Source organism: Lissotriton helveticus, chromosome 4_1 (assembly GCF_964261635.1).
Source record: "Lissotriton helveticus chromosome 4_1, aLisHel1.1, whole genome shotgun sequence".
Lineage (NCBI taxonomy): Eukaryota > Metazoa > Chordata > Amphibia > Caudata > Salamandridae > Lissotriton > Lissotriton helveticus.
This window is the reverse complement of record NC_136063.1, coordinates 628669289-628957646: the sequence shown is the minus strand read 5'-3', so window position 1 is coordinate 628957646 and position 288358 is coordinate 628669289.

Sequence of the window (288358 nt, the reverse complement as noted above, 5' to 3'; positions counted from 1 at the left end):
CTCATAGTTATGGAGTGTGATGACGCTCAACAAGAAGTGGCGTATACTCCTGCTGCTGAAGACTCTCACGATGACGACGCAGTCATCACTAACGTCACTGAAGCACCAGCGGGCATGCAGCAAACAGACATTTTGACCCTAGCCCGACAAGCTGCTGAGTGTGATGATGAAGTCGACGAGGAGGCAATGGGAACACCACAATCATTGAAGTTAACTAGTACACCACCACCTACCGCTTCCATATTTCTTTCTCGCCAGAAGGGACCTCCATCCACCTTGACCTCAATTAGTGGTGGGCAAAGTGCAAAACGTAGTAAAGTTCATCAATACGCATCCTCCACTTCATCTGGCATTAGCAGCATGACCACCACCAGTATCGCTACCTCTGGCCCCCCCAGACATTTCAAGTCCGCAGTTTGGGACTTCTTTAGTATTTGCCCAAAAAAGGAAAACCGAGCCATTTGTAGCATTTGTAAGCTTGCAGTTAGTCGTGGTAAGCTTGGTACCAACTATGGGACTGGAGGCGAGAGAGGTCATCTTGAGAGACAGCACACTGTCCAATGGTTTGCGCACCTAGAGGAGATCAAGGAAGCCTGAATTGCAAGTCGCCAAACGTTGATGTTCCATCTGATGATGACGAGGAGGAAGAAGCGTCACACACTTCATTTACACCCAGTACCCCTGTCAGCACACCCCCTGTGAGCCACACTAAGAGTGTGGGACAGAGTGAGACACCAAGGCGAAAAAGTTCATCAGCGAGCGTAACTGGGTCGAAGAAGTCATCATCATCATCCCGTAAAATGGTTCAGGGCAACATTAAAACCATGTTGTTTTCAGACGCGCCATATGAACGCAACCACCCAACGGCGCGTCTGTATAACACTAAGCTGGCTAAAATGCTAGCGCTGGATCTTCTCCCTTTTTCTTTTGTAGAAGGTGTTGGTTTTCTAGAATTAGTGGCAGCGCTCTGTCCTAAATGGAAGGTTCCTAGCCGGTACTATTTTGCCAGAGTTGCGGTTCCAGCACTACATCAAGATGTGCTGGAGGTGATTAGGGCAACTTTAGAGAAGAGTGCTGTTCACACTATACATCTGACAACAGACATGTGGACCAGTGGCGCAGGCACTGATTACATGTGCATCACTGCACACTGGGTCTCTTTTTCAGGGGTTAAAGCAAAGCTAAACGCAGGTGTTGACCTGGACCAAGTTTTTAAAGCTGCTCGGAAACATGCAACACTAGCCATGTTTGGCTTGGAGAAACGTCATACAGCAGAAAACATTTTGAATGAGTTTAACACAAAGGTCTTTCTCTGGCTGTCCCCAAAAAAACACGAGATTGGTTATGTTTCCACGGATAATGGCGCCAATGTAGTTAAGGCCATGGATCTGGGTGTTTGGCGCACTGTATAAACCTGGTGGTAAAAAAATTCTTGGATAAAGACAGTCCAGCATGCGAGTTAGTGGTCACCTGCCGAAAAATGTGCAACCATTTCAGCCATTCTTTTAAGGCCCGGAAGCATCTGAGGCGCCTACTATATGAACGTCGAATGCCAGTGAAAGCACTCATCCAGGAGGTGCCAACACGTTGGAACTCAACCTTCTACATGCTTGAGCGTCTGTATGAGCAGTTTACGGTACTCGATCAGTATTTCCTTACACTGGGTACAGCTGTGAAGGACCTGAGGTTACATGCGGAGCAATGGGAGCTAGTTAAAAGCCTGACAGACATGCTTCGTCCTTTTGAGGTCTTCACGCGTGCAGTCAGCAGGGAGGACTGTAATTTGGGAAAAGCTATCCCATTGTTGCGCATGCTGGAGCACAAACTGAAGGTGGTGTCTTCTAAGTTTTAAAAAGATGAAGAAAAGCAAGAAGCTTTTGTTTTGGAGGAGAAATTATTAGAGCGCCTACTTGGCGATGAACGTCTTCAAAAGATCCACTCAGAACAGCATTACATTTGTGCTACTATTCTGCATCCACGCTACAAAAAGGCGCTGGAAGGCAGTGCATTATTTCCTTTTGGTGATGAAGATGTTACAAAGTACAAACATTGGCTAGCCTTGTCAGCCATGAGGTTTGAAAGAGAACGGCAGAAAATTGAAGGAAAAGGCAGTACATCAGCATCAGCAGGCCATCCCCAGTCAAAAGACTCCACTTCTGCACCTGTGGCTGTGGCAGAAGTGACCTCTCAGCCGTTAAAGACACCGGCAACCGGATCATCTGCACCAGACACAACAGAAATATCGGGTGATGATAGTGATAGGATTGGCTAGCTGAGCTTGGGTTTGGTTCTCCAAAGGTCCGAGCAAAAAGTAAGCAAAGTGGAGGAACCGTGGAGAACCTTGAGTCGATGGTGCAGGACTATCTGAATGACTCAACAGAGGTCTATGTTAATGCTGACCCATTGGCGTATTGGCATGGGAAAAAAGAATTGTGGCCAGAGATCACCAACCTGGCTATAAATTACTTGTCTTGCCCACTTGCAAGCGTGTCTTCTGAACGTGTTTTCAGTGCTGCTGGTGGCATTGTAACTTGCAAACGGACCCGCCTCTCGCCCAAAAATGTGGAGAGGTTAACAATGATCAAGATGAATGAGCACCTCATACCACCAGATTACAAAGTACCAGATTACACGACGGAAGAAGACGAGCAGGACAGCAACTTAGATGAGGGAATTTCTTTTTTGTTAGGTGACACTGACCTACTCCTGCCTGAATTCGCAGAGTATGGGGACGAACTCTTCTTCCCTGACACCGAGCCCTGAAAATGAGCCAATAAATCAAGAACTTTCTTTTTCGTACTTATTCACTTTTATTCCTGTGTTTCTGTCTTTCTTTGTTTTGCACAGTTAATATAATTAAAACTTTAATCACCTGTATTTTTGCTTTTTGGCTGTTTGGGGGTCTTCTACTTGTTTTCGCCTGGCTTGACGGCTCTGGGGCCATTGCTGGGAAGGTCTAATACCGGATAAAACTGGCTTGGACAACATCCATGAGGAAAAAGTTTTTTCATTTTCTGGCATTTCGCTCAATGTAGCGTTTTCGGGGGCCTGTTTGGGGGGCTTCCTGGTGTTTGTGGGTGGGTTTCGGGTTCTGGGAGCAACGCTGGGTATGGATAGTTTTTATAGCAAGACGTTTGAAGGGAATCCATGGAGGCAGAGGAGAGTTAGGGCCTAGCTGCAGAGCGCGCACTGAGTGATTTTGCAAATTTTCAGGAAAGTGACAAAGTCCACATTTTAGTACTTTTGCTTTTTGGCTGTTTGGGGGTCTTCTACTTGTTTTCTCCTGGGTTGACAGCTCTGGGGCCATTGCTGGGAAGGTCTAATACCGGATAAAACTGGTTTGGACAACATCCATGAGGAAAAAGTTTTTTCATTTTCTGACATTTCGCTCAATGTAGCGTTTTCGGGGGCCTGTTTGGGGGGCTTCCTGGTGTCTGTGGGTTGGTTTCGGGACCTGGTAGCAACGCTGGGTAAGGATAGTTTTGATAGCAAGAGGTTTGAAGTTAATCCATGGAGGCAGAGGAGAGTTAGGGCCTAGCTGCAGAGCGCGCACTGAGTGATTTTGCAAATTTTCAGGAAAGTGACAAAGTCCACATTTTAGTACTTTTGCTTTTTGGCTGTTTGGGGGTCTTCTACTTGTTTTTGCCTGGGTTGACGGCTCTGGGGCCATTGCTGGGAAGGTCTAATACCGGATAAAACTGGTTTGGACAACATCCATGAGGAAAAAGTTTTTTCATTTTCTGACATTTCGCTCAATGTAGCGTTTTCGGGGGCCTGTTTGGGGGGCTTCCTGGTGTTTGTGGGTGGGTTTCGGGGTCTGGGAGCAACGCTGGGTATGGATAGTTTTGATAGCAAGAGGTTTGAAGGGAATGCATGGAGGCAGAGGAGAGTTAGGGCCTAGCTGCAGAGCGCGCACTGAGTGATTTTGCAAATTTTCAGGAAAGTGACAAAGTCCACATTTTAGTACTTTTGCTTTTTGTCTGTTTGGGGGTCTTCTACTTGTTTTCGCCTGGGTTGACAGCTCTGGGGCCATTGCTGGGAAGGTCTAATACCGGATAAAACTGGTTTGGACAACATCCATGAGGAAAAAGTTTTTTCATTTTCTGACATTTCGCTCAATGTAGCGTTTTCGGGGGCCTGTTTGGGGGGCTTCCGGTGTTTGTGGGTGGGTTTCGGGGTCTGGGAGCAACGCTGGGTATGGATAGTTTTGATAGCAAGAGGTTTGAAGGGAATGCATGGAGGCAGAGGAGAGTTAGGGCCTAGCTGCAGAGCGCGCACTGAGTGATTTTGCAAATTTTCAGGAAAGTGACAAAGTCCACATTTTAGTACTTTTGCTTTTTGTCTGTTTGGGGGTCTTCTACTTGTTTTCGCCTGGGTTGACGGCTCTGGGGCCATTGCTGGGAAGGTCTAATACCGGATAAAACTGGTTTGGACAACATACATGAGGAAAAAGTTTTTGCATTTTCTGACATTTCGCTCCATGTAGTGTTTTCGGGGGCCTGTTTGGGGGGCTTCCTGGTAATTGTGGGTGGGTTTCGGGGTCTGGGAGCAACGCTGGGTATGGATAGTTTTGATAGCAAGAGGTTTGAAGGGAATCCATGGAGGCAGAGGAGAGTTAGGGCCTAGCTGCAGAGCGCGCACTGAGTGATTTTGCAAATTTTCAGGAAAGTGACAAAGTCCACATTTTAGTACTTTTGCTTTTTGGCTGTTTGGGGGCCTTCTACTTGTTTTCGCCTGGGTTGACGGCTCTGGGGCCATTGCTGGGAAGGTCTAATACCGGATAAAACTGGTTTGGACAACATCCATGAGGAAAAGCCTTTTGGCACATTTTGTAACTTAGGGTTCATTAGGGTTAGCCCTAGCAGCAGGATTGCATGTGTTTCGGGGTGTTCTTGATTTTTGCAACTGAGTTCTGGGGTCTTAGAGCACTCGTGGGAATGTGTAATTTTGGTTGCAAGTGATTTGAAGAAAATCCATGGTGGGAAAGGGGGGATCACTTACTCTGTGAGAGGCACTTAGTGTTGAAAACATTTAGCCATTGACATTTAAAGGAAGAAAATGACACAGACTTAAGTTTCAGGAAAACAAACTTACTGTTAAACCCCCACCCACCAGACCCAAAAGCAGTAAAAAACAGGTATGCTCAGATAAAGTTTCAAAAAGTATATTTCTGTAGCCCTAACAAAATAATCTCCCGCAAGACCCTCCCTAACCCCAACGATTGTCCTTCAAAAGTCCCAAAAAGAACCCAACTCCCAATTCCCACCCCCCAAAAGTTTCTAAAAAAAGGGCAAGGGACACTACGGCAGGATGCTGTTCACTGTAGCGGCCAGGGCATCATACTCCTTGCGGAGGGTGGCATGGTCGGAGCGGAGGCCCTCCACCAAGTTCTTATAAGTTAAGACCTCCTGCTCCAGGTAGGACACTCTGAGGCATAAGCGGCGCTGGCGTGCCTTGTAACTCCTGTGGGGGGCAGCTGATGTCTTTGCTGCTCGGCGGTGGCGGTTGGTTTTGGTAGCCCGGCTCCGTTCCGCTGGAGCACTGCGCTGGCTGGCTGCCCGTGTGGGCCCGGAGGAGGATGCAGCTGTCGCAGTAGATGTACTAGTAGACTGCGTGTCCTCCTCCTCCAGGGCCAGCAGCCGCCGATATTCTGCGACAGTGGCATCCAGCCTCCGTTGCCGGGCCATTCGAGCCTGCTCCTTCCTTGATGGTTTGTTGGATTTGGAAAGAGCAACTATATAAAGAAAGAAAGACATAGTCTGTAACCAATGCTCTTAAGATTAACACAAAATGATTGAGCAGAAAGTTGTGTCACAGTACAACTAGCAACTTGAAAGCACAGTACATAACTATTGAGGCCAGTATGTATCTAACCTCCCACTTCTTCATCCTTGCTCTAACATTAGTGGGAGTTTAAGGTACAAATTCTACGAGCACTATGGACTTCCATTACAGTCAACTATGACAGTACACCAGTCTTATTCTTCTTCTTCTCTCTTGTTTAGGAAAATTGGTACGTTATCTTCTGCAAGCCGGCATAATGCCAGCGCAGTGAACTTGCACCCGAGAAAAACAGACGCACACCATGATGAGTGAGACAGACTTGCGTTACTGTACCGGTACAGTACATGCAGGTGGTGAAGCTCATATTTTTCTATTACAGGTGGCACTGAGAATACTCTGTTAAAAGGGCTACTGCTTAATTAATTTAACTTTCACCCTACAATGCAAATGAGTACTAGAGAAGGAAAAAGAAGAAACTAAATAATCTGATTATCTATCACTTCACATGGGATGTATTTGATTACATATGGGATGACTTTAGATGCTTTGCTTTTTATTGAGTGAACAGTGATACACCCACACATGAATGACGTACTACTATTAAACTAAAATTATTAAGAGAGGTATGGAGTGTCCACCGTAATAACCGGATATATGCTGTGCTTGCAGTAGCAATATAAACTATTGCTACTATTCATGGTAGTATTTGGACAAAATTACAACTTCTTTTCCTTGCCTTTCCTACACTGGAACGGACGTGCGGGTCCGGTGTTACATGCTCTTCAAAGTAACACTTAGTTCATCCAGTGACCATCTACTCTCTCTAGATACACATATGCTATCTAAGAGTCAGATAGTACCATGATCCAGGCATCCATCCATTCAAAGTATATGCACACATACAGTTTCTGTTTCACCCACCAAGGCTGTTCTCCTTCCACCCATCCTTGCTTCATCATTCACCCAGCCATGCACCATACCATATTCTTTCGTTCACAGCCACCTCGGGGATCAAGCAAACACATATCATTCTTCTTTGCCAGTCATCATTAAATTTCTCGTCCTTCCACACTTACTTACACCCTTCTTTCGCTTTTTGTTCATCTCAGATCTGATTGAGATTCTTCTCGCCAAAAACTTCACAGCTAAGTCGAAGTACATTTAGAGGAGGCTACTACCTGGTTGATTTATAATACACCCATGCAGAAAGCACACTCTGCAGTCTTCAATCTCAATAAGTAAGGAATATATAGCTTACCTCTGCCCGCCACCACCGTGTGAACCCTCACAGGCACATTGGTGTCGTCCGGCACTTGCACCGCCTCCTCCCCAGAAGTGTCCTCATCCAGTACCACCACCTCCGCGCTGGCCCCGCCACCAGATGTTCCACCTACAAAGTACATTTAAGATTGTTAGAATACACCACTCACTACTATATAATATTTGGTCTAGGAATAAAGAAATGTGAAAAAAAACAGAAAACAATGTAATAATTTGTGACTGTCTAATCTAAAGTAAACATTTTCCTTTTTCCAGGGAAGGCTCAGTGCATAGAGCTATTGCTGACTAGAATGGGAGTCCAATGGAATTGCCAAATGTGCAATCTTAGTTAGCTACATAGACAGACTAATAAGAATAATCTAGTAATACCACAGGGAGTCATAGTCGAGGCAGGATAAGAATTTAGATACAGTCTACAAGAAGATCAAAGACGATTTAGAAAAAATCGAATGAGGAAAGCTAGGAAAAAATAGGTACTCTATATTAAAATGAAAACTTACTGGGGCCAGCAAAGGAGCCCTCGCCTGGCCGATCCTGGCCTTCTACAGCAGCAGCAGCAACCACCTCCTCCTCTGTCCTCTTGCCCCTGGGGGGAGCTGATGTACAACATGAAAGAAAGAAAGACACGAAAACATGGATGATTGTTGTCAACCAAATCAAACATTTCAAAAGAACAATACCAAAATATTTTGGCGAAATAGCAAATAGACAACTATTCCACGGGATATATTGACCGATCCCATGTGGTCTACTACGTTATTAGTATTGCTTGATTTGCGGACCGTCGACTTGGAAAGTTCTTATGTAACTCACTAAACAAACTACTAAAAAGGTTTGCCTAGGACTGGCAGGCAGCAGTCCGCAGCACGCAAAGTGACAGACAAAGTCCATCGTGATTGCAGATCAGCAACAACACTAAAAAGTTTCCTACTACATTAACCAGTCATTAAAATACTCAAACTATCAATCCTCCACCACTATTTCTTCTTATCACCATGTGTACAAAGGAAGGACTGGACTTGAGTCTGTAGGGGCTGATTTACAAGCCCCTTGCGGCTCTTTTGCTCCATTGTTGCGTGACTTTTGTGACGCAGCGGCAGGACAAAAGAGGCGCCATGGTGCGGCGTATATTAACAACGTGACGCTTATGGGAGATGCATCATGTTGTAAAGCCCTGCGCCATCAGGGGGCGTTCCGGCGCAAGGAAGGGCGTTCCTGCGCAGGAACGCATCCTAAAAGTGGCTGAGTGACATCTACAAGATTTTAATCGGTCACTTTGAGGACAATGATGCGTGACTCAAACCCTGCGCCTGCTTGAAGCAGACGTACGGCTTGACACAGCATTGGGGAGATAGAGCACCCCAGAGCATTGCTGGAGCTGCACCATCGTTGCGACGCAACTCCAGCAATGCGCCGCCTTTACGGCACAGAAGCGTAACGCTTCGGTGACGTTTTGGGCACATGGTGCGCCGCATTGTAAATACGGTGCACCATGGGTGGTGGTGGCGTGGCGCACAATTACTGGCGCATCCCTGCTACTTTGCAGGGATGCGCCGGTAATTAAATATCTGACCCTTAGTGTCTAGCATTACACAGTTCTTTAAACTACACTCATGCATAATTTCACAGGCCAATGAAATGAACACAAAATCGAAAACAAATAAGCATAGTAGCAGCGCTACTGAGAAGGAGAGCAGTGCACCTGAAATGCACAGAAGATTTTGAAATATAATTTACCTACAATGTAATCAGCAGCATTATTGCTCTTGGTAAAAAACAAAAATTTGCAAGATAATAACACACAGAGCAGGAGAAAACAGAGTAGTAAAGAAATAGCTACTACTACTCACCAAGCCCGGGGATCTCAAGGCCGAGCAGGTCCAGCAAATCGCGTTCCCGGTCCAGGATATCCGTCCAACGGTGGGTGACTTGGTTGTAGGTGCGCCGGACCCGAGATTGTTGGTACATGGACCGGCACACCTTCTCCCACCGCTTCCGGCGCTCCCGGATCCCGTAACCGCTAGCGATCTTGCCGCCTGCCATGATGGTCCTGGGGAGGCGGCGCTGAACATAAAAAACTAGTGCGGCCACCTCCTCCGCGCTGAAGATCTCCCGGGGCGCAACATTCTCCCCCCTCAAACGCCCGCACGGGAGCCGGGCACGGGGTGAGGGACCCTTCCCCTTTGCGGGCTGCTTCCCGACTCCCTTTACCATGGTCTGGGCAGAAAGGAAGCTAAATAATAAAGAAGAAATAGAATAGGGAAGAAGAAAAGAAAAGAGTTTAAAAAAGTAGTTTAAAATTAACAAAAAGTAGCAGAAAACACAAAAATATAGAGCTAGAAAAATAGAGGGATAGATAATAAGTAAAATAGATTAAAAAAAACTTCAAACAAGCAAAGGATGGCAGAGATTCAGAGAGGATACAGAAAGCGTGCCCAGAACCATAGCAATGAATGAGAAACAAGATGGCCGCGCCCGTTCACGACCGCGTGGGTAAGTTCACGCGAGATTTTCCTCACGATCACACGCAAAATTGTACTAGCAAGCCGCACACTTTGCGAGATTACACATAGCGCCCGGAAACGGAATTACATCACGCAAACAAGATGGCCGCGCCCATGTACGACCGCTAGGGTAACTTCGCAAACCTGTGATGATGAACCAGACGTAGAAACAACATAGTCGCGGCCGTTGCGAGCCGACAAGTAAGTTCGCAATTGCGAACTGGTACAAAACCTCGCGAACTGGCAGAAACCCTTGCCAACACAAAAAAAAACCAAATCCGCAAATTCGCGGGAGTTGGCGGATTTTGCGGATTGCGAATACGTAAATACGCAAGTTCGCGGATTGCCAATCCGCAAAATCCGCCCATACTTAGTAGTTTCCAGCCCACCCGCTGCTGTTTCCCGGCCCATACCAACGCTATTACAATGGATCGGAGGAACCTGAAGAAAGCTTAAGTTAGGGGAATGGGGATATTTGAGAACAAATTTAGGAACTTGGGAAGAATGATCATTTTCGTTAGGGCTACTCTCCCGGCTAAAGTTAGGGGCAAGGACAACCTTAATTTGGACTTGCACTCCAGCCAGTCCCTGAGCCTCCCAAAATTCATGCACCAGATTTCCTGCGTTTCTCTGCTGAGCCACACACCTAGGTATTTTACCACGCCATCAGCCCATGTAAGTGGGAATTCTAGTTTAGCACTTAGTGGGGAATCCGTTAAGGGCAGGAGTGATGATTTAGACCAGTTTACCCTTAGGCCAGACATTCCTCCAAATTTTAGGACTTCCTGTAGCACTGGGTTTAAATTCCCATCTGGTTTATGGATGTACAATGTAATGTCATCTGCATACATGGAGCTGATGAGACATCTGTCTGTGAACCCCAGCCCCCGAGAAGTGTGGTGCTGACGTACTCTGGCTGCTATGGGCTCCATTGCAACTGCAAATAGCAGTGGTGAGAGGGAGCATCCTTGCCTGTTTCCACATGTTACAGGGAAAGGCTCTGAAAGCAAGCCGTTAGCTCTTAAACGAGCTGTGGGCTTAGTATAGAGCAGACTGATAAGCTTGATGAAATTGAGGCTGAACCTAGTCTGGGCAGGATAGTAAATAGGAAAGGTCATTCAAGGGACTTGAACGCCTTGGTGGCGTAGAGGAATTCAGCAACAGCTGGCAGCTGAGGGTCAAGCTGATGGATAACAGCTTGACGGTTATAGTACGGAGATGGCATTATTGGAGGTCACAGAGACCGTAAGAGAAAGTGTGGACAGGGGAGAGGTAGCCATGTTAGTGCTCCTCGACCTGTCCGCAGCTTTCGACACGGTCTCCCACTCCATACTGTTGAATAGGCTCCATGATATTGGGATCTGTGATACCCCTCTGGCCTGGATTGCATCTTTCCTGACGGACCGAACTCAACAGGTGTGGTGTCGAGCCTTTTGGTCCAAAGATAAAAAGCCCCTTAGTTGTGGTGTCCCGCAAGGGTCAGCTCTTAGTCCTCTCTTTTTTAACATTTATCTTGCACCCCTGGCTAAGGTGATAGAGGCAATTGGGATCAGAGTGGTCTCTTACGCTGATGATGCTCAGCTTATTTTCTCCTTCATAGACCACTCGGACCATGGACTGGAGAATTTTAAATCATGTCTCTCCAACATTGTCGTATGGATGATTAAGAATACACTAAAACTTAACACCGACAAAACTGAGGTGATAATTTTTTAACCAAGTGACCCCCCCCTACTGCCTGCCAACGGTGGCCATCAGAGCTGAACCCTCCTCCTTCCCCGGTTAAAGTTGCACGCAATCTTTGGCGTCCAAATCGACAACAAATTATCTTATAAAACTCAAATTTACAAAGTTACCTAGGTCTGCTTTGCCAAACTACATATGATAAAAAAGATTTCCCCCTACCTCCCCTTGGAGGTAATGAAGACAGTAATTCATGTTCTTGTCACTTCCCACCTGGACTATTCAAACAGCCTTTACGTGGGAGTGCCAGCCTACTTCCTACACCGGCTACAGATCATGCAGAACGCTGCGGCCAGGCTGATCTGTAAGGTCCCTTACCGTCATTCGATCTCGCCTCATCTGAAGAACCTTCACTGGTTTCCTATTGCAGCACGTATCCAGTTTAAAGCCTTGGTACTTTGGAAATGATGAAGCTCACTGTGAAGCTGTGAAAATAAAGGATAAATGACAAAACAATGAAATAAACAATTCGCTCTCAGCACACAAGTTTGCAAGGTTTATTGGGAACCCAATCAGAATGCAATCAGAATGCAAATATACGTGCGGCACGGAGACCACAGCAAAGCTTACTGAGTGCCCAATTGGCATGACAGTGCAAAGACATTTTATAGACACAAGCCCTACAGGATGGGCATCATAGCATACATAACCTAGATCAGACAAGGTCCTGCTGGACCAATCAATGAAGGGCAATTGTGGTGTGATACCCTTTTAAGGCTCGAAATATGTCTATACCCTGGTGTTGCTGCCCACGTGCCATCTACAAGAGCAGATTTGGGCTTTCCCCTAAAGGTGAAATCTGTGCCTCTGGTATACGTGGACTTGGCACGTACGTGACCGGCCAGGTCATGCCGACATGATTACTGAAATGTGAGGTTTTTCAATAGCTAGCTGGAAGCTGGCATGCTTGTTCTCGGAAAGCCTTGCGTTGCTTGCACGTTGCAGCTGACTGACACACAAAATGGAACGTGCAACCATTTTGTGAATTCCTGCTGGTGTCAATTCTTTAGTAGTTCAAAGAAGACTATAGGCCTGGAAACAAATGTATTTGGTATCATAGAAATATCTGCTTCATCATTCCCAAATCTGATACCGAATCATATGTTAATCATAAACCATCTATCCTCACCATCTCCTGTCCCTCATCCTTATGGGTGTGGTGTGGTGTGTCACCTTTCCTGGATAGGCAGCGGGCACAGGAGCTGGAAATTACTGTACAACAAGCTGGGCATATTTTGATCAGGAGGCATAGTGTCAAAAAGGCTGCTACCACTATTATAATTGACTTTAGTATCCTGGAACCCCAGTCTGTGAACCAGTGCATCATGTCCTCCCATAAACCTCCCGTGTGTATACTGTGGGCCTCATCTCCAATGTCTTTTATCTTTTTTATTGCTTTATTTATATTCCCACTGTTGTCCGGTATGAATACACAGCACTGGCCCTGGGCCAGGGAAGATGCCGGGGAAGATGCTTCATGAAGGACGGAACAGACTCCTCCTTCCTTGGCCAGAATGATATCGAGAGCAATCCTGTTCTGGATCACAACTGCTCTCATGTAGGTTAGTTTCTCTGTTATATTTCCTAAGGCATCAGTTGTAGAGTCCGCTAGATCCTCGATCATCCTGAATAACTGGTGTATCCTTTCTGAGGTATAGATATTGCCTACTACTGGGATCATTGCCCCAAAACCTGTTAACATGTGGTCTACCCACGCGGCTGTTCTCTTGGCCCTAACAAGTGTCAACTCTTTCTTTTCTGCTGGCAGTGAAGTGGGTCATCTGTGGGATGATGGATGCTAGGTAGCAACTTCCATACCATCCTGAGGGCAGGTAGAAATATGCCCATGGACCACAGACAAAGAAAAGGCCCCTGTAACCTACCAGATCTGGTGACGGCTCATCACGACTCCTAACTCGAGTTAGTCTGGTTGTGTGGTTACAGCTGCTCGTCCCCATGTATATCTGGGGAACTGTCTTTGTTGGTAGTATGCCTTTTATCCTGTTTATCCTGTCTTCACAGTCAAACCATCCCTGCTCTCCTTTAGCAACTTCTTCGAAGGTGCATCCAAATGAAATGCATTCTTTCCAGTTGTCTTTGGACAGCAGTTCCGAAAAACTGCATGTTCTGGCAGCTCCTTTTGGCAAAACCGGTATTCTTTGTTTGTGTTATTCTTTCACCCGTGAGGATGCAGGAGGGGGCTGAAACTTCCCCTTCCCTGAACCTTGGTACTTTCATGTGGCCTGTCTCTATGTCATCCCAGCCCGCTCGGCCTCTCCATTCCTCATTCCTAGAAGCCCTGTCAAATCTTTTTAGCATCTCTAGGTCTCCCTTAGTTGGCTGTATATTCATGCAAGGAATCCTCTTAGGTCTGAGAGGAGGGCCTGTTGTTTTTCTGCTATAGCTATAGCCATTGCTACCGCTGGTATCAGCAACCAGTACTTCAGATGAGGTCACACCCATCGATACTGACACAGACATGCTTTGTTCACTTAGTAACATGTCCCGCAGCAGAACACAGCCTACATATTTGGATACTGGCAGCACGTGGTACTTCAAACTATGTGTGGCATCTGTGGGCAGGTGTGTGCAAACATAGCACTCTGATATATTCAAAATTGTCACATATAGTTTCAGCATTTCAATATATTGGTTTCCTTCATATGTATCCCACAACCTTTCTTGGTCCCCTTTATTCACATCCACCCCCATTTCAGTAATGTTCGTTGTTATATTCTGTCCATAGTCTTTTGGGTATTTTGTTGGCTCAGCTCCATCACTACCATCCCCCACTCTTCCTTTAAGATGTGGTATTTCAAGCTCAGCAGAATACACTATTATCATCGTTGTTACTAGTATTGCTGGTGCTGGTAACAATATTGCAAGGATCACTGCTCTCCAGTTACATGTGTGTCTTTCAGTGGACGGCATGACTCAAAACAAACCTAACCCTTTCCTATGCTATGCAATCTTCTTGTGAATAGACCCTAATTTTATTCTTGGTCCACTCGGGCTTGTGAATAGACTCTAATTTTATTCTTCTTCTCTTGGCGCTACGCTAACTGTCCCTAGAGCCAAGTATTTAACCACTGTTTTTCTCTTGTATTTAACCCCTTCGATGCTGGTGACGGAACCGTTCCGTCATCAGTCACGGCTGAGCTGTGCTGATGATGGAACGGTTCCGTCACGACCGCGCCCTGTTCTGGAATGTCCAGCACAGGGGCGGAATCGGCGCCGCGGTCAAGGTGTTAATGTCTCAAATAAGTCTAGGACCAGTGACCTCTGTTGCAAAAACGGCACGATGGAGAATGTTCAAGGTTTTGAATAATGCTAGAACCAGTGCTTTCTATCGCAAAAATGGCACCATTGAGAATGTCAAAACGTAGATCTGTTAATTCCTGCTCAGGGGCTTGCTCTGGGCCCGTTGGAAAGGAAATCTCATTAAAAATTAGTCTTATTAGCTCACTAAGCAATAGTGGCCTTGGGATAAGTAATGTTAATGTTGCACTTATATCTCTCCCCGGACACAAAATAGTTAATTGTATCCTGGACCGTTGTCCGCAGGCTTGTATTGACACAGATCGAAGTCTATCAGTCCTGAGCCTTTGCATTTAGGCAGCAGTTCATTAATAATTAATCTGGCTCTGCAGCTTTCTGTTTATTGGAGTGAAGGTTATATTCCTGGCGAGGCCCTGCTGTCGGTACCAGCGTTGGTTGGATCTGTCCTTCGTTCTTAGGCATTGCTTTTTTCGGTGTGTGTCGCGTGAATCCATGAAGTTAGACCATCACATTTCACTGCTGTAGCCGTAGTGAGAATAACCTGCATGGGTCCCCTCCATCTGGGCTGCAAGCAATTTCTCCGTGTGTTGGCTTTGACCCAGATCCAATCCCCTGGTTGCAGATCGTGGGCTGGTGGAGTCGCGGCTTCTGGCAGGGACTTCAGCACCTGACAATGGAGGTAACGTAAAATGTCTGTTAATTTCCTACAGTAATATAAATGATAAATCGTCTGTCACTGACAGTGGGGCTGTTGACATGTGTCCTGGAATGTTCATTGGCCTTCCAAATACAATGTTGTGTGGGCTCAGCTTTGTTACTCTGTCTGGTGTTCATATCATTGCTAATAGTGCTAAGGGCAGCGCATCTACCCAGGAGAGGTCTGTTGACGCACACATTTTAGCTATTTTGTTTTTCAACACCCCATTCTTCCTCTCAACAGCGCCCGCTGCTGGTGGATGGTAAGCACAATGCAATTTCTGTGTTATGGCAAGCCCCTTACATAGTACCTTTATGACATGAGAGATAAATGCAGGCCCATTGTCAGACGCAAGGAGGGAGGGTATCCCAAACCTTGGCAGTAGTTCCTTCAGTAGGCACTTGGCCACGCTCTGTGCATCACAATGTTTGGTGGGGTAGGCCTCTGTCCATTTGCTAAACATACAGACAACGACCAAAACATACCTATATGTCTGGGTGGGGTGCATGTCTATAAAATCAAGCTGAAGGCTTTCAAATGGCCCATGAGGAGGGGGGAAGTGGCCAGGTGCAGTTGGGGTACCTTTTCCGGTGGTGTATTGGGCACAGACAGAGCATTGCTTGCAAAGCCTTTCTGCTGTCTGGTGAAATTTTGAGTTATACCAACATTGAGAAAACAATCTGATCATAACATCACGTCCCACATGTGAAGGCCCATGGAACAGTCTGCTCATTGAAGGGAGCATGGTGGAAGGCAAACATATCCTGCCATTAGGCCCTATCCAGAGCCCCTCCTTTGATTGTGTGCAACCCTGTTGCGCCCACTCCTCCTTTTCCTGGTTGGCTGCACTCATCTGAATATGTATTGGGTCAAAATGTAGTGAACCCCTATCCTCTCTTGTGTCTGTCCTGTTGTCCACTAATTGTACCATGGTTAGCTGGCAGCCTGTAAGCGCTATTCTCTTCGCTTCTTGGTCAATGAAAGCATTGCCTCTGGAAATGGGGTCTTTTGATGAGGTGTGGGCAGCACATTTTATGATAGCCACTTTGAAAGGTAGTAGTAGCGCTTGGAGGAGGTCACAAATCAATTGTGCATGTTGTATCTGCTGGCCTGCTGATGTAAGGAACCCCCTCATTGACCACAGCTGGCCAAAGGCATACTGGCTGTCCGTGTATATATTCACTTTCTTTCCTTCAGCCCATGTGCATGCCCTTGTAAGTGCCACGAGTTCGGCTGCCTGTGCACTCTTTGCTGCTGTCAGTCTCCCTCCTTCCAATAATTTAGTAGCTGTGCCCGCCGCATAGGATGCCTGTAGTACTCCGGTGTCATCCCTTAAGCACGACCCATCTACAAACAAATCTCCTTGAGCATCTGGGAGTGGTGCATCTTTAAGGTCTGGGCGTATCGTAGTGTGCTTATCTATGACCAAGGCGCAATCATGAAAGGAATCATCTGAATCAAAATCCTCCAGCTCATGTTCAGTTGGTAGCAAGCACGCAGGGTTCAGGGTGGTACAACTCTTGATGATAATGTGTGGTGTCAAGAGTACCAACTCATACCTGGTGAGGCGTGCATTGGGTAGATGCTTTGTCTTAGTGGATGTGAGAAGTGTGTCCACTGCATGTGAAACGTGTAGGACTAGTGTGTGTCCTAACACTAAGTTGTCTGACTGTTTCACTGCAAGTGCTGCAGCTGCCCCTGCTTTCAGACTCGGTGGGAGCCCTGAGGCCACTGGGTCTAGCGTTGCAAAGTAATATGCCACTGGGCGGTAGAAGGCTCCATGTTTCTGAGCCAAGACCCCCATTGAACAACCTCCCTTCTCGTGGCAGAACATGTGAAAATCCTTGCTATAGTCCGGAATGCCTAGTGCTGGGGCTTCCCGCAATCCTTTTTTCAGCTCATTGAAGGCTTTCTCACATTCTTGTGACCAGGGTACTGTGTCAGGTATGTCTTTGTGTGTCAGTGCCTGTAAGGGTTTCGTAATGAGAGAAAAATTTGGTATCCAGTGACGGCAGTACCCTGCAACCCCTAAGAACGCCCTAACTTCCTTCTGAGTGCGGGGTCTGGGAAAATGGGTTATTGTCGAGATTCTGTCTGGCAACAGTTTTCTTGTTCCTTCTGTTAACTCATGGCCTAGGTACTTCACAGAGGTGAGGCAAAACTGTAACTTCTTTGGGGAGACTTTGTATCCCTTTAGTGCTAAGTGGCACAGGACAGCGATGGTGTCCTTTACACAAGCCTCCTTTGAAGGCTAGGCCAATAGCAAATCGTCAACATACTGCATAAGTGTGGATCCCTCCTTAAGTACCAGGGAGTCTAAATCTGTTTTTAAGGCATGTGTGAAGATGGAGGGTGATTCTGTGTAGCCCTGCACGACCCTTGTCCAACAAAATCTCTTCTGTATAAAACTGAAGGAGAAGAAATGTTGGCTGTCAAGGTGCAAGGGGATGGTAAAGAAGGCGGAGCTAAGATCCATCACTGTGAAAGTGGTTGCTGTCACTGGGATGTTGGATAATATTGTTGCTGGGTTTGGGACCACTGGGAAAGAGGGCAACACTATTTTGTTTAATTCTCTCAAATCTTGTGTGAATCTATAGACAGGGGCCCGTTTGGGCCCTTAGTTGCCTTCTTCACCGGGAGAACTGGGGTGTTACATTGACTGTATTGAATCTCCCTTAAAATTCCTTGCTTCAATAGGTCCTGTATGACTGCTGCGATGCCTTCCTCCCCCTCTTTAGAGATCTTGTATTGTGGCACTCTTGGGAGAATTGCCTCTGGCTTTAGTTTTATCTGTACTGGTGAGTAGTTCAATACCCGCCCTACGTCATTGGCGCTTGTAGCCCAGACTTCAGGCGGCACACAGTGGCGTAGTTATGGTGGTATTGTGGGGTCTGTGCATGTCATAAAGGCGTGTAACATTAGGCCATTGGCCTTGCTCTCTAGAAAGAACCCTGTGGGTGAGCAGTGTATGGTGCATTGCAATTTGCATAACAAATCTCCTCCCAACAAATTCACGCTAAGAATAAACTGGTGGTGCACTGTTATTGTGCCTACTACAAACTGTAGTGGCTCAGTGAGGTATTCTGTAATCGGTTGGCCAGTCATGCCTACTGCGGTTACCGTAGTCCTAGAAAGTGGAGCCTCAGGCGTTGTTAGTGCCTTCAGCATTGATCTTTCAGCCCCTGTGTCAATTAGAAATGGAACAACCATACCCAATATTTCTCCCTCTACATATTGTCCGGATTGATCTACTGCTATTGCTGGTGCTATCACGCAGTTTCCCACTTTCAGGCATCGCTAGAATGATGTTGGGGGGTGGTGGTGGAGGCCAGTCAGTGGTTACTGGTGTCCATCCTTCCCCTCCTGTCCATTGCTGCTGAGGCTCATTTTCCCGTTGCGCATTATCTCGGTACCCTGTGTGCCGAGTGTAATTGGTGTGCTGATGTCGGCCTTCCTGCCCGCTGTTCTGTCTGTACCTAATGTCCTCATTTCTTTGCTTTAATATTGGGCAATCTGCTTTCCAATGGTCGGGGTCCTTACAATAGAAACATGCTGTTCCTTGTGGTGGCAGGGAGGCTGATCTGCGGGATATGGAAGGTGCCCTACTTGTCTGTTGTTTTCCTGCGCCTCGTGCCCCTCCTCTGATCCTCTCCCTTCCCCTGTTATTGTTGTAAAACCGTTCTTGTGCTACCATTAGCCTCACTTTTTCTTTCTTTAATTTTTCTGCTCCATCGCCTGCGCACTAGACTGGAAATCTGGGCAGTATTTAGCTGCTAACAGTACTTTTTCTATAGGTTCCTGCTGCCAGCAGACAAAAGAAGTTTGCAAGTGTGTTCTGATAGCTGGTGCCAGGCCTTGTACAAATGTAGTTACCAGGGCCGGCATCGCATCCCACATAGGGTTTTTCAATACACTGTTCTGCCTATATACTTGCAGGAGGCGGTCAAAGTTTGTATTCACACTTTCATCTTTCTCCTGTTTAGTACTCGTAATTTTGCTCCAATCAACCCTATCTTCAGGTACCTTCTCCTTCAAGTGTTCCACCACCTTCTTATATAACTCATCTATTTCTGGACCTGGCATCCCTCCCTTGCCCCTCTTTGGCTCCACATCTGGCCACCCGACCTTCCCTTTACATTCTTCCCAAAGGTCCTTTGGGATAATGATATTAAACAACATATCAAGATCTCTCCATAGTAACCCCCCTAATGCAGACATTCTATTAAGCTCTTCATACCATTTTCGCGGTTCATCTCTTAGTCTGGGGAACTCTCTAGAAAAGCAATTAATGTCCTGCCTGGACCATGGGACATAAACATATGCTAAATTATTTGGCTCACTGCCAGGTGGTGACGGTATCTCCCGTATGGGCATGATAAGTGATGGGACTTCTGTTGTGGTGGAGGAGTCTGTTATGTTGGCTGTGGTGATGGAGTGGGCAAGAGAGTGGGCTACGTCAATTACTGCACATGTGTGTATTAGCTGCTTCCATTGTTGTAATTTTTCTATAGCATAATTAAGCGTGTCCTGCAAGTTAGACTCTTCCCATGTTATTAAATCTGAGTCTGTGAATCCGAACTTCCCTACTTCCCAATCATATTGTGCTGGTAGTTGGGCACGGCTACCTGTGGTTGTCTGGGTGTTGGCTTGCTTAGCATACGCTAAATGGGCCTGGGGTCCTTTGTTCATTAACTCTGCTCGTGCTAGGGATAGTGTTTTCTCTAAATACATTCTACTCTGTGTTTGTATAAAGGAATCCACTGTTAGTGAGCCCTCTATGAGCCGCTGTAGTAGTGCTTGACAATTTAAAGAATCGCTCTTTAGCATCAATTTTAGTGAGTTTGGGTTGGACGCAGAAGCTCCTCCCAATCCTCCCCCCAAACTGCCTCTTCCTTTGCTCTCTGGAGTTGGCTCTGTGTCTGCCAAACACTGCTCTAAGGTCGAAATGTCGTGTTCTGTGTGGTGGACATATTTAAATACATCCCATATTAGTGAGTGCCACTGTGCCTGACTGAATGAATCATCCTGTGATTCATCCTCAAATAATTGCTGCCACTGTCTGTCTATTAATTTAGGTACTTTAACCTGTTTTTTAACACATTCTTTGAGAATGCTATATTTCTTATTGTTGTAGTCTGAAGCAGCTTGGACTGCTGTTTCTCTCATTAGTTTCAGAGAACCCAGGTCTTGGACAGCGTCCAACTCTGGTCTCGCAACCTTATCTTTCAGCGCTCTGCGTACAAAGGTTATGGCTGCCTCTCTTTCCCCGGGAGTTAGCTCAGTGTGTTCTGGCTCAGATGCAGGCAGCGGTGAATCGCATCCCAGGCATCCCAAGAGAATATCTTCTAGGAGTTGATCCTCCACCCCTGCCCCACCTTCTACCTTCTTTTCTTCTTTAACTTGGACGCATGGGAATGCGCCTACTACGTCTAGCTGATGTTTTCTCCATCTGCCCTCCAGTTTTGCCTGTAATACTTTCTTTTAATTTCCACAATTTCACTGTGGACCTTTGATTTTACTGCGCTGGTTTAAAGCATCTCACTTAACACACAGTCCCAACTATAGTAAGCCTCCCATTACAGGCTTCTGAACTTCTTTCCCTTTAAATTCAACATCTGGCGCAAATATGATAATTTTGCCATGTCATATGTGCCATTACATGGGAACTGTAGATCCGGGTTTTTAGATGTGAGATTGTGCCACTTGTGTGTGTACATAATTGAGCTTAAGCCTCTTTTTATACCCACTATATATGCAGGTGAGTTCTTGGGTGGGGCTGGCTGAGCCGTATCTAAAATCTGTTTGCTATTGCTGTTTCCCATGGTTGAGTTGTGTGTAGTAGCTAGTCCTAAACGCCTTACAAATAACTGTTCAAGTATACCAGACAGATGGGTTGCAGGGTGGACTTCAACACGGTAACATGTGATACAATAGGTTGACAGAAATACTTCATATATATTTCAGCCACACAGTATTTGCAAGAGGGCAGCAAGAAAGCCATATATCAGTCACCCCAACAGGTCATGTTGTGCAAATTTACCAAAGCTGTTTCACAAGGAAGAAAGAAGCCAGATCCTGGTTGTTTGTTGAGCCTTGACGGCCTGTGAAATAAGTAAGATAGGAAAACAGACCCTGTCTGTGGCTCTGCCACAGGGTGCTGACATTCAACAATAGAGCAAGAGTGGTGAATTGCTTCGTGCAGTTCAGACAATCACATAAAACATCTAGGACAAATTATGGGGATCCTACGCGGCAGCGCTGTAGAAAAAAAAAAACCTCTGTGCTTAGAATGCGTGTGGGTCTGCTGTACTTAGTCCCAAAGGGGTAAGGGGAATACCAGAAATTCTTTTTAGTTTTGGAATTTTAGAGAAGTGCACATTAATCGGTCTTTCAGCCAGTCCCTTTTAGAGGCCAGAGAGTTTTATGGACGGAAGTACCTATTTGGCAACGTTGGTAAATGGGTGTGTGAGGTAAAGGTCTTTTATCAGATCTCCGTCAAATAACCTTCTGATACCCAGATTAAATGAATAAGCTGGCAAAGGAAATCTAGAACCTGGCACCAAGTGAAAACACCCCACGTACCTGACAGTATTTGGCCACTAAATAAGCCAAGCACATCACAAGGACACAATAAAAGAATGCAATGAACCCTAAAATGATTGAAAATAAAAACACTGGTGTACCAAGCGTCACACCCTCCTCTTCGTGCCGAGAGATGTCCAGAGGCACGAACCTAGAACCACTCTGGCGCCTAGGGGGATGTCTCCAGGGGGAGGGCGGAGGCGGAACCCAGGCAGGGCGAAAGGGTGCTAGCCAAGGAGCCAGGAGCGCCCAGAGTGTTCCTCATAAATGCCCAAATATTAGGCCAGCGGCGCGTGGGCGATAGCGCTGGACCCAGGTCAGATCTCATGAGAACAAAATAAAAGTACGATCGACAAATACACAGTTAGACAACAAAACCTAGTAGCCAACCTGGCCACTCGTATCGCGATACCTAACAGCCACAAACACTATGTGCCAATCTGCGGAGCAAAACTTCCACGCCCTAAAACGGCCTGCTACCTGCTACCAACCACAGGGGAGCCAAAACTGCCACAAGTCAACAACGAGGGGCTAACTGCTATAACCCAATAACGGAGAATGAAACCCCCCCCAAGTGTACTCACCGGGCTTCGTCCAGTCTGTCAGAGCATACCGACATCCGCTGCAACCAAAGGAAACGGTCTGGCGAGGGTGTCCTCCACTCCCAGCGGCCGGTGACTCTCTGCTTGGCGGGGGGAAAGGGTGCAGAACTTCGCCCTCAAGGCAGGCCAAGGGCCCTCCGACACTGAAATCACCAAAGAGTTACTGCCGGCCAGGAATCCAGCAGAAACTTGCCGTCACCAGCCAGGGAACGCAGGAGACCAAAGCCAGACCCTATAGGACAAAAATTGATTGTGAGAAAAGGCAGCGGACTCCAGGTAGCAATGACAGAGGGGAACACACGCCAGTGGCACAGAACCGAAGAAAAGTCAATAGCGCAGGGAGCGAGGGAAACGGCTAAACAGGAGTCACCTCCTCGGCAGCGTGGTGACAAAAACAAAAATAAATAATCAGAGCCAATAACAGGAGAAGAAAGAAAGAGATCAGAAAAGGTATCATAAAAGACATGGAGTCTTGGCAGGCGGTGAAAATATCCCCAGGACACAGGCACACCGGCCCAGACATAGGAAGCCAAGAACAAGAGCTAGAAGACGCAGAAACAACACAAGCGTGCTGAGAGTGAAAAGAGCAGGATCACCCCAAAGACAACAGAGAGGCAACAAACAGACCATCCACTGAGTCCGACTCTTCCAGCCACCCGAGAGATCAGGGAGAGATAAACAAACGGAACGTTATCACCTCAAATCCCCTTCCTCAGAAAGGAGCCGAAGAGTCCAACCACCAGTGTCCGGCCGTGGAGCCAGTCTGTTGTAACGGGTCCGCAATTCTTCCACCAAATGTTGAAGCTCACTGTGAAGCTGTGAAAATAAAGGATAAATGACAACACGGAAATAAACAATTCGCTCTCAGCACACAAGTTTGCAAGGTTTATTGGGAACCCAATCAGAATGCAATCAGAATGCAAATATACGTGCGGCACGGAGACCACAGCAAAGCTTACTGAGTGCCCAATTGGCATGACAGTGCAAAGACATTTTATAGACACAAGCCCTACAGGATGGGCATCATAGCATACGTAACCTAGATCAGACGAGGTCCTACTGGACCAATGAATGAAGGGCAATTGTGGTGTGATACCCTTTTAAGGCACAAAATATGTCTATACCCTGGTGTTGCTGCCCACGTGCCATCTATAAGAGCAGATTTGGGCTTTCCCCTAAAGGTGAAATCTGTGCCTCTGGTATACGTGGACTTGGCACGTACGCGACCGGCCAGGTCATGTCGACATGATTACTGAAATGTGAGGTTTTGGAATAGCTAGCTGGAAGCTGGCATGCTTGTTCTCCGAAAGCCTTGCGTTGCTTGCACGTTGCAGCTGACTGACACACAAAATGGAACGTGCAACCATTTTGTGAATTCTTGCTGGTGTCAATTCTTTAGTAGTTCAAAGAAGACTATAGGCCTGGAAACAAATGTATTTGGTATCGTAGAAATATCTGCTTCATCAGAAAGGGTCCTGGATATCTCAGATGAAGATTAAAGATAGTTCATTCGTTACGTGCCCTCAGATCTAACCACCTCCGTCTCCTGCTCCCCCCAGATTCCATCTAGCCAGAAAGGGTGGCAGAGCTTTCGCGGTGGTGGCCTCCAGACTCTTGAATGCCCTACTGGTTAATCTCTGCCTGACTGATGTAGAATCACAATTCAGAAGCAAACTGAAGACATTCCTATTCTCCAGCTGGATAAACCTTGGTTTCTTTCATTCCCGGTCCTCAGCGCCGGGACACCCCGTTGGGGGTAGCTGTGCGCTCAATAAATATCAGTAATAATAATAATAATAACAGCAAAGAAAGTACGCAGGTTATGGGCTATGGATTTTCCTTGAATTAAACAGACTGGTCAGGCCTGGCTATAAGCAGTAGGAGCGGCTGTAATCTATTAGCAATACGTTTGGCTAGGATCTTTATGTCTACGTTGATTAAAGATAGCGTTCTGTATGAGTCGCAGAGATTGGCTGCTTTATTGGGTTTTAGGAGGGAGATAATCACTGCTTTTCTCATAGAGGGTGGCAAAGAACCAAAGTCTAGGGATTCCTGATATACATTCAAGACTCCACTGCATAGCATACCTCCACAGGTTTTGGCCTTTGAGAGGGCAGTACAACAAGAAGACACTACCCTCTGTGAAAATAAGAAGAGTCATTATCAGAATCTGCCAAAGAATGACCAAAACGCTTTAAAAGAATTCATGGAAGATCAGACCACTACAATCAAGCACGCAGCTAAAGGCGGTGCCACAGGCATCTTAGACACTGAAGTTTATCGTGCAGAATGCATACGCCAATTAAACGATAGGAAAAGCTATCGTCGCCTGAAAGAGGACCCTAACACCAGACTCAGTAAGGTTATTATGGAAGCAGTAGAAGAAGCCCACAGGGAAGGATGGATAACGTTTCAAGAATCCATCTATTTACAGACAACTCACCCGGTGATGCCCTATTTCTACATTTTACTGAAGGTGCATAAAGCACAAAGGCCACCGCCGGGTAGACCCATTATATCGGGCATAGGCTCCTGTTTAGAGCCGCTATCTACCTTTGTAGATTTTTTTCTGAGACCAATTGTGCAAAAAATGGCAACTTATTTACAGGATACCAAGGATGTATTGAGACTACTACCAACAGTTGACTTTTATTCCGAGTGCGACCTATTGGTCTCACTGGATGTGGAATCTCTATATACATCCATACCTCAAGATGAAACTTTGGAACCCATCCCAGATATCCTGAACAACACAGAGTTAAATTCCATCACTCCAGTGAATTTCATCATGACCCTAGCATACTTGGCCATGAAGGAAAACTTCTATTAGTTAGAGGATACGTATTACCTTCAAGTGTCTGGAACTAGTATGGGGAGTGTATATGCGCCTAGTCTGGCGAACCTGTACGTACATAACTTCGAGAAGAAATACGTACTGTCAAACCTGAACCCCTTCCATAAGTCTATTAGACTATGGAAACGCTACATTGATGATATTCTGGTGGTGTGGCGTGGGGATGAGGAGTCGGTCAAACTTTTTTACACATGGCTGAACACCTGTAATGACTACCTTAGATTTTCTTTGGAACTAAACACGTCTAGGATCTCTTTTTTAGATCTATCCATCTATGTGACACCGAATGGACTGGCAAGTGAATTATTCCGTAAGCCCATGGCATGTAACTCTCTCTTGCGATACGATAGTCAACATCCTAAGTCGCTGAGAGACAATTTGCCATTTGGCCAATTTTTGCGGTTGAGACGTAACTGTTCCACTATGGACAAATACAAATAACATGCGAGTAATCTGTCCAACCAACTACTCGACAAAATGACCCCCGGAAATTGGTGAAGCAAGCTTGCAAACGTGCCTCTAACAAGCATAGAGAGTCTTTACTGGATCCCAGAATTGAGAAACCACCCCTGGGTAGGTTGACCTTTGTCAACACATTCAGCGCTCTTAGCAACAGCATACAGAAGTGCATTCGAAAAAATTGGCGTTTTCTGAATACAAAGAAAGAGAAATTACCCATGCCGTTATTCGCCTTCAAGCGAGGGCGAAACATAAGGGATAATTTGATACACACACGTCTACGGCAAGTAGATCAAAGTAGGACTAACACACTATGGGATCTGCCACCTGTCCTGTAAAAGGCCACTTCCCTTGCAGGGGCTGTTCGATCTGCCCCCAGACTAAACATACTAAAACAGTTGACATTGGGACAGCAAGACCATGGAAACAATCGAGTTTCTCGAACTGTAATAGTGAGAATTTAGGTGCAATATGTTAACACTTTGGCAATAGTATAAACAAAGAATTGCTTGATCACTCTGTGCCGTTTAATCCATGGAACTATAGGTCGCTCTCTGACGATGTCATTTTAAAGTTCCTTGCCTCTGTAATTATGTGACTGTGTCATGAAATACATAGGCAGAGGTATAAATAAAGAATTATTTGTTCATCCGGTGCCAATTTATTCAGGAACTACAAGTCGCCCCTCGATGATGTCACTTTGTAGTTCCGGTCGCTGTTATTATGTGTTGTGTTTATAACGATAATACAACTTACTTGTGCACAAGAAATACAAATGATTTTGACTCCACGTCATTTTGTAGTAGACGTGTAGGACGCTGGTACACCACTTGTTTCCTGCACATGATTTTACGCCACCAATGGCTGTGCCCTGTTCCGAACGGTCACCGTGTAAATACATTCCTTTCCTGTGCCTTGGTACCTCCCACCAACTAGGGACAGGACCGAGGCACTGACGGAGAGGAGTATAAGGTGCCATTTGTTTCCAGCAGTAAGTAGTTATTAAGCACCACCGGTTCGACTAGCGGTGGGTAGCTCTATAGTTTGCAGTGAAACCCCTTTTTAATGATGACCAGTGCACTTGCGCTTTGACTTTGGTTTTAGGTTTTAGCGACAATTTTAAATAAGACCTAGATAAAATGTTTTATTTTACCCTGGAGATCTACTAGATTATTGCGGGTAATTATAGGTCACATCAGCAAAAAGCTGCACAGTATGTTCCACTTCTCAAGTTCGTTACGCATAAGAGCCAAAATAATAAAAGAAAACCAGTCTTAGCTGACAGACCGGCGGTCATCAACAAGTCTAGCATCCACTATTATGGCAGAGACAAGCGTGGTTCCACCTTATAACTGACAGTGATGATTTGTTGGTATTTAGTTACTCAGGGCCAGATGTAGGTAATTTAGATTTACCGACTCTTAAATACCGACCCATACCGAATCGGTATTTAAGAGTCGGTAAATTTGAAGGAGGCAGATGTAGGTAAAAAATAAGTCGGTATTTACCGATTCTGTAAATACCGAATCTGTATTTCACATTGATTCCTATGGGCCTTGAAGCCCATAGGAATCAATGGGAAATACAGATTCGGTATTTACAGAATCGGTAAATACCAAATCCTGCAAGGGTGCAGGGGGTGTCACTTTGACACCCTCTAGCACCCCAACTACAGGCTTGTGTGCCATGTGACACACAGACATGCCCTAAGGGCATGTCTGTGTGTCACATTGCACAGGTGTGCATGCACAGATGTGCATGCACACCTGAATTCGGTATTTTGCAAGCCAATAGGATTGAGTGGTAAAATACCGACTCTTAAGGGCCTGTGGCACTCTCAGGAGTGTCATTACATATGGATTTACAGAATCGGTATGTTTACCGATTCGGTAAAATACCGATTCTGTAAATTCCGACCCACCTACATCTCAAAAGCCAAATACCGGTCGGTAACGGCCGAAATCGTCCGTTACCGACCGTTATTTGGCTACCTACATCTGGCCCTCAGACTTTTACCACACAGGTTACAGGGTCCTTCTAAACCTGAACTTATGGCACAACACTAGTACAGGAAACAGCAACAACGCCTAGTGCACATCAGAGTGAGGTTATTGTAATCATAGGGTGGCCTAGTAGTTTTCAGAGGTTGTTTTGCCATTCGAATTTTTTTTAATGTAAACCTACACAGACTGGGGTAAGGACACAAACCATCCCAGTACTAATAACGGTGCCTCCGACTGAGGGAAATTAATGTTCTTACAGGGCGGGGTCTCCTGTATACCTGAGTGGTTACCAGGTGAGGTGAGGCCACTTCCTCATAGAGGACAGGTGAGTGGATCTGTCCTTATAATGTATAGATGTAGTAGATAAATGTATTTTCTGTTTTTATTGTTCACTCCATTCTTTTTATGTCATCTATCCCTACAGGTGTGAAGATCACCCTGCCTGTATGTAGGTATTTGTTTAATCATTTTATGTTCACTCATAATTTGCAGTAGCTTGAATATGATAAGGTCCTGAAGAAACGCCAGGGCGAGTGGCCCTTGTGGCTGAAACTAGTAGACCAATTAGAACAACAGCATATTTGAGAGAAGCCGATCCTGCAATACGTGAATAAAAGTGTTTGTTTGCTTCCATATCTATTTTAATCTTCACAAATGTTTGCACTGCACTCCTTTCTTTCCATTGACTATTTTAAACATATGTTAGTAGGCGTTTTCCTGTCTAGTTTGGTGAACAACTTGCTTACTGCTGTCTGACTAGTATGTCATCCAATCCACAGTGGCACCCCTCTTGGTTGTGAGGTGTAGTGGTAGGCATGCAGGAATTCCAGATGATGACACTGACCACGACGGGCAGTTGATACAGAGTTTGCATTTTTTCTTCTCTCACTATAGTTGTTTGACCACCAGATTCTATTTGTGTTTGTACTATTCCTGATATCCTGCCAGCAATCGGGGTTCGAGCTCTGCCGCATAAGTTTTATAAAAAGAGGCCGTCAGCCCCTCCTGCCCAGTCACCTTCTCATCTGGCAGCTGCCAATGACCTGTACTATGTCTTCTGCTGAGAGAGGTACATCCAGGTAGGCCCGGTGGGCCTCACAAAGCCAGAGCAGTTCAATGTAGTCTAAACATGCCAGCAGCTCTGGGTGAGGGATACGCTGCGTGGCTGTGGATAATACTGAGTAGAAGCTGGTGAGATGTGTGTGATTTTCTTGTTGTCCTCTAATGGGATTTGAGTGGTCATCTAGAAGTTTGACTATAAACGTTGAGGATGTGTGCCGCTTAAGTGTGTTCGCCAGAGCCTTACCAGGCCTATCCCCCTCTCAATAGCTATGTGCTTTAGTGTACTTCCCCAAGAAGTGAGTTTCTCTTTCTGCCTCTTCCTCAATATCAAATATTTTCTCCCGGAGGGTTGCAAGATGTACAGGTGCCCACGTTTGATGGAACAACTGGTCTGTAGTTCGGATGTCATGTTCTAGTATCGAAAGTGTTGATCTTATGGTATTCAGGACTCCTGATTGCTTTGCAATACATGCACCCCTGATAACTGCCTTAAAGGCCTCCTAGAGGGTTGAGGGAGTGTCTACTGACCACTTGTTTATTGAGAAAAAGTAGGTGAGCTCAATTCTAATTCCCTCCCTGAATGCTGTGTCCAGTAAGGCGAGTGCTGGGAATCTCCAACTAAATGGGCGGGCAGATATTTTGGAATGGTCCAGCGCAACAACACCAGGGCGTGGTCAGAAAGTGTGCGCAGTAGGTGCGCAACATCTACAGTCCAGGAAGCTATGTCTCCAGTTACAATCCAATAGTCCAGTTTAGACCAGGGGCGGTAATGTGAGGATATGTAAGTGTCCTCCCTGGTAGTTGGATTCCTGCTGCGCCAGACATCTATGAGATTGTGGTCTAGTATAATAGAGTTAAACTGCTGAAATGCCCACAGCTGCGGGCAGCTCCAACCCTGTCTACCCGATTTTGTACGGTAGTGTTAAAATCCCTGCCCCATATTACTGTGTCGCCTCCCATTGAGAACACTTTAGCCCATACATTGAGGAAGAAACTTGGATCGTTCCACATTTGGACCCTATATGGCAACCAGGGTCACCTGGGTGGACATTAGTGTACTGTGTAAAATTACGTATCTCCCTTCTGGGTCTATTTTTGTGTGAGAAGTTGTCCAATCAAAACACGTCTTATCAGCACTGACACTCCTCTTGCATAGTTAGAATACGAAGCTGAGTGCGTTTCATCCCAATATTTGTTATGTAATTTAGGGTCATCGCCGCACTTCAAGTCGGTCTCCTGCAAAATACAGATATCAATGTGGTGTCTGAATATAAATGTCTACACCAACCTCGCTTTTCAAAAAAGGTTAAGCCCTCTAATATTCCATATGAGGATATTGGTCGCAGTCATAAGGTAGCAATGGTGTTATATGGTATGTGACACGTTTGGTGAAAATGCACATTGGGAAGAAAAGTGAGATATTGGATACTGCTACTGTTACCTTGCAAATACATATATGATCCTGAAGTGACATCTGAGAAAGGCAAAATTCGATCTACCATTCGATTATACTGCTCAGTGGATAACATTTTGTCTGAAACTGCTTTAATCACCCTTACCCACCCACCTCACATACCAACCCCCAAACAGGTTGAGTTAAATTGCCCATCCCCCCACCCTTTAACCCCATGTAAATCTGACAACTGAAACACATGGGGAACTCCCGGAGGGGCATGGGATGCCCGCGTAATCCCTGCCTGGTGGCAGGGTGGCCTGGTGAAGATAGAGCGCTAGGAATCCGCCTATTGTGTATTAGGGGCCAGTGTTGCAGAAAAAGGATAATTAACTTTGGACCCACCTGGCACAGCAACCACAGCTCCAGTGCAATACAAAATAATACAAAGAACTTAGTAAGCTGAACAGTTGAAAACGGAAAAGATAACTCATCAGTCATTGTCACTCAGGTTGTGTTCTGAACCAGTTTGCTGCAAGGAATGAGGAGATGGCTTTTTGATATATTTGGTGAACTTTAATGCTGCTTTGGCGTCGGTAAAACGTGTGATTGACCTTTGTGTGTGATTTTCAGTTTGGATGGGTAGAGCATTTCGTATGGAATAGGAGCTTTTAGTAGGATACGCTTTGTCTGTGTAAATTCTCTGCGTGCTTCCTGCACCATAGGTGTGTAGTCTGGGAAGAATGATAAGGAATTGCCCTGATGGTTTATTGGACTCTGGTCACTAGCAGCCTTGAGGATCGCATCTGTCTCTATAATGTAGGAGACGTGCAATTATAGGACATAACGCAGCACAAACAAGTGTTTGTGGACCCAGTGTGCAGTGGGCCCTATCAACAATCATGGCTGATATCAGCACAGAACCAAACAGTTCATGTAAAAGATTTTCTATGTAAATTTCAATTTTTTGGATAGCAGTGGATTCGGGCAGGCCAATAATTCTAAGGTTGTTGCGCCTCGAGCGTGCTTCTAAGCCCTAGTTTTTTACTTTAATCACCACCAATACTTTCTCCATTTGGAGTAGTTGTTCCCTGGATTCAGCTTGAAAGTCCTGGTTGTCAGAGATACTGTTTTCAAGAGTGTCTATGTGGGTTTTGTGAGTGTCAACACATTTTTTAACCTTGTCTAAGCTCAAGGTAAGTGAGTCAATTTTATTGTCAATGGTTTTTATGCTGGAATGCACATCCAGCAATATGGTGCGTAGGTCATCCTATTGGTGTTCCTCAGCACCTTTAATGCCTGGATCCTTATCTGGCTCAGAGCTGGTATCCACTGTATGAGTCTGATGTTTACTGTTGAAGGAGAGCTTGGATTGTCTAGGGTCAGACTTCTCCATTTGGCAGGTGGTGCACAGGCAGTGTGTAGTATCTGGAGCTCCGAGGCAAAATTCACCCCCAATGTCAAGAAGTGGACTGGTGCGCAGCAGATCAGCACAACTGTGTAGTGGGCGCCCCTTTGTGCAGTGCGAGATCTTTCAAATGTGCCCGTATGGTGACTTTATGACATGTGTACACCCAGCCAAATTATGCCTGGGGCCCAAGGCCCAAAACGATCACTGGCCCAGCGCTTAAATGAAGAGGTGTGCCTCCGCACAGATCGATCCCCAACGCAGGTAAAGCGAGAACAGATCCAGGCCTCCGCTCCACAACCTCACACACTGGGAGTAGAGCAGGGGGCGGAGGAACCGGCCCAACGCTACACCACCCGCACGGGGCCACCACGTAATCCTCAGCCCCAGTTCCAAATGCTGCGCGGTGCCCCATAGGCCGCATATGCAGGCACACCACCCCCACGTCTGGGCACAATCCCCTCAGTCACCAAATCTCAGGGCAGGATGTGGGCCCCGACTGCAGGGAGTGCGCAAGGCAGGGCGCCCACCCGGCTCACGCCGTCACTTACTGCACAGTGTTGGGCTGCAGCAATGGAGGCATGCAGCACATCCCGCCTGTCCATCTCCCCTTGATGTCTGCTGCTGGTGTCGTCTCAACCCCCAGTGCCTGCAGGAGGGGGAAGGGAGCTGCCTCTGGGGCTCCAACATCTCACCCGGTCTCAGCAGCCATTTCAGGGCTCCAGGAGTTGCATGGGAGCAGGAGCGTCACAGGTCTCTGCTTCAGTGATATGCATGGTTAGCGGGAAGGCAGACGGCGGAGGCCAGGACCTCACGCTCCACTTAGAGGATCCCGGTTTGTGATGGTGCACCAGTGCAGGATTTACAGGTCAGTATCACCCCAACAGCCAGCCGATCTCACACCGTGGCCATAACAGCCGCGCTCGCTTGGCTCCAGCACATTGGGCTTGCAGAGTTAAACAGATGCCACCTCCACAATATACAAAATTGCACCGACTGGGAGACGGTGTGCAAGGGCTTTAGATGCAATGTTTCAGCAGTGGATTCCTCCCGCGTAATGTTGATATTGCCAGATTAATGATCCCGGCCTGAAGAGGCCCTCTAGAAGGTGGCCATTCTGCAGCACGGCGAAACCAAACAACCCCAGAGCCTCACAAAGAGTGATGTACTGGCTGAGGAAAATACCTGATGGATCAACAATAAACATTGTGAAGTAGTGCACACCAATAAAAAGAAGTTGCTCTAGGTAGAGCATATGGAGCGGGGTACTCACATGGGGCCCAGCTGGGCATTATTGAGGAGAAAAAGAGATAAGATAGATATATTTAGACAAAAAAATAGGCAAAATGCTCTGCAATGGAGCAGAGTATTTTTTGTGTTTGTGTGCCCCAAATGCATTTTTGCGTGCACAGGAGCGACTTATTGGGTGCCTGCGATCACCAACGAGATTTCCCATCTGTTCGTGAGTGCCACGAGATTTGGTAGTCAGCCGCACCGTCCCGCAAGAGTGTGAGATCACAAACACGTCATTCGGGCTCACCATCGGACTTCCGGTTGAAGTTTTGTGAAGAATGTGATCCCGAACACGCTGAATCTGCAACCTGGTGAAGGTTCTCCCCTGAGCAGCATCAAAACCTTCTAGAAATGATGTTTTGGATTTTTTTAAAAACTCCTTAGATTGACATTTGGCTGCACTTTTTTGTGCAAGGAGACCTTTTTTCATTTTTTACTTCTTTTTAAGAAGAAGAAGGTGCCCAGAGTCTCCAACTTCCTGTTCCTGTCAAGCAGGCTCCTCCCATTGCATTGTTCATCTCCTGTTAACTTTTCATTTGTATTTGGAGCTGGAAGGATCACTCTTTGTGTCTGTTGCATCATATATTATTGGACTTAAGCACTTTTGAATTTGAGATTTCTCAAGTAAGTTGGAAAATCGGTGTTGTTTGTTTGATTGGGGCATTGAACATATATTTTTTTGTACTTTTCATCATTTTTAAAAACAATATTGTGGTGAGTGGCCTGTAGTTTCAGTAGGGTCCTATTTGTTTCTTTGTAAGTGATTTTTCTTCTTTTAAAAAATGGAACATGTTGCACAATTCACTACATTTTCTCCAACAACTTTATAAATACATTTGCAATATTTATTTTAAATCACTAGCCCAGTAGTCTGCCAATAGGCCTTTCAGACACTAGGCCCAGAGCTACTCATGGGTGCATGAAGCAACTGTTTATGTAGTGTCTGTTGAATTTAAACATAATTTAGGACATGGATGGCATTGGATTGAATGGCAAAATGTTTTTTTTGCTAGTTCACTTTTTTTCATGTGTGGTTATTGTGTAACTTGCAAACCTTTTTTAACCCTGTGTTATTTAGCTTGCCTCCTTTTTATGCCCAGTGTGTGAGTGTGTTTGTAATAGTGGACGAGCATTTTATTTTGCTGAGCCTCCCTGTGTAGCCAGGGGGCATATTGTAAAGTCTGTGTCCATGTAGGCCTGCTTATTGTGACTGTGAGTGACCATGTGGCTGATGGCCATTTTGTGGTGGTAGTTAGTGTGCTTTTGCCATAGGCCTGCATGTCTTTCCTTTGTTCCTTTTGGCTTACTGCTTCTTGTTGTGTAGACTTGCCATGTGGCTGTTGGTAATTTTGTGAAGGCAGCCTGTGTTCTTTTGCCCTAGGTCTGCATTGTCTGTCTTGCCTTTCTTGTTGTTGTGGCCTGGCTATATGGTTGTGGCCATTTTGTAAAGGCAGCCAGTGTGCTTTTGCCATAGGCCTACATTGTCTGTCTTCCCTTTCTCGTTGTTGTGGTGTGACCTGGCCTTGTGACTGGCGGCCATTTTGTGAAGGCAGCCAGTGTACTTCTTCATTAGGCCTGTAAGCCTTCTTTGTGATGGCCATGCCTTGTTGTAGTTTTACATGCATTTCTTTTTCTTTTATCCAGCACAAAATGCAGCACAGTTCACAATTTTTTTTAATGAATTTACTATATTATTGATTTGAATTGATCCACTATGTGGCCTAGTCTGCCAATGGGTTTTCCAACCAATAGGCCCTGTGCTACTCATTGGCACATAAAGCAAAAGTTTGTCTGGTGTCTGTTGAATTTAAACATCGTTCGTTCGTTCGTTCAAATAACTTTATTTCGGTTTCTCAGAAGAAATCATAAAAGTATACAGTTATTTAAAAATATACCAACAATAATCACAATACATTTCCAAATAATCCAGGAAAAGGCAACATCATAATACATTATTGCACATTTCTATAAAAACCTAAATAAAAATAAAATCAATAACGATTTCTCTGAAGAAGAAAAGAAGAAAAAGAAAAAATGGAACATCATAAAACATTATTACATAATTCCGATTTCCACAAGATAGATCAATAACGGTTTCTGATTGCAAGAGCCGATCTAATGAAACTTAATACAGCATTACAGATCTTGTCCGTTGACAATGATAACAAATATTCATAACCTTCTTTGTAGAATGGCGTTCCAAGGGATAATAATAGTGGTTTAATGAAGGAATTTCTTGGTTCTTTGTACAAAGTACAGAATAAAATGAGATGTAAGGTGTTTTGTGACACTTTATTATTACAGGGACAACAAGGTAATGTCACCTTCCAACCCCCCTGGTTCGGGAAAGCAAAAAGGAAGTGTAAGGTTTCAAGACGAAACCTAGTGAGATAGAAGCGTCCTTGCATTTTCAAAATATATGTTAGATAAAATGGGCGCACTAATTTTCCCTGTACACGTAGTACCTGTTCATTACCACTCAAGGATCCCAATTTTTGGCTATATTCTTTTTTAATGACAGTCTTAGAGTCCTTTTTCAAAGTATCAGGGTTTTTAAACATAATATCTAGCCCGATCTTACAAAAGGTGTCTCTGACATATCGAAGCCAAGGGATTTCCCTGAGGTGCTCAAGTTTGAGACAATCTGTGAGAATTTCTTTCGTCAATTTCAGATCATCAGATTGCCAAACTTTAGACCATAGTACTAGGGGTGCAATATGAATAGTATCACAAACAAACTCAATTCCAGCCTCACTATGACAAAAAGAGTTTGACGTACCCGAGGGAACGCATAATAGGCGTTTTAAAAACTTGTTCTCCGCAATCTGTATTTTGTCACAGTTCTGTGACCCCCAAACACCAGCACCATATGTTATAACGGACACACATTTAGCTTGGTATAAAGATATCATTTCAGCAATGCGTTGTTGTCCTAGTTTACTGGCAAAACGAAAGAGAGCCTCATTTAGCTGTGAAACCTTTTGTACTCGGTTTAACAACAACGGTTCCCATTTCAATTTTTTGTTAAAAAGGTTGCCCAGATAATTGAAGTTATCAACTTTCTCTATGCTAAACTCCCTCACCTTGAAGTTGCGGATTTTAACATTTTTCTTTTGACCACACATCATGGCAAAGGATTTGCTAAAGTTGACCCCAAGATCTAATTTACCCATAAATTAATCAAAGGCATTCAGACAAGTCTGCATGCTATTGGGGGTAAGGGTCATTAGCACAGTATCATCAGCATATGACAACATTGGGATCTTTTTACCATTAATCTTAGGAAAGTCGGCACCAGCTTCAATCAAAAAGCTTTCTAAACCGTTCGTATATACCAGGAATAAAAAGGGAGCTAGTATACATCCCTGACGGACTCCTTCAGTGGAAAAAATATGCCTGGTTTTTTCACCTCCAGGACCATATCTAACCCTGACTGTTGTAGCAGCATGCATCCTACGGAGCAGAGTTACCAAAGGCTCCTCAAAGCCCATAGCCTCCATCATAACCCACAGTTTCTCCCTGCATACAGGTTCGAAATTTAAACATCATTTAGGGCATGGATGGCATTGGATTGAATTGCAAAATGTGTTGTTTTGGTATCTCACTTGTTTTCCTGTGTGGTTGTTGTATTACTTGCAAACCTCCTGCTCAGGGACCTGCTCTTTCCCCCGCAGCCCTGCTGGTAAGTGCTACTGCCCTCAGTGTGCCACGCTCGGTTCTGACAGGGGTTCGAGGCCCTGTATTGTGCCCGTATTTCTGCTTGGTTGTCTTGTCTGTTAATTGCTGTACTGTTACTGTATTGTCTTTGTAGCTGACTGTGCCATTTTAACTTTGTTTTCTACTCAGTTGTCTTGTCTTTTAATTGCTGTACTGTTACTGTGTTGTCATGTAGCTGACTGTGCCTGTTTTAATTTTCCTTCCCCCCTTATTTCTTGTTCTTTTTTTCTTTTCATTCTCACCTCCTGCCCATTCCCTTCCCGCTGCTGCTGCCCCGCAGCCCCTCCCCCTGCCCATTCCCTGCTCCCGCCTCCCAGCTGTGAGTCCCTCCCCCCTCGCCTACTTAATGGCAGCTGCGCTCAGCGGGCGCACCACTGGTGCGCCGAAGGCAAGCCAATCTGCACCCATCCATGACCCAAACATGACCGGCACCATGGACCCTGCCTCTCTGACCTACCACCGCTACAACCCGGCTGCCCTCCTTGCACTGAACCCTGGAAGGAACAGCAACTGCCAGTTGTCGTCACCGAATACCACCCAAGGCCAATTCAGCTGCTGACACTGCTGGCAGACCATCACCATCGACAGCACCCCTCAACCACCACACCCACGCCACACACCCTCACAAATGAAGCAGCGAAATGTATCCTCCTCAATGTGCACTCCCTGCACAGACACACCATAGAAATCTGGGACCTCCTCGATACCCTCTCGCCAGACGTAACCTTCTGCACAGAACCATGGACAAACTCCGCCTCAGCCCCTGAAATCGCAACTGCAATCCCAGATGACTACAAGATCCAGAGGAAAGACTTCCCCCACAGCCCAGGAGGAGGACTCGCCATCATGCACAAGAGCGCCCTTCGACTCTCTACCTCTAGCACAAGCCACATCCTCTCCAACACCGTACACCTCCACTTCCAGATCCAGACCAACCTCAGAACCACACTCTGAGACACCCTTGCCTACAGACCCCCCAGACCCCACGCTCTTTTCACCACCACCATTGCTGACCTCATCGCACCCCATGCCATCACCTCCACTGACTACATACTCATCGGAGACCTCAACTTCCACCTAGACAACCGCAGCGACCCAAACTCCACCACCCCCCTGGACAACTTGGACAACCTCAGACTGAAGGAGCTCGTCACCACCCCCACCCACAATTCCAGACACATCCTCAAACCCCCATCTTCGCAGGATGGACAAACATCTACTTCAGACACACCTCGTAGCCCCTCTGGACAGACCACACTGCGTACACTTCTCCTTCTGCACCGCCACCGCTTGCAAGCCTACCCAGCACCTGACACAAAAGAACTGGAACAAGATCACAGAAGAGGAGCTCAACTCTACCCTCATCCATGACCCCCACTCCGCCACAACCAATGCCATCTCTGAAGACACAGAACTACACCGCAGGATCTCCAGCTGCGCAGACAAGCTCGCTCCCCTCTGCCGCCCCAACAGACTACGCCATCTGAAGGCCACCTGGTTCCCCACCGACTTCCAAGAAGCTGGACGCTCATGCAGACGGCTTGAGAAATAATGGAGAAACATCAAAACCATAGAGGACCAGTCCACCTACAAGCATGTCATGACAGATTACCAGCAATGCATAAGAACGATCAAGAGGACCTTTATTAGGAACAAAATCCTCACCAACTCAAAGGAACTCTTCAACATCATCCAGCAGTTCACCAAACCTCCCAGGGAAGCCATTGACATCACACGATCACAGGACCTTTGCAACAAACTCAGCTCCTACTATCACCTAAAGATCAAGGCCCTCGATGAAAATTTCAACAAACAGACTCCAGAAACCACCCTCCCCTCCAGCAATAACAGCCAGCCCACCAAAACCACCTGGACACCGGTCACCACCGAAGACACCACCAAGACCATGCAAAACACCCACTCAGGAGCCCCCATGGGCCCCTGCCTGCCGCACTTCTTCCACAGAGCCTCCATCGTTGCCCGAAATCTGCTTCACCAGCAATGCCACCTTTGAAGCTCGCATATTTCCCGATGACTGGAAGAATACTGAGGTCAAGACCCTCCTCAAGAAACCCTCCGCCGACCCGACAGACCCAAAAAACTAACGTCCCATCTCTCTCCTTCCTTTCGCAGCCAAAGTCTCTGAAAGATCCGTCAACACACAACTAACCACCTTCATCGTAGAGAACGCCATACTCGACCTTTCCCAATCCGGATTCCACAGCAACCACAGCACCGAGACCACACTCCTCGCCACCACCAATGACATCCGCATGCTACTTGACCAGAGACACACCGCAGCCCTCATCCTGCTGGACCTCTCCACTGCCTTCAACTCCGTCTTCCACCGCACTCTGGCAACCTAACTCCACAAAGCTGGCACACAAGGACTCACCCTCGACTGGATCTGCTCTTTCCTCACCGGCAGAACCCAACAGATTAGACTCCAACCGTTCTTCTCCGAGCCCATAGAGATCAGCTGCGGAGTACCCCAGGGATACTCACTTAGCCCCATGCTCTTCAATATCTACATGACCCCCTTCACCGCCATCATGAGACAGCATGGGCTCAGCATAGTATCCTATGCCGACGACCCCCAGCTCATCCTCTCCCTCACAAAGAACCCCAAAGACACCAGACTCAGTTTCCAATAAAGAATAAGCGACTGTTGCCTAAAACTTAACTCATAGAAAACAGAGGTCCTTGTCATTGGACTCTCCCCTTCCATGTGGGACAGCTCCTAGTGGCCCTCTGCCCTCGGAAACCCACCCACCCCGATGAACCACACCCAGAACCTCTACATTATCCTAGACTCCACCCTCACCATGACCTGCCAGGTGAACGCCATCGCCTCTACCTGTCTCCACTCCCTCTGCATGCTCAGCAAGACCTTCAAGTGGAGCCCACCCAAAGCCAGAAAGACCATCACCCACACCCTAATCACCAGCAGACTGGACCATGGAAACACCCTTTATGCAGGAATCAACAAATCCCTACTACAGATACTGCAGACCATCCAAAACACTGCTGCCAGACTCGTCCTCGGCACCCCACGAAACAAGAACATGACCTAACACCTGTGAGACCGCCACTGGCTCCCCATCGAAAAGAGAATAACCTTCAAGCTACTCACCCACGCACCCGAAAGAAACCTCTGCTCCACCGACCTCACCTTAGTAACGACCCCACACATCCGCAGAACCAGAGCTGCGATAGCCTGGAACAAACTTCCAGTCAACATCAAATGTTCCAGCACCCTGCACTCCTTCAGGAACAGCCTCAAGACCTGGCTTTTCAGCCAACCCTGAGCTGCACCCATCCTCCCCCAACACCTTGAGACCCTAATGGGTGAGTAGCGAGCTTCACAATCCACTGATTCATTGATTGAGCTGGTATTGCTCCCCCACGTAGGGAGCAGCAAAAAATAGCACTCCCTGCATGTGGGAGCATTTCTTTCATTTGTTTTCTTGCCCACTTGACAGCGGGCAGATTAACAGAATCCCTGAACCATTAAGATACTCTCACAGCCACTCACAGACCCAATCTGACATGCATACCCACTCACAGACCCACCCAGACACTCATTCAGCAACTTACCCTCTCATACATACTCTCGGACCTACTAAGAGACTCACACACTGACTCACAGAACCACTCAGAGACTCCCAGACCCACTAAGAGTCCCACTGAAAAACTCATGCACTCACTCACATACTGACTCACACATTCATAATTGGACATGCAAACCACTCAGACACTCTCACACCCACTCTCAGACCCACTCAGACACTCACATACAGAGTGAGATGCCTATGTAGCCACTCTAAGATCCACACAGACACTCCCTTACCCACTCACACCCACACACACAGATACTCATGCACTCACACACTCACTCTCTGAGGTTAGAGGTTAAAGTTAGGAAATAAAAGAAAAGGTGATAGGGATGTTCTAGTTAGGCTCAGAATTCTCTTGTATAAAACCATAGAAATACAGCAGTTATAGTTACCTGAGCAAACTATAACTTATGCCTTGCAATGCACAGCTTATGAACTCACATATTACATCACTCATGACATGGTCATTAACATCACTGATGACATTACCGATTATGTCATCCATGAAACCACTCACACACCCACTCATATACCCATTGATGCACCCACACAACCACTCACATACCCATTTCTAGACCCTTTAAAGTACTCACATAACCATTCACTCATACAGAGCACTATTCACACACCTACTCACTCACTCATACAGCTACTTATACAACCAGTCACTCACTCATACAGCCACTCACACAGCCACACAGCTACGTGCACACCCACTTATTCACCAATGCAGCCAATCACTCACCTATTGAGCCGTTCAACACAGATACTCACTTATCTATACAAAATGTCACACAGTCACTCACATACTCACAGTCAGTTACATATCCATTCACACATCCATACAAGCACTCACACATCTGCTTGCTCACCCTTACAGCCATTCACACCGACACTCACTTCCAAATACATCCACTCACACACCAACTCACTTAACCAAACACCTAGTGAAACAGCCACTCATTCACCCAAACCACAACTTACACACCCAATCACTCGCTCATACAGCCGTTTGGACAGCCACTCACTCACACATACTGTCACTCATATACACCCTCAGTCACCCATATAGCCACTCACTCACCAGTACAGCCATTCACACAGCCACCTGCTCACCCACATAGCTACTCCCACTCCCACTTATGCATCCATAAAGCCATTCACATACTGACTCAACCATGCATACAGCCACTCAGACATCCATGCATACAGTCACACAGCCACTCACTTAATATATGATAGAAGTAGTATCACTCAGTAATATAGCACCTAGTATACTAATGTAACTTTTGTGGTACCTTAGTATATATGTTTAACACACAAAAACAATTAGAAAACGCACACATTCACTGGATGATTTCATCAGTGATGTCATTTGAGATGTCATCAGTGATGTCACCATGTCATGAGTGATATATTATGTGAAGTCCTAAGCAGTGCATTGCTGGGGTGCGTTGCTTAATATCACTGGTTTTGTATGAGTGAAACCTGAGACAAATGATGATTAAATGTGAGAGGGCCTGGTGGCCCTCGCTACCCCAGGGACCACCACCTCCATGGTGCTAAATAAAATATTAATGCTGGTGAGCCCTAGGAACCAGCACCTCTACGGGGATAATGGTTAAAATTAAATTAGGGGGCCATCCTGCCCCCATAGCCCTGTGGACCACCAGCTCCCCAGGGCTGTGTTCTTTAAAGGAGGGGCTACGTGGCCTTCCTCCTGGAGCCATTCAAGATGCAGGATCGGCTCCTGCTACCTGCTGAGGTACTCACCCTCAGGAGGTAGCTGTTTGCTATAGCTTGGTGGGAACGAAACCACTCCGGCCAAGTCATAGCAAGCTCTGCTCCACTTCTAGTAGGACAGAGCAGAAAAAAATGTATCTTACATACTAGAAACGAAACAGAATTGCTTTTGGACAGAAGGAGCTGCATGTTCAGCAGCTTCCTCTGTCTAAACGGACCGCCACCCCCTAGGGCCAGCTCCTGCTACCTCCAGAAGTGCCCACCCTGGAAGGATTAACATTGCTCCGGCCAAGCCATAGCAAACTCTGTTGTGCTTCTTGTAAGTAAGAACAGTAAATGTTCTCATGTTTTCTAGAATCAAAGCAAAAAACTTTTTGGGACAGAGGGAGTGCATGTTCAGCAGTTCCCTCTGTGCAAAAGCAATGCCATCTCCTGCAGGATTGGGGAAGCAGGCAGGGACCATGGGGACTTTCAGGCTTCCCCCGCGGTCCCCAGTGAAAATGACTGGGTAACCTGGATGGGACCAGTTGTGTTTAATGAAACAAGGACCACCCTACTCACATATAACCAGGGTATCTAATCTATAACAAGGACCAGTGGTTCCTGGGGACAATGTGTATCATATATAATACTTGTTTTGCTCAATGGTAATATGCATGGGAAAAGATAGGTCAACAGGAGAGTCATAATTACACACTATAAGACATTTTGAAATTATTGACTGTTTATGTAAGAATTTAAATGCAGTGAAAAATAGGTTGAAAAATATACAAACAAACAACCATGAGGCAAATATTCAATAGCTATTAACAGCCTTCTGCTGTAATAGTAAAGAGGCTGGAAAATGGTTTGTTTTGTGAATGTGTCGATGGCATTTCAACCCCACAATCATTAGGGATCTCATCAGGACACCTGTAATGAAAAAATAATAAACTGAGTAGGCTAAAAAGAGAAGGAGAGAGCCTCACGAGGTTTTTTTTTTGTTTTTTTATTGGGTTTTTTCAGACATACCCATGTATTTTTTTTGGCAGCGTTACACTGTGCAGATACCTCACAAGTTTACAACTTTATATAAAACAGTAGACAGCTAATACAGATATTGCTAAGTTTCAACCTAAAGAGTGACTTTTTGGTAGTGTTACACTGTGCAGATACATCTCAAGTTTACAACTTTATAAAAAACAGTAGACAGCTAATACAGATATTGCTAAGTTTCAACCCAAAGAGTGACTTCACCTCCAGCATCCATGCAATAAATACGACTGAAACAGGTACATGATTACAATATCTCGGGGTAATCACTGGCACCTAATGAGCCTTGTCGGGCATTACCTTAATACATATAAACATTCAGCGATATTGTTTTGGCACAGGGGTAAACAAACACGTATGCATAGCTTCTGCAAGAGCTGTGCGCATTTGGAAGTGTGTTTCAGGTCGGTGGATGGTATTAAGTTGGGGTTTGTGAGACTGTGGCTGATGTGGAAACTACAGGCAATATCTCATCTCTCTCTCTGGCTCCCAGATATCTTTCGGGTGGGATGCTGTGAGCATGCAGTCCCAGAACTCAACTAGTTGTTCCTGGCAGTAAGCAATATCCTGCAACCAATTGGTTATTTTCGGAACCAAAGGGGCACCCCAGCACATGGCAAGTCTACGTTTAGCAAGTAGCAGAATCATAACCACGAATCGGCGTTTGTCAGGAGGGACTTCTTCTATGCATCCCATCAGAGTTACTAGTGGTGTGCATTTCAATGAGACCCCTGCGACCGCGTGTATAGTTGCATATACCTCCTACCAGAATTTGGCTAGGTATGGGCACATACATGCAACATGTAAGAAGCAGACATCTTGTTGCATGCATTTCCAGCAATTCGCATCAGGACGTAGACCAATTTTGCGTAGTTTTAGGGGAGTGTGGTACAGTCTGTGTATCAATTTGAAATGGATAAGCCACAGTCTGTAATTTGGGGATAGAAATCTAAGTTGGTAGCAGCAGAATGAACATTGGTCATCTGTAGGTAATTCACCCAGATCCATCCTCCACTGCGCCAGGACCCTCGGGCGGAAAAGGGGGTATGTGATTGCATTTGGTTGTATAGTCTGGTTATCAATTTACAGGGAGATGGCGTGACAAGTATATGCTCTTGTGGCATCATTATGGTGGGAGCTGTTGGGAAGGAGGGGTGTAATGTTCTACAGGTGGCTCTAAGTTGATAATACAGGAGCAATTCTAAAATAGGTGCTTGAGTACCTTCTTGACTTTGTGGTGTTTCCAGAAATGTATCCTGCGGTTAGAGATCTCCTAATGTGGGTAGGCCCATGGAACGGGCCCGTGTAAGAGTGCCTTTGTCTTGAAGGATAGGGAAGAGCGGGTGGTGTGCAAGTGGGGTGGAGGGCGTATATAGCAATGGTATCTCAACACGTTTCCTAGGGCCCTCCCAAGACCAGCGCAATGTCTCAACTGTGTCAACATCTCCGGTTGTCCTATGGCATGGCTTGTATGATGCAGCATGTAGGGGGACGGGGTTTGCAACGTCTTTCTCGATTGCCACGTGTGGTTTAAATTGGGTGGGATGCACCCAGTAATGGAGATATTGGGCTTGTGTGCATAGGGCATAGAGTTCGAAATCCGGAGCTCCCAGTCCTCCCCTTGAGAGTGGATGTGTTAGTAGTTCCCAGCTCCCCCGCTGCTGTTTCCCGGCCCATACCAAGGCTATTACAATGAATCGAGGGGACCTGAAGAAAGCTTGAGTTAGGGGAATGGGGATATTTGAGAACAAATTTAGGAACTTGGGAAGAATGATCATTTTCGTTAGGGCTATTCTCCCAGCTAAAGTTAGGGGCAAGGACAACCATATTTTGGATTTGTGCTCCAGACAGTCCATGAGCCTCCCAAAATTCATGCACCAGATTCCCTGCGTTTCTCTGCTGAGCCACACACCTAGGGTATTTTACCAGGCCATCAGATGCAATAATCTATATACTATGGATATTAATTCGCACACCCACACCCATTTCGAGTTCACAGGGGCAAAAATAGTTGCAGACTTTATAGACTAGGAGGAGAGTCTGAGAATAGTAGGACAAGTGAGGGTACCACATCTATCTGTTGGTGTATTACACTATTGGAAGATTTCAAAACCTGGCTGTGGCTCTGTGGCAAAGAAAACAGTGTGAAGTAAAAGATTAACCCCCCAAAAAAGATTTACATCATATATAAAACTATACATTTATTCCCCTAACAAATATAAACTAGAAGTAAACCTAAAACACCTACTCACCCTCTCCCTAAACCTAACCATTGCCCAAAGTAAAGCAAGTTCAAAATTAAAATTGTCCATATAAATCAAATATTCATAAATAAATATACACCCCAATTTTTCCCAACCACCGCATTTCCACCCACTCCCCAACAAGCCCCACTCACCAAACAAAAGTTAAAGAAGGAGCAAGAGGGGTCTAGCGGTGGGCTAGGACTTGGATCTTCCTCTCCAGCTGGTCAAAATATCGCTCCATCCTGGCCTCCAGAGGTGCCATCCTCAGGAGCATGCAGTGCTTAAGGGTTCTAAGTGTACAGGGGGGAGCAGTGGTGGTTGAATGGTGGCGGGCGGCTGCTGAACCCCTGCGCCGTACCACTAGAGGCACTGGGGGGGCTGGCAGGGGCCAGAAGCATTGGAGGCAGGATCTGCTGTCAACGCCTCCTTCACCTCCTACAAGGCCACCATCTGCTGATATTCTGCCCTGACGGCCTCCTACTTCTGTTGCTGGGTCTTGGCTGCTATCTTATGCTGGGTGGGTTGGGAAGGAGTAGCTATATCAAGAAAGAAAAAAGACAATTGCAACCAATACTCTTAGCAAACCAGTAACACAAAAATTACATAGTGGCACAGTAGCACTAGCAGTACATAACATTTGTAGCATCCTTGAATCCTCGGCCCCTAAGATTTGGCTGTGATTAGAGTTTCAGGCATTAGGCACTATGAAGTAGACAATTCTTCTTCTTTCTTTTGTTTAGCTAAATACATTTTGTTGCCATTACCGCTAAACTGGCGCCCTAGACAGACATACTCGTGTTGCAGACTTATGTTACTTTACTACTACGGTCTGCAGATGGGGCAGCTGTACTACTCAGTTATCTCTTTTTCTATTATGGCCATGCTCTGTTAAATGCTCAATTTAATGTTCACCCTGACCACAGCAAGGTAGATGATATGAATAGTAAATAATATGAATGATGATACATGGCACAACGTCACATGAGGTACTACTATTGTACTATGCAGTTGATAGGCCACCCATGGCTGACACTGTTGAAATGCCGTGGGTAGGGAGTTGGCCTCAGAGGGAGGTGATTGATGATGGGTGGGAACATAATATATATATTATGCTTTAAAACTAATGTGAGTCAAGTGAGTAGTCTGAAATATAACCTCAAACTTTTGAATCGAAAACCTTGATAATAAATAACATTCCTTGTTTATTCTTCTTTCCAGGGAGTTTTCCATTTATGATTTGATTGTTCTTCCAGCAATATTTTTATTCTTCACCCTTGGCTGCGCTAATCAGGAATGGTTTAAGTTTCTTTTACATTCTCTTTATCCACTCTTCACATATGATTGCATACCATCCATTCATCTAAACATGGCTTTCATTCTCAATGAACCTTTAACCAACATAGATTTGTCATTTAACCAGCCATGCGTCCATGCATGCCTTTGACCCAGCAAACCCCTGGAGGATTCCTTTCACCCATACACTTTCACCCACCCAGACAGGCATAATTTCTTGTACCTTTCACCCATCCTTCAACCACCCTGCATCCTATCAGCCACCTATATATGCCATATACCCATGCATCCTTCTCTGCCAGTCATTACATTTCACGGTTCTTTCCTACTTCCATCCTTCTTCCCCTTTTCTGTCAACCCTTCAAGGTCTGACTTTTCTTCACAAAACTTTCTCTGCTGAGTTGAAGACTGAAAACCCGATTAGTTACTCAACACCCACTCTATATGCTAATGCTAAGTAAAGGGAGTCTTCAACTGATCACAACTTAGTCTCAACAGCACTGTGTACAGTGTACACACTTGAAGAGAGTGTATAAATTGTCAATAAGCAAGCAATATGACTTACCATGGCCTGCCACTGCTGCTGGCTAACCCCCTGCAGCTGCCGCATTTGCTCCCTGCTGGCTGGAAATGCCGTCCCAGCTGGCGCTGGCACTGGTGGTCAGTACGACTAGAAAAAATAATATACACGGTTTAGATGCCATATACACCTCTCCATATTACTTTTTTTCATAGCAAGATTGAAAATACATACACCACACACATCAATACAATTTGGGTACAGACAGTATGTTGTATCAAAACTAATGCAATCATAAGGAAATGACACTTTTCAGACACTCATCCCCAGTCACAGACCTGTGTTATAGCTTGGGGGTACACAAACAATTGCCAAGTCAACGCTCTGGTCTTTGACGTTAATACTCGGCCCCATAAAATTGCCAATGGTGCGACTGCGTAATGGACTTGAAGCTGGAGTGCCAAATGTGCGCCTAAGGCAAGCCTGTCTGCACCCATCCGCACCCAAGCAGGGCCCGGGACGGGAACCCCTGCCAGTTTTGTGAGGGAGAGGCTCTCCTCTCCTCTCTCGAGCTAAACTCCCCAGGCGAAGGCCGGGAGCACCTTTGTTTTAAAACTTTTAAAAAATTGCATTTACTTGTGTTATTCTGATATCTGTGTAGTGAACTACTACTTACCATCCTAAACAGCCCGGGCAGCGTTCCTAGCGCCGGCTGCAACGTCACCATTCTCGCCAGTCCGCCGAGGACGCAGGCCACGCCCCCTTTTAAGCCACGCCCCCTTGACGCTCTTTAAAAGCGCAGGCTTGCAGTGCGCCGCCCCAGATCGAGCTAAACTCCCCAGGCGAAGGCCGGGAGCACCTTTGTTTTAAAACTTTTAAAAAATTGCATTTACTTGTGTTATTCTGATATCTGTGTAGTGAACTACTACTTACCATCCTAAACAGCCCGGGCAGCGTTCCTAGCGCCGGCTGCAACGTCACCATTCTCGCCAGTCCGCCGAGGACGCAGGCCACGCCCCCTTTTAAGCCACGCCCCCTTGACGCTCTTTAAAAGCGCAGGCTTGCAGTGCGCCGCCCCAGATCGAGCTAAACTCCCCAGGCGAAGGCCGGGAGCACCTTTGTTTTAAAACTTTTAAAAAATTGCATTTACTTGTGTTATTCTGATATCTGTGTAGTGAACTACTACTTACCATCCTAAACAGCCCGGGCAGCGTTCCTAGCGCCGGCTGCAACGTCACCATTCTCGCCAGTCCGCCGAGGACGCAGGCCACGCCCCCCTTTTAAGCCACGCCCCCTTGACGCTCTTTAAAAGCGCAGGCTTGCAGTGCGCCGCCCCAGAGCGAGCTAAACTCCCCAGGCGAAGGGCGGGAGCACCTTTGTTTTAAAACTTTTAAAAAATTGCATTTACTTGTGTTATTCTGATATCTGTGTAGTGAACTACTACTTACCATCCTAAACAGCCCGGGCAGCGTTCCTAGCGCCGGCTGCAACGTCACCATTCTCGCCAGTCCGCCGAGGACGCAGGCCACGCCCCCCTTTTAAGCCACGCCACGATTCCGGCTTCAACATGTGCTGCTACCGGAAGCGCAGCGGACGAGCGCAGCGGGAGCGCCGTTTGCGCGCCAAAGGCGCGCCTAAGGCAAGCCCGTCTGCGCCCGTCCGCGGCAGTTCGGGGCTCGGGGCCAGACTCCTTGGTCAAAATTACATTTACTCCTCTGCTTCGCTGCTGTCATTAAGACCTTCTGACAGCACTACTTTCCCCCCGCCCGCTCACACTCTAAAGCGCGCCGCCACGTATGGCATTCTAAAACCTGATTTTATGCTTACTAAAGCTTGTAAGCCCTCACCACGTTCTACCCCTTCATCCCCACATGTGCCTCAGACTACTTTAAAATGTCTATACCTAAACACCAGGTCCATGGTAAAACATCACTTGGACATCTTTCTTCTGCTTCAGGCCGATCAACCAGATCTTCTTTGCCTATCTGAGACTTGGCTTAATGATGCATCCCTACCTGATATCTTGGCGGCAGTCCCCGCTGAGTACTATATACTGCATGTCGATAGGCCAGCTGGTAAGAGGGGCGGAGGGGTCGCTGCGATTATTCGCAAAAACCTTAAAATCTCTCTCTTGCCATCTCTTGATCTGACAGGATCAGATAATGTAATTTTTAAAATGGATGCGGACACTGGCTCGCTTCTCGTGGTCCTCATTTATCGCCCCCCTCAAAATATGCCTACCTTCGCTGCATCCCTATCGGAACAACTTGCCCCCCTTATTATTTCCCATGATAAAATTCTACTATTGGGCGATTTCAATTTCTGGCTGGATTCGGTGGAGTCTGACTTTCAGGCAGCCACACTGAAGGACACTCTCTCTGATTTTAATCTTATCCAACACATTCTCCTTCCAACACACGAGAAAGGTCATAGCCTTGACCAAATTTGGTCTCAAAACATCTCCTTGGCGGTTAACTCCATCCTGCCTTGTATTTGGTCGGACCATTTCCTGATCAATTTTACCATAATCATTGCAAAAAACAGCAAACCTTTGCCTCAACAAGGGGGGAAGGCAAGAATGTGGAAAAAGGTCGACATTCCGGCTTTTCTCCAATTGTTAACCTCGACTTGTCCCTCACTCGATCTGGACATAGAGAAGTCAGAAGTAGTCTTCTCCGACTGGCTACTTCAGGCAGCTGAAGCTCACGCCCCCTGCGTTAACTTTCTCCGCTCTCGCCCCAACGATGCTCACAGGTGGTTTACACCTCACCTAAAAGCCCTTAAACTTAAAGCTCGTCAAATGGAGCGCAAATGGCGCGCAGCCTACTTAGAGCATGACAGAGCCAACTTCCGTAAGGCCCGCAGGGAATACCAAAATCTCATCCTTAAATGCAAAACTGACTATTTCTCGGATAAAATTTTCAAGGCCCAAAATAAGTCAAAAGAGTTGTTCAACATCGTGGAAAATCTCAGTTCTAGCGACAGAACTTCCCTTCCTATGGTTCCTACCCAAGAGTTCTGCAACACACTCAACTCTTTTTTCTATGATAAAATTTGCATGATCAAGCAAAGCATTTTTATTACTCAGTCCCCTTTATTGTCTGCTGACACTTGTTACAACCCTGCCACTCTAGACTCTTTCCCCTTCATAGACGATATCAAGCTACTCAAATTATTAACCAAAGTTAAAACTGGCTCTCCTGATGACATTTGCCCCCCTCACATCTTGAAAGAGGTGGGCACCAATCTCCCTGAGTGCTTACTTTCTTTACTGAATGGGTCACTTGCACAGGGCAAAGTTCCACGCAAATTGAAAAAAGCTCTTCTCGTTCCCCTCATAAAAAAGGCAGGAGCTAACCCGCTAGATCCCATCAACTACAGACCTATATCGCTGTTGCCATACTGTGCCAAGCTGCTGGAGTCACATGTGTGCGAAACTCTCTCCAGCTTCTTGGAAAAGTCTGAATACCTGGCACCGAATCAAGCAGGGTTCCGCCCTTGCCACTCCACCGAGGCGGTCATCCTCTCGGTGTTAAACACTCTGAGGCGGAATGCAGATGCAGGAATCCATCAGGCGCTTGTGCTACTGGACCTCTCTGCTGCGTTCGACACGGTCGACCACACCATCTTGGTCGACCGTGTCGAGCAGGCAGGTCTCAGGGGCCCTGCATTGAGCTGGATCCGCTCTTTCATCTCGGACCGCACACAATCGGTCAGACTCGGCTCCTTCTCCGCTCCCATTATACCTACCACCTGCGGGGTACCACAAGGTTCCTCGTTATCTCCCCTTCTTTTTAATGTCTACTTACGCCCTCTTTTGCACTCCTTGCGTCATGCTAATGTAACCATCTTCAATTATGCGGATGATTTGCAGCTCATCTTCCCTCTTAACAACATTGACTCAGTGGACGAATTCCAAAGAACTATGTCCCACATATTGAGTTGGATGAGCTGCAATCATCTGAAGCTGAACCCGGGCAAGACCGAGCTGGTCCTGCCCGGACAGAGCCCACTTAGCTGGAACCCCAACTTCTGGCCTACTAACATGGGAGCGCCTCCCACTAAATCTTCCGTGGTTAAAAGCCTAGGCATTTTTATCAGCGAGGATCTCTCGCTAAAAAGACAGGTTGGAGCGGTGGTATCTTCCAGCATTTTTCAACTGAAGAAAATAAGAAAAATTGCTCGCTTTTTCTCTTCAGCAGCCCTTACACAGATTGTCCTCTCCTTGGTTCTGTCCAGGCTGGATTTCTCTAACAGTCTTTACCTCGGCCTCCAAATTGGTGAGCTTAAACGTCTCCAGCTTGTTCAGAACCAAGCTGCCAGGCTACTTCTGAATATATCCAGGAGGCAATCCATCAGACCTGGCCTTGAGCAACTACACTGGTTGCCAGTCGAGCAACGTGTGGCCTTTAAGGCTGGGTGTATTCTGTTCCGGTCTCTGAACGACTCTGGCCCTTCTTTTATCAGAGATCTTTTTAAAAAATACTGCCCCTCCCGTCACCTTCGATCCACCTACAAATCACTTCTGATTGTTCCTCCATTCAAAAGGAAACGCCTCGGAGGCACCTGCTTCGACCATCAAGCTGCTGTACTCTGGAACTCTCTTCCTCTCCATATAAAGCAGAATGATAACATCCTTAGCCTTGCGACAATCTCTGAAGACCTGGTTGTTTTCTCAAGCTTACTACTGATAGCACTGCTTTTCCTTTGACTGCCTTGTTTGGCTCCTTCTACAGCGCCATGAAGCCTCCGGGCGTACGAGCGCTTAACAAATCCCAACTAACATTAACATTAACATTAATATTAACTATAACGCGGAACAACTTTACTAGCTTAGAAGAGATGTGGGCAGTAAGTGTGGTCACACCATGTTGCCTCATAGCACCAGCACGCAATGCACACACTGTAAATTTAAACTTTCTCCCACTCTTCAACCCTTGGCAGACACACCCAACAAAGAAACAGATCTTGATGCTTTTACTTAATTGCCGCTCACTTCCTAAACACTCCATTGAAATGTACCTACTCCTAGAAGAGATGAATCCAGATGTTTTATTTTTAACTGAGACATGGTTAAAAAATTAGACAGACTATGCCATCATCCAAGCCCTCCCTCCGAATTATGTAATTCAGAGGCTTGACCGAAATCTAGGCCGTGGAGGCGGTTTAGCTATAATTCATGAAGACAACTTTAGATGTCAGATTACGATACATCCCATTCCAGACTGTGAAAGTATGACCTTTGTAATCAGCCTATCACCTACATATACATTTTCAGGGATTTTAGTCTACCCGCCTCCAGGTCCTGATTCATAAATAAAAATACACCTGAATTGTTCCCAACTGTCACATTTCCACCCACTCCCCAACAAGATCCACTCACCAAACAAAAGTTAAAGAAGGAGCAAGAAGGGTATAGTGGCGAGCTAGGACTTGGATCTTCCTCTCCAGCTGGTCAAAATATCCCTCCATCCTGGCCTCCCGGGGTGCCATCCTCAGGAGCATGCAGTGCTGAAGGGTTCTAAGTGTACAGGGGGAGCAGTGGTGGTTGAATGGTGGCGGGCGGCTGCTGAACCCCTGCGCCGTGTCACTGGAGGCACTGGGGGGCTGGCTGGGTCTCGAAGCATTGGAGGCAGCAGCTGCTGTCAATGCCTCCTTCACCTTCTACAAGGCCACCATCTGCTGATATACTACCCTGATGGCCTCCTACTTCCGTTGCAGGGTCTTGGATGCTATCTTATGCTGGGTGGGTTGGGAAGGAGTAGCTATATCAAGAAAGAAAAAGGACAATTGCAACCAATACTCTTAGCAAAACAGTTACACAAAAATGATATAGTGGCACAGTAGCACTAGCAGTACATATCATTTGTAGTATCCTTGAATCCTCGGCCCCTAAGATTTGGATGTGATTAGAGTTTGAGGCATTAGGCAATAGGAAGTAGACAATTCTTATTCTCTCTCTTGTTTAGCTAAATACATTTTGTTGGCATTACCGCTAAACTGGCGCCCTAGACAGACATACTCGTGTTGCAGACTTATGTTACTTTACTACTACAGTTTGCAGATGGGTCAGCTGTACTACACAATTATCTCTTTTTCTATTATGGCCATGCTCTGTTAAATGCTCAATTTAGCTTTCACCCTGACCGCAGCAAGGTAGATGATATGAATAGTAACTAATATGAATGATGATATATGGCACAACGTCACATGAGGTACTACTATTGTACTATGCAGTTCATAGGCCACCCATGGCTGACACTGTTGAAATGCCATGGGTAGGGAGTTGGCCTCAGAGGGAGGCGATTGATGTTGGGTGGGAACATAATATATATTTTATGCTTTAAAACTAATTTGAGTCAAGGGAGTAGTCTGAAATATAACCTCAAACCTTTGAATCAAAAACCTTGATAAAAAATATAATTCCTTGTTTATTCTTCTATCCAGGGAGTTTTCCATTTATGATTGCATTGTTCTTCTAGCATTATTTTTATTCTTCACCCTTGGCTGTGCTAATCAGGAATGGTTTAAGTTTCTTTATCATTCTCTTTATCCACACTTCACATATGATTGCATACCATCCATTCATCCAAACATGGCTATCATTCTCAACAAACCTTTAACCAACATAAATTTGTCTTTGAACCAGCCATGCGTCCATACTTGCCTTTGACCCATCAAACCCCTGGAGGATTCCTTTCACCCATACACTTTCCCCCACCTAGACAGGCATCATTTCTTGCACCTTTCACCCATCCTTCAACCACCCTGCATCCTATCAGCCACCTATATATGCCATATACCCATGCATCCTTCTCTGCCAGTCATTACATTTCACGGTTCTTTCCTACTTCCATCCTTCTTCCCCTTTTCTGTCAACCCATCAAGGTCTGAATTTTCTTCACAAAACTTTCTCTGCTGAGTTGAAGACAGAAAACCCCATTAGTTACTCAACGCCCACTCTATATGCTAATGCTAAGTAAATGGAGTCTTCAACTGATCACAACTTAGTCTCAACAGCACTGTGTACAGTGTACACCCTTGAAGAGAGTGTATAAATTGTCAATAAGCAAGCAATATGAATTACCACCACCTGCCACTGCTACTGGCTAACTCCCTGCAGCTGCCGCATTTGCTCCCTGCTGGCTGGAGACGCCGTCCCAGCCGGCCCTGGCACTGGTGGTCGGTATGACTAGAAAAAATATTATACACGGTTTAGATGCAATATACACCTCTCCATATTAATTTTTTTCATAGCAAGATTGAAAATACATACACCACACACATCAATACAATTTGGGTACAGACAGTATGTTGTATCAAAACTAATGCAATCATAAGGAAATGACACTTTTCAGACACTCATCCCTAGTTACAGACCCGTGTTATAGCTCGGGGGTACATAAACAATTGGCAAGTCAGCGCTCTGGTCTTTGACGTTAATACTCGGCCCCATAAAATTGCCAATGGCGTGACCGCGTAGCGGACGTGACGCTGGAGTGCAAAATGTGCGTCTAAGGCAAGTCTGTCTGCGCCCATCCGCGCCCAAGCAGGGCCCGTGGCGGGAACCCCTGCCAGTTTTGTGCGGGAGAGGCTCTCCTATAACTCGGAACAACTTTACTACCTTAGAAGAGATGTGGGCAGTAAGTGTGGTCACACCATTATGCCTGATAGCACCAGCACACAATGCACACACTGTAAATTTAAACTTTCTCCCACTCCTCAACCCTTGGCAGACACACCCAACAAAAACTAGATCTTGACGCTTTTACTTAATTGCCGCTCACTTCCTCAACACTCCATTGAAATTTACCTACTCCTAGAAGAGATGAACCCAGATGTCTTATTTTTAACAGAGACATGGTTAAAAAATTTGACAGACTATGCCATCATCCAAGCCCTCCCTCCGAATTATGTAATTCAGAGGCTTGTCCGAAATCTAGGCCGTGGAGGCGGTTTAGCTATAATTCATGAAGACAACTTTAGATGTCAGAATACGATAAATCCCATTCCCGAATGCGAAAGTATGACCTTTGTAATCAGCCTATCACCTACATATACATTTTCAGGGATTTTAGTCTACCCGCCCCCAGGTCCTTTCGGGCTTTTTAACAAAGACCTTCCCAGTCTTGTAGCAAACGTTGCTAGTTCCTCTCCCAACTTTACAATTCTGGGAGATTTAATATGCACTTCAATGATGCTCAATCTTCTTCTACATTGGAACTTATCGAAGAACTGCCAGCGTTCCAACTTACCCAAAAAGTGTCGGGTCCTACTTACAATAAAGGTCACTTGCTTGACCCTATCTTTTCAAATATACATACTATTTGGGTAGGTAGCTCTGTCCCTTTACCCTGGTCAGACCACTTTGTATTTCTTTTCACTTGGGCATTACCAGACTCCACTTCACCAGCTGCTATAACCATTAAATTGTCTCATAAGTGGTCTAAACTCCCCTTGGATTCCTGGATAAGTAGACACTACTCCACTATCCCACTCAAACCCTGATGTCGCAAATAATAATTTCAACAATTGGCTTGAATCGTCACTTAATCGAGTGCTCCTAAGGACAGAGATGCCAGTAAAGGTGGGAGGTAAAAAAAAAACCTGGTATTTCCAGAAACTATGAGAACTGAAACAGCTATGTAACAAATACGAAAAAGCTGGAGGAAGAATTTTTCCGCCTCCAGGAAAGCTAATTATAGAGAAACCATTAAAACGTATAATTCCCAAATAAAAAATGCTCAAGCTCTCTACTACCAAGAAAAAATTACATTAGCTTCAAATTCCCCCCGTAAAATATTTTAAATCGCTAAATCCCTCCTCACACCCCCATCCCCTCCACCACCACTGACAATGGCCAACTTGGGTGCGATCAAATTGCAGATTTTTCTTCTGAAAAAATACTTGCCATCTATAAGTGATTTCCTCAAATCATAGATCAACAAACCCGTTTATTAACAGACAATACCATCCCATAAGCCCAGGCCTTGCTGGAAGAATTCCTGCCACTTGATCTTCCCACCCTGCAAGGTTTCCTGAGACAGTTAAAATCAGGCTCCCCCTCAGACCCCGCCCCACTCCCATTCTTCATCAGATTACGGAGGTCGTGTCACCAGATGTGATAAATACATCACTCAAGGCAGGGATCGTGCCACCCTAATGGAAACACGCCAGAGTCAAAGCACTCCTAAGAAACCTAACCTTGATCCAGAAGAGTTGGCAAACTATCGACATACCTCTCTGCTGTCTGAATTAAGCAAATTAGTGGAGAAAAAGACTAATTCGATTTTATCGGCCTTTCTAGAAAATAATAATCATCTCCATCCAACTCAGACAGGCCTCAGATCACAACAGGTCACAGAGACTGCTCTTCTTGTCGTAGTAGAGAAACTAGGAAGATTCTTGACAATGGAGGCTGCACAGCCCTGATTATACTGGACCTCAGCGCAGCCTTCGATACAGTCAACCACCATCTGATGATCCAAAGACTCAGGGAGGCTGGAGTGACAGAATTAGCATTAAAATGGCTACAGTCCTTCCTTCAAAACAGGGTCTTCACAGTCTTTGAAGAAGAATCCTCCTCAAAACAAATTCCCCTGGCATTTGGGGTCCCACAGGGATCTTCCCTAAGCCCCACCGTGTTCAATATGTACTTGAGCTCACTGGCAGAAATTGTAGACACATTTGGTTCAGATCATCATATATGCTGACGATACCCAGTTAGTTGTCTCTCTGAAACAACACAGCAAACATGGCCCTGATTTAGCCTCCTGCCTCGAGAAGGTATTCAATTTGATGAACAACTCATTCCTTAAACTTAATGGATCAAAGACCAAACTCATGCTCCTGGGGAAGTTTGCCCCCTTACATATAGACCTCTTCTGGCCTGGCTGCCTAGGTCCACCCCATCCCAAAAAAACAGATTAAAAGCCTTGGGTTCCTGGCTTGACTGCAACCTTGATCTCAAGGAACAAGCACGCAAAGTAGCAGCCAGTTGCTATGGCCTTCTAAGAATGATCACAAGGATACATCCCCTGCTACCGTTTGCTGCCAGACAGTTGCTAGTCCAGGCCCTCATTCTGTCACGACTAGACTACGCTAACACTGTCTACCTGGGAGCCCCTTAGGACACCACCAAAAAACTTAAAACGGTACAGAATTGCACGGCCCGCTTGCTGCTGAATATGGCCAGCCACCTTTCAGCGAAATCCGGATTCGCTACCTTGCATTGGCTCCCCGAACAGGAAAGAATTCCATTCAAGGATTTGTGCATTACACATAAAGCATTCTCTGGATAAGACTTGCTCTTGATTCGTCCCTGGATTCAACCATATCGACCCAACAGAGCCCTTAAATCTGATAATAAGGGCTTAATCTCAGTCCCCAAGATTAAACGAGCATGAAGTGGAGGCCGATTGTTTATATATAATGCAGCCAGGCTCTGGAACAACCTTCCCCACCATGTACGTTCCAAGCCTAACCTTCTCAATTTTTGAAAATTAGTGAAAACCTTCCTCTTTCCCCGTTCTCCGCAGAACACAAAATTAGCCAAATTCTGCAATTTCCACAAGCGGGACGGAATTTACTGCCCAGGCCTACCCTTTGCCTCATGGGAACAGTCCAGACCGAACTACCAAGCCGTGTCTTCCTTGGACTGGAAAAAAGCATCCTGATACCAATTTTGGGGTAACATGCCCCATCAGCCAGACTAGCTTGAATCCAGTAGCAAAAAGAGCAAGGGACCCACGTCTGGGCATACCCTGCTAACGTAGGGCGCACAAGGAAAACACATGGAAATGATGTACTGAGTGCAAGACCTTTCAGACACTCACCCCCTGTCACAGATCTGGGTTAAATCCTTTGTCACCCTTTAGTTCACTTCGCCACCCCAGTTCAGACACAGCTGCAAGCAAATCAGTCTTGACACTGTGCCTCATGGGAACTGTCCAGACAGAACTGTCAAGCCATGTTTTCCCTGGGCCAGAAACAAGTATCCTGGGACCGGTTCCGGGGTAACACCCCTCATCAGCCAGCCTAGCTTGAATCCAGTGGCAAAATGAGCAAGGGACCCATGTATGGGCACACCCTGCCAACTTAGAGCGAACAATGCAAACACAAGGAAATGATGGACAGAGCGCTGAAGCTTTTCAGATACTCACACTCATTCCCAGTCACAGATCTTGGTTGAATCCGTCATCACTCTTTAGCTCACTTCGCCACCCCAGTTCAGATACAGCTATATGCAAATCAGTCTTGACCTTGTCCCCGTTAGGAACAGTCCAGACCGAACTGCTAAGCAATGTTTACCTGGACCGAAAACAAGCTTCCTAGGACCAGTTTTGGGGTAACACCTCTCATCAGCCTGGCTAGCTTGAAACCAGTGGCAAAGTGAGCAAGAGACCCACTTCTTGGTACACCCTGCCAACTGAGGGCAAACAAAGCAAACTCAATGAAATGATGGACGGAGCACTGAAACTTTTCAGACACTCACCCCCAGTCACAGAACTGGGTTGAATCCATCATTATTCTTTAGCTCACTTCAACACCCCAGTTCAGGCACAGCTATAGGCAAATCAGTGTTGACCCTGTTCCTCATGGTAGAAGTTCAGCCTGAACTGCTTAACCATGTCTACCCTGGATCAGAAACAAGCATCCTGGGACCCGTTTCAGGGTAAAACCCCTCATCAGCCAGGCTAGCTTGAATTCAGCGGCAACATGAGCAAGGGACCCACGTCTGGGCATACCCTGCCAACTTAGAGCAAACAATGCAAACACAAGTAAATGATGGACAGAGCGCTGAAACTTTTCAGATACTCACACTCACTCCAAGTCACAGATCAGGGTTGAATCCATTATCATTCTTTAGCTCACTTCGCCACCCCAGTTCAGTTACAGCTATATGCAAATCAGTCTTGACCCTGTGCCTCTTAGGAACAGTCCAGACTGAACTGCTAAGCAATGTTTACCTGGACCTGAAACAAGCATCTTGGGACCGGTTTTGATGTAACACCCCTCACCAGCCAGGCTAACTTGACTCCAGTGGCAACATGAGCAAGGGACCCACGTCTGGGCATACCCTGCCAACTTAGAGCGAACAAAGCAAACACAAGGAAATGATGGACAGAGCGCTGAAACTTTTCAGATACTCAGACTCACTCCAAGTCAGAGATCTGGGTTGAATCCGTCATCATTCTTTAGCTCACTTCGCCACCCCAGTTCAGATACAGCTATATGCAAATCAGTCTTGACCCTGTGCCTCATGGGAGCCGTCCAGCCTGAACTGCTTAGCCATGTCTACCCTGGATCGGAATCAAGCATCCTGGGACCGTTTTTGGGGTAACACCCCTCACCAGCCAGGCTAGCTTGAATGCAGTGGCAAAATGAGCAAGGGACCCATGTCTGGGCACACCCTGTCAACTGAGGGTGAACAAAGCAAACACAAGGACATGATGGACAGAGCGCTGAAACTTTTCAGACACTCATCCCGAGTCACAGATCTGGGTTGAATCCATCATCATTCTTTAGCTCACTTCACTATCCCAGTTCAGACACAGCTTTGTGCAAATCAATCTTGACCTTGTGCCTCATTGGAACTGTCCAGACCGAACTGCCAAGCCATGTCTTCCCTGGACCAGAAGCAAGCATTCTGAGACTGGTTTGGGGGTAACACCCCTCATCATCCAAGCTAGCTTGAATCAAGGTGCAAAGTGAGTAAGGGACCCGCGTCTGGGCACACCGTGCCAACTTAGGGTGAACAAAGCAAACACAAGGAAATGATGGACGGAGCGCTGAAACTTGTCAGACACTCACTCCAGTCACAGATCTTGATTTACTCCATCATCATTCTGTAGCTCACTTCACCATCCCTGTTCAGACACAGCTTTGTGCAAATCAATCTTTGACCTTTCGCCTCATTGGAACAGTCCAGACCGAACTGCCAAGCCATGTCTGACCTGGACCAGAAACAAGTATCCTGGGACCGGTTCCAGGGTAACACCCCTCATCAGCCAGCCTAGCTTGAATCCAGTGGCAAAATGAGCAAGGGACCCATGTATGGGCACACCCTGCCAACGTAGAGCGAACATTGCAAACACAAGGAAATGATGGACAGAGCGCTGAAACTTTTCAGATACTCACACTCACTCCCAGTCACAGATCTGGGTTGAATCCATCATCATTCTTTAGCTCACTTTGCCACCCCAGTTCAGATACAGCTATATGCAAATCAGTCTTGACCCTGTGCCCGTTAGGAACAGTCCAGACTGAACTGCTAAGCAATGTTTACCTGGACCGGAAACAAGCATCCTGGGACCATTTTTGGGGTAACACCTCTCATCAGCCTGGCTAGCTTGAAACCAGTGGCAAAGTGAGCAATGGATCCACTTCTTGGCACAGCCTGCCAACTGAGGGCAAACAAAGCAAACACAATGAAATGATAGACGGAGCACTGAAACTTTTCAGTCACTCACCCCCAGTCACAGAACTGGGTTGAATCCATCATCATTCTTTAGCTCACTTCAACAACCCAGGTCAGGCACAGCTATAGGCAAATCAGTCTTGACCCTGTTCCTCATGGGAGAAGTTCAGCCTGAACTGCTTAGCCATGTCTAGCCTGAATCAGAATCAAGCATCCTGGGACCGGTCTTGGGGTAACACCCCTCACCAGCCAGGCTAGCTTAAATGCAGTGGCAAAATGAGCAAGTGACTCATGTCTGGGCACACCCTGTCAACTGAGGGCAAACAAAGCAAACACAAGGACATGATGGACAGAGCGCTGAAACTTTTCAGACACTCCTCCCGAGTCACAGATCTGGGTTGAATCCATCATCATTCTTTAGCTCACTTCACCATCCCAGTTCAGACACATCTTTGTGCAAATCAATCTTGACCTTGTGCCTCATTGGAACAGTCCAGACTGAACTGCCAAGCCATGTCTTCCCTGGACCAGAAGCAAGCATTCTGGGACTGGTTTGGGGATAACACCCCTCATCATCCAAGCTAGCTTGAATCAAGGTGTAAAGTGAGCAAGGTACCCACGTCTTGGCACACCGTGCCAACTTGGGGTGAACAAAGCAAACACAAGGAAATGATGGACGGAGTACTGAAACTTGTCAGACACTCACTCCAGTCACAGATCTTGATTTAATTCATCATCATTCTTTATCTCATTTGGCCACCCCAGTTCAGACACAGCTATATGCAAATCACTCTTGACCCTGTGCCTCATGAGAACTTTCCAGCCTGAACTGTTAATCCATGTCTTCCCTGGGCCAGAAACAAGTATCCTGGTACCGGTTCCGGGGTAACACCCCTCATCAGCCAGGCTAGCTTGAATCCAGTGGCAAAATGAGCAAGGGACTCACATCTGGGTATACCATGCTATCTTAGGGTGAACAATGCAAACACAAGGAAATGATGGACGGAGCGCTGAAACTTCTTAGACACGCACCCCAAGTCACAGATCTGGGTTGGAACCATCCCAATGGGAACAGTCCAGACCGAACTGCCAAATCATGTCTTCCCTGGGCCAGCAACAAGCATCCTGGGACCGATTTGTCCAGTGGCTTGGGAGTTCAGTCTGGGCTGTTCCCATGAAGCACAGGTTCAAGACTAATTTGCATATAGCTGTTTCTGAACTGGGCTACCGAAGTGAGCTAAAGAATGATGATGGATTCAACCCAGATCTGTGACTGGGGGTGAGTGTCTGTAAAGTTTCAGCGCTGCGTCCATCATCTCCTTGTGTTTGCTCTATAAAAAACAATAACATATCCGGTTGCACATTTTATTGGTGGCTATATTTGAAAAGCCTCTCAAGAAGACAACCTGTAACGGACTAGACTCAGAGGCTAGAGCTATGAGTGAATATGAGTTTTTAAAAGAAATAACAGTGGCCAACTGGGCGGACAATTGGACATAAGGTCTTCCTGGTTGGAAAATGTAGGGGTGCCCTCCTCCTCATACTTCCATCCAGCCATGGTGCACAGTAATCAATTCACCACAAACTGCTGCTCATAATAATACAAGGCCTAGATGAGAAGAAGACACAACTTTGGGTTGTCCAATGTAACCTACATTTACTGATTGAGCATGAGAAAGTAGAAGAAAGCCTTCTCATCTCAACAAACATGCGTAGAATACCTTACTTGGCCATGCATTCTTAATGGCAGAGTACTAGTACAAGCACTGGTGGTAGTAAGGACCAATGGGTGCACTGAGTCTTCACACCCCTAGGCATCCACAAAATATATAAGGGAAGAGGGAAAGCTGCCTGAAAAACCAGAAGAAAGCAAGCTACAAACAGGCTAGAACAGACAGAGGCAGTGTGATGTAAAAAAAAAATACAGACACTAGAAATATAAAATAAACATGTTAGTAAATAGGATAATGCAGGGATAACAATAATTTAGAAACAGATAGATGGACGACAATTTGGGAAAAAATACAATAAGGAAATGGAAAAAATATTTCAAAATAAGGAAGGAGCGGTAAAGGTTAGGGAAATATATATTAATATTAGCAACAAGAGGACTTACTGGGGCCAGCAGAGCCATCAGCTGAGGAGCGTTCTTGGGAGGCGCCTCCAGCTCCCACACCTGCCTTGGATGATCTTGTCTTGCCCCTGGATGCTGATGACCATGCAAGACATAATTAAAGAAACAAAAAATTATTGGTGTTAAATAAATATTACATAATCGCTTCAAATGATTTTTTGACAGGAAACGGCAATTGCAATAACTTTGACCTTTCCTAAATCAGATCAACCTAGTAGTAGATTTGTATCACAGTCGGGGACCATCCTGTCTTCATTATTCCACAGTTCCAATGCGATTACTGAATCCTAAACCTACCTAGTCCATGTATTCCCATAGATTTAGGAATGTATTGCAAAAAAATATATTTGCTTTTAAGTTCCAATCTTATTTGCAATCATCTTAACCCCCTTTGATGGTCCAATTCCTTAATTCTGCATTTAGTCTTTAAATGCATTGATGGACGCATGCATATGACATACAACAAATTATTTGGTTGCTAGTCACTCACTATTTGAACTACAAAAAAGTTCTACTAAGGACTAAAGGTGGGCGGTTAACTCCGCTCCGCCAGTGAAGTTTGCGGAGATTTAGTTTAACGGTGCTGAGGAGTCTAGGACTTACCTCCCAAATAATGTCCAGCATACTCCTGCTGCTGGCTGCACTCCACTGTTCTGGCTCATAGAATTCAATTAACAGTAAGAACTGAAGTGCGCATGGCATACTGTGTGACCGCATGCCTTACCCTGTCATGGGATTTCATTGGGTTAGACATGCCTCCAACAATATGCCATGCGCACTACAGTTCTTGTGGTTGATCGAATTCTCAGAGCCGGAGCAGCAGACATGGAGTGCAGCCAGGAGCAGGAACCAGAAGGAAGGCAGTGGCTCTGGCGGCTAGGAGACTGGCAGCCGAGCTGCACTGCTGTGGACAGCCGGCACCGCCATACCCACCCACCAATGTGGAGGCTCATGGCAAGTAAGGTCAGGCCTTACCATGCAGAGGGGCAGGGACGGTGTGGGGGCATGGGGGGCAATGAATGGTGCAAGTAACTCTGCCTGGCCACAGAACTCCACGTAATTTCACTGAGTTTTCCAGTAACTCCATGAAATTCCACGGAGTATAACTCTTCAAGCTCCGCCCAGGGTTACTAAGGACTGAAGTGTGAGAAGGCAGGCCGCTAAATTACTAATACTATATAACTAACTAACTACCACTATTTTACTGGACAAAGGAAAGGAGTCTCTCTAGTCTGCATTACCTAACTTAAGTTCTCTTACATAATCAGCCCAAGTGAGCGCAAAATTGCAAACAAGTACGATTAGGTAGTTCTGAGCACCTGTTTAGAATAATGATTACATATTATAAGATTTGTAAATGTAACTTACATGCATATAAGCAGAATGCTTGCTATTTGGGAAAATAATATTAGCAATAACATAGAGCACACAATAATAATAATTAGCTAATCACCAAGCCCCACGACCGCAACCCCTACCAGGTCCAGCTGGTCCTGCTCTCAGTCCAGGATGTTGGACCACCATTGAGTCAGCGGATTGTGGGTGTGCCAGACCCCTGAGCAGCAATACACTGATCGACGGACCCTGCCCACCATTGCTCATGTTCCCAGTGCCCAGACCCAGGCCTGCTGCCAGGGTGGAGGGGAGGTGGCACTGTACAAACAAACACTAGAATACAAACAATGGTTCAAGTAAACCATTTAGATTGAAAAAGAATTTGTAAACTAAACGAAGAAAAGGACACTAGAGCAAGGAAAAAAGTTAGAAAGTAAGAAAGAAATGCCAGCCAACTATTTAGGCACACAGTACCCATGTACAGGTAATTTCTTGTAGTTAAAATATTTATTATCCAAATAACATATCAAAAATATACACACAACAATAATAGATCTCATGGGGTTACACAGACAGTGCTACAAATACACACAATACCATGTGTAATCAAACAGAAAGTTGCTGAGGGAAAATACAAAAGCAAGGTTCTGGACGAAACAGAGACACACAGCACAAAAAAATGACATCCTCTTCAATTAGAGCCACATCTTAGCGTTGATAGCGTTTCGACCCATTAGTATTTGAGGGGTCATCATCAGGACAAAACATCAAACATACGAGCGTCCACTGGGTTTTAATATATTATCTGTATCACTAGGAAGAATACATCTTCATTAAATGAGAATAAATGACAAGGAATCCAAAACTTCAGTGAAAAGAGGACTCTGATTGTATACAGTAAACAATAGCTGACAGAGATGATTTGCACAAATATGCAATGAAGTCTGTAATTTAGAAGAAATCAAGCCAGGTAGAGTATTCACAATAAAAGTACTGCTAGTAATAAATCCAGTGAGTTATTACATTACAACGGTCCTGCTGCCGGTTCTCAGTTTGGAATGCGATTCAAGCCGGAATGCTCGCGGGACAAGGCGACTAAAATGGGAATCTGAATGAGCACACCAACCGGGATGCCTTGTACCAGAATGACCGTTGTAATGTAATAACTCCCTGATTTATTACTAGCAGTGCTTTTATTGTGAATACTTCACCTTGGAAAACAAGGCCTGGGGCAGCACCCCTTCCAGACGCAGTCTTCCATTAGGAAGGCAGCTCTTCTTTGCACGGGTCACACTCTCTGCCATGATCCTGGGAGGCAGTTGGGGCAATAAAGAAAATTTAGAAAGTAAAAAATTAAGGGAGAAGAAGAAAGGAAGTAAAAAGAAATTGAAAGCAAGTAATATACAAAAACAGTACAAAACTCACTAAAACACAGACAAAGTAGAAAGAACACAAAATATACACTTAAGAAGACCAAGGGAAAGATAATAAATAAAAAAGATCAGTTAAAACGTTTTGTGAAAGAAGGATTGAAGAGATTAAGGCAGGATTAAAAAGTAGGCCATGGCACTATAACATAGAAGAATGCAAGATGGCTGCACCCACGGGCTACCGCTTGATGCAGTTTGTGCAATGTTTCCCCCTAAACATGCAATCCGCATTGCCGTAAGACAGGAAACATCATGCAAATGGGTAGGACAACCAACTCCCCCCTCTCCTGGAACTTGGCGTAGCTTTGCGGAGTTCCATGTAGTGCAGCTATGTGAACTCCACCCAGGCTTACACATATCACAAATCTTGTGTCACAAATTGATATTGGAACGAATACCTATTGGCTTCATCTTTTCCAAATCTCTTTGTTTTGTCTATTGCCCATTTACACATGCCACAATGGCCTCATTGAAAGAAAACCAAGGTATGAACTTGTTTGGGCGCAGATTCCCTATTCCCAGGATATGTGCATATGTACTTGTGAGCGAAAGGGGTAAATTGTGCAACAAAGTTAGATTTGGGGTGAAACCATTGGCTGAAATAATTTTTTCAGAATTTCACCATATACTTTTTTATTACAGGGAGGATTTTCCATATTTTCTGGCCTAGACCGATTTAAAGTGGACCAAATGTATTTATATTATTGCGGCTAGTTGAACCAACGTACAATATCGGTGAGTGTCCATGGATTCAGTGTTCGTGGTAGTTTAATTATTAATGAGGTTTAACACTATGTACCATGAATACTGTGGCAGACAGGATACTTGTAATATGCATGGCCGGTCCACATCTGTCCCTCCAAGCATATTGTGGCCTCACAACCGTCTCATCAGATATCCCTGGTGGTTGCAGCAGTGCAATAGCGGTCTGACCACCCTAGTTGTAATAGGGCGGTTGGAAGGCCACCACTGCTGTGCCCCCATGAATCTGGCTACCTGTGGATCGTGTGAGTCGTAATCAGGCCCTTAGAGACTTGAAAACAAGCACTGGTAAAACCAACATCTGGCTTTGGCAAGCTGCTGTGATGGTTATGTTTTATTTGTTTTATATTGCAAGCATGTGCTACAAAAGAAATGAAGAAAAAAATGTTTTGCCTCTTAAACATGTAGGTCATATGCTTGACATAACACTTGAAATTAAAAAATGTAACCATTACATTCTCTATGGGCTTTCCTGGACCACAAACCAATAAAATATTCAAATAACGGTTTTGTAGTTTGTGCCATTTTTAAAAATCTTTCTCAGTGTTTACGAACACTGCGAGACATTAAAAACAAGCACTGTCAAAGCAAATAGGTCTGCCTTTGACAAGCTGTTATGTTCTATTTATTTTTTGTAGCAAACCTTTGCCACAAAAAAAGAAAACACGTTGCTGCTGAAACATAAGGTCATATGCTTAAAATGAAACTTTTAAATAAAAAAATATAACTATTACATGTGATTTTATTAAAATAGTAAAGGTGCTTCCTTGCAGATAGGCTTACTTAGAACAGGTATTGAAACATTTTTCTTTTAGTGTTATTGCACATTAAAGAAATATGATTCTTTTTGGTGAGAAGAAAATGTACTATTGGCTTTGAATTACTGTAGCTGAAGGACAATATTTCATATTCAGGATGACTAAGAAATAAAAATAAAATGATAAAGAAAGGAGAGGAAAAACATTTGGAAAGTAAACATTAACTTACCCGTGCTGGCAAGGAATGTCACTTCTTTTTAGACAGGATGCAAAATGACATCACTTAAAGTTAAGAGCCAATGGCTGAATTTGGCTGACTTATTGCTGTGTTGTGTATGTTGTTCACTGGTATAACAAAACTTGAGGGGGCCCCCCTGCAAGGTATTTGGAGGGGCCCTCTCCACACTCAATCCGAAGTTCGCCAGCCAGAGTAGTGTGCTGAGTGGCCCCCCTGGAGCTTGGGGGCACCACCGCACAACGGGGGATGTAGGGGCCTGTGTTACACCCCTGATGTTGTTGTGAGGGGAAGCACAATGGTGAAGGAAGGGGGTGGGGCCTGAGATGACATGTCTGCAAACACTCCCCGTGGTGCATTATAAGTTGGAGAATGAATTCCTCTTCAATCCTGAGGGTCCGTGAGGGCCAAGTAGCCCACCAGGTACCTCCGGAATGCATCAGAGATCTGCGTTGCAGAGAGGTGTTCAGAGGCCACTCCCCTTTTTACAACACTCTGAAACGCAGCTCTGTGGCGCTTACTGGAGGTACCTGGTGGGCTACATGGCCCCCAGGGACCCTCGGGATTGAAGAGGAATTATTTCCCCAACTTAAAACCCTCCACAGGGCGTGTTTGCACACATGTCACCTCAAGCTCCGCCCCCTCCCTTCACCACTATGCAAACGTGCCCCGTGGCACATTTTAAGTTGGGGGATTAACTCTTCTTGAATCCTGAGGGCCCCAGGGGTGCAACGAGCCCACCAGGTACCTCCATGAAGCGCCACTGAGCTGCGTTGCAGAGAGGTGTAAAAAAGGGCGTTGCCTCAGAACACCCCTATGCAACGCAGCTCCCCGACGCATACTGGAGGTTACTGGTGGGCTAGTCGGCCCCTAGGGACCCCAGTATTGAAGGGGAATTAATTCCCCAATTTAAAACGTGCCACAGGGCGCGTTTGCAGAGTGGTGAAGGGAGGGGGCGGGCCTGATGCACGATTGCGTCTTTTTTAGTTTTTTGCTTTTTTAGAAGGGGGGCTGTGTGGCCCCCCCTTCTATTTCCTTTTTTGGGCCCTGGGGACCCCACCCTCTAAGGCCTGTCCCCTTTTTTTATAAATGAAATAAAAAAAAGAACGGGAAGGGGGCCCCAATACCCCGGGGCATGGCCACATTTAAAAAACATTTTAATGGAGGGGGATTGCATGGCCCCCCTCCCGAGGCCTCTATTGGGCCCGGGGACCCCATCCCCCTGGGGCTGGACTTTATTTATTTATTTTAATCATTTTTGGGGAGGGGGTCATGTGGCCCCCCTCCCAGGCCACTCCTGGCCCTGGGGACCCCAACCCCCGGGGCCTGGCCACTCATTGGGGAATATGGGGGGAGCCCCAATGTCTCCATGGTCCCTGCCGGCTCCCCACCTCCTGCAGGAGTCGGCATTGTTTTTCCACATGGGGAGCTGCTAAGATGCAGCTCCCCATTTGGAAAAGCTATCTGCTTTACATTTTGAAAAAGAGAGCAGGTTTCCTGCTCTTTCCTGCTCTTTCTTCCAAAATCCAAAGCAAGTTTGCTATGGCAGGGCGGGAGTCCCGAGGCTCCAATCCTGCAATAGGAAACGGCAGTGTCCCGAGCGTGGGCACCCCGGGACACTGCAGGAGCCGGCCCTGGGGGGGGGTGGTCCCCAGGGTCATTAAGGGCTCCAGGAGTGGGGCTGGGCAGCCCCCTCCCTTTAATTACTAAGCCCCGGGGAGGTGGTGATCCCAGGGTTTGTGGAGGGGCTCAAGCCCCCCACACACAGGTTATTATTATTTATTTTTTTAAAGCCCTGGGGGGTGGCAGTCCCCTGGGCTGCTGGGGGGCCGTGTGCACCAGCAAAATTTAAAGAAAAGCCCCAAGGGTTGGTGGTCCCAGAGGCTATGGGGGGCCTTGGAGGCTAACCCCCACTAATTAAAAAGAAAGACCCAGGGGTTGGTGGTCCCCGGGGCTGCCTCCCGCACATGTTTAATTGAAAGCCCCAGGGGTGGCGGTCCCTGGGGCTTGGGGGGGGCCCTTGGAGGCTCCCCCCACTCATTAAAAAGAAAGCACCGGGGGTGGCAGTACCCAGGGCTGCGGGAGAGCTGTGTGCCCTCGTCCACATTCATAATTGAAAGCCCCGGGGGGTGGCAGTCCCCTGCAAATATTTTTACCAATGCCCCCGGGATTTGGTCCACCGCGGCCGGATTCGTCGTTCATTTCGCTGATTTAAAAAAAAATCCTTTTTTAGGGCCCTGGGGGTCCTTCTGGGACCCCCTAAGCAGGCCTAGGGGGTCAGGTTGTTTCTACCTTGCTCCCTTTTCGTGTTTTGCGCCTTAGTTTTACTGATGTCTTTTGCCTCAGTTCTACCGTGGCACAAGATGGCTTCCAACACTTCCTGGTTTGAAGTGTTGACAGACAATTAGCATAAAGGGCATGATCGGGAGGATGTGTGGATCCTGCACGGCCTTAGAGATCAAAACGATTTTCTCAGCAACTACTGAACGGACTTACACCATTTAACAAAAACTGATCTTTCTGAACCAAGGGCTACCTTTTTGCCAAATTTGGTGTAATTCCGTTCAGCAGTTCGGGCTGTAGCCGTGTCTAAAGTTTCCTGTGGTAAATTGCATGGCGAAAACAAGTTTTGGGACCTCCCTTTTTTCTCGGCCCCCGCTTGACGAATCACCCCAAAACTTCTCAGATAGGAGCGGACCGGAGCGGACCACGAATTTTGAATATTTCGTGAATATTCATCAATCGGCGCCAAAGTTATTGGGAATAGAGTGTTGCGATTTTCCTATGTATAATAGGTCCTAAATATAACTATCTACAGGCGACCGCCAGTAGATAATTACCTACTGGCCGTCGCCAGTAGGTAGTTATAGTTTAGACCTATTTTGCTTTTCCACACAGGGAGCTGCAGGTAAGCAGCTCCCCATGTGGAAAAGTAATGCCAGCTCCTGAAGGACGCAGGGGGCCGACTGGACCGTGGGGGCATTTGGGCTCCCCCCACAGTCCCCAACATTGTATATAGGCCCTGGGGAATGGGGTCCCCGGGGAGAATATAAATTAGTGGTAGGAGCTAAAAAAGAATTTACGGAAAAATTTGGAGTCACGGCCGCCTGGTGTGAACGTGCTGGGTGCGTGACTCCCACCGCAGCCCTCTGGCGTGAATGCGTTGTTTGCGTGACTCCCAGCCGGCCCCCTGGTGTGAATTTGTTGGGTGTGCGACTCCCAGCATGGCCCCCTGGTGTGAACGCGTTGGGTGTTTGACTCCAAAACGCGCTGGATGCGCAGCCACAAACAAAAAAATGTAATATTTTTTACATCAAGCTTATATGTTTAGATCTTGGGTGGCTCTAAAAAGAGCCCTTGTGCTTATTGGGAGATTTTGGTACATACAAGTAAGTATCTATGCAGAGTTTAAAGTTGTTGAGAAAGACTCTGTTACCCTCATCTTGAAATGTACACCATCTCTCCTATAGATGCCATCCATATTAAAACGCAGATTGTTGTCGTAAATGGACCCCATTCTATATTCTGTGAGATAAGCAGAAACAGCGTTATTGACATGTTTCCTTGCTTTCTCAATCTGTGGACAGAATTGATTGGACCAGTTCCATTTCTGTCTTTGGTTTGGTATAGACAAAGGCAGTTTGGGAGAAAAGTAACATCAATTCTGCAAAGGTAATTTTTAAGCTTTTCCAGGCCTACCCCAGTCAAAGTGTCTAGGTCATTGCCACCACTGTGCACAATTATGAGGTCAGGGTGTTGGAGATGCAAAAATGATTTAACCAATGGCATCAATTGGTGCCACTTTAATCTTCTCTGTCCAATCCATTTAACGTCTACATTTGGCAAAGCTAAATCTTTGTCAATACCTCTGCTTTCAGCATACCTTTTGCTCCAGAAAATATAGCTGTGTCCTACAATGCACACTCTAAGCATCTTGAAGGGAGGTCTGGATGCACTCAAATAACAGTTCTGTCTTTTGTTTTCAAAGAAATACCTCACAATAATTATCTGAAAAGAATTAGTGAAAATGGATGAAATTCGGTGAAAAACATCAATAAAAAGTAATACCCATTGATGGAAGTGAACTACAATATTGGGAAAGGAGGAATACATGCTCGCAACCCCTTCTTCACATATGTTCCTCAGAGGCTGGAGAGGTCCAGAGCTTTGAGTAAATTTTCCTCCCAAAAAAATTTGGAATTCATGTCCAGCCCTAGGATTCCTGGACCGTATTTTTTCCTTCTACAAAAATATTCACACTATCAGTGCTGTAGAGAAATGTGTAGAATGTATGCAGTCACCTAACCCCTTCCAGGCTAGTGAGTCTCTTCTGCTAATGTCCAGGTAATAGTCTTGCTTGTCTAGAATCACAATGTGAGTCTGTGTCCACTTGTGTAACCATTATGACAGAAGCATATGGATACGTCATCTCTTTCCTGACACATAACTGCTTAAAAACCTATTCTGTTGTCAAGTTTTAGTAGTATTAGAACCCAGTCACTGCTTATGCATTCGCAGAATGATTCAGGCATTCACACTAGCAGTGCTGTAGTGAAATGTGTAGAATGTATGCAGTCACCTAACCATCAGAATCATACTGTGAGTCTGTGTCCACTTGTGCAACAATTCTGACATAAGCATGTGGATACTTAATGTCTTTGCTGACACATAACGGCTTAAAAACCTATCCCGTTGTCTATTATTAGTAGTGTCAGATCCCAGTCACTGCTTATGCATTATGCAGAATGATTCAGGCATTCACACAAGGGGTGCTGTAGTCAAATTAGTAGAATGTATGTGTTCACCTAACCCCTTCCAGACTAGTGAGTCTCTTCTGCAAAACTGCAGGGAATAGTCTTGCTTGTCTAGAATGACACTGTGAGTCTGTGTCCACTTGTGCAATAATTCTAGCAGAAGCACGTGTTTACTTCATCTCTTTACTGATACATAACTGCTTAAAAACCTATGCTGGTGTCAAGATTTAGTAGCATTAGAACTCGGTCACTGCCTATGCATTCGCAGAATGATTCAGGCATTCACACTAGCAGTGCTTTAGTGAGATGTCTAGAATGTATGCAATCACCTAACTGCTTCCAGACTAGTGAGTCTCTTCTGCTAAAGTCCAGGGAATAGTCTTGCATGTCTAGAATCACACTGTGACTATGCGTCCACTTGTGCAACAATTCTGACAGAAGCATGTGGTTACTTTATCTCTTTGCTGACACATAACTGCTTAAAAACCTTTCCTGTTGTCAAATGTTAGTAGTAATAGAACCCAGTCACTGCCTATGCATTTGCAGAATGATTCAGACATTCACACTATCAGTGCTGTAGTGAAACGTGTAGAATGTATGCAGTCACCTAACCCCTTTCCAGACTAGTGAGTCTCTTTTGCTAAAGTCCAAGGAATGGCCTTGCTTGTCTAGAATCACACTGTGAGTCTGTGTCCACTAGTGCATCCATTGTGCAAAAGCATGTGGTTACTTAATCTCCTTGCTGACACATAATTGCTTACAAATCTATCATGTTGTCTAATATTAGTAGTATCAGATCCCAGTCACTGCTTATGTATTATGCAGAATGATTCAGGCATTCACACAAGGAGTGCTGTAGTCAAATGTGTAGAATGTATGCGTTCACCTAACCCTTTCCAGACTAGTGAGTCTCTTCTGCTAAAGTCCGGGGAATAGTCTTGCCTGTCTAGAATCACACTGTGAGTCTGTGTCCACTTGAGCAACCACTCTGACAGAGGTATGTGGTTACTTAATCTCTTTCCTGACACATAACTGCTTACAAACCTATCCTGTTGTCTGTTATTAATAGTATCAGATCCCAGTCACTGCTCATGCATTATGCAGAATGATTCAGGCATTCACACAAGGAGTGCTGTAGTCAAATGTGTAGAATGTATGCGTTCACCTAACCCCTTCCACATTAGTGTGTCTCTTCTGCTAAAGTCCAGGGAATAGTCTTGCTTTTCTAGAATCACACTGTGAGTCTGTGTCCACTTGAGCAACTATTCTGACAGAAGCATGTGGTTACCTAATCTCTTTGCTGACAGATAACTGCTTAAAAACCTATCCTGCTGTCTATTAAAAGTAGTATCAGATCCCAGTAACTGCTTATGCATTATGCAAAATGATTCAGGCATCCACACAAGGAGTGCTGTAGTCAAATGTGTAGAATGTATGCGTTCACCTAATCCCTTCCAGACTAGTGAGTCTCTTCTGCTAAACTGCAGGGAATAGTCTTGCTTGTCTAGAATGACACTGTGAGTCTGTGTCCACTTGTGCAATAATTCTAGCAGAAGCATGTGGTTACTTCATCCCTTTCTTGACACATACCTACTTAAAAACGATCCTGTTGTCAAGTTTTAGTAGAAATTAGAACTCAGTCACTGCCTATGCTTTCGCAGAATGATTCAGGCATTCACACTAGCAGTGCTTTAGTGAAATGTGTAGAATGTATGCAATCACCTAACTCCTTCCAGACTAGTGAGTCTCTTCTGCTAAAGTCCAGGGAATAGTCTTGCTTGTCTAGAATCACACTGTGACTATGCGTCCACTTGTGCAACAATTCTGACAGAAGCATGTGATTACTTTATCTCTTTGCTGGCACATAACTGCTTAAAAACCTATCCTGTTGTCAAGTTTTAGTAGTATTAGAACTCAGTCACTGCTTATGCATTCACAGAAAGATTCAGGCATTCACACTAGCAGTGCTGTAGTGAAATGTGTAGAATGTATGCAGTCACCTAACCCCTTCCTGGATAGTGAGTGTCTTCTGCTAAAGTCCAGGGAATGGTCTTGCTTGTCTATACTCACACTGTGAGTCTGTGCACTTGTGCAACCATTATGACAGAAGCATGTTGTTACTTCATCTCTTTCTTGACACATAACTGCTTAAAAACCTTTCCTGTTGTCAAATGTTAGTAGTATTAGAACCCAGTCACCGCCTATGCATTCGCAGAATGATTCAGGCATTCACACTATCAGTGTGCAGTGAAATGTGTAGAATATATGCAGTCACCTAACCGCTTTTCAGACTAGTGAGTCTCTTTTGCTAAAGTCCAAGGAATGGCCTTGCTTATCTAGAATCACACTGTGAGTCTGTGTCCACTTGTGCATCCATTGTGACAAAAGCATGTGGTTACCTAATCTCCTTGCTGACACATCATTGCTTAAAAATCTATCATGTTGTCTATTATTAGTAGTATCAGATCCCAGTCACTGCTTATGTATTATGCAGAATGATTCAGGCATTCACACAAGGGGTGCTGTAGTCAAATGTGTAGAATGTATGCGTTCAACTAACCCTTTCCAGACTAGTGAGTCTCTTCTGCTAAAGTACGGGGAATAGTCTTGCTTGTCTAGAATCACACTGTGAGTCTGTGTCCACTTGAGCAACCACTCTGACAGAGGTATGTGGTTACTTAATCTCTTTGCTGACACATAACTGCTTACAAACCTATCCTGTTGTCTATTATTAGTAGTATCAGATCCCAGTCACTGCTTATGCATTATGCAGAATGATTCAGGCATTCACACAAGGAGTGCTGTAATCAAATGTGTAGAATGCATGCGTTCACCTAACCCCTTCCACATTAGTGAGTCTTTTCTGCTAAAGTCCAGGGAATAGTCTTGCTTGTCTAGAATCACACTGTGAGTCTGTGCCCACTTGAGCAACCATTCTGACAGAAGCATGTGGTTACCTAATCTCTTTGCTGTCACATTACTGCTTAAAAACCTATCCTGTTGTCTGTTATTAATAGTATCAGATCCCAGTCACTGCTCATGCATTATGCAGAATGATTCAGGCATTCACACAAGGAGTGCTGTAGTCAAATGTGTAGAATGTATGCGTTCACCTAACCCCTTTCAGACTAGTGAGTCTCTTCTGCTTAAGTCAATGGAATAGTCTTGCCTGTCTGCAATCACACTGTGAGTCTGTGTCTAGTCTTAGAATCATCTTGACAGAAGTATTTCCTTCTCTCAGCAGACATATAAGTGCTTATAAACTTATTTTGATGATAATTATTAGCACTATGAGAATTCAGTCACTGTGTATGCACTTGGAGAATGAGTCAGGCATTCAGAAAAGCTATGGTACAGTGAAATGAGCACAATGCATGTGGTCCCCCAACCCTTTCCAGACTACTGAGTCTCTTCTACCAAAGTCCAGGGAATAGTCTTGCCTGTCTGCAATCATACTGTGAGTCTATGTCTAGTCTTAGAATCATCCTGACAGAAGCATGTGCCTATTTAATCTCTCTGCAGACATATAAGTGCTTGTAAACTTATTGTGATGATAACTATTAGCACTATGAGAATTCAGTCACTGTGTATGCACTTGATGAATGAGTCAGGTATACAGAAAAGCTATGGTACAGTGAAATGAGCACAATGTATGCAGCCCCCTAACCCTTTCCAGACTACTGAGTCTCTTCTACTAAAGTCCAGGGAATAGTCTTGCCTGTCAGAAATCACACTGTGAGTCTGTGCCTAGTCTTAGAATCACCCTGACAAAAGCATGTGCTCATTTAATCTCTCTGCAGACATATAAATGCGTATATACTTATTGTGATGATAACTATTAGCACTATCAGAATTCAGTCACTGTGTATGCACTTGGAGAATGAGTCAGGCATTCAGAAAAGCTATGGTACAGTGAAAGGAGCACAATGTATGCGGTCCCCTAACCCCTTAGACTACTGAGGTTGTCCTACTAAAGTCCAGGGAATAGTCTTGCCTGTCTGCAATCACACTGTGAGTCTGTGTCTGGTCTTAGAATCATCCTGACAGAAGCATATCCTTATTTAATTTCTCTGCTGATATAAATGCGCTTATCAACTTATCTTGCTATCAACTACTAGCAGTCTGAGAACCCAGTCACTGTGTATGTATTAGAAGAATGAGTTAGGCTTCCAGACAAGCAGTGTTACAGTCAAATGTACATAATGTATATGGTCACCTAATCTCTTGTAGACTATTGAGTCAGTCTTGGAAAAGTCCAGGAAATGGTCATGGTTTTTTTTAAAGACACTGTGAATCTGTGTGTACTCCTACTATATAATTTCTCTACTGAAACTTAAGCACTTATAAACTTATTAGGCTCTCAACTAGTAGCAGCCTGTGAACACAGTCACTGTCTATGTGCTTGGAGAATGAGTCAGCATTCACACAAGCAATGGTATACTTTGCTATGAACAAGTACTACTCTCGGTATTCATTTACTGTGAATGCATTTGTAAAAAACGTATTATTTCTAATAATTATTCAATTAGTACCTTTGTGCTTCAGTAAATTAATTATGATTACAAAAGGAAATTTTTAAATGGTTTTAATATACAATGTGTTTTTTTAGTAATAGAAAAGTATATTTTATAGATTTATTGAAATAAGAGAAACAAACAGAAAAAGACTATTATTTGAAGAGAAATTCAACAACAAGTTTTGGATGACAAACAACACGTGGGGAAAAAGAATAAGTCTTCCGGTAAGAGAATAAAATAATTTATTAAAACACTTATAAAGCCTACAAACAGTGTGCACATTGAGGAAAGTAGAAAGAATGCCTCAACAACAAAAAACAATAATAAGAAAAGAAACGTACATAAAAGAAAATTACATTAAAAAAACACAATGTGTGGTAAAAGGTGGCAGAGTCAGTATGAGGAAATAAGAAAAAAGATTTTTACAATAGAGTTGTCTTTAATTTATTAAAAGATGTGAAGAAATACCAAAAAGAGCACTATTTTATAAAAAGTAGAAGGAAATAAAAATGATTGTGGAGAAGACTTTTGAATTAAAAAGGAAATTATTCATTTAGTTTTAAACAGAATTCAATCACTAGATAAACCCATTAAGTTTATGAAGGACAAGAGTAGGAAGAAAAGAGTAATTAACAGAACTAATTTTTGTGATATTTTTTTGGGTAAATGAAAACACAGTTCAAGTTCAGAGCCTTTCTTTAATGAAGAGAGTTATTTTCAGACCAATAATGTATTACATGCAGTTGACACCAGTGGTCGAGCTCATGAGGTTAGAGATGGTTGTCCAATTGAGAAAGAGAAGATGGTTCCTAGAAATGTAGAAATAGTGATAGCTGATGAAGTTCTAGGGAGACTTCCTAAAGCCCCAGTGTAAACTTGGGATTGCAGTAATATTTGTAGTATATGTCAGGAATCCTTTTGATATTTTGCGCAATTTCTTACGAGAATATAGTAAAAGAAGTGTTAAACAAAAGATTAATTGTTGCAAGTGTAGAGTAGTTCCTATATTCCCAATAGGCTCTGCGCATTTGAATAACACAAACAATAGTTTAGACGTAGGACTGAGGTCATCTAGGTCTCTACTGAATATGTTAGACTTAATTAGGTATGCCAGCTAGCTCAGAGGTCACAAGAAACTTTCTCGAATGAACAGGAAGGAGTTAACTTTCCTGATTAGACAAGAAGGGATTAGTTTCTGACAACCGCATAAACATGACAACTTTGCTCCCTCCAGAACAAGGAGTATATCTCCAGAGATGTGTGAAAACAATAGACAGTTATTTCACTCAGTCAATAGTGCATGCTTAGTTTCACCAGAGTGCAGAGAAATAGAGAGACGGGCGTATTCAATAAAATGTGTTATTTATTGAGCAGTCCTCTTTCTCTTGCAAGAGAAGTGAATTGCCACAATTGCAATACTTAACATGAAGTAAAGTGCGTACATTAAAAGTAGTATTATGAAATAATACTGTAAAAGCATTGATATGGTTTCTGAGCCATGTGATACATAAAATGGATAAAATATATACATACCAAAAATCATTGACTAAACATACTCAACTGGTGCTTCTAAGATACGCCTACCCCGGTGTACCTGACCTAAGCCTAATACGTGGGAAGGAGTAAGTAAGTTGCAGTTTAAGTTAAGTTAGGTTTTTGCCAAGAATCTGCATCAAGACTTCTCCAAGGATCTAATGAGCTCCGTACCTTGGTTTTAGAATGAAGGAAGTCTTGTATCTCTTTCTCAGGACTCGATCTCCCAGCAACCCACAAGGGTGATTGGAAACACCGGAGCTGGTTTTCTTGACAGGAGAAAAGACAGCGTCTCTCTCAGTGCGTCAATGGGCACTCGCATCAGCTAGGCATCGGGCAAGTAGATAGCCGCTCTGCTCCAAACCACCGTGTGTTTGCTTAAGGCAACGTTGGTATATTTATACCTGGAAGGTGCCGGGTTTGACGTAAGGTTGGACATAAGACGTCACTAAGAACTTACAGTTCTTTCTGGACTCCAGGAGTTCTTATGCAAATCAAAACAAAAGCAGGGGGAATTATCGGGCTGCTGTAGGCTTGGTTTGTTTAAAGAACGCGTTGTACTTTCTAGGAGTCTATGGGAGTAGCCTTGCTGTATTTGGACTGCATTGGCTATGACTAAATATGGACATGATTCTTATGCCTTTATAAGGATATGTTTTGTTATAACCACATAAGGGCATGAATCGGGAATATTTAATTAGGGTCCTAGATACATTCACAACACCCACTCCACGTATAATGTCCATCATTACTAAATACTAAGCAATACTAAACATATAACGATGCATGTGTTTTCCAACCCACCCCAAAAATACATCAATTGCATTTGAAATGGTATATGGTATATACACGAAAATGAGTATTTATACTGTACGTTTTTCAAGCTGTGGTATCATTCAGAAAATGCATATATGAATATCAGCTGAATGAATTTGCGAAAATTACATTTATGAAATGGCTCTTAATACAGAAAAGAAGGTTGAGACCATTTCATCACATATTTATACAAGACTGTACATGTGCTAGATGCTGAATCAAAATATTGTCGCTAGAGTTTTAAAACAGAAGTTCTGTTCTCTAAGAATAGTTCTACTTTAAGCAGAGTACCATGTGCCAGAAAAAAGGTAAATATTTTGGAAATGGAAACATTATTTCGCTTTCAGGGGAAAAAATAGTACCAATTGTTTTCAGTAGTGTTATTTATCAAAAACTGAAGGCCGAATTCAGAGTTCAGGGAAAGCTGTGTGCACGTTGTTTTAAAAGTTATTCTCGTTGTTAGGAGAGAACATCATATCAGACAGGGTTGCGAAAAATTGGTCTACAACAGTAGGTGAAAGTTCAACCAAGTTCGAAAAAGCTGCAATAGTGCATATGTGCGAATCATTGCCATTATCGATGTCGGGATCAGCAATGCTCACAGAAGGTTGTACCTGTGTGGTGCTGCTTTCATCTCGTACTTCCCCGCCACCTAATCGTAATGGTGAAGTCTCAACGAATACCGTCTTCAGAATAGGTAGCCGCTGGGGACAACACGTTGCATGAGCTGTTACCGAACCAAGCAAAGTATCGATATCCGTTGGTACTGCTGATGGTAGTGTAAGACAGACGTCCAACACGCATTCTTCTCCGCATGGCAGACATCGAAGCACAGGTAAGATGCAATCTTGCCAGATTGGTCTGAATGAAAGAAACCAAGTTGTATTCAGATCTCTTAGCCGGGCTAATCCGAGGACTCTAGTGATTCGGTCTCAGTAACGTATTGCTAGGATCGTTTCTTCCATCGTAGCTGGAGTTTTGTCTGTGGCTTGGCTTGCCATATCGGAGCAGAAGGATTAAAAATAAAATTCCTGCTACGAGACCCAAAAGAAGAAGCAGGCCGCCGAATAAAGAATGCACAAAATTCGAGAAAATGCCCAGAACTGTTTCAAAGGGTGCTAACAGTCCCGAAAAAATTGTCTTAAATACATGTGCGATGCCACTGGTATCAGACATGTTTAAGATTTGACCTAACATTTCTGGACGAGGTTAAAGGCACATTTGTCTGTAAAAGAATAGACTTCATTCTGCTCAAAGTATCAATTCGAATAGAAGAGATATTCAAAGAAGGCCATATTGCCGCCTCCATGTCTGGATTGCTGTTTGGATACAATACTTGCATACAGTAAATGACCCTGGAAGTAACGGTTACGAGATAGGCTTTTCCTGGCACCATGCCACAACAGCTGTGGTCACTTATTAGAATGTAGCTGACATTGGAAAGCTGTCTGAAAAAAGGCTCTATCTGTGTTGCAGGAGTGCCATGCAGGTGACATGAAAGGTTATTTGATGCACCTTCGCAGGCTCCATGCAAGTTAATACCTTGACACAGAAGTGTACCACTTTTTACAATTGTTACCACTAAGAAATACTTCTTTTTTTCCCTTCACTATAACATTTATGTGTGTAAGGTAAATTCCAGGTTGATTTGATGTATCCTTTACCCAACCTTTCATACAGGCCTGCTGGTATATACTTTTGGCAATACTGAAACTGAAAAGTTGTTATCGGAATTGTAATTGTTCCATGTATTATCCATTCAATGACAGGTCTCTCTGACATTGTCAATGGTAATCTCTCAAGTTTTTCAATGCTCAGAATCATATAATCTGCTACTTTTTGTGCCAAACTGATTTGTTTATCAGTAAGGTCAAAGTTAGAAAATAATGACGTTGTGTTGATTAGACGCCATGGCACGTAGCCCGAACGCAGGTTTTGCAACGTCCGGCCAAGTTGTACAATAGAACGCAATTGGGACTGGCCATGTTGTAACATTAGCAAGTCCTGCTCTATTATATCAATAGCAGATGATACAATGCTGTCCAGTGAATAAATTCTGGAGGACAGAGTCGTTAACCCATTGTCCACTACAGACAGTGATTTTTCCAAATTTATACAATCAATTTCTCGTATTTTTTCAGCAGTTTCAAATTGCATTACTTTCCAAGCCTCGTTGTAAGCAGCGTATATACCGGCGTATATGAAACATTTTTGACGCTGTTTGCGAGGTCCCAGTATGAAATCTCGCAAGTCAGCACCGTCTTTAAGTAAAGTCAATCGTTGCTTAATTTCAGCCAGTGTGGATTTTTGTAGCCACTCAAGGCATAGTTTCCCTACACTGTATGTTATAACTATCCATGGATGTTGTCTCTGGGAATATTTGGGTCTGGCCTGGTATGTTTGAACCCCTGTGTTTTGTTCAGGAATCTATTTTGACAGTTATTTGTGTCTGTGGGCCAGATCAACCATTTTTTCCAATCAGGATTTGTTCTGTTTTGGTGTAAAATATGGGATACGTCTATCTCCACATCTGTAGTGCTATTACAATCAGGTATGGGCTTTGGAATAGATGGTTTGTTCAAATCTTTTATTTTGGCTAAACCAAGACAGGTTGTTTGTTGAATGGTGTCATTCAGGAATATTATCTGTTCTGGGATCATGCAGGCTCTAAATAATGATTCTAAACCTTGTACCTGCCAGTCTTTTGTACCCCAGATGGTTTTTGTTTCAATGTTGTTTTTCCAAAATTCAAAACCAAATTTAGACATTTTATCATAAAATGTTTCAGAATAAATCAATTTAGTATTTGTCAACATTGTTTTCATTCCTGTCATATTTAACATTTTCAAATAAATCGTTTCTGGATCACTGTTGTTAAACCCTGAGAAGTATGGGAATACCTCATAAAATGTTTTCAAGCTGCCTTTTGGCGGTGTTGGACAATGTTCCCATTGGTTATAAGTAAAAACATTTCTAGGTTGAGCAGTTTTATGCAAATAATGATGACCATAATGATTATAACAGTACATTTCTTCATAGTTTGATGAACCCTGCAAATAATCATGTTCTGTGAATTTTGCTGACATTACTAAATCTGACATCATATTATTAATATTTTCAAAGTCCCAATCATCAGAGACAGTAGTTGGTGTCATAAAGTCACTTACGGAAACCTTGAATTGATGTGGATATTTCAAGAGCTCAATCGGACCATAGACGTCATAATCCGTTTTGTCCCATGCTACCCCACCGGGTATAGGAATGGCTGTGATGTTCACTGATGACAGTTCTCTTTTCTCGATGTGAGATGATCTGTGTGGCTTTAGGACCAAGTTGATGTTCTGACTTGCTGTGTCCTTTGTACTATATTTTCCATCAATAAATCTACCCAAACATAAAGTCATGATGAGCCAAAGCAGGAGGAAAAGTACACCTAACACAATCTATAATTCAATCCATGGTGAAATCAGATATGTTTCTTTGAGTTGATGAAAGAGATCAGTTACTTTTTCTTTGAAAGTTTTTGTTGCTGGCATTTCTTCATGTTCACTTGGATCATCAGAAAAGTCAACAAAATTGATGAAGTAGCCAGATGCAGTTCTGTCAATTGTTGGAATTGCTTCCGGATTTTCTTTAGTCTTTGGATCTTTCTTTGGTACATTAGTATAGTCCGATGCTACATCATTGTAGACAGGTGTTTCTTGACGAACTGTTGTAATTTGGGTTTCAAGAGGCAAAAGTTCCATGGCTTTGTTGCATAGTCCTTTTTTATTTACTGTAGGTTTATCAAAAGTGATTAGTCTCTCAGTTTGAACCTCTTGGAGTGTAGCAAGGTTTGGTCTTCTGCTACTTCTTGGGACTCCACTGGGCCTACTACTTATTATTGGCCACATGATTGTGGTTTTACCAGGTCGATGGATACAACTCTGTTCTCCTTTTTACCAGCAAGGGGCAGTAGTACTACTGATCTTGTTCCGCTGACAGCTAAGACAGGTACTGCTTTTCTGTAAGAAGGCCCAAATTCCTTCTTCACCGCGATCTTCTCTCAGACTAGATCCCCAATCTTTGGAATCCAGACAGGTCTTGCTGGGACAGGTGGTTTCTCTTCAGTGGTTGTTGCCTTTAACTTTATGTTACTTAGACTTCTTCTTGTTTCATTTAAGTCCTGTAAAACAGCCAAACGATCTTTGATATCAAAGGACTTTTCTTTCACCACTGAAGTCTGACAATCTAAGTCCTGGATTATCATTCTAGTACCGAACAATAGTTCGTATGGAGTGATACCTCTTAGAGAATTTCTTGGCAGATTGTTAAGACTACGTTGGACTCGGACACTTGTTAGATGTTTGACCCACCTATCACCCGAACCTAATACCCTCACCGTTATAGATTGCTTTAGGTCACGTTTTTTTCTTTCTACTACCGCATTACCCTCAGGATGGAAGTGGGAAAAGTACCGCAATGCAATGCCCATGCTGGCCATGGCCTCCTTGTAAGCTCGAGAGCTAAACGCAGGACCCTGGTCAGAATGTAGCATGCCAATTGCGTATGTGCCGATAAAGACTCACAAATCTTTTATAACAGTTCTGGCGTCAGCCGAGCGCTGGGGCCACACCCAAATGAATCTTGTGCAGGAATCCACTGCGACCATTATATATTTATAGTTGCCATCCCTTTGTAAGGGACCACAGTGGTCCAGGTAAACACATGCTAATGGTTTATCTGAGATAAGAAGGGGCGTTTGTGCTGGTCGTTTCACTGTTGATACTTTCATTCTTTGGCATATTTCACATTCTAGAACATAGTTTCTAGTCTGTTTCCTCATGCGTGGCCATCAATATCTCTGTTTTAATAATGATACTGTGGCGGAAACACCAGCATGTGCAGAAGCGAGCCCTTCATGTGCCGCTAAAATTAGTGCTAACCTGTGTTCCATGTTTGGAATTACTCTATCCCCCACTCCAGGGATTACAGCAAAAGGAACATTATTCGCATCAGTTTTGTATGAGTACTTTACTGGAAAGCCTTTCGGGAGTGTATTCCCACTGTCTTTTACTGAAGCACTGACAGCCTGCATTATATCACTGTCTATTTTTGTTTTTGACCGGGTGATGGCAGCTACGGAAGCCGTTTGCACAGCTGCTTTCGCTGCCTCATCAGCCAATGAATTCCCAGCAACGTGAACGTCATCACGTTGATGACTCAGTGTATGTATCACGTAAGTCTTTTGTAGTTCCTTCTTTAAAAAAACTACTTGTTCCCAGAGCATTTTATGCTTGATTGTGCCACCTTTTGCATCTTTGAAGCCGTTTTGAACCCAGTTCTGCAAGTATTCATTGTAAGACTGAACGCAGTAATATGAATCGCACACTATTAGTGTGGGGAATTCGCGATCGATATTTTCAAGCGCCATCTTAAAAGCCAGTAGTTCAGCTCGCTGAGCTGTACAATCTTCTAGAGATTGAGTTTTAGTGACTAGTGGTCTAAATTTTCCTTCGTGCCAATGACCTTTAACAATCGCGCACGCAGCACTATAGGCTTGTTTACCCCCAACTGCGGGTTGTGCTGAACCGTCTGTATATATTATACAGCCGTAATGTTCCAAAGGCAGGATTTCGGTCGGCAGAGGACATTCATATTCGTATTGGAGGAATTCCTGTGTTTTTAAGTTAGGATCGAATTCGTATACTACGTCTGATGCAGTAAGAGAATTAACCCATTGTATCCAACTCGGATGTAAAGCTTTAGCATTCGGAATGCTTGCTCTTGTTACCGCTTCTAGGGCAGGTACCGGTGTAACGATTATTATATGTTTACCTTGTGCTAGGGCTCTTTCTTTTGCTACAGCAGTTTGAACCGCAGTTAGAATTTTTTCAGTAGAACTGAATTTCATTTCAGCTTGTGTGTACAAGCGTGATTTATAAGCTATTGGTACCGTTTCTCCCTCATTAGAGGTCAGGTACGTGAATCCGCATCTTCCTGGGATGACTCGGATTACAAGGTTGCGTTCGTTTGCGCGTGTTTGCAGTTTTGTTTTAGTTAACATATCTGTTTGTAATGTTCGTAAAATTTCTGTGTGTTTCTGAGTCCAATTAATTGGTTTGAAATCAGGTTTTATTAATTCATATAAAGGTTTAACCCTCTCTGCATAATTTAGAATGTATGTTCTTCCGAAATACAGGAAACCTAGTATTGATTGTAAGTTCTTCAGCGTTTTTGGTGCTTGGAATACTGCACACTTCTCTAAGAAGTTGTCTTCTAGGCTTTTTCCTTCACTTGATAATTCATATCCTAAAAACAGGAAAGTTAGGTGAGCAATTCGTGACTTTTTAAAGTTGAATTTGTACCCTTCAGCTGCGAACCCAAGTATTATGGTGTTCACTCTTTTCAAGTGTGTCTCCAGATCGTCGTCTGTAAGATAGATGTCATCGACATAAGATAATGCCTTATCATCATACATTTGTAGTAACTCTGTTACCCTTGCTGTGAATAATCCTGGGCTATTCTTGAATCACTGTGGGAGTCGACAGAATTGTTTTTGCGCTCCCATTGTTGAGAAAGTGGTCAAATACCTGCTTTCAGGTGCAATGTTTTGACAAAAGAAACCTTTTGAAATATCTAATGTTGTTTTATATTTTTTGCGCACTATGTTATTCATTAGTGCTGCACTGTGTGAGTTTTGTACTGCAAATGTTTTGCAGCAAGAGTCTGTAGTCCAAAACTAGACGATATGAATCGTCTGGCTTGGAGACAGGAAACAAAGGATTGTTCATTTGTGAGGTGCTTGTTTCAATCACCCCCTGATATTCAAGTTGATCTAAGATCTCCCTGACTTGCTTTTTAGCTTCTTGCTTAACAGGATACTGCCTTTGTGCAGTTGGTTCATTTTTTAACCGAATTTTGTGGTGAGGAGAATCCTCATCCCATCCTCCATGATTTTTATCTAATGCAGGGGCTTGGGCCACTGCCCATTTTCTTGCAAATGGGTATTTTTTATGAATTGGAATTTGATTTGAGAAGTCAGGCATAATCATTTCTTCGCCATGTGGACACTCCCTGACAAACTCTGGTGGCCAGTCTTTCTCAGCTAGAAGGATGTCATAGCCTTTTGAAAGGTTATCCCAAGAGACCCTTTATTTTCCTAGTTTTGTCCCCCTCTATACGCAATGTTATTTCATATAATTTATGGGGTTTGCTAACTCTGGTGTCTGCAGTTTCCACTTGAATGTATTCATTCGTGTCCACTGTCTCCAGAAGATTCATCAGGATCTTGCGAGCTATGGTCACTTCTGGTGCGCTGTCTAGCATTGTCTGGGCCCACTCTCCGTTTTTCAGTTGTGTCCTCAGTATCCTCGGCATGTTTAATTATTTTAATACTGGCTACCTTCATTCTTGGAAATTGTAATTTTTTACTTTGATGAGCACGTTCCTTGTCTTTGGTCTTGACATGCTCTTCCTTGTATTCTGACCGCCCTCTTCTTTCCGATTTCTGTGAAGAAGTCTGAAAAGATCGAGAGGGACGAGTATCATTATCTTGATATCTGTCAGGTTTTCTCAATTTATCCCTATCTCTAAGGTTGTATCTTTTCTCAGAGGGCTCCCTCTGGGGAGACTTGCCTACTCTTTCTGGAGATCTATCTCTCCTCTGAGGAGACCTTCCTCTGGACTGAAACCGTTTTTCTCTGGGAGTGGATTGTTTATTACCCTCCCAACTCTTTTTTGGAGTGTTGAGATTATTTTTGATAAAGGTTTTTTCTGGATTTTCAATTAGTTGTGGTTTTAGTGGTTTCACACCCAAACTATCTCTACCTAGTTCTTCATAGGATTTTTCTATGATTCTGGCAAGTTCAAAAGGTTGTTCTGCTATGTCTGTTTCTTTCAATTTCTGGCGGATCGCCACAGATGCTGCTTCTCCTTTTATGTTGGCTAGTAATATAGCCGAGACTTGCTTAAAGTCTTTTAGTAATTTCATACCTAGAGTTAAAGCAGGTTCTGGACCGTATTAATTTTGAATCTGTCTTAGTACGTGTGGTATAACCGCCATGGACGGAACACCATGTGTTTTTGTGTATATTGAAGCAAAGACTGTGCCCCAGGTGTCACAGTCCCCCACATGTGGTGCGATCCCCATTGGAAGACAGATAGTCAGAATTCTGTGTTTCTCATGAGGTGCAGTATCAGGAAATACTGCCTCTATTTGAGTGATTTTTTGAGCTAACCAGAATGGAATTTGTTCCCGTTTTGCGGGTATTTTGCCAATGGCTGATTGTATATTCTGTGGTGTGATTTTATTTGTGTTCCCCTGGTGAGGGGTGTGCTGTGGAATTTTTATTGCTGGTTGGACTGTTGAAGTCCGCATGACATATTGGACCAATTGTCTAGGTATTTTAATTAGTTGTTTTAGCTGAGCTAAAAGTTCCCGGTCTGACATTTTTTCAATGTCTGGATGTGGTTTGTAGCTGGCTAGAACCGGCCATGTGGCTCCTGGTCTACCTAGTGGACCGAGCCTGGTGATGTGATTTTGATGTTTTAGGGCGCCATTAAACCAGAGCAGGTGCTCTTGGCATATTAGTGGAATTTCAACGTCCTCGAAAGGAGCGTATTCCTCTGGAGATTCCTCTATTTTGTAATGGTAGACATCTTGTGTCACAGCATGTGCTGCTGGAAAATGTATCCATGAATAAAATACCTCTGTCTGCCGATATTCATGGGCCTCTACCACAAATATGACTGTACCACCTCTCGATGATAGTCCATTTTCTATAAGTATAAAAGTTATAGTTCTTCTTACATTTACCGGAATGATTATAACATTCGGGTCTTCTTCTCGGAGACTTGTGTCATCCGCTATAAGTTGAGCTGCCAAAGCATCTCTTTCTTCATCACCTTCTGGCATTTTACTGACAGAAAGTTTTTTGTTGCAGATCAAGTTTCAAGGAAACAAAGATTAGGTGCACAATATTTTGGAACACTGTATCCTTCAACGTTGACTAAACCAAAAATTAATACATAGGAATCTCTTCCTACTAAGTTTCGGCAGATATTAACCTTTCGCCCACTCCAGACGACTATTGGAGTATTTACGGGAGAAAGGGGTCTGTGTGAAAAGCACGACTGAGTTACTCTAGCATCTAGCGTTAGATTATCGCCTTACCAAACGTTGGGCACCATGTAGTGTAGTTCCTATATTCCCAATAGGCTCTGCGCATTGGAATAACACAAACAATAGTTTAGACGTAGGACTGAGGTCATCTAGGTCTCTACTGAATATGTTAGACTTAATTAGGTATGCCAGCTAGCTCAGAGGTCACTAGAAACTTTCTCGAATGAACAGGAAGGAGTTAACTTTCCTGATTAGACAAGAAGGGATTAGTTTCTGACAACCGCATAAACATGACAACTTTGCTCCCTCCAGAACAAGGAGTATATCTCCAGAGTCGTGTGAATACAATAGACAGTTATTTCACTCAGTCAATCGTGCATGCTTAGTTTCACCAGAGTGCAGAGAAATAGAGAGACGGACGTTTTCAATAAAATATTTATTTATATTTATTTATTTACTTGTTAAGCGCGGCTGCCACCCAAAGGGTATCCTGGCGCTGAAACTGCGTCTATCCTGCAGGCATACTACCATTACATTGCTCTGGGGAACAAAAAGGTCTTGAGGTCCTTTTTAAAAGGAATGAAATCTTGTCTACACCTCAGCGCCAGCGGGAGGGTGTTCCAAAGAGTGGCAGCCGTGAAACTAAAAGCACAGCCACCCATCCTCACTCTATTGATCCTGGGGACCGTCACCAGGAACGCAGAGGAGGATCTTAGTGGTCTGGCAGCACGGTACCAGGAAAAGAGATTTTTGGAGCGGTATCGGCCCCTGTTCGTGCAAAGCCTTAAAGACGAGACAAAGCGCCAAAAGGTGTTATTTATTGAGCAGTCCTCTTTCTCTTGCAAGAGAAGTGAATTGCCACAATTGCAATACTTAACATGAAGTAAAGTGTGTACAGTAAAAGTAGTATTATGACATAATACTGTAAAAGCATTGATATGGTCTCTGAGCCATATAATACTTAAAATGGATAAAATATAGACATACATAAAATCATTGACTAAACGTACTCAACTGGTGCTTCTAAGATACGCCTACCCCGGTGAACCTGACCTAAGCATAATAGGTGGGAAGGAGTAAGTAAGTTGCAGTTTAAGTTATGTTAGGTTTTTGCCAAGAATCTGCATCAAGACTTCTCCAAGGATCTAATCAGCTCCGTACCTTGGTTTTAGAATGAAGGAGGTCTTGTATCTCTTTCTCAGGACTCGATCTCCCAGCAACCCGCAAGGGTGACTGGAAACACCGGAGCTGGATTTCTCGGCAGGGGAAAAGACAGCGTCTCTCTCAGTGCGTCAATGGGAGGGTTGGCTTCCTTCGGCACTCGCATCAGCTGGGATTCGGGCAAGTAGATAGCCGCTCTGTTCCAAACCACTGTGTGTTTGCTTAAGGCAACGTTGGTATATTTATACCTGGAAGGTGCTGGGTTTGCGTAAGGTTGGACATAAGACGTCACTAAGAACTTACAGTTCTTTCTGGACTCCAGGAGTTCTTGTGCAAATCAAAACAAAAGCAGGGGGAATTTCCAGGCTGCTGGAGGCTTGGTTTGTTTAAAGAACGCGTTGTACTTTCTAGGAGTCTATGGGAGTAGCCTTGCCGTATTTGGACTGCATTGGCTATGACTAAATATGGACATGATTCTTATGCCTTTATAAGGTTATGTTTTTCTATAACCACATAAGGGCATGAATCGGGAATATTTAATTAGGGTCCTAGATACATTCACAACACAAGGACTAGATCCTTGCAGAGTCTGAAAAATACTGGTTTGCAAGGTCATCCTTGTGCTTGTCTTTCTAGGAAAGTATGTCAAATTGTTTTTCATCATTTCAGGATGTTAGCAGTACATCATTCTCAAATGTGGAAGTAAGTCAAAAGATTGTATTATGCAAAAAGTCCAGCACTAATGTTAAATGAGTTGAACAATGCTCTTTTGCGTGGGTCAGTATCAGATGTGAAGAAGGTTTGTGATGAAATTGAGTTTTGTTACTTTGGTCCTGAACAAGCGAGTATAGAAACTAACATATTAATAGAAGAAAATGTTGAAAAGAATGTGCAACATAGTACTACAAAAATTTTTGAAGAGCAAATTACAAAGTGTGAGGTGATTTCAGGTGAAAGGCCAAATTATTCTTGTAATTGTTGCCAGCGAGCTCACTATAAAAATCAGACTAGGAATGTTGATCTGTATTTAAAAAGTAAAAGAGAAAATAATGATAAGTGGAAGGAGTTTGCAACTTATTTGTTGGTAGAGAATTGTTTTGAATTGGGGTCTGATCAGCATATTTGTAAATATTGTTATAGCAAATTAGACTTGATTAAAATGCCTGCTAGAGCTGTCCATAATAATCTAGAGTTGGTAATTATTCCTGCGGAACTGATAGATTTAAATATGTATGAGTCTATTCTGATTCAATGTGTGCACCCATTTCAGGCTATTGTTCGTATAGAGCCTAAAACAGGTAAATTGCCTTCAACAGATTTACAGAGAGGATTAAAAGGAAGAGTTGTATATTTATCTCCAGATTTAAAGAAAAATATTGAAACTATTGGTGTAGAGAATGTAGAAAGTGAACCACTAGGTATTTTAGTTAATGGTGTTCCTACTAAGAGTAAGAAAATTTGGCATCAGTTAGTGGATGTTAGGAAAGTGCAAAAGGCAACGTTATATCATAAAAAACAATGAGTACTACAAAAAAGTGTATGTGGAAGAAGAAGAAATACTTTCAGGAGATGATACTGAAACGTCAAGTGGTCAAATTGAAAAAGTGGACATGTCCAAAAGTGAAGAAATCTATGAACATTATAGTGTACATCCACTTCATTCGAAATAAGTGGTGGGGAATACTTTTGAATCATTCCAAATGAAAAAAGCGAAGGGGAGTCCCATGAGTGTTTGAGAAAAAAGTTTGGAAGCTCGTTATTTTCTGCAGCTGTTCCCAACTGGAAAAGGTGGATGATATGATGAGCGATCAGTGCAGATTCCTGCATCTGAATATCGGACAACAAGATTGTATGCAGAAGATCCAAGATTTTGACAATGTATCCCATATATATTTAATCCTTTGTTTGAGAGTGACTTGTCTGGACTTTCATATGCAGTTAACCACATATTAAAAACAGGAGTACATCTTCAAACTGTATCTGCAAACAAATGTATGGATAAAGTACATCAGAGAGAAGACCATTTAAAATCTCAGCTGATTAATTTGATGGCATGTCAGCGTGGTACGAATGAGTATTGGTACCGTCATCATGGAAAACTTAAATGTATGCTAAAGAACTGAGGAACTCCTTTGTGGTTTCTTATCCTATGCTGTGCTGAATATGCTTGGGATGATTTACTTGAATTTCTTCGAGAAGCAAATTTGAATAGAAAAAATATTGAATACATGACACCTGGAGAATTGTGCTCTTTGTATCCTGTTAATGTATGCAGATATTTCAATCATAGGTTTGAAGCTATGATGTCTTTTATCTGCTATAAAAAGAATCCTCCTCTTAGAGAGGTAGTGACTTTTTTGTGGAGAAAGGAGTATCAAGCTAGAGGTGCTCCTCATATACATATGCTGATATGGATCAAGGATGCACCCAAATTCGGAACTGATTCGCATGACACTGTTTTGTCTTTTATTGAAGAATATGCCACATGTGCTATACCAAAAAAACCAGAAGAAAACACATTAAGGCAACAAGTCTTACGATTCCAAAGTGATCAATGTGGAAAATACTGTTGATAAAAGTACAAGTCTAAGGAAACGTTTTATACCAAATGTCGTTTTGGATTTCCACGTCCTGTAATATCCGAAGAAAGAATACACAGTTTCTTGTCAGCTGTGAGACATACAATCACTAGAAAATCTCCAAAAATACATTCAATTTGAGAAGTGAAGAATCAAAATATATCAATGATTATAATCCAGTTATTCTCTCAATGAGGAATGCTAATATGGATATTCAGTATGTTGCGGATAATTCCATTGCTGTTGCCCAATATGTGACATCTTATATACCAAAATCAGAAAAGACGTAGTTAAAACAAATGTGGGAAACATTTCTCACGAGAAGAGTCTTAGAAAAAATGTGTACAGTTTCAGTTTGAAGATGCTATCCTATCGAGAAATTGGAGCGTATGAATGCTCTGATCAGTTATCATCTGCAAGTTTATACTCAAAATCTAGAAGCATCATTTGGGTGAGTCTAGGTCTTGCTGCAACGCGGAATCAAGTACTTAAATATGTACAAGAAATCAAATATTTAGCAGAAAAAGATCCGGAAAGTACAGATATTGTCAAAACAAACATGTTGGAAACATATTATCCAAATAGAAGTCATCATTTTGAGGACATATGTCTCTATGAAGTACTGCAATACTACACTTTTAAAAGGAATACTACAGAAAACATAAATAATGGAAAATATGCAGTGATTGGTTCTGAAGGATGTTTGGTGAAATAAAATAAACTAAATTTGATTAATTACAGAAAACTGAGTTGTGATACTTCTGATAAAAGGGGATTTTACTATTTAGCACTTTTGCAAGTCTTCAAACCGTGGTGTACAGAATCGGAATTACTTGGAGATTTTCAGAGCTATGAAGATTACTTCATTGCCTGTAAAGATACCATAGAATGTACAGTTTTTCCAAATTATATCAAAATGTTCAACAATGAAATTGATCAAGAAGTTACTATTACAGCTGACATTGCTAGAGACAGTTATCAAGACAGTCAAAGTTCTGCTCCACTGAGTCAAGATCCATTAGGAGAACCAATTCTTAAAAATGAAGCAGCAATTACCATGAATGAAGTGGAAACAGCAATGCATCAAGCTCAAGAAGATATTATGGACTTAGGAAACTTGGAAGAACAACTCAGGGCCATATGTATCATACTTCCGTTTTGCGAATTCCAAATAGCGAATTTTAAGGAATCGCTATTTGGAATTCGCAAAACGGTATGTATGTACAAAATCGCTATTTAATAGCGATTCCTTACCATTCCTAATTTGCGATTAGCAAATTGCTAATCGCAAATTACCCATTCATTTCTATGGGCCAGGAGGCCCATAGGAATGAAGGGGCAATTTGCGATTAGCAATTAGCTAATCGCAAATTAGGAATTTTTTCAAGGGTGCAGGGGTGTCTCAAGAACACCCTGCTGCACCCCTGAAAAAGACATTTGGGGGCATATGGCACAGATACATGCCCTAAGGGCATGTATGGGCGTCATATGGCACCTTTTGTTTTTTGGAAAAAAGATTTTTGAAAAGAATTCGCAAATTACCACCAACTAGAAGTTGGTGGTAATTTGCGAATCCTTAATGGCATTTTTTGAATATTTTTAGTTTGATACATTGCATTTAAGGAATCGCAATATTTGCGATTCCTTAAGTGCAATCGCAAAATAAGGAATTGCAAAATTTGCGATTCCTTAAGTGCAATCGCAAAATAAGGAATTGCAAATTTTGCTATTCCTTATTTTGCATCAAACATGTTTGATACATTCCATTTGTCTAATTAGCATTCGCAAAGGCCGAAATTCGCAGAATTTCGGCCTTTGCGAATGCAAATTAGCTTGATACATATGGCCCCAAATGTTGAACAGAAAGAAGTATATCAGCAAGTGAGACAACAGATTGACCATGGATGTCTTCATGAAAAGAAAGAATGCACATGCACATCATTTCAACCTATCCAACTGTATGTCAGTGGTCAAGTTGGAGCAGGAAAAAGTTTCTTAATTAAAGTATTGCCCAGTTATCTACAGAAAACAACTGACTCACATTTGTCTTGTGTTGTAACTGCTCCAACCGGGTTTGCAGCACACAACTTTAAAGGAATCACATTACATTGTTTACTAATGCTCCCTGTAGAGCATGAAAACACATTGGAATATAATAAACTATCTGGACAATCTTGCTATGAAGTTTCAAGAGTGCTAAAGAAAATGAAACTTCTGATTATTGATGAGGTAAGCATGGTTTCAAACTTAATGCTTGCTTTTGTGCATTTAAGAATGCAGAAAATTCATAAAACAGAGTACGATGTCTTATTTGGAGGAAAACATGTAATAGGTTTTGGAGATCTACTGCATCTTACTCACGTAAAAGGACAACCAGTATTTAAAACACTGGTGCATGAAGAAACCAGAAAGTCTTTGGGAAGTGTTGGAAACGTTAACATCTGTTCATATTTTCAATACAAAGAACTCATTGCAAATATGCGACAGTCAAATTATGTTGATTATGGAACTATTCTTCAAGATATAAGAATTGCAGTACTGACAGAACATGGCAAACAAGCTTTGCAAAGTCAACTACTTACAAACTTGCTTCCAAATGAAAATATAGTTCCTGAAAAAATATATATGAAAATTGCAGAAAATAAATATATAATCTGCTTAATGCCAACACTGCGCGAGTGTTCTATATTCAATGAACAACTTTTGAAGCTAGAAAATGAACAAATAATAACATTGAAAGCTATAAATAAAATAGAGCATGAAGGAATCACTATTATTTAGACAGAAAAATTGAAAACAAAATTGGATTCTTTAGAAAAATCTATATCTAAAACTGCTGGTTTAGTAAAGAATCTATATGTATGTGTAAACTGTCGGGTAATTTTACGGCGTAATTTGGATGTGGAAAACGTTTTAATAAATAGAGCAATAGGTAAAGTTGTTGCTTTTGTTAATGATCAAAATAGAGATGGAGTTGAATTTTTAAAAATCAAATTTGATCAAATTGAAGAAGTAAAACAAATTGGTCGTTGTTAAGTTTGTTTTTTGCTTGTGAAAGATTTATATGTCCGTAGAAAACAGTTTCCACTTTCTCTGGCATATGCGGTGACTATTCATAAATCTCAAGGTTTAAGTGTAGACAGTGCTTTGGTGAACATTGGAAGTACCCTGTTTAAAGGGGATATTGCATATGTTGATTTGTCCCGAGTCAGAACTTTATCTGGATTGTATTTGATTGATTTTGATGAGAGAAAGATTAGTGCAGATGCTAACTGTGTAAAAGAGTATAATCAGTTGAGAAGAGCGTATGCACCCAATTTAGGTGAATATCATGTATTTGTAAAGCGTGTAGTAGGTCGAAAAAGAAGATATGAGAATATCTGTAGTGAAGTTATTTAGAAGGAAAAAAATCAAGATAATGTTGAGATTGCAAGTGAAAAAGAAAAAGGACACTATTGAAGAGATTGTTCGGTATCAGTTAGAAAATAGTTTGGGTATCAACTGCTATGCTAATGTAGTGGTCAATGTTATTTTTTTTCTAGAAAGTTTGCAACAGCAAATTATGGAGAATCGTGAAAAAAGATGGTGTACCTTGTTGCATTGTATTTATGAAAGATTAAGAACTGATTAAAGGAAAATGCAAAGTGTTTCTGAAATTTGTAATCGTTTGGATATATGTTCTGGTTCTACACAATTTACACAGAATATTCAAAAAGATGCTTAGGAATTTCGAATGTATATGCTTGCAGTATTGGAAAATGAAGGAATAGAAATTGTAAATCTTTTTGACCTTCTTTATAAATGGGAACATGAATGTGAAAATTGTCTGTTTACATGAAGCACTAACATAGATACTAAAATATTTATATATTTGACATTACCGGACGGTAAAATATGGGCTTTCAACAAACTAGCTAAAGCAGCAAATCAAAACATGGAGTGTAGTCAATGCAAATCAGAAATGTTATGAACATTATTTATACAAAGATTTGGACAATATATAATTTCAATGATACAATGTTGTAGAGCTGATGGAAGAAAATTGGAAACTTTAATTAAACATTTTGTAGCAAGACAACTATCAATATCAGGAAGAACTTTTGTAGCAGTAGCAATTATTTTCCATGATGGTCCTTCTATAACATCTGGACATTACACTGTCTATCTAAAATGCAATAAAGGATGGACATATTGTAATGATGCTCAATTGATTTTTAAACAACGTTTGCCTAACAAACTACTTAAATTCCTACCTAATACTTTTGAAGCCAAAGTTTTATGAACAGAATTCTGCCTATTAGAAATATGTTAAAATGTATTAATACGATTACTATTGGACAATTTCAGTATAAAGGATTTCAGAAATACCATTTTGCCTAGAGGAAAGGTATACATTTGAATTAAGGACTATTTCTTGCACATTCTCACAGCATACATTTGTAAAGAACATCATTTACAGTGTATGGAAATTAAAAAGAATTGTTCATTGAATTTTGATTTGAGATCTTTCAAATTCAAGTAAGAACATTCTCTTAGAAGGGAGCATTTTATATATGTGTGATTTGTATTATATGGTATGTTATTGAGGATGTTGTTTTTATGGAATGTTCAGAAATAGTTGAGTATATTAAAAATATTTTTTACACAGATTTGGGTTTTTTGCCCGCTGTTATGTGATGAGTAACATTGAAATCACTGTTTGTAGAAAAGAAAACAAAATAATTTATATAATGTTAAAATGATGTTGTGTTGTAAAAAATATATTATATGTTATAACTGTATTTTTTCTTCTCCTTCACAGATCTTAATTCTAAAATATGGAATTTTCAGAAATTTAAATTATAAAAAAAAAAGAAAATGTTTAGCATTTTTTCATATCTACTACTGTCAAGGTAAGATTAACTAATTATTAAAACGCACAATGGGCTGCGTTTGCACACTGGTGAAGAAAGGGGGGGACTGAGTTGACATGTGTGCAAACACGCTCTGTGGGCATTTTAAGTTAGGGGATAAAGTCCACTTGAATCCTGAGGGTCCCTGGGGGCCAACTAACTCACCAGATATGTGCAGTAAGTGCCACAGAGTTTCATTGCAGAGAGGTGTAAAATGGGGCATGGCCTCGGACCACCTCTCTGTAACGCAGGTCTATGATGTTTAACAGAGAGACATGATGGGCTAGTAGGACTGGGGGAGTTTAATGATTAAAGGGGACTTAATTCCTCAACTTAAAAAACACCCACATGTGGAAAAGCAATCTGCTTTGCTTCATTGAAGTGAGAGCAGGTTTCCCTGCTCTCGCTTCAATGAAGCAAAGCAGTTTGCAATGACAGGGTGGGAGCGAGGCTCCTGCCCTTTCATTGCAAACTACAGTGTCCCGGGGGTGGGACAAGGCTCCAGGAGGGGGGCTGCGCGGCCCCCCTCCCATATTTTACAAAGCCCCGGGGGTGGTGGTCCCCGGGGCTGGGTGATCCATCACAGACCCCCCAATTTTAATCTTTAGTGCCCCAGGGAGGTGGTGCTCCCTAGGGCGTGTGGGGGGGCTATAGCCCCCGCACACAGGGTATTTTTTTAAAAATAAAGTCCCAGGGGGTGGCGGTCCCAGGGTCCGCGGGGGGCCATGAGGCCCCATGCAATTAATTGTTTTAAGCCCTGGGGGGGTAGCGGTCCCCAGGGCTGGGGGCCTGAGAGCCCCCCGCAACTAATTTCAAGAAGACCCGGGGGTGGCGGTCCCAGGGGCTGGGTGGGTCTGAGAGCCCTCCACCTAATTTTAAGGAGCCCCGGGGTGGCAGTCCCCGGGGGTGGGGGGGCCTGAGAGCCCCCCAAACCTAATTTTAAGAAGCCCCGGGGAGTAGTGGTCCCCAGGGCTGGGGGTGCCTGAGAGTCCCCCCACCTAATTTAAAGAAGCCCCGGGGGGTGGTGGTCCCCAGGGCTCCGAGGGGCGGTGAGCCCCCGCCTATATTATGAGGAGGTTCCCGGGGCAGTGTGGGGGGATTGAGCCCCCCCACATGTTTTTTTGATCATGCCCCCGGGGACTAATTAACGATGACTTTTTTTATTTCTGCCAAAATTTGCACTGGGTGCACGAATCTACCGATTTATTTTTGTTGAAAAAATGCTTTTTTTGGCCCTGGGGGTCCTTGTGGGACCCCCTGAGCAGGTGTTTCTGCCCTGCCCCCTTTTCACGTTTTTCGTATTTTATACCTAGGTTTCTTGTGCCTCGGTTCTACCGAGGCACAAGATGGCTGCCAACACTTCCTGGTTTGGAGTGTTGAGAGCCAATTAGCATACAGCTCGTGCTCGGCAGGGTGCGCGGATCCTGCTCGGCCATAGATCTATATGCGATTTTAATTGTCATTTTCTCAGGAACTAATAAATGGATTTACACCATTTAAGCAAAAGGCAAGACTCTTAACCAAGGTCAACCTTTCTGACAAATTTGGTGTGATTCCGTTCAGCAGTTCGGGCTGAAGCTGCGAAGAACAGTTCCTATGAGAAATTGCACGGGGAAAACACATTTTGGGACACCCCCATTTTCCTCGGCCCCCGCTTAATGAATCACACCTAGACTTCTAGGATAGGAGCGGACCAGGGTGCCCCACCAGTTTTGAAAATTTTGCGAGGATTCGTCAACTAGCGCCAAAGTTATTCCAAATAGAATGTTGCGGATTTCCTAAGGATAATAGTTCCTAACTATAACTACCTACTGGCGACCGCCAGTAGGTAATATGTATGTATATATATGTATATATATACACACACACACACACACATAATAAATCGAATTATCTTATTGCCATTAAATATATATTTAATGGTGAAAGGATAATACAATGTATTACCCTTGAATGTTTAGCGATTTTGTCACCGCACTCCTTTTTGGATTTTAATTGTAGACCACATCACTTTTATTAGCTGCTAACAGCATTTGCCAAACCACTTAAATGGAACATTAAATAGGATTATAAGGAGTAGTTATATTTTATGCAGGATGTGTTTATGAATTGAGGAATGGCGAGCCCAATTATTTTTTACTGTTGCTTCTTGTATTTCATATGCAGGTCTCTTCCAGTACCCAGCCAGTGTTAGTTAATATGGAAGTCAATATCCTGGAAATAGTCATATATTTTTAATTAAACAATGGCTATTTCTGTGGTTCCTTCATAAGTAAGCAACAGCTTTTGATGTATTTTACAGAGGCAGCTAGTGAACTTTGAAAGTAGTGAGGCATAAATATTAGCGAATTTCACCAAATATGCAAGCAAAGCAGGGAACCCAGTTTCATCTTTTTGGGGAAGAGAGCATTCGCCCGAGAACATTTTTAAAGCAATGGTGCCAAGTGGCTAATAGTTTCCGCATTGTACAAATACACTGCCTAAAAGACACAAATATACTGGATATTGTGCATGGCCATTTATGAAATATTCCAATATAGTCGACTGTGGTGCAGTGCTAAGAAGCCCTATTTTTCTGCATCAGCAATTATTATGCAATGAGTGATGACTGAGGACAGTTTACATAAAGCCACGTACAAGCACACATATAATCGAACGGAAATACACAAAAAAGCACAGGCACACAATGTTATTCCCATCTGCGCCAAATGGCTTTCTCTTCTTTTCATCAATCATACTTCAGAAGTGCCATTCTGCAATTTTGTTATGTATGTATATCAATATATGTGTGAACATAGTGTCTGTGGGGTGATTTTGTTGTGCTTTTAAGGTTGCAGATATCCAGCATTTATGGGATTCTGTTTAAATGTAATAACTTAGTAGCATGTTTTTTATAGAGTGTAGGTTATAGGTAAGTAAGATGTCAAGCCTTATCCTTGGACATGATGTGTGGTAGAAAGCTTTACAAATATAATGTACAATAAACATATTGTTAAGACCACATTGTTGTTATGTTTAATTACTCATCCTGCATGTTCACTAACTATTTTGCCGACTAGGATCATTCTTTCTCTTAGTATATGCAAACCAGTGCTTAATTTGTGCCAGTGTTTTCCTGTGCGCTTATTTTGAAACACTAGCACATAGTTTGCGGGAGAGGATGTAGCCTTCTGGCTAGAGCGGTCACCTCGAAGATGGGGAACCGGGTTCGAGTCTTGGCAACGACGCTCAACAGCCTGTGATTCTGTGCAAATCACTTAATTTCCCCTTGTCTAACAAGAAAATGAATGTGTTCTTGTGTAACAAAACTTGTGCTCATGTAAAACGCTCCGATACCCAATATCATCGTGTCTAGTTTGTGCCATATAAAACTCTTTTAAAAAAACAACAACAAATTGTTATACCGTTCCACCAAAGGGTGAAGGTCAGATTACATTGCAAAAAACACATGTGCAATGTTTAAAATTCAGTAAATGATTACAAAAATAGTAAGGTCAGGGTGCTCAGGGCATTCTTACAGCTTTGGTTCACCTAGATTAGTCACACTTGTCACATTTATAGGACTTTAATAGTACGCAGATGTCTTTGGGTACTGGTGTTTGGTAGCACTGGCAGGAACTATAGGAGGAGTAAGTGGCAGTGGTCCCCTGAGAAATATATTAGGCTCTGGCACTCATTATTTTACATAATGATCAGTGATTCAAACTCAAGGGTGCTTGGCTTTGCGGGGCTGTGGCAGGGTGTAGCCTTAATGTAGTGTCTTGTCCAGGAGAAAGCATGCACACACCAGTCGTACTTTGACTTGCTCAATGCACACAGCATGATCATGTTAGGGTTGAGGCAAGGAAAGCTTACTGGGCCCTGGCATGCCTGCCACTGTGGCATGCTATTTTGCCAACCACTCCCATGAAGCAGACAAGGCGCTGCTTGGCAGCATCTGTGGAATCGCACAGAAGAAAATTGGCCACTATCAGGCATATGAGGGGCTTGCTCTGCGGGCTCATCACTAATTTTGACACAATGGAGAGCAGGCAGTACTCCATATCTACAAGTCAATGCATGAGGCCAAATGTGTCTGTTTTTGTAGGCCTGCACCTAAAAAGAACTGTGCCAAAACTGGCTGCACCATGCAGAGAGTAAATTATGCAGTGATATTTATGGTTTTGTCAATGTGTGACACATCATCAGCAAGCAGTGCACAGAGACGGAAATGCAGGAAAATACCTGGGCATCAGCAGCCCTGGCATAGGAAGTGGTACATAAAGATAAGCCACCCAAAACAATTTGCAAGTTCAACTACGCCATGGAATTGCTTATTCTGCAGCTAGAAGTTGTGAGAAGAACCCCACCACCACCACATAGGCCGCGCATGAGAAGGGATCGAGTTTTTTGCCAGTTGAGTCCCCTCATGGACCTCAAGGAGGATTTGGTCATCAGATATTACAGACTCAGGAGAGACTCCATAATAGAACTGCTAAACAATATATTGCAGAGGCTCCAGACACCAAGTGCCAGTCCCACTAACATCCCTCCGCAGGTCAAGATGATGGCAGTCCTCCACATGCAGGCATATAGTTATATCTAGATCACAACAGCCAGAGTGGCAGGAATATTGCAGCCATCTTTTTCTTCCTTCCTACCCTCTGTCTTGGATGCCATCATCCACCTCACTCCGCAGTAACTCCTCTTCCCCAACAACAGCAGCAGGAGACCAAGCAAGGATTATATGATATTGCAGGATTTCCACTTGTGCAACTGACTCCACCTGCAGAAACATCACACCTGTACAGGAACCAGAAGTTAACCTAATCTATCAATGTCTAGGCCATTGGGGACCATCCTGGGATTTCCACCAATGTGTTAGATAAATACCCAGGGAGCGTGCATGATGCCTACTTCTTCTGGCACAGCATCATCAATGAGCGCTACCAGAATGGATGATATAGAATGGCCTTCTTGTTAGTAAGCAAAGCAGAAGTACATAACAGACCTACTAACAGTAAAAAAATGTATGTCATAATAGCCATGTTTGTGCCAGTCAACAGAGATAGGGCCATATGTATGAGGGGTGTGCTACGTACTTGCCTTATGCATCATGGTACAAGGTGTAATGTAAACCCCCAAGTCACACATGTTAAGACAACCAAAACCACTTTGTGTGCATTTGAATGGCCAGAGCAATGCAATGCTGTGTAAAAGGGAATGTAGCATCACTGTATTCAAGGCAGGAATTGCATGGGCGTTGTGTGGGTGTCTCCATGCAACTGCCATGGTTAATGAGGCATGTCATGTATCCCACACCAGATAAACATGGAAATGTGTCAAACTACTTGGTCTCCCCAGTGATGCGTAACAAGTAAAAATAACTTAACTCATCCAAGTCACTTCTGCTTCCTATGTGTGCAGCATACTGTGGCATACATACATAGATGATCAGACCTCTAAGCGTTTATTATGTGTAGGAAAGTTCCTCCTGCTGCACTAAGACAATCCCACAATGCGATGTAGGCACCCTAGGACCATGGTGCAAGTGTGCATGTGTTTGTGCTAGGCAACTCATTGTGTGACAGTGCAGGAATGTGATGTATGGGCTAAATATTGTGCACTACTGCCCTTTCTCAGTGATGCATTGCAGTGCCCATAGGCGACTGGCTGCTCTGTATAGTGCCACTTTCCCACATATGTGGGCACTCGTATCATGTGCACATAGTGGCCCTAATGTACTGCAACGTGTAGACAATGATGTCCCACATTGGCATGCACTCACTACTCTGTCAATGGCAGTAGCTACAGCATTGGTTATGGTCTACTGCAGCCCTCGCTTCCTATAGGGTGAGCATCCGTGAACTAATGACAACATCTTGTGTGGGCAAGATTTCTTGGATGCTCACAGTCAAGAACCTGTTACTTAAGCTAGGATTGGTTGTCTATTGGAGAGAACTGGAAACCCTTTAACAAATCACAACTCAAAGACGTATATTGGGGTATGATTGAAACTGATTTGATAGTGAATTGCAAGGGATCACTGTTGATTGCTTTAATGAATTTTGAACAAACTGTGTTTTCAGAGCATTTATTGGATGACATTGAGCCCCCGTTAGCAAGAAAACTTGACCTACAGTTTAGGTATGGTAGTGTACCTGTTAACTATTTCAAAAGAAACTGGTCTAAAGCAGGAGGGAATACTGAAGAACATTGTCCCTTTTATCAAGGGATTACTGAATCATCTGAACATGTTTTGCTTTTGTGTCCCCTGTACTACCAATCCTGAATTAAATGGATTGCCCCTCTCTGTAGAAATCTGGGAGTTAGGAGGTACAAGGAAGCGTATAGAATAATACAGACAAATACAACAGGTATGATTATATTTTGCACAGCAAAGTATTTTTTGGCTGTGTGGATCAGGCATACCAAGTACTCTCCTGATAGCCTTTAAGGTTCAGTTCCTAGGGCATACCATATTTTATGGCGCCCATTTAGGTTTTACTTTGGGTCATGTGTTATTTTGAATGGTTATAGATTTTTAACATATCTAATTTCCCCCTTTTTTATAGAATTTTATGGTGTACTTATTAAGTATAAACAATTATGGAAATCTTATTCTTCAATCATGCTGTTACCAAAATGCACTTTTCCTTCGATCACTGGTGCACTTTAATCGATTGACGCTCTGTGTGATTGTAAATAGCTTGTGAATGTGTATTTATAATGTTATGTCTTGTTTGTATTATGCATTTGTAATTGTTTTATCTTTTGATGTACTTTCATGATCTATAGTGATCTATAGTGATCGAAATAAAGTTCTTCACTGATTGGTAGATACAGAACATCAATGAGTAGTAATGTGTCATTTCACTTTATGAGATGGATGGAACCGCATCAAGTGCACAGGAATGAAACCATGTGGCATGCAAGACAAGCCAATATGAGTACAAAGGCAACAGAAGAGATAAGTGGGAGATGAGTGTTCTCAATAGCGTACCTACTCTCAGTATAAGATAAAGGGCACAATTTCAGTAGTTTGAGAACAAGTACTACGGAAATGAGTAAGTGTGTCACACATGGTACTATACTTGTATGTTGACCAAAGTTTTAGGAGCAAAACCGGAAGAAGTATGTGGAAAGGCCATGTGTGGCATGTCATGTCAGTGGAGGTGCCAGACATGTGTAAATGTCATTATTGGATAACATTTTGACACCAACAGTACAAAACACACATTTCTCTACATACTCACATACACATAGATTTACAGCCGCATTGACTGATGTAACCAATGTGATGGCTCGCCTGTTCTGTGGAGTAAGTAGCTCAAATGAAAAGTATATGAATTCAGCAAAGTGAAACTCACAAAGTCTAACACAGTACTGGCAAACATGTCATACATCAGTCATAAACATAGAATAAAATGCAACCTGGGCCATGCACAACAATGTACTCAAAACTCTAATCTCAACATTAATTTGCTACAGCAGTACGGAAACATTTGAGGGACAGAAGGACAAGGTCGCCTAAAACATAGAGTAATACACATACATGTGAAGGCCAAATGCCAAAGTATTGTGTCCAGGTCTGTGGCAGGCAGACGCTTGTAACACCATCAGTGCGTCCAGAATAGAGATGTCCCACATCACAATACCTATTTGTCAATCAAAGAGCACCATGATAAATCATCTGCTGAATAGCAACAGCTGAAGACTGACATAAATTGTACAACTATCCATGTAACATGTTGGAAACACACCACATGTAAGCACCACATTCTAACTCTAAAGTAAGTGAACAATTCGAAGGCAGTGCAATTGTCAGATATGGCAGCAAAAACATCAGTGGTTCCACAGAGACATATGCATGTCTGAGTGTCAATCATGTTGGCACTGTCACAATGTACCCAGGGATGACCAAAAGACCAACAATCTGATCAATATTCTGTCACTTTGCCCATGCAGTGAGTGCACATAACATAAGTACCACAGTAAGCTACTGGCCAAACATACATGTCTGCATGTAGAAGTGTCCAAATTATCAGGGCATGGACATCCATTGCTATGACACAGAGAAAGGGAAGAGACCTGTGCAATACAATGGGCAAGTGCATATGTAACATATATTGTCAAATACTGTAACAAATGTGAATGAGTCATTCAGTACACATAACAAACATGTACAAAATGGTGCCTGCAACAATCAGCATAGTTATTGACAGTGTTATTTTCTTATTTCAGCTGACCAAGGATATCGTCTGCAGCCATGGATCATGACCCCAACTGCCTATTCCCAGATTGAGCCGGAATGGCAGTACAACCAGGCACTGACTAAGACCAGGAATATTTTGGAACATATGTTTGGTGTGCTGAAGTCCTGCTTCTGATCCCTGGACATGTTAGGGGGGAGATTGCTATGATTTCCCCCATGATGTGCAAGATCAGCCTTGTATGTGCCATCCTACGCAACATATGTGTATGGACAAATGTCCCTTTGACCATGAGGAGCAGGAACCAGTGGAAGAGAAGGATTAGAATGGAGTAGAGATTGAATACACAATTGCCAGGTGTAGGTGACACAGTCACATTCTGCAGAATTTCTTTGCATACATTTCCATTTACTGGATGGAAAAAAATTCAGATGTGACCTAAATTGTGCAAAATGTAAATACATGTTTGTACTCTTCCTATGTGTTGGAAAGTTTATGTCACAGTCTCTTAAACATCGTCTCACTCACATCTCCTCATCTTGAATTAGGCCTCAACATGTAACAATCATGTTGTCAGACCCATTGAGCAACATGGGGCTATGGCTCCCAGTATTCAAACCAACTATGCAGAAAAGCAATGTGGTGCACTGCATTAAGAGAACAGGCCAGGCATGCCAAATATCTACATGTCAAATGTTCATTGCTGTCCACACGCATTTCAGCTAGCAGTCTTGCTGTATTCTGCAGCAGCAAAGTGTCTTTCAGATGGCACTCAGTGAGAGCTGAAACACAATCTACCAAATATGTCCAAACCTGAGACAGTCAACTCAGTATAATGTGTCTCACCAATGTGTTACCATTCACAATGGCAGCATTTTGCAGATGCAAATGTAGTAGCACATAACTTCACAGATCATGAGTGACAGTTGTCATGGCAAACAGCCAAGTATGATGAGTACACGATGACATTTTCATGTTACAGAATGCATACATGCATGTCTGGGGAACCTCAAAACACAACTGATGTGGATCCATTCCTGGCCTAGTCGTCATACATACCACTTCAGGCCCAGTTGTCAGTATACACAACTCACAGCCCTTCCACAGTCACATGATAAGAGTCAAAGTCTTGTAATACCACAATATGAACATAAACCTTGCATTGTGAGTAATCACGTAGAGGACCACAACAATGGAGATGTATTTTGCAAACAACACAACACCTGAAGAAAACAGAGTTGTCAAGCGTGTGATATATCCATGTGAAAAGTCTGGCAAAAAACGTATGGTTACACACATACATTCATTGAACATAGTGTGATGGAAGTATGTGGATAAACACTTGCCTCTGCATGGATAGAGTAGTTTACCCATGCCCTGAGTGTAAAAGTGCATAGTTGAGGGGTTCGCTAAACTTGTCTCATCCTAATTGGGCAATGGCATTTGAGTGTGTGCCATTACATAGGCCTGTGTCAGGGAATGCTGTCTATTTGGACCAGGAGACCCACACAAAAGACTGGCCCTCAGAGTAGATGTGCTGCAACTGCCTATGACAGGATGTGGACAGAGATCATGTATGATTGGTAGAACAGGGTACACTGAACAACAGTAGTGTACCTGACCATTTGTTCCTGGTTCACTGCAGTGAAGCCTAGTGGCTCACTCAGCTATTCCAAAGGTTAGATACTGTGTGTCACACTCACCCCTCTCTAAAATCATGTATATCAAAACATGTGTGCATGTTAAAACCATGTGCAGGATACATTTGCCTGTGCAAGATATGCACAACAGAAATCTTGCAATGTAGAACAGTGTGCACATGTTGGGAGTGTGTGTGCAGCCACAGTGTGTTCACCTTCAGACCCTCTAGCACAGTCAAAGAGAGTGTAGCTCCAAACGGTGTGCGAAGACTGTCTTCTTGTGTCCACCTCACTTTGGGCACTCGGCTGGGTCCATCTGTGACTATCTTGTTTCTTATACCTGTCTTGAGCCACACAATCACTCTGGTGTTCCTCTCTCACATTGAAAGTCCATTGGCCTCATTCAGGTGTTCCACATTACATGGTCCTAATGAGACCCCTTCATTGTCCTTAGGGTCGAAACATCATCAACACACACTGCAAATGAACCATCTTTTCAGCCTTTAACTTTGTATTAGAGGACTGGTATCTTATCTAGTGCATTGAACTGTGGCTGTTTGATATGAATAGAACCTTTTTCTATGTCACCCACTGTCATCCCCCTTTCTCTAGGTTCTACTTCAATTGGGACACCAAGCTCACTGTCTATCCATCTTCTATGATGCAATTAGTATCAGTTAAGAAAAAAGTATTTTGATAAATCTATAGTGTGTATGATTTTGATTCTTTTTCTGGCATTCACTTCTCGCGAGTATATGCCACTGAGCGTCCTTAACATCAAGTATTGTGTACATAGTTCTCTATGCTTCGGATACACACTATGCAAGATGTTGCCATGGGTAATTTGTCTGACATAAAGACTTTATTCTCATTCACTTTTAGTTAAACTTTGATGTGTAGAACATATGTTACTAGTAGGAAATGAGGCCAAGTTGCACTGCAGTTGCATTTCAGATTACAATCTCTTTACATTGTTCATATGACCACTGTGTGACAAGTGTGCCTTTTCGTGTCATACCACACATTGCAAAACAGTTACACATCTTTCTGGCCTGCCCTGCCTGTTAGGGTCAGTTAATGTAAGGGCCACGTCTGCTTTGGTGATTAGCTTTCTTTTTCATGATGGCTATACCTATTTAAGTTTCACTTTTTGACACCACTACTGTGCACATTGCACTAAGTCACCAGGGTGCCTGCATTCCCTCTACCCATTACTCAGCCCACAGCTCCTGGGAAAGGAATGTAAGTTTGGATATGTAATTGATTTGTTCCTGCAGTTTGCCTTTCACACAGTACACCATGTCAGTCTGCATTATTGTGCTGTCTTGCATGCACACGATGCATTCATGTGGCCAAGGGCTCATATTTAACATACATCCATAAAAATCTACACAGCTAGCAACCTAGCTACACTGCAGGCATGTGTAGGAGATGTATATACCATGGTTTGCTTATTTGTGTACACTCATGTAATTTCATTACACACTTAGCTGTCTCCATAGATCAGAACAGTAGGCACTGTGTACCAACTCTGAGGGTGAGAGGCCCAGTCAAAGCTGGAAAATTGCTACCACTGACGCTCACCCCATTTCGTCATTGCCAGAGTTAGTTATCTGCAGAGTATCACACACCATTTAACTCAGCCCACTCACTTGCACCTGTACACGACTCCTCTGCATTCCTCATTTAGACCCAGGGACTCAACTTACTGTCACACACTAATGGCACCCAGATCATACATTGACTCCCATGTGACACCAACACAAACCAATATCAAATCAAATCAAAAGTCCTTTATTTGGTATTCAAAATTTAGAAAAACCATAAAAGTATTTTTTTTAAATTTACATTAAAACAGTAATTAAAAAGAATATCCGCTGAGGATATCAATGGTTAAAAAAATTGACAACCAATCCAGCAAATAAAGTGCTACAGTACAGGCTAGGTGTTAGATGGCATTCTAAGGATAATTATAAGCACAAGAAGATAATGCATAACTTAATTCATTTTAATTCTATACATTTCATATCCTACCCTAGGTTTTGCCTATGTTTTACACAAAACTTCAGGAATTGAACAATATTTTTTGCAAACAATGGTTCCTCCAAAAATTGCAAAACGAGATAAGCTGGGCGACATCTCCTTCAACCCAGAGCTTTTAGTATCGGGATCAACCAACCGGTCCTCGGCTCTTTATAAAATTTACAAAATAGGACCACGTGGATCATAGATTAGGTAGAAGCTTCATCACAGGGGCAAGTTGTTAGGTTCATAGACCAATCATTTGTTTTCGGAAAGGACACCAGGTGATGAAATATATTCCACCTAAATCGAATCAGCACAAATCTTTTGTAACCGCTCAGATCAAAAGTTAAATATGGTTGTATGGCCAGAGTGGTTTGCATTGTTAGCATATGTTGAATCTATGAGGCCCACAGCACAAGATGCCTCGAGGACTCTGGTCAGTACTGGGGTACACAGTTCCAAGTCGTACTTAAAAAGGCCTACTGGCACCCCACCGGGACCGGCCGCCTTTCCTCCTTTACTGGCTAACAAAGCATGCTCTACTTCCAAATAGGTTATTTCGAGAGCAATGGGAAAAACAGATTTCATGGGATATAGGCTTGTCTTTTCCCTATTATTTTGAACAGAATGTTTCTGAGATAAAAGGCAAAAAATCCCAACAAAATACTGAACCCACGCTGCTTCGTCAATAGCTATATCTATTTTAGGGGTGTTACTAGCTTCCAAAAGGAAAGGAGACTTGATGGTTTTCCAAAAACCAATATTATCTTTCATGGTGCAACTTTTATGGAATTGAACCCATAATTCATTTTTCAATTAGACTTTTCTTACTTTCATGGCCTTATTGTACTCACTTCTACAATAAGCAATTTCTTGTTTATCTCTTTCTGTTTTGTGAAGGGCAGCTTTTAGATTAGAATATGCTTTTGTGCAAATTTTGTTAAACCATCTTTTAGTTTTACCCTTTCTATCCTTTAATTTCCTATACAGGGCTGCTTTTACTGCTCTAGTTATATTGGAAAAACTATTCAGGATTTCTTCATTAGAGGCAGTAAAATCTAAACACTTCTTGACCGATTTTAATGAATTTTTCACTACTTCTGTAGTAATTGCATTTGGGTCGATCTTTTCCCACTTAAGCGAATACCCGTTTAGTCTATCCAATGATAGAGTTCCTTGCCCATATATTCTCACTGAGTTTCGCTTATCTAATTTATGTGGGTAAAATACTGTGATACTATTGGGGAAATGATCACTGGTGGTGTTGTCATGGGTTTTAAAATTGACAATGCGAGACGCTGCATTAGTTGAAACTAAAATAAAATCTATGATGCTTGACGCTGCCCTTCCGTTAAAAGTATGAGTAAGCGGGATCGAGGGGACCACTAATTAATTTGCCAACCCTAGTTCCAGAACGCTTAGTACTTCATTCATGTACTCTCCACTTGTTGTATGGGGAAAGTGAGTTAAAGTATTTTTGTTCTCATCCTGGAGACCACAACTAAAATTGTTATTTTGGGTACATAGGGTAAGATTAAAATCGCCCCAGCAAATAATTAGGACATTTTTATTAGACTTATTTTTTAATTCCTGTAGGGAGAGTAGATTGTTATAAAAGATCACCAGTACGTTGGTGTCAAATTTATTCATATCCAGAGTTATTATTTGGAAATTTGGTTCCGCTTTAAGTAAAACAATTTTCTTAATCACTAAAACTAAAAGATTGGAGATGAATGTTTCAGGCCCCCTTTGGCTCTCCCAGAAATTGAGGGGATTGCTGTAGAAAAATACGTTTTGTAACCCTCAATGTGTAAAGCTGAAGTGGCCCATGTCTCCTGAAGGTAAAGCACATTAAAATATCCCAGGCCAGACTCAAGGCTTTGATCAATGGGCCCTCCATTTAAATCTGGTTTCTTTATGGTTCCAGTCCCATCTCAATTTAAGATATTATTCCCGGGTAAAACTGGGCCTGTGTTCTCTAATATAGGCGGATAAAATAAAGTCTGGATATTAAGTTTGCTACTATAGGCCTCTACGTACGGGGCCAGTTGGAAGTGGGCAGACATTTTATTTGATTTTTTGCCGTCTCACTTAAAACTTCCCATGAGCCAGGATAAGTAGGATTAGAATTGACCAGTCAATCAATTCCTTCCAAACCAGATAGCAAATTAAATCTATTAAAGGTTGGGACACCATAATGATCACCTGGAGTTGGTGCAATATATCTGCTCTTAAATACGGTTGGGTACCTGCTACAGGGAGGATAGAAAAAGCCAAGCAGCAATATATTAATCCCGCCTACTGCTAAAGAGTTGTTTCCAGCCTCCCATAGAATTTTCCTAACCAGCATGGGAGATCTAAATGTGAGAACAATGCAGTCTCCCGGTAGCGATTTCCTAGTGTTGCCCACCCACTGGACCCTTCTCACCATCTTAAATTCATTAAATAGTTAGTCAATTAGACCCGTCCTCCTACCTAGCCAATGAAGAGTTTTATTTCTGAGTGATTCCCAGGATTCTACTTCTGAGAGGCCGTTTTTTGGTGCATTTGCCAAAACAATTACATATGGTGTTGCACACTGTGGAAGGTCAAGAACTGGATCCCAGAGTTACCCCAGGTTTGGCCTGAGGGGGTGGACGGTGGATATTGGCGAATCTGGGAGGAACGTGGGGGAGACCTGTGGACTTTAATGAGCCTGTTATACCCCCATCTCTCTCGCCAGCAACTAAAATGTTTGGTTGGTTGTTTATCTTGGTCTGGGAGGAGGGAATCCCTGTTGAATAATTTACGCTTGCTTTTGGGGTGAGTACACCCATCTAAGAGTGTTCTGTATCCTTAGCTTTGGCGTGGGTTCTTTCCAGGGTTCTTAATTGGTAAGTCTGCGTAATATTACCCTTATTCTCCACCCTTTGCTCATGTACACCAGATATAGAGTCACAGCGTTGCTTCTTATTACTTGACATAAGATCTTCAATAAGAGTCAATCTTGCCTGCATTTGGTCAAAGTTAACTCTTAAATAAAGATCTAATCTTTCCACTAAGGTGGTTAGATTCTTAATATCACTACTTAGCGCTTCAGATTTTCTACAGGCATCCTCCTTCCCCCTACCTCTTCTTGCCCCTGTCCTTTTCTTTCTTTAGTTGCTCTGTTTTGTTATTATAGACGTGGGATGTCTATAGTATTTTTTTCGCCCGTGCCTGTAACCTTATCGACACGCGAACTCTCAACACAGGAAGGAATATTATGTTTTTTCTGGGGTGGTTGTAATAAAGAGTCAGGATCCCTTAGAGAGATCTCGTCAGAGATATTTTGAATACAACCATTAGTAATAGTTTTGGGGACTCCGGGTTGCCTCAGTGAGGCTTGATCTACTGGTTGGTCTAGATGGGTAATTGATCGCGAGGAACCTGCCTCGCGGGATTCTTCTACCGAGGAAATCTGCTTATTCAAGGTCCCCATAGCCCCTGTGAGATAGCTCAGTAAGGATTGTTGTGAAGCAGCTGGAACAATTTTTCCCACAGAGGGCTTGGGGCTTAACAATTTCCTTTTCCCCATTTCCTAAATAGATATACAATATTAAACACAATATGGAGGAAAATGAGAAAATGCAGACAATCTTATAATATAAACAAGAAAGGTGTGTGGAGGGTCAAAGGGAAAGTTTATTGACCTGTCTGCTCGTTCCCCAATATCAAGATACAAAAACATACAAGAGCAGAACAAGTCTGAAAAAATGTGTGCCTACAACAGTAACCATGCGGTACTGGTGGTGAGTGCGTGAGACAAGGGTTGCCACAACCATTGAATGTTAGTCAAGGGAGGCTGAAACAATTCCCATCAGACCACCCATGTGGTGGAGTTTACGTCATGTGAGAAATGTAAATCATGCCAGCCCAAGTCCGACCATATAGTGCCGGTGCGGGAATGGATGTCAAAAGTATCATCATAAACATGCATCCTAAAGTGATGTAAATGAAAAAGTGCAGTGCTCAAAAAATATTGAAGATAAAATTATCTATGCGGAATCCAGATGGCATTGCGACAGAAGTCCGGATGTTAAGGATTAAAAGACACGCTGGGTAGTAAGACTACCCTATAGCGCAGTGCGGTATGGTCGACATGTTTCAGCCTTATGGGCATCTAGCCCAGCTTTCTTCAGGACCGTTGACAAAAAATTAGCTACTACAACTAAATACATAGTGTATAGATAATGAATAATAAACATGTACTGACAAAGTTACTGCTATATCAAGAATATGGATACTTAAATGTCCACTGAAGGGAGAGGAATGAATCTTCTTCCCAGCTTTGTGTGGGTGACGACCTCACCTCACCCGGCAACCGCTCGGGAGAATGAGGCCCCGCTCTCTCCGTCGGTACCTCTAAACTGATGGCGAGCGGAAGTGGAGGCCAATATCACTACTTAGCGCTTCAGATTTTCTACAGGCGTCCTCCTTCCCCCTACCTCTTCTTGCCCCTGTCCTTTTCTTTCTTTAGTTGCTCTGTTTTGTTATTATAGACGTGGGATGTCTATAGTATTTTTTTCGCCCGTGCCTGTAACCTTATCGACACGCGAACTCTCAACACAGGAAGGAATATTATGTTTTTTCTGGGGTGGTTGTAATAAAGAGTCAGGATCCCTTAGAGAGATCTCGTCAGAGATATTTTGAATACAACCATTAGTAATAGTTTTGGGGACTCCGGGTTGCCTCAGTGAGGCTTGATCTACTGGTTGGTCTAGATGGGTAATTGATCGCGAGGAACCTGCCTCGCGGGATTCTTCTACCGAGGAAATCTGCTTATTCAAGGTCCCCATAGCCCCTGTGAGATAGCTCAGTAAGGAATGTTGTGAAGCAGCTGGAACAATTTTTCCCACAGAGGGCTTGGGGCTTAACAATGTCCTTTTCCCCATTTCCTAAATAGATATACAATATTAAACACAATATGGAGGAAAATGAGAAAATGCAGACAATCTTATAATCCCTCCCCTCCCCTTAGTAGCAATTCCACGGACAGGTCAATATTTGTGGCTTAAATAGATTACGTGACCCTCAGTCTCAGTCCGCGCTCAGTAAAGGAACTGTACAATAACACAAACGATAAGTGGGTTCTTACTGGCTGTTGTCAATCGAGTCATGGAATTCACAGGAAAAAAAACAAGAGAATGGGCCCAGCTCAGCATCAGTCAGTCACAGACAGGCATGGACGGGCCCGCCCTTGGCCCGGGCTTGGCCCGGGCGAACCCGCGCGCGTCACGCGACACGGGTGCCCCGGATGGTATTTCTGTTGAATGGCCTCGCTGGAAGTCCTGCGAGAGCGCGCTGCCTCCTGGGAGTAAGAGTCCCAGCAGTCGTGCGCTCCGCGAGGGCTGAATGGCAGCAAAGGGTTCCAGGCAGCATAGCAACAGAAGGGTCACCACTAGCAGGCTACAGGTGAGTCAAAGAGGGCGTCCCAAGCCAATATAGGTTACCATATGCATTTGACCAACCTGGCTGCCTGTATTTGAGAGCTATGGCTCCAGCTGTACCAAACATGCTAGAAGTAATGATATTCTGTGACATGTACCTTCCCTGGTTGGCCACACAACTAGGCCCATACACCTCAACCATCAACCATCCCAAAAACCTGCCCATCCTTGTGGAAACCTATCTGATTCTGTCACATCACTATTTCCTGTTTCAGATCCTCCTGCTTTAAGATATGTGGCATAGTCAGACATTTGTTCTGCTGGTTACTTTCTGACACCTGCTACATCTTCACCCTGGTCCACATTACATATAAGATTAAGTACACCAATGCCCTCTTCTACGGCATCCATTCATAGCTTTGACACAAGTGTGACACTATTGGACAAAGCAGTGTGTGACTACCACTTAGGCTATCTTGCAGTATACACATCACAATACACGCTCTTGCTATGCAGTGGCTTCCCATTCAGACATAGTGCCAGTTCAATGTGCTCAGCCGCACCTACATTGCACTACTCTACCAGGGGCACACCAGGTTTACACACCATCTATTTTGCCAACAAACACTCACGGCCCACTGGTGTACATCACTTGCATTCACCCTCACCCTCAGTATACATGTGTACATGACAAGAGGTAGAGTGGTCCCTAACATGGTGAACAACACTAGTGTGCACTCACCCCACACTTCGGACAGCTGTGTGCAAAGTAGTTTGAAACTAGTGACTATACATGTAGCTCTTAACTTGATCCTACTTGGTGACACTTCACATACTCCAACCCTAAACCCCCTCTCAGATGAGAAGTTAATCCTCTGCAAATCCCATTCCATTTCCTTATAGTCCAGATTTAGCTGCATGTTTCCAAGTAAGACACACTAGCCTCATGGTGCAAGGGAGCTAGGATTGTCACTGTCAGGTTGGGAAGGGTCCAAGTGTCCAAGTATATATGCATCGTGTGCTGCTCCAGTCCAGATTTTTTGCTCTTCATAGTGGGACTTGTAGTCCTGGTCAATCATAACCTACATTTCACTACAAATCGCAGTACACAAAGAGGAACCTTGACTAGTGTTGCACATCACACATGAAGTGGATGTACTTGATGGAGTAGGATTAGGCTGTACAGTATGTAACTGGACAGTATGACGTATGTGATGTATGAATTAAAAAGTGAGAGATTGCTGTCTTTCCCCTTTTACACAGCACAGTGCATGGCAGAAACGTAGGTTGCAGTACTGCACAGTATGACATTTTGACCATATTGTCCCTTGTTGCCACTTACCCAGTAGATCTTTCTGGTCCTCGAACCCAACATTGTCCTGTCTGGGAACTCCTGCCATCAACACTGCTGGTTTGACTGACGCCACCTGCTCCTGCAAGGGTTCCTGAACCTCCTGGTCCTCAAGTGCTCGTCCTGGCCAGTTTCTCCTTGGTCCTGCCCTTATAATCATGCCAGGGTTATTGCATGCTAGCACTGTCCTTTTAGTTTGCCCTACACTGTTTATCTTCTCCACTATGGACTGCCAAATGGCTTCTTTCTTCCCAAATGGCAATTTTGAGGTGACAAAGAGTTCATGCTTTGTAACCTCTGTTATTAAAATGTGGTTCTCCTCCTCACTAAAATGACTTCCTCTGGAAGTCTGTCTTGATATCCTGGCTGGTGTTTAGATTGTTGCCCTGACTGTTGCTGCTGATCCATTTCTTCTTTTTGATGTGTTGGAATTTTCCTTTTTCCAATGCGTCACTTTTTGAGCTACTGCTGACGCAAGCACTCAAATGTCAGTTCTCATAAATGAACCCCTGAGTTTTCCATTCAGTTTTTGCGATACCTAGCTGATCTATTCATGCTGTGCCTGTAATTACATTAGCTGGTGGAGTAAAAGGGGATAGCGTTTTTTCTTTTTCTACCTCAAAGCTCTAGGGTAGGCGCTGGGACGAGAGCTTATGAAAGTGGATAAAGATTTTACTTGAAGCAGCTCGCTGCCGACCCCACTACCTTTCAAGCTGCCAATACATTTCAACTACCGGAAAGGAGTGTGAGAGTCAAGAAGCAAATATAGGATTCGCTCATGGCTACACAAAGCCGGGATCTTGGGTGCTACGTTCAGGCAAAATGCTACGTTAAGAGTTATTTGTTTATTTATGGTAATCATGCCAACCCGAATGGTGACTTACTCAGAAATCATACATTGTTTAAATTATTACCGCGCCAATTCACATTTTGTTTCATGCTTGATGAAGATATGTAAACCGCACCCACAGACTGGTGTGTGCCTGAAAGGTACCTGACGGGTGCCCCAAAAATGCATTGCTGAGCCACGCTACACGCAGGAGTACTGGGCTTAAAGCATCATTAAAAACAACCTCGTTAAAAGCCTCAATTTTAATAGATCAAGGCAGAAGTTATGTTAAAGAGATAGGAGGAGGGCTTTAAGTGGGCCGGGTCTCACCGGGTCAGAGCACCGGCAGTTTTTGAAAGGGGTCCTCGAAATGGGTCTCTTTCGGGCTATGTTTTGTGCCTGCTGTCACCGCAGTCAGTTTTTTTCTCGGACTGCAGTGACAGCAGACACATCAATGTGCACAAGCTCACAATGCTCTCTTCTCACTAGTGGAGAAGTTACGGCATGATGTCATGCCAGGTGAGCGTTGTAGGGAAAGGGGAACCCTTTAAAGAGTAATTTTCTCTCTTTATTTCCCTTCTCATTTTGAAACTTGGGAGCATCAACACTGTCCTGGTGTCACCAGGGCATTAAGTGGCAGCTTTTTTTATTTTTTTATATAACAAGCCATAGTTGCTGCTTATTTATCTAATGCAAGTAACAATCATTGATTGATAAAGCCAATAGTCCTGCCTCGTTGTAGGTATGATGTTACTTGTACTATTATATCTAGACGCAATGACAAACAGCAAAATACAAGTTGGGCGCCACACTATGCTAAGCACAGATTTTTTAGTTTAAGTGTTTTTAAATCACGCCCTTAATTACATTGCCACGCCCCTTTGAGCGACCCTCCAGTTTTTTCATCCCACTTAAAGCCCTGGATAGGAGCTGTCTCTAATTTCAACGACCCGGGGCAATTTCAACAGTCCCCCATTATTCAACGCAAGGGTAACACCCTTGACACAAATGTATTCCTGTAACAGTTCAATTTTGGACAAAGCCATCAATGTAGACCATTATGGATCAGTGAAAGCACATCTGGAAAATATGAGCTCCCATCAGAAAATCATCAGTTGCCAATAAGTGATGTACCAGGCATGAAAGGAGCTCCTCAAGTTTAGGGAGACTGGTTTCATATATTTTGATCATGCCCACTGTGTATGAATACCAGGTAATATTATTTCACGCATTGACTTAATTAACTCAGAAGTCTGTTAACTTCGTGAAGTCATTTATCGCAATGCTGGTAATGAGGTTGGCAATAACCAAAATTGGGAAAACGATAAACCACCTACATTTCAAGAATGAGTTACTAAAATGACCGAAGTCCAATGCTTAATTTGAGCCAGTGGCTTCCACTGCTTATTTGTGAGCACCAGCACTTATGCCAGTCTGCCACTTGGTGACACTGTATGTCTAATTTAGAGATGAGCACAGCAGTCCTTTGTTAACTCTAATGACTAATTCCTGCCTCATAAGCCGTTCTTGCAGCTTTGGGGGTCTGGAATTGTCACACTTGTAGGATTGTGAATGCTAGTAGTTGTGATGTTACTGTCCTTGCAGCGCCGGCATGGAGAATAGCTGGTGAGAGCTGCAGTGGCCTCCTGACGAGGGCCCTAGCACTTATTTTCTTTCACAAATGAAGAACTTTCAAAGTCCGAGAATTGGAAAGAATTTATGCTCAAAGACTATGTGCTAGGAAGAAATTCCATCAAAAATCGGACTTTTTAGACTTAATTTTTCATATGTAATGGCTTTCAAGCGCTGTGTTTAACTACCATACATCCTACCAGGTATATTTTGTGTAACATCTTTGCAACTTTGTCTGTTACATGCACTTGAGAAACATTTAAATTATAAGTTTGTTATAAATTCCCAAATAAAACTAACATTAAAAAAGCATGGAAGTGTTTATGTCAAAGTCACCAGAATTCGGCACACTGGTCTGATGCAGGGAGCAGCACTAAAATGTGTAAATGAAAGGACCACATCAGGGACCACGCAAAGGTTTGAGAGTCTCTGCGCTCTTGTGAGGGTGAATTGCCGAGATTGATGGGACGACAATGACAGGATCCAGAGTCTGGGTCTTGCACACTCACTTTCGTGGTTCAGCGGTTAGATGGGGAGCAGATCACAAACAGGAGTAGTGCATCCACAGTGTTGCATTCTGAAGTGCAGTTGGTGGTTGGGGCAAAGCAGTCCAAACCTAGGAGTATCATGGGGTCAGGGCAAACTTCACAAGCAGAATACTCAGAATACTCGCAATACCATTACAACGCTGGCATTACAACGCAAACCATTACAACGCATTGCGCTGGGGGCGCTCTAGGATAGGGAATACGTTTAATTTTCTATCTAATGAGGTAACGGGTTTTTAGGAACCCGTTTGGTGCCAGGGGATAACACCCGAAGACCTCTGAGTTCTCCCTGTTTCGGACCACAGAAACACGGAGTCTTCTAGTCGCAGTCAGAGATCAAGTTTTATTGGCAGCTACCAAGTAACAGGTGTCCTAGAAGCACGACAAACACGGGTCATGTGTTCTCAGGAGACTGTTCGTTTTTACAGAACCAGCCTTCTCCTTATATACAGAAATAATAGCTGCAAGCAAGAATTCTTGAGTTTATGATATGGCTATACACATATTTCTACAATAATACAAAAGAGCGAAGTCATGTAGGCAAGCCCGTATTTTAGATGTCCAATTCGTGATAGATTACCTAGCCAGGCCCGGAACTCCCATCAGATATCGGTGAAGCCCCAATAAAAGAAGGCACCTCCTAGTCGTAAAACTGGCCATAAACAGGGAGCGTGGACAGGTGTGTATGTGTGTAGAAAACATGATCTGTATGCGGTGAATGGTTTGTGGTATGTTGTGCATTGATGCTATCGTGTTTGGCCACTGGGCGAGGAGCTGCCCAAACAGGTTTGGCTGGAGGCAAGGGAGTCAGTTGGGACAGGTCAGGGGGAAGTCAGGGAAGGTGGACGTGTCCTTTTAGATCAAGCTCGACCTTTAATTGACTTATCATGAGGGCAAGACACAAGATGGATACCGTTTACAAAATGGAGTCTGGGGGGTCGGGACGGGAACTACGATTCAGGGGTGTTAGCATGCCCCGATCATGACGCAAATGCATAGGAATGATGTCCTAATCATTATCGGTTCGTCGACACCAAATTCGTCATGGTACGTTGACGTTTCGGGACACGGGTATTGGACCTCGATATCGGAACAACAGTAGGGTCCAGAATTTCAGAACCACAGACCCTCCTTTTGCCCTCATATAAGGCAATAATTCATGTTAATCCGAGTCTAAATCTGTATGAAGGAATTCGTGGAGATGCTGCTGTAGCATCATTCTGTTGCTCAGTTCGTCCCTTGACACAGGCTTCCGTACACATGATGTAGCACAGAGGCCACATAGTGCAGGAGCGCACTGTATACACAGGCAAAACATAAACAGAAATGCTAAAATCATCCCAATGAAGATCAGTGTTTTCCATCCCCAGGTAGCGATCAGTTCCCAGAACCACCCTAGTAAGGACCAGTCCCCTTTTTCTACGTGAAGGGAACCAGATATCTCGTGTAGCTTGGAGATGGCCTGGTACACTGTCGGTGCGTTATCAGGGATGAAAATGCAACAACTGGATTGGATCACTCTACACACACCACCACGATCGGCGAGTATGATATCTAGGGCAACTCGGTTCTGAAGGGTCATAAGTCGATCCGACTGAAGTTCGGTCGTCAAATTGCCAAGGGCTCTGGCCGTTGTAATCACGGCGGATTCAACTATCCTCGATAACTGGCGAATATTCCTGCTGTTCACCATAGGCCCCCAAAATGGCAGAAAACCCTTTGTGAAGTCAGCGAATTCCTGACCCGCGGTGTCGTCTTTACTCACGACACCTCTAGCTGTCCTTGTCCGATGGTAATCTGCTCTGGCCGTGTAGGTGGGAGGCAGCAGAAATGAGATAAAGCATGTACCTGAGAAGTCAGGGGGCAACCAGGTGTAGGCTTGGTCGTGGCAGACGAAATACGTGCCTTTGGCTGCTAATAGTATAGGGGAAGTTCGGGAAGCGAACACATAGGTTTCCGTGCATATACTCTTTCCTAATTGTGCTTTGGGATCCCTGCCGATACCTTGTAAACATAAGTGACCTCGGTTGGGTACTATCCAAACTGGGCGGGATTTCTTTGCTGTCTGGCTCTTACTCAGGTAAACCCCATATTTAGTCACGTTCCAACGAGTGTACGGAGTGAGTTCGTCTTTGGGAATCGTTAGATATGTGTCGAACTCTCTACTCATATTTCTTATCGCTGCTACTAGTGCCTTGTTACTGGAATCACTCTCAGTAGAACGGGTCGGGTATGGTTCTAGGGCAAATAGGAACATTGTCTGGAAAGCCCACAGAGAACCATAATAACTGAAAGGCAGGATGAAGTATGGGATACCCTTATCCGTTGTGTGTGGCATGAGTCCACATATCCAACAGTTCGATGTGTTCATTATGGACTGGTGTTGGTGTAGAAGTTGAATGAATGAGTTATTTACAAATTCTAGTCTTCTGGCAGACTCGTGTTCAGGTAGAGGGTGAAAGTAGTGTGGAGAGATAGTAGGAGGAGGCTGTGGCCGGGTGTCATTTGAAAAAGTAACTTGGAATACGAATAGAGTATAACCAGTCAAAAACATCGTTATGCTACACAACATTAAAATACATGTTATCAAAAACCTTCTTTTGGCCAGTACAGTGCATAATTGTCTTTCAATGTTCGTGAGTCTGGTAGGTCTCTTTACCCTAGGAAACTCCATCCTCTAGTTGCTGCCCGCGGTGGTAGGTTGGTTCTGCCAGGGAGTGCGCTCTGTTCAGTCCGGGGTAACTCCCTTGGACCAACCAGAACCGTTGACCTAGACGTCCTCAGTTGCACTCCCCAGACTTCAACCACGACCCTAGCAGCAGAACCGGATGGCGGTTCGAAAATCAAAAATGAGCAAGTTTCCTGAGAGTGAGAGAGCTGAAAAATCAAAAAAATAGTTCTTGGGGGAAGGGAAATCACATTAGTTTGTTTTTTTATTAGTCTCTTTGTCTCGACCTTAGATTATATTGTTGTTTCCCAGGTACGGTGTGGTCTTCAAACAATGTCTTAGGTTCTGAAGTGTCCAACTGCATTGACGGTGGCACAAATCCTTGTAAAATATGATCACTCTCCTTTTCGGTACCAGTTTCTTTTAAACGTGCATCGCTGAAAGGGATGAAGCGAGGTATGGATTCTGTCTCGGAGTCGGCAATTCCTTCGTGGACCCACCGGTCGTATGGAAGGGGTAAAGGGACCCGTTTACAATGGGTCCCGTGCACCCAGTTCTTTTTGCCTTCCACCCGAACTGCTGATCTCGTGGAAAGAAGTACCAGGTATGGTCCGGTCCACCTCGGCTGTCCGTTGTTTGTGCGCTGGAAATTCCGCACCAAGACCCATGTGCCGGGTGCGATGGAGTGACCTGGATCGTCAGAGGCTGGCGGAGAGGAACTGTGAACCTGTTGGTGTAAAACACGCAATTTAGTTTTTAATTCGCACAAATAGTCAAGCAGTACGGGGTGCTCTATTTCGCTGAGTTTCTTTGGCCTTGGCACGCCCCAGACGTTGGCTGGGCGGCCAAACACTATCTCATGGGGGCTAAGTCCTAACCTGGAATGGACTGTCATTCTGGTTGACAAGAGTGCTAGGGGCAAGGCGTCAGGCCATTTAAGACCTGTACAGGCTTGGATCTTGGCTAATTTGAGCTTTACAGTGCCATTGTAGCACTCTACTAATCCAGCTGATTGGGGGTGATTCGCAGAGTGAAACTTTTGTTGTATGCCTAAACACTCACACACTCTCTTCATCACGCGTCCTACGAATTCACTTCCATTATCACTCCAGACGATTCTAGGCATGCCAAATCTCGGGAAGAACTCTTTGACAAGGGCTTTGGCAGTTGACAAGGCAGTATTGTCGTTAAGGGGGTACGCTTCCACCCACCTGGAGAAAGCGCAAACAACAACGAGCACATACTTCAGATTGTTGCATCTCTCCATGTGAATGAAATCGAGCTGCAAAACCTCGAACGGATACGTTGGAGGCGCAAAATGACCAGCTGGAGTTGGGGTTCCCCTACCGGGATTGTACTTCAAACACACCATACAATTTCTGACCACATTCTCTGCATATTTCGGGATATTGCTATTTTGCCATACTGGGGCCAATACTTTACAGATTCCTTTCGAACTGATGTGCGCAAATCCATGAGCCATTGTTACTACTGCAAGTACATAGGCGTTAGGTAATAGCCATCGCTGGTGTTCTGACAATTCGACCCAACAACCATTCGCATCTAACCTACCCTTACTTTTTCTCCATTCATTCACCTCTTTCTCAGTTGCCTTGGCTTGTATAGATTTCACGCTTTCGATGGTGTCCTCACACATTCCCACATCAGTAATCCATCTAGCGGGACCTACAACATACATCCGACTCATTGTGTTCCTTGCAGTCTCTTTCGCAACCTCGTCTGCAAATGCATTCCCGCGGCCAACATCATCCTGAATCTTTTTGTGTGCACTGCATTTTACAATGGCAACTTGTAGTGGCAAGGTCAGTGACTGGAGGAGCTCATTAACTAGCTGACCATGTTGTATCTTTGCACCATGTGACGTAAGAAACCCACGTTCACGCCACAATCTCCCAAAACTGTGAGCCACGCCAAAGGCGTATTGGCTGTCAGTGTACACATTCACTCACTTTCCTTTCGCTAACACACATGCTCTGGTAAGCGCAATTAGCTCTGCAGCTTGTGCAGAATTATGGGAAATGCGCGCGGTCTCTATAATGGTGTGTAATGTCGTTAGGCATATGCTGCTGTCGTATCACCATTCGGCAGCTTGAAACATGAACCATCAACCCATAAAGTATCGTTGCATTCAGGAAGGGGAGTGTCCTGTAAGTCTACTCTCCCTTTTGTCTCTTCTTCTGTCCTAAAACAGCAGTCATGGTTATCAATCTTGTCTGTTTCTGTCGGAATGGGTAGTAACGTTGCGGGGTTCAGTGTATCGCACCTCTTTATGTGGATGTGACTTGCTAGCAATGTAAGTTCGTAACTGGATAGTTGAGCGCTAGTAAGGTGTTGTGTCTTCGTCCTGTTTAGTAAAATGTCTACTGCATGCGGAACCATAACGATCAGAGTATTATTCATGACTAATCCAGCGGATTGTCGAATGCAGACAGCTGCTGCGGCGGTAGCCCTCAGACAACTTGGTAGGGCTTTAGCCACAGGGTCTAGAGTTGCCGAAAAATACGCGCATGGGCACTGTCTGTCCCCAAAATGTTGTGTTAAAACTGATAATGCACAACCTTCCTTCTCATGGACATATAATGTAAAAGGCTTACTGTAGTTGGGGTTTCCCAACACAGGAGCCGAACACAATGCATCACGCAACTCGTGGAAACTCGTCTGACAATCTTCAGACCAGGGCATAGGATTTGGCGTGTCCTTACAGAGTAGTGCTAGCAAGGGTTTGGCTAGTAGTGAGAAATTCGGTATCCATTGTCTACAGTACGATGTAATGCCAAAGAAGGCTCGAACCTCTCTCTGTGTCCTTTGGGCACTCAGTTCTGCAATTGCCTGTATTCTTTCTGGTGTCAGTCTCCTTCCCTCCTTCGACAAGATGTGACCTAGGTAGGTTACCTCTTGTCGGCAAAATTGTAGTTTGGAGAGAGAGACTTTGTGCTTCATGTCACATAAGTTACGTAGTAATGATAACGTAGCTTTCTTGCAAATCTCTTCAGTGTCTGCAGCGATCAGCAGATCGTCTACGTACTGAATCAGAGTTGAACCATTCGGTAGAACAATCGTGTCTAATTGTGTTTTCAGGGCCTGACTGAATATTGATGGGCTTTCGCAGTAGCCTGAGGAGCGCACTTGAAGCGGAAGCTTCGTCCTCCTAAATTGAATCCAAAAATATCTCTACTCTCCTCGGCAATCGGGATGCTGAAGAAAGCGTTCTTCAGGTCAATCACCGAGAACCAATTTGCTGAAGCTGGAACCATCGTCAATAAAGCAGTAATGTCGGGGACAACTGGAAACTGTGGGATAACTATCTTGTTCACTTCTCTGAGGTCGATCACGAACCTATACACAGGGGGCTGTGAAGGATCGGTACGCTTTAAGACCGGTAAGACTGGACTGTTACAAACATTTCCTGTCGTTTCTTCGATGACGTCCTTATCAATCAGGTCATAAACAATCGTCAATAACGCCTTTTCACATTCGCTAGATATTTTGTATTGGGGAATACGTGGCAACCTAACGTTGGCTTTCAATGTTATGACATACGGTGCTATCTCCAAACGACCTACATCATTGGAGCCATTAGCCCAAAGTATATCAGGAAGTGATGACAACTCAGTCGGAATATTGTCCTTTGACAAATACATTGGAGAAATGACTTTCTTACCTAAAGTAAGTTGTACTCCCAAGGGTGAACAGTACAGAGTCGCATACAACCTTTTTAGCAAATCCAAACCTAACAAATTTTCACCGCAACCTGTTGTCAAAATGAGGGGTGCTTCTAATTCGCACGGGCCAATAGAAAGAGATATGGGACTAGAGATCGGGTTTCTAACAGGGGCGCCAGAGAAACCTACTGAAACATTCATTTCGCCAGACAAAGGTGCGCCAGGAAGTTTCGAGTGCATGATAGAACTTTTTGTAGCACCAGTATCCAGCAGAAATGGCTCTGACACTCCTGAGGTAATTACCTCAACATAAGGTCCATTCTGATCTACTGGAACTGAAACAACTCCCTCTCTTTGTCCATGGCTGTCCTAGCAATCGTTACCCTCATTTTCGTGTTCGGTGTAATAGTCGTCAGTATAGTACTGAGCTGACCTGGACGACGCATTATTCTGTTGGTCAAAGCTGTTCATCGAATTCTGAGGCGGAAAAGAAGTTGTATTTTGGGTGAAATTTCCATGGCCCCTACCTCTAGGGGGATGTTGAACACCTCTTCCCCTTACACCTGAAGCACCGCTCAAACGTCGCGCAAGAGCCGGACAATTACCTTTAAAGTGACCCTCATCCTTGCAATACGCACATTGATTCGGACCATAAGCAATACGCTGATGGGAAAACTCGTTTCCTTGCGCGTTTCTCGAATACTGCTGTTGTAGTTGATAATTGGGCTGACTAGTCGTACGAGGCGGATAGGCTTGCTGGAGAAGAACTTTAGTTTTTAAATCTTTTGTCTTTTTGTCGACTTTATCTAGCTCGTCTTTGCGCCTATTCTCATAGTACTGGGCTGTAGCTAAAATTTGCGCTGACGTAGAGACAGCCCAAGCACTCTCTGAATCTTTCAGTTTATTACACAGTTCAGGGATTAAATTATGTACGAATTTGTCTACAAACAATCTTTGACCACCCTCGGTAGCCATATCCTGACCACTATGATCTGTGAAAGTCTCCTCAAATCTTGTGAAAAAGTCAGACACATTCTCATCTTTCTTCTGCTTGCACGCAGATAGCTTGCCCCAGTTTACGCGTACTTCAGGCATTATCGTTTTCATGTACGCGATAATTCTACCGGGAAGTTCAGCTATTAACGGCTCAGGTTTAGAACCACCAATTTGTCTAGCATCTATAGCTGCAATGTTCGCCCATGAGTCACCTAGTTCTTGGTCATGGTTCGTATGACGTATTTTGCTCCATAGAGGATGTGGAACAACGTTCCCAAACAACATGTCTATATCCGCTAAATTCATTATACATGAGCTTGCAGTTTGTGATAACTCCTTATAATACCCAGTCGGGTTTTTACGAGGATCAGGAAGTGTCTGCTTGAGTGCTAAGACATCGGATCTTTTCCAGGGGACATGTACCCATACACGCTGGAAATGAGGCAGAATCGGTGGATTCGCATTCGCATCACCTTCCCTCCAAACCGGAGGAACCTCTCTCATGGGGACTGTCTCGCTCTTTTCCCGCCTGGTGCATCGTCTTCGTGACATGATCTAGAGACGTTTCCCTTACTCCTATAAGAGAGCAATAACTCTATCGCTTTCTCAACATCTGCACCTATAATCATACCTTCATAGAACTTAAAGCGTGTACGCCATAGTTCGTTCATTGTGTATTTGGGATCATTTGTCTTCACATCTTCGCCCAGATATACACACATTTCTTCGAATACGTATCTCTGAGTGGGTGCATTCCATTGACGGAAAACTTCCATAACAGACTGAACATCATATCTAACAGTATCCGTAATCCATTTACGGGCTAGTTCATTCAGCACTTTTCTTTCCTCAAAATCAGGCAGTTGACTACGTAACTGTCTATGTTCTGTTTTGGGGGTCGTTTTAGGCGACCCGAAGAAAGGTGAAAGCAGACCAGTGACGGTACCTGTCACTCTTTGTCTAATAGAAGGAGAAGCTTGCGGAGGAGCAAGTGCATCGGAAAAAACAGGCTGAGGCAAAGAAGAAGTAGAGGCAATAGCAGAGGAAGTTGAAGTAGTAGCAGACGTAGTATCATAGACAATAGCTGGAGCTGTAGGCAAAGTCGTAGAAGTAGATGGAGTATGTAGCAAAGATGGCGGCCTTTGAGAAGGCTGCGCCGGAGAAGTAGGAACCAGCTGTAGAGTAGCTGGCGTGTGTGCAAGAGCTGTGTTTCGTGCGCCGGGGCGCGGTATAGTAAAATGCTTTGGTGTTGTAGTAGCGTCTAATGCATACGGTGGAGGTGAGCTTAATAAGTGGGACATTAATGGATCTTTCTCGGATCTCTCCTCTTGACCTTGTCACTTATTTGGTAACATCGGGTAGCATTTATCTACTGCTAGTTTCTTGCTCCGAAGTATTTGTTCGCTTTCTTGCTCTTCCTCGTTATCCCTGTATGCAACGGCAGCTTGCACCATTGACATACCTCTTTTATTCTTTTTTGCTAATTTTATTTCTTTCTTTTTGGCTTCTTTGCGCCATAAGCGGAAAGAGTCAAACATCGCCGGCCGGGCTTTTCTCTTAAATAATTTGACCTCTAGGTTATCTAATATTTCTGAGTCGAAACTACCATATTGGGGCCATTTTAAAACACCATCCTTGCGGGTGTATTTTATCCACACTTCATTATATGTGATAGGACCTACGCCGTGCTTTACATAGAGCTCATATGTTGGAGTTCCAATCGGAGGAACCGGACAGGAATCCTCTAATCGGGAGTCCTTACTATAACCAAGACAAAACAAGTTTCCAAGTCTGCTAAAACCAGGCATCTTCGCTCACTAGTCTAGCTTCAAACTTCAAAGGATTATCTGTTACGATATTTCTCGTGAATACACAAGTCCTTCGGCTTTGGGGCTTGCAAGTACCAAATCAAAGCGTATCTCAAGGATACCAAAAACTAAGGACAAACTAAGGACTGGGAGAGGCTCCACTTATACTTAACTGAAGTATTTGAAGATCGGTGACGTCGCTAGAAGACTCGTCTATTGTTTCGCTCTACCAAGATCACTGGGTCCAAAACAAGGCGATAGTCAGGGCAGCAGTCCTTCGTAGCCGTCGGGACGCGGGGAACCTCGCAGCAAAGACCTTCGGAACCACGTCGACATACAGGGGTCACTGAAGTCGCTGGCCGTCCTCCGGAATTTTCACACGAAGCTCCTCACGAACATCTGGCTTGGACCGTCGCCGCTTGATACCGCCCCGAGTTGGGCGCCAACTGAGGTAACGGGTTTTTAGGAACCCGTTTGGTGCCAGGGGATAACACCCGAAGACCTCTGAGTTCTCCCTGTTTCGGACCACAGAAACACGGAGTCTTCTAGTCGCAGTCAGAGATCAAGTTTTATTGGCAGCTACCAAGTAACAGGTGTCCTAGAAGCACGACAAACACGGGTCATGTGTTCTCAGGAGACTGTTCGTTTTTACAGAACCAGCCTTCTCCTTATATACAGAAATAATAGCTGCAAGCAAGAATTCTTGAGTTTATGATATGGCTATACACATATTTCTACAATAATACAAAAGAGCGAAGTCATGTAGGCAAGCCCGTATTTTAGATGTCCAATTCGTGATAGATTACCTAGCCAGGCCCGGAACTCCCATCAGATATCGGTGAAGCCCCAATAAAAGAAGGCACCTCCTAGTCGTAAAACTGGCCATAAACAGGGAGTGTGGACAGGTGTGTATGTGTGTAGAAAACATGATCTGTATGCGGTGAATGGTTTGTGGTATGTTGTGCATTGATGCTATCGTGTTTGGCCACTGGGCGAGGAGCTGCCCAAACAGGTTTGGCTGGAGGCAAGGGAGTCAGTTGGGACAGGTCAGGGGGAAGTCAGGGAAGGTGGACGTGTCCTTTTAGATCAAGCTCGACCTTTAATTGACTTATCATGAGGGCAAGACACAAGATGGATACCGTTTACAAAATGGAGTCTGGGGGGTCAGGACGGGAACTACGATTCAGGGGTGTTAGCATGCCCCGATCATGATGCAAATGCATAGGAATGATGTCCTAATCATTATCGGTTCGTCGACACCAAATTCGTCATGGTACGTTGACGTTTCGGGACACGGGTATTGGACCTCGATATCGGAACAACAGTAGGGTCCAGAATTTCAGAACCACACTAACACCTTCCCTAGTGTCCACGGGGACTGGAGTTGGAATAGAAAATTATACTTACCACTATCCAGCACCTCTAAGCGCTATGCGTTGTAAAGGTATGCGTGGTAAAAGTATGCGTTGTAACGTCATACATCCAGAATACACTATCGTGTCCTCTTCTATGTAAAGCGCTCTGATACCTCCGGGTCTAGCTAAAGCTATCTAAAACTCTACAAAAAAAATACACTGGAAGAGGGCGTGATCAGCACAGGGAGAGAAAAAGAGACATTGGGAAGCCCGGGTCTTCGGTAGTGGATCCGCCTGGGGGATCCTGACTTTTCTCTTGTCTCAGCTGGTGGCTGAATTCTGCCAAAATTCATTCTTTCTTTGGGATTTGGGTTGAACTCCACTCTTTGCAGCATCAATATTTAGCAACCCTGGTCTGTGGCAGCACATCGCAACTCTCTAGACCTAAATAACCTCATAGCAGCACATAGGGCTGCTGGCCACAAAGCTCTTGGCTTGACATAAGGCACTTTTTCAGCACACGCGGCAGCTTGCAACCTTCTCATTTTCAGGTCACAGCAGTTGCAGGGCCTTTTCCCAGTTCTGAAATATATTACCTTCTCTTCAAGGAATATAGCCCTTTTCATGGATCTGACTCAGTCCGTTCTCTGTGCTGATGGGCAGGTATTATTTAGCAATAGGGAGAACGTCCTTCTGGCTCAGAAGGTCAATGTAGATTCTGAAGCAGTGGCATTTTGAGCAATGCCTTCTGGTCATTCAAGTAAAAGTTACCTTAAAACTTTAGAAGAAGACCAATCTCTATGAAATACATCTTTCTTGAATTTTTTTGGGAGTTATGTCAAAACCAGCTGCTATGACGTACAATCAGATTGGTTTCTCTTGAGATGTTAGAGAACAGCTTAGCTGGTTAGGAAGGGTAAAGTGTGCAGAGTCCTAAAAAGCCAACAAAAACGTGTTCAGAAAACAGAAGGGTGAAGGCAAACATTTTGGGTATGGCCCTGCAATCAGGGCCAACTCCAATATAGCTACATAGTTGATGAGAATCAGTTGTCTAAAATGTATATTTGTCAAATTGGAGCAATTGTACGAGATCGAACATAAATATTTATGTTAACAATTATTATGAACACATAGAGTTTAATTAGTCTATTAATATTTGTTTCAGAAATATGTATATTGATTGAATCGACCATGATGATGATCCGTTTTGTCATCATGTGGATCAAAACACTGACATGTCACTTGCCTCCTATGTCACAACCACAGATCCCTCTAAGATGCGCGCTTGCGCGGCCGTGCATATCCCCTCTTGATGCTGTGCACAGACACGTTTGAAGATCGCAATCTCACTGAAATCAAAGCTAATGGAGATGACTTCCCAGTTAACAGTATCTCTTGTACCAGTTGGATGTTAACTGTTTCTAAACATACAGGTGTATTTTTATTTTACACAGAAGAGAAAAAACTGTGAAACAGTCTTTGAATAAAAAGTAGCATGTTTCTTTCAAGAGGGAAAAATCAGCTGTACAAGTTTTTGTTGTTCATTTGAAGAGTGAGTTTCCCCTTGCTGCTAAAGAATGGTGCGATATGTTCTGAAAATATGTCAATGGCATTCCAGTGCCTTGATCACTGCTACTAAATGTGAATTGTCTACTGTACTAGCAAATATGTGTAAAGAAATCACCAATAAAATGCTATCTGCAGTTCCAGGTTCTAAGCTGCATTAGCTGGGTCTGTAGAAAAGATCATCCATTTCAATAAAAATTAACATCACAGAGCCTGGTGTCAGAATGTTGCCTTTGATATGATATTATTTGGCTATTGTTTTCATGGTGCATGGTTACTAGTTAAGTTTGAAAAACATTGCATTGGTTGTTTCATGGAAAGGTTATGCCTGAAAGATTAAGGACCTGATAATGACTTAGGTGGTCTTACCACAGGCCCATTGCGGAGGCGGTTTAGAAATCAATGCCCAGCTGGCGGCATCCCGCCACCATATAACAAGTCTCCCACTGGGCTGGCAGTGTGTGGGCAGCGGAGTCATGGGAGTGGCATGCTTCAGCTCTGAAATGAGCCTGAAGCCAAAGTAGACCATACTGTTGTGCCTCCCACCAGCCGGGCACATTGTTTACTTGCATTCTGTTGTATAAGTGAAACATTGCGTGCACCCGCCCTGAAGGCATTGGAGGGCACTAGATGAGCACCACCTACATTACATATGGGCACATTCACCCTTGAGCCATTACTTCCGCTCATTACCTGCCTTTCTGGCAACTCCCGCATGGCAGTGTCCCCGCCAGGAACAGGTGGGTGGAAAGGCAGGTCAGGATTGGGCTGATGGTGAGCTGGACTAGACTGCCTTTATGGTCGGCTCAGCTGTCCTGAGGTGGTGGCCCTGCTCACTTCCTGATTGGGCGGTCGGACAGAACATAGCTATTTACAATGCATGCGATTTAATCGCATGCCTTTCTTTCTTTCTTTATAAACTTTATTTCGCAGTTCTGAGAATTGCATAAAAGTACATATGTTAAAAACAAGTACATTATAAAAGGTTAAAAAATACTGGCAATCAATTGCTTCTATGAAAGTTTGGGGAGAGGGGTTGGCCTAACTGCTAAGGCGCTCGACCTCGGACCTCGGACCTGGGGATCTGGGTTCGAGTCTTGGTAACGACGCCAAAAACCTCCTGTGATTCTGGGCAAATCACTTAATCTCCCCGTGCCTAAAAAAATGAAAGTGTGTCCTCATGTAACGTAACTGGTGCTATGTAAAGCGCTCTGATACCTGATTCGGTTCGGGTCTAGTTCGCGCTATATAAAACTCTGCAAAAAAAAAAAAAAATTAATACAGTACAGGTAGTCAAAATTGTTAAATAAAGTGTTAAGGCTGGTAGTGCAACCACTGTTATTTACAAAAAAAAGAAACAAACTGACATCAGCAGCAAAGATTTGAAGTGCTCTTGATAAAGTGCAACAGGCCTTATGGATTCTCAGAAAAGCCAGTAGAAAGGAAGCTAATGCAAAGCAAACCAGTGGGGTATAGCATGTGGGCTACTACTGTTGTTCGAATACAGAATTTCCTTAAAAGCGGAATTATACAAGTTTTCCTCTCTTTTCCGTAATGTGTGCAAAAAAGAAGGGTATATGATGTTGATTGGGCTGACTTATTGATAAATTCCTGAGGACAAACTGATTGTTTGGATAAACAAGCATAAACGGAATTAGGTTCAATCTGAACCTTGTAAAAATAAATCGGTGCTGGTTGTTTGTCACTGTTTGTGCATAGGAGAAAGAATGATTTAAGATCCGTGGTAAAGATTCATAAAACTTAACAGATTCTTTCCATATGTGATTATTCAATCTGTCCTGCGTATCTTGGTTTAAAAAGATCGCCTTTAATCTTGATCTAGAGAAATCTTTGCAGAGAGAGGGTGTATAAAACAGAAACCCAAGGCCCAACATGTTAACATTTTCTCTGATATAGGTTAACCATGGGATTCAATAGGCATAATCCAAAGATAGAATATCTTTGATGATTTTATGATTCAGGCCCAGAGTTTCCCTTTTCCAAATGGATAACAAGAGAGTGAGTGGGGCTAATCCGATCGCGTCCATAATATAGGGGATGCCAGATTCTTTATGGGCTATACAGTTACTAGTTGAATGAGGAATAAACAGTAATCTTTGATGAATTTGTCTTCCTGTTTTTGCAAAATGGCTACGTCAGTAATTCCCCAAATTGCTACTCCATAGGAGGCCATTGAACGCATTTTAGCCTTATAAATTGTGAGCATGTCCAACATAGGCGTTTGACCTAGTTTTTTGGAAAACCTAAATAATGCAGCAATGCATTGTATCATAGTGTTAGCTCTATTTTGCAGCATCTCCTCCAGGAGAACTTACTGTGAAATGTAACCCCTAGATAGTTAAAATGAGTCATTTTTTTCCCTACCTAATTAAAACTACGTTTTTTATTTTTATGTTGACCTATTGGCATTATATAGGATTTGGTATTATTAACTTGCAGGTCCAGCTTATGCATAAAATCAGTATACTGGGATATAAGACTTTTCAGTGCCACCAGAGTCCTCGCAGGCCATTACAACGCAGTTGTTGCAACGACTGCGTTGTTAGTACGCAATACCATTACATCGTATGTCATTACAAAGACTTGCAGTTTGGGGCGCGCTGTATTTAGGAATAGTATTATTTACTATTCCTACTCCAGTTTGTGCAACAGCAGGGAACGTGTTGGATTTTAAATCCAATACCAGTGCGCCCTTACAGCAAGGTGTTGTAATGACTTACAATGTAATGGTATTGCGTACTAACAACGCGGTCGTTGTAATGATTGTGTTGTAATGGCATTGGGTTGTGGAGACAGCATTGTAAACGCTGTTTTCTGGTCGGACCACCAAGGATGCAGGAGGGAGGCTTGACGTAAATCAATGGAGGTCTCCATCCTGCAATCATAATCAGGTCCTAAGTTTGCATCTTCTTTTCACCTTGGTGATTTTGTTGCAAACTAGCATTGCAGCAACGTATATGGGTATGCTGAAAACTGAATGTTCTGATAAATACAACTCTCACATGATTCTTTAACTAGTTTATTATGCAGCAGTGATACCATTTTAATATATAAATATTCTGTAACTCAATGGAACTTGTATGTCGAATTCAGAAGGCTGAAAACCGGTGCAAACACTGGCATGTGTCAAATCTGTGACTTGCAGGAGGCTCCCCAAGTCCTTTATCTATTTTACCATATGGGTTTTACTAAACAAGATGAAACAAGAAATGATCAAAACAGTTCATATAACTACTGAAAGAGGAAAGAGACTCAATTATATGTTGTGATTAAGGCCAAAGGCCTGAAGATTGACAGAACTTTAAATAGTTGGTGTTGCTTTTAGTTGGCATTGTTATCGTCTGGAATGGATGAAAGGATGGGTAAGAGCTACCAGCATCCGAATTTGTAATTCATTGCTTGGCTGCCACACCAGCATTATTACAGCCCCATCAGCGGTTCATTGATGTCGACCATTCTTCAATTCCATATTATGCCATAACATTTTATGTAATGCATATATAAGCATAGCATTGTCAGTGCTATCTTTCCACAGGTTAACAACATTAGTTAGGAGTGAGGAGTATGCTGGGTAGAGTACAGCAAAATGTTGGACACTCCTGAGTTTTTTTCTAGTTTTACTTAACTTACAGATACCACTGGAACTGTAGGAATTTCGATTGAGACCCAAGTCCAATCCATTAGATGTCATTTCAAGACAGTCATTTGTGCTTACCTTTCCCAAGACTACAGAGCTATGTATGTATGTGGCAAATGTTTAGTGCAAACCTAGCTGAAAGGAAACCTAGCACCATACAATACAGTCAGTGAGTAATTGAAGGGGTAGCTGGGTTCTGAGAGCGAAAGTGACTATTTACTGCTCTGTAAAGAAATCTGTTTTCAGCTCATTTATAAATTGGAGGAGGAATTGGGTTGGGGCCCCATGCTATGTTAAAGTGGCTCCTCCGGGTCTAATATTTCAGTTAGTTACAGTTCTAATTTTCCAATTTCATATCCATAGCTAAAAGTAGCAGAATACAACAATAAAACAATTGTGCACAAGTTTTGAAAACCCGACATGGATGTGTGAGGTGGCACTCACAGTGTTGTTCTCTGTCTGAGGGTCTGGTTTAGATATTGATGGATGGGTTAGTCCATCACAACGGGGATGGATATCCCATCCACCAAAATAAAAATCCCATAGTATCCTATGGCATTTAGATTTCAGATGAAGGGATATCCATCACCATTGTAACAGAGTAACCCATCCACCAATATATAAATCATGGCCTCAGTCATTATCTACATACCTAAGTGTGTTTTGGGCACAATTTCTCTCAGCATCTGTAGGGGCTGAGAGACAATTAGGCCACAATCCGTCTTGTACATTTGATGAGGCAGTAGTCTGAGTCAATAGACTTTGTGCACTCTTACTTTGCTGTTTAAGATTAGTTCAATGTCATTCACACATTTTCAAAATATACGGATGATCACTGGCAGGTGACATATTTGAGGATTTCTGAATAAGCATACTCCTGCGGGCTTACATATCTAAGGATGCATGAGTTTACTGAATATAAGACTATGAACACTAGAAGCAACAGGTGACAAACAAAATATTGGAATGCTTGATGTTGAAAAAACAAATCTTGATTGAACCTCTGATTTCCCTCACACTTCTCCCACCCCATCCAACGTGCCCTGCTCATTATGATCAACCCCATAATGACTTGCATTTATTCTCGATTCTGCACACAAACTTGACAATGCGAACTCACAAGTATTCCCTAGCCACACAATGAGAAAACTAATTAGAGGGAACATTGGTCACAATTCTCTCTTTTTAAGAACTCTTAATAAAAAGTATCTTTTATGTAGCTTATTTTATTCTGAATGCGGATTAGATGTACCTCATTCTTAAATAATATAGAAATTATCTTCAAGTGAATTAACACTGAGGATCAATATATGAATAACTTGTGTAAGAAAAGGCTTTCTTTTAGAGTTCAGCTTTCAGAGCACATTTGAAGAGCCCGCAGTTGCCAATATAGAACTTACATTCACTGTTTTGAATCTAAGAGTGCATTGCATGACATACAATGAAATTAGCTGAAGTGCAACAGTGTTGTGTCTTTTATCCTGATCATACCACATCCATTGAATGACTCTTGTTTTGTAGTCAATGTTAAGTAAAGAAATTGAACAAGGAGAAGTATTATTGCCAAGTTATTCCTGTCAAGTTAATGTTAGAAGGGAGGTGCGCGGCGTCGGCGATCCAGAATGGCCTCTCTGTGAACCTGCTCTGTGACACGGAGGAGTCTTTCTCACTGAAGGGCTTGCTTTCCTGCTCAGAGCGAGGGGAAAAATAATGGATTCCTCTGGTGGAAGCTGTGTTGTTTGCTGAGGCAAGCTTCCTTGGACCTCTGGGTCTTTTTTGGCTCTGTTTTTTTCTTTTACCTTCCGCCTCAGCCGGGCTGCGCTGCGGCCCCCATTTTTTTTTTTCTCAGTTTGCTATTCTCCCCCCAATTAATGTTCTTCTTCTTTGTGAACATTATGACTAAAGCCTTCCGGCTTTCTGTCATCTTTTCTTTGTTAGCTCTTACTGGGCGACTATGCTCCCCTCTTTATTTTCTCCTATATCCCCGTTTCCTCTTCTTTCACCCCTCTCCTTTCCTCGTCTCTTCGACCTTGACTTCGCTGCACCCCCTTTTTTCCTTTTCATATTTATGGTATTTAATTGCTCTCACCCTGGTATGTTTTTCTGGATTCATAATGCTAGTTACTCTTTTTTCCTTCCTTTTTGTTATTTTTTATCCTCTGCTCTTAAATGGTTTTTGCAGGTGTCTATTCTATCTGTCTTTGCTTTTTCCCGACACTGGTATATCCCTTTTTAAATTGGTTTCTTACACCTTTTTTCTGCACATCCTCATTCATGTATTTTCATGTTTAATTTTGCAAACGTTTTACCGATGAATGGCTTCCATATAATTTCATGGAATGTTAAAGGTATTTGCAATACTGTTAAAAAACAGAGAGTTTTGTCTCACCTTGCTAAACTGAAATGTCATGTAGCGTTATTACAAGAAATACATCTCAAGTTACAAGATCTGCCTTCCTTGTACAAACTATGGGTAAGAGATATTTTCTGCTCCCGGGCAGTGAATAATAAGAACGGTGTACTTATTTTGTTTCATAAGTCAGTAAATGTTCCTTTACAAAATGAATCCAAGGATAGTAATGGTAGATGGCTTCTTTTGAATACTAAAGTTAACATTACTCAACTCTCTATTTGCAATGTTTATGGTACCAATGACATTCACATCTTTTTGGAACAGAACAATTTTTCTACTCTTCTCTCCTCCCACGCTGCATATAATTTGATTGTGGGTAGTGACTGTAACCAACTTATGGATCCCTTCCTAGACCGGATAGCTCAAACTAAATATATCTCTAACAAGATGCAGAAGCTTTTTCATAAGGTTATCACCTCTAGAGGACTATTAGATACATGGAGAACCTCTCAACCTGATGTACTAGAATTTTCCCTTTTCTCCCCGGTTTACAGATCTCACTATCACATAGACTACATTTTTCTCACACAAGCAGCTCTTCAATTCATGACTAATGCAGAGATTGGCTCCATTCTCATTTCAGATCGCGCCCCATCATTTTAGACATGGTTTATCCTTCACCAGCCCCTACGTCCTGCCAATGGTGTTTCAACAATTCCCTTCTCCTGGACTCTCAATTTGTCGAATAACTTACACTTTTTATACAGGAATTCTTTAACAATAATCTCTTCTCTGCTTCTCAACACCATTTTCTCTAGGATGCCTTCAAAGCTACTGCCAGAGGCTACAAAGGTGACATTTTCTGTACCGGAAAAAAAAGGAAAGCACTTATGGACTCATCATCCATCCAAAGCAAATGACAGATTGGGAACATAAATACTAGTGAGTGAAAGGAGACAGGATGCGGCAATTAGCCACCACCAAAATGGGCAATACAAATATTTGAATGTGTGATAGACAAATGCAAGTACATCACACGCATTACTGCTTTTGTCACTTTTGCAACATTATAACATGGGGGTACCAGCACAACGCACAGATGGAGTGATTAAACTAGAGGCAAAAGTCCAAGTTAACTAAGGAGCCGCTATCTGCCCTGATTCAAAATAGTATAGGGAAATTCTCTTACTATTCCTTGCTCCAGGGGAGGGGGTAACCATTCCCGCCCTGAAGAAAGTCCAGCACCCTTTATGGGGCAGCTGCAAACTGAAACATGTTGGCAATAGGGTCTTAGGACCATAATATCCCTCTTGACCTATTTTTTCCGTTTTTACTGTCTCTGGCAGATCCAAGAATAAAGGGAAACTGGGATCTGACAGTGGATTTTTAATCTTTATCCCCCTGGCCAAAAACATCTCACTAAGTGCTCCCTGAAAGATGGTCGAGCCCACCCTAACTTCTAGGAGACAGGGTGCCCCGATGATGAAGCATGACACCACTAGGGTGTGTGAGGGAATATAAAACAAAAGGATGTGCCTCCTTTCCCACTCTATAGTGGTGTAATAGTCACAGCTTCACAGAGGGTTCGCCACCAGTGTTAGTTCACAAATTGCTCCAAGAAATTTAACCATTTACCAATGGTTAAATAATCAGGGGGTACTCTTTGTGAAATAATAACATAAATACTTCACCACTAATTGCCCTGACACATTGTCAAATCTTGTCAAAGCAAAAATGCAATACAATAAAAAATCTTCGGATTCCGCTTGTAACAATCTCCTCAAATGCAATGCTAAAATGTATGATGGTCAGGATAAAGCAGTTAGATCTTTAGCCAATTATCTTAAAATTAAAAATGCAAAAATCCAAAATTGTAGCCCTTACAGATAACTCTGGAGTTCGGCATATTACAGACGCTAAGATTCTTGATTGTTTCATTGAATATTATTCTTCCCTCTACACCCCAGAGTTCATCCCTTCTTCCAATTAAATCGATTCCTTTTTCCAAACTATTCCCAAATCTCCTGAGAATGACATTGATCTCACATCTTTGGTTGATCCAATATTGGAACGAGAAATCACTAATGCCTTCAACCTCCTGCCCAAAGACAAAACACCTGGCCCAGATGTTTTTACCATACGATTTTCCTTCATTTTAAACAATTCATTGTCCCTCTGTTATTCTCATTGATAAACCACTTTCTTACCATCAGTGAATCACGAGGCACTGCTATGTCTGATCCCTAAAAAGATAAAGACCCCTCTCTCTGCAAAAACTACAGGCCCATTTCCTTGATTAATTCAGATTGTAAAATCTTTGCTAAATTACTTGCCCTGCGTACTAATAAGGTAATCCCAGACCTCATCAAGATATACCAATCAAGATTTGTTAAAGGACGATCTATCACAAATAACTTGAGAACTTTCCTTAATATTGTCTACGTGGCTTCTAAAATAGATTCACCAGTCGCTGCAATTACATTAGACACTCAGAAAGCATTTGACAGGGTAAACTGTGAATTCATTTTTAGCGCATAGAAATGGCACGGCTTCAGCCCTCCTAATATTAAATACATCCAGTTGTTCTATTCTGCTCCCTCTACCTCCATTTGGGTGAATGGTTGTCAATCTAAATATTATCCAATCCTTAGGGGGGCCAGGCAGAGATGTCCTCTTTCCCCACTCTTATTTATTCTATCTTTAGAACCCTTCTTAGAGAAACTTAGATGCTCACTACAATATACAGGTCTCCAATTTAAAAATATCGACATCAAATTTACTGCATATGCAGATGATATTTTGTTATATCTCTCCAATCCGTCTATTTGTTTGCCGGCATTCTTCTCCTTGTTAAAAGATTATTCTATAGTTTCCGGCTACAGATTGAATGTCGACCATTTAAAGTCATGCCTTTAAATTAGCACTGTCTCTAGCATATGTTTCATGACACAGGTTTCGAATGGAACTCCAGAAGTATCAAAAGCTTAGGCATTTTTTTAGGCTAATAATATTAGAGGAACCATTAAAATTATCCTTGCTGACATACTTAAAACGCTCTCTGTTGTCACTGATAGCAGGTCTCTACTTTTCTTATCTTGGTGGGGTAGATTAGCTACAAATAAAATGAAGCTTCTTCCAATAATCAATACATATCTTTCTATGCTCCTGGTCACTCTCCCACCTTCCTTTTTTAGTAATATCAATTGCTCCTTGACCAAATTTCTCAGGAATGATCGCAAGGCTAGGATTTCACTTACTCGTCTCCAACAACCCAAAGAGTTAGGAGGGGTCAATTTTCCCAACCCCATATGTGACCACTCTAAGCATGGGTGTAAAATCCGTTCCGTTAGCGGAATTTGTGGATTTTCTGCAATTTCGCGGTCCGCGAATCTCGCGAAATTTCTGAAAAATCTGCTAAATTCAAAAAAGTACATGAAGCACTTACAGGGTTACAGCAGGTGCCCAAGTTGAAGCTAATTTCTTTGTAACCATTTACAAAATGGTTAAAAGGAAATTAACTTCAACTTGGGCACCTGCTGTAACCCTGTAAGTGCTTCCTGAGCAGCGCCTCCAGAGTTGCTGCCTACTTGCAACTATTCTCTGACCCTGCTCTGACCCTCGAATCAGGGTCAGAGAATAATTACAAGTATGGCACAATGCTCCAGGCTGTCACAAAAATTAAACCACAACAGGAAGCACTTACAGATAAGGAAGCAGGTGCCGGACTTGAAGTTCAAATTCAGTAACACATTAACCAGCCCCCGGTTGAGGCTGGGCAGGTGTGCTTTCTCCCCATAATCTACAGTGGTGAACCAGAGGGTGCTGTGATGAACCAGAAGGTGCAGTTGTGAACCAGAGGGTGCTGTGATGAACCAGAGGGTGGCAGTGGTGAACCAGAGGGTGGCAGTGGTGAACCAGAGGGTGCTGGGATGAACCAGAGGGTGGCAGTGATGAACCAGAGGGTGGCAGTGATGAACCAGAGGGTGACAGTGGTGAACCAGAGGGTGGCAGTGATGAACCAGAGGGTGGCAGTGGTGAACCAGAGGGTGTCAGTGGTGAACCAGAAGAGTAGCAGTGGTGAACCAGAGGGTGCTGTGATGAACCAGAGGGTGGCAGTGATGAACCAGAGGGTGACAGTGATGAACCAGAGGGTGGCAGTGGTGAACCATAGGGTGGCAGTGATGAACCAGAGGGTGGCAGTGGTGAACCAGAGGGTGACAGTGATGAACCAGAGTGTGGCAGTGGTGAACCAGAGGGTGGCAGTGATGAACCAGAGGGTGGCAGTGGTGAACCAGAGGGTGGCAGTGATGAACCAAAGGGTGGAAGTGATGAACTAGATGGTGGCAGGATTGAACCAGAGGGTGGCAGTGGTGGACCAGAGGGTGCTGTGATGAACCAGAGGGTGGCAGTGGTGAACCAGAGGGTGACAGTGGTGAACCAGAGGGTGGCAGTGATGAACCAGAGGGTGGCAGTGATGAACCAGAGGGTGGCAGGGGTGAACCAGAGGGTGGCAGTGATGAACCAGAGGGTGGCAGGGGTGAACCAGAGGGTGGCAGTGTTGTACCAGAGAGTGGCAGTGGTGAATCATAGGGTGGCAGTGATGAACCACAGGGTGGCGGTGATGAACCAGAGGGTGGCAGTGATGAACCAGAGGGTGGCAGTGGTGAACCAGTGGGGGACAGTGGTGAACCAGAGGGTGGCAGTGGTGAACCAGAGGGTGATTTGATGAACCAGAGGGTGGCAGTGGTGAAGCAGAGGGTGACAGTGTTGAACCAGAGGGTGGCAGTGATGAACCAGAGGGTGGCAGTGGTGAACCAGAGGTTGCTGTGTTGAACCAGATGGTGGCAGTGATGAACTAGAGGGTGGCAGTGGTGAACCAGAGGGTGGCAGTGGTGAACCAGAGGGTGCTGTGATGAAGCAGAGGGTGGCGCTGCTAAACTGCCCGGGAGCCCTGTGGGTTTGAGCCCCCACGCTGCTGGGCCGCCCAGGGGTTGTGAGCCCACGCGCTACTGAACTGCCCTGGGGCCCAGTGTGTGTGAGCCCCCGTGCTGCTGAAGTGCCCCGTAGCCCTCGTAGTGTGAAAATCATTCATGCTCAATTGCCTGGGAGCCCTCTGGGTGTGAGCACACATTGTGCTAAGTGCCCCCCTGCCCCCAGTACATATATACCCCTACCACACAGCACCATTATGCTCTTGCACCATGATGTCTGGTGCCTGGATGCTCCTGATCCATGTAGGTGGTACCACCGTCTGGTGCAGTCAAAATGTAAAGTCATAACTTGCTACACAGCACCAATAAACATGTGTCCCCCCTGGCACCGGTATGCGCATTTACCAGGCGTGGAGCACCCGCATGCCACTGCACCCTACTGCCCACCGCCAGCATATGTCTGTACGGGGCAGTTTAGTATGAGATGGAACATTGTCCAGCAGCAGCAGCTGCATGCGCCTGAACCCACTGAGCAGGATCAGAATGGCTTTGAACCAACACGCACAGCAGAGCTATCTTAGACATCTGAAGGATTCTGGGGTCCTGTGCCAAACGTATTTTTGCATCCATGAGTTTCCCGAGCGCCAATCCTGTGTAGCTCCTGTGACCAGGAGACTGCTTTCTCCTCATCTGCTGCTCTGCTCGGTCTCTGACCCTTTATAAACAAGATGCATGTGAACTCGCATAGAAGCCCCGCCCGTGAGGCCCCGTCCACCACACACTAGCGGTATGAAACGTCTTCCCGCCCGTTCCCACTATAATGGCCAGCTCACTCAAGGGACCTCGGCGCCTTTTGGCGCGCTGTCAAATTTACAGGCACACGTGGTCACATATTTGTGCAAATGGCGCAAATATCCGCGAGTTCGGGGAAAAATTCGCGTACTCGCAGATTTTTTTGCCATTTCGCACGAATTCGCGGACCGCGAATTTGCAAATTTCGCCCATACTTAGACCTCTCTGCATTCACCCTGAAACAAATATGGACCTTTTTAACGGAATCCACACATATACCTTTAACGGCCTGGAGTCTGTTAGAACAAGCTCAATATACACCTTTCTCTTTTATCACAGGCATCTGCTTATCCCAATCCCCTAAGTGGTTCTCCTCACCTACCTTTACTCACTCCAAAGCACTTGCAACCTCTCTGGTTAGAACTAATTTCTCCTCTGCAGACCATCTTTTATGCACTGCTGCCTGATATAATTAACACTTAAAGATTAATAACAGATCACTATTCTGGAATGAATGGATTGACAAAAGTATCATTACACTTGATCATTTGTTGAAGGATGGGTCCTTTATGGACTTTACGGAGATCCAAAAGTCTTACGGTATCTCCTCCATACATGCCCTTCATTAACCCTTGCTTAGAGCATCTCAGACTCATCTCCCTTCCCAGGGTTGTTCCTCTGCTTCACCTGATCAGGCCTCCTCCCCTCGCTTGATTTCTCTACCCAATTCAAAGCAGCTGTTATATACAAGATATTATCCTGCTCTGTTGATGCTATAATCAAATCCAACTTAGAACTTCTCTAGGAGAGGGATTTGGCTCAGGATTTTTCATTTCAAACATGTTGTTATGTTATGTTATCAGGAATTTATAGAGCACACGGCTCCTTCCAGCAGTGTCCCGGCACTGAGAGAAAAGACCACAAGAACAGTAGACAGAAAATCGGCCCTTGCCACAGAATCGGATAGGCCTAGAGCTGGAAAAGCCATGTTTTCAGATTCCGCCTAAAAGTCAGGAGGTCCGGGATCTGTCTCAGTGGGGGAGGGAGGCTATTCCAAAGTCGAGATGCTACTGCTTGAAAAGATCTTCGCCCAACCCGGGAGAGCAGGACCATAGGAATCGAGATCAGGCGCTGGGTAGAGGACCTCAAGGTGCACTGTGGAGTATAAGGTTGAAATCTTTCCCTTAGGTAGGGGGCACCTATCTTGTGAAAAGCTTTGAAAACCAGGACGAAAGCTTTAAAATGGATTCTTTTCTGCACGGATGCCAATGAAGTGAGGACAAAAGATGAAAAGTACGAGTCCTACGGCTAGTCAAAAAGAAGGCCCTGGCTGCCATGTTCTGGATCATCTGTGGACAGCAGAGTAAGTACTCAGGTAGTTCCAAATACAAGGAGTTCTCGTAGTCCAGTCTTGACACCACGAGGGCTTGGACAGCGGGACTCAATCTGGAAAATAATCCCCACTTCCTCACGCTCAGCTAACACAACGCAGACATTATATTACTTTTACAATACACTTTTTCTCACTCCTATAGACCTGCACAAATTCAAATTGTTAGACTAGAAAAATGCTGGTCTTATTCCTACGAGAACAGTAATCCTATTCACATGTTCTTCTGTTGTCCTTTGGTTAAATCATTTTGGTCTCCTATTTGGTTGAAATGTAATGAAATATTATCTACCAACATTTCTTTTGATATTGTGCATGTTTTTTTGGGCAGCTGTTTGCCTATCTAGGATGCCCAGAGCAACGTGGTTAAATGTATTTATTTATTTCTAGCTAGTTCCTTTCAGATCATCACCATTAATTGGAAGAACACCTCTAAAAGTTCGTATCAAGCTTGGTGGAACTTGCTCTGTCATCATCACAGGTTCAATCGTCCCCATGCCACTTCATTACCTGTCTTGATTAAACAAGACTTGCTTTGGTCACCATTAGCCACTTTTCTTTCCTCTTTCCCGGTTGGCAACCTGATTCCACTTGTATTTATGTTAGCAATTTTTTTCTTATTATTCATAATGTTTAACTGTTCCTCATTACTCTGCATAATTGTTTTAACTTCTGATGTATTCCCCTCCCCCTCTTCTCCTCCCTTCTTTTTTTTCTGTTTCTTTTAAAATCTACACATGTTCAAATGTATTTACTCTCTGTATAGGTTTTTCATTTTGAGCTTTTTATTTGCCTTGTCGTTATATATATATATCTTTTACTTCTATTTTCATGTTACATAACCATGTATTGATGTTTTTTTTACTTTGTTTATTATCTTAATACACTTTCTAAACTTAAAGGTAATGTTAGATGCTGAATTTGGGAGAAGAACATTTGGTTATTAATGTTCCAATAATACTCTGCAGATTATTGAGGCAATAAAAAGAGTATGCAAACATGTCAAGCTGGAGACTTTTCCTAGCTTTGCGGTCTGTAATTTTACAATACAGTGTTTATAGAGTGAATTGACCCTCTAGGAAATTCTTGCAGATTTTGCCATCCAAGATATCCTAACATTTCAAGAAATACTCTTCAATTTTGAATAAACAGGCTGGAAATTAAGGTCTTTTTATCATGATGTAAAGTACCTTGCTGATCTGTGGATGTGTGAATATTTTTTATCGGTTGCTTTCTATTACAAACAACTGGATGATTAGTCAGCTAGTTTTCTCTACACTCTTCACATTCTAAATATTAATCCAGAGAAGGTTATAGTAAGTAATTTTCACTGAAGATTTTTGACTAAAGTTTTATTGGAATCATTTATCTATTTTTTTCTGTAAATATCTTTATCATGTTATCACAGTGTAACACGTTCATTGAACAACATAAGCATTGGTACATATCCAATAGGTGTTTCAAAGTTTGATATATCATATTCACATGAAACCCTCCATTTACTTGTATATTTAACCACCATTTGAGGTGAAATCAGCTGGGTGCAGCATATCAAATGAACAGAACAAGAACACAACCACCTGCTGGCCATTCCTCCCAACCTCTTTCCCAACATATGATGTTAATGGTAATGTTAATGTTATTAATGTCAATGTTAGCGAAACTTATAAAGCTCACTGTTACCCTAAGGGTATCCTAGCACTGAGATACGTATAGTCTATCGAGCCGAAATGCAGTAAAAAAAGGTAGTATTCCGATTCAGATGTTAGAGCATTATCCAATAATTACGCAGGAACAGAGATGCATTTTCGCTATGCCCCCATCCGGGAAATCTCTCAGACACCTAATACAACAAGCGCATCAAGGAATCTCCCAAAAGGGGGAGTGGATAAAATAATAAAGAAAAAGAAGAAGAGACTGCCTGTAGTTATCTGCTTTTCAATTTTCGACTCCATCTCAGCGCTATGTAGATTGCCTCTGACGGTGGGTTCTGGAAAACTAAATACAACAATATACTTAGCTTAACATTTCCTTTCACTATCTACTAACTTTAATATTTTCCTTGTAGCTAAACAACGTATCAAGTAACCTTAGACTTTTGTCTCCCTTCTATTGGTCTTCATTTATCTTCTTGCAATGAAGGAGTTCAAAATCTCTCTTTATTGCATGAGGCAATTCAGGAGATAACTAAGGGGAAAGGTATTTGGTTTTATTTCATGTTTTCTAAAATAACTGTGTCTCCTTATCTCTATTGTTATTATTGTTCTACATACCTATGTTTCTTATCTCTAACTCTTTTTATTTCTTTTCTTTTTTTTTGAGGTATCAGGTGAGAATTTATTCAGACTATCCTGGTGAGTATTCAATATTCTCTCAAAAATGTCTTTTCATCTGTTTTAACTTGTCATAAAGTATTCAGCAAATAATACAGTTCAAATCACAAGGTCATATTAACAGTCACTCTGTGAGTACGTAGCTTATTTGCAGTAGTCCAAAACTGTCATCTCCGACTACTCGAATGCTCTACCGGCATCAGATTTTTGAAATACTGCTCACAACAAAGCAGTGATTCTGTCAGGAATTTTCTGTTCATATACGCTGGGCAAACACCACTTCGATGAAGTGAGACACGAGTGCGCAGAATCAGCAAAAAGACACTCTGAAGAAATACGGCTCAGGGGGAAGACGCAAACGAAAGATATCCGACGGATATCGACAAACCACTACCATACCTAACACAACAAGAGAAAACTTGAGGTGCGTGTGCTCCAGTCAAGATCCCAGGGGAAGTGCGCCAATGTTCTACATTGAGCGCTCCAAGTAGAGTTTTGTGAAACAAGATAAAGACTAGAACTACTCCTTCTGTATATCGTCAGCCATCTTGAAGTTGCTTAACCTCCAAGCTACTTTCCAAGTAATGGCCTTGACCTTCTGTGTGTTCGAAATTAACGGTTCCTGACGAGTAAGGTAGACTGTAAGGTTCTGATCTTTTAGAGACCTAACAGTACCCCCTTGCAAGTCGAGGCTTTCTCCGAAATGTTTGGTGAAAGGCCTTCACCAAACAGGGAGCGTGTACATCAGAGATTAGCTCCCAAGATCTTTCCTCAGGATCATAACCCTTCCAGTCAATTAGGTAATAGATTTTCCCTTTACTTTTCTTAGAGTCTAGTATTCTTCTAACTTCAAATTCCTCTTCGGATTCTAATTGCACTGTTTTAGGAGGAAGTGTGACTCTTAGATTGGATGAAGTTCTTTTTAACAGAGAGACATGAAAAACTGGGTGGATCTTCATTATTTTGGGCAGTTTTAATCTGTAAATTACAGGATTAACTATGTTTTCAAGCTGATATGGACCTACAAACCTGGTTTGAAATTTGTGCTCCCCTTTTAGCCTAAGGTTCTTGGTATTCAGCCACACCTTATCACCAATTTGCAATGTAGGACCCTCTTCTCTTTTTATCTGCATATTTCTTATAGTTCTCCTTGGCTCTAACCAAGTTTTCTGTGGCTGTCTGATTGACTTGTGTTAAGTCTTTAACCGTGTCTTGGACTGCTGGATTTGAGATTTCTCTGCCAAATATAGAGGAATTAGGGCGTCTTCCATAATTAAGATAGAATAGAGAAAAACAAGTGGAAAATTTTTTTGCATTATTTTGTGCGAATTCAGCTGCCCATAAATACTCTAGCCAGTCTCCCGCTTGATCAAGTAAATAAAATCTTAGGTACTGCCCTAATTCTTGGTTTACCCTCTCCGTTTTCCCGTCTGTCTCTGGATGAAAACTGGTAGAGTATCTAGTTTCTATACCTAACCCTTCCATGAATGCCTTCCAAAAGTAGGACAGGAATTGGGGGCCCCTGTCTGAAACCATAACCTTGGGAATGCCATGAGTCCGCACTATGTGGGTGCTGAAGTGAATGGCCAATTCTTTGGCAGTTGGAATTCTCTTCAAAGCAATGAAATGGGCCATCTTGGTGAAGGCATCAACAAACACCAATATAGCGTTGAACCCCTGACCCGAAGGTAAGTCCACTATTAGATCTATTGTAACTGTATGCCAGGTATGTGGAGGGATGGGCTTAGGTTGGAGTAACCATTTATGAGATTGTCTCTCCGATTTTCCCTGAGTACAGACCTCAAATGTCCTCACGGGGGAATCAATGTCTTTAGACATTTGTGGCCACCAACATTTTCTTTTTACCAAATCCTCAGTTTTAAAGATTCCCTTGTGACCAGCTAGTTTGTTGTCATGGTTTTCCTCAAGAGCTATCTGTTGCAACTCTTGATTAGGCAAATACTATTTTCCTGCATGAAATGGCAGGCAGTGCCGAATTTCCCTTTGTGGTTCTTGTTTAGCCCATTCTATCATTTCTTCTTGTGACATTGCTTTCACTACTTTCTCCTCGATATTTTCTTGACTCACCACTTGGGGTGCATAGTCGCACTACGAAAAACTCAGCGAAACAGTAAAAAATCTCCGCGAGCACGTAGAGTTCCGTGAACACACGGAATTGCTTGCTCCGCCCGTTCACGATACTTTTATCTTGTTCGCGAACGCTGTTTGTGTGCTCGGAGGAAATATCTCATGAACACATATTTTGAAGTGCGAACCAGCAACACATTCAGCGAAGTTGCGGATCGGGAAATTTTTGGCAATCTCACGTTATCTGCGGAACGTGAAATTACCCAAATTCCACAAATTCCGTGAGCGAGACAGATTTTCCCACCCAGACCTACTCACCACTGCCACAATCTTGTGTTCTGGAATGATTGTTTATAGCTCTTGGTGGTCTTCTACCTTTTCTGTGTTCAGCCTAGACAGAGCGTCGGCCTTCCCATTCTTAGTTCCGGGTCTGTAGGTAATCACAAAATCATAATCTGCGATATACAATGACCACCTAAGTTGACTTGGTGTAAGGGTTTGCTTGAAGTTTTCCTTTTCCTTGGAAAATATCTCAGGTTTCTTAGGACACATTCCCACAAAATGTCCACTGCCTCTGTAATACATCCATAGATTATTCTGTCGTCTTTTTTCCTTTTCTTCCTTGGTTAAAGGCCCTAGCACCACTCCAATTTGCATTGGTTCTACTCCGGGTTGACTTTCTGCTGCCTTAGTTGATTCCGTCTTGGCTCTATCAAACCTTGGAGTGTTGAACCTGAATTCCTTTCTTCACTCACCTCTCCCTTCGCTTTGTCTAAAGTCAATTTCTAAAACTAGGTCTATTAAGGCTGATATATCCGTGGGTCGATTAGGGATCTGGGCTAAAACATCTTCAATTCATCCTTTAAACCGCGATAAAAGAGTGCTGCTCTTTTACTCTACGGCCAGTCTGTTTCAACTACCATCTTATTAAACTGGGCTAGGTACGCCACAAGATCTTTATTGCCTTGTTTCAATACTAATAATTCATTAACTGTGGCCAGTGATATTCTTTCTTAAAGTCCTCAAAATTGTAGAGAAGAGCGTCATCCCTTGTGACCAAGGGCATAGACCAGCTGGCAGCATCGCTACTGGGGTAGGACAAAATGAAGGCCATGCGGGACTGTGCGTCTGGAAAAATCGAAGAACGACACATAAAATGTAAGGAGCATTGTGTCATAAATATTTGGGCCTTCTGAAGATCCCTACTTAATGGGTCTGGTGGTACTAAGGGAGGCACTGGGGATAAGGAATGCACTACGTGAGTTGCCACTCTAGATGTGGAACCCAAGGTTTCCCGTTCAGTCCCTGGAAATCTTAGACTAGACGTTTGATTCTTGTTTGTCACTCTAGCTGCTAACTCTACAGTTTCTTTACTTGCATCCATCATTTCTTGTCTCAATCCTCTGTTCTCTTCCCTAATCGCTGCTAACTCCTTTTGTATTAGGCCTAATACTTTTCCCAAATGTTTTAGATCTATGCCTTTTTCCATTTCTGTTCAGGGGCAAGTTCCAATACTTGGGCACTTTACTCTGTCAGAGCGGTATTCAATACTTACGCAGGAACAGAGATACCTTTTCCCTATGCCCTATTTGGGAAATCTCTCCGACACCTAATACAACAAGTGCCTGAAAGAATCTCCCAAAGGGGGGAAGGGGAGTGGATACAATAATAAAGAAGAAGAAGAAGAGACAGCCTGCAGTTATCTGCTTTTCAATTTTCGACTTCACCTTAGCGCTAAATAGATTGGCTCTGACGGTGGGTTCTGGAAAACTAAACACACCAATATACTTAGCTTAACATTTCCTTACACTCTCTACTAACTTGAATATTTTCCTTGTAGCTAAACAACGTACCAGGTAACCGTAGACTTTTGTCTCTCTTCTATTGGTCTTCATTTATGTTCTTGCAATTAAGGAGTTCAAACTCTCTCTATCTTGCATGATGAAATTCTGGAGATAACTGAGGGAAAAGGTATTTGGTTTTATTTAATGTTTCCTAAAATAACTGTGTCTCCTTATCTCTATTGTTATTATTGTTCTACATACCTATGTTTCTTTCCTCTAACTTTTTTTTCCTTTTCTTCTATTTTCAGGTATCAGGTGCGAATTTATTCAGACTGTGCAGGTGAGTATTTAATATTCCCTTGACAATGTCTTTTCATATGTGTTGCCACAAACTATTCAGTGAATAATATAGTTCAAATCACAAAGTCATATTAATAGTCACTCTGTGAGTACTTAGCTTATTAGCAGCAGTCCAAAACTGTCATCTCCGACTATGCCGTTGTACTCGAATGCTCTACCGGCATCAGATTTTTGAAATACTGCTCACAACAAAGCAGTGATTGTGTTAGGAATTTTCTTTTCATATACGCTGGGCAACCACCACTTCGACGAAGTGAGACGCGAGTGCGCAGTATCAGCAAAAAGACACTCTGAAGAAATACGGCTCAGGGGGAAGACGCAAACGAAAGATATCCGATGGATATCGACAAACCACTACCATAACTAACACAACAAGAGAAAACTTGAGGTGCGTGTGCTCCAGTCAAGATCCCAGGTGAAGTGCGCCAATGTTCTACATTGAGCGCTCCAAGTAGAATTTCGTGAAACAAGATAAAGACTAGAACTACACCCTCTGTATATCGTTGGCCATTTTGGAGTTGCTCAACCTCCAAGCTTCTTTCCAAGTAATGGCCTTGACCTTCTGTATGTCTGTGATTAATGGTTCCTGCCTAAATAGACAGACTTTACTGTTCTGATCTTTTAGAGTCCTGACATCAGATGAAAAACTGAATTCATTCTCTAGGAAAAAGCCATGTCTTTAGTTTCTTCCTGAACTGCATCAGATATTCCATCTGTCTGAGAAAATTTGTGAGTTGTTTCCAAAGCCCTGCCGCTGCAACACTAAAAGCCCTTCCTCCAGATCCTACCATTTTAAATTTGGGCGCTCTCCCCAATTTAGCTGAGTAGTAACGGAGATTACGAGAGTGCACGTACCATTCAAATTTAATTTGCAATGGTAAAGGGCCAGATCCATGCAAAGCCTTAAAGACAATACATAGAAACCTAAAATGTATCCTCTGTGAGACTATGAAACTGGGAGCCAATGGAGCTATGACAGAGCCTGAGAGGCTGAAAAACGTCTTGGTTTCATTAAGGCTAGCTTGACCGCTATTATCTGGATCCTCTGGAGTCTCCCAACCAGAATCTAGCAGCAAAGAGTTGCAGTAATCCAGTCGGCTCACGATGAGACTCCTGACTATCAATGCTCTTGCCTGTATAGGTAACAGTGGGAGAACCTTCCGAAGCAAATCCCAACTGTTTTGTACACATAAGTTTCTAAACTCAGTTTAGTGTCAAACTAACTCCCAGATTTACAACCATCTTGGAAGGTATAGGGGGTGCATCCGTGGCGATAGGCCAGAACCTAGTAGGGAGTGAGAAGTGGGCTTTCCCACCTGTACAGCATAAGATTTCCGTCTTGTCACAGTTAAATTGTAAGTAGTTTTCTTTCAGTCATTGTGCAATGTCGTGCATACACGAATGGAAGTCTTCCAAAGATAACGACTGATTACCTTCCAGCTAGAAGATAAGTTGTGTGTCATCCGCATAATTTACCAGGTTAACATTATGTGACTTGATGACAGCCGTCAATGGGCTCATATAGATATTAAACAAAATTGGGCTAATCGCGGACCCTTGTGGAACACCATATTGAACATTTGTGAATTCTGAATGATAGGGAGGGAGGGCTACTGCCTGTCGTCTGTTTGCTAAGTAGGATTGAAACCATTTCAGTGCCAGGCCCTCTACTCCAACTCTAGTGAACCTAGCCAGTAGTACTTCATGATTGACCCTATCGGATGCGGTGGACAGGTCCAGCAAAATCAGTATAGCTGATTGGTCCCTGTCCACTCGCATTCTGAGGTCGACTAGAGCAGTCCTCTGGGCAGTCTCTGTCCCGTGTCTTGGATGGAATGCAAATTGCACATGCTCTAATTTGTTATTGGATTATAGAAACTATGAAAGTGTCTTACAGACTAATCGCTCCATGATCTTCACTGGGTAAGGTAAAAGGGATATAGGCCCTTAGTTTTTTGGGCAAGCTGGATCAAGCGATGCTTTTATCAAAAGTGGAGTTACTATTGCTTGTTTCCAGCAGCTAGGCACTGTCCTGCTGTTAAGAGATTGATTGCAAATCACTCTAAGCACAGGGAAAAGTTCAGAATCCAGTGCTTTCAATATTCTGTGAGGTAAGGGATCCAAGGGGGATCCCAAGGAGACACTAAGGGCTGCTTTATTAAAATTCTCCTCCGATGGAGTTTCAAAACAATTCAGTGTGCCAGGGGTAACCATCCCAATCCACTCCTCCTTCTGATCAGATAGCAGCTTCCTATTCATATTACTTTTGCCCTCTATGTTAGCCATATTGCCCACTTGTAGCCCGTCCATGATTTTACTAATCTTCTCCTCAAAAAAGGAGGCCAGATTATCACAAAGTTCTTGTGTGGGATACGTCTCATTTTTTGTACACTCTGGGTTGGAGATCTCTTCCCAATTTTGATGATACTCCTGGTGCTGTTAGGCGCCTTCAGAATTGCATCTGCAAACAACTCTGCTTTTGTAGTACTCATTTCCTTTTTATAATGAGCTATTGTCGCCTTCCAGTTGACCTTGTCCTCCTCTACAAACGCCTTTCTCCATTTCCATTCTGCCTGTTTACAGCCCTTTTTTAGGTCTTTCAGTTTTTCATTGTACCAGGGGGCTGAAATTTGACTTATTTTTATTTTTCAGAGGAGCTATCTGATCAAGCCTTGTGCTTATCTGTTTGCAAAAGGCCACATCATTTTCATCCACCTGTTTGTCCACATCAAGGGACCTATCCATAAAGAATAAAGGGGATGATGCTGCCCTTTCCAAGATACCACTCCATTCTCTGCCTTGGTGATTTTATATGACATTAGTGATTGATCTCTTTGTTTTTGGGATGTATAATCAGAATTTAACCAAGTAATGGTCAGTCCAAGTCATAGGTAGGATATTTTCCATTCCTATGGCATTTTTTTCTGCAAAAATTAGGTCCAGTGAATGCCCTTCTCTGTTCGTTAGTTCTGTGACCCATTGTTGCAGGATCAGATTTTCACAGGACTGAAAAATATTTCTATAGCCCAGCTCCATACTCCCGTTAGGCCATACATTAAAATCGCCATTCTATTATGGGCAAGCGCCATGTTGCTAAGGACTTCCGTTAGCTCCTGATGCTGTTGAGGACTAACAGTCCCAGGGTGCCTATAGCACACAATGCCAGTCAATATATGACCTTGAGGCTCTTTTATTGCAAATCCAAATAGTTCCATCCCCTCTACTGTATCAATCTCCATTGAGATGATATCCCATTTCTCCTTGAAAATTATCCCTATCACACCCCCTCTGCCACCCAATCGTGGCTTATGTAGTACTTTATAGCCTGGAGGGCAAATCAGTCCCAGCTCGGGATCAGATCCAGAGTGTGTCCATGTCTCTGTCATGAAGAATATGTCCATGATATATGTTTCCAGCAATAATTGGACCTCCATGTAGTGCTTGGGCAGGGATCTAACATTAAGCCCACACCTAAGGGTAGCCCCTCTTGCTAGGTTTGCTATCATCCCATCCACCCCTGCCCACTTGTTCCCACCAGTCCCTCCTCCCAGCTTACCTATAGCTCGTAATTGAGGGCTAGTATACCTGTATCCCCTGGTATCCGTTTCAAAATTTGAAGCGTGGCTGGTGCTGTGTGCGGCCGGTTCACGGACGAGCACAGACAGGCTTGCCTTTGGCGCCAGCATGATTTTTATGCAGAGAAAGTGTGGGAGACTAGAATGCTGACCCCAAATCACAGCGGGATCACTCTAACAGGTGAATACTGCGGGGTTGATGCTGAGGCAATGACAAGGTACAAAAATATTCAATATGAGGATTGTCTTCGTTTTTAAAATTGTTAAAAAGTGGTTATATCTTAATAAAAATGTGCAAACAGCAATTTAGCAGCCAAAGAAATACAATCACACACTCACAATCAACAACTTTTATGCCGAGAAAGTGAGGAAGACTAGAATGCTGACCCCAGAACACAAAACACCACTATAATTGCCAATACTGTTCACTATTTATTTCCTTAGTCTCTAATTGGGACACATCCCTGACTCAATGTGACACAAAAAGTTTTACTTCATATTCTTTTTATTTTTCAAATTGTTCATTATCTTATTATCTTTTTCTTTTATATCAATACTAAGATCATATACTCTGCACATCTCTTACATACAACCCACACCCACCTTTTTACATTTATACAAAACACAAACAGAAATACTTTTTTGACATTACCTAATTGCAACATAAAGACAAAAACATTATTTATACAAAATGATCAAACACAAACATGACAAATGTTTACATAGAAAAATTGCTTATTTACAATTCACTGGATAAACCTCTTGAAATCAACAATGCCTGTTATTAAACAACCCTCTGCTCGTGGAACTTAATCTCATTATTAGATACATTTATCCAAACACTTATGATGAGATAAGGGGGATCTTTCTTTTTGCTGCACTTGTTGTGATACAATACGTGGTCGATGCGTTTCAAACCGAAGCGTTAGTAAGGGGTTCTCATCAGGACCAACAGCTTTCTATGATGAGATCAGCCGATCTCTTTTTCTCCAAATATTTATTGTCTCCAAGACTCATTTTATGTCTTTCTTTTGGGGGGCACAAGCAGCCATCCTTGCGGTGTTTTACTGCTTCTTTCTTATCTCTGTGGTTCGCTTTGTATGCCAGATTGGAAGATTTATAATGACTTGTTCTTTCAGTTAGTAGCGCAGCGGATGGCTTTTTTCTCGCTCATGCAGACGATTGGCAATGCTAGTGGTGTTTTGTTTGATGGGCCTAGCCTTACTGGTGAGAGGCCATACCTTCTATTGTTAGCTGACCCCAGAACACAGCAGGCTCACTCCAACAAGCGAACACCACTGGGTCAATGCTGAGGCAATGACAAGGTACAAAAATATTCAATATGATGATTGTTTTTGTTTTTAAAATTGTTAAAAATTGGTTATATCTTAATAAAAACGTATAAACAGCAATTTAGCAGCCAAAGAAATACAATCACACTCTCACGATCAACAACTCGATGTATGTGACTTTTATGCCGAGAAAGTGAGGGAGACTAGAATGCTGACCCCAGAACACAGTGAGGTCTCAGTATATGGTCAGTATATGGACTCACCCATTGTCAATCTTACTTCTCCTCACTGTGGGGCATATTCTCCACCACAGCATCACTTTCAGTGACTTTGCTGTGGCAATAAGGGCTTAGCCCTATTCACAAGGCAGCGTTAAGCCACGTTAAGTGGTTTAACGCTGCCTTGTGAATAGGGCCCCCTTCATGCTGTTTGTAGCTTGTAAGGGGCGTGCAGTGGGTGTTGCGGTGGGCTTTTTACCACAACACCCATTGAAACGCTACTTCCTATTCACAAGGGCAGCATAAGTAGGAGGTAGCTCCAAACTTAAGACCAGGAAGGGTCACCTTCCTGCACATAAACAAACCTCCCTGCTTGCAAACACCCTTGCACTCTGGTGCAAGGGTGCCTGCATTGGCGCTAAGTTGTGAAACTTAGCGCCATCGCAGGGGGAAATGCGAGGTTGCACCCCTATCCTTTAGAATAGGGTGCAGCCATGCGTTTCCGAAGTGGCGGAGAGAGGCGTTAAGCCAAGAAGGCTAATGCCTCGCTCTGCCACTTCCTTGAGAATATGACCCTGCGTGTCTTGAAACTCATCTCCGAGCCTGGCACATAGCACCTTCTCAATTTCTTGCATTTTGTTACCTAGGCTTTTCCCATACCTATCTTGGCAGCATGCTCATACGCTTCTCACAGCCACATAACTCCATTTGATCTCTCCACTCACGCTGGCTATGTTTCTGGTAATTGGTCTAGTCTCTCAATATAAATCTCCCACTGGTCCATATAACAGCACCTCCCACCCCTTGCTCTAGTATCTGCAGGCACCACCATCTCTGCTGACACTCACCTCACCGCATCTTTCTGCCACTGGTCTATTGACGATTTTCCATGTCATTGCTATGTGATGCATAGCAGCACCAGAGCCAGGTTCTGAAAGTCAGCAAGTTGGCTCGTCTTCTTAGTCACATCCCCCATACCAAGCAAACATCTAAGTGGATTCTGCGGTAAAATAGAGGCAGTCACATCGGAAGTACATTGCATGATCTCGCTCCAGAGAGTGCTTATTACTTGGCAAGTCTACACTATGTGCACAAAATCTGCATCCTCTGCATGGCACCTAGGACATAAGGATCTGGTGCCAATGTACATTTTACGTATCTTGTCGAGGGAGAGTTATGCATAATATACACAATTGACTGGGTGAAATGAAAGTGAGCATTCCCAGATACCATCTAGATGGAGCCCAAGCATCGCCCCCACAAAATCTCTAGTATTTCTATTGCTAGTCAGTCTTCCCACCACCCCCTGTGAACCCGCATTGCCAGGATACCAGATCCTTTGGTCAGCGCCCCACATAATTCTGTAAAAACCTATCTCATCCTCTCTAGGGCAGATCATACTCTATTTCCCACATCTTGCCCCCCATCCCATGTAGGGCCAAATGCAAAGGGAAAATGTATTCCTGAAAAATAAAAATTGGATACCAGAAATGTGCATAGCTTCACATCCTCTTCCCGTTCCCCCATTGCTCTAGTCCTCTGGCCATCCAACCACCAATTTGGTGTGATTCCATAACCTGTCCGTAGAGAGGACCAACTGACAGCAGGAGAATAGGGGCATAAGGTACTACCTTCATATCTCTGTGTACAACATTTCTCCAACACCAGAGTGCTAAGTTCAGTAGTACATTATGAATGTCCCTCAGGGATGTTCTGAAGCCACTCCAATAATGCGTGGTCACTTGGCTCCTGTCTAGCCATAGTACATTCAGGACTCTGCAATTCTCCCAGATAGAACAGAGGCCATTGCAGTTGAGCTGCTGAGTAATAAAGTTCATAATTAGGCGTCCCAACCCCCCTTCCTGCAGTGGAGTGTACAGAGTGTTGATTGGCACTCTATGTCTCCCGGTGCCCCATAGGAGGGCTGCAAGTAATCACTGCAGCTCTGTGAAAATGGCTTATTCAGTAAAACTGGTGAGGCAGCAAAAAATATAGAAGTCTAGGAATGGTCAGCACTTTCACTGTAGACACCCTCCCTATGGGGGATAAAGGTAACTGTATCCAAAAAAAGACATGGATTGGCTGGTCTCATCGAAGTCAAGGCCTTCCCTAAATTACCATCTGTCAAAAATGGGGTTTCTGGTTGTCAGAGAATGCACCCTCTAAAAGCAGGAACCACCACTCTAGTTAGGGTATTTATGCTCACCCTCTGGTAGCTTAGCACAGAACAGTCAGGCTTATCTAAAGAGGCAATGTGTAAAAGATTTCCTCAGACTTTTCTCTTGGCTCTATTTAGTACCTTTAGGTCTCTACATAGAAGAGTGTAAGTCCATACCTTAATTTTCATATTTCATTTTCTTTTTCAAGATCTGTTGACCTGGTTTTCACCTGGATGGGACCAAGCCTATACTACGCACCAGTCACTGTCTCTTAAACCATCTTTCACTGTTCAAATGTTTGTTTCAACAGGGCCTGACTTTTTCTGACCTTTCCCAGGATAGGTCAGTTTTTACTTCGAGCAAGGGAATATCTGCAATTTCCTGTTTTATATTTGTATTAATTTTTTTAAATTTCCACACCCAGTCCATAACCAAATGCAGTTTGTTGCCACTGATACTCTGCTGTTCACCCCCAAACCCTTTCTCAGGCTTAGTCTTGCTAGAGCAATTCATTCTCGCTCCTTCTCATCCAAGGCACAGTGGAGGAAAGCGGGAGGGCATTGTTGCACGTGTATTGCCATCTCACTCATGCTCCTCAGCACCGCTCAAGAGTCTCCCAGCGTTCTCAGTCATCAACTACTTGCTACTTCAGGGGGACCTTCGCTGGATTCATGTCCTCTCGCAGGCTGCATGCTGCACCAGCACCTCTCTCCACGCTCCCTGCCAGAAACACGCTGGGCTGTCCAGCAGCTCCGCCTCTCTCCTGTTTTTGCTGCAATCACATCTCTGCTGCTATCTCCTGGCCTGGCGCCTCTGTGTGCTCCAGTGCAATGCTGCACAGGGATGTTCTGACCGTTTCATTCCTCCCAGGTCACTTAGCAACTCTGGGTTAAGACAGTTCAGTTAAGTGCAGCATCATATAGATGGCATCTGTCCATTTCCTGTTTTATAGCAGTAATGCTGCATGACTAACAATGACTATATTAATGTAGGCAGTGGTCACTATGACTCTATAATATTTTTTATATGATGGCACTGTAGAATACAGAATACAGGGGCATATTATCAACAAATAGCGATATTTATCGCTAAGTAGGCTGAGATGCAATTTTTTTATCGCCGCGCATCACCGGATTTTATCGCTGAGATAACGTGCTATTAGCAACGTTTATCTCAAAAGCGATAAAATTCCCGGCGATAGCGGCAAAATCCGTGAATATAGCTGAGAATACAGCGATATTCACACATTATCGCTAACAGGGTCTTAGCCATTATATCCACCTCCATTTGGATATAATGGCTAAGAACTGGTCTGAGCAGGCGTTAGTTTTTGGAGATATTCACGCTTAGCGCGAATATTTCCATCGCTACGCCTGTGTTGGTAATAGGTGATAGTGATGTTAGTGACTGCTAGTACAGGTTGGGTACGCACACCTTGCATGTCATTAGCGATAAATATGGCTGACATGCAAGGCGGGCCCCAAACCGCTCGCTATCGCCTACAAGCTGTCGCTAACTGCTGTTCGCAACAGCTTGCTAATAGGGCAATAGGGCGATAGAATTATCGCCGCTTAGCGGCGATAATTTCCTATCGCCCCCCCCCTTGATAATATGCCCCACAGTGCGTTCATATGTCAGGCCTTATAGGTGTCCAACACCTTGCTCCCCTTCAAGTCACAGCATTGTGCCTATCTACTAAGAAAAGTGCATGAAATGATAAATAAAAATTTTATTTTATAACAAAAACTGGCATGGCATGCGTACCATACAGTAACTTTTTAATTTGCAACATTTTCCTACTTCATTGATGTGATTTCACATAACATTAAGGAGGGTCAATTTGCAGGAAAGGAAGAATCCTGTCCCTAAACAATCAGTCCAGACCATTAGGCAATATGTTCATAATTAGGCTTTTTCCTGTCCCAGTTTATAGATTTATGTAAATGATATATCATTAAAGAAAGTATGTTAGAATCAGAAGATAATGTTATTAATACATGAAAATATGTAATATGCCGTAGAAATCTAATAGCCACATCACATTAGAATATAGTCAAATTAACAAGAAGAAGCCCACGCAGCATCTGGCCCTCTAAGGAAAAAGAAATGAATGATCTGATCTAACTGTTCCCCATGTAGCATATCTTTATGTTACAGACAAAGACAGAGCACAATTTCATGGAATGCTTTTACGTAGAAAAGGACTAGTGAATTGGTACTTGCTCATTAAACCAATAAGGCTGATAAGTTTCAAAATACCTACTTGAAAATGGCATTTTATGAGAAAAGCAACTTAACAAAAGGCACTGTTCAGCACTACGAGTTCATAACAATGTAATGTTGCAAAAGCACATCCTTCAGCTGAGGAGGCTGGGAGAAAAAACGTTACTTCACATACAGAGACAGACCATAGTTGGAGCTGAATTTCTCTGATTTTCTGAAAGCTAAATGAAACTTATTGCGAATGCACAACATTTACACGTGTACTTTGGCCTAATTCGGCCTAGCTATGGTAACTAAACAGCCGAAAACAAGTCTGTGTTTTAAACACTATTTTCCTACATATCATACATGTTTCACTTTTGTATATCCTTTGTGTACTTCAAGGGACTCTGCATTCTTTCTCACAGCAGTACAGTAGTATAGTCACTTGCCTTCCTTCACACATTGCATTTCTCTGGAGAGGATGATCAATCTCTGTGTAGTGATGGCAGATTGGAGATCCGGAAAAGCAGGCAACTCAAACATTTCCTTAACGCTGCAGCCTGAGAGACTTCCATTATCTGGCAGTATAGTTTGGGAATAAAGGGGCTTATTTATGACAGCCTTGAATCACTTTTGCACAATGTAAAGTGGTACATGCCTGACACAAGGCTGCACGGCTTTGAGTGGTTTCACAAATCATGAATAAGGCGACGTAGCGCTAATCGCTGCTTCACCGTACTCTGCGCCCAGGAGGCGTTCCATGGGTGTTGCGGTGGGTTTTCCAATGCAACACACATGGAATTTGACGCTGCCCGAGATTTACAAAGTGATGTAAACCTGAATGAATGAATAAATTAAGGATTCTTCCATAGCCCACAGCTACTCAGAAAGAGTGTCCGGGTGGAATCCTGTCATCGCTCAAGTATGAATAAGAGTGTTTCCAGATCCTTTATAAATGTGATTTCCTCAGAGATGGACCTCAATTGTACAGGCACCTGATTCCACAGAACTGCCCCTTTAACAATGAAGGAAGAGTCTCCTCTCTGTTGTCTTTGAAAATGAGGAACTGCAATAAGTCTAGCATAGCTAGAATGTATGGCTGAGCATCGAATCCGTATGCCTCTCGAGGTAAAGCTTAACAAAGAGAAATATATTAATTTCTCCTTGTTTTCTGCAGCACACACAGAAAGTGGAAAACACCTCATCTCATTGTTTTTGTGCAGGAAGGTGCACCTTCCTGCACAAATGCAATCCTGCATGCAATGGAGGCACCCTTGCATGGTGCAATGGTGCCTACATTGGCGCTAGACTGCCAAAATGGTGCCAGAGCATGCAGATGGGACAGGAATTGACTGCATTGCTTAAATACCATGCATGCCTGCCCTTGTACTTTGGCGTAGGGCTGTACAGCAAGGTTGCCTGCTGCTATGCCCTGTGCTAAAATGCCATAAACAAGTCAAGTCAAGTCAAGTTTAAATTTGTATAGCGCACTACTCACCCATAGGGTCTCAAGGCGCTTGAGGGAGGGGGGAGCTTTAGTTATCAAATATCCAAGTTTTTAGTTGTTTTCTGAAGGAGAGGTGGTTCTGTGTGAGGCGGAGGTGGGTGGGGAGGGAGTTCCAGGACTTGGCCGCTAAGTAGGAGAAGGATCTTCCTCCCATGGTGGATCTTTGGATGCGTGGCATTACGGCGAGGGCTTGATTGGACGATCGAAGTTGGCGGGTGGGGGTGTAGAAGGACAGGCGTGTGTTGAGGTATTCGGGTCCTAGGTTGTAGAGGGCTTTGTGTGCGTGGGTGAGGAGGCGGAACGTTATTCTCTTGTTGACGGGGAGCCAGTGGAGGTCTTTCAGGTGACCGGAAATGTGAGCTTGGCGGGGGATGACTAGGATGAGTCTGGCTGAGGCGTTTTGGATGCGTTGGAGTTTTTTCTGTAGTTTGGCTGTGGTTCCGGCGTAAAGGGTGTTTCCGTAGTCTAGTCGGCTTGTGACCAGTGCATGGGTGACCGTTTTTCTTGTTTCGGTGGGAATCCAACGGAAGATTTTGTTGAGCATGCGTAGGATGTTGAAGCATGATGATGAGACGGCGTTGACGTGTCTGGTCATTGAGAGGGAGGAGTCCAGGATGAAGCCCAGGTTACGTGTGTGGTCCGTTGGTGTGGGTGCGGTTCCCAGGGCCGGTGGCCACCATGAGTCGTCCCAGGCGGAGGGGGATGATCCTAAGATGAGGACTTCCGTTTTGTCCGAGTTTAGTTTTAAACGGCTGTTCTTCATCCACTCGGCTACTTCTTTCATTCCATCGTGTAGGTTAGTTTTGGCGGTGTTTGGGTCTTTGGTGAGGGATAGGATCAGCTGAGTGTCGTCTGCGTAGGAGATAATGTTGAGGTTATGTTGGCGTGCAATGGATGCGAGGGGACTCATGTAAACGTTGAAGAGTGTGGGACTGAGTGAAGATCCTTGGGGTACGCCGCAGATGACTTCGGTGGCCTCTGATCTAAAAGGGGGAAGGTGGACTCTCTGGGTTCTTCCGGCGAGGAACGAGATTATCCAGTCCAATGCTTTTCCTTGTATTCCGACGTTGCTGAGGCGTTGTATAAGGGTCTTATGACAGACTGTGTTGAAGGCTGCGGAGAGGTCGAGAAGGATGAGGGCAGCAGTTTCTCCATTGTCTAGTAGAGTTCGAATGTCGTCTGTTGCTGCGATGAGGGCGGTCTCTGTGCTATGTTTGGCTTGGAAGCCGGACTGTGAGGGGTCGAGGGATTTATTGGATTCGAGGAAGGCGGCAAGTTGATTGTTGACGGCTTTCTCAATGACTTTGGCAGGGAATGGGAGGAGCGAAATGGGGCGGTAGTTCGTAAGTGTAGTGGGGTCTGCTGTAGGTTTCTTCAAGAGGGCGCTGAGTTCGGCGTGTTTCCAGCTTTCCGGGAAGGTGGCGGAGTTGAGGGAGCAGTTGATGATGTCTCGGAGATGGGGTGCAATAATGGAGTCTGCTTTGTTGAAAATGTGGTGGGGACATGGGTCGGTTGGTGATCCTGAGTGGATGGAGTTCATCAGGCGGATGGTGTCTTCAGTGGTGATTGGGTTCCAGGCGCAGAGGTTGTTGGAGGGGCGTTTTAGTTCGGAGGTAGGTGGGGTGGGTTGGTCTCCAAAGCTGTTATGTATGTCACCGATTTTGTTGTGGAAGAACGAGGCTAGAGAGTCGCAGAGGTCTTGAGATGAATTGATGTTGTTGGTGCCGGCGGTGGGGTTGGTAAACTCTTTGACGATGTTGAATAGTTCTTTGCTGTTGTGGGCGTTGTTGTTGAGTCGATCCTTGAATGCTGATTTCTTGGAGGATCGGATCAGTTGGTGGTGTTTGCGGGTGGCGTTCTTGAAGGTGGTGAGGTTGTCGGTGGTTGGGGTTTTTCGCCAGGCTTTCTCGAGGGTGCGACAGATCTTCTTGGATTTCTTAAGGTCATCATTGAACCAGGGGGCTTTTTTGCTGCCTTGCTTGATTTGGTGGTTTTTCAAGGGTGCTAATTCGTCAGCGCTGTGGGTGATCCATTGTGTGAGGTTGGTGGCTGCTTGGTTTGGGTCCGATGATTTTGCAGGAGGGTATTGGTGAAGCGATGTGAAGAGCTGGTCGGTGGTAATTTTATTCCAGTTTCTCCGTGGAATTGGTTGTGGGTGGTTGTGGGTCGTAGTCTTTTTGTAGTTGAAGTGAACGCAGCTGTGGTCCATCCAATGGAGAGCTGTGGTGTGGTTAAAGGAGATGTGCTTGCTGGAAGTGAAGATTGGGTCGAGCGTGTGCCCGGCAAAGTGGGTGGGAGTGTCAACAAGTTGTTTGAGTCCGAGATTGGCGAGGTTGTCCAAAAGGGTGGTGGTGTTGCTGTCGTAGTTCTTTTCCAGGTGGAAGTTGAGGTCTCCCAGTAGGATGTAGTCCTCGGAGGGGAGGGCGTGAGGGCTGATGAAGTCAGTGATGTCTTCGCTGAATTGTGTGCGGGGTCCGGGTGGTCTATAGATGAGGGTGCCTCTGAGTGTGGTCTTGGGGTCGGTGTGGATCTGGAAGTGAAGGTGTTCGGCGGTTGTGAGGTAGTCATCGGAACTGGTCGTGATGCGGACGGTGTTCTTATGAACGATGGCGATTCCTCCTCCTGTTTGGTTGATGCGGTCCTTTCGGATGATCTTGTAGCCGTCCGGGATGGCTATGGCGATGTCGGGCGCTGATGAGGCGTTCATCCATGTTTCTGTAAGAAAGGCGACGTCCGGCGATGTGGTGTCGAGTAGGTTCCAAAGTTCAATGGCGTGTCTGTGGACCGAGCGGGTGTTGAGCAGGATGCACTTCAGGTGGTTAGTGTCGGAGCTCTGTGGATTTGGTGTGGGTCCTGATGTAGTCGAATTTGCAGGAGTGGCAGGTGAAGGGTCCATGGGTGTGTCCTGGGGCGGTTTGGTAGCAGTCTGGGAGACTGCCGGGGTTGAGTGCTGAGAGGGTAGTGGAGTCGTACGTTATGCGGGTGGAGAGGAGTTTGCGGGGGCCAGGGGGTCTGGCGCTGGGCGCGGTCCAGGCGTGGACGGGCGTAGACGGGCTTACCTTTGGCGCGCCTTCGGCGCGCATAGGGCGCGCACGCTGCGCGTGGACGCTGCGCGTCTGTTGCATTGACATATGTAGATAGTGGAGGGGGGCGGAGCGAGGGAGGAGCAGCTGGGAGGCGGTAGCGGGGTGGAGGGGACGGGCTCCGAGGCACAACAACAAAATGGATGGCAGCAAAAACAAAACTGAAACAGGTTGGGGCCCAAAGTGGGATTACGCTGTGGGCAGTGGCACCGGGACAATTAGGCACTGGTAATTATTTTCAATAATGCAATGTGAGCGCTACGATAATGTAGCAATGAACAATAAAGCGCTATGACAATTACACTGCGCAAATCAGCAATAGAGTGCTATGGTATTACAATGCACAAGCTATGAAATTAAAACTAAGCAGGCAGCAATCTAGGCAGGCAGCAATTCTTAATAGTAACAAGCAATACGAGAAAGCCCAACGATACCAGGGCAGACCAGGGAGCGTGGGGGGCGACCGCTTCCGATGGAGTCAGGACGGTCACAGCGCTAGTAAAGACGGGGCGAGCCTTATCAGTCAGTGGGAGGGAGGAGCAGCTGGGAGGCGGGAGCGGGGTGGAGGGGACGGGCTCCGAGGCACAACAACAAAATGGATGGCAGCAAAAACAAAACAGAAACAGGTTGGGGCCCAAAGTGGGAATACGCTGTGGGCAGTGGCACCGGGACAATTAGGCACTGGTAATTATTTTCAATAATCCAATGTGAGCGCTACGATAATGTAGCAATGAGCAATAAAGCGCTATGACAATTACACTGCGCAAATCAGCAATAGAGCGCTATGGTATTACAATGCACAAGCTATGAAATGAAAACTAAGCAGGCAGCAATCTAGGCAGGCAGCAATTCTTAATAGCAACAAGCAATGCGAGAGAGCCCAACGATACCAGGGAAGACCAGGGAGCGTGGGGAGCGACCGCTTCCGATGGAGTCAGGACGGTCACAGCGCTAGTAAAGACGGGGCGAGCCTTATCAGTCAGTGGGAGGGAGGAGCAGCTGGGAGGCGGGAGCGGGGTGGAGGGGACGGGCTCCGAGGCACAACAACAAAATGGATGGCAGCAAAAACAAAACTGAAACAGGTTGGGGCCAAAGTGGGATTACGCTGTGGGCAGTGGCACCGGGACAATTAGGCACTGGTAATTATTTTCAATAATGCAATGTGAGCGCTACGATAATGTAGCAATGAACAATAAAGCGCTATGACAATTACACTGCGCAAATCAGCAATAGAGCGCTATGTTATTACAATGCACAAGCTATGAAATGAAAACTAAGCAGGCAGCAATCTAGGCAGGCAGCAATTCTTAATAGCAACAAGCAATACGAGAAAGCCCAACGATACCAGGGCAGACCAGGGAGCGTGGGGGGCGACCGCTTCCGATGGAGTCAGGACGGTCACAGCTCTAGTAAAGACGGGGCGAGCCTTATCAGTCAGTGGGAGGGAGGAGCAGCTGGGAGGCGGGAGCAGGGTGGAGGGGACGGGCTCCGAGGCACAACAACAAAATGGATGGCAGCAAAAACAAAACAGAAACAGGTTGGGGCCCAAAGTGGGAATACGCTGTGGGCAGTGGCACCGGGACAATTAGGCACTGGTAATTATTTTCAATAATCCAATGTGAGCGCTACGATAATGTAGCAATGAGCAATAAAGCGCTATGACAATTACACTGCGCAAATCAGCAATAGAGCGCTATGGTATTACAATGCACAAGCTATGAAATGAAAACTAAGCATGCAGCAATCTAGGCAGGCAGCAATTCTTAATAGCAACAAGCAATGCGAGAGAGCCCAACGATACCAGGTAAGACCAGGGAGCTTGGGGAGCGGCCGCTTCCGATGGAGTCAGGACGGTCACCAAGGCCCACAGTACCTTGCACTGGGAAACGTGTTGCATAACAGAAGCTTTATAAATGTGGATTCCACTGACAAGCAATGAACAATAGTGATAAAAAGGTGACCTTTAATTTTCAATATAACCCGGAACTTTGATTGTGCTACTCCATTATCAGAGGAAATTGCACTCATCATCTGCTAAAAATGCCAATCACAACAATTTATATCCAACAACCAATCATGCAGATTTTACTCTTCAGAGAGAAAACAATATTAATTGCCCCCTCCTTTGTATGCAACTTAAGCATATAGCCTAACAGTAAAGATATATTTTTTTTAAAGGTGGCATTTGAGGACAGAGTGTACTCTCTCCCGCTTCTGCTGAAGGCTGCTAGCCTCCTCCTTTTGTCCACTTTGTAACTCGCCGTCAGTATTCTCTGTCCATCACTCTGACAGACGAAGTCCTTCATACAGCACATTCTTCATGCATACCACAAATTACCCAGCATATCACACAGCATGTCTTCAAAAAGAAGGGAAGTACGTAAATGATGGAGGCTGAACATATTTCTCCGTGGGTCATGTTCCTTCTCCATCCACAGTTGATAGGATACAAATTTGAGGCAATCCAGCACATTTCTGCAGACAGACAGACTGACTTCACGGTGACCATCAATTAATTCGATTTTATATAATGTTTTTATCCAAAGGGATGTACACAAGAAGCAGCACGGCTGAAGAAAGACAGAATCAAGGTAAGGTTAGCATGTAGGACAGGTAGGCAGTACATGATCTTTTACCAAACTGTCAAATTATTACAAAGTAGAAGATTCTACAGCAAAGAAGAAAGTCATTTCAATGAGCAAATATGTGGGCATGTGTAATGGGAAAGGGGTGTAGATAGCAGACACGCATGAGCAGCTCAAAGAAATTGAATGGTAAAAAAAGATACATTCAGAGAAGATAAGTAAAAAAGGAGAAGAAAATTATAGAATTTAAAGACAATACATATAAAGTTTATTTGAGTTTTGATGAGAAAGACACAGAGTAATTGCAGCTGGTGGAGAAAGATAGAAGATCGAGGTGAAAAAGAATTCTGGAGTTGGATGTACGCATTCTGTATGGAACGCAAAGGAGTAGTGAGGTATTTAGACGGACCCACTTACAAAGAAGAGCAGTATTTAAATAGGGGATAAGCAAGAGTTCGAAGGAGTAGTTCAGGGAAGATAAAATGAATAAAAGGTTTACTTTTATGAATGTATTTATGTCATAATGTATGTGCTATTTATAGAGCACAAACCTTGCCCTAAGGCAGAGGAGTTCTTATTAGGGCACAAGGCTAAACGTGCAGACGGAAGGGCAACTCATTTCTTAGTGAGTAACTGAACTTCCCTGATTCGTTATAGATTGTTCTTAAAAGGTGGGTCTTCAGCTTTTTCCTTACTTCAGCTGATCGTGATGACTTTGAATTTAATGCATTTGGTGAAAAGATGATGCAAGAGGACCCAGTGGGGTTTCATCAGGGTATGGGCGATGTGATCATATTACTTTGGGCTCTCGTTGAGGCATACTGCTGCATATGGACTTCTCTTAAGGAGAGAGTGTGGAGCAGGGTTTTGCCACCCTCCAGAGGCAAGTGTATGAGGTTTTGACTGGCTGTTCTGAAATCGCTTTCTGTGCTGTGATAAATCGTTTCACTTTAGTAGAGTGAGCTGGCACCAGGCTGTCTTAGGTTTTTTTGATGTGTTCTTTCGGGGTAAGATCAGTCAGTGTGGAAGGTGTATCTGAGTGACTTCTGAGTTGACGTTTGAATCCATCCAGGTTCATGTTGACGGGCCACATTTTCAGTAGTTGCTGCTTGATGTTCAATGCGAATGTTCGGATTTCTCTGTCGGTGGAGTAGAGCTTTAACCAGGTGCCCGACTTCTACATCTGGATGAGGTACAAGCAATGCTTGAGGATGTCTGAGCAGAGCAGACCTTCAGATATTCATGTGTTCACATAGCATTAGTGATTTTGTTCCTCTGTGACTAGAGCACCAAGGGGCTTCATGTTGTGGTGACAAAGGCTTCTCCTGGAGAAACTCACATGTGAGAGGAATATTCTGGGACCTAGTGCTGCACATGTAAAAGAACTCTGCCAGTTAGATAGGTAGGAGGAGATCCAGATGAGATCGTTTACCATGAATCCCAGTTGAGACTTCAGCATGAAGATGAGAGTTGTGATGGTTCACAGCGGATATTTCCAGGAATCACAAAAGACAGAGGTCATTTTAATCCATGGCCTGGAACACACCATCTATGATTTGTAAGTTAGCTGCCTCCATGCTGCAGCATGATCTGAAACCGGATTTATAGTCATGCATTTGATGATTGTGCTGTTGTGATCTTGAAGTTGTTTATAGACTGCTTTTTTTGTTGCTCTTGCCAGTGAAAGAAAGATGATGATGGACCAGTAGTTGGCAATGCCATCAAGGTAGATGTGGGTTTCTTCAAGAGTGGGAGGATTTAGAAGTCTTGTGGGCTTCAGGAATGATGCCTTCAGTGAGTAACACACTGGAGATCATGAATAGGGGTGGTATAGCTTCTGCAAGGATCACATTGAAGAAGGAAGAGGCAAGAGATCATCCTCAGAGACTGTGGTTTTGAGGGAGCTGAGGATCTGTGAGAATTTTGAGAGACCATAGATTGAATGATGATCATTGAGAGTTGCAGCATCGAGGTTGTAGTGTCAGAGGAAAAGCCGTATTTGGTGGTGTCATTGTGCTGACAGATCTTTTGAATGTTTTCTTTGAAGAAGGGTTGATCCTATTGTCCGTCGAATGTGGAATTGGATTGCCTGGCAAAAGAATGCTTCGGTGCTTGATTGTTTTGATGCCTGTTTTTCCCCTGTTGGCAGCTTTACTGATGGTGTTGCTATAGTACTTGACTGATGCAATGAAATGTCTGCGTGTTAAGTGAAAGAACTTTAGTGGTGTTCATCATGGATTCTGTTTATCTTCCATTTTCTATTCTGTCGGCATGAGGAGCATTTTTCATCTCAAAGTCTTTGAAGTAGCAGTCAGTTAAACCCATCCCAAACTGATCTATTTGACTTCAAGCATGTACATTTTCCCTCATGATGCACAAAACCCCTACCAACCCCAGTCTACAGGCATACTACACACCAGGATGCCAGTAGGGTGACAGTATGCGCTATACAAAAGCTAAAATCAATCAATCAATCAATCAGCTCTGTTGCAGTTCACATTTCAGACTTCAGTCTAACGCTTTCAAACATGACAGATCTTTAGTACATGCAACACACTCACTGTAGCCTGTGCCATACCCACTCACATACTACAGCATAAATAACTGCAAAAGAATACAATCCAGATTAATCACAAAATGCACACACCTTGTAAAATAGAAGTGCACAAGTACACTTGCCCCAAAACAGAGATGGGGCATGAGAGCAAAGACAATGGTGCAGCCTCGGATACATACTTTCAAATGGAATGGAGAAACATAGTGACCAAATAAAATAAAGCATCTCGAGCAACCCGAGTGTGTATCGACCATCGAGGACACCTCGTCAAATCTTCGAGGACAATAATTTCCAAAAGCAGTTTTCTGCATGAAAATAGATTTATTTTGGTCCTACTGCAGATGACAACAGTAACAGATGCTGTGGCAAGATATCTACGGCTACTTAAGTACTCTGGACCGATGTCGTCAGCTGATCGATGTCATATAGCACTAAGAAGAAAACTATTTAAGAGGAAAAACAAACAGTGATCAATTGTTCTCGGCATAAAGCTTTATATGTACTTGGTCTAAAAAGAATGATTAGGTTTTTGATTAAATGTGGGCTGTTGTGCAACTGTGATCGTGCTAGAAAATAATTTCTGTTTGTTGAGTACAGCTGCATATTGCTATTAGGGAAAGTAAATGAACAGGACGTGGCTGTATTTGTCAGTGTCTCTAGCATTACCTTCAGCAGTACACGGTGCTGCACATTCAAATCGATAGATCCACTTGCTTTGCCGCAACTAGATTCTTTTTGTTTCATTTTAATTTTGAGGAGAAAAAAGCAAGCACTAGCACGCCATCAGAATGTATCTGAAAACACAATCTCATGAAATGATTGCAAAAGTTTGAACCATGATCAAAATGCACAGATTGAATTTTGATTAAAGCAGGAAGGTTTCTGAATGATTGATGCAACAGCCTTCCCTCTCAAATGAGAGATTTGTCACACGTGAGGTTTTCATCAGCCAACAAATGTGCCGGCATCATTTTCAGACTTTCTTCATATTTTTTTTAGAACATGGTACATTACAAAAAATAATGCATTGGGGGGATGCCAGCAAGAGAGGAAAAAGATTTTTGTGTCTTTAAGCTGGTAGAAACTGAAACCCAATCATTCCAAATGTATTACTTTAGTCATCTGGTTTCATTCTATCAATGGCCTTTAACATCTGCAAAAATATTGTGAGAAGCTAATTTTGTTTGTACTGAGGTGGTGCAGAACAGTTTCTAGCTGTCAGTCTAGGATGTGCTATAAAATCAAATTGTCCTTCTGGGAGCCTGACAAAAACCTACTGTATATGTTCAGTTTATTTACAACCGCCAGAAATGAAAAGAAAACATAATCTAAGATCCTACGGGGGTGGGGTGGTATTTCCATCTATTTCTGTGCGCCAAAGCAGCAAGTCCCGTCTGCGTTCACGTGCTTTAAACATGATACTATCTAGCAGTGTTATCTTCTACACAGTTAAACTATTTTCGGCAAATATCTTTACCAGAAAAAGGGAATTTTCTGTCTGTGTTATCCATTTTTATTGCAATGAAAACATATGTCGTGTGCGCTATCCCCTAAACCAGTTTTAAAGGAGATTCTGCAACAAGCATGTTTGAACATCAGTAAAGGGCAATGGGCAAAATATATAGAGAGAAGAAAACAAACATCAAGTATAATCACCGTCCCTTATCGAGACTTACCGCTATTCCTACCCACCCCTTCTTTCCCGCTTAGCATGTGAAATGCTGCAAGAGTTTATCACCTTCTGGTAGGATTGACCGCAGCGTCTCCTCAAAGTTAAATGAATGTATCGCTCTGGTCGTTAAACTGGTGGATAATCTGCTCTTATAATGCCACGCCTACATCTCCTGTATCCAAGGGTCAACCCCCAGACATGTATCTGTCTTCCACAACCTTAATACTGTATTTTGACCGTTGTGAGTGCTGTCATGAACCATCTGATGCTTTTTGGTGTGATTTTAGGGTACAAAGTAGCATCATGCAGGACTATGGGGCATATTACCAAGGCGGGCGATATGAGATTATCACCGCTTTTGCGGCCGTTTTTGCCTGCAAAGCGGCGATAATTTTATCACCCTATTAGCAAGCTGTCGCTACCAGCAGTTAGTAACAGCTTGTAGGCGATAGTGAGCGGTTTGGGGCCCGCTTTGCATGTCAGCGATATTTATCGCTAATGACATGCAAAGTGGGCGTACCCAACCTGTTAGCGACTGAAAGCAGTCGCTAACATCGATATCGCCTATTATCAACGCAGAAGTAGCGCAAGAAAATTCGCGCCAAGCGCGAATATCGCTGAAAACAGACGCCTGCTCAGACCAGTTCTTAGCCTGTATATCTAATGGGAGGTGGATATTCAGGCTAAGTCCCTATTAGCAATAATGGCTGAATATCGCTGGATTTCCAGCGATTTTCACGCATTTTGCCGCTATCGCCGGATATTTTCTCGCTTTGGAGATAAACGTTGCCAATAGCACGTTATCTCTGCGATAAAACCCGGCAATGCGCGGCGCTAATTTTTTTTTCCGCTAAGCTTATTTAGCGATAAATATCGCTAGTTGTTGATGATATGCCCCTTAGTGTTGCTAGAGATTGCAATATTATATGCCATACTTCTTGACAATATTTCTACTGTAACAACTCCCATAGTAGGTGTACTATGACAGAGTCTAGGGAAGGGCACCTCCAACATCTTGTGTTGTTATTAATGCCTACTGCACCCGAACTATTGACACCTGTGAAGAAATACGTAGGAATTAAACTTCGGTCAGGCTTCTCGTAGGCTTTTTATTGTGCAATTGCAATATGTAAACACGCCCTCTTATAGAAATGTACGTCTATCGTACCACCAACCATCCAGCTGTTTGGCTATAGGTCTCAAGAATGTGAGGTCTATTATTTTATACATTCTAGTGACTGACATTTTTATGTGCCTCAAGTAGTAAAATATTTTAGAATCGATGATTCCTGGAGAGTATAAAGTCCGAGACCCACATGCATTCTCATGCACTATCCCAGGCGCTGATAATTCCAGAAGTGGGACAGTAGAAGACTGAAATCAGATAGAATTTCAAGAAATGTCTTAAGTCTGTCCCTATTTATTTTGTGGTCTTTTGGGAGAGCTTAAGGGCTAAAATGGGGCCCACTTTCTCTTTTCTTTCATATTGGTGCCGGTGTATGTGAAAGAGGGATTTCTTTACCTGGGTCATTAACGTTTAGTTCAATTCATATTTCACATTGAGTCCCACCTTAACATGGTTTGGAAGTAGTCTGTATTATAGTTGGTGGTTTATTCAGATCTCAATCAATCAAGGATTTGTAGAGCATGGCAAATCACCCATGAGGGTCTCAAGGCCCTGAAGTTGCTCGCTGCTATGTGGTGATTTGTTTATTCAAACAGCCAGAACTTGAGCCCTTTCCTGGACTGCTGGAGTGATGAGGTAGTTCTAAGGTGCAGGGGACGGTCTAGACAGAAGGTTATATTCATATACCATGGACAAGATTTCAAACGTTTTGTGGCTTGAGATTGTGGCTCCAGGAGATTTTTAGGCTGAATGTAAGGTTTCTGTGGAATAGCATGAGTCAGACCCAGAAAGGGATTCTAGAACAGGAGCACCATCTCCAGCAGTTGTGAGGAAATATTAGCAGGTAATAAATCACTTAAAGACTAAAATTCCCCCAAAGAGATTGATTCGATGTAGATTGACAGGATGACCGAAGAACTTAAAGAATCAAAGCATGCCTTTTACAAGAAATTAACTACTGCAGGCTTTCAAACAGTATTGTGGATTGGACAATATTGCAGATAAAGATGTTGGACATTTTCTTTACAGATTTGTGTTTGGTTTGAGACCTAGGATTTCTAACTTGATCCGACAGCAAGTGCTTTGTTGGCAAAGCATACCTCTAGATGAGATTCTGCATAATGCAAAATATTGAGATGAAGCACAAGAAACTCAAGGAGAGGTTAATGATTGCCCGGATAAAAGCAATGCAGAAAGGTCAAAACCAGATGAGTATTGATAACACAGTAAAGGGGCTGGGAGATTATAATCAAGCTCTGAAGAAGCAGGGTGTTAATGGTTTTGAGCAGCAGAATTTTCTATCCCAAAGTAGAGGTAGTGGTAATCCTCAAGATCCTAGAACTAGTGTTAATGTGTCACTTTTGAAGAAATCAAATTTATGTAATGATTGCATAAGATTTGGACATTGGAGACGCAAGTGTAGGTCTCTCATTAATAATGCAGGGAATCAGATGCAGAATAATGAATATGTAGTTTCAAGGGAATAACATGAGGCTAACTCAACAGATGCAATGGACAGAGAATAGAGAATTCTAATGTATCATGGAAAATGAAAATGCACCAAGCTCCAATGCCACAAAAGAATGTTCAGGTACAATGATACACTGCAAATCAAAAGCAGCAGAGGAATAGAAATTCTTTTCAAAATCAAAATGCAGCACCGCAGTATTTCATTCAATCGGATGACAGGCACCAGGACCGGTTAGCATAACGGTGCCTTGGGGGGGAGGAGTACTGCGTATTTGACTCATCCTTAGAGGTAGAGCAGAGTGGTCCCTGTGTGGATGGAGAAGTGGATGGGAATCTTGTCTCTTTCCTTGTCGACACTGATGCTATCTTCTCTACTGTAAGAACAGCAGCGGTTCCCAACCTTGCCCTGTTAGATCTGGGGGTCTCTAGTTGGAAGAGGTAGGTACCAATGTCCAAATAGGGACCCTTGCTTCTAGTCAGGGCAAGGGGGATACACTCTTTAGATAACCCCTGCTCACCCCCTTGGTAGCTTGGCACGAGCAGACAGGCTTATCAAAGGCAATGTGTAAAGTATTTGTACCAACACTCACAGTAACACAGTGAAAACACCACAAATGGACTCCACACCAGTTTAGAAAAATAAAGTATCTTTTTCTAAGCTACACAAGACCAAAATGACACAAATACAACATACACAGTTCAAGGATATGATTTTAAAAGAGTTCTAGGGTTTGCGTCAAAATAATCCACAGTTGTGTCACGTTTAGCCCAAAGTCCCTGTAGATGCGACAAAAGTTCCAAGTGGAAGCTGCAGCGTTGAAAAACAAGTGATGCGTCACTCCTGAGACACTGGGGAGGCGGTGCGACAGCCCCGCCGCACACAGTGGGTCTGTTGCGACGAATACGGTCAGTATGGGGAGGGATGCGATACCGTGTATGGATTCTGGTGCGCAGGTTCAGTAGGAAGCGTCTTACACAGGCATGATGCGACGATCTTTGGGACGGCGATGTTCTCAGGTGCGGCAGCGATGCGCAGCGCAGCGTCGATCTTCTCCTCTCGCAGCCCCTCGATGCAATGGCTCTGCGACAATGTTCGCAGTGACGTTATGCGGTCCACAAGCAAGCGGTGCGATGATCTCACCCAGCGGCGACAGGCTCTGTGACGATACTCGCAGCGACAGGAAACTTCCCGCACCGGGGCGATGCGTTCCGCAAGTGAGCAATGCGTTGGTTCTTGCAGCTGCAACAGTCGCTTCGACGATCTAGATCTTCGCGGCAGCGGGAATTTTCTCACACTGTCGGAGATGCACTCGGCAAGCGAGCAATGCGTGAAAATTGCAGATTGTCTTAGTTTCTCCTTGTCCAGCTTCCCAAACAGCAGTCACAACTTCCAGAGGCCCCACAATTGGATCAAGCACTCCAGGAGGGGCAGAACTCTCTCAGCAGAGTTCAGGGAGGAAGCTGGGACTTCTTAACAGGCCAGCTCTCCTCAGGCCCTTGGAGATCTCTTCAAGCAAGGGGACACATCACACAGCAAAGTCCTTCCCCTCTCCTTGGTAGCAAAGAAACTGCAGGTCAGTCCACAAGCACACATCAGGATAGTCCTTCCTCTTCAGTCTTCCAGCTTTCTCCTTGGCAGAGGTTCCTTCTTGATTCCAGGATGATCTAAAGTTCAGTGGTCTGGGGTCCTGTACTTATACTCCAAAAAGTCGGTGTTCCATTTGTGCAGGAGGGCTCTGAGCATGGTCCAAACCAGTTCTGGAGCACCCTGTTTACATGACTCCTTCTTTCCTTTCACAGTGCAGAGCAGAAACATCAGAAGCCCCACAGGAGTTGGAGCCAGCATTGTGGAGGGAAAGCACAGCCCTGGAGCACTTTGTTGACATGATTCCTTCTCTCCTTTCACAGTGCAGGGCAGAGACATCAGACGCACCACAGGGGGTGGAGCCATCACTCTGGGGGGCAGGCACAGTCCTATTCAGGTCTCAGGTGCAACCCCAACCTCCCATCTAGATGCAGATCTCTCTATTCACCACTGGGCAGACTCATTCTGTCTCCTGGAATCCCCCTGCCCTGTCACTCACAAACCAGACAGTCAATTCACAAACAGCCAAAGGCACACAAAAAGGTCAGACGAGAAAGCAGCCACTTTCTAAAAGTGCCGCTTTCATACACAGGATTTAAAAACCATCCTTCCTAAAAGATGTGTTAATAAATTCTAAGTTCAGGGATAATAGACTTCAATTTTCTATCTTGCTTCTATGAGAAGATATGCAGGTAAACATTATACACAGCATTCCCCATTATAGCATATGGGCAAGATAGCCTTTCAATAGTGAAAAACGAAAATGGCTTTAATTCACTACCAGATCATGTCACCCACACTAGTATATGCTCTACCTTTCACACACACTGCACCCTGCCCAGGGGGGGTACCTTGGGCCTTCCATAGGGGTGACCAATCTGTATAGAAAGGGAAGGGTTAGGCCTGGTCAGTGTGGACACTGGCCAGGTCAGCATGGCAGTTAGCAACTGCACACATGCACTGTGGTGGCAGGCCTGAGACACCATTTTAGGGCTACTCATGTGGGTGGCACAGTCAGTGCTGCAGGCACACTAGTAGCATTTGAATCACCAGCCCTGGCACACTCAGTGCAATTTACTAGGGACTTCCTGGTAAAACAAATATGCCAATTATGGATAACCAATCACAATAACAATTTACACAGAGAGCATATGCACTTTAGCACTGATCAGCAGTGGTAAAGTGCCCAGAGTCCTATTGCCAACAACCATGGGTCAGGAAAAATAAAGGAGGAAGAAGCAAAAAGTTTGGGGATAACCCTGCAAAAAGGGGCATTTCCAACACGCCCTCTCTGGAGAAAGTATCCAAGTTGCAGGAGTTACAAATAAAAAGTTGTCTACCGTAAATCCGGAACCAGTTACAGTTAAAATAGGATCCTTCCAGGATCAACATAGATGTGTGGTAAGTGACACAAGTTCAGTAATCTGCTTGGATGTGATCTACTATGTTAATAAATAGCTCAATTTGTTGCACGCCCAGAGAAATCGAATGTAACACAAATGATGAGGATGTTGTGTTTAAACTTGGCTCAACAGAAATCAGATGTGGTTATGTATTCTCCTGACAAGTGAGGATGTTCCCATTGAATTTAGAGACACAGTGTTACCTGAAGTCTGGACTTTACAGATAAAGATATTAAACACATTAAAAGTGTCGACCCAGTCCGATTTTCAGTTAAACCAAATGCAGAGTTCGCAAGAATCCCACAATACAATTTATCTCCAGATATATGCGGAATTACTCCTGTGATTGACTCAACGATTGAGCAAGGGATCTTGAAAGAGAAAATAGAAAGTCCATATAACACTCCCATTATGGGCTTGCTGAAGTTGAATGAAAAGTATCCTATTGTGCAGGGTTTACGTTGGATCAACTCTATTGTTGTTCCAGGTTGTCCTCCGGTACCAAATCTAGCTGTGATTTTATTTCAAATTCCATGCATAGCTGAATGGTTTTCCATTACTGATTTGTGCCAGGCTTTCTTTTCTATCCCGTTGCACGAAGACAGTAAGGGCCAGATGTATGAACACATTTTCCCATAGACACAGAATGGGTAAAACGTTTTGATACATCTGGCTCTAAGTTTTTATTTGCGTTCCATTTTGACAGTCATGTTTTGGCATGATGCTAAGTCCCACAAGGGTATACAGAAAGTCGCTCAATTTTTTATGAGATACACAAAAAGATTCTTGGGTCCCTGATAATGCTAGATCAATCAGTGTTAGTTCAGTATATTGACAACCTATTTGTGGCATCAACTATGAAGGAAGCTTGAAAAGTTAACACTATTTACTTATTACAACAAGTGCTTTGTGTTTTTTTGCAATGAAAGAAAAGGTTGCACTCTTTCAGTGTTCAGTGTTGACACATATAAATGGAAGTAATCTCAGGTCTATTGCCTATTTTTCGAGGACACTTGACCCTGTTGTGCCTTTATTGCCTGGATGTTTGAAATCGGTTGCATCTACATGTGTGAGTCTTGAGCAGTGTGAAGGTCTTCTCATGGGTCATCCACTGACAGTATTTGTGCCCCAGTCAATGGAGTTACTGTTGCCTCATTCTCAAACACACTACCTGACCAATAATCGTTCGACTAAGTATGAACAGATTTTGTTGGGTGCAGAGAATGTGACTCATTAGAGGTGCACAGTGTTGAATTTGCCTACTTTTATCAATTACCTGGAAATGTTTGTTGATGGTTCGTGTTTGAGAGACAATGAAGTAAATCTGAAAACTGCTTATGCTGCGTGTACAGTTGGAGGTGTTGTGGAAGGTTCATGATTGCAAGGAGTGTTTTCTGCACAAGTTGCAGAGCTCATAGTTCTGACACAAGCATGTATCATTTCAGAACAGCTCCGAGTTACAATTTATACCAATCAGTATCGCTTTGGATTGGTACATGACTTTGGGCAATTGTGGTCACAGCATGAGTTCATGACGTGCTCTGGTTCTTCCAATAGAAATGGAGAGGACATGGGGCATGGTTTGGACGCCGTGGAAAATGGCGGCTTAGGGCTACACCTCCTCCCGTGGCGAAGAGTTCCCAATGCTCTTGGTGTTGTAAACTTGGTGCAGAGCGGCGACAAACAACGGATTTGGCATTCGGAAGGTGCAGCCTCCCAGTTTCTGGCTTTTGAGGGTATTACGAGGTTCCTTCATGGAGAAAACCGCGACCCCACAGTTCCCGGAGCACGGCTGGCGGAGATGAACCGGCGGGACTCCCGTAGTGTTTGAGCCCGGCGGGCTGGACGGAAAAAAAGTGACTGCTGCGCACCGGGCGACTTTAAGTCCTGTAAGTGGAGCGCATTCTGCAAAGGAAACACTTCTCACCACACACCAGTCTTCCCGACGGTTGCAGGATCGGCACCTCCCAACCGCACTTTAATGCTGATGAAATGGCGGCTACACCCAGAAGGGAAGACCCGAATTGTGTGAACCGCATACTCTACACACTCTGCAATCGGCTTATCTGCACAAACGCTGTTTATCTACACAAACGCTCCCCCTGCTTTAGCGACGCTCACCTGTATAGACAGTTGGTTTCCACACTGGGGGCTTGTAGTTGCTGGTGAAGGTCACTCACACGGAGGCCGACGTGAATAAAGAAAATGGCGGGCGCGCTGGGTTTGCGAAAGCACAGATGAAAGGTTTAACGGTCGGCGGTTGGGAGTAAAGAAAGCGACCCAGAGTGCATCATAACTGCATGCGAACTGCGATGTACTGCGATGCCTGAGCGATGAATTCTACAATGAGGTAGTGAAGGCACATAAGAAGCATATCGGGGCATAAAGGAGGTGTGCAATCTGTGCATGGTAATGCACGTGGAGCAGAAATATAAGACGCGTGTGGTTGGACATAATGCTGGAATGAGCTACAAACTGAGTATGCTGAACTATCCCCAAACACTTAACACTTAACGCTCGCTGATGCATAGTGTTTACATACTTAGTGCTCACAGTATGCTTATAGAGTGGCGATGGAATGTAATTTCAACCTGCTGGCAAAATAAAATAAAGTAATTGCGCGCAGGGCAAATGCCTAATGGTGTAACACAATGGCACAATGAGCCATATAAGAGGTGTGTGAGCAGGGCAAATAACTAAAGATGCAACGCAATGACAAATATCTAATGGCCATATAAGAGGTGTGTGAGTAGGGCAAATAACTGATGGTGCAACGCAATGGCGATTATCTAATGGTGTTGCACAGAGCTTACAAATGAAAGTCCAAGTGAGAAAGCCATAATACACTGATATTCCTGTGACAGCTGCCCCACACACCCTCAGTGGCCACTTTCTACACCTGCAGCTGAGGTACGAATGCAAATGTGATTTATGCTGGGACAATATGAATCTATCTCTAATCGCTGATATAAAAGCATAAAAGCATAGTCCGACGACCTATTCAGCCAACTGGTCCTTGCCATTACCATACTTGCCCAGGACAAGCCTTTACTACTGCATTGTACCTCTACCGTAGGGCTATTTTCTGCACTCTGCACCCCTTGGGCTATTTTGTTAACACAGACTGGAGCTAACGCACAAAATGGCGATTCGCAGCCTCAAGAATAACGCTACTTACAAGTCAGTGCGGTAATACCCTCAGGGCAACGCTGCATTTCCTGGAGCCTCTTGTAAGCAGCTTCCTCCTGAACTGTAGGCAGTGTAAGCAGACCGCAATCTTCTGCCAGTGGGGGGCCCTTGATTTTGACCTTGCTTTCCAAAGACTTTCAAAATGGCGGCTGACCTATTCACTACCAGCCACTAATGCTTATAAAATGCAAATTCGTACAAAATGCAACTCGGCGATCTAGGCACATTTGACAGACTTTGAGCACTTATCCAACAGACAAACTACCGGCCGATGGTGCGAGTATACTGTGGATGAAATATTATACAGCAGCAATTATGTGAATAGGTCACCTTGGAGTCATAATGTGATGTGCACTAAAAGCTTATGCATCTGAGGGGTATTAAGATCACTACTATAGCATACTAAAGTATATTGAGCATACTACACTGCGAAAGAATCAACCAGTAACCATTAATAAGCATGGTACAACATTAGTGACTTAAACAACACAAAGGCGGGCAAAACTGCGAATATCTAGGCGCAAACCCCTGTTCTAGGAAAATGGTCATGCAGAGTGGACAAAACAAATGAAGTCATAGGAGCCCACGGGACCATGAAACACGTCAGGGGAAGATAAACGGCGAAGAAGGTTATCAATATATGCATACACAAGATGCTCACCACTGGTTTTCTCTAATAACTCTTATGTCATTCACATGGTCAATTCTTAGTGCAAACACAAAGAACAACGATTAGAAAGAGCAAACTAAGAAGGGCATCGGAGCACACACAATCACGAACCGCCTCTTATGAGGATAAGCGGAATAGAGGGATAACGACAGAGGCACGTATAAGTGGGCCATCACTGGCTCCCACAAACACAAACGCAACTCGACGAGTCAATCCTTGGGCTGCCTCGCATAATACCTCCACGACACCAGTTGACACGAGGGGGCACCGCTTAAGAGTGCTACATACCTGAGTTACCACAGCAAGTCTCACCATGGGGGGCAAGGAAACGACAAAAAACCTCAAGAGGCTCAAGGCTGAACCACAGAATCCAGTGTCGCCTATCAAAGGCAGAAATTATGTCAATGACACTATGGACATTATACTGAGCAAGCTAGAAGAGGTACATTATCTGGTTAGATCCACTAAAGAAGAAGTTGCAGCCATCAGACAGGACATACGGGACACTAATTCTAGACTCACTGAAACGGAATCAAGAATCAGCCGTTTGGAATACACAGAGGTCAAAACCTGAGGAGCTCTTAAACGCCGTACTATATTCTCAGAACAAACGACGAGGAGGCTGTCCGAGTTGGAAGACAGGAATCGAAGGGGAAATCTCAGCATATTTGGCATTCCGGAAGGATCAGAGGAAGCTCAAGGTTCATGCGTCTCCTTTCTAGAATCGTGGTTCTCTCAAGCGACCAACCTTACCTTCCATCAGCCGCTTGAATTCGACAGAGCACACAGAGTTCCGGGCAGGATCACGAAGACTCAGAAAGGCCCCAGACCCATCGTCTGCAAACCCTTGAGATACCAACACGTGGAACAGATACTATCCTTCGTCAGGAAAAACAACCATATACTATGGAAGTCGAACAAGGTCTCTATCTCACAGGACTACAGTAAAGAGATGGTTGACATACGGAAGGCCTTTCTTGCTCTCCGCCCACAGCTACCGTCATTGGGCCACCAATTTGGGTTCATAGGTCCAGCAAAATTTCGAGTCCTTATCAAGGGGGTGCCTCAGATCTTCACCGACCCGCAAAAGCTCAAAAAGCTCCTGGATGGCCAAGAGGAGCTAAATATGGACACAGCATCGGTGAACTCTGAGGCTGCCTCAGCCTCTGGCTATAAATGAATATCCTTTTTCCGTATGGTTTAGCGGTATAGTTCTGTGGTATCAGGTTCCACATACAGGGTTCGTAAGCTCAAAATGTATTCACTGTTGAAATCTGTGTTGCCTGCCACGTACCAGCTTGTAAGGTGCTCTAATGAAGCTTTAATAAAACATAGTATACTCGTCATCCTATTCAATGTCACTGAGCCGTCTCATCTAAGCCATTTAATCCATTCAAGCCATACTGCATGGGTAATGTTGGACCTTGATTGCATTTATTTCAGAAGTTAAACACACTGAAGCTTATACTGAAGTTATTATTGCAGTTAAAATAACAGTTAAAATAGTTTGTACTGAATTAGAAAAGTTGCTGTTTTTTTAAAAGTCGACCAACTACAAACCTGTCTTAAAATGTGCCTAATACAGTACCAAATATGGTGTATAATACAGTACATAGCACAATCTAAAAGCTAATGATGTTCAATTTGTTTACATGACAAGCAGAGAAGTTCGCTATGGATGACAGAACGCTCAGTAGAGTTGGTCTTCTTGTGCTCGCTTTGGTACAGATACCCATGGGACAGGATAGCGTTGGCATATATATGCATATGCATATGTTAACTAATGTTACACCGTTGAATTAATTCCCAATTCTTAATATACTCTGTTTGTAAGACCATGGGAGGGACGACGCTGTTGTTCTCCTAGTCACCATGCCTATCGGCAACGTTTGGGGTGGGGCGGGTGGGTTGGGATGGGAGGGCAGGGAGGGTGGGAAGGGGGAGGGAAAGGAGAGGCGCAGGAGGGTTCTGGTTGTTCTTTTGTTCTTTGTCTTTGTCTATACACTTATTGTTTGCTGCATAACAATGTCAGGGTGATCACATTTCAAATGTTCTGTAGTCATTTTTCCTTACTCTGCAAGGCATGTTGTTCTCACTACGAATGTTATCCAGGTCTTCAGATTAAAGATGAGGGGTCTCAAACTCATCATATGTATGCACTCTCATACTTTGGATTGGAAGGGTGGCAATACACACGGAAACTTGGTCAGCATGGTTTACCTAATTGTATTGAATCGTTTAATACATGCCCATGTCTACGTCCCTTGGGGTATTAAAGGAAGGAAATCTGAAAGTGCTTTCCCTCATGGTTAAAGGTCTTAATAGGCCTGCCAAACGCCAGAAAATCCTAGACTATCTACGCAGACAAAAGGGAGATATTGCATTACTACAGGAATCTAAACTTAATGCAAAACAATTTCATACACTCAGGAATACATTTTTCACCGAGGTTACTGGTTCGGAAGCCGTTGGGAAAAAAAACGGGTAGTAACACTGGTAGCCAAAAAATCCAACATTAATTTGCTTTCCTCCACGGCAGACACCAAAGGGAGCTGGGTCACAACCAAATTACTAAACGACGATACCGAATTTTTTGTCACAAACGTCTATGCCCCAAACACATGTGACTTCAAATTCTGGTCAGACCTAACGAAACAAATCGACAGCATCCCGGACTCGGCAGTCCATATTCTCGCAGGAGACTTTAATTTCCCCTTTGACCCGATTCTTGACAGGGACTGCCGATGCTCTTTTTGCAGCAACAATCACACAAGGCCGTGTTCAACCTTTGCGACCGATTCCATCTAATCGATCCATGGCGGCTACAGAATCCTGATGGGAGGGAATATACATTTTACTCTTCCCCTCACGACTCATTCTCTCGAATTGATTATTTATTTATTACAAAGAACGCTATTCCCAGAATAGAGGAAACGTCGATAGAATGGAGAGTTCTATCCGACCACTCCTGCATCACACTATCCATCTCCGATGTGAAACCATCCACCCGCCAATCTCTTTGGCGCCTTAATGATGAAGTCCTTGAACAAGAATAGCATCGGACTACCATTGAAGCTGCCATCAAGGAATATCTGGAACACAACAACAGGGGGGACACCTATGACTTGACTCGGTGGGAGGCATTAAAAAGTACAATTATAGGGGTTATCATTAAAATTAAATCTGCCATGAACAAAAACCACACTAAGAAGCTAGAGAACCTAGAGAAAGAAATTTCTATTCTGGAAGCTAGGCATCTGCTGGATAGGAAGGATGAGACACTTACTAAGTTGGCCAACAAGAAGTACGAGTACAATAAAATAGTGAGCGAGAGAACAGGAGTGTGGCTAAACATGGGAAAACGGTTTAAATTATGTGAGTCAAATAAAGCTGGGAAAAGCTTAGCAGCCTATTTTAAATTCAAAGTACAGAAAAACACGATAAATTCTATCGTAGATCAGCTTGGTGTGGCCCACTCCGACTCTATTAAAATTGCTGATATATTTAAAGATTTTTATGAATGTCTTTACGCCAAAAACACGTAAGTCGAAGGCAGCAAGATCAAAGATTATTTAGAAGAATGCATGTTACCGTCTCTCTCCTCGGAAGAGCAAGCAGACATTAATGGCCCAATTACGAGCCTGGAAGTTGGGAAAGCCATAAAATCGCTAAAATGTGGGAAGGTCCCCGGACCGGATGGGTTTACTGCCAGGTACTATAAATGCCTTTCCTCTGTAGTATCACAACCACTCCTCCACATGTTTCGGGAGATCAATGAAACGGGAGAGAGAAAAGGTACACTATCAGAAGCCATTATCGCGGTCTTACCCAAAGATGGGAAGGATCCAACATTGCCCAAGAATTATAGGCCCATCTCACTTACTAATCTAGACTGTAAGCTTTTAGCCTCGATTTTAGCCGATTGTCTGCAGAGAGTTTTACCCAAACTCATACATCCGTCGCAAGCAGGGTTCTTGAAGCACAGGCTGTCCAGTGATAACACCAGGACTCTAACACATGTGCGGGAGAAAGCAAAGCTCCTAACCACTCCTACTGCAGCTATCACACTCGATGCCGAAAAGGCATTTGACAAAGTGGACTGGACGTATCTGGAGGCCGTATTGAATAAATTTAACCTGGGTACATCATTTATAAGGATGATCATGTCGCTATATTTTTGTCCATCGGCAAGGGTTAGAGCTGGGGGGTCGTTCTCATCATCGTTCCGTCTACATCAGGGAACCAGGCAGGGATGCCCTCTCTCCCCCTCACTGTTCCTATTGGCTAGTGAACCATTCCTCCACCATATTAGACGCAATAAAGATATATCAGGCATTCCTTTTAAAGACTGTACGATAAAAATAACGGCCTATGCGGATGATGTCTTAGTCATGTCAGAGAAGGCTGATGAAGCTATACCGGCCCTCCTAACTACTATCGAGGAGTTTTCGAAGGTCTCCGGCTATAAATTAAACAAAGACAAAACAGAAGTCAAACTACTAAACAATCGAGGGAATAAGGAGATTTTAGGGGATTCTGGCCTATATTGGCAGCCAGGCTGCTTTAAATACTTAGGGTTGGACTTTGATAGGGACCGAATATCTACGTTACGAACTAACGAACACATACTCCTGAAGAAAATGTCCAAATTACTCGACGGTTGGTGTCCTAAATATTTATCCTGGAGGGGTAGGGCCTATGTAAGCAAGGTGCACAATGGCTAAGCGACGACTCAGCCTACACCCCACTATGGTTGGATGTTGAAAGAGCCATCATTGGCAATATTCCCCTCTCTGCCCTACTCACCATGGACCTCGCACATCTGCCCCACTCGAAATACATCTTGCTGAACACAAGACGGGCCCTGCTGAAACTCGACCAAACACATCACACAGGCTTAAAGCTCAAAAAATTCACCTCCATTGCCTTGTGGCATAAACCTGTGCTAAAAATCAATGGAGAACCTCTCCAATGGGAACACTGGTCTAAAAAAGGCATCAACATGGTGTGTGATCTCTTTGAGGGAAGCAACACACTACCGTTCTCTTGAATTCAAGCCACACATGATCTCGCACCAATAGACTTTTACGACTTTCTGAAATTAAAAGCTCTCCTGTCTGCTCGTTCCTTGACACCCCCTGCACCATGGCTTTGGAGCAACATTACTCGTATCAGAGCTACGGGGCATTTTGTCTCGAGGGTTTATAAACTTCTCCTCCCCCTACCCCAGAAAACACACAGACAAAATGAGATAAGATGGGAAACAGAGCCCAATGCAACGGGTCTGACCTTTGAGTGGGATAAAATTCACACCACTGCCTTCAGGAACAAGGTCTCTCCTATACTGTCACAAACTAAATACATGATAATTAACAGAACATATTGGACACCAGAGAAGCTCTTTAGACTTCACCTAAGAGACAGCCCTAAGTGTTGGAATTGCGACTCAGGAGTAGGGGACCTAGCCCATATGCTTTTTAATTGCCCCTCCTTGGGGAAATACTGGGAAAGAATCTTTGAATGCATAGAGCATATTTTCAGCATCAAGCCTGCGAGGGAATTTGTTTATGTCCTACTAGGTGTACTAGACCCGAAATTGTCAAATGATAATGACCGCCAGCTCCTTGACTCACTCTAGCATGCAAAGTTGGAAGAACGCCTCTGAGGTGTCGTACAAAATGTGGCAATAATGGTTGTCCTCGCAGTCGTAGTTTAGCGCTATTGTGGGAGCTGAACTTGCTTTGCCTTATCCTGACTTTGGAACTACCGTTGCTGTTGCTGCCCATTGAAGTGCTGTTGGTCTCGGGAGTCCGGAACTGCGAGGCCCACAGGTCAGTGCGCCTCTAACATCACGCGCACCTGCCGCCTCTTCCCGAGACTCCTCCCTGCTGAGCCTGCTGCCTTAAAACACGACTCGCGGCCCCCGCTCCGCGGGAGCCGCTCGCAGTTGGAGTTTACCGCTATAGTGGGAGCTGAACTTGCTTTGCCTTATCCTGACTTTGGAACTACCGTTGCTGTTGCTGCCCATTGAAGTGCTGTTGGTCTCGAGGGTCCAGGTCTGCGAGGCCCACAGGTCAGAGCGCCTCTAACATCACGCGCACCTGCCGCCTCTTCCTGTGACTCCTCCTCCTTTTTCTGTTTAAGGTTGGCCCTTCACGCTGCCGCGGGACGCGCGCGGGCCAAGCGCGTGGCGAAGCCCGGGCAAAGGGCGGGCTGTCTGTGGCCGTACGAGGTCGGCCGAGGTTGGGTTGGGCCACCTCCCTTGTTTTGCTGATTCTGTCTTTTCTGGGAGGTATTGTTGCTCACCTTTGGCCCCCCTTAAAAACTGTTGGCCTCCTTTGTTATCTAGAATCATGCCCTTACGTTCGGGAAAAGAAATATCAATGCAATTACAGACGTTTAGCGGGGTGGTAACTGGTCCCCTAGATGCCTTTATAACTAGGGCGACCAGTATCTTGGAAAAGGAGATAGCCTTTGCCGAGAAACGTCTATCGCTGGATCTTACTACGGGGAAACGCTCCTCTTTAGGCCGCTTTGCATCAGTGGTCAGCCCCCAAGCATCTACTATGATTCCTAACCAGATTTTGGACCCTGTGTTGGTAGATGTCCATCCCGAGGTTGAGGGTTCGTCTTTGAACACATCTGATGGTGGCTCACAATCCAGTGTCTCTATTGGAAGTAGGGGTGGGGAAAGTGTGTTAAATGCTAGCCCAGCTCAATTTGATTCTACTAATGGAGAGCCCCAAAGGAATATGCCCTGCAAGAGGAAGAGAAGTAAGGGCCCACAGAAGGGGGGCACTTCTAAAATTCCCAAAATAAATAGTATACCCCAGCCCATCCTTGCCCCAGAAACAATTACCAGCTCCCAGCCTTCACTGGTCATAACTAGTTCTCTGTCCCCCCCTCAAGTACCACTTAGGAATTTAGTTACTAGCCCTGAGTGTAATAGTAAAGATGACGGCCTTTTAAGTAAAATGGAACTATTAGTAAAAACACTTATGCTACCCTTATTAGAACGAACTAGACTCATGAACTCGAAATTGGATGTATTGGAGAATCTTGTTAATGATAATACTGGCATATTAAATAAGCTAGTAAATGCTCAAGTTATACCCTCTATCCCAAGTGTCATATCAAACCCCCCAGGTGCTACTGTTACAACTAAGCGGCCACTCCAGGCTTCTACTAAACAACCTAATATTCGGCCTGCTACAAACAATCCTGTTGGGGTAACCCCCAGGGGTGAGAGCTCGAAAGTTAACACAACACATAACACCAAGCCTTCTACAGTTGCCCAAGTTTTGAACCCTGCGAGGGGTAGTTCCAAATCGACCTCTCAAACTAAATCAAGCACTAGAGCTTTGGGGAGTCAAGACAAAAACCCCATCGCCTTAGCTCAGAAGGTTCTTAAACAGGGCCCCCCTCGCATTGACCTATCCCCCCCTGAGGCCACTCCTTATACGATTGTTCTAACAGGTGTCTCAACCCTTAGGTATGACATACCTGAATCCTATGGGGACCTCAGAAACAAAGTTGTTTTTTGGTTAAACAAAAACAGACCCCTCCCACCATCCTCTGCCCCGGAGATATTGAGTGTCAGAAGAGTAAACTGGGTGGGACATAGCCCGAAGGACCTGGATGGGGATTGCATCATAGTAAATTTCAGGGATCCTTGGGTGGTGGACTTTATACGTAGGGAAGCTAGATATGGGAGGATGGGGGACGTGCAGTCATTGGGTCTCAGTTATTTTCATCCCAAAAGAAATAATATGCCCTTTGCCAACCCCCTAACGCCTAGAAGAACTTATGGGAGATTTCCAGCAGACAGGAACACAAACACCCCATTCATTCCCCAATTGTTCAACCTCTTTAAACCACTCTCTGGTTTGGAGGGCATTGATTGACTCCGTCCTGTATCCGGCGGAGAGAGTCACTTAGGCAAATTTGAAAATGGGGAAGTTGAATTACACAGTATGGCACGTTCAGCCAGTCAGGAGGGGGGCCGGGGCATGCGAAGACAGATGAGGTTGCTGGGAGCATTTTAGAGGGTAACTCCCTGGTTGTTTTTCCGTCTATTGACGGTGGGGATTTAGGCCGAGAGCCGAGGGCTTTGAATTGCGATGCCTCTCCCTTTCAGGATACCGTAATAAAAATAGCATCATGGAACATTGCAGGGCTCAAAGGGCGAATAGGCTCTGATGACTGGGCAGATTTCGTAGATTCTTTTGATATTTTATTATTCCAAGAGAGCTGGGCTCCCGAACCAATCTTTCGAGCCGGTTTTCTTAATGTTTATAAACCAGCATTCAAGGGTACTAAGGGTAGAGCGTCAGGGGGCTTAGTAATTTGGGTTAGGCAGTCCATCAGTTACAGACCGGTAGAAATTCTAGTGAATAATCCCGATATTCTGGGGATCAAGTTATGTAGGGAAAATCACCAGGATATTATTGTTATCAATATATATGCTCAAGGCCTTCCCGGTGGGAGATGCCCGGCTATTATAGATGAGTTGGACGCCTACCTTGAATTGATTGGGAGAGACAATTTGATACTTATAGCGCGGGATCTAAACTGCACCTTTGAACACCTGATGAGTGAGGGTGAGGACTTTTGTTCTGAGGAAGATGTTGTGTGGAATATCCGAATTTGACACTGAACCATATTAAAAAGGGTTCCGAGGCTGCCTTGCACTGGTTAGGGCTGTGCTTAGAGTGGGGTTTGAGAGCGGCCAATGGTCGTACAATTTCTGACAAAGCTGGTCATCCTACTTTTGATAATGGGGTTAGTAAAAGTAGAATTGACTACATTCTGGTTAAAATGGAGTATTGGTCTCTCCTGGAAGATATGGTAGTTGTGGTTCGTCCTGAGAGTGACCATAACCCGTTGTCTCTAAGTTTGAAGCTCTCTGGTGGTTTAGGCAGGTCTCCTGCAGCTACGTGCGTTACTGCAGAGGCCATTTCAGCCAACGATAGAAGGAGGGTCAGATGGTGCAGGGTCGTGGCGGATCCCGCCATGTTAGATGGCATATCTTTGGAAGTTTCATCTACCTTGAGTGCTATACACGATCTTTCTTCTAATATGGAAGCAGTCCACCAGATTAGTGACCTACACGAGCAGTGTTTCAATAAGCTGAAGGCTCTCCTTACCCTACCTCTGAAGCACGGGAAAGAGAAAATAATTGGCACCAGTAAGAAATGGTATAATAAAAAATGCAGGGAGGCATATAGTGGGCTCATAAAAGCTATTAAATCTAGGGTAACTCTTGATATCAAACTGGCGCGGCAAAAGTACAAGAGGGTTCAGTATGAGGCGAGGAGAGAGTGGGACGAGTGTTATTGGTCTGACCTCTATGAGGCCTGCCTATCCTCTAACCAGATTAAGTTCTGGGAAGTTGTGAAATGGGGCAGAAACCCTAACTCGCAGACCCCAGTAAATTATGTCTCTGCGGAAGCATGGGCGGACTTTTTTTCATCTCAGTTTAAAGACCCAGAGTATGAACTCATTGATGCCCCGGTGATTTGGGCTCCATTGCCTCCTTCTCCCTGTCATCCTTTGGTATTTACGAATCATGACACTGAGTCTGCACTCCGGTTGGTTCAATTGGGAAAGCTCCTGGTATGGACTGTATCCTGGCTGACTTATTTAAAACTGACCCCCAACTCTCGGTTCCCTATATTACTCAGATTGCTAATGCTATTGCCAAGGGGGCAAGAATCCCAGAGTCTTGGAAAGGTGCGGAAATTCTTCCCATTTTTAAAAAGGGGGGTCGATCGGTCCCTGGAAACTATCGCCCTATAAGTTTCATAGATTCCCTGCAGAAAATTGTCGCCAGGATGGTCCTTGCCGAAGTTCAAGGGTGGATGGAGATGGAGAGCATTCTCTCTCCATTACAGGCTGGCTTTAGATCAGGCACCAGCACCATCTACCAGGTCTTCCGATTCATTCTGATATACTGGAAGGTGGTACTGTTGGGCGGAGGGACCATCTACGCCGCCTTTGTGGACCTTAAGTCCGCCTTCGATCTGGTGCCTAGGGCAAAATTGTGGACTGTCCGAACTCCTTGAAATCTTGGTAAGATTGCACGAGGGCAATTTTGTTAAGGTGAGGTGGGGGAAACAGGGGCAGGTGACAGATAGCTTCCCGGTCACGATGGGTGTCAGCCAGGGGTGCGTTTTGGCACCTACCCTTTTCTTATTATTTATAAACCAGGTAGTGAAGTTTTTTGCAGACACCCCCACTGATGCACCCACATTGGGCGGGACTAAGTTCCCATTGCTCATCTTTGCAGATGATACATTAATCCTCTCCAAGACACGTAGTGGTCTCCAAATGGCGATCAAAAGATTTGAGGATTTTTGTAAACTAAATGATCTGCAAATAAATGTGAGTAAGACTAAATTTATGGTTTTAACAAAAAATCGCCCCTTTAAAAGCTACGTTAGCATGAATGGAGTCGGCCTTGAACAAGTGGATGTTATGACCTATCTTGGAGTGACCCTAGACTATCGCCTACGTTGGAAGCCTCAGGTTGATGCTCTCCACTTAAGATCTGTACGCCTTACGGGATGCCTAATCCAGGAGCAAAGAATGTCTTTGACCAAAAGGGTTTCACCTGCATTGAAGATTTTTAAAGCAAAAATTAGTTCTGCCATATTGTATGGGGCTGGACCTAACCCCCTTGATAAATTTTTGCGTAAACTGGTAGGATTACCCCAATCCACTCCAATTAAAAACCTCTTGTTGGATATCGGCTGTAAGCCGATAAATGAGATGGCACGGTACCGGCTGGTAGCATTGTGGAGACGGATTTGGGCGTCGCCGGATCTAAGCCTCTTTGCTAACGAACTTGCGGAAGTGAGATCAATCTTGGATGCTGGTAATATTCCATGGCTCTGGGAGGTGAAATTAATCTTGGAAAGTATGGGACTTAGCCAAATGTGGGCTAACCCGGGGTCTACTGCGTTTCCCCCCAAAAAAGAATTTAGAATGCTTTTCTGGGCATCTGTTAGACACCAATTTGTTGCGCTATCGGATGCTGCCACCCTAACGGGTAGATTCGTGGTGCACAAACTGGATCCCCTACTTGAGAACTACTGGGATGTTATTACCAGGAGCCTGGACAAAAATTATATCATCAATTTAGAGTTGGGTCTCTACCAGTAAGGTCCTTTTCCAAGAAATGGGATGGCCAATTAACTGAGTACTGCCCCTGGTGCAATGACCAAAAGGAGAGTGTGGGTCATTTCTACTTTGCTTGTCCTGCCTATTCAGCCCCAAGGAACCAATGGATTAGGCCCATTTGCCGTCTGATGAATATTGGAGGGAGTGCAGAGGCATTGTGGGCCCTAAGAACAAATACCTCAGAGATTGTGGTTATAGGAGTAGCAAAGTACCTAGGGTGGGCCTGGGTTATCAGAGCTAGACACCTTCATGTTCTCTGATTATCAATTTTAAATATTGGTACTATCTTCATACTGCGTCTTTAAAATTACTGTTTAATTCTTTTTTTTAAATGATGAACTGTTTTGGAAGAAATATGGTGTTTCTAAATCTTATGTATATATGATCTGGTTTCATTCTTTTTATGTAGACTGTCTTTTATGATGTAGAAAATCGAAAATAAAGGGGGCGTGGTCAAGATGGCGACGGAGTGAGACGTCCTTTCGAGTCCCTCCGGCGCCGAGCCCAGCTTAGCTTTGTTCCAGCATCGGAGGCGGCCTGCTTCTCGACTGTTTGGGACCTGCAGTGACGCCTGGTGCTGAGGGGTCCGGTCCGGTGTCTCAAGTGCGAGCCGCGGAGGCCCGAGGGTGGACTTAGCCGCAGCGGCAGACTGCAGCCTTGCAATTCCTGGCCTGGAGTAGAGGGGAGAGCCGGACTTCCGGTCCGCGGCGGAGCGGAGCAGGCATTGACGGAGGCTGGGAGGAGACTCTTTGTGCTGCGCGACGCCCCTACACCCCGCCGGTGAGCGGCGACCGGCAGGAGAGCTTTGGCGGGGAGGATAGGTGGGACCGGGTGAGTGCGGCGGCCTCGCTGCTTCCCCTCCCCCCCGGCTCCGCTTCAACGGGCCTGGCAATGCGGCCCGGCCGCGATCTCCCCGCCTGCGTCTGCCTCTGAGGCGAGCCCCGAGGCGGAGTGGTGGGCACCGGCGGACCGCTCTGGACTAGAGAAGGCCTGGAAGAGGACTCCGGAGCCCCTGCGGCTCGCGGTCTCGGGATCCCTGGCCCTGGGAGCTTGGCGGGCTCGGGCTCCGGGCACAGCAGGAGGGGGTAGGAGACACTGAGGAGGGGCCACGACGGAGGGGACTCCTGGCCTTTGGTCTCGCGCCTGCCCCCCGCCGACCTGGGGAGCTGCTCCGGGCACCGGAGGAGAGTGACTTTGCACCTTGGCCGGAGAGTGGAGGCCGCAGAGGAAGACTGGCACCCAAAAGGGGCCCTAGCACCGGCGCTATCTCTTCCCCACTACGCCCCTGAGGTGACCAGGAAGTTGGGGAGGCCCTACTGGGGAGCAGCCCCCTTAGACCCGAGTGCCTGGGGGGAACCCTGGAGGGGGCTCGACGCCCCCCTGCTTGCGCCACATCTGTGCACCTGCGTTGCTGGTCGGCCGCGGAGGTGGCCCTTCCTTGAGAGCCCGGCTGGAGGGCGCAGCGGTTCGGTGTAGGGAGCATTGTGCGCTTCACGGCGACGACTGCCCGCGGCGGGGCGGACATATGTCTGGGCCATGAGTCCGGGGGGCTCCATGACCATGGGACGCTAGCAGTGGAATCGGCTGCGCAACCCCCGGAGGCGGAGTGCGAGCGGCGGACGTCTGGAATACGGACTGGGGCCTGCCCTTTGGAGAGCCACGGGGGATCGGTGCAGGAACTGCTTTGCCGGCTCTGGTGCGGTGGTGTCCTTGTGAATACCGGAGAGGGGACTGCTGCCCTACCCGAAGGTGTCGCGATGTCTTCCATGCAGCGCAAGCGGAAGCCTGGGAAAGATGGCGCAGCGAAGAATTCTCAACAACCGCCGTCCCCCGGACCCAGCGTATCGCCCAAGCAATCGGACGATGAGGCCCCTGCAACCAAGGCCTTTATGACGGAACTCTTTGCCTCCATTAAAGAGGACATCTCTGAACTCCGCGCCCAATTGGCATCGGACCTCCGTGAAGTGCGGAGAGACGTGGACGGCCTCGGAGAGAGGGTGGCCACGTTGGAGGACCACGACTTAAGCGTGGCCAGCGATGTCCATCAGCTACAGCATGATATCATTCGGCTCACGGAGCAGAACTTGGACCTCCAGTCCCATATGGAGGATCTAGAGAACCGTTCCCGCCGGAACAACATCCGCATTCGGGCGGTGCCTTGGGACGGAGAAGCAGGTGACCTGTGGGGTTATGTCCAAGCTCTTTTCTTACAGGTTCTGGGCGACGATGATGTTCAGGAAATCAGAAGGGACAGAGTACACAGGGTCGGTCTCCCTAGAAGGGGTGGGGGGCCGCCAGCTAAAGGAGCGTATCTTACGGAAGGCACGGACCATCCCTTCCTTGCAATTCAGAGAGCATCGTCCACAGCTGTACCAGGACTTAGCAGCGTCGACCCTCCAGAAGCGGCGGGAGTTCCGCCCGGTGACCGCCTTCCTCCGGGAACGCAACATTTCCTACTCGTGGGGTCATCCTTTCCGCATCATCTTTCGGTAGGAGAACAGACTTGCGCAGATTCGATCTCTCCAGGTGGCGAAAGATCTGTTGGGGCTGGATGATGAAACTCCCTCGCAGGAGGCTGGCAGATCGCCGCCGCGAAGACGCAGACGTTCTTCCTCATGGCAGAGAGTGGGCCCGGCCACGAACCGTGGGCGGCCTGATCGTGCGGTTAGCCTACAAGAGAGAGGTAGTGCAGTGGCTTCGGTGGCCTCGGCGACTTTGGCATCGTCCCAGCAGAGCTCCGGTGCCGCTTGATCTTTGAGCCGCCAGCTGGTTGGTGCTGGAGGGGCACATGACACCAGGTATCGTGGGTTTCATTGTACTTTTGGAGAAGACACCCCATACCTTGGCCTATGGGGTCCCACCATGGGTGCCCCATCCCCAACCCAGGAGGACCTCTGCGACCTGTTCTCCGATGGGACTGCTAAGTACACTGTTATGGTTTTGGTTTGGGTTTGGGGGGGCCGGGAGAGACTTGGAGGCCAATTGGGGAGGGGGGCTGAGGGGTTTTGGGGTTGGGGGGAGTTGAATCCGGGAGGGGTTGTTGAGGGGGAGGTGGGGTTGGGGGTTGGGACGATCGGGTGGGTTGTTCGGGGAGGTGGTGATGACAGGAATGCTTGGATTTTTCTGCGTGTTGAATCGGCTGGGGAGCTCTTTCCTTGTCCCGAGAGGCTGGGGTTTTACGGAAGTTATAGACCGTTTCTTGGCTCTGCTGGCCCGATGGCGGGAGGTTTTTGAGGAACCCCGGGGGGGGGAGTGGGGAGCGAAGCTGGATGCTGCAGAAGAAGGTGGTGGGGCATGTTGGTGAGAGGGACGCTGAGATTTGGAGGGGCTGGAGGACTTGGGCTGATGTGCTGGCTGGTACAAGGAGGCGAGTGGATGGGATGACTGCAATGCGGGGGACTCTACTCTGTTTCAATGCCACTTAATATTGCTACTTGGAATGTGAAGGGCCTGAACTCTCCGCAGAAGCGCCAGAAAATTTAGAAATACCTGACTGATCATCAGCTAGATGTGGTGGGTCTACAGGAAACCCACTTGGCGCGTAAAGATGAGCTGCGTCTTAAGCATAGGCACTTCCCTCTTATTTATAGGTCCTCGGCCTCCACCAAACATAGAGGGGTGGCCCTTATGTTTCGAGCAGCCCTCCATTTTCAACCAATGGGGATGCAGGGTGACAAGGAGGGCCGTTGGCTGATGGTCAAAGGGTTACTGCACGAAAGGCTTTGTACGTTTGTGCCAGTGTATGCTCCTAATTCAGGGCAAAATAGCTTTCTCCAGGATCTGCTGCGTAGAGTTGAGAACTTTGTTGAGGGTCCTTTGATTTTCCTAGGAGATTTTAATTTGGTGTGGGACAAAACCCTGGATAGTTCAGGTACTCTTAGAGCCGATGCCGGCTCGTTCTCTACAGCCACGCAGAGTAAGATTGGTGAAATGGGTCTGTTTGATAGCTGGCGCGCGCTACACCCCCACTCCCGAGACTACACTTTCTTCTCTGCTGTCCATCGCTCCTATTCCCGTCAGGACCATATCTTCCTAAGCCAGGTCCTTCGGGGCGATGTCCGCGACTCGAGCATATTTCCACTCTCTGTCTCAGACCACAGCCTGCTGGTCCTTGGGTTGCGTTGGTCGGCGAGGGGAGATGGGCTACGCAAATGGTATTTCCCAGCTGCCTTGCTCCGAGATGACACTTCGTGTAAGGCACTGCGGACGGCCATCTGGGACTTCCTGACTCTCAACCCCGTCTCGGACACCTCCATCTTCAATACTTGGGATGCCTGCAAGGCTTCCTTGAGGGGCACATGCCTCTCCCTAAATGCTAATCTTAACAAATTGCGGAGGGCGGAACGGGAGAAGCTGGAGGCGCAGCTTGCCTCCCTGGAATTAGCGCATAAATTGAACCCCTCCCGACTCACCCTTTGCCCCCTTACGGCGGTCCGGGGGAAACTGAGGGCCCACTACAACAACAGGACGGAATTTACTCTACTACGTTGATCCTGAAGCACAAAGGAGATACCTAGCAAACTTATCACTACCTCAAGCCTCTGCTGACCAAAACGACCTCTTAACGGCTCCCTTCTCCCGAGAGGAAGTTCTAGACGCCATCAAAGCCCTGAAAACCTCACAAGGCGCCGGGGCCGGATCGGTGCACCGCCCTTTTTTACCAGACCTTCTCCACCGAGATCTGTGACCACCTGGTTGATCTCTTCAACGCGATGGCCGAGACAGGAGGCATCTCTGGCATCTCTGGCTCTATGGCCGAGGCGGTGATCTCTGTCATTCCTAAACCCGAGAAAGACCCCTCTAGTTGCTCCTCCTACCGACCGATTGACCTTTTAAATATCAATGCGAAACTATATTCAGCTATCATTGCACGGCGCCTCCAGGATCTAATGCCGATCCTCATCCACCCAGATCAGTCGGGTTTTATCACGGGAAGACAAACTCACGACAATTTGAGTCGGGTGATTCATTTGATTGAAAAAGCCAACCGATTTCGCATCCCTGCAGTACTAGTGGGACTAGATGCGGAGAAGGCTTTCGATCGGGTGGACTGGGGGTTTTTGTTCCATACCCTGCCGGCCTTCGGATTCTCGGATAAATTTATCACAATGATCCGGGCGAACTACAGTACTCCCCGTTCCAGGGTATCGGTTAACGGCCACTTGTCCCCCTTTTTCTCCCACTCCCGCGGGACCAGGCAGGGCTGTCCCCTTTCCCCTTTGCTCTTTGCGCTGAGCATTGAGCCGCTGGCGTTGGTGGTGAGAGAACACGAGGGGATTCGGGGCCTCCCCTTCACCGGGGAACAACACAAGATTTCACTCTTCGCGGATGACGTTCTACTATCCGTCGGGGAGCCAGCTCGCTCGCTTCCACATATCCAGCGGGTCCTGTCCGAGTTTGAGGAGGTAGCCGGATTTAAGGTTTACTTTGGGAAATCGTATATCCTTAACCTTACACTTTCGCCGGCTGAAATGGAGTGTGTACGGCTTTTGACCCCCCTGTCCTGGGCGACCAGCTCCCACTTGTATCTAGGGGTCCACTTGACCCCTACTGTAGGGGGCCTATTCTCTGCCAATTTACCCCGATGCTGACGTCCATACGAGCTGACTTAGCCCGCTGGAAGCCCAAATACATCTTGTGGCTAGGCAGAATACATGCCATCAAGATGGTTCTCCTCCCCAAATTTCTTTACCTTTTTCAGGCCCTTCCCATTACACTGGATCTGGACTTTTTTAGGCGCCTCAAAACCTTGATGCTCCGCTTCATCTGGCAAGACGGGCGAGCCCGTTTCTCCTTTTTTACATTGCGCCGATTACGGTCGGAGGGGGAAGTGGGTCTTCCTGATATGCACTTATATTATAAGGCCGCACAACTACGAGTCCTTGTGGAATGGTCCCAGCAACTCTCAGAAAAACACTGGCTGCATATGGACAGTAGTGTCGCGGGTCGGTCCATATGGGACCTGGCTTGGAAGCCCAATAGTGATAGGCCCAGGAATGCCTATTTCAGTACCCCCAGTAGCACGGTGCTGAAAGTGTGGGACACAGTCTCGGGGGATGACCGCTGGACGACATTCCCGTCGCCCTTCACCCCCATTCATTTCAACCCGGCCTTCCCCCCGGCGTTGCAGGAAGGTCCCTTCCAACTGTGGCATGAGGGGGGCTGTAGAGCACTTACTCATCTTTTCCACGGTACCGCCCCGCTTTCCTTCGCTAACTGCATGAGAGACTATGGGGTTCCTCCATCTGAACGGTATCACCATCTCCAGCTCCTCCACTGGGCTACCTCCACCGGGGTGGGGGATGCGGCCACAAGACCGCCGTCCGCCTTCGAGGCCTTCCTTCTGCGCACTTCCACCATGAAGGGAGCCATATCCTTTCTCTATAAGTTGCTTCTCAATACGGCGGCGTCACCCCGTCCACGTTATATGGGACACTGGGAGGAACTGCATGGAAGAGACATCGCCGATGCGGAATGGGTGGGCCTCTGGCGGGACATCACGGCGCACAACCGCTCGGTGGCGCTACGGGAAGCCCATCTCAAAACGCTGATGGACTGGTACTTGTACCCATCCAAACTGCACCGCATCTTTCCGTCCTCATCTAACCGCTGCTGGAGGGGCTGTGGTTCTTGGGGGATTTCCGCCACATCTGGTGGGACTGCCCGATCATTCGCCCTTATTGGGAGGAGATTTTGTCCCACCTCAAGGACATACTTGGCTACCCAATCTCTGACTCACTAGAACATGTCCTACTCGGGCTTTGGGACCCTGATCTCGAACACCAGACGAGAGCCGACAAGCAGATTCTTTGGCTCTGTCTTGGAGCGGCTAAACTCACCCTTGCGGCAGCATGGAAGAAACCAGCTGCACCAGCGATTTCCCTCTGGCACGCTCGACTGTGGAGACTCCTGAGTGTGGAACGAGTGGCGGACATCTTTCTGGGAAACTTTAAGAACTTCATCTTCCACTGGGGACCACTAGTCCGATTCCTTTCACAGGGATTGCCATCAGCAGTCTGCCCTTCCTCAGTGCGCGCGCTCCACCTGTTTCAACTTTAACTACGCAAAAAGTATGTATGTGTGTATGAATGGCTGTCATCACCACGGGGGGTGGGGTGGGAGGGGGGGTGGGTTCTTTGTTGGTTGGTTCTGATATACGACACCCCTGGCACAATTAGAAGGGTTCAGCGACTGTGCACGATATTGCCTGCTGCTGCTCCGGCTACCCTCCATAGTAGGACTTCAGTCATGGACTTTGGATTTTTTCTGCTGACCTACGAGGTGCTTGCCTCCTGAATTGCTCTGCCCATATGTAGTCTGCATTGCAGGGGTGTCGCTCATTGTATTGTTTTTTCTTCTTTTCTCCTATTTTGTGTTCTGAAAACCGAAAATAAAAATTTTACACAAAAAAAAATATCGAAAATAAAGACGTATGAACTGAACTAGTTGTCGTTTTTAAGAGGGGCTGATAACCCGGCCCTACACTCCTCTCCAGGGCGCGCTTCTCATAAAAAACTATGGAAATCGCTTGATGCTTCCTCCTTTTCATTTGACCTGCTGTAGGTACTGTAGGTAAACCTATACGCTTCCCTCCGAAAGGTAGTTGTGCAGAAATCATATCACACATCATGACTGCCGTGGACAAACACCAATCTCAAGTCATTATTCCCAAAGATACCCTGAATCGTGAGACGTCTATAGATGCTATTGATACGAGACCCTAGACAGATACACACATTGTATATGCAACTGTATATGTATAAGCTGTGCAGCATTTATTGATATGTATTTCGTATGATTTCATTGGAATTAAGTATATCTGTAATTTTGTTCAAATATGTATGTAATTCATGGCAACTTAGTACATGATTCAATGAAGTCACATGTTTCATTTTTATTTCTGTTCTATTGTATTTTATTTTATTGTACTTTATTGTATTTTATTATTAAAAAAAATGAAAATAGTGTAGTAAAACAGAACAATAAAAGTGTAGTATATTAAAAAAAAAAAGAAATGGAGAGTACATGAGGAGCGTTTTGCTGTCTCTCCAATTACCTGCTGAAATTGATGTTGTGAAATGTATTGCTTATAGGCAAGGTACCAACTTTGCTATAGTTGGCAATCATTATGCCAACAAGATGGCAATGAATTATGCACTGAATGCACATAAATTTAAGGAAGAAATACCGAATGATACATCCAACTTCACAGATTGTAATTTGTTGTCAGCTTCAGATACCTGGGAGGGATGAAGAAATTCCAGAATGAAGTGACCGAAGCAAAACAGCAAGTTTGGGTGCAAGCATGTTGCAACAAATGAGAAGACAATGTATGGGTTTGCATTGATGGCAGACCAGTGCTGACTAATAACCTTTTGTCACCAATGGAAATACATAACTACAGTCCTGGACATATTGGGAGACATGCAATGATGCGCCTTTTCCAACAGGTATGATATGATCCTAGATTCAGAGTAACTGCAGAAATGCTATGTCATCATTGTGTGGTGTGTCAGCAACAACACTCAGGAAGGAAAACACAGGAGTCACATTCGTAAATCTGCAGGTCCTTTTAACTGGATGCAAATGGACATCACAGAGATGCTCCTTTGCAATGGTTAAGGTATATTTTGGTCATTATGCGCATTGTTTCAAAATGGGTTGAAACCAATTCTACTTGTAGAATGATAGTTTGACTGTGGCAAAATTACTGTTGAGTTAATTCATTCTGAGGTTCAGATTTCCGGCTTCTCTTGAGTCAGATCGTGGAACTCATTTTAATAATGAGGTTCAAAAAATGTTATGAGTAGCACTACCGGTTGAGCAGAAGTTCCAGTTCAGTTACCAACGAGGGGCTTCTAGGTTGGTTGAGCAGATGAATGGAACATTGAAATCAAGATTGGCATAAGTGTGCGCTTCTACATCTCTGAAATGTCCAGATGCATTGCCTCTTCTGTTGTGTTTGAGAAGTATTCCAGATATGTGGGCAGGATTGTGGCCCACTAGGTTTTCATGGGACAGGTGTTGAGGCTGCCAGCTGTTCCTGAAAAAGTGTCCTTTTTCTCACCAGGGTGGCGAAGCTGCCCAAGCAGTCCAACAGGAGCAGTGCCATGACCTCAGTACAGGGTAACTGGGTAATGGTGATGAAACCCGAGCCTGTAAACTGTTTGGTACCTCATTGGAGGGGGCGTTCAAGTTATTTCTAGTCACCAATACGCTGTGAAGTGTTGGAGTCTCCAGAAATGAGTGCAACAGCCCATTCTTGCCTATGGAGAACAGGTAGCATTGCAATAGTGAAAAACGAAAATGGCTGTAATTCACTATTGGGACATGCCACATACATCAGTGTCTTGTCTGGCTCTCACCATGTCCTGTTACCCAAAATCCCTTGCAAACCTAAAAATCTGTAAAAAAACACATTTTCCTCAAATTTCTGTCCTGGAAAGTTCTGGAATCTGCGTGGATTGACAAAATTCCAGCCACTCCACGTTCCCTAAAGTCTTTCATGAAAAATGGTACCTCACTCGTGTGGGTAGCCCTAGTGCCAGTGACAGGAAATGGCCCAAAATGCAACATGGACACACCACATTTTCAGAGTGAAAACGGATCTTTTTTCCCAAAGTGCCTCACTGTAGATTTTGAACCCTAGCTCTGCTGGCACCTAGGGAAACCTAGCAAACCTATATATTTTTGAAAACTAGGCACTAAGGAAAATACAGGATGGGGTGACTTGACTGGCTCTCACCAGGTTCTGTTACCCAGAATCCCTTCCACACCCAAAAAACACATTTTTCTCACATTTCTGTGGTGGAAAGTTCTGGAATCTATGTGGATCCACAACATTCCACCCACCCCGCGTACCCAAAGTCTTGCGAGAAAAATGGTGCCTTGCTTGTGTGGGTAGACCTAATGATCGTGACAGGAAACAGCCCAAAACCTATTGAGGCGACATCAAAATTACCTATCACAAAACAACATGGTTTTGCAAGGGGAGTCCCATGAGTTTTTAGCCCCGGGTTCGGCGGCCATCATGGGGAACCTACAAAACCTACACATTTCTGAAAACTAGACACCTAGGGGAGTTCAGCGAGGTATGGCTTGCATGGATCCCCCAACGTTTTCCTACCGAGAATTCCCTGCAAACCTCAAAGTTAGCTAAAAAAAATCACTTTTTTCTGAAATTTTGTGTAGGAAAGTTCTGGAATCTGCGTGGATCCACTAATTTCCTCGCACCCAGCATTCCCCCAGGTCTCCTGATAAAAAATTATACGTCACTCGTATGCGTAGGTCCTATATCCAAGACAGGATAGGGCCCAAAACCTATTGAGGCGACATCAAAATATCCTATCACAAAACAACCTTGTTTTGCTAGGGGGGTCTCATGTGTTTTTGGCCCAGGGCTCAGCGGCCATCTAATGAAACCTACCAACCCACACATTAAAGACTAGACACCCGGGGAAATCCAGCGAGATATGGCTTGCGTGGGTCCCCCAACGTTTTCCTACCCAGAATCCCCTGCAAACCTCAAATTTTGATGAAAAAATGACTTTTTTCTCATATTTCTGTGTGGGAAAGTTGTAGCTTCACCTGACTTACACCAATTTTCTATCATCCAGCGTTTCCCCAGGTCTCCTGATAAAAATGGTACCTCACTTGTGTGGGTAGGCATAGAGCCTGCAACAGGAAATGGCCCAAATCGTAGTGTGGAGAATTCAAAATTACCTACAACAAAACTACCTGGTTTTTGGGGGCGTGCCTGTTTTTTTGGTCCCGGGCTCACCACCATCTAGGGAAACCTACCAAACCCACACGTTTCAAAAACTAGACACTCTGGGGAGTCCAATGAGGTATAGCTTGCACGGATCCTCCAACGTTTCCCTACCCAGAATCCCCTGTAAACCTCGAATTTTGCTGGAAAAAACACATTTTCCACTCATTTCTGCGTGAATCACTGTGCCAACACAAATGTCCTACCCCACAGCGTTTTCCTTACTGTGCCAAGTAAAATGATACCTCACTTGTGTGGATGTCCAATGTAGAATTTGCGTATTTAAAAAAAATGAGTCCTTAGAATTATCAGTGCTATACCCTATACTTTAGGGAACGCTGGGTGGGTGGAAATTTGTGGATCAACGCAGATTCCAGAACTTTGCGCCACAGAAATGTAAGGAAAATGTGTTTTTTTTACACATGTTTAGTTTTGCAAGGGATTTTGGGTAACAGAACCTTGTTGAGAACCAGTCAAGTCACCCCATCCTGTATTTCCCAGGGTGCAATGGATTCTGGGTAACAGAACCTGGTGAGAGCAAGTCGAGTAACCCCATCTTAGATTCCCCTGGGTGTCTAGTTATCACAAATGTAAAGGTTTGCTTTGGTTTTCCTCGATGCCGACAGAGCTACGGTTCAAAATCTACAGCTAGGCACTTTGCAAAAAAAGGTTCAGTTTTCACTCTGAAAATGTGGTGTGTCCATGTTACATTTTGGGCCACTTCCTGTCATGGGCACTAGGCCTGCCCACACAAGTGAGGTACCAGTTTTTCTCTGTAGACTTTGGGAAATGCGGGGTGGGTGGAAATCTGTGGATCCATGCAGATTCCAGAACTTTCTACCACAGAAATGTGAGGAAAATGTGTTTTTTTGGACAAATGTTTAGGTTTGCAAGGGATTCTGGGTAACAGAACCTAGTGTGAGCCAGTCAACTCACCCCATCCTGGATTTCCCTGGGTGTCTAGATGTAAAAAATGTATAGGTTTGCTAGGTTTCCCTAGGTGCAGGCAGAGCTAGGGTTCAAAATCTACAGCTAGGCTCTTTGCAAAAAAAAGGTCAGTTTTCACTCTGAAAATATGGTGTGTCCATGTTGTGTTTTGGGCCTTTTCTTGTTGCGGGCACTAAGCCTACCCACACAAGTGAGGTACCATTTTTCTTGGAAGATTTTGGGAAATGCAGGGTGTGTGGGAATTAGTGGATCTACGTAGATTCCAGAACGTTCCACCACAAATGTGAGGAAAATGTGGTTTATTTTATAAATGTTTAGGTTTGCAAGGGATTCTGGGTAACAGTACCTGGTAAGAGCCAGTAAAGTCATTTCATCCTGTATTCCCCAGGCTGTCTAGTTTTAAAAAATGTATAGGTTTGCTAGGTTTCCCTAGGTGCCGGCAGAGCTAGGGTTAAAAATCTTCAGCTTGGCACTTTGCAAAAAAAGGGTCAGTTTTCACTGTAAAAATAAAGGTGTGTCCATGTTGCGTTTTGAGCCTTTTCCTGTCGCGGGCACTGGGCCTACCCACACAAGTGAGGTACCATTTTTATTGGGAGACAGGCTAATACAGAACGGTAGAGCAACTGTTAGTACCTTTTGACTTTCGATGCATTTCTGCCTTCCAAATGAAAAACATGACCTATAATTCTCATGCTAGTGTGGGGACTCACAATTTTGGAAATGTGCAAATATCTACTGTTTCTAAACTCTATATTTTGTTCCTATTTCAGAAATACATAGGTGTCTTTCATACCGATTTTTCCATGTATATATTTTCCCAAATGAATTGCTCTACTCTCGGTTCATAATAAAAAACCATTGCAAGATGCTGCTCAGTTATTGGCTCAGGGTCATCGGGGTCTTGGTGAACCTACAAATCCTATATATCCCCACAACCAGAAAGGTCCAATGGATGTAATGGTATATTGCTTTGAAACTGCTTTCATAATTTGAAGATTTTACAGGAGAGAACGTTGGCACAAATGTATGCTTTTTTCAACTAATGTTCAACTTTTTCATATTCAACTGTTAGTTTCTATGAAGAAACCTTAAAAGATCTATAGAAATGACCCCTTGCTAAATTCTGAATTTTGTCTACTTTGTGGGAATGTATAGCTTTCCAGGATCCATTATTGCTTTTATACCCATTTCTAACATTAAGTGGAAGTAGGTTGAAAGCACAAAAAATAGCAAAAATAGGCTATGTCCCAGAAAAATGTCACAACTGTGTAAAAATGTTGGTTTTCTGACAAAAGTTTGCTTGTCCCTGAAAGCTGGGACAATGGTGATTTCAGCACCACAACCCACTTTTTTTTATACCTTTTGCAGGGAAAAAAATAGACGCTTTCATCTGTAGCCCTTTTTCCCATTTTAAAAAAAAAAACATAATTTGCTGTATTTTGGCTAATTTCTGGGTCCCCTCCAGGGGAATCCACAAACTCTGGGTGCCGTTAGAATCCTCATGATATTGGAAGAAAAGGACGCAAATTTGGCGTGGATACCTTATGTGGGCGAAAAGTTACAGAGGCCTAAGCAAGTACTACCCCAAATAGCCAAATAAGGGCTTAGCACGGGGGGAGGCCTAGCAGCGAAGAGGTTAATATGGTTGTTGTGTTAATGTTATGCTCATTTTGCTCTTGCTTGTTCACCCTCCCAATCAATGTCCCCTTGTATATCATCCCTCCCCGCAGTCTTAGAAGAACACAGTGACATAACTAGTTATTTTCCTTAGAGTGCATGTATTGTGACTGGAACTGTCCTTGTGTATTCAATGCTGCGATCCCAAGGACATTTCCAGTGCAGTTCGGATGTGGGCCTGGTAGTGTTAGCGAATGGGTTATTATTTTAAAAAAAATTAATTTTGTGTCGTACATCTCTGGAAAGCAACAGCGGTTCTGCAGAAAACCCAAACATACCCCGCTCAGGAACAGAAGTCCACATTGTAGTGCTCAATAATTAATAAACTGTCAACAGGTTACAGCAGATGTCCTAATTAAAACTGGTCAGATGGAGCATTGTCATCAACATATTTTGTGTGACTCAGCATGTGAATTTAGTGAGAAGGGACTTGCTATGCAAAGTGAATTGTGTAATTTATTGCACATTAGATTGTATTGTAATTGAAACCCAAGATTAGAATTTAATGTTTAAGAAGTACTCACCAGAATCGAGAGTTGAGGTATTGCCAGTTTTAACAAAAGAAGATCTACCTCTGCATTTAAGACATTCTGTCAAAGATGAAGTATGGGATTTTACTGGACAAAAGTTTGGATTGTTTAAAAGAGCAATCTCAGTCAAAAAAAGGCTAAAGTCCTATGCAATATTTCTTAGAACTGGATAATACAGACTTACAGAAGAGGTGGAGGAAGGAATGTAACTATTGATTGAAAATATGATTTATCAGAGAATACTCTAGGAGGTATTGGGTAGTTACTTGTAACTCTCCCGTGATGGTAATTAAAAAGCCAAATTACAAGTGGGGAATCGTACAAGATTTCAGCATGAATAATATTCCCTGTTGTCTAGGGATACCGAATACAGCAGTGATTTTGTTTCAAGTGCCATCAGATGCAGCATTGTATAAACTCATCAACTTACGCACAAGGGTTCTTTTCAATTCCTTTGCATGAGGAAACAAAGTTCCTTAATTCATTTACATTTTTAAATAAAGTCCTTGTGTGGTGTAGAATCCCACATGGGTATACCGAAAGTCCTTTGATTTTTAGCCAAATCTTGAAAAAAGATCTAGAGAGTTTGAGAGTGCCATGCATTTTAGTCTTAGTTCAATATATTGATGGCCTACTTGTTGCAAACAAGACAAACAAGGGCGTTAAACAAGATGCAATTACCTTGTTAAATCATCTAGCTGAAAATGGACATAACTTCTCCCCAACTAAAATGCAGTATTGTAAAAAGCAAGTCATCTTTCTTTGACACAATATTGAATTGGGTGAGAGGAAAGTCTCAAAAGAATGTGTTTCTGTAATTGTGAAAATAAGCCAACCAACAACCCAAAAAGGAAGGTTGGATGTTTCTAGGAATTGTTGGGTACTGTCATCGCTGGAATCCAAACTTTTCGGTTGCCATGTAATAACGATCAAGATCTGATACTATTTGCCAAAGAATGCTCTGATGCATTTGAAAAGCTGAAAGAATATTTGTGTCATGCACCCACACTCAGAATTCCTTATTGCAGTTTGACATTTTTCTTATTCTGTCTTGAGAGTGGTGGATGTCCACTTTCGATTCTTACATAGAAACATGGTAGTTTAATGAACCCAGTGGTTTACTTGTCAGCAGTATTTGATACAAAAGCTGTAAGTCTTCCAGGTTTTTTCAAAATCTGCAGCGTTTTGCATTGCCATTGAGCAAAGTGAAGGAATTGTGATTAAGGCTCCCTGTTTTCCGTTTTTACTGATTTTTACAGATAAATGCAGACAGAAAACATTATTTTCTGGTCTGTATTCATTTTTAAATGTCGATAAAAACAGAAATTGGGTTGCTTTTTGAGTAATTCTAAATACTGTCTGCCAGGCCAATAGATGTGCGGATTGATAGATAAGGGGGTTAAAAAAGAAAGTAATTTTAGTAAAGAGGCTTTAACAGCATTAAATATGCACAAGGTTGATACAGAAATGTGCATATTTTCATTTGAGTGCAATAATTTATCTTCTGTGGGTGTTCACAGCACGGAAACTGGCAGACATTCAAGCATGAGTGCATATTTATCGGTTAAATAAATGTGGAAATATCCTAATTTCAGCTTAATTTTTCCACAAAACCCAAAATAAATATGGATAAATACAGATAAAATTAGCAAAAAATAAATATGGATAAATACAGATGGAAATGACAAGAAAATAAAGACCATAACACCGGGAGCCCTAATTGTGATGGACCATACTTTAATTCTATATGTCCCACAGTTAGCTGATATTCTTTGACCAGAATGAGAACACATCATACACCCAACAGCAGGCTGACTCCTCATACTTGCAACTGAAAATACCTTTACTAGTAATAGTAATATCTTAAATCCAGTGACTCTGCTTACTATTTCATACAGAAGTTGGGAAGAAAAAGAAAATGACAATACTGATATTGAACCAAACCATAGCTGCATTGAAGTGAGTGAGTTATGTGTAAAACCAAGATCAGACATTAAAGAGACACCTTTGGGAATGCTGATGTGACATTGTTTGTTTATGGTTCTGTGTAAGAACAATATGGATCATTAAAAGGCTGCCTATGTCGAATGTTACAATTCTGAAACATTAGAAACATCTTCTCTGTCAACCATAATTCAGCACAAGTGGCAGGATTGGTTGCATTGACAACAGCTTACTGCTTTTCAGAAAACATCGATGTGAAACTCCATACAGACAGCCAGTATAGTTTTAGAGTTGTGCATGAATGTGGTCAATTGTGCACACACGGGGGTTTTATGACATCCTCAGGAGCTCTGAAAAATATTAGGGCTTACTTAATTAATTTATTGAAAGCAATACAAAAGCTCATAAAGTTGCAAATAACATGATCTCACTTGGAAGTAAATGTGCTGACCAGATAGCAAAATATTGTGCATTGCAAGTTGAGACAGTTCAGAATTAATTCACTAATTAAATGCAGAAAAAATAAATTGTTTCTTTGTAATTTCAATACAGACTTCTCTTGAATTAGGAGATTTATAGGATGATGCTTAGAAGATGAGGAAGAACATAAGCGGGACCAGTCTACAAGATGAATGATCTGGATTTGCATGTAAATACTGAGCATAAACATGTGTTACCAGATTCTAAGTTGTACCCAATTTGCAAATATTTTCGAAACAGATCTCATGCAGGGATGTATGAACTAATCAGAATATTCAAAAAGTACTGGCAAAACACAGGATTTAGAAATGTTGCTGAGGATGTTTGCAGTAGATGAATAACTTGTCATTTGAATAATCAAGGGAAGAGGGCAGTTACTGTCATGTTTCATATTGGCAAATCGGAGGGCCCATTTATATGACTACAGGAAGATTTTATTGAGATACCAAATTGTAATGGTTTATAGTGCATCCTGGTAAGAATGTGTTTGTTTCTAAATGGTTTGAAGCCTTTGCAACCCAGAGATCAGATAGCCTTACAGCTGCCAAATTCTGGTTGAGGGAGTTGATATTGTGTTTTTGTCTTCCTACTTCTATTGAGACAGATCATGGAACCCATTCCAAAAATTAGACTTTGCAAATGATTTCACAGCCTTTTCAAATCAATCAGAAGGTCCATTGTAGTTATCAACCACACTCTTCAGAAATTGTGCAGGGGGCCAATGGCAGCCTCAAGGATAACCTGTAGAACATGTGTACTTCATTTGGTTTAAAGTAGCCTAATTCCCTTCCTCTTGCTTTGAAGAGCATGTGAAGTACTTTAATATTTGCCACAATAAGTGTTTGTCTCAGTTCGAATATGAGATGCAGCAAACGTTGTAAAATTGTAGGGTAACTGTTAATATTAATAATAATAGTTTTAGTGGGACAGTTGTAGTGCATACTTACTCCTGTGGGATATGTTTCAAATGAAGCTAAAGTTGGATTTGCTGTTAGAAGAAATAGATTAAAACATGATGTACCAGAGCATAAACAAAGCTTGATTGTTAGATTGCACCACACTCCTGAGGCGGAAGCCGGGAGGTTTATCTAGCTGACACTTGATCCAGTTGCTTTTAAATTACTGCACTTTCCGAATTTAGCGCTCTTTTTAAAACATACAGACTTGTGAATTTTATCGTGTAATTGTTTTCTGTGTCATTTAAATACTTTGTACGCTGCCCCTGATTACACAACCAAAGCGCTCTCATTTGGAGATTACTTCCAAAGCGAAAAGCCTTATTCTTAGCTTTTAAGAACCAAACACCTACTTCCTCGAGGCTAGAATCCACGGCCGCCATCTTTAAGTGGGGCCTGGACAGCGCTCTAGTGGCTGGCCGATTTGGGACCATCCCACTACAAAAGAGCTAGCAACACGTTCGAATCAGATTGATTGCACCACACTCCTGAGGCGGAAGCCGGGAGGTTTATCTAGCTGACACTTGATCCAGTTGCTTTTAAATTACTGCACTTTCCGAATTTAGCGCTCTTTTTAAAACATACAGACTTGTGAATTTTATCGTGTAATTGTTTTCTGTGTCATTTAAATACTTTGTACGCTGCCCCTGATTACACAACCAAAGCGCTCTCATTTGGAGATTACTTCCAAAGCGAAAAGCCTTATTCTTAGCTTTTAAGAACCAAACACCTACTTCCTCGAGGCTAGAATCCACGGCCGCCATCTTTAAGTGGGGCCTGGACAGCGCTCTAGTGGCTGGCCGATTTGGGACCATCCCACTACAAAAGAGCTAGCAACACGTTCGAATCAGATTGATTGCACCACACTCCTGAGGCGGAAGCCGGGAGGTTTATCTAGCTGACACTTGATCCAGTTGCTTTTAAATTACTGCACTTTCCGAATTTAGCGCTCTTTTTAAAACATACAGACTTGTGAATTTTATCGTGTAATTGTTTTCTGTGTCATTTAAATACTTTGTACGCTGCCCCTGATTACACAACCAAAGCGCTCTCATTTGGAGATTACTTCCAAAGCGAAAAGCCTTATTCTTAGCTTTTAAGAACCAAACACCTACTTCCTCGAGGCTAGAATCCACGGCCGCCATCTTTAAGTGGGGCCTGGACAGCGCTCTAGTGGCTGGCCGATTTGGGACCATCCCACTACAAAAGAGCTAGCAACACGTTCGAATCAGATTGATTGCACCACACTCCTGAGGCGGAAGCCGGGAGGTTTATCTAGCTGACACTTGATCCAGTTGCTTTTAAATTACTGCACTTTCCGAATTTAGCGCTCTTTTTAAAACATACAGACTTGTGAATTTTATCGTGTAATTGTTTTCTGTGTCATTTAAATACTTTGTACGCTGCCCCTGATTACACAACCAAAGCGCTCTCATTTGGAGATTACTTCCAAAGCGAAAAGCCTTATTCTTAGCTTTTAAGAACCAAACACCTACTTCCTCGAGGCTAGAATCCACGGCCGCCATCTTTAAGTGGGGCCTGGACAGCGCTCTAGTGGCTGGCCGATTTGGGACCATCCCACTATAAAATGGAGCTATCTCCACGTCCGCGCAGCGGGCGGGCGCAGCGGGCGCGCCGATGGCGCGCCGGAGGCGCGCCAGAGGCAAGCCCGTCTGGGCCCGTCCGGGCCAGGCCGGGCACAGGGCCACCCACTATGCCCGTTTTGCCTAGGGACCGAATCAGATACTCCCGGGATTTCCTTCTACAATTCCGTTCGAAAGTTCCCCCCCTAATCCCTACTCCCTCAATCATCCTTAATGATGTGTGCCCTAAAACACTCACCCCCCAAACCGCTAACTGCCTTAGACTGGCTCTATTGAACTGCCGATCGGCGGTTAAGCATGCACTCGAGATTAAAATACTAGTTCAAGATCTAGAATTAGATATTCTATTCCTCACAGAAACCTGGCTGACGCCTCACTCAGAGGCGGACATTGTGAGCATGCTACCCAAGAATTACCTTATCCACCATCAGAACAGAACAAAGGGTATAGGAGGCGGCCTAGCGATTATATATAGAAATTCCTTCACATGCAGGCTTCATGAAGGTGGAATTGAGGACTGTGAAAGTGCGCACTTTCTACTTCAATTAACCCCCAATAAATCCCTTTCAGGCATTTTGGTATACCGTCCTCCGGGGAGCACAGGTAATTTTATTAATGCGCTATTGGAAACTACCACCGCCTCGTGTATCTCAACCCCTAATTTCATCCTGCTTGGTGACTTAAATCTACACTTCGAGGACAGCTCAAATAAAACTGCTATGGACCTTATCTCAGACCTAAAAACACTCGACCTTCACTTGATTAATTCAGAGGCAACTCACATCAAGAGCCACCTTCTGGACCCTCTCTTTGCTAACCTCACAACAATTGAAACTCGCCCATCACTCCCCCTCCCTTGGACTGATCACTTCCTCATCCCTTTTATGTGGCAAACCACCACAAACACAAGCCACAAGCCATTTCCAAAAGAACGTGACAGACTATGGTCCAGAATACCCTTTGAAAGCTGGACTCAGGAGTTAATACGCTCCACTCCTTTACCAGACCCTGACCCAGTGAGAGCCAACGACAACTTTACCAATTGGCTCACTTCCTCCCTGGACATAGTAGCCCCCAAGACAGACCTTAAGAACAAAAGTACCACCTTCAAATCACCTTGGTACACACAGGAACTCAAGAACCTAAGGCGAATTTGCAAAACTCACGAACGCAAATGGAGAAAAAAATGGGACCCTACCATCAAGGCAGAATATAAATTAGCAATGAGGACATACAAAGCTGCGCGAAAAGCAGCACAAACCTCTTTCTTTGAGAAAAAAATCAGAGCTGCCTCCAGCTCGTCTCGCGAGACTTATAAAATAGTTAAAGACCTCCTCAAAATACCCAATCCCCCCTCAAATCAACAACCCACAGTTGCCAGATGCAATCTAGTAGCTTGTTTTTTTCAAAACAAAATTACCAATATCCTACAGTCACTTCCTCCTTTAATTGATCACACCCCCCAAGTCGTTCCACCAGTTCTCATCACTAGCCCAATTCTAGACAGCTTCACCCAACTGTCTAATGACGACTTTTTGAAAGCTCTTTCCAACCTGAAAAGTGGCTCCCCCAACGACCCAGCTCCCATTCGCATTCTTAAACAAGTCGGACCTACAATCTCGCATCTGGCTACCAACCTTATCAATGCCTCCCTTAACCAAGGAGTAGTCCCCCCAAAATGGAAACATGCCATTGTAAAGGCTTTACAAAAAAAACCAGGTATGGACCCTGCAGACCTCACTAACCTCCGCCCAATTTCCCTCCTACCAGGCTTAAGTAAGATTGCGGAGAAGGTAGTCAACCAACAACTGTCTGCCTTTCTTGAAACCAACAACCTTCTCCGACCCACACAGACAGGCTTCCGTCCTGGTCAAGGAACCGAGACAGCCCTTCTTAAAGTGGTTGAGGAGGCCAGATGCATCTTGGATTCAGGGGGATCGGTGTTACTGATCCTCCTGGATCTAAGCGCTGCATTTGACACGGTTGATCACAAAACTCTGATCAAGCGCCTCTCCAGTTTAGGAGTGAGGGGCACAGCCCTTAACTGGCTTTCATCGTTCTTACAAGACAGAACATTCCAGGTCTGCGAAGGGAATGTGCGATCCGACACTCTCCCTCTCCAGTGTGGGGTACCCCAGGGCTCTTCACTGAGCCCTACACTTTTCAACACATACATGGCCCCCCTGGAAGATGTGGTCTCCCCTTTTGGGATAAAAGCCGTCACATATGCTGACGACACCCAAATGATCGTATCATTCTCACTTGAAGAGGATAAGCTCAAAAATCTACATGACTGTCTAGAAGGAATTCACGCTTGGATGACCACCTCAAGGCTCAAACTCAACGGCTCGAAAACTGAGCTCATGCTGCTGGGAAACAAAATTTCATCCCTTCCCTCTGCCATGTGGCCAGCCTGTTTGGGCCCTATCCCACAACCCAAGACTGAATTAAAAAGTCTGGGTTTCTGGCTTGAATATGACCTATCCCTGAAAACGCAAGCAAAAAAAACAGCTGGCACATGTGTGGGGTTACTGCGTTCCGCCAGAAAGATCCTCCCATTACTTCCAGGTCCCTCACAGAAATTGCTAATACAAGGTCTAGTCCTATCAAGACTGGACTATTGCAATGCCCTCTTTTTGGCGGCCCCAGAATCTACGATTAACATCCTTCAAAGAACACAGAATGCTGCGGCCAGGATCCTCACGGGGACCTCCCGTAGAGCTTCAGCCAAACCTGCCCTCAAGGCACTACATTGGCTGCCGATCCGCGAAAGGGTCAAGTTTAAGGCCCTGTGTACCACTCACAAAGCTATGCAAAACCAAGGGCCTTCAATGCTGAAAGCAATGATCTTCCCATATACACCCAACAGGCCCCTACGCTCAGCCCAACATCATTTGGCCACGGTCCACAGAATCAAAAAAGCCAGAACGGGAGGACGCCGCTTCTCGGTCACAGCGGCTACCATCTGGAATGCTCTGCCATCTTATCTTCGTTCTGAAACTAATCTCATGAAATTCAGGAAGCTTCTCAAAACGCATCTGTTTCCTTCATAACTTTCTTCCCTACCACCGGCCTTCCCCCCCAGAGGTTCTGCAATCTTCAGCGCTGGGACGCTCACGGGCAGCCATGCGCTATAGAAAACCCAAATTTCATTTCATTTCATTTCATTTTCATACTAAAATGACTAGAGCAGGTATAGATATAATGAAATTTAGTAGGTGTTTGCTGTGTGCCTACCTTCCCACCTCAGCTGGATAAGGTTAATGGTATGTACTGCTTCCTAGTTCCTATCCCCTTTCTGTAATGGATAGATAGCGATTTTGCTTAGTTTTATTGTATTGTGTCTTTGTAGAATATGCCCATAAAAGAAGACAATTGAGACATTAGATTTAATACATGTTTGGGAGTGATTGCGCAAACCAACTATGATACTTATACTGATCAGGATTATGGGTGTATTTTGAGTAGCAAAGAGCTTACTTTTATTAGAGAATACAATGAGAGAGGAGTAAAAATTGTGAAATATTTGCAAGAACATAAAGGTGCCTTAAAACAGATAAGAGAAGAAGAGGAACTCAGGTTGTCAGGTTTGCATTTGTGTTTAAAATGGAACAGGAGAGAAGAGGTGAGGCCTGTATGGCAAAGTTTACCCCTTTTACGTGAGGAAAGGCTACCATTGTGGGAGAAAGTGTGTGTGATAGAACATATGAAATCAATGGATACTATTTGCAAAGTGTAGAAGTTATTTTGAGGGTATTTGTTATGTGTGTCTAAAGACTGATTATTTCAATCTGCTAAGAAATTGAGTTGGTACATGTTATTTAGTTTTGGTGTTTATAAGAGTTTATCATGTGAATGAATTAGATAGTAAGCACAGTTTGGGAAAAATTAGACATAGTTTTGGACAAGTAGTTTTAGATATATTAGGTGCTATATTCATTCTGTATGCGTGGAAATGAATGGTGTGAAAATTAGGCTTTGTCTAGTGTTGTGGATAGGCTTGCAGCAGATACAGCAGGATCATTTAAGCAAGTAAATGTAGAAATAATAGCTAATAGAACTATGGTTATTGAATATAGTTTTTCATTAGATAATCTCTCTGTGAAAGAGGCTGTAGATTGTATGGGGATAAAAGCTAAGAGATATTGTACTTACATATCCGATAGTAGTAGAGTTAGTGAGTCTTTTATTACTAATCTGAGTAATCATTCACATGAGATTAAATCTTTTGAATTTGGTTTATGGTTTATGGTTTATGGGAAACTGTAAGTTCATGATTGAATGAGATAAGGAAGAGTAAGGGTAAGGATGGCAAATGGCTAAGTAATTTAGATGGAAATACTTTTCAGGCAATACTAATACCTATAATAAACATAATGATGTGTGCAAGCATTTTTTTTCGTTTGCTGACATTTTCAGAGTGTATGATTAGCAGATACAAAGGTAAAAGTAAAAACATGTTGAAAGAATTTTGGAGTTAAAATTTTAGCTGAATAGACCTGGTAATTATTTTAGCATAAAATGCATTTTTATTCAATATGAACCCAGCGCCATAGAGACTGGGATGCTCTCTGCATGCAGTAGTAACTTATTCTTCTTGTTCTGAGACTTCTCCATCTGTTTTATCCAGCCCATGGTCATTCTGGATTTGGAGATTTGGATTTTGAAGGGACAGTGTCTCTCCTTTTATGTCTCCAATCTCTTCTACATCCACACCCTTGAAAAGTTAACATTTTGGGAAAAATCAAGTAAGTTATTTGCAGTACTTTGCAAAAAGAGTGTTGTTTGAGAGAGGGCAAGTACTACTATTTGTGTTCCAATTTGGTCTTTTTTCTTTTTGTTTGTTTGTTGTTGGATGGTGTGGTTAGGAAGGGGTACCCCTATGTGAATGCTTTTTTTTAAGGGATTCTGGGGCATGTTAACTGGATCATCACATTTACTGAAGTGCCATACACCATATTTGCAAAGTTGTGTTAAGCCACTTTTTGCAGCTTAATGCTGCTTTGTAAATATGGTACCCTTTTATGCCGGTATCTGTGTGAAAGGGACATGCAATGGGTGTTGCTTTTTGATGCTGCCCCAGATTTACAAGGATTGGAGATCTGAGGCAGTGCCAATAACTAATGCCATGCGTTAGAATGCCATGCGTTGAAATGGTGCTAGGGGTGAAATACTTTTACTTCTCATTGTTTATGCTTTATCTATGTGTGTTGCATTCTTCACTACTGATAGAAAGAGCAAAACTCCATTATTGATTGGTATCCCTTCCTGCACATAAACAATCATTCCACGCAACGCAGGAATCTTTGCACTATGATGCAAGGGTGTCTGTGTTGGTGCTAGGCAGCTTTTTTTAGAGCCAGCACTATGGAAAACACTGGGGTGCTGCGAGTGGTTGTAAATAGGGTGCATCCCTGCATTTTGGAAATGGCAGAGCGCGGCACCGGGTAATTCACTGATGCACCACGCTTCACCATTTTCTTGTAAATATGCTCCTCTGTTTTGGCATGGTGAAGGCTTGGTTTTTAAGTACATTCTCTCCTTTTCCTTGTGTTTTTGTGAATTGTATACAAATATGTTGATCATTTTACTGTGTTGTGACTAGTATGCCTTAGTTGTATTTTTCTTTATTTAATTTTTTCAAATTTTCACTGCTGCAGTGCTATATTCTTTTAATCAATTTAGGGCTTTGTGGATCACCTATGGGCCGTGGAGGACACCAGCATTTCATTTATTCATTTAGTCAATTTTTGCATGCACCGCCTGCCATAGGATCCCCAATGGGCACTTGTGGGGCTCCAAGTTAACTTTTCTTGTGTTATGTCAAGCAAGCAATAGTTTATACATGAGTACGCTATTGTTAAGCATTGGTGATGATGCCTTTTTTTTTTCATTGGATAGGTTTCCCTAGTCGCTCTGACCTCCTTCTTTATTTTTCTTGTGTATAACTTCACAAGAAGTCAGGTCCCATGCAATACTGACACAGAGAAAGGTCAGAGAATTAGATTACAGTGACACCAGAGTCTTCTGCTGCGTTATCCTGCTTGTGCTAAGAGCTACTGCTAACCCATCAAAGAACATGACCCTACAGAAGGAGGTTCCAGTCAAGAAAGTTGCCCGCGATGAGAAGAGAAAGTCTGTTGCCTCCACTGGCATTAAGCCATCCTTATATTTCCATAAATGTGACCTACCTGCTGCACCATCCACTGTCCAGGAGAAGAGTCGAAAGAGCATCCCCCCTAGATCAACAGCACCATCAAAACCTAAGCCTGTGTCTCTCAGTGCTGGAGTCACTGCAGCCATTGACAACAGCGAGTCTGAATTTGAATTGTCCTAGAAGCCAACCAAATCTTCACAGGAAAGACTACAAAACCAACCACAGCCTTCAACACCTGACTTTTGAGTGGTAGAAGCAGAGCAGAGGAGGCTGTTGTTGTGAATGCTCTTACACTGGACACATAAGCTTCACAATCTTTAGCAAAGAAAAGAAAGTGTACTCCCCAATATTCTACAAATTCCTTTCCTGATGATCTGGATTTGGACGGGAACCTACTAGAGACCTGCCACGATAGACAAGTGGAAAAAAGTTCCTGGAAACCTTCAAAGTGAGGAAGGTGATGATGATCCAGTAGTTATTAGTGTGAGACTGGCACAGATGAAGTACAGCTCAGCTCAATTCCACCTGCTCTTACCCACAGGTTCCATCTCTTCCATCTTTTTATGTGTCCAAGATCCTGCAGCAGCCACCAAACCTACCTGAATGACAGCCTGCCCTAGAGAAAGGCCAACACAACCACCTATGTCCCATCAACAAGCTCTTCATTCTTTAGAATCATAAGAAAGCTCTTCTCCCGAGTTTGGCACTTCCTATATTGTGGCGAAATGAGGAGTTTATCGAAAATGTTCAATTTGCAAAACAAATGTACCATGGCATGCCAGGTGGATATTATGGTATCAGGGGTCAACTGGCACATCTGGAAAATCAGTACCTCAAAAACATAGCTGTTTGTCGAGAGAGCGAAAAGAAGCCCAATTCATAGAAGGAGGTGGTGGTGAAGAGGAAGAGGAGGATGTCAACAGTGTGCAAAGCAGCCCTACACCTGTTGCACAGATTATGGAGACATCACATGCAGCAACCTCAGAATCCCACAAGGGACAGAGGGATATTATGACCCCAAAGTGCCCAAGCAGCCTATCTGCTGTTTAATGGTCTGTACTACAGAAGGTATAACAAAAACTATTACGACAACCAACCTTAAAGGCAAAATTCACGAAAGATGTCACGGTTTCACAACCCCATGAGAAAGTCCATTTATTCAATGGGAAGCTGGCAACAATATTCTTTACACCCACCCTTTTTTGGGGGGAAGGCTAGGGGTGACTTTAAATAGAGCCCAAAAGCCAGATTGATTTTTCCAATGTTGCCGTGCCAGCTCTGCATCATCAAGTGCTGCAATTGGTTGGTGATAATATGAAGGTCAGCACTGTTCAATACATCCACTTCATGAAGGACAGGATTACATACACATCACTGCACACTAGATATCTTTCAAGGGAGTGAAGCAATGGGTAAATGCTCACCACTGACAATAGTTTTTTTGATGTTCAGCAGCATGCAACAGATACTCTGTTTGCCATGGAGAAATTGCATACAGCATCCAATATCTGGGACAAATTTAATACCAACGTTTACAAATGGCTTCAACCCAGAGGTCTCAGCACTGGATTTCTTGCCACTGAAGTGGCTGCACAAACCAAGGAGATTGGCGGTAATTACGTACCCTGTGGTTTGAGAGTGGACACAAATTCCCCCCATATTAGAAAGATGGTGGACCCTTAATACCCCTCGCAATCGGCAGTCTAATCATTCTGTTATCTTGGTGGCCAGTATACTTTTCAATTACTATTACAACATTCAGCAGAGTGACTAATTTACCAGGTACTGATGAATGCCCTTAAGCCCCTTTGGGGTCAATCATGGACAGAAGCATGTTGACCATCTACAGGGGTCTATTTGATTAAAACCCTGAGTCCTCTCCTTTTTTTATTCTATCCCAGTGTAAATAAAAATTGCTTCAGCCGCCTGGAGATAGTTTCATCCAACACTCCTTTTGCACGGTGCCCCCACGTATCCCATAACATCGCTCATCTCAAAAACACCTCAACTCCTCCCCACAAGGGAGTTGTAGCCCATACTTTGGACCTTATAGTCCAGGTGTGAGGAGGGAACCCAATGATGAAGTATGTTACCTGCGGGTGAGTGAGGGTTCTTGTCCTGAAAGGAAGTCTCCCATGACCGCTCTCTCTTATACACACATACAATCACATATAGGACAACATATAGATGTATTGTGTTTCCTCTGATATTCTACTCCGAGTTTCTGACCAGACTTACCTATTGTGAGTTGCATGTAAGATAGGGAGTAAGACTCCATTGGTCAGGCCCCTCCTGCTAGATCCTCTGTGTAGACATAATAATAGTAATATCGCAAAGCCATGGCTGATAGAGGATACTTAGCCCTGCATTTAGCTCATTTCACCAAACTAACTGTGCAGGGCATGCTCAAAAAATGAAGACGTATTTAGCAGCACACTAAGAACTTGCACTCATTTTAGTAATTTGTTCAAAGCCAGGAAGCAGTTGAGGATCATTCATCATGCTAATAACGTACCTATAACAGCCCTCATGCATGCAATGCCACCATATTGGTACAAAACCTACTACATACTGCAAACCCTGTTGGAGCAGCATATGTCTATCAAAGATTATGTCATTCAAAGGTGAGGGGATGCAGCTGCCAAAGCCATAACAATGGAAGTGAACAAATGGGACCTAGTGGAGTGTCTGCTACAAATGCTACTTCCTTTTGAGACTATGACAAGAGAATTCAGCCAGGAGGAGAGTACAATGAGCTAAGAAATCCCATTGTTGCATCTGAAACTGAATAATTGCCAACAGGTGGAAAGACATGTACCAATATCAATGTAGAAGTAGTTTCTTTTATGAACAGCTTAATCCTTTGTTTGAACACTAATCAAAGGCTACAAAGAGAGAATGTGCCCACCAAATAGTCCATCTGTGCCACAATACAAAATCCACGGTACAAAAAAGTGCTGGCCGTATTCATTAGTTTAACAGAATTGGATTTCTCAATTTGCAAGACTTGGATTGTCAGGAAAACATGTGATTTAGATGAACAACAGCACATTTGATGACAGGACAGGACTAAAGTGCAGAATTCAACATCCAGAAGGGGTGGTGCTGTTGGCTCTTTGCCTCTACAGCAGCAACCAACTCCTTGCTGGCTAACACTAAAATTGACAACAACAACAGATTCACTGCCAACCTTTGCAATGGGATGGCTTCAAATGGCAGGACTTAATTCAAGTGCACCGGTGCAGCCAAGACAATTCAGTTGCTCTGGGAATATCTGATTTGCCCAACAGAGGTTTACCTAGATCATGACCCATTGACCTTTTGGCATGGGACGAAAAAACAGTGGCTACCTTACACTCCTTACTGGTATAGAACATTATTGTTCTTTTGTTAATGCGAGTCCATGATCTCTAGGTCCTTCTAAGACAAGTCAGTTTACCCAGACCATTGCATATCTACTTCTATGGTATGCAAGTAGACTCAAAGATGCCTAGAGCCGTGGACTAGAAAGATATAATGGAGACTTGTGGCTCAAATGGTAAAGTCTAACTAAGTGCTTGTAGTCTCCTGCTCATGTCACATGGTGACACAGCAAAATGTTGCTATCTTGCTGTTTAAGTGATAAGTCTTGTACATACAGCTAGTTGTCTGTGATTGGTATGAAGGTCTTAGTAAATAGCACACTACTGCGCCAGCCCAAGCTCTGCCTTCTAGCTCCTCATGCTTACCTTGACTCTCCAATACGGTAAATGTATTTTTACGTTCCACAATCCCTCTTTTCTGAAAGAAGCTCCATGCCATTCCTGCTCTGTGGTTGAGTCCTACACCCAGGAAGTCAAATTCACTTTATTTGGTTAATTAAAACCATAAAAGCATACTACAAATGTAAAATAAAAATATCCAAAAAGCCCACAATATGTCTGCCTTAACCATTTTTCCTGGAGAGCTAAACAACTCCGATCTCCCTAAATATGTGAAAACAACAATTGATGGATGGAATGTTGCACAATGGCAAAACATTCACCTCCAGTCACAGATCTGGGTTTTATTCATCGGTTTTTTGCTCACCAAACCACCCCAGTTCAGACATGGCCATATGCAAATCAGTCTAGACCCTGTGCCTCATGGGAACAGTCCAGCCCAAACTGCCAAGACATGTCTTCCCTGGACCGAAATCAAGCATCCTAGGACCGGTTTCTGGCTATCAGCCGTCATCAGCCAGGATAGCTTAATTCCAGTGGCATGGAGAGCACAGGACTCAGGTCCGAGCATACCTGTCCCACTCGGGGTGACAAATGCGAAAACAACAATTGATGGACGGAATGTAGCACAATGGCAAAACTTTCATCCCCAGTCACAGACCTGGGTTTAATCCATCGTTATTTTGCTCACCACACCACCCCAGTTTAGACATGGCCATATGGAAATCAGTCTTGACCCTGTGCCTCATGTGAAAAGTCCAGCCCGAACTGCTAAGCCATGTCTTCCCTGGACCGGAATCAAGCATCCTAGGACTGGTTTCTGGCTATCAGCCCTTATCAGCCAGGATAGATTGATTCCAGTGGCATGGAGAGCACGGGACTCACGTCTTAGCATACTCACCCCACTCGGGGTGAGAAAAGCGAAAACAACAATTGATGGACGGAATGTTGCACAATGGCAAAACATGCACCCCCAGACAAAGAAATGGATTTAATCCATCGTTATTTTTCTCACCACACCACCCCAGTTCAGACATGGCCATATGTAAATCAGCCTTGACCCTGTGCCTCATGGGAACAGTCCAGCCTGAACTGCCAAGCCATGTCTTCCCTGGACCGGAATTAAGCATCCTAGGACCAGTTTCAGGCTATCAGCCGTCATCAGCCAGGATAGCTTGATTCTAGGGGACGGAACAGACAGCAAATGTAGTAAAAATTTGTTTTTTACAATTTGGATATCCTTAGTATTCCTATAACCCCAAAGGTCAGATCCATAACTCATAAAAGCAAGCCATTTGGCCTTATAGATGCTTAATATAGCTTGAATGGGTCTAGAGCCCAATCTAGGCGCAAAATCTAAGACGGCAATAGATGATCTTGCCATTATATTTCTTTTGGCCTGCATTTGTGGGATCCAAGACCCCCTTTCATCAAATAGCACTCCTAGATATGGGAATGACGTTACCCGAGTAACTTCATTCCCCTCACAATAGTGAGTCTTATATTTCTTGGGCTTGGACCCCATAATCATAATGTGGGATGTAAAAAAATGTACGTCCAAGTCCAGGGACTTCATAAAGGTGGCAAAGGTGGTTAAAAGATGTTGTAAACCATTCACAGTTCCAGCAAAAAGGGCAGCGTCATCCGCATATAGGAGGGCCGGAATTAATCTCTGTCCATTACGAGGGATATCCATGTTAGCACCCGATAAAATTTCATCAAGATTATTAATGTATAAAGTAAATAAAAGTGGTGCTAAAATACAGCCCTGTCTCACTCTTTCAATTATATGGATGTTGCGTGTTAAGTTACCTTTTTGATCAAATCTTACTGTGGCTCCAAAATCTTGATGAAGACCCGCTAAGAAATTTACAATGTTCTCATCTACTCCAAACTTCAACAGTAAGTGCCATAGTTTAGATCTATTTACTCGGTTGACGCCAGCGGAAAGGCCCATAAATGCTAGATGTAAAGTACCCTTCTTCGCGAGAGTATATTTCCCGGTCAACAGAAGTATATTTAGGGATTGATCAGTGGTACCTAATCCCTTCCTAAAACCATACTGTAGATTGAAGAGAATATTGGTGTGATCCAGCCACTTTGTAAGCTTTGCCAGTACCGCACTGCCTAAGTCCTTCACAAATGAATCAATCAAATAAATAAGCCGATAACAGCACGGTTCACTTCTTAGTCCCTTTTTAAAAACTGGTACTATTACTGATAACGACCAGGATCATGGCAAGCCCACTTTACAGGCACTATTAAAAACATTAGCCAACAGTTTGGGCCATAGAGGTATATTAGTTTTAAAGAGGTCAACTGGAACCCCATCGGGTCCTGGGGCTTCATTTTTAGACATTTGGACTATGGCATTTGCTATTTCACTATCTGTAAAAGTGAGAGAATATGTTTTGCCCACATAAATAGGATCCTTGGATGCAGTATCTTCCAGGTCCCATATATAATTTTAAAATGGCTAACCCAATCCTTTTCACTTATGTTACATTCCAATGTAGTTCCTTTATCTTCTGAAAAAAAGGTCTATTAACAAGACTCCAACATTTTGAACTATTTGCTAACACATCAATGGAAGTTAATTTGTTAAAGCATCATACTTTATGTCTGTTTTACGAGTCTTTATTGCCAGTTTATACTCTTTCCTGCAGGCAGCAATCTTGGTCTTATCTTGTGGACTAGCTTTTAAAGTACCAATTAAATTCCGATGTGCCACTGAGCACTTGTGACCAAACCATGTTTCTCCTCAATGTGTGTATTCTTTGCAGGAATACGAGAGATCTTTTGCTACCTGCTTACTAATTGTGTCATAGGCTTTTAGGACCCTATTATCTCCTGCCCCACTATCACAACACATCTCCTTTTCTAGACCAACTTGATTGACTAATTCATTACAAAAATCTTCTGGAATGATCATACTCCATTTTAGTCCACAGCCCTGGTCTGTATTCTTAATTGCTGCTGAGGCAACCCATGTGTCAACTTCAGACTTAAGGGTGATACCCCCCCTCAAAATCAAATGTATGGGATTATAATCACTGAACTGAGACCATAGGGATGTGTATTACTTGACATATGCTTCAAGGGTTGTATATAAACATGTAGTCAATGGTTGTGTGTTTTCCCCTTCCTTTAAAGGTAGTGATAACATGTGTCTCACTTGGATTAGTTGGGCAAAAGAGTCCCAAATCTGCCATGATTTGCTCCAGATATACACCTTGTGGGATATGCTCAAAGTGACTCTCTGAAAACCTATCAGGCCCTAAACAGTCCGAAACACTGCAGTGCTTATGAAATAAATGTATATTAAAATTTCCTAAAATTATAACCAAACAAGGCAAAGAATAGGTCTCCTTATACCCCTCTAAGTAGGTTTTCAGATTAACCAAATGTTCTAGGAATGTGATTCTATCAAAAGAATTATAAAAATTCACAATTATAACTCTAGTTGAATTTGTAGATGTAACCTCAACAACTAGACAATTTACTAAACCTGTTTCTAACTTACGATATTTTCCAGCAATTTTTAGGGAAATCAATGTAATTAAACCCCTTTCGGCCTACCCATAGTGGATGGTCTGGCAGGTTCAAAATAAGATGTAAAATCATCTATCCATAATGAATTTTCGACTTCCCAGGATTCCTGGAGGCCAATCATATCATAATTTTTTTAAAAGGTAATCTAATTTATGTCCTCTACTTTGTTTCTCAAACCCGCAATATTCCTGCTAAGTATTTTAATTAAACCTCCATGAGGCGGTAGTAATGGTGAATCATTAATCTGCGTGTTTAATATCGTCATCTCCTGCCCCTGAGAAGATGAGACGGTCGTTAGTCAATCATTTTTGTCTAATTGAGAAAGTACATCGTACCTATTTGATATTTCCACCCCTCTAATCATCATACTCACTCCACTAGTATCCCTCAAGAGTGGGGGGTTGCGGGGATACCATCCCATAGGCGATGGTCCTCTATGGGAAGAGATCCGGTTGTTATGCTTTGCTTATTCATATCCAAGAATAGACCAGTGGACATTACTAAGTTACAGGATCTTTCAGGTATCCTCTGTGGGTAAAATGCTACCAGCAGAAGAGCTCTAATGCCCTCCAAACCACCAAGCTTATTATCTTCAAAAAGCCAACCTGCTACATTATTCCTGTTAAAACTGATTACCACACAATCCCCCTCAATACTCTTAGGACCATGGCCAACCCAGCCAACGCGTCTTGCCATTATAATATAGTTAGAGTCCTGTACCCATTATCAGGCCAGTAAAATGCAGTTGCACTATCCATTTATTTACAATAAATTTTTTCTTTTATTACAAATATTTTTGAAACTGTCTGGACCTTCCGTATTGTGCATTTATTAATCCTAACTAACAGCTAGCATGAGAGTCTGGGGGCTGAAGACTGTTTGAATTTCCTAACTGAACTGTCGTCTTCCTTCCACGACAGATGTGACATCCTCCTGAAGTTGATGACTGTTGTCTTGTTTTGTCTGTCACATGTCCTTAATTCCCCCTGCTTACCCAGTCATGAAATCCTTAATCCTCTTCTACCAAGATTTGTCTCTGTTGTACTAATAATTACTTTCCACCATCAACAGATTTCACACTTGGTGGACCCACCCCTTCTACCCAAGTAAGAAAGGGTCAGAAAAGTACAGAGAATTATTCAATGGTTTGGCAAGCATATGTAGTGTACACTGTCTAAAATCTATATCCGCAAAATTGTACTGAAGTAACTTTCTCAAGTGTCATGAGATTAAGCTTGAGCATTTATACTAACTTTAGTAAACAAAATATAACTTTGTACACTATGTTGATTTGCAAATGTTTCTGTCTAGGACTGTCCACTCTGTTTTTTTTTCCTTCAGTTTAGTTGCTTGTAGCAGAACGAAAATCTTTTGACTGCTTCGCCAGCTTTATTCGCAATAAAAATAATCTGGTTAATTCTGTGACATCTACCCTGTTAGGGCCACCATCAGCAGTAAGACCCTTTGAAACCCCCCTGCATCACGGTACTATTTTGTCGATTGGAGGTGGCTGCAACCACCACTTTATACTATTCAAGTAAGAAAAAAAATTGCTCTCAGAGTGTGGATGAGGGAGGGGCTTGGGTTGACATTGAGACTATGTACTCTTTATTTACTGGTCAATGCAGAGAGTAAGTCAGTACAAGCAACTACTTCTAATAGGAAGGTAGGTGCTGCTCAAGTTATATAAACCCATTAAAGTGTGGGGTGATGATTGGGTATGTTCATGATTCCCAATGATGATAGCTGGATGGGGGACTAGACTAGTAGACTAGGAGTGGCACTGGTAGAGTTTTAAAGGAGATCAGGCAAAGATAGACTAGAGAGAGGACAATGGGGATGGTTACAGCAGGGCAATTTATTTGTGAAGGGACCAGGAGAGGAGCCCAGGTATGTAGGCACTACGTAGATGTACTTACTTATAGTTATACTTAAGTTAAAAAAAACTATAACTCATGTCATTAAGTTACTAAACAAACACTATAAAATGATGAACGAAGTGATGACACTTTTCAGACACTCACTCTCAGTCACAGAACTAGGTTGAATCCATCATCGTTCATCTGCTCACTAAGCCACCCCACATTGAACCCAGCCATATACAAATCAGTCTGGACCCTGGTCCTCATGGAAACAGTTCAGCTCAAACTGCCAGGCCAGGTCCTCCCTGGACTAGAAATAAACATCCTCAAGCCAGTTTCGAGATAATACTCCTTATCAGCCAGGCTAGCTTGAATCCAGTGGCAAAGTGAACAAGGGACCCACGTCTGGGCATACCCAGGCCACTTAGGGCAAACAAAGCAAACACAATAGGATGATGGACGGAGTGCCGAAACTTTTGATACGTTCACCCCCAGTCACAGATCTGGGCTGACTCCATCATAGTTCTTCTGCTCACTAAGCTATACCAGTTTAGACCCAGCCATATGAAATCAGTCTGGACCCTCCTCATTATGGGAACAATTCAGCCGAAACTCCCAGGCCAGGTCCTCCCTGGACCAAAAACAAGCATCCTTGGATCGGTTTCGGGATATCAACCCTCATCAGCCAGACTAGCTTGAATCCAGTGGCAAAGTGAGCAAGGGACCCATATCTGGACATACCCTGGCCACATAGGGCAAACATAACAAACATAATAGGATGATGAACGTATTGCCGAAACATTTCAGATACACCACCTCAGTCCCAGATCTGGGTTGAATCCGTAATCATTCTCCTGTTCACTAAGCCACCCCAGTTTGGACCCAGCCATATGCATATCAGTCTTGACCCTTCTCCTCACGGGAACAGTCCTGCCCGAACTGTCATGCTAGGCCTTCCTTGACTGGAAACAGGCACTTACATACACTGAACCAGATTTTTTTTTATTTGCTCACATTGAAAGGACACATTTTTGTGAAGCATCTAGAGTGAAAACAATCTGCTACCCAAATGTATCCAGTACTATCAAAGGTATCCATGGGTGTTGCAGCAAATTCTATTTGCCATTGAAAACACTTGCAATAATAATGTGCACTAATCTTCTGTTTAAATAAAACATGTATTCAATGCAAAAACATTTGTAGGTAATCATACTTAAATGTTATAGGCCTGATCATGAATCAAATGCTGGACTAAGTTAGCTTAACTGTCAAGGTCATATTAAAAAGATATATAATGTGTTAGCCTTTTTCACATTAAATACTTTTTTGTGCAATATGTCTTTCTTCTCTTTGCTATAGATGTTGCTACTTCAGAACTCTACTGCTAGTTAGTGAACAGACACTTGTTGTGTATTAGACAACTGTTAGTGAGGGTCCCATTGAGAAGAGACAATATCAACAGGCAGAATGATTCATGGGAAGACGTTTGGACCTCTAGAAATTAACACTGTAACATTTCCAAGAACTAATGTCTGAAAGTCTATTATGCTCTTGTGAGAACATGGCAAGTGAATCTGTTTCCAGGAGTTTACTGATATTCTATTGGATAATGAAGACAGAAGAAAATAGTGTTGCTACGTACAATATGTGTGTTTACAGTAGTGCTTGTACCTAGAGTAGCTGAGCTGGCTTGCAGAGCAGACCCGTGACTTTAGACTCAAGCAGAAGATCCTATGGGATTCCTTTTCCCTGACATTCTGACTATAGAGTTTTCTCTGATCTCCCAGACCTCTCTACATGAGAGGTTACTTACTAAACTAATTTTATATGACTGCTGATTTATGACTGAGATTAAATCTCGAGTCTGCTTTGCTAAAGTTTTATGCTTGCACATATATTTCTCTCTCTCAGTGAGTACTCTTTATGGGTTTCTGAACTGACACATTTTCTTTAATTATCCCAGCTTATTTAGAATAGGGAGATTCCTTCATGGAGCACGCTTGATGCATCATTACTATTTTGAATGTTAGCTTGTTGAAAATTCTGTTCTTTTTTGTAATTGTTAGAAATTGGGTCTCTAGTTGGCAGTGGTATGCACCCCGTCTAAGGGGGACCACAATCCTAGTCAGGGTAAGTCACAAGACAATCCTAAATAATCCTCTGCTAACCCTCTGGTACCTTGGCATAGAGCCGGTAGGCTTCACTTAGAAGGAATTGTTTAATGTTTTGGTACAATAACTGACACTCTTATACAGTGAAAACACCAAATAAAGACTCACCAGAAGTTTAGAAAGATAGATAATAGTTATCTGAGAAAAATAAAACCAAACCAACAAATATTCAACATGTAGAAGTTGGAATATTGAAGTTTGAAGCATTAATGCAGTAGAGCGCTAGGGAGCAAGTAGCGTTAAAAAGGTTACTTTAGGTCGTGCTGGACCGGGACAAAGCCAAAGTTCAGGCTGGCCTCATGGAAGCACAGGCTGACTACACGACCAATGCAGGCCCCAGTGCACAAAGTACTTTTTCTGGTCAAAAGCAATGAAATGAGTTGATCTTCTCCACACCGTGAAGGTAATAGATCAGTTACGATTCACACAGGTGGTTCCATGCGTCGCAGTTGATCCTTGCGGTTGTCAAACCTCACAGTCGGGTCAATGCACAGAAGTCATGCCTTGTGGTTGGGACCTTAGGATTGGCGTTGCTTCGTCACCGCATCTCACGGTTAGATCCCACATCATCTTCAAGCCATGCAGGGCTCTCTGTGGATCGGCACTGCATAGGCGTCGAAGGGCACTGAGTTGGTTACAATCGAAGCGTTGGAGACGATGCATCAATTTTGTAGCTAACCAGCTGCAGAATCCACTTCGGAGGCCCAGAACTCGGAGAGACCATCTCTTATCAAATGTAGGACTCACAGAAGGCAGAGTCCAGCAGCACCAGCAGGATTGCAGGAAGTCTTTTGTGTCCCTGAGACTTCAGCAAATAGGAGGCAAGCCAGCAAGCCCCTGGAGATTACTTGGAGGGAAGGCAGAGCCCAGCTCCCCTTCAGCAGAGTTAGGGAGCAACAGGCAGCAGTGCAATAAACAGAAAAGCAGTTCTTCCAGAAAAGCAGTCCAGTTGAGTACTTTGAGCAGCACTGCAGTCCTTATGACGGAGGTTCAGTTCAGGATCCAGAAGTGTCTGATTTGTAGGGTTTACTTATATCTAATAAAAGCAGATTTTAAGGCTTGGTAAGTAATTTTGAATGCCAAGTAGAAGGGGCAGTAAAGTGCATACACAGGCCCTGCAATAGCAGGCCTGAGATAGGTTTGAAAGGCTACTGGTGTGGGTGGCACAATCAGTGCTGCAGGTCCACTGGGTGTGGCTATGCAGGTGAGGATGGTGGATGTGCTCTGTCAGAGCTCCCCCGCTCATCCCTCGAGATCTGTTTAATTTTCCTGAGCAAAGCATCCCCGGGCCGCCAAACAGCCCGAAAAGACCCTACAAACTTGAGGTCAACCCATGCGCTCTGAAGTTGCCGGTGAGCTGCTGTGGGGTGATGCGGCAACACTGAGGAGACACTGCCCCGGGCAGAGGGGCATGAGACGTGGCCCATTGCTGCTCTGCAGAGCCAAGGCCCTAATGCAATCCAGGGAGTCCATCGCAGCAGTTTCGCAGAGAGGCCGATGGCAGGGCCTCCTCGCCTTCCAGGAGGTTTGTGCAGTACCAATGACTGGCCTAGCACCAGAAACAAATAGGGGCCCAACGCCGGGGGTCACAGCCTAGCGGCGGCGCCTGCGGCTTGTGTGCCACTTGGCAGCAGGAGGAGAAGTCGGAAGGATATCCCGCTAGAGAAATGATTGATCATGGAACTAACCGCCTGAAAATATCATTACAAAGCAGCGCAAAGGTGAGCAGCGCCAAGGCAGGAGTGGTACATCACACACGCTCTGCGCTCGGCAGAGGAGGACCGGCACTGGATATCGAAGCGGCCTACTGGGCCAGGCAGTGACCAGAAGGGTGAAAAGGAGAGCGTCAGCGAAGAAGATTAACAGAAAGGACTCGAAGGGCCTGGGGCACAGCAAACAGGGGCGCAATAAAGATCCCCCACAGGAAATACCGGACTGGGGTCCTCACGGCCCAGGCTAAAGACCAGGCCTTAGATTGCACAGGGAATACGACTAACAGAGTGGCGGGGCAGAGGGGCGCGGTGAGCAGGGCATTTCGTGCCCACAGCAGCATCTCCAGAGGATGGCCTGCTTTCCCGAGAATGGCCTGGGCACACACTAGAAAGCACGAAGCAGGATGGCGGAGGGAATGGGCAGCAAGTCGTGGGCACATCAGAACAGAGCAGAAGCTTGAATGATGCCATCGCCAAGTCTCATTGAGAAGCAGTAGTTTAATGGTCCTCGCCCACGCTATGGCACAACAGGCTGGCAGAGCGGCAAGAAGAGCCACATCAACAGGTACTGTCTTCACAGAGCCACAGGAGGGACTAGTACCCCTGTGCTGAGGGTAACGTTTGTGGTCTCCACCTGTGGCTCTCACGCAGAGAAACGAAGCAATCAGCTCCTGTGCTGGAGCAACCACACATCGGAATAGAGCAACGCATTGTGTAAATTGAATAGGCAGGACTGCAACGCCATACATCGGCAACATATGTCTCACATGGGCCGTCTTAGGTCAGGTACTGGAGACCCATCGGGTCAACCACCCTAGTCCCGCTCCCAACCAGAAAAAATGCTCGGTGAGACACCTGTAGACCACATGTCAAATCAACTAGACCCAGTATTAGTAGCAGTGGAGTACCACAATGGAGCAGACACGGACCTCGCTCGAAAACAAAATCAACAAGGTAGCTCTGGACTTGAACCTCTTGCATTCAGACCATCGGAAACTCACAGACAAAACATGCACGCTGGAGGTAACAGTGGCTTAACTCTCCCCTCAGGGGCAGAACACTGAAAAGCACCTCAAATACCTCATGGCTGAGTGAAAATCCATGAAAACCGAGCAGAAGATTCAGAGGGCCGCTCCAGGCATAATAACTTGTAAGTCATTGGCCTACCAGAGGGCAAAGAAGGGGGAGGCTCAACATTCTACACAGGAGACTGGATCCAGAACTTGTTGTCAGAAGGAGCGCTATTGCAGCTCTTTGTCATAGAGCGAGCACACCTGGTGCCGACCAGTCCCCCCACCAGGAGCAGGCCCAAGACCATTCCTGTTCCGCATACTGAACTTCAAAGATAGGGACAGAATACTACAGGAGACCAGAAAAATGCAGAGAATACAGATGGTGAACAGTGTAGTTATTTTCTTCCCAGACTATACTGCATCGGTACAGAACCAAAGGTACTCCTTCCTGGAGGTGAAATTCGAACTTCGTAAACAAGACTCAAATATTCTCTGCTATAACAGTAAAACCTGCTTCTTTAATACTCCCACCGCAGTCTGGGAATGGCTAGACTCCATAAATCCTACAGAAGATGCTCTGCCTGGGTGGGTCGGTGAGATCGCCATTGACCACGGAGACAAGACAACACTGTCCCAGAATCTCGGCCCAAACCTGAGGCAAATGAGGTTCGACCAGCGCAACACACTTCAAGCAGCAGCCGAACTCGGAAGCCTCCAGGAAGACTCATTTTCAGAGGCCAGCCTACTGGACAGAGCAAGCAACGTGGAGTCCATAGATGAAATCTCGAACTCACAGGACTCAAGGACTCTGCCGGAAATCATGCCCCCAACAGCAGATGGCATAATGTGACAATCTGATTGCTGTCTGGCGGAATTGGATCATGAGGCTACAGCAACAAATATGCAAGTACAAAGGAACACATATAATAATGTAGTATTTCCTTCATATCTATGATAATAATAACATCTTGCATAAGCCACAAATAAAATAAGTATTACTATGACAGGTAGGGGCTGGTAGCTCGCATCTGCACGGAGGCCACACTGGTACATAAAACTGCCCATCAGTCCCCGGGCATTGCTTTCCATATGTCAAAGGGGATCACAAACTTTCGCACACCTACAGACACATGCCATGTGGATGATCCTACCCCCCAGTCGCTGATGAAATGTCTATCTGTTTCATGGTTTGGACGACTGCCTGTTCCATGCTCACCCTATTGGCATTAGATGTTTTGATTTTTTTCATCAGTTTAGTTAACCAGCACACATAATTCGAATACAATACCCATGGCGACATAGCTGAAAAGCACCAGACAGCCCCACCTATAGATTCACCTGCAGAAGCCATAGAGGTCCCAGGGCCCCCACTGGTAGTTGGTGCAAACTTCTTCCCAGGACATTACATCAATTAAGATATGCACATGGAATGTGAGGGGAATACACACTCCTTCCCGTAGGTATCAGATCAATTCCTATCTTAAACAGCACCAGGTCCAAATAGCCCTCTTACAAGAGACGCTTCTTACTGGGCCAGAGGCGTTGAACCTGCAGAGGAGATGGAGGGGCCAATTACATGCCACGAGCTACTCAGCCTTCGTCAGAGGTACATTAGTGTGGTTTAGACCGGGTACCCCATTTCGAGCAGAGGAATTGCTCATAGACACAGACGTTTGTTACGTTATAGTGAAGGGCTGACTAGATGGCAGACCCATTGTAATTGCTTCAATATATGCACCCACCACTGAGCAATTAGCATTCCATGACTCATTATCAAGTAAACTGTCCACCTGGAACAGTACTCCGATGCTACTTGGGAGAGATTAAAATTGTGTGCTTGATACATTCCTGGACTGCTCCTTCCCTCCTCTGCTGGGGGCACCAACTGTCGCGGCCATGAAGGCATTAAACATTTGGACCACACAATGGCACTTAGTAGATGCTTGGTGCCATAGGAACTCCACGGACTGTATCTATTTATTTTACTCAGGGTCTCATAACTTACATGTCCGACGTGACAGGATACTAGTTACAGAGAAATTACTACCAGTTATACAAGAGTCTCATTATCTTGGTCAAACCCACTCTGACCACAACCCCCACACGTTACGAATAGCCTGGGATAATAACACAAAGCAAATACCCAGATGGCGCATGCAATCTGAAACATTAGAGGACAAACCATTCCGAGACTCCTTAAGCACTGCCATGACAAACTACTTTGATGAAAACACAGACACCGCATCATCAGCTTTAATAGAATGGAAGGCTTTCAAGTTGGCGATACAGGGGAACTGCATAGGTACACAAGCCGGCATGTGTAGGGCACTGGAAGTAGATCTTACAAAGTTTGAAAACTGGTGCCATTGACTCGCTGTCTAATATAATATTTTGGGAGAACAGGGCAGAGCACACCCGCCTACTGGAAAGACTTTGCTGTCTTAATTACACAGTGCACCCGGCGCGCACCGATAGTACAGGAGATAAAGCTGGCAGGCTACTTGCATGGCTCATCAGACAGGAGGACCCCAGGTCCCCTATCACATTTATTCACTCCCAACAAAGCACATTGCTTTCCTCGCAACTAGACATACATCTGGATTTCGCGAGGCATTATGCTGAATTATATAAATTCACAGTCACTGTAACTGCAGAAGAGACCTGCCAATATTTATCGGAAATCACTCTCCCTAAAATAACCCCAGAGCAGAGGCTGGAGCTCAACGTGTCAATAGGCATGGAGGAAATTCTAGCAGGCATGCGTTCCTTAGTCAAGGGTAAAACCCCGGGACCGGATGGCTTCCAATCTGAATTTTACAAAGGCTACGCTGCCATACTAGCGCCACAACTCCAAAGAGTGTATGGTGCTGCACTTGCTGATTTCATGCACACGGACACACAGAGGGAGGCACTGTTGGTTTCTCTTCCCAAGTCAGGCAAAGACCCAGCTCTACTAGGCTCATAGAGACCGCTGGTCCTACTTAACATGGAATATAAAATATTTGCATCCATCCTTGCTGCAAGACTGGCACTGCTAGTGAAAATATTAGTGCACCCTGACAAAAATGGCTTTGTCCCTGCCCGGAACACTTCACTGAACATACATAGATTTTTTAGAATTCAGGAATACGCCACATGCACCTGGCCCAACTGTGTATGCATGGTCCTGGATCTGGAGAAGGCCTTCTACTCGCTCGAATGTGCCTATCTCTTTGCGGTGTTGCACGACTATGGCTTTGGAGATACCTTTCTCCAATTGATTGGGTGGCTCTACACACATCCCACTATCAGGATATACACAGGCAGCATTACGTAGGAGAGCATAACCATTCACAGAGGCACCAGACAAGGCTGACCCTTATCCTCGCTGCTATTCTCGCTGGCCATAGAACTGTTAGCAACACAACTCCGTGGTGGGGGAGGTGGAGACTGGGGGATCCAACTGGGAGATCGTTTGCATGTGGTCTCGCTATATGCAGACAATCTCCTGCTATACTGCTATACCTTAGGGATCTACCTAGAATCCCGGCCTCCATAGCAGAAACACTGATTCTGTTTGAAGTGACGCAGGCCTGAAGGTAAATTGGGCCAAGCCGTGTTTGCATCCCTTTGGGATTGCAACCCGAAACCCAAACTATCTAATAAACAATTCGCTCCTTAATTGGCAACCATCCACCTTCAAATACCTTGGCATTTTAATATACAGCGGTCCCGCTGTATCCTCCATCAGGGTACAAGTTAAATTCTGGAAAACACTACACTAAATGTGATGAGCAGAACTGCCTTGACCAAAATGGAAATTTTGTCAAAGCTGCTTTACTCCCTGTCTATGACTAAGGGTGGGCGTAGTTCGCGGAGTACACGCTACGCGAAGCTACGCGAAGTGCACTTCGCACTACGCGAACTTCACGTAGCACTCCGCGAGCTGCGTAGTAGCATGTTCGCACTGTGCAAGATGCGTTTTCAATGATTGCACAGTGCGGACAAGCATCCGGCACTGTGCAAGCATTGAAAACGGCATCTTGCACAGTGCGAGCTGTTGTTTTCTGCTGCTCGAGGAGATTATTACTCGAGCAGCAGCTTTCTCAACGCGAACAGGTAGTTTCTCATTGAGAGCGGTCGCGAGCATGCGCAACCACTCACAATGAGAAACCTGACCTCCTCGCGTTGAGAATCTCGCCGGGATGTCATTTTGCTTGCTCGCGGTCGCGAACATGACGTTCAGGACCGCGAACAAGCAAAAAATTAGCGCTGCACTACGCTACGCTGCACTACGCATGTTCGCACTGTGCTACGTGCCGCTCGCGTAGTGCGAAGTTGCAAAAACTTCGCAAACTCCGCGAGCGGAGCGTAGTGCTTCGCCCAGGGTTATCTATGACCCAACTAAAACGTACCGAGAACTGGAGCAACTGATTCGGGGCTTCATCTGGAACTTAGGCCACCACATATTAGCACTCTGGAAACTGTATGCACCTACACGCAGGGGATGGCTAGCTGTCCCAAACATGGAGCTCTACTACCTGGCAGCCCACGAAGTGACTCACTGACATGGCTACGTCACAACCATCATGGTCACTGTCCAAGATTTACCACTTGTTTCACCCAATGGCCCGGCCCGTCCCATTGCCGTCCAACCTAACATTAGCTTATCAGTGCCACAAACACAGTCTATATTTCACCAGAAACATAATACCATATTCTCCAGCACTGCCTCTCTAGGATACCCTGAGAAAAAAAGTGGTCACTCTAAAGAGCGCACCTACCCACTCGCACTTTGCAGAGATTCATACACTTGGCGACTTATATGCAAACGGCCCCCTGACACCTTTTGACAGACTGCTTTGTGAGTACGACTTGCGAGCAGGCAAATTCCTACTGTACAACTCAATCATAAGGACATTTACAATGGTATGGGGAGACATAAACACTGAACCACAAATGCACATGCTGATTCAGTACCTACACGTAATGGGCAATGAAAGCCCCATTATACATTGGCTGACAGAAACCTTGCTAACTCACACTCTACAGCCCCTGACATCCCTGCGCACACAGTGCGAAGAGGACCAGCGAACTTCATGGACGGAACGCAAATGGAACACAATCTTGGCCAGCTCTACGCAGGTAACACGAAACGCCAAATTTTGGATTATACAGACGTATTTCACACACAGGGCATATCTGTCTCCAGACAAATTGAATAAGTACTTCCAACTAACTGACTCCACATGTCCTCATTGCGCAAGGGTGGATGCCAACTTCCTGTACATGACATGGTCCTGCCCCAATTGTATTGACAGGAAGTGACAGTACCGCTGGCAGCTTACACTGATCGACCAAAACTGCATACATGGGAAGAGTGCATAGTGGGTTTATTCCCCACACCCAAAACAGATAAAGTCACTTCTAGATTCATGGATTTAGGGTTCATTGTTGCAAAAAGGCTAATTACCCAACAATGGAAATATAGACATCCCCACGCTTAACAACTGGAAATGCTCATTGGTGGTATGGACACAGGCAGAAAGCACTGCGCTGCACAGGGAGGAGATAGCTGGCTTGCGTGAATGGGACACGATGTTAGTGGAGGTACAACAGACAGACCAAGACCAAGGGTTGTTTAATGATTACACCAGAACATTGTGATACAGTAAATCCGGCTCCATCAATGGCATGGGACAGAAACATATATATCCATATGTAGAAATGTAATTTGTAAGTAAAGATTTGCAGTAAGGGTATTTATCAACAGCATGTATCAAATATTTGAAACATAATTCAGTGCTAGCACTTGCTCATTCTGTGTGTATGTAGATCTATAATACCTACAAACCGTATATGCATACATGATTGCACATCATGTCAATTACATAGATAGTGATTTATAGGAAACAAGGCAGAATCCTTGATTGTAACATAAGCAGTGATCCTATTTGTTTCACGGTATTTGGAATGTAAAAGAAGGAACACTGAGAATGTAAATCTAATTTATTATTCACACTTGCAAAAACATGGATATGAAATTTGCTATGCAAATTATGTACTAAAAGGTCAAATCATACATTGCCCTTATTAATGGCTGCAAATACAGGGATGCAGCCATGCAAAGGACATCCACACTCCATCTCTGCATGTGCTTTTCCAAATGAAAGAATTATTTTTAAAATCAGGCCGCCTATTAAAGGGAGATGTATTGCCTTAAAAAAATGTGTCCTGTTTAGTAACACATCGGGGGGTCAGGCAGTGGTACTCTGAACCACTGCCTACTCCCTCATAGTCTGCCAACCCTATTACTTATGGGGATGCTGTCCCATAGGTACAGCTACTTGTTTGCAAATCAGAACAATTACCAATCCAACTCGGGGATTCATAACTGATCAATAGTTTATGATTGCATATATGGTCAGAATCCACTTGATGCACACCTTTCAGTATTGCAAATTACTAGGGATATGCCCCTTTCAAGACCCCTTAAATTAAGGTTTGTGAAAGATAGCAAATGCTCTTTTATGGGTCAAAAAGGCTTTTTCAGGCTTTTACATGGTTTTTTGTGCTTTGTGAACAGTCCTTTAATGGTCACAACCCATCTGATTTGTGAGTAGAAGTGTTTGCAGCCACAAGAGTGCATTGTACATTTGACTTTTGGTCCACATAGATAAAGGCATATCATTTTTCTTTTTCCCGGCTAAACGCAACATTGCTAATAGGGAACTGCTCCCCCAATCTCTTCCAGAGTTGCAACAGTCACTGAAGATCTGGTTATTCGGCTAATCAACTGGACCCTGCCAGCGCCTGCATACCCTGACGGGTGACAAGTCGCGCTCTACAAATCTACTGATTGATTGATGTGAGTGACTAGTACAGAAATCATTAACTTCATCCAAATAGTAAACCTCAGAAATTAAAGTAATATACTTTGTTAAAAGTCTACTCTCAGCAAATGGAGGAAAATAATAAAAAAAGGTAGAAGATGATCGACTTGTCAAGGCAACTCCATAAATATCATCTACTCTTTGAAGGACCATGACCTAAAAGAGTTCTATGAGAGAAGCCATCTATTGAGAAATAACCTTAGCCCTAGAACTTACAAAAAAAGTTGTGACCAGAGATGGGCTCTTCTGAATAGAACTACTTAGATTGTACCACACCTTTTGTTGTGATCAGTTTAATTGATTCTATAGCACCTACAATAACAGGGTATCTCAGGACTTAAGCCAGTTCCAGCTGAAACAAACCCTGCTCAGCAAAAGTATTCTTAAAATAATGAAAATTCAGAGTCCTTAATTTCCATAGGTAGAAAACTCCGAAGGCGAGCCCGGGGAACATGTTACAGGCTCCAAGAAACAGTTAGTTACCATAGTGTAAGAGAGACCCAACAATTATTCTTGCAATAGCCACTCTCTATTTTCCAATCAAAAGAGTCCATCATGGCAAGACCTTTCAGGTGGAAATAACGAACTTTGATTAGATGGTTAACATGCTCTCCTGTACACATTATAGAAAAAAAAATACAGTTGTTTTTATTTAGCCTACCTGTCTATATTCTGAAGGTTGATTTAATTGGAAAGGCAAGTGCTGACCGACACGGATCCTTTTCACAAGTCCATAAGATTATGGAAACGTTACAGCGATTACATCCTGGTGGTATGAAGAGGAGATGAAGCATCTGTGAGGAGCTTTCAAACTTGGTTGAACACACAGAATGATCACCTCAGATTCACCTTAGAGGTAGATAAGTCCAGAATTTCCTTTTTTGGATCTATCGATCTATGGGACCCCCTCCGGTCTGGCCAGTGAACTTTTTTGTAAACCGATGGTGTGTAATTCGCTCCTTCGGTATGAAAGCCAGCATCCCTAATCTCTTAGGGACAATTTGCCGTTTGGGCAATTTTTTAGTTTGAGACGCAACTGTTCCAGTATGAACAGTTATAAACATCATGCCAATAATCTCTCAGGACAACTACATGACAAAATGTATCCTCACAGACTGATTAAACAAGCATGCAAGCGGGCTTCTAACAAACATAGGGAGTCCCTCCTTGAGCCTATAGTTGAAAAACCTCTTTTAGGGAGGATGACCTTTGTTAACACCTTTAGTACCCTGAGCAACAGCATACAAAAATGCATCCGCAGACACTGGCGCTTTCTGAACACGAAAACAGAAAAGATTCCCATGCCCTTATTTGCTTTTAAACGGGGACGAAATCTGCGTGATGCACTGGTGCATACACACCCCACAGCTTTCCAAACTTTTTATGTTGGGGACACACTTTTTGGAGGTGCATCATTTTGGGACACACTAAGGCAGTATAGCGAGCGAACGTAGCGTAGCGAGCCCAAACTACCTAAGGGTTGTGCTGGGGGGGGTTCTCACTCACTCTCTCTGTCTCCCTCTCTCTCCCTGTAACTGTCTCCCTCCCCCTCTCTCTCCCTCTGTCTTTCTCTGTCTGTCTACCTCCCTCTGTGTCTCTCTGTCTGTCTCGCTTCCTCTGTCTCCCTCCCTCTGTCTGTCTCGCTTCCTCTGTCTCCCTCCCTCCCTCTGTCTGTTGCCCTCTGTCTACCTGCCTCTGTCTGTTGCCCTCTGTCTCCCTCCCTCTGTCTCCCACTCTGTCTGTCTCCCTCCCTCTCTCTCCCTCTCTCTCTCTCCCTCCCTCTCTCTCCCTCTGTCTGCCTGTCTGTCTCCCTCTGTCTGTCTGTCTATCTCCCTCTGTCTGTCTTTCTCTGTCTGTTTGTCTGGCTCTGTCTGTCTGTCTTTCTCTGTATGCCTTTCTCTGTCTGTCTGTCTGTCTGTCTGTGTCTGTCTGTCTCTGTCTGTCTGTGTCTGCTGTCTGTCTCTGTCTGTCTGTGTCTGTCTGTCTGTCTGTGTCTGTCTGTCTGTCTGTCTGTCTGCTGTCTATCTGTCTGTCTGCTGTCTGTCTGCTGTCTGTGTCTCTCCCTCTGTCTGTCTCTCTCCCTCTGTCTGTCTCTCTCCCTCTGTCTGTCCCTCTGCCTCTGTCTGTCTCTCTCCCTGTGTCTGTCTGTCTCTGTCTGTCTGTCTCTGTCTGTCTGTCTGTCTCTGTGTTTCTGTCTGTATGTCTTTGTGTCTCTCTCTGTCTGTCTCTGTCTGTCTGTCTCTGTCTGTCTGTCTCCCTCTGTCTGTCTCCCTCTGTCTGCATCTCTGTCTGTCCCTGTCCCTGTCTGCATCTCTGTCTGTCCCCGTCTCTGTCTGCATCTCTGTCTGTCTGTGTCTCCCTCCCTCTCTCTGTCTCCCTCCCTCTCTATCTCTCTACCTTTCTCTACCTCTCTCTCCCTCCCTCTCTCTCTTCCTCCCTCTCTATCTCCCTCCCTATCTCCCCCCTCTCTCTATCTCCCCCTCTCTCTATCTCCCTCCCTCTCTATGTCCCCCCATATCTCCCTTCCTCTCCATCTCCCTCCCTCTCTATCTCCCCCCTCTCTATCTCCCCCCTCTCTCTATCTCCCTCCCTATCTCCCCCCATATCTCCCTCCCTCTCCATCTCCCTCCCTCTCCATCCCCCTCCCTCTCTATCTCCCCCCTCTCTCTATCTCCCCTCCCTCTCTCTATCTCCCCCCTCTCTCTATCTCCCCCCTCTCTCTATCTCCCCCTCTCTCTTTCTCCCTCCCTCTCTATCTCCCTCCCTCTCTATCTCCCCCCATATCTACCTCCCTCTCCATCTCCCTCCCTCTCCATCTCCCTCCCTCTATCTCCCTCCCTCCCTATCTCCCTCTCTCCCTGTCTCCCTCTCTCTCCATCTCCCTCTCTCTCTCTCCATCTCCCTCTCTCTCTCCATCTCCCTCTCTCTCCATCTCCCTCTCTCTCCATCTCCCTCCCTATCTCCCCCCTCTCTCTATCTCCCCTCCCTCTCTCTATCTCCCCCTCTCTCTATCTCCCTCCCTCTCTATCTCCCTCCCTCTCTATCTCCCTCCCTCTCCATCTCCCTCCCTCTCCATCTCTCTCCCTCTATCTCCCACCCTCCCTATCTCCCTCTCTCCCTGTCTCCCTCTCTCTCCATCTCCCTCTCTCCATCTCCCTCTCTCTCTCCATCTCCCTCTCTTTCCATCTCCCTCTGTCTTTCCATCTCCCTCTCCCTCTCTCTTTCCATCTTCCTCTCTCTTTCCATCTCTCTCTCCCTCTCTCTATCTCCCTCTTTCTCTCTCTCTATCTCCCTCTCTGTCACCCTCTCTCTCCATCTCCCTCTCTCTCCATCTCCCTCTCTCTCCATCTCCATCTCTCTCTCCATCTCCCTCTCTCTTTCCATCTCTCTATCTCTCTCTTTCCATCTCTCTATCTCCCTCTTTCTCTCTCTCTATTCCCCTCTTTCTCTCTATCTCCCTCTCTCTATCTCCCTCTCTCTATCAATTTCCCTCTCTCTCTTCCTCTCAATCTCTCTCTCTCTCCATCTCCCTCTATCTCTCAATTTCCCTCTCTCTCTCCATCTCCCTCTCTCTCTCCATCTCCCTCTCTCTCTCTCTCTCTCTCTCTCTCTCTCTCCCTCTCTCTCTCACCCTCTCTCTCTCTTCCTCTCAATCTCTCTCTCTCTCCATCTCCCTCTCTCTCTCCATCTCCCTCCTCTCTCCATCTACCTCCTCTCTCCATCTCCCTCTCTCTTTCCATCTCCCTCTCTCCATCTCCCTCTCTCTAGCGATTTCCCTCTCTCCCTCTCTCTCTCGATCTCCCTCTCTCTCTATCTCCCTCTCTATCTCCCTCTCTCTCTATCTCCCTCTCTCTATCTCCCTCTCTCTATCTCCCTCTCTCTATCAATTTCCCTCTCTCTATCTCCCTCTCTCTCTTCCTCTCAATCTCTCTCTCTCTCTCCATCTCCCTCTATCCCTCCATCTCCCTCTCTCTCTGCATCTCCCTCTCTCTCTCCATCTCCCCCCTCTCTCTCTCTCTCTCTCTCTCTCTCTCTCTATCTCCCTCTCTATCTCTCTCTCTCTCCCTCTCTCTCTCCCTCTCTCTCTCTCTTCCTCTCAATCTCTCTCTCTCCATCTCCCTCCTCTCCCCATCTCCCTCTCTCTCTCCATCTCCCTCTCTCTCTCCATCTCCCTCTCTCTATCGATTTCCCTCTCTCCCTCTCTCCCTCTCTCTCTTGATCTTCCTCTCTCTCTATCTCCCTCTCTCTCTATCTCCCTCTCTCTATCTCCCTCCCTCTGTCTGTCTCCCTCCCTCTATATCCCTCTCTCTGTCTCCCTCTCTGTCACCCTCTGTATCCTTCTCTCTGTATCCTTCCCTCTGTTTCAATCCCTCTGTATCCGTCCCTCTGTATCCGTCCCTCTGTCTCCCTCCCTGTCTCTGTCTCCCTCTCTCTATTTTCCCTCTCTCCCCCTGTCCTCCTACCTCTATCTCACTGTCTCCCTCCCTCTGCCTGTCGCTCTCTGGCACCTCACCCCAGCCTCCCGGGCACGCAGGTCTTTAAAGGACCATTTACTTGTTAATGGGGCTTTTTTGTGAATCTCCCGCCCCCCCCCCAGAGCAGAGTGTCTCGGAGTCGCTGCTGTGGCTGACTCCGAGACACTCTTTCAAAGGAATGCCTCCTAATTAGCAGTTATGTGCTAAGTGCCTCATCCTGCGACACACCCACCACTTGCAGGCGACACACTACTGTGTCGGGACACAGAGTTTGGAAAGCTCTGCCCCAGGGTAATGCCATCAAACGACACAAACAGCCTTTGGAACCTGCCTCCTGTGCTTGGGCATTTTCCGTGTGGAAACTGCTCTGTAAGCCCACAGACAAGGCAATCTAAAACTATCGACATTGGGACTCATAGACCATGGACACAGTCGCATTTTTCTAACTGTAATAGCGACAATTTGGTATACATGATTGAGTGCCCTTGTTGAGAACGTATGTTGGGATGACTACCAGGAAAGTGCGCCAAAGGATGTTGGAGCACAAAAGCACTTTCCGATGTAAGAAAACCAACCCCAAACTTACAAGACACTACCTGGAAATGAATCACAAGCCAGATGAGTTTCTCTGGACTGTTCTGGAGAAACCGGCTATACCACCTTATGTCAAATATAAGACTAAATTCCTGTTTCTGAGGGAACAAAGGTGGGTCTTTCGGCTCAACAGTGATACACGGGGATTAAATGATGCAATCCCGTGGACTCTATTGTGATAACCATCTTGCCTATCGTTTAAAGCTCCTCTGTATGTGTGAGTTCTTGATTGAAGATTAGAGTCCTAATCTATATTTGTTGTTGACCCACTGCTAAGGAGGCTGTTTTAAGTACAGCCATCATTGTACAGAATATAATAGCAGTTGGGGTGCACTTCAATGATAGAAATGAGAACTCGATTATCCTCAGCGACCTGAAAACCAGACTAAGGGGACAATGGAGTTTCGTAATCATGGTCATTGTATTGGGAGTTTTTACAACTTATCCCTTCATATGGCCGGATGATGAAAGAGATAGAAGCATTCTCGTAATTCTATCTGAGGCTTCTCAAAAGAGATCCCCATGACAGATTATTGATCGTTTCAGAAGGGACTGTAGTTAAGCAGATAAGATCCAATTTTCTGCGCCCTGTCTATTACATCCGTGAAACAATGTAGGTATCAACAATGCTTTTCGAACTACGGTTTCGCCTGGACTGATGTCAGTTTGTAGGCTGGTCCCTGAGATCACGAGGCGAGAGCTGCGGGCGTATAGTGTTTGAGATTACACATCCATCTCAGGCGTAGTACTCCCCTACGACCGGTCGAAGAAAGTTGGAGCACTTACGATTATTTGTGGTCACCAGATATTAGTTTAAATCTCAACAGGATTATATGAAACAAAAGTTGGGGCTTGTATAAGCATCGATGTAAAACAGTGGCAATACAGTAAGAGTTCCATAAAGATGTAGGCACCGGAAATGGGTTTTGAACTACGAGCCGCCACTACGGCGACGTTATTTTGTAGTCTGCTGTGGATGGACTCTGAGACTCACGTGACAATAGTCTCATGACCGGGGAACAAGAGTACAAATTATGGCCGCCTCGCGTCGTTCTCCACCTTCCCCAGTCTCAGATGGAAGACTGAGGCACCGACGGAGAGGTAAGCGGCCGGGTATTACCAAATGTACAATAGTTAAAATGTTGAGTTGAAAGATGCCGTCATTATGACTGAGGCTGTGATCATAGTTGGAATAGATGGGCTACGCATTCGGGACGGGGTAGATGGGAGTGGTACACGTTAATCATAGTCGTTTTCACTTACATTTTGACAACATTTGACACTCATCAGCCCCGTGACTGATACGAGTATTGAAGCAGACTTGCACTTGGACATTGAATGCCTGTGAAGAATCGGGAAAAGCACTCCGGACGGAGCTAAAGACAGGATTGATATTGATATTTTAATGTGACGAAGATTGTTCCAGTTGTTAACAAACAGCTGTCCCCTAGTGATTTGCATACTAGAGGGATGATATTGGATGCGAGTAAATAGACTCTCATCTGTTTTTCCCACAGGGCGGGGCCTCGTTTATACCTGAGTCTGAGCCAGGTGAGGTGAGGTTATTTCCCTACACAGGATAGGTGAGTGCACACTCATATGATCTTAATGGAGGGGGAGAGATGGGATGTGGTTTTATGATTTAAGAGTTATGTATATTTAAACGTGCCTGATCTCTTTTTCTAGGCATGAAAATCATCCATCCTGTATAGAGGTATTGGTAAATGGTGACAAAGTGTGCCATATTGTATTGCGCGCTTTGCTTTTTGTTTTGTGCTTGTGTTGCTATATCACGTTTTTGCAGTAGCTATGAGAAGGTCCTGAAGAAAGCCAGGGTTCATTGACCCATTTGGCAGAAACTAGTCGACCGAAGATCTGCGGCATATTTGTTGTTAGCCGCGCTTGCATTTCTTTTAATAGGCATGGCAGCAGGCAATAATAAAATTGTTGGGTCTGCTATCATTTCCTTTTTAAATTTTCACTAATATATTTGTTTTTGCACTGCACTTCTGACTAGGTCTGTGTACGTCTGACATGAGGCTGGTAGTCATTGTATATTGATTCTATGGCTGTCTAGCTATCTGGTTCACACTCCCGGTTCCATCCCTTGTTCAAGAACGGTGATGTGACAGGGAAGCTGGAATTTCCAAATGATGACACTGGCCACGAAGGGCAGTTGATGGAATTCCTTGTTTCATCTTCCCTATATTTGGAATTTTTAGTCCTTCAGCGTGTTTATATATAGTTCACACGTGATAGGACCACGTTTGTTCCCTTTGTTCTCTATCTTCCTATTTGTGTGCATGATTTTCAGACCACCAGATTTCTTGGTTTTTATGAAGTGTTTAACAGACACACAGGGCTACAGCACATCATTCTGATTTTCTGTGGCTAGGTAAATATATCACAGATATTTTATTGGTTTGTATTTTGGGGGTAATGAAAGCAAAATTTATGCTGACATTAAACTATGGGCAGGATGGGGGGGCGTGGCATGGATGCCACCTAAGATAGCTGCTTAGCTCTGGAGCTCCGTAGTGCGTCAGAGCTGCACACTCCTTCATATATGTTTCTGCTTTGCTTTTCTCCCTGAAATGATGACCGTATCAATACAGGTAAACATCAAGAGACTTGCTTTTCAAATATTTGTCATTTCGTCATGGCATTTGGTGCTGAAATTTGCGGCCGGCATCTCCTGCAAAGATGCAAATGCCATTTTGTATTTTTATCGCTTTTACTCATCTCTCCTCAGCACTTTGTTGCGGTTAAGGTATTATTGATATATAAATTTTATATTTGCTCACCTTGTAGTTTTAGACTAATGCCCAGAGCAAAACTGTTTTAAAACGATGTTTACCCAAATATTTTATGAGCCATCTTCGGTATCAAACCTTTTTCAGAGATGCACATGTCATTTATGGGCAGAGCTAAAAAGCTGCTGCACTCCAGTAAAGAATCTCATAAGGTTATTCTGGACTCTGCTCGTCATCTACAATGTTGCTAGTTGATGATTCATGTGCATCTATGAACCAGGCTTAGCCTGGTTCGTCTTGTGTAGTTGGCTCTGTGATTTAAAAGTACAGCCACCTTCTTCTGCCTACAAAAGGCTGAAACAAGATCCTCCTTCTCCTCCGAAGTTTTCTTCTCCTGTCTCTCTTGGCATTGTGTTGGAGGAAATTCATGCCTTATGACCCTTCATTGAGGAAACTAATAGTCGTATTCAAGCACTAGACAATGAATCATCATCTATGGAGTCTAGAGTGACTTTGGTGGAGACTTGGGTTAAAGATATGCGAGACACATCTTCTAAAATTGCTATTTTGGTGAAGGATGTGTTATTGCTGAATAAGCACTCTGAAGGCCTTGAAAATAAAAATATGTGGCGAAACCTATGTTTACATGGTCTTCCAGAACGCATTGAGTGTGGGGACCCACTGCCCTCTTCATCTCATTTTTGCAAAAGCTTGTGGATTTACCTTCAGCTACCAACTTAAACTTTCGGCGTGCCCACCGCCTTCATATTATTTTTTACACTTGCAGACCTTTTACAAGTCGTACGAGCCGCAAACACCAAGAAGAAACTTAGGTTGTCTGGTCCAAAACTGCTTCTGTCACAAGATGTTACAACAGTAACAGCTAAATACATGAAGGAATTTCTGGAGCTGCATCCTGCATTGCGTTCTATGGGTGCACGTTATGCATTGGTTCATCCCTGCACATTTGCAGTTACATTTCAAAATAATACTGAAACATTTTATGAGCCAGCAGATCTCAGGAAATGTTATATGTCTCACTCGCCAATTTCAATGGCTACAGCTTATCCATCCCCCTCACCTTGACTGCTTTTGAGATTTGTTATTGTGTTGTTTTTATTGACTGCTTTATAGCCTGTTCATTGGTACTTTTAATCTTTGTTTAAACTAACTCTTCTTAACTCCTTTGCAGGTATCCAAGAGTATTCTATTATCTGTTTTATATTTGTTACATATGGCATTACGTGTTCTGTCTTCTCCCTTGTTGGTCGTGCCATCTTCTGTGTTTCTCCACTCACTGTTCCTTTTTTGTCTCCTGTAAGGTACGTATTTCAGTCATGAATTTTTGACATGTACTGTCCCCTATTGCTGGATTTGTTTTTTTTCCCCTTGCATTTCCTCTTCCTTTCCTGTTCAATCTAATCTTTTTTAGCTTGTATCTCTTTTGTATTTTTTGCTTTTCTTTGCTCCTTTTTCTCTTTTTATCTTTATCAGATGGTTGTTCACGTAACTTTCTATTTATTTGCTGCTTATTACATTCAGAGTAATATCTTGGAATGTGAAAGATTTTGTTAATCCTATTTAACAACGGGTAATTTGATCACATTTAGCTTCCTATAACCCTGATCTAGTCCTCTTGCAAGAGCCGGATCCTACAGAAGATGAGGCTTTAAAGCTCAAACAAAATTGGGTTGGTTTAGTTCTTACTTCACCTACTTCCATGCAGTATGGAGTAGTTCTAACTTGTACTGTTATCTCTCAAGAAACTGATTAGGAGGGCTTTTGGCTGATTGGCAAAGTTCTTGCCAATAACTAGGGGTAAGCGCGTTACGCAAATCTCGGCAAAATGGTAAAAAATCTCCGTTAACACGCAGAAATTCCGCAAACATGCGGAATTGCTTGTTCACGGTGCTTTTTTACTGTTTGCAATTGCTGTTTGCGTGCTCCGGGAAAAATATCTTGCGAACACGCACTTGAGAACACGAGCAAGCAAAAAAACTTGGGCAATTTCGCATTCTCCGCGGAACGCGAAATTACCCAAATTCGGCAAATTCCGCTAGCGGAATGGAATTTGTCACTCAAGCCTACTAATAACATTCCATTGCCTGTGTTTAATGTTTATGGTCCAACTCAACCAGATTATTAGTTCTGGCCTAATACAACAAAGAAAGGTCTACAGTTTAAAGATTGTTTTTTTATTTCAGGTAGTGATTGTAACCAGATTATGGATCGTTTTATTGATCGCTATTCTTTAGCTTGTTTTATTCCCCAAAAATCTCACAAACAATTACAGTCCACTGTTGCACAAAATTGTTTAGTCAATACATGGAGATTATGCAATCCTACTGCGAAGGAGTATTCTTTTTATTCTCGACCACATGGTTCCCTTTCTCGTTTAAACTATATTTTTAATAATAAACACCTAGCTCAAAATCTTATTTCCTCCACTATTGGACTCATTGTTATTTTTGACCATGAACCAGTTGTTGATTTGGCTGTACTCTCTTCACTTCCCAAGTCAAATAGGTGAAGATTTAACAATTCCCTTTTATTAGATCAGTTTTGTTCCTCTTCCTTTACATCTTTTGCTGATTCATTTTTTCTACTTAATCCTGATTCTGATACTTCCCCCAGTTAGTGTGGGATACTTTTAAGGCTGCAGCATGTGGCTTTATAATTGTTTTCATCTCTAAAATAAAGAAGTGTTTCTTACATAGCACAAATTCCTCCTACCTAACAATAAGTGATTAGAACAGGAATTCTATACTACTTGTTCAGATTCTTCTTTACAAGAACTTGTCTCTGCTAAACTAGAATTCAATAAGATACCTATGGACAATGCCTCTTCCATCTTATTGCGCACTCGTTACTATGGAGGCCATAGCAAGGTAGGGTAACTTTTAGCTAATTTTTTTGAAATTTGCAAAGAATGTACTTCTTTTGCCTCTATCAATTCCTCTGATGGGGTGCACTTTTTCAAGGATAAAGGTGTTTTAGAGGAGTTTATGAAATTTTATAAACAGCTTTATACTCCTGAATCTCCTCTTCATTCTTCTCTAAATGAGGCATATTTTGATGATACTCCTCCCTCTCATGATTAATTTAATTCCTAAATTGTCAGGTACTGGTGGCTTTACTGTGGAATTGTATCTATATTTCTCCATAATGCTATTACCAAAATTGTTACATCTTTTTTTTAAAATACATTAGTCCAGTAAAGCTGAAGGTACTTTCCTGGATGCTACAATTTGTCTAAATCATAAGGATGGTCAAGACCCTCTTCAGTGTAAAAATTATCATCCTATCTCCCTTGTAAATGTTGATTACAAAATGTTTGCCAAGTTACTTGCGCTGCGTCTTGGGCCTATTTTACTCAAACTAATAGGTAAGGAACAATGTGAGTTTGTTAAGGTCCATTTGACCTCAGACAATGCAAGACTTTTCTTTAACCCCTTAGCTGCGGCGGCTATTCCGCCGCAGTGCTAAGGGGGAGGGGGAAGCGCGGCGCTCCCGTGCTCATGACTGAACCGCTCCGTCACGAGCCTCGGGTGGACTGTGCTTGTGACGGAACGGTTCCATCACGTCCCCGCCCGCCCAATAGAACCCTCAGTGCAGGCGCGGAATTCGCGCCGTGCAGGCGCGGCGAGCGGGCCATGACGGAACCGTTCCGTCACCAGCACAGCCCACCCGAGGCTTGTGATGGAACGGTTCCATCACAAGCACCCAAGGGGTTAGTTTATTACATAAAGTTCCTTCTCTTTTTTATACTTTAGCTGCAGTGTCTATTGACCCTGAAAACGCATTTGATAAGGTGAATTGGTATTTTTTCATTTAAAATCCTTGCTGGCACGGCTTTGGTCCAAAGATGATCTCACTGATTTCTTTACTTTATTCAACTCCGAGAGCTTCTGTGTTAGTTAACTCCTTCGCTGCGGCGACTATTCCACTGCAGCGCTAAGGGGGCGGGGCGGCCACGTGGCGGCCGCATGCTGGTGACGGAACCGCTCCGTCACCAGCCTCGGTTGAGCTGTGCTGATGATGGAGCTGTTCCGTCATGGCCCGCCCTGCTCAATAGTCCGCTCAGCGCAGGCACGGAATCCGCGCCGCGCAGGCGTGCCGAGCGGGCCATGACGGAACCGCTCCGTCATCAGCACAGCTCAACCGCAGCTGATGACGGAGCGGTTCCGTCAACAGCATCTAAGGAGTTAATGGCCATCTTTCTAATTATTTTCCATTACAACGGGAGGTTCGTCAAGGATGTCCTTTCTCGCTGCTTTTATTTCTTTTAGCTCTTGAACCCTTTTTATCTCGTATTCGCAAGAATACTCTTTTATCAGGATTTTTACTATGGTGATAAGCATTTAAAATGATCTGCTTATGCAGATGTTATTCTTCTTTGTCTCTCCAATCAACATTCTTCAATTCCTGCTCTTCCGCCTGAAGTTGCTGTTTTTTCTGCTGTTACAAGACTTTAATTTCATTATGAAAAACCTAAGGTTTACCCCATTACAATATTGTCTGTTAAGAATTCCTTTGAATCCACAGGTTTTCATTGGAAAACATCTAAGATAAAATATTTATTTATTTGGTTTTCTAATTCTATTGCAGATACAGTCAAACTCAACATGAAAGAAGGCTTAAATAGAATTGATTCATTTTTGTCTACTTGGAATCCTCTTTTCTTGTCATGGCAGGGCCGTCATGATTCCATCAAAATGAAGATCACTCCTTTTTTATGATATATTTTATCTATAATCCCCATACACATTGCACCTAAATAATTCTATTTTAAATTGACTCTCTTCTCTGCAAATTTCTCGGGAACAGCAAAAGATCTTGAATTTCTCATCTCATCAAAAAAAGTAAAGCAGATGGTGGTGAAAAATTTCCAGTTTTTCCGACACATCATAAAGCATTTTGTTTAAGATAGGCTTCCAAGTGGCTTCACCTTCTCTCTTCTCCTTAACATCCTTTGTGGTGGTTTGACGTTGTACTTCCTTTCTTCCACTATTTACTTCTAAAGAAGTCCTAGCTTTTTCCAAAAACTGCTTTACATCTTCAGCATTTTTCAATCACACATGCTTTCTGTTGAAGCCTTATTATCACTCTCAGATTCTATCTTGTGACTCATTTTTACATTCTCCACTTTCTCATTCATATAAATATTAGGCCCATTTAATTTCAGTCTTGGATACAAAGGGGAATTATATGGGCTCAGGACTTATTTGACTGTTTGAACCCTTGTTCTTTTCCTCAGTTTCAATCACATTTTAATTGTCCTCAGTCATCTTGGTATAAATGTTTGATCCTTATGGAATTTATTTAAAATACTCTTTATTCCTTTCCATCAACTTCCATCACTCTATTGTCTCCCGTTTGTCTTCTAACATTCCTAAACTTGCTCCCAAAGCTACCCTTATTAATAGATACTTTCTGAGCCCAAATCCCTCCCATGCTAACACTAAGATAGAAGTTACCTGGGAAAAAAATGTGGGATGTGACTGAACTATTAATTTATTGAATAACATGTAATCCACAATATTTAGAGTTTCAAATACTGCTTCTACCACCCAGACCCTACTCTTTTTGCATCATAGAATATATCACACTCCTGTCTCTATAGTCAATTTGTCAAATGGAACCAAAACGGCCTTTTGGTCTTGTGGACATTCTACTGGTGACCTATTACATCTTCTTTTCCTCTGTCCTCTTACTGTTATTCTTTTTGGGGGGGTATTAGGTCTCCTTTTTAAAAACTTTTTAATCCACATTGTCCTATGTCCAGCTCTTTGCTTTTTCAAACTAGTTTATCAGATGTAGTTATGTTAAAGTTTCATGGCAAAGGTTTATTTGATCTTATGATGGCCTTAGCTTTTCTACAAATCACAACTAATTGGAAGTTTTCTACTAATATATCATTTACTGCCAGGTGGAATAATGTTTGTCATTATCATAGATTAGGTGTTGTGTTTTCTTCTGCAGGTAGACCGCAGGTTAATAATGACTTATTATGGATGTTGTTAACTAATTATTTACATTTTCTTGTTAAACAACTTGCAATTCATACTCATTCTGAAACCTTTGAACCTCCGTCAGCTCTAATTTTCTCTGCCTATTGCTATATATTTATTTTGCATTATCATACTTGTTGTAATTTTTTATTATTTCATTTAGATTCATGCTACTATTAGATCTTCAATTGCGTATTGATGTTATACCTTTCCCCTTCCCTCTTGTTCTTTTTGTACCTTTCCCTCTTTCCCTTCAGAATATACAAAACTATAAACAGCTGTTCTGCATTTCATGTTGTTAAATATGCATACTTTTTTCCTTTTAAATTCTTCTTGTTTGATTAATTTATTATTATGTGAATTTTACTTTTAATAAATCTGATGAACCCCCTAAACTATGGGCTGGTAGTCTTCTCTGATACATTCACCCAATGGGCTATGCTGTCTGATGCCTGTCTGAGGGGACAAGCAGATATTCCTCTGGTACACTGTTTATTAAAGCAATAACAAACCTTTGAAAGTTTGTTAATATCTGCTTTAAAATCAGGACGACTCCATTGAGAACCTTAAGAAGTCTTCTCTGTATTGAGTTTAATAACTTTAGCGCTGCCGCTATAAATACATATACCATTAGGGGTGTGAAAATGTCTCAGCAGTAATCCCAGTTGCAAACTGTGGATATAAGGAAGATACATTAGAATACATGATAGGTCTATATCCTGCATCGGCTCTTGTGAGAAAGATTTTTTAGACATCAATCTTTAAACGTCTTTGTCTGAGAAAATGACGAGATACTGCAATTTCCAGTCTGAATGGACATAATTCTCAATTGGTGTTTTTTTATGTGTACAGATAATGTGGAGATTAATGCAATACCAGTTAATGACTGCTATGAATTTTATCACTGGTTTTATATAACTGCACGGTGCACACTTATCAGCAGCGTGATTAACATTTTCTTTTATCTTTTGCTTCAAGGTTTGCTGTTGCGCTACCCTTTTACTTTATTATTATTAAATATTTATTTTACAGGTCCAATTGTAATTATTTATGTAATTTTACACTAAAGTTGTAACTAAATTGAATCAACTCACTTTATCTGGCAGACAGAGGGCAATATTTACAATTGTCTATCGCCTATCGCCACCAGAGCGCAACAGTTTTTGACGCTCCGGTGGCATTGCAGCATTTTCAACATTTACAAGGTGGTGGTAAGCCACTTAGTGTGGCCTAATGCCACCTTGTAAATATGCCCCTTTCCGTCACAGTCCTCTGTGGCAAAGGGGCGTGAAATTGGTGTTGCTGTGGGCATTCCACTTCAACACCCAATGCTTTTTGATGCAGCCCCAGATTTATAAGGAGGTGTAAATCTGTGGCAGTGCCAAAAACTAATACCATGCAAGGGCAGGCATTAGAATGGCGCACAAAGAGAAATGCTGTTATTTCTCCTCGTTTTTTTCTTTTTCTATGTGTGATGCAGAACATAGAAAGAGCTAAAAGCCATTCATAATTGTTTACTTGCAGGAAGGTGTCCCTTCCTGCATGTAAACAATTATTAAACAATAAGAATTTGCTACTTCTATGTGCACTAATGCAGCACACATAGAAGTAACAAATAGCCATAATAGGTTATAGTACACCTTCCTGCACATAAACAGTCATTCCCTGCACGTAGCCACCATTGCACAATGGTACAAGGGTGTCTGCATTGGAGCTAGGCAACTCATTTCAGCACCAGTGCCAGGGAAAACACAGGAGTGCGCCTTATTGAAGTAAATATGGTGCTTCCCTGTGTTTTGTAAATGTTGGAGTGCGGCACTACTACATTTGGTATAGCTCTACGCTCCAACATTTTCTAGTAAATATGCCCCAGAGTGACTTATAAATGATGCAAACAAACCCACAAGCTCATGTTTCCTCGTGCGTCAGACTCCAGATCCTCCAGAAATATGAAAAGTTTAATACCATTAGGCAGTTGATCAGTACAGTAACATCACTAAAGCAGCCTTGCCTGTTTATCACTGCCAAATGTAATTCACTGAGATTGAAGAGGGTGGTTCTGTGCCTTATCTTGAATTAAAGCTAGAGTATGTGATTTCCCATGATTTGCAGTTTATAAGGTAACAACTTATTAATATTTCTTGTCAAGAATGGAGCACCTGATTGTGACCAAAACTTGTCAGAATTGTCGGAGGCCAGACTTGGGGAAAAATGTTGAACTTTGCAGAGGAGGTCAACTCTATATTTACAAGCCCTCACCGCCACCGGAGCAACACTTATTTTGATGCTCCTGTGGCACAGTGCCATTTTCCATATATGCAAGGTAGTGCTAGGCCACTTTGCGTGGCTGAACGCCACCTTGTAAATATGCCCCTTTCAACAGAAGTCCTCTGCAGCAAAGGAGCATGCAATGGGTGTTGTTGTGGGTGTTACACTGCAACACCCATTGGCAATTGAAGCTGCCCCAGATTTACATGGAGTAAGTGTGCAGAAACTCCTTGGAAATCATGTGTTAGAATGGCAAATTATTAATTTCCCCTTGTTTTTCTGCTCTTTACATGTGTACTGTCAGCACACATGGAAGATACAAATTGCCATTATTGATTGTTTATGTGCAGAATGGTGTCCCTTCCAGCAAACAATCGTCCCTGCAGTGCAGGCACCCATGCAACATGGCGGCATGCACCATATTCCTGGTAATACAGTGCATCCATGCTATTTGAAAATGCCAGAGTGCAGCACTGCTAAATTTGGTGTAGCTCTGCGCTCCAACATTTTATTGTAAATATGCCCCAGAGTTTTTGCCTGTGGGGCCTCTACACTCCCAGGTGGTAGGAACCCTTGACTCTGCAGCACATATACGACAGGGCAATCAGTTCACAGTGGTATTAGTCTGACCATATTCAGGACGAGTCTCTTGACATTGATTTTCTAGGTCTCGGGCTGCTATGCAAGGCATGGAGATTTAGGCAGGGAAAATAAACAATCTCCCAGATGTGCTGGAAGAAAAAATCCTGTGTGTTAGGGTTGTTGGGAATGGATACAGTGTAGTGTAGTTCCTATATTCCCAATAGGCTCTGGGCATTGGAATAATATATTCAGCAGTGTAGACGTAGGACTGAGTTCAACTAGGTCTCTACTGACTATATTAGACTTAAGTTTTTGCCAGCTTGCTCAGAGGTCACTAGAAACTTTCTCGAATAAACGAGGAGGAGTTTAACCTCCCTGGATAGACAAGAAGGGATTAGCTCCTGACAACCATATAACATGACAACTTTGCTCTCTCAGAATAAGAGTGTATCTCTAGAGTCGTGTGAAAACAATAGACAGCTATTTCGCTCAGTCAAGTGTGCATACTTAGTTTCACCAGAGTGCAGAGAAAAGAAAGACGGGCGTTTTCAATGAAAGGTTGTTATTTATTGAGCAGTCTTCTTTCTCATGCAAGAGAAATGAATTGCCACAATTGCAATATTCATAGTAAAGTAAAGTGTCTACAATAAAAGGAGGATTAAGAAATAATACTGTAAAAGCATTGATATGGTTTCTTAGCCATAAGATACTTTAAAATAGACAAAATATATACATACTTATATACATTGACTAACGTACTCAACTGGTGCTTCTAAATACGCCAACCTGACCTAAGCCTAATACGTGGGAAGGAGTAAGTAAGTAGCAGTTTAACCACATTGGTGCTAAGGCAATTCCTGCTGGGTGCTGATTGATTGAAAATCCCATTGTTCATGACAAGGTCAGCTCGTCATAAGCACAGCTCCAGTGCACTGCATGACGAGCTGACCTTGTCATTAGCATGGAAGGGGTTAAGTTAAGTTGGTTTTGCCAAGAATGCCTGTGGAGAAGCGTGGCTCAGTGGTTAGAGGCGGCAGACCCGGAAGCTGAGATCGGCCGTGGACCAGGGTTCGATTCCCCGCCTCGGCGGGTCTCGGGCTCAAAAATTCCACGGACTCGACAATTCTCGCTCCGGTGCCTACTCGACTCATGTGGTCACACTCTGCGACTCTGGGCAATAGCTTGCTTAATCTCCACTACGGCCCCTCGCGGCGGGATGCCTGGCTTTCACCTTGTGGATACCCTGCCGGGGTATCTCACAGGGGAATACCAGGACGGGTCCCCTAAGCAAGCGCCTTGATACCTTCGGGTGATACGTGCGCTATATAAGTCGCAATACATACAATCTGAATCAAGAATTCTCTCTAAGGTTTTAGTCAGCTCCGTACCTGGGTATTAGAAAGCAGGAGGTCTGGTATCTCTCTCTCAGGACTCGATATCCCAGTAACCCGCGAAGGTATCTGGAAACACCGGAGCTGGATTTCTCGGCAGGAGAAAAGTCAGTGCGTCAAAAGAGGAGGGGCAGCGTCCGTGGGCTCTCGCATCAGCTGGGCTCTCGCGCAGGTAGATAGCTGCTCTGCTCCAAAATCACCACCGTGTGTTTGCTTAAGGCAACGTTGGTATATTTATACCTGAAAGGTGCCGGGTTTGACGTAAGGTTGGACATAAGACGTCAATAAAGATGTCACTAAGAACTGGCCGTTCTTACAGTGCTTTACAGGAGTTCTAGGATAAAATCAAAACAAAAGCAAGGGGGATTTCCCAGGTTGCTGGAGGTTTGGATTTGTTTAGAGAACTCGTTGTGCTTTCTAGGGGGCCGGGGAAGTAGCCTTGCTTAATGTGACAGCATGTGCTACGACTGAATATGGATATGATTATTATGCTGTTATAGGAATATTATTGATTATAACCGAACAAGGGCATAAAATAGTAATATCGAATTAGGCTCCTGGATAAAAACACAATAGCAGAACTTTAGTTTAGCAGTCCCACTCGTTTAAAGTTTAAAATTAAAAATCCCTTATTTTAATTTACAGTAAAAATGTACTTTTGATTTTTAATTGGCATAAAGTAATTGATTACATCATTTGTAATTTTTCTTAATGATTCTTGAGTCCAATTTTTGCACCTTAAGTCTTTTTGGAACATCAAGATTAAACTATCTACTCTGGCTAGTCTTACGGCCTGATTTAGATCTTAACAGGTGGTCTGTTACAAATGTGATGGATATCCAGTATGCCGCATTACAAGTGCCTTATGGCACTTATAATACAGCAGATAGGATATCTGGGAGGGGCAGGGAACCCCGCACAACGATTTGTAAATGGCAGGGCCCCGGGGTATGAGGTCCCTGGGGTTAAATTGGCCCGGGGAGGATGCCACGTGGCCCCCTCCCATAGTAATATTTAAAATTAAAATCATATATATATATATATATATATATATATATATATATATATGTATATATATATATATATATATATATATATATATATATATTCTCACAACATGTCAGCATCCATTCCGAGCTGAAAAACAGTTTATTGCAGGCCCCCTGCCTCTCCAACAGACGCGTTTCGCCTTTCGGCTTCGTCAGTGTTGGCATGTGAAACAAACAGAAACCATTTTATTCCCATCGTTCCCACATACCCTATGGACAGTGAAAACTGACTTTTTCGTGTATGTCTCATTGTGGTAGCCATCTTTAAACATGTTTACAGTGGGACGTTCTTTTCGATAAAATGGTTCCAAAAAGTGCAAGTGCATAATTAAAAACAGTTCCTTTTTTCCTTCATTACATAGACAATTCATAAAATGGAGAGGGGAAAACAAGGAGAAAAGTAGAGCAATACAATTTTCTCTTTACCAAACAGCTAATACAATTCATTTTGTCATTTTTAAATGGTTTCAAAATATGCAGTGTGTTATAGCAGCTTCCACATAATATTAGACGTGGAAAGAATGTCAGTATATTTTAGCTGCCACACCCAACAATATCTAAAAGAATCTTAATTTCCTTCTCCACCACTTATGATGCCCTGTATGGGCTGGCTCAAGTGTTATCTAGCCCTGTATGGGCTGTCCTAAATGTGTCCGTTATGTCTGGGAGAGGAGAGATGGGTTAAAAACAATATTTTCACATTAGGGCTACGTGGAATCTAGGAGGAGTGAGAGAGATGTCTGGTGTATCTATCCGATTACTGATTGTGTGATCCCACACTTTACAACATAATCTCTCCCCTTTGTTCATTATGTCACTGTCAGTTAGTCTCTGTTCTTACATGTACCTATTTAATAGGTGGACCCATAATTCTTCATCGTTGTTGAGCCCTGTTGGCCATTTGCTCTGCAGATCTATAATATATTTCAACTCCAAAACCCTTAGAGCCTTGACACGGTCCACCCCTCTCTCCTTTCTATCCACCTGGTCCAGGCAGAAGAAAGTGAGCAGGTCTCTGTTGCTGTTATGGTGTGTCGCGAAATGGCGTGCCACAGGGTACGTTTTATCCCGGTTTGTTATGGCACGCATGTGCTCTAGCACACGTTTGTATGCGGGGTGAATTGTGCTTCCGAAATACCTCTTGGAACAAGGACATTTTAAACAGTATACCGTGAAGTCAGAATTGCAGTTGAGAAATGTTGTGATTTCTCTTACAGGACGTGGGTAATTTGGTCTTTCCTCGTATTTGACTCTCTTCTTGCTGTATTTGCAGGCCTCACAACGTAGGCATGGGTAAAAACCTTTGATAGTTTTTAGCGTTGTAGTTTTAGGTGGGCCCACAAAATGGCTGTGTACCAGGTGGTCATTTAATGATTGACAGCGTCTATAGGTTATAGATGGATGTGGTGGTATGATTCTTTTTAAAGTAGCATCCGTTTGTAAGATGTGCCAATTTTTATTAAATACCTATACCAATTCCCCTGATCTTATGCTGAAATTGGCAATCATACGTGTTATTCCTTCGGGTTCTTGTTTGATTTTGTCCACCAATAGATCTTTTCTGTCAATTAATTCCACTCTACTTGCTGCATTCGCCAGTGTTGTTTTAGAATAGCCCCTTTCTCTAAATCTTATAGTGGCTTCATCCCTAGCTCTGTGGAATTCTTCACCGCCAGAGCAGTTACGCTTCAGACGGAGTAGTTCTCCAAACAGTATATTGCGTATTAGGCTCTTGAGATGATGGCTTGCTGCATGTAATACAGCGTTGTCTGCCGTGGGCTTTCTGTAGAGTTTAGTTTGCAGTGTATTCCCTGCCACATAGACCTCTAGTTCCAGATAATTCACCGAAGTGTTGCTTATAGTACTGGTGAATTTTAAGTTGAGCTCATTTTTGTTTAGCATGGTGACATACTCCTCAGCCGAGGCCCTGTCGCCACGCCAAACAACAAAGAGATCGTCGATGTATCTGGCCCAGATCATAATTTTGTCCAACCATCTTTCATTGGCCCCGCCCCAGGCCACGTGCTTCTCCCACCAGCCGACGAACAAGTTTGCGTAGCTGGGGGTGAATCACGTGCCCATGGCCGTCCCACGTATCTGCCTGTACAAGATCCCTGCAAATAGGAAGATGTTATTTTCAAGACAGAATTCCGTCATTGTCAGAAGCATACGGTTGTGTTGGTGGTATTTGAGTGGTTTGCGGCCTAAAAACCAACTCCTTATGACCTATACCTGTGTATAAATTGGGAACATCCAGGGTTATCAGGAGCATGTCTGATTCCCATGTGATGTTGTCAATTAATCTGAGGAAGTCCTGGGTATCCTTCACGTATGAGGATAGATCTTTTACAAATGGTGCCAGATAGGTGTTTAGGAACCTAGATGTATTTTCCAGGAAGCTGCCTATTAAAGCAACTATCGGTCTTCCTGGGGGGTTCTTAGCATAGCATCTTTGTGCACCTTTGGAAGGTGATAGAAAGTAGGGATCACTGGGCTCTCACATCTCAAATAGTCAAATTCGTTTTTATTTATCATCCCTTCGTCCCTCCAACCTTCCAACAGACCCTGGTATTTCAAAGTACATTTTACATAATCTGCTCCTGAGATTGTTTCATAGCAGTCCTTGTTCAATATTTGTTTCATAGCTTCTTGTTTGTACTTTTCTTTATTAAAACAACTATATTTCCACCCTTGTCCGAAGGTTTTATTTCTATATTTGGATCGGACCTCAAGGACTTTATGGCTTCCCATTCCTTCCTAGTGATGTTAGAGTTCTTCATATCCATTTAAGTTGTTTTAGTTGCCAGTTTTTGTAGGTCTAATATGACTGAATCATTGAAGACATCCACAGCATCATGAGGGGTTTGTGCTAGGACCTTTGAATTCTTCTTCAGATTACTTGGATCTCTTTCCTGTCTATTCCCCTCGGCTATTATTGCTTCGATTGAGTTTGGAATGTCCTCCATACCAGCCAGTATCTGGGCTGTCATGAGCATGTCCAGATCATTGTCTCTTAGTCCCGGTTGGTCGTTATCATCATTCGTCTCTTGATTCGTTGTTGCTGTATTTTCGGCATTCAAGGCAAATATTTTTTGAAGTTTCAACTTTCGAACATATTTAAATAAGTCTATGCGTGTTTGAACTGGATCGAACTTGACTGTGGGACAAAAGGTCAGACCCTTCCTGAGCACCCGTTCTTCATCCGATGTAAGTTTTCTCTTAGAAAGGTTGATAATTGTGTTGTCATTTACTATAATCGTCTCCTCCTGCCTCAGCTGCGAGTAACCATTGGGGTAGCTGCCATTGCGTTTCCCTCGCCTCGTTTTGCGTTTCTTTTTTGTTTTGTTCTGTTTTTGAGGGTGGATGTGGCTTCTGTAATGGCCATTGTCGTGTCTCCTTCATTATCTGGTACTCGTCTAAAAAAGGAGCAGAAGATGTTTTATCTGCCCCCTCAGTTCTCTGCCGCTTGTTGATTACCCCTCTGAGGCGTCTGCCTCCGATTCAGAGGTTTATCTATTGGCAGTGTTCTGGGTACCTTGCGCCATCCTTTTTCTTGTGGCATAACATTTTCGTGCAAATGTGTCAGAGAGCGTACCTGAATTCCTTTGAATCCGTGGGAGCAGGTGGCCAGAAGGTCCTTGCTAGGTGAGAATTTCCCAACTCCCCTACACCCCTGTACCCAGAGAACTCTGAGCCCAGGAATGAAAGGGAAAGGGGAAGTGGATAACAAACAGAGAGACTGCCACACAAAATAATCTTCTATTATTCTTCATTCAGAAAGATCATCTCCTGTAAAAGGTAAGCAAAACATTACTACAGTTCCCCACAACACTCTGACTCTATCACCTAACTCTCCACTTAATTATCAAGGACAAGTACCTGAATATGTGTGGACATTAGCCCCTCTCTTTAATAGAGTCTAGAGAAGTGGTAGTCCAGATAGGTATGACTGAATCCAGCTAGGAGTTGAGTAGGTGTTCAAGGGATATTAACACAGCTGTTGAGTTCACGGTGGTATAATACTGTATAATTAATATGCATATCAGTAATACACTACTATACTTGATGTCATCTAGGCTCAGGAAGGATGAAGAACAAATGCTGATGATCAAACACCACGAAGGAGTCTCTAGCTCAAGAAAGTCTTTGTAATGCACATACGCTGTAGTTCATAAGCCTCTGGGGTATTAGTAAATCACATACGCTGTAGTACACCAGCCTCAGATGTCTTACAAAATTCAAATGCAAGTTCTGAGTGCCATAGGGTAATTCACGAACTGCAAAGGGGTACAGGAGAATTCTGGATACAGAGCAAGCACTGCACAGACTGAATTCTTACCTCCCACTGGAAGACAAGAGTCTCAAAAGAAGTATTGTCCTACCAGGTCCTTGTGGTGAGATAACTGCGCAGCTGCCGAGGAAGAATTACCGGACTGAAAGGAAAGCGCTCACAGACCGATTAACGTCTATAACGCTAAGAGAAAACTGAAGGAATGAACCTTCTCAAAACTAGAACAGATAGGACCAGGGCAAAATCGAAGAGACGCTCTCGGAAGGAAGCGTCCGCTCCTCAGGAAAACGACCGTTGAAGTGCGCCGAGAGAAAGGCACGAGCGCACAAAATGGCCGCCAAAGAAAAACTAGAGCGTTAAGGTAACTACTCAGTGGCACAATCAGGAAATGTGTCTTTGCATCTAGATTGGGCAACTCTCTGCCTCCAATGACAGGCAGAGAGCGAGTGATTGAAACCTGCCTTGATTCTATACAGAAATCTGGGGGCAGAACCTTCCACAGACCGCTGGGACCTGACAGTACCCCCCACCAAAGCCCCCTCTCTAGGCTTCTGAGGATGTGTCTTGTGAAATTCAGCTACCAACCGCGGGGCATGAACATTCTTGCTAGGTTCCCATGATCGATCTTCAGGACCGAAACCCTTCCAGTCTACTAGGTAGAACAAAGTGTTCTTTCTCAATTTAGAGTCCAAAATTCTCTTCACCTCGAACTCCTCTGCAGATTGGACTTGAACTGGAGCTGGGGGAAGTGAATTTCGAAGATTTGGTGGATTGCGTTTTAGTAAGGAAACATGGAAGGTGGGATGAATCTTCATGGACTTTGGAAGAGCCAACTTAACACTGACTGGGTTTACCATGTCAACTACTGGATAAGGACCCACATATCGAGGCTGAAACTTCCGGTTTCCCACCAACCACATATGGCGAGTGGAAACCCAGACCAGATCCCCTGCCTCAAATTCTGGACTCTCCCTACGTTTCTTGTCAGCCTGCTTCTTATAGTCCTGTTTAGCTTTGGAAAGATTAACTGATGCTGACTGAAAGGCCTTATGCAAATCTTGAATTACCTCTTCTGCTGCAGGTACCTCTACCTCTACTCTACCCACTAACATATTTGGATGTCTACCTGAATTAAGGAAGAATGGGGAGTAGCCGGTAGCAGAATGGACGGAATTATCATAGGCAAACTCCGCAGTACTCAATAGAGAGGGCCATTCTCCCTCTTGATCCATCAAATACAAACGAAGGTACTGTTCCAAATCCTGGTTCACCCTCTCTGTCTGTCCGTCCGTTTCTGGATGGAAGCTGGTGGACAGACGAGAATCCACCCCCAATCCTCTCAAAAAAGATCTCCAAAATCGAGAAACAAACTGTGAACCTCGATCGGAGATCACAATCTTAGGGATCCCATGCAGACGCACAATATGTTGAACAAACAAATTTGCCAATTGAGAAGCTTTTGGGAGGCTTTTTAGGGGAATAAAGTGACTCATCTTTGTGAACTGGTCAACCACCACCCAGATTACAGAATAACCTTGACTGGAGGGTAACTCTACAATAAAATCCATAGAAATGGTATGCCAGGGAGAAGGTGCTACGGGCAAAGGCCTAAGTAACCCTTGAGGTGGCTGTCTAGAACTCTTCCCCTTAATACACTGTTCACAAGTGGCGATGTGCTGCCTAACCTGCGCTTCCATGCCTGGCCAAAAATAAATCCTCTTCACCAGTTCCAGCGTTTTGACTGCTCCTTTATGGCCTGCCAATGGATGATCATGAAACTTTTGGATGATTACTGACTGCAATTCTTCAACTGGAACAAACAGTTTCCCTTGAAAATATGGTTTCCCATCCTTAAGTTCTCTTTCTGGACCTTCAGATATCCAATTTGTGAATTCATTTCCTTGGAAGGCTTCACGCACCCGCTTTTCCAACTCATCCTCCACAATAACTGCTACAATCTTATTCTGTGGAATGATATAGCCTTCCTCCTTCTTGTCCGTAACATCTCCCAAGCTTAGACGAGAAAGTGCATCAGCTTTCCCATTAGCCGATCCAGGTTTGTATGTCAAAACAAAGTCATAGTCCGCAAAGAATAGGGACCATCTCAACTGACGAGGAGAGAGGGTTCGGACGGACTTTAAGAACTGCAAATTGCGATGATCTGTGAACACCGTAATGACATGCTGAGCATCAAGCAGGTAATGCCTCCAAATCTTAAAGGCCTCTTTGACAGCCAGAAGTTCTTTGTCAGAAATGGGGTAATTTATTTCAGCAGTCGAAAGCTTTCTTGAATGATAGGCCACTGGATGTAGTTGTCCCGTTTGTTTCTGTCGCTGAGACAAAATGCCCCCAATTGCGAAATTGGAAGCATCCGCTTCCACAAAGAAAGGTTCCTTCAAATCTGGGTGTTGCAAAATGGGTGCAGATACAAAGGCTTCTTTTAACTGTTGAAAGGCCTCTTCAGGTTCTTTTCCCCAAACAAAACGCTCATTCTTCTTTAGAAGCCGAGTAATTGGGCTGACCTTCTCGGAGAAATTCTGAATAAACCGCCGATAAAAATTGGCGAATCCCAAAAAACTCTGTATTTCCTTGATGGAGCGGGGAGCAGGCCAGGATCTTATCACTTCCAGTTTTGAATTATCCATGTTGACACCTTCGGGAGAAAGAATGAAACCCAAAAATTCCACCTAAGCTGAATGAAAAACACATTTCTCCAGTTTCACAAACAGCTGATTCTTCAGTAGACGTTCTAAGATGACACGAACATGTTGAACATGTTGTTCCAAATTGTTTGAAAAAATGAGAATGTCATCAATATAGACAATGGCAAAGCGATCCAAAAACTCTCTCAAAAGGTCATTTACAAAATGCTGGAAGGCTGCAGGAGCGTTGCATAACCCAAAAGGCATGACTTGATACTCGAACAGACCCAATCGTGTGCGAAAAGCCGTCTTCCATTCCTCACCCTCCGCCATTCGCACCAAATGATACGCTCCCTTCAAATCCAATTTTGTGTAGATACTTGCACTCTTAACTTGATCAAGGAGCTCAGAAATGAGAGGCAAAGGATAGCGGTTCTTTTTGGTGACCAGATTTAAAGCACGATAGTCTATGCAAGTTCTCAGGGTTCCATTCTTTTTAGGAATAAAAAAGAGGGGGGAAGAAACTGGCGACTGAGAGGGTCGAATGAAACCACTTTCTAAATTCTGTTCAATATACTCTTTGAGGTGTTGGTTTTCGGGTTCCGATAGTGCATAGATGCGACTACACGGTAAAGTAGCTCCAGGCTCCAACTCGATACGACAATCATATTCCCGATGAGGAGGTAATTGTTTTGCTTCTTTTTCGTTGAAGACCTCCTTCAGGTCGAGATAAACTTCTGGAATCTCAGGAGCTTCCACAGCGCAAACCATGGGCATTTGATTTGCCAAATTGGAAGACATAGTAGTCGGCGAAGAATCCGCAGGTGCATGAAAACAATGTTCTGTACAAAATTCTGAAGTCATCTCTACAGTACGTTTGGCCCAATCGATCCTTGGGTTATGCTCAGTGAGCCAGGGCAGCCTCAAAATCATTTGGAACTGAGGAGCATCAATGAGGTTAAAACTGATAAAACTCCGATGTTCCTCTGGACCAACGACAGTAATAACCTCAGTATCAAACACTATTGGGCCTGAAGATAACTCAGTTCCATCCACGGCACGCACCGGTTCTGGCTTTAGTTTCTTTTCAAACTGAATTCCCACCATTTTAGCAAATTGTAGATCACAAAAGTTTCCAGTGGCGCCGGAATCCAACATTACAGACACCCTTTCTTTCTGACCTTTACCGAACCATACTGTACATGGCAAAATTAAATGTGGGGCCACAGCCTGCCATTCATTTGCAAGTAGCTGAGTCTTGGGAGTTGTCTCTGGAGCTGCTCCCACCAGTGCAACTCCGTCTACTGGTGGAGCTTGTCTTTTACCCATGAATTGGTCTTTGGTTTCTTCGGGCATTCTTTGACAAAGTGGCCAGACTGACCACAATACATGCATAATTTCCCTATGCGTCGCTTTTCTCTCTCCTCCTGAGACAGCGGGCCACGAACCGCACCAATCTGCATGGGTTCCTCACTTGTATGAACTTCACTGTTCTTAGGGGGCTCCGAACGAACTCGATCAAAACGTGGCGGAAAGGGTTTTACATCTCTTCGTTTCTCACTTCGCCGTTCCGCTTGCCTTTGATCAATTTGAAGGACCAAGTCGATTAATTCCGAGACATCTGTGGGTCTTCTAGGAATCTGGGACAAACCATCTTTCAACTCATCCCTTAGGCCTCTGTAAAAAATTGCCGCTCTTTTTGCTGCAGGCCAATTGGTTTCAACAATTAACTTATTGTATTGTGCCAGATATGCCACAAGCTCTCTATTTCCCTGTTTCAGGTCCAATAACTCGTTATCAGTAGTCTGAGCTATAGTACGACGATCAAAGATTCGAAGAAACTCTGCCTTGAAATCTTCAAATTTGTATAGCACCGGATCATTAGAGGAGACCAGAGGCATAGACCACGTAGCAGCGTCACCACTAAGATAGGACAGCACAAACGCCACCTTAGACTGATCCTCCTTAAATAAAATGGGCTTACAAAGAAAATGCAGGGAACACTGGGTCAAAAAGATTTGAGCCTTATGAGGATCTCCTTGAAATCTTTCTGGAGGGGCCAAAGGAATAGTTGGGGACATAGCATGGACAACTTGCGTAGTGAACGCAGATGATGACGATGAGGTGGGAGTAAAGGTTGGAGATTTAAGCCCTCCGAAGTTAGGACTGGGACTCACAGAAAGCTCTTCTACCCGCTGCCTAAGGTAACTTGCCTCCTGATTGGACTTCCTAACCTCTTCCCTGGTTTCACTAAGCTGCTTTTGCAAATCCTCGAGAATGGTTGCCAAAGCCTTCACATCTAAACCTTCTGCCATTCTGCCCAGACGGAGAGAAATGTTATCGGCACTTCAATCTGTCAGAGAGCGTACCTGAATTCCTTTGAATCCGTGGGAGCAGGTGGCCAGAAGGTCCTTGCTAGGTGAGAATTTCCCAACTCCCCTACACCCCTGTACCCAGAGAACTCTGAGCCCAGGAATGAAAGGGAAAGGGGAAGTGGATAACAAACAGAGAGACTGCCACACAAAATAATCTTCTATTATTCTTCATTCAGAAAGATCATCTCCTGTAAAAGGTAAGCAAAACATTACTACAGTTCCCCACAACACTCTGACTCTATCACCTAACTCTCCACTTAATTATCAAGGACAAGTACCTGAATATGTGTGGACATTAGCCCCTCTCTTTAATAGAGTCTAGAGAAGTGGTAGTCCAGATAGGTATGACTGAATCCAGCTAGGAGTTGAGTAGGTGTTCAAGGGGTATTAACACAGCTGTTGAGTTCACGGTGGTATAATACTGTATAATTAATATGCATATCAGTAATGCACTACTATACTTGATGTCATCTAGGCTCAGGAAGGATGAAGAACAAATGCTGATGATCAAACACCACGAAGGAGTCTCTAGCTCAAGAAAGTCTTTGTAATGCACATACGCTGTAGTTCATAAGCCTCTGGGGTATTAGTAAATCACATACGCTGTAGTACACCAGCCTCAGATGTCTTACGAAATTCAAGTGCAAGTTCTGAGTGCCATAGGGTAATTCACGAACTGCAAAGGGGTACAGGAGAATTCTGGATACAGAGCAAGCACTGCGCAGACTGAATTCTTACCTCCCACTGGAAGACAAGAGTCTCAAAAGAAGTATTGTCCTACCAGGTCCTTGTGGTGAGATAACTGCGCAGCTGCCGAGGAAGAATTACCGGACTGAAAGGAAAGCGCTCACAGACCGATTAACGTCTATAACGCTAAGAGAAAACTGAAGGAATGAACCTTCTCAAAACTAGAACAGATAGGACCAGGGCAAAATCGAAGAGACGCTCTCGGAAGGAAGCGTCCGCTCCTCAGGAAAACGACCGTTGAAGTGCGCCGAGAGAAAGGCACAAGTGCACAAAATGGCCGCCAAAGAAAAACTAGAGCGTTAAGGTAACTACTCAGTGGCACAATCAAGAAATGTGTCTTTGCGTCTAGATTGGGCAACTCTCTGCCTCCAATGACAGGCAGAGAGCGAATGATTGAAACCTGCCTTGATTCTATACAGAAATCTGGGGGCAGAACCTTCCACAAACCGCTGGGACCTGACAAAATGTTAATATTCGACCCGTTACATAATCTTGTTCATCTCGTTGGAACTTGGTTTTCTTTCTTTTTTTGATTCCAGACTCGTATTCCTTGAGTCGTTTCATCATGGTCTTGCGCAGATCTTCGCTCGATTTGGTAACTATGTCTTTGCTAATTGTATCTTCCAGCTGTTAAATATTGGACGGATTTGTTAGCATGAGCTGAAAGCCATTTTGTATTTCTGGCAGCCATTTTGTTTGCCATGTGCGCGCCATGTGCTCTGTCCTCCCTCAGTGTTAACTGCTCTTGAAGTCTGCCTAGAGACAAATTATATTTAGCATCTTCCACCTTCGCACATGCCCAGAAGGGCCTAGCTTGTAGAATACACCTGCTTCTCTAGTATAACTGTCAGGCTATTTTTGCTGCTGCATGGAGAAGTAACTCTCCTCCCACTTTGTTGAGCAAGCACATCTTGTATGCCCATCTTAGTTATTTTGCATGCTTACATGAGCCAGGACTGCCCCTTGGTTTTATGCTTACTATGTAACCCTAGCGATACAAAAGGGGATGATGGACGGAGCGTTTGAGCAAATCAAACACTCACCCCCAGTCAACTGATCTGGGTTTAATCCATCACCATTCTTTAGCCCACTCAGCCACCCCATTTCAGACATGGCCATAATCAAATCAGTCTGACCCTGTGCCTCGTGGGAACAGTCCAGCCCGAACTGCCAAGCCATGTCTTCCATGGACCGGAAACAAGCATCCTGGGACCGGGGGTGAGTGTTTGATTTGCTCAAATGCTCCGTCCATCATCCACTTTTGTATCGCTTTGTTCGCCCATATTTATAATGACTGAAGAGAAGGGATGGGGCCTAATGTGACATGTGCAAACACAGTGATGTGCCTTATGTTAAATAGTTTTATTTCTTATAATTCTGAAATTACCAGGCCCTCCAAGACCATCATATGTCTCTATTGTGTACTATACCATGTATCTTGCAGACAGGTGCTCTGAAGCTGTCTCCTATTTGATACCTGTTTGCAATAGAATTCTCTGGCACAAATCTATTCCGTCCATCTTCCCTTTATTCAAATGTGTGCAAACACACACCATTCTGCATTTTAAGACTTACCCAAACTTACCTCAGCAGTAATACATCTAAACAACGCTACACATTTTATTCAGTTGTTTTTATAATGTAAATTGTGGTAAACTGCTTATTTTAAAATTAAGATCTGTGAAAGAAAAGAAAAAATAGTTATAACATGTAATTATATATTTTTAACAACACAGCATAATTTAAACATTTTAAAAAGTAATTTCTTTACTTTTTTTGCTGTTCTCAGAATATATTGAATTTCACTAGAATCAGTGATTTTAATCGTACTCATCACATAACAGCGGGCAAAAAAAACAATCAATAAGATTGTTTAAAGAAACCCAACAATCCATCCTCAAAAATATACCTCATAAAACAAATCACACATATATAAAATCCTTACTGCTAAGAAAATGTTATAACTTTAATTTATAAACACTGTAAATATTGTCACTTAAAAGTATACACCGAGACAATGTGCAAGAAAAAGTCCATAATTCAAACAGATACCTTTCCATGAGGCGAAATGGTATTTTTGCACTACTTTTTATGTAAATTATCCAATGGTAACACTATTAAATCGTAATAATAAATTCCTCAGAGACTGAATTATCTTCCTATAACTTTGCTTTAAAAATATTAGGTATAAATTTGGTGATTCAAAAGGCAAACGTTGTTTGAAAACCAACTGAGCATCATTACAAAGTGTCCAGCCTTTATCACTTTTTAGATAGGCAGTGTAATGTCCAGATGTTGTGGAACGACCATCAGGGGAAATTATTGCTACTGCTACAAAAGTCCTTGCTGATATTGATAGTTGACTGGCAACAAAATGTTTTTTTAAAGTGTCCAATTTTCTCCCATCAGCTGTACAACGTTGCATCATTAAAATTATATATTGTCTATATCTTTGTATGATTATTGTTGATAACATTTCTGATTTGCATTGGCTACACTCCATGTTTTGATTTGCTGCTTTAACTTATTTATTGAAAGACACTGATTTACAGTCAAGTAATGTCAAATATAGAAATCTTTCAGTGTATACATTAGTGCTACATGTATACATACAATTTTCACAATGATGTTCCCATTTATAACAAAGGCCAAAAATATTCTTGTCTACACCTTCATTTTCTAATACAGTAAGCATATACATTAGAAATTCCTAAGCATCTTGTTGGATATTTTACGTAAATTGTGTAGAACCAGAACATGCGCCCAAAAGATTACGAACATCACAAACACTTTGGATTTTACTTTTATTAGTTCTCAATGTTTCAAACCTTCAAGAAAGAAAACAACATTGACTACTACATTAGCATAGCAGTTGACACCTGAACTGTTTTCAAACTGATAACCAACAATCTCTTTAACTGTGTCCTTTTCCTTTTTGCTTACAGTGACAACATTATTTTTTTTCCTTCTCCATAACTTCACTACAGATATTGTCATACCTTCTTTTTCGAGCTACTACACACTTTTCAAATACAGGATATTGACCTAAATTAGGAGCATATCTTCTTCTTAACCTATTATACTCTTTTACACAGTTTGCATATGCAGTAACCTTTGTGTCATCAAAATCACTCAAAATCAAACCAGATAAAGTTCTAACTCGCGACAAAGCAACATATGCCATACCCTCTTCAAACAAACTATTTCCAATGTTCACCAAAACACTCTCAACACTTAATCCTTCAGATTTATGAATAGTCACTGCATATGCCAGAGAAAGTGGAAACTGTTTTCTACGGACAAATAAATCTTTAACAAGCAAAAAACGAACTGAACAACGACCAATTTGTTTCACTTCTCCAACCTGATCAAATTTGATTTTTAAGAATTCAATACCATCTTTATTCTGATAATTAACAAAATCCACAACTTTACTCATTGCTCCATTAACTAAACCTTTTTCTACATCCAAATTACGCCTTAAAATGACTCGACAGTTTCTACATGCATTTAGATTCTTTTCTAAATCAGCAGTTTTCGATATCGATTTTTCTAAAGAATTCAATTTTGTCTTACATTTTTCTGTCAAAATAATAGTGATTCCGTCATGCTCTATTTTATCGATGGCTTCCATTTTTATTATTTCTTCAGTTTTTCAGTTTCAAAAGTTGTTAGTTGAATATACAACAGTCGCGCAGTATTGGCATTAAGCAGATTACAGATTTGTTTTCTGCAATTTTCATGTATATTTTCTCAGGTACTATATCTTCATTTGGAAACAAATTGGAAAGTAATCGACTTTTTAAAGCTTGTTTTCCATGTTCTGTCAGTAGTCCAATTCTTATATCTTGAAGAATAGTACCGTAATCAACATCATTTGCCTGTCGCATAATTGTAATGAGTTCTTTGTATTCAAAATATGACTAAATGTTCACGTTTCTAACACTACCCAAGGACTTTCTGGTATCTTCATTTGCAAGTGTTTTAAATAGTGGCTGTAAGTAAGTTGCAGAAGATCTCCGAAAACTATGACATGTTTTCCTCCAAATAACACATCATACTCTATTTTAAGAATTTGCTACATTCTTAAGCGCACAAAAGCAAGCATTAAGTTTGAGACCATGCTTACCTCATCAATAATTAGAAGTTATATTTTCTTCAGGACTCTTGAAGCATCACAACAAGCTTCACCAGTTAGCTAGTGGTATTCCAATTTGTTTTCATGCTCTACTGGTAGCATTAGATAATGATGCAAAGTAATTCCTTTAATGTTGTGTGCTGGCAACCCAGTTGGAGCAGTTACAACACAAGACAAATGTGACTGAGTTGTTTTCTGTAGATAACTAGTAATTACTTTAATTAAGAAACGTTGTCCTGTTCCAGCTTGTCCACTCACATACATTCGGATAGGTTGAAATGATGTATGTGCATTCTTTCTTTTCATGAAGAAATCCATGGTCAATCTGTTGTCTCACTTGCTGATATATTTCTTTCTATTCAACATTGAGTTGGTCTTCCAAGTTTGCTAAGTCCATTACATCTTCTTGAGCTTGATGCTTTGCTGTTTCCACCTCATTCATGGCAATTGCTGCTTCATTTTCAACAATTGGTTGTCCTAGTGGATCTTGACTCGGCGCAGCAGAACTTTGACTGTCTTGAGAACTGCCTCTGACAATCATCCTGAAATGGTGAAAAACACTTTGACAAACTTTTCAAGAATGACAAGCCAGAGAGTGATCTTGCAAACCAGTATTTTTTCTTACTCTACAAGGGTCTAGACCCTGCAACATCTTAATCTTTTGTTTAACACTTTTATTAGTATATCTTCGTAAGAAATTGCGTAAATTATCAATAGATTCTTGTTGTACACTACAAATACTACTGCAATCCTAAGTAAACACTGGGGCTTTAGGACGTCTGCCAAGAACTTCATCAGCTATCACTTCTTCTGCATTTCTGGGAACCATATTTTTCTTTGTTAATTGGACAACCATTTCTAACCTGATAAGCTCGACCACTGGTGTCAACTGCATGCAACAAAAAATTGGTCTGAAAATAACTCTCTTCATTAAAGAAAGGCTCAGAATTTGAACTGTGTTTCCATTCCCCTAAAAAAACATCAAAAAAATTAGTTCTGTTAATTATTCTTTTCCTCTTACTTTTGGCCTTCAATAAATTGATTGGTTTATCTAGTGATCGAATTCTGTTTTATACTAAAATGAAGTTTTCTTTTTTCTTCAAAAGCCTTTTCAACAATAGATTCAATACACTGCTTTTTATAAAATAGTGCTCTCTTTTTGTATTTCTTTGTATCTTTTAGTAAATTAAGAACTACTCTATTATAAAATATTTTTTTGCGAATTTCTTTATACTGATTTTGTTTTCTTTTTCCATAGATCGTATCCTTTTGTTCATTTGCTTTTTTTCGTTCTCTACTTTTTTGACTATTTTTTTCTACTTGAACCATTTTTTGTGGTTTCAGCATTATGTACATTCTGTCTGACCCAACAAACATTTTTTATAAATTGCTTTGTGCTCTTACCAGAAGATTTTGGGGCAGATTTATGAAGGCCATGCGCCGCCGGTGCGTCACTTTATTTGACGCAACGGTGGCGCAAACAATGCGCCCTATTTACAACGTGACGCATCTAGGAGATGCGTCACGTTGTAAAGCCCTGCGCCATCAGGAGGCGTTCCGGCGCAGGGTGGGCGTCCGGGGCAGGTGCGCCTCGCAAAAGCGGCTGAGTGAAATCTATAAGATTTCACTCAGTCACTTTCAGGACAATGCTGCGTCAAAAGCCTGTGCCTGCTTGAAGCAGGCGTAGGTCTTGACGCAGCATTGTGGAGATGGGGCACCCCCGAGCCTTGCTGGAGCTGCGTCGCGCTTGCGACGCAGCTCCAGCAATGCGCCACCTTTACGGCACAGATGCGTCACGCATCTGTGCCGTTTTTGCCCCATGGTGCGCCGCATTGTAAATGCGGCGCACCATGGGTGGCGGAGCAGCGGCGCAGGATGACTGGCGCATCCCTGGGGATGCGCCAGTCATCATAAATCTGCCCCTTGGTCTTTTTAGCCACATTAGGTTGGTCATCCAATACTTGTGGTTGAGTTTTCTTCAAGTAACTGTCCTTTCTCTGCCATTTTCTTTTCTTACTTTATCCGGCATGATAACCTAATTTTAATTATGATGATAATTATTATGATAACAGTATATGTAAAAAAAACAATTATAAATAAATATATAATATTACCTTTATAAAGTATACTTTTCTATTACTATACAAACACATGTTATATAAATACTGACTAAGAAATTGTAGACCTTAAATACAAGTGTGAAAGTGGTTAGAGCACTACACATAAGTAAATGTACTAATGCAGTAAGCCAGGCTTTAGGGCATGCAGTGCTTGAAACTCCTATGCACTATGCATGTAATAGTCTAACCCCCTTCACACTTGTATTTCAGGCCTACAATTCCCCAGTTAGTATCCATACATTCCAGCTAACACCATGTGACTTCTCTTACAAAGAGTAAAGGAACTTCTTTGTCTGAAAAAACATCAACCAACCAAATGATTCTCTCTCAATTTTCTCAAATGCACACTGACTCACAGTGTGATTCTAGACAAATAACAGTATCCCTTGCACTTTACTGAAAGGATTACTACATGCTACTGAAAGAGTCACTATGGGATTGTGAGAGCAGTCACAGGGTGTTTGCTGGAGTGTATGGATAGTAACTGGGGAATTATAGGCCTGAAACACAGGTATGAAGGTGGTTAGACTACTACATGCATAGTGCATAGACGTTTCAAACACCGCGTGCCCTAAAGCCTGGCCCACTGCATGAGTACATGTACTTATATGTCTGCAAGCATGTCAAGCAACAAAATGATTCTCAATTTTCCCAAATTCACACTGAATCACGGTGTGATTCTAGACAAATAACAGTATCCCTTGCACTTCACTGCAAGGATTACTACATGCTACTGAAAGTGTCACTATGGGATCGCAATAGCACTCACAGGGTGTTTGCTGGAGTGTATGGATACTAACTAGGGAATTGTATGCCTGAAACACGAGTTTGAAGATGGTTAGACTACTACATGCATAGTGCATAGGAGTTTGAAACACTGCATGCCCTAAAGTCTGGCTCACTGCATGAATACATTTACTTATGTGTCAGAAAACACATCAAGCAACCATTCCACAAATTTCATTACTGCATTTTACTATTAAAGCCTAACTCATTTTGCAAATACATAACCAATGATTTTTTTCTAATTCTACCGAAATATTGAGAACACAATAGGTTTTTGATCAATCATATGTCTGCAAACACATAAAGTACCAAAATGCTTCTCTCACACTGAATCCTAAATGCACACAGACCCACAGTGTGATTCTAGACAAGCAACACTATCCCTTACATTTTACCAAAACACATTTACTAATCTACAAGACATAAGGTGACTGCACACATTCCACAAAATGTTCTACCACAAACTAGTATAGAATGCGTCTCTCAGAATGATTCCTAAATACACGCAGACTCACTATGTGATTCTAGACAGGCTACACTATCTCTTATATTTTACCAAAATACATTTACTATTCTACAAGACGTAAGGTGACTGCACACATTCCACAATATTTTCCACTACACATTAGTACCAAAATGCTTCTCTTAGAATGATTCCTAAATGCACACAGACTCACTGTGTGATTCTAGACAAACAAAACTATCCCTTGCATTTTATCAAAACACATTTCATAGTCTGGAAGGAGTACGTCATTTTAGTGTAGAAACTTGACCTATTTTGCAAATATTGAAGAATAACTGCTTTCTAATTGTACCAAAATATTAAAACAGCACAGATTTTTAAACAGTTATCTGTCTGTAAACACATGAACTACACAAATGCTTATCTCTGAATGGTTTCTGAATGCTGACTCACTCACAATAAGATTCTAGACAAAAAAAGTACTCCCTGTACTTTAGCAGGAGAAACACATTAATCTTATTAAAAACAGACACTACATACAACCCCTGACAAATTAATAACTCACCATGCAAATTGTTTTGTAGATTAAGAAGTATGTCAGTCCCACACCAGATTTTCTTATACAGAATCTCTGTACTGTGCAGCTGTCAGCAAAACCAAAGAATGGTAAAGTTTCCCTCATTTTCAACACATATACATGTAAAGATCAAATCACATTGCTTCCCACATGAATTCAAAAGCAAACACACATTTTTATTGGTTACACACTTCAGCCCTTTCCAAGTGACATACATTTGAACCCTACTCCCACTCTGCCTTCTGCCTGTTACCATAGAAACAGTTCATGGAACACTTAACTGAGCACACAAATCACAAGTTCACCACACAATGTTGCTAATCAAAACAGCAAGTGTGCTTGACTTTTCAACATATCAGCATATCCTATGTAATGTTCTTTTCAATCAGTTTTTGTCAACCAATAAGAATCATGCTTTTAAAAAACAGAAATATGCACCCTAGTTTTCAGTGTAGAATGTTGTCAAACAACCAATCATTTATTTTCTTTCAAAACTGCATCTTATTCACCATTTTAGAAACATCTTACTTTTCAAACTGCCATTTCATTTACAGAGACCATCTGAGTGCATCCAGACATCCCTTCAAGATGCTTAGAGTGTGGATTGTGGGACACAGATATATTTTCTGGAGCCAAAGGTATGCAGAAAACAGAAACATGGACAAAGACCTAGGTTTACCAAATGTAGACATTAAATGGATTGGACAGAGAGGGTTAAAGTGGCTCTAATTGATGCCATTGGTTTAATCCTTTTTGCATCTCCAACACCCCGACCTCATAATTGTGCACTGTGGTGGCAATGGCCTAGGCACTTTCCCTGGGGTAGGTCTGGAAATGTTTTTAAAGGACACCTTTAAAGGAACTGATGTCACTTTTCCCCCAAACTGTCTTTTTCTATTCTAACATATGCCAAAGGTAGAAATGGAACTGGTCCAATCAATTTTGTCCACAGATTGAGAAAGCTAGGAAACATGTCAATAAATCTGTTTCTGCTTTTCTCCGAGAATATAGAATAGGGTCCATTTACCACAGCAATCTACGTTTCAATAGGCATGGCATCTATAGGAGAGATGGTGTACATTTTACAGATGAGGGTAACAGAGTCTTCCTTTTGAACTTTAGACTCTGCATAGGTACTTACTTGTAAGTACCAAAATCTCTCAATAAACACAAGGGCTCTATTTAGAGCCACCTAAGAACTTAACACAAAAGCTTGATGTATATCTAAAACAATTTTTGTGATTTTTTGCAAGGAGTCGTACACCCAACGCATCAGTCGTGCACCAAATGCTTAGAAGTCATGCACCAAACGCGCTGGAGTAGCGCAACCTACAGATTATGAGTCGTGCATTCAACGGGTGCACACCAAGGGGCTGCACTGATCGCCGCGCTGGGTGCGCGACACCTAATTTTACCGTAAAAAAAAATATCCCCTATCACTAATTTCTAATATCCCCGGGGACCCCATACCCAGGGGCCTATAAAAAATGTTGGGGACCGTGGGGGGAGCCCCAATGCCCCCATTATCCCGCCAGCTCCCCGCGTCCTTCGGGAGCTGGCATTGCTTTTCCACATGGGGAGATGCTAACATGCAGCGCCCCATGTGGAAAAGCAATCTGGTTTTGATTTTGAAAGAGAGAACAGGTTTCCCTGCTCTCTCTTTCAAAATCCAAACAAAGTTTGCTATGGGAGGGTGGGAGGCGCAAGACTCCTTCCCTCTCATAGCGCACCCCGGGACACTGCAGGAGCCGGCCCTGGGGGGTGGTGGTCATCAGGGCCCTCGAGGGCTCCAGGAGGGGGGCCACACAGCCCCCCTCCCACAATACAGAAAGCTCCAGAGGTGGTGGTCCCCGGGGCTTGGGGGGGTCGTAGAGGCCCCCACCACTAATTTTGCAGGGGGCCTTGGAACCCTCCTAACCATTTATTTTATAGCCCCAGGGGGTGGCGGTCCCCGGGGCTAGGGGGCCTCTCTAGGCCCCCATACATTTTTTACATTTGCCCCCGGGATTTGGCCCCCCGGGGGCTAATTATAAAAGAAGGCCCGTTATATATATATTTTTTTCCTGGAGCATCCGCACACCCTGCGCGCACATGCTGGTTTGCTGTTTTAAAAAAAAATAATAATGTTTAGCCCTGTGGGGTCCCCTAAACAGGTCTAGAGGATCAGGATATTTCTACCCTGCCCCCTTTATACGTTTTGCATACTTGTTTCACTGACTTCTTCAGCCTCGCTTCTACCGAGGCACAAAATGGCTGCCAACAGTTCCTGGTTTCGAATGTTGACAACCACTTGACAGCCAATCAGCATTCAGTGCGTGATCAGAAGGGTGCGCTTATGGTGCACTCATGGTGCGCGGATCCACCACGGCCATAGTTATATTATTTTAACTGTCATTTTCTCAGGAACTACTGAACAGATTGACACCATTTAAGCAAAAGGCATGGGTCTGAACTGAGGACTACCTCTTTGCCAAATTTGGTGTAAATCCGTTCAGCAGTTTGGGCTGTAGTTATGTCAAAAGGTCCTATGGAGAATTGCAGGGGGAAAACACGTCTTCGGACCCCCCTTTTTTCTCGACCCCTGCTACATGAATCGGCCCGAAACTTTCAGGATAGGAGTGGACAAGAGCTGATAATTAGTTTGGAAAATTTCACGAAGATTCATCAACTGGCGCCAAAGTTATTTCAAAGAGAAGGTTGCGGATTTCCTATGGAAAATAGGTCCTAACTATAACTACCTACTGGTGACCGCCAGTAGGTGATATATATATATATCAGTATTTTACTATACACATTTCAACTGATGACTCCTTCCTGGGTTCTTTTTAACCACTGAGATGTCGCATTATCGGACAGATGTTTATCTGATGCATTCCCAGTGAATAGTAAAGAACCCTTATCACGCTAAGATGTACCATTGTTAAACAGATGTATATTAGAATAATCTCTTAATGATACATTGCCGGTGTTATCCCATATTACTAATCATGTGCAAGCAGGGGGTCTCTGTTTTAAAGAGTCTAGTCTCTATAGACCTTCTCCCCTTTTTTAGAGTGTTACTACAAGCCCCTATACACCTGGCTTTGACCATGGTGCGATAATATAGCATCTACAGCAGTACATCACATGGATTATCTCTTCTCTGTTTTATGTTGTTCTGTCATGTGGTGTCTTGCTTCATGAGTGCGTTTTTACGAGTGGTGTCACCCATTACAGTGTGTGGCATGTTCCTGACATACTATATGAGCACATGGGATAGATAATATGACCACTCACAATGTGCGAGTGCGATATTTTGATATTTGGATGCACAATCATCCTAATATATCTTTTTGCTATCTAATTACAGACACAGATTAATCACTAGAACCGTATGTATAAAGTGTGCATTAGGTGTGCATGATTTGTGTCCTTATTACAGGATTCACTAGGAGTGGTACACACGGGGCTGGACCCCGTGGAGTTCTGATGAAGAGCTATTAGGGGAACAGCTCGAAACATGTTGACAAAAACACATTACTGAGACAACCAGACTCATTAAAGTCAGGTTTTTTCTCAGTAAATGACCCATGATTTTTAACCATACCAACTAGGGGTGGAAATGAAAGAGTGGCTAACTAGTCAGGTATTTTTAGATGTTCTTTCCCTTTCCACTCCACATCACTGCACTACACACAATCTACAATAAAAAAGTGCTCATACGTAATTTGCAAGATGCAGCACGCCTCAATCCATAGAGGATTAAGAGGAACCCCAATGATGAATCATGCTACCTAGAGGCAACCCTGGTGGGTGAGGGGTCTCTAGAATAAAGTATTTTTTCTAGACAAGGGATTACAACTAATTCTTGCTGTATACTATCTAATTCCCTACAGGCAGGTTTTCTTCGCTATACTAGCTTTTTTTCTCACTATGTTACTGTCAGGACGATAAACCTAGCCTCTAACTCTGCCTCCCTCTATACTTTGTTTAATATTATCCTTATTCTCTAATGTTCGCATTTTTGCATTCAAGTGGGCACACTCATCTAAATTTGGCAAAAGGCAGACATTTTTTTACTCACATTTTAGGAGGTGTTCCATTACACCTCCTGCAAACATGTGCTGTGGAAAAAGAGTGGTTAAAGTGGACTCTGAAGAGCTGACTTAGCCTTTCTGCTACTATTCCTCCTCCACTATTTTTCAAGATATCTCCATACTCCACATCTGCAGCCTGACTCACCTTCTTAGTGAGCTCTTTGTATTGGAAATGAAACCAAATGTTAACATTTCCAATGCTGCCTAATAAATTTCTAATTTACTCATGGAGACTTTTTTTTTTAATACTGGCTGACTTTCACGGGGTTCAGCTGAAGTAGATCCATATACACTATAACATGTCTTCCACCAAAGAGAGTATTATAGTCTGTCCTGAGAATGTCTTGCCTGAACTAAGGCAAGCATTACGCTTTATACCATGCTCACCTCATATATAATCAAACCTTCATTTTTTTAAGGAGTCTTAATACTACATGACAAGCATTGCCAGATATCTCATGGTACTCTAGTTTGTTCAACTAGCAATGTCAAAAGTCAGCATAAAGTAATAACTAATATATTGTGTGCATCAAGTGCAGTGGGTGCTGTTATGACACAATATTGTTGCAATCAATCTTTTTGTGGACATATGCAGTAAGAACTTTTTTTCTGGAAACGTTTGCCAATGTCTGCTTGTCGACTTACATATAAAAGTGAAGGCTTGAATATAGTGCATGTACACTCAGAGTATTCATGCAGTATTCCATGATCCACTTATATTCTTATCTTCTGGTATGTTTGTGGTTGATCTTCATTTAGTTGACATAATAATTTTTCTGAGGTTATGGATTGAATCTTGACCTGGTCCATCACATTCTGTACTTCTTTTTCAATAATATGTTGGACAAGTGGATTTTTACTATGAGTTCCAAAAATCTGGCTGCCCTGTGAACTTACCTTTGTAATCTCAGATGCTATTTTCTTTTCTTGTTGTATTTCATCATTCAACATTCAACATTTTAAACCTAGGAGGAAACACTGAACATTAAATCAGATATGTAACTGCATTACAATCATCCCCATAGAAGTCACATTGACCTAGCAGCAAAGCTTAATGATGCAAGGTTTAAACAGTTGCAGAAGAGCTAAATAAAGAAACTCTTTCTTATCTGCACTTTGACAAGAGAGCTTGCTGTGGTTCATAAGACCTTTCTTTATTGTCTCTCTCCAAGCAACCATTGCACTCAGTGAGAGACAACTTGTCACTTTTAATCTTTTCTTTCACATTGTTTCTATGTGTGTAGAACTGAACCATTTCATACGGACTGAGATTTGCTAAACGGCCACTTCAACTTGGGTAGAAGGTATCCATCATATTTGTTTCCACAATCTCTGTACTATCAGGATCAGGGTGTACCAGGTATTCTATCTCATCAAATGACTTTAGTACTGTGGTATGAGTTGAAGCAAAGCCTAAACTAACCCTGATAATGGATTTGGACTTTCCATATAACCTAGAAGAATTTAATTTGTCGGGTGGTTCATGAAAATGTACTTACCTTTAGGAAAGCATCTTCAAACTCAAGCTGTAAAACTTCTTTGTTAAAGACGTTTCTGCAGAAATCTCTTTCCACACCTCTTTCATTTACGTCTTTCCAGACTTTGTAATGTAAGAGGTAACATACCGAGCAACAGCAATGGAATTATCAGCTATAACCTGAATGTCCATATTTGAATTCTGCATAGGCCAGAATGACAGGGTTGTAGTCATTAATTCATGTAAAAGCCTAATTTATCTTTATGTTGTATGTGTTCTTTTGAGAAGTGCCTTTAGAGATAACAGCCCATGAAAACTAAAACAAAACGTGATGTAGTAGTTTCCTTTGTTTCTCTATCAGGGACAACATTATTTGACACATCTGTGGATCTGAAATCACAATCCTAGATACCTAAGAGTTCTGTTGGGACTTTCTTTGAGAATTTCACTTGTTATATACTGCTCAATGAATGATAGTACTGATTCATCTGCATTTTCCACATTTTGGTCCACTTTTAACCCACAGTAACACATGAATGTGTGGTAAATCCCTAGCTTGGTATACCTTCCTTCAAAGGTAGTCAGTGACCTCAACAAGAGGAGGGTTTCTTTTGTTGCAGATAAAGTGAGGTATGGTTTGAAATCTATGATGAAAGTACATGCATACATTTGTAGGAACCATTGAGCATAATTCACCCAGTGTTTTAAAGTGAGTTCTAGGAATCTTCAAGTTAGCCTCTTTAACCCCTTGGATGCTAATGACAAGGGTAACTCGTCATGGAGTTTCCATTGATTTCAATGGAAAGTGGTTGTAAATCTTTCCAGGGCCTTAGCATCCAAGTGGTTAAAGAACTCATGCAAATCATGTGAGGTATTGAGGTATACTCTGCACAACTTAGAATTACAAACCAGGTAGGTGCACCTGTAGTGTAGTTCCTATATTCCCAATAGGCTCTGCGCATTGGAATAGTATAACCTATAGATATGACGTCAGACTTATGTCAGTAGGTCTCTATTGAATATACTAAACCTAATTGTGAGTGCCAAGTAGCTCAGAGGTCACTAGAAACTTTCTCGAATACTCAAGCAGGGATTAGCTTCTGACAACCGCATAAACATGACAACTTTGTTTCCCTATGACTGGAATAACTCTCTTCAGAGTCATGGAAACAATAGATAAGTATTTTACTCATTCAATCGTGCATGCTTTGTTTCTAAGGAGTTGTAGAGCAATAGTGAGACGGGCGTTTTCAATAAAAGGTTTATTGAACAGTCTTCTTTCTCATGCAAGAGAGGTGAACTGCTACAATCGTTAGGCAGAATGCAAAGTATAATGCCTACAGCGTAAACAGTAATATGAAATAATACTGTAAGAGCATTATATGGTTTCTAAGCCATATAAAAATATATACATAAATAACACAGGCTAAAATACTCAACTAGTGCTTCTAAAATACACCTACCCCAATGCACTTAACCTAGGTCTAGTACGAGGGAAGAAGTAAATATGGTCTTTAGCATAGGTTTAGTTTTGCCAAGAATTTGCCAAAGGTTTCTCTAGGTTCTAATCAGCTCCATACCTTAGAATGAAGGAGGTCTGGTATCTCTGTCTCGGGACTCGATTTCCCAACACCCTCCAAGGGGAATCGGAAACACTGAAGCTGGATTCTCTGCAGAGGAGGGCAGCTTCCTGATCGGCACTTGCTGTAGTGAGCTGCGTCGGGCAAGTAGGTCGTCGAACTGCACCGAAACACCGTACTTTGCTATAGCAAGTCAAGGTATATTTATACCTTGAAGGTGTTTAGGAATGCCATGTTTGATGTAGAGTCGGGCATATGAACGCCATGAATGAATCCCTAGGGAATAGATGTTTATTGTACACTTAACTGAGTTCTTGGAGAAATCATTATTCAAGCAAGGGGAAATCCCTAACGGCTTAAGCTGGTTTTCCAAGAAATCGTTGTGATGTTTGGTGAACGGATGGAAGTAGCCATGCCTGTATTTGGACTGCATGGGCTATTCCTAAATAAGGGCTTGAATTCTATGCCTATATAAGGGCAACGTGAATTGTACCAATATAAGGGCATGAATTGGGAAAATCCATTCGGAATCTAACATGCCATACAATACCCACTCCACTTTCTTACGTACGGTTTGTACTAAATACTAAGTTCTAAACATGAATAAACGTATCTACATACTATCTATACAACAAGTGTTTAAAACCCACCAAAAATACATAAAAATGCAATGGTACCGGTTGTACACGAAAGGAGCATTTTTGCTGTACGCATTTAAGTAATGTTTCATTCTAAGCATATAGGTGACATTTGAAAATGCTATCTTGAATGAATCACGTAAATACATTTATGAAATGGCTCGTAAATACAGAAAAAAAATGCAGACACCATTTCATGTCAGAATACATATAACTGTTGGTATGAGGACAAGATCAAAATATTGTCTCTGGAAGTTTTTCAAAGAATTCTAGTTCACTATGAATAGTTCTACTTTAAGAAGATTACTTTGTGCCAAAAAAATGAAATATACATTTGGAAAAATTAATAATCATAGAAAAAAGAGTTCCAAAGTTAGAACTTTGTTTTGAAAAAATGAAGGTCAAATTCAGTGGCTCTCAGAACACTGTGTACCAAGTCAAAAGGCAGTGTTATTGTTTGGAGAAAACATCAAATCTTCCAAGTCTGTAAAAAATGTGTCTACCATTGTAGGTGAAAGTTGGATTACCTCGTAAAGAAGATCAACCGCACATAGATGTGAAGCATCGCCGTCAGCATTGGTCGCATTAGCAATGTTCGAATTGGAGGGTACCTGTGTGCCTGTCGTTTCTCGTACCTCAACAGTAGCATTTTGCTTCTGTGAGATCTCAACGAATGCCATCATCAGAATTGATAGCCGCTGGGGACAGCACAGTGCATGGGCCATTACTTGTTCAAGCAAAGTATCAACATCTGATGGCATGACTGATGGGAGTGTGAGACATTAGTCCAACACCCATTCTTCTCCGCATAGCAGGCAGCCTAGAACAGGTAAGATGCAATCTTGCCAAATTGGTCTGAATGGTAGAAACCATGTGGTATTCAATTCTCTCATACGAGGTAGTCCTAGAATTTGGATCATGCGCGTTTTTTTTTTAACCGTTTATTTATAACATTTTCACATACATAAACAATGTGCAATTGATAAGGCAATTGAAGTCTACAATACATAGTCGATCAATGAAGGCATTCAGGTAGTGAGTGAGGGATCTACTTCATACATGTGGATCCATGCGGTAGGATGACATTTTACCAGTGTTCTAATCAACTATTGACAATTATCGCATCAGTGGTCCAATACAAAAGTCATTGTACTTTGTCATAGGGATCAGGACCCAACCTGGTGTTACAATGTCCGACCTTAGTATCCTCTATTGACTATGGAACACAGCAACAACAGTCAAAGTTGTTACATTCCTTCCTCTCCCCTCCGCCCCTCCGAAGCTCCAGTGTCCAGTTGGCCCTCGCATTCTGTATAGTCCGCCTCCTTTTGCAATGTGTAGGATTGTAGTGGTCCCCAGATATCTGCTGGTCTAGATTTTACTGGTTGTGTTTCAGCATATATACCATATTGATCCTGACTATACAACATATCGTGCATCCATTCCTTGAATTTCAGGGCCCTCCCCCTCCCCCATTGACTTGCTAGTCTCCGTTTAGCCAACAGAAGAGCCGTATCAATACATTTCCTGTATGTTCTGGGTATGTGTGTCGTGTGGCCCAATAGGTCGAGCAAGGAATCCCTAGCCAGTCCTATAGAAATCATGCTCTCCAATGCACTATGTATCTGTTCCCAATAAGCCCCCACCTGTGGGCAAAGCCAGGCTAGATGAAAAAAATCGGCCCCTGGTTGCTGACATCTCTCACACCGGTCCGAGTCTGCCAAGTGAAACCGATATTTCCGAGCAGGGGTATAATAGATGCGATGTAGAAATTTATAGTGGATGATCTTAAATCTACAGCTGGACGTAATACGTCCTGTCAATTCGCAACAATACTCTCAGGTCTCATCAGGGATAGCCTTCCCTATGTCCTTTTCCCAGTAGCTGCGTGCCTTTCCACCAACCTCTAATGTGTGTGTTCGAATACTTCCGTATATACTTGATACTAGGTGCGTGCCGTCGGTGCTGTTAAGTAGGATGGCGAATGGAGGGACTACTTCCGGTTCCTTAGGATACTCAGATACCAGGTTTTTCATCCATTCTCTGAGCCGCACGTAGTAAAAAACTTCAAGGGGAGTGGGGTCAGTATCACCAAAGAAGTGTTCCTTCGTGCAGAACACTCCATTGAGAAACATTTCTCCCCATGTGGTCTATCGCAATCTCTTGCCCATGAGCTGAAAACCAGTTTCATGCAATACTGCCAAGTGTGGGTGATATGTCATAGGCATGCGCGGTGCATACAGCATGGGGAGTTGCAATTTGTGCAGTATTCTGTGCCATGCGTCTATCGTACAAGAAACTGTCGGAGGTGGCGTTTCCAGGACGCCAGCCGGCCCATGGACAATGCCAGTTAAGGGCAGCGGATGCACTATCCAGTCTTCAACCGCTAGTTGTGGCATATATCCAGTGGGTCGGAGCCAGTGGTACAGAAAATGTGCCTGGGCACTTAGGTAATAGGCCTCAAAATCAGGGACATCAAACCCTCCTTTAGCATATGGCCGCGCTATAACACTCCATTTGAGTCTAGGTTGTCGTCCCCCCCACACCAGTCTGATAAGCTCCGATCTCAGAGTTTTGAAGAAAAAAGTGCCTGGATAGTAAGGAATGTTGAGGAAAAAATAAAAGAAGCGCGGAAGTACTACCATTTTGATCAGCGAGATGCGTCCCGTCATTGACAAGGGCAACGCTATCTAGCGTGTAATGGTATCCTTTAATTTCATAACTGCCGTGCCATAGTTCATGCGCAATGTTTCCTCCCATTCTATTGAGACCTGCACCCCCAGGTATTTTAAGTCAGTATCACACCATTCTATCGGATAATCCAGTGGGAATTTGGTTACAGCCGGCGTCAATGGTAAGGATTGGGATTTACTCCAGTTTATATTTACTCCCGATATTCTGCCAAACACCAGAAATTCTCGTAATAGCGCGTTCAGTTTTGTTTGTGGATCCGTGACGTAGAGTGTAACATCATCCGCGTACAGCGACACAGATATCTGCCTTTGAAAACAACAGAAGGCACTATCTCTATGCATCTGTCGTATCCTGCATGCCAATGGTTCTATTGCAATTGCAAATAGAAGAGGGGACAGTGGGCACCCCTGCCGAGTGCCCCTCGTGAGTGATATCGCAGGTGACAGGTGACCATTTATAAGTATACGCACCGTGGGCGCAGTATACAATAGTTTTACCCATGCCAGAAAAACAGGGAGGAAGCCCTTTTTTTGTAACACCGTGAATAGGTAGCACCACTCAACGGAATCTAAAGCTTTCGAAGCATCCAAAAACACGGCAGCCAATGGGAAATCCAGTGCCACTGTGTGGATAAGGCAAAATAGGGTTCAAAGGTTATGGGTTGTAGCTCTTGATGGGACAAACCCCGATTGATCCGGGAGTACTATTTGAGTCGTAAGCAGTGACAGCCTGGTGGCTAGAACCTTAGCCAATATCTTCGCGTCACAGTTGATAAGTGACAGTGGTCGGTAGGAATCACACAGTGAGGGGTCCTTACCGGGCTTCAGGAGGGAAGTGATTACCACCTCACGCATCGTTCGAGGCAGGGTGCCCACTTTCAGTGACACCTCAAAGACTTCACGTAGTACCGGGGCCATGATATCTATATAGCACCTATAAAATTCCGCCGGAATACCATCCAGTCCCGGTGCTTTCCCATTTTTAAGGGACATGATCGCATCCTTTATTTCATCTAATTCCAGAGGGGCACTCAAACATTTTCTGTGTATATCGCTCAAACAGCATAGTGCCACATCACCCATAAATGAGTCATAGTCTATATCAAGTGTGGCTTGAGAGGTGTAGCGCTTTATAGTGGCCAGTAAATACCTCCCCAATTTGGGCAGTATCCCTCCGCATGTCACCGTTACCGTATAATGGTAGCCAACGTCTTCCCAGGCCGTTCTCCCTCCCCATAATGTCTAGCGTTCCAATATTTATAGGGCAATTTGTAGTTAAAAGGGCAGGTATCTCTGCAGAAGTCCTTGCAACTTGCAGATCATAGGTTTCTTTGGCCAAGGTCAGTGGCGCAGTTTTTTGCAAAAGAATAGCTTTCATTCTGCTTAAAGTATCAATTTGTATATAAGAGATGTTCAGTGAAGGCCATAAAGGTGACTCCTGGTCTGTCCTCGTCTTAGGAAACAATACTTGCATACAGCAAGTGACCCTGGCTGACACAGTTACAAGATATGGTATTCCTTGCTACATGCCACAGCAGCTGTGATCATTCAACATAATGTAACTTCCATTTGAAAGTTGTCCAAAAAGTGGATCAATCACTGCAGCCGGAGAACCTTGAAGGTGGCAGGATGAGTTGTTAGAGGAACCATCGCAGGCCCCATTTATGCTTATACCCTAACAAAGGAGGGAACCGCTTAGTAAGTTTTCACAGTTTTTCCCGCTAAGAAACACTTCACGACCCCACTCCAATATCTGTAAGTGTATGGTAATTCCCAGGATGTCTTGATGTATTCTTTACCCAACCTTTCATATGTGCCTGCTGGTATGTGCTTTAGGCAATATTGAAAATGGAAAATTGTAACGGGTAGAGTGATTGTTCCGTGTATAATCCATTCAGTAGCTGGCTTTTCAGCGACAGTAAATGGCAATCTTTCCAGTTTTTCAATGCTCAGCACCATATAGTCTGCTCCCCTCTGTGGCAATTTTATCTGTTTATCGGTGAGATTGAATTCTGAAAACAGTGACGTAGTATTGATTAAACGCCAAGGCACATTCCCTGAATGAAGGTTCTGCAACGTCCAGCCTAATAGCAGGATAGAACATAATTACGACTGATCATGTTGCAACAAGTCCAAGTCCTGTTCCATTATGTCTATGGCAAAAGATACTATGCTGTTCATAGAATATGTCCTGGACGACAGAGCCGTTAACCCATTGTCAACCACAGAGAGAGTTTTCTCTAAATTAATACGATCAGTTTCCAGTATTCTTTCTGAAGTCTCTGTATCCGCAATCTTCCATGCTTTATTATAAGCAGTATAGATACCGGCATATATAAAACGTTTATGACACTCTGTTCTTGGACCGATCAATAATTCTCTGAGATCATCGCCATCTTTAAGTAAAGATAAGTGTTGTTTAACATCCTTAAGGGTAGATCTATGTAGCCATTCAAGGCACCACTTCCCTATGCTGTATGTTGTTACTATTCCTGTATGCTGTCTTTGAACATATCTCGGGTCTGGCCTAGTGAATGTGAAACCCTGTGTTTTGTTCAGGAATCTACCTTGACAGTTGTTTCTGTCTGTGGGACAGATTAACAATTTTTTCCAATCTGGATCTGTTCTGTTGTGAAGCAAAATAGTATGTACGTCGACCGCCCCTCTGAAGTGTCACTATCAGGTGTAGGTGTAGGTATAGCCGGGTTGTTTATGTCTTTTATCTTGGCTAACCCAAGGCAACACGTCTGTTGGACAGTGTCATTCAAAAACATTATTTGTTCAGGGACGATGCAGGCTCTAAATAAAGCTTCTATTCCCAGAACTTGCCAATCTTGTGTACCACAGACAGTTTTTGTCTCAATGTTGTCTTTCCAAAAGTCGAAACCTAGTGTAGACAGCTGAGCATAAAAGGCTGCAGAATAAATGTGTTTTGTATTCGTCAACATACTTTTCAATCTTGTCTTGTTAACCTTTTTAAATTAAATTGATTCTGGATTGGAATACGCTAAAACCTGAAAAGGATGGAATTTCTATTAAATGTTTTTGAGCTACCCTTTGGTGGCGTAGGACAATGTTCCCATTGGTTATACATAAATACATTTCTAGGGTTTGTAGATTTGTGCAAAAAATGATGACCATAGTGAATATAACAATACATTTGTTTATAGACTGAGGAACCTTCTAAGTATTCATGTCTTGTAAAAACAGCAGACATTTCTAAGTCTGACATCATATTCTTAACAGTCTCGAAGTTCCAATCATCAGAAAAGGTACT